General features: G+C 38.9%; 8 protein-coding genes across 10 annotated transcripts; 2 read left to right on the forward strand and 6 right to left on the reverse strand.

The window, feature by feature from the left end:
- Positions 1–2843: 2843 nt before the first annotated feature.
- On the reverse strand, positions 2844–9875 carry Vha100-5 (Vacuolar H[+] ATPase 100kD subunit 5). Its single transcript, XM_030384377.2, has 4 exons — positions 9719–9875; positions 3526–5738; positions 3104–3275; positions 2844–3035 (listed from the first exon to the last, which is right to left on the reverse strand). The coding sequence occupies exons 2-4, from the start codon at positions 5714–5716 to the stop codon at positions 2942–2944; spliced, it is 2457 nt and encodes an 818-aa protein (XP_030240237.1). The 5' UTR covers positions 5717–5738; positions 9719–9875; the 3' UTR covers positions 2844–2941.
- Positions 9876–41193: 31318 nt separating this feature from the next.
- On the forward strand, positions 41194–41752 carry LOC115562586 (proteasome maturation protein). The gene has a single exon (XM_030384381.2). It carries the CDS (start codon positions 41306–41308, stop codon positions 41678–41680), a length of 375 nt encoding a protein of 124 aa, XP_030240241.1. The 5' UTR covers positions 41194–41305; the 3' UTR covers positions 41681–41752.
- A 70229-nt stretch (positions 41753–111981) lies between these two features.
- On the reverse strand, positions 111982–114217 carry LOC115565559 (uncharacterized). The gene is made up of 2 exons (XM_089257719.1): positions 113443–114217; positions 111982–113319 (listed from the first exon to the last, which is right to left on the reverse strand). Exons 1-2 carry the CDS (start codon positions 114215–114217, stop codon positions 112505–112507), a joined length of 1590 nt encoding a protein of 529 aa, XP_089113845.1. The 3' UTR covers positions 111982–112504.
- A 1766-nt stretch (positions 114218–115983) lies between these two features.
- LOC115562589 (uncharacterized) lies at positions 115984–117033 on the reverse strand. Its single transcript, XM_030384385.2, has one exon. It carries the CDS (start codon positions 116777–116779, stop codon positions 116081–116083), a length of 699 nt encoding a protein of 232 aa, XP_030240245.2. The 5' UTR covers positions 116780–117033; the 3' UTR covers positions 115984–116080.
- Positions 117034–117184: 151 nt separating this feature from the next.
- LOC108658530 (uncharacterized) lies at positions 117185–118474 on the reverse strand. 2 transcript variants are annotated; one of them, XM_030384391.2, is made up of 2 exons: positions 118294–118474; positions 117185–118204 (listed from the first exon to the last, which is right to left on the reverse strand). In XM_030384391.2, exon 2 carries the CDS (start codon positions 118163–118165, stop codon positions 117332–117334), a length of 834 nt encoding a protein of 277 aa, XP_030240251.1. In that variant the 5' UTR covers positions 118166–118204; positions 118294–118474; the 3' UTR covers positions 117185–117331. The 2 variants fall into 2 exon arrangements, with proteins under 2 accessions (XP_030240251.1, XP_030240250.1); XM_030384390.2 differs by lacking the exon at positions 118294–118474 and having other exon boundaries at positions 117185–118219.
- Positions 118475–118932: 458 nt separating this feature from the next.
- On the forward strand, positions 118933–119853 carry LOC149091806 (uncharacterized). The gene has a single exon (XM_089258192.1). It carries the CDS (start codon positions 119098–119100, stop codon positions 119809–119811), a length of 714 nt encoding a protein of 237 aa, XP_089114318.1. The 5' UTR covers positions 118933–119097; the 3' UTR covers positions 119812–119853.
- A 3498-nt stretch (positions 119854–123351) lies between these two features.
- On the reverse strand, positions 123352–127448 carry LOC115562588 (uncharacterized). The gene is made up of 7 exons (XM_030384383.2): positions 126041–127448; positions 125466–125911; positions 124797–125128; positions 124138–124735; positions 123803–124075; positions 123562–123711; positions 123352–123501 (listed from the first exon to the last, which is right to left on the reverse strand). Exons 1-7 carry the CDS (start codon positions 127344–127346, stop codon positions 123400–123402), a joined length of 3207 nt encoding a protein of 1068 aa, XP_030240243.1. The 5' UTR covers positions 127347–127448; the 3' UTR covers positions 123352–123399.
- Positions 127449–148757: 21309 nt separating this feature from the next.
- Positions 148758–225529, reverse strand: kek2 (leucine-rich repeat, immunoglobulin-like domain-containing kekkon 2 protein). 2 transcript variants are annotated; one of them, XM_089258577.1, is made up of 4 exons: positions 224657–225529; positions 212912–212955; positions 189686–189717; positions 148758–154180 (listed from the first exon to the last, which is right to left on the reverse strand). In XM_089258577.1, exon 4 carries the CDS (start codon positions 153257–153259, stop codon positions 150431–150433), a length of 2829 nt encoding a protein of 942 aa, XP_089114703.1. In that variant the 5' UTR covers positions 153260–154180; positions 189686–189717; positions 212912–212955; positions 224657–225529; the 3' UTR covers positions 148758–150430. The 2 variants fall into 2 exon arrangements, with proteins under 2 accessions (XP_089114703.1, XP_030240239.1); XM_030384379.2 differs by having other exon boundaries at positions 224242–225529.
- Between the last annotated feature and the right edge of the window lie 42852 nt (positions 225530–268381).

Genomic DNA, 268381 nt, shown 5'->3' on the forward strand with positions numbered 1-268381 from the left:
AGGGTATGCTTACATGTACGAACAGTAAGTGTGGTTTTCATCAGTTTTGTCAATTTTAACAATGTTGTGGTGGAATGACCATCATCTCTAGAGCACAAAGCGCTGCGTGTGAGCATCAAAGGGATTAAATATTAGCTAAATATGCAAAATATTTTACAATATATTTTTGTAGTGCACGAGCTAAAGGCATATATGTATATTTATGTAACTGGATTTCATTTTTTCTGCATACAAGTTGAAATTCGAGGATCATATTATGGTGTGAAGTGAATCAAAAACAATCAAAACCTCAAATCACTTAGGCGTAATTAACACCATTCAAGTGTCATTCATAATTGAATTATTGTTTCAAGTTGCACGCATTATTAGCTAAGAGTTACATTCAGTTATAATAAATTTTATATGTAAAACTCTTGTTGGAAATCATAATTTAATTGGCGAACCAGAGATATAGAACGAGAACTGAAGATTTTCGAAATTGGAGATAAAATTTAGGAGAAGGCAAAAAAGTACCTAAAGTGATTAAACTCTCATCCAAAAAGCTGTCTAAGCCTCCGCTCTTGTAGAAGGAGAAGACTGAGGTGCCATATCGATCGTGTCAACAACTTCAAATTAAAATATTGATCCCATAGATATGGATAAAATATCTACTACATGCTAGAATATGGATTATCTACTTAGCACTAGAATCACATTCATTCCCTCAGATATATATCTAAATATAACGATTCTGCTTATAGCGTCGAAACGTTTATATACGGTTATAAGTCTTCTGGGTTTAACCACGGTCCTATCCTAAAATGTTTAATAGCTTTTATGAGATATTTAATTTAGTTTTGTTTATGGTTGTCTTAAAGGTACAATAAGCTTTAAGAAATAACCAGCTAAGAAATATATAATTTAGAAAATTTTTAAAAATACTAAAAATGACAAATTTTTGCAACATAACTGAACGAATACACTTTACTGTCGAGTACATAGATTGTATGTTCCCATACTTATCATATTTCTATGTTCATGCATGTTCATGAACAATAACGTTAACTTGGCCCAATTTTTGTTTGTCTACAGCCTAGAGGTATGCTCTAGTATTTAGTGGAACTATCGTATAGCTGTTGTCGCATGTCTGATATACGTCTGCATTGCAGAGCAGCTCTTGTGCTTTTTCGCAGCTAATAAAGCCCGAGATGGCAGTTTAATGCGACAACATCTTCAATTCGCACTGAGCTGTCGCTTAACACATATTAAGCCCAGTGTACCGAGGTACTTAATGTGTATATATGTATGTGTGGATGCGAATGTCTATATGTCCTTAACGCGAGCAGTTGACCGCAATGCCAGAGTTCTTGTCGTTGCTGTTGTTGCTGCTGTTGTTGGTGTTATTATCGTTCTGGTCTTTGTGTGCTGGGCTCTGCGTTCCAGGGTCACATTTAATTGAGCGCCATGTTCAACAGGCCGTTGTACATGCGCATTAAATGTAATTAACTCATTATAAATGATAACGTGGCCAAAAGGAGCCGCGCCACGGCTCGTCTTAAGCCGCTGCCAAGCTGAGCCAGCACTAAACAGTAGCCGGCCAGCCGGGCAGGAGCACGACTTGTCATCATAGCTAATTTAGCCAGCCAACTGGAGCCCAGGGCGAACGTGTTATGTTTCCGCACAGTCACACGGCCAGAATGGGGGTGTGGGGGGTGTGGGGGTGAGGCGGGGTACGTCACGCAAAATGTGAAATTATTACCGGAAAAGGACAATGTGACACGCGGGCTATTATTCAGGTGCCCAACTGTGGGCAGCTATCTGGCTGGGCGCTATAAAAATGCTTTTATGCTCTCAAGTGTGTGCTGATATTTGACCCTGTTTATTGCGGGCTTTTGTTTTCTCTCGTTTCGTTTCGTTTCGCTTTCGTTTTCGCTTTTAGCATGCTTTATTTTATAGTTTGTCTCACACCTGCCGCCAGGTGTGGCGCCTGTTAATTATGTAACACGCTCAAGTGTTTTGTTACGCACCTTTTGCTGTTCGCTTTGCTAGAAAAATACATTTGTATTACATACATTTGCTCACACTTATTCTCTTTTTTTTTTTCTTAGTGTCCCGACAACTGCGTAAACTCACATGCGGATTTAATTTAGATAAAGTGAAAATGTAGATTAGTATAATTGCACTTGGCAGTCAGCCAGACAGGACCAGGCTCAGCCAAGCCGCAAATTGCAATAAATCTTTTTAATTTCTTTGGTTTATTTTCAGTCTAGTATTTTTTTAAATTATTTTTTTTTTTCATTATTTTTAGTTCATTATTAATTGAGTTCAACTATATAAGCTTAAAGAAAAATTGAAAAATCACCCGATGAATACAACGAGTCGAGGTCTATTCAACGAGCTCAACGAGCTCTATTCCATGTGTTCCTGATGGAATATATCTTAAAGCATATTCGCCATATCTTGAAGATTGAAGATGCTTCCGATGCAGCTTTATCCAATTTGAGCCGGGTTTAGTCCTAACACTCGAATCGCAGATGACGTTCGCAAGGTTTCTTGAGTTCACGATTCAATGCGTTCAATAGACAGCACAAGTGACAATATAATTTCAGCATATGACATCTTTTCTAATGAGAAAAAAGTTTTCGCCGCATCGAGCAGAGCCGGAGCCAAGCAAATTTGCTTTGTGATTGTCAGTGATAGCCATAGTTTGTGTGTGTGTGTGTGGGTCACTCAATCTGCTGCTGCCAGCTGGCTGACCAAAAGCAAACTGTCAGAAAGCATCTGACAAACATTTGTCGTCCGACTGACAAAGACAGAAATCTGAAATCTGAAATCAGAAACGAACAGAAACAAATAGAAAAATATGCATATGAAAAACGAATTTATTCTTGTCCCAAATAACTGTAAAGAAACAACATTTGCAAAAGCTTTCACAACTCGTTTGAATAGTGCGACCCGCGCCCTAGTTCTCGCCATCATCCTCCAGTATTTGCTTAAAGCTGAACGGCGCAAAGGCATAGCCGGCGCCCTCATAGAACTTGCTCATGAATTCGACCCTAAAAATACATCAATCATATCCAACAGTTATAGACTGAAAACGGAATGGAATTATCGCCGAACTCACCAATGCAAGCGCAGTGTGTGCAAGAAGGCCGACAGACCCTCGATGAGCACCAGAATGCCCACGGTGAGCACGGACCAGGCGCCGAACACTATGAACACCGCTATGCAGCCCGTGTAGTTGGAGAAGCGGAAGCCGTTCGAGAACACCATGTTCCACAGCACCTCCGAGAGCTCTGAGAGATGATAGAGACGAGAGAAAGGATAATTAGCATAGCACAGATACAGAGATAGAGTTTAGAGAGAATGTTGAGCTAGAATGTTGATGGAGAATTTTGAGAGAAAATGTTGAGAGAGAATGTTTAATATTGAGAGAGAATGCTGACAGAATTTTGAGACAGAGAAATTGTTGTGGGAGAAAATGTTGAGAGAAAAAATGTAGAGAGAGGTTGTTGAGAGAATGTTAAGAGAGAATGTTGAGCTTACGTGCATGAGCCAGCGACAAGGCCCAGAGTCGCAGATAGGAGGCCGTATGGGAGATCGTGCTGAGCACATACTCGATGGTGTGTATGGCCTGCTGGATGTACACCTCGCTCATGGGCTCGTTGTCGCCATGGCCATGGCCATGACCGCCAGAGGGCGCAGCGGCTTGGTTGGGCGCCGGCAATTGCTTGGGTCGCGTGGCCTTGATGTAGAGCGGCTTGCCCAGCAGCATCCAGGGTATGCAGATGACGGCCACGATCACGAAGACCGTTTGAATCATGTCCTGGCCCTCGAACATGTACTCCTTGCAGCCATCCAGTGGCTCCTGGTGCCCGAACAGCATCATATTGATGAACAATATGAGAATGGAGGGTGCACAGCCCGGCGACAGGGACTGGTCCCTGCTGCTATCGTTGTAGGTGACCCACTTGAAGAACATCATGAAGACCATGTAGCCGAACAGCAGCAGCAGGAACAGCACCTGCGGCACGAACTCCAGAATGATGCTGGCGTACTTTTTGTAGTGTATGAAATTCACGACCGACATGCACACGCCGAAGATCATGTGGAAGACACCGAAGATAATCGAGAGCTTCATCTTGAAGGTGTTCAGGAAGATGATCTTGTTGTCGGCCAGCTGCCAGATGGGGTCCACGCCCACGGGATAGGTCTTGAAATTGCTAATGTTCGGCCGCAGGGTCAGGTAGGGCGTGGAGTGATCGGTGACTGTGGAGGTGTTGTACTGATTCCGCCAGCCGGATCCGAATATGTTCATGGACTTGGAGAAGACGTCGTTGTAGATCAGGCCGGTGTAGATCGAGAAGAGACCCATCAGTAGTATGATGTAGCGGCCGCCAAAGAATATCGTGAATATCTCCTCCTTGATGGAGGCCAGCTGGCGTTCCTTGATGATCAGAAAGGCGGCAAAGGCGATCAATACCAGGGCGTGGCCCATGTCGCCGAACATCACGGCGAACAGAAACGGAAATGTGATGCACGTGTAGAGAGCCGGATTGACCTCCCGGTACGAGGCCATGCCGTAGGCGTCGATCAGGTTCTGGAAGCCGCTGGTGAACTTGTTCGTGCGCGTAAACGTGGGCGGCTGCTCGTTGGTGGAGATGACGTTCATGAAGGCCGGAATGGTCGACTCGGAGATCTTGGCGCCTCGCGAGAGCGCCTGCTGCACCGTGGGCAGATCCCGGACGGGCACCCAGCCCTCGCCGATCAGGCACTTGCCCGTTACGTCCGGATTGAAGTAGTTGAGTGTGTGATAGATGGCCTTCATCTTCTTGACCATGATGGTCCAGCGAGCGAGGTGGTTGGCCGCGGAGCTCAGCACGCGACTGCGATGATCCGCACTCTGGTTGATCACCATCTTCAAGTCCTCGATTCGCATGCTCACGTCCTTGATCATGCCGGCGCGCTCGGCAGCTGAGCTGGGGCAGGGATAAACTTCGGCGTGGTAGCCCACGCAGACCTTCTTGATGCGCTGCTTCAGCTGCTCGCCCTGGAAGAAGGCCACGAAGACGGTCTTCAGCACCGGGTGGCCGGTCTCGTCGTCCTCGCACAGGCCGCTGATGTCGCTGCGCCTCAAGAAGATGTTGCCACGCGAGATGCGCCACAGCATCCGCTCGAAGCTGAAGAAACGCTCCAGCTTGATGACGCCGGCCACAAAGGATAGCTGGCCGCGTTGGGCGGCCGATTGTGTGGCCGCTGGATCATCGGATTCCATCGGTCGATTTGAGTCCAAGTTCATGATCTCCTGGCTGGAGAAGAAGCCCTCGGTGTTCTCCAGCACACTCTTCAGCTCCTGCATGTGCCGGAAGTTGGCGTTCAGGCTGGCGCTGTTCGAAGACATTTCGTGCAGCTCGTTCTCAGTCTTCTCCAGCTGCGCCTCCAGATCGATGATCTCGCGTGGGTTTGGCGCCGGCGGCTCCTCCTCAGCATCCAGATGTGGCATCTTGATGTCGTCCTTGCGCAGCTGGCCCTCTATGTAGCGCACTCGGCGCTCCATCTCGTCGCAGCGCCGCACCTCGCTCACATATCTGCGCTGAAAGGCGTTGACCTGATCGTTCAGATCTCGGAACTGCACACAGCCCATCTCGCCCAGCTCGGCTATGGAGGCGTACGCAGCCTCTGGCTGCACATACAACTGGCACAGGGCCATCTTCTCGCTGCGAAACATGTCGCCCATGGTGGAGCCCTCGTGTCGTTATCTGCAGAAAAGAAACAAACACTGAATAAATAAGCGATAGCCGAAATGAGTCGCCGATTACTATCTGATTAGTAACTGATTAAATGAAGTGTTATTTATTAGCATTGTTCGACCTGACAGTCGTTAAATTACGAATGCTCCCAGCTCCAGCCACTTCTCGGATGCCATAAATAAATGCTCTCCAGCTGTAAAAATATCTTAATCTAACTAAATTTATTGATTTTCTAAATAACTATTGTGGGCGACTAATCGGCTTGCAATGCGTTGATGGGTGAGTGTATATACACTGGAGTGTATATAAGGGAGGGGTTTGCTTTAAGTACGTAGTACGTATTTACGATACTCGATTCGATTCACGGTCATTCACAACAATGGACATTTTGAATATTTAGTTAATTTTGTTTTTTGATTCTTTTTTATGGAATATTTCTATCGATTCCATATAGTAAAAAATAAATTACATATATATACATATATAGTGATTTTTTTATATGTACATACAAGTCGTACCTTGATTATGCACTTTATAATCTACTAAAATCAGTTTGATTCACTATTCATTGAACTGAAATAAATTAATTAATTACAGTTTTTTTTTAAAACATTACTCGTAAAATATTATTCGATCAAGTAAGATTGACCCATATTAGCTGCTTCATTATAATAGCAATTATATACAATTGCAAACATTTAATTGGATTTGACGATTATTTCCATAGCAATCGATTTGTCAGAATATTCAGCAGGTGCTGAGCCAATCTAAGACCCATGTGACGTACATACATTGTTTACGACTGTGGAAATCTCAATGCAACGCCCCAATCAATCAGTAACTACAATAGGAATTTTTCCATGTATATATTGTATTCATGTGAAATTGAACTATTTGTGTACAAGCTATGTCCAAAGATAAGATAACACGGCCCGAAACGAGATATCGTGTTCGTTTCTCGCTTTTCGCTTTTAGCTCTGCTCGGACTTATCTCGAGTGCTTGGGCGAAACGATGCGTTAATAATTTCAAATTATTAACAATTACCGAGCAATCAGCTGGCTTATATATGTATATATAATATATATATAATATATATAAATATAATTTTACAAGTGGCAGCAGGACAAGGGACAGACTCTTTGGCCACATGAGTAATGACGCTGTTTGATAGCCGTTTTCGTTGTACAGATTGCAGATATTTATGGCAGCCCAACTACAGTGGCGGGCTGTGATTTTTGTCTCGCATGTCGAGCCATAAATTTGATTGATTCAGCCAATTTGGCGAGTGGCCGCGATAAGCAGCCGCTGTCTGTGCCCTACTCCGATAATTGCCTGCGATTGCCATCGGCTCTGTTCGCGCATTAAAGAGCCTTGCAGAGACTTTAAGTTTATAATTTACCACAGAAGGAAGTCGAATAGTGTCGGGCTTGATAATACGCCAACCTCAAGTGCTTGCCTAACATCAAAAGTCAATCAATTGTGTCAATTGCTTAATTTTTGTACTTGGAAAAAAAAGAACACGAATTATAATGAGGAATGGAAATCATGTTAAAAGATTATTCAAACTAAACTTGAAAACTTAATTAATATATAAGCGAAATTTAATTAATTTTAATATGCTCCTGTCATTAAGAGCATAACTAATTATTATATTACTATTAATAAAGTAAAATTGTGTATAAAAAGCAATTATTTCCTTTGTAAATTAGTTAGAGAACATGAACATTAAACATTATATTAGAAGACATTGATAGATTTGCCGATAAATAATTTATTATAATTACAAAATATATAGTTTATATAAATTACTTTAACATATATATATATATAAAAAAATAAATAAAAATAATAATAATAATAAATTTTGATTGTTATTTTAAATATTTAATAGAAAATATGTTAGGTTATATTTAATTTAAACTAGCTAGTTTTGGATAATATTAAATAAAATATTATATACTAAATAAAATCATAAAAACAAGTAAAAAATAATACAAAATATAATATTTAAGAAAAATACGTAATCTAAAAAAATATATTAATAATATATTCATTTCTGTAGAATTAAAACGAATTTAAATATTTAAAAATAGATAAACAAAATAAAACTAGTTAAATCAGAGTCCCATGCAAATATATTCAACTTTATATACATATATTTATTCCTTTCTGCAAAACTTTTATAAAATACTTTCTATATTCAAATAAAAAAATTCCACAATAATAGTTCCATTATTTAGTCTATTTCATTCAGTTCTAAGCACTTAAACTTCTCGGTGCGCACTCACAGTCCAGCTCCAGGTAGATTTAGTGTTTTAGCTATGCCTGCGGTTTTCTATTGTAAATCAAAATGAATGTACGAAACGAACTGACTGGAGCAGAGCCCCAGGTCTGTGGGCTTGAATATGCCTTAAAGTTGGCCATAAATCGTTTGGCCGAGAATAGGAGCGGAAACAGCACAATAAACTCTAGTTGGCTAGCCTCAGGCTGTCATTCTATGGGTACACATCCTATGCACACATACATATATATGTTTGTATGTAGATAGTGAGTTTGTGAGCTTGTGTATGTGGGCTATAATTACGGTACGGGTGGACGGTGTGTGGGCGGTGGTTGATGTCTAGCAATCGACGCTGTGCTTAGCTCATTAAGAAATCCGTTGTCGGCTGGCCGTAAAAATATTATCGGTAACGTAATAATTTGCACAACAATTTATGCGTGTGTGTGTGTGTGTGTGTGTGTGGCGTTGCTTTCACATGATCCATCACGTGCTCTGACGTCATACACACACACACACACAGGAGTGTACATGCATGTATGTGTGCGTGTGTGTGTGAAAGTAGTTTAGCGTTTGCTTTCAGGCAAATCGAAGTCGACGTTTAACTGCTCGGGCAATTATCAAAAATCAATTAAGATACGTTATCGCAAAACATGTCGCTATTAAGATTAACGTAATTGTCTAGAATATGGCTTTGAATAATTGCGCCTTACGGCCGCTCAGGCTCAGGAGTCCTGTTTGGCAGTCTATTTATATATATATGTGTGTGTGTGTGTGAGTGTGAGTGTGTTGCGCCACTCTAATTGCTTTGTGGGTGGCTCTTTATTTACTGACAATACAGTCACAGTATTTTTATATCCCTGCCGAGGATTACAACTTTGTTTACTGCTCAACAAGGAATGTTTATGATAAGAATTGGATTTATGAATGCAAAGCTTTTATGAAATACTTTAAACAGCTGAAGTAACTATTTATTTTTTTAAAAAAGATTTGGATTTTTGTTAAGAATAGAGAGCTGGAAATGCATACATGTGTACATATACAAATGAAAATTAAATATAATCAATTGTTTTTGTTTTATATCAAAAGAAATATTTAAAGTTAGCTTTTTCTGCTTCAAATTTCACATAGATCGAAACTTAACGATAAAAAGAAGATTTTAAAATATTTTCTAAATTCTTTAACGATGACAAATCTATTCTCAAAGGTAAATTTTAATTTTTTCTCAACTTTTACCCCATATTTCCCCTACATATATCCCTTTCATATAGTATCAATAGCTTATTGCTTGGAATTTTTCCCATTTCTAGATTGAAATGTTTCTCCCACATATTTACCAAATCAAGCTTAAATCAAATAAATCTCTGTTGTCAAAGAATATATTTTAGAATGTTATTTCCGCTGCACATGTCTACAGTTCATATCATTCCTGCTTGAAGCTCTACACATTAACTCGGGTAAACTAAACCACGATGTTTAATTTGTGGCAGTGTTTGCGGCTTATCTGGAAACGATTGCGATAACCTCCGGTAGTCGATTTAACCCGCAACGGAGAAATAATCAAGTTAAACAATTTAAAGCAAACACATTTGCCGTGGCCCATGAGTCACGGGGTAATTTGTAGTGGAAAACAGTTTCACTTAATGCTTAAAATAATGTTTTTTTCTATTTATTTTTAGTGGCATGTGTGCAGCATTTGTGAGTGCTTACATTAAAGATCACGAGTTGAATTGGTTTTGTTGTGGGTTTCTTATTATTTTGGGCGCTTTTCTCGGAGTTTTGTTCGCGACCTGGCCGGACCAACGGCGCTTTGTGTACTGTTCGATCAACTTGGCGCTCATAGACCTGGTAGCTTTTGCCAATTAAACAACGGTTAATCTACACTTGTCGCACACACCTACAAGCACACACACACACACACAGACGCAGGTAGTTGGAGGCCAGGGCATATAATCTGTGCGGCTTTTTATCTCGGCGCAACAACGCAAACACTTTGCGATTTCTGTTTGTGATTGCGTTGCTAAACAAGCCTTTGATAGACGCCTCGTTGTTTTTGTGTTAAGGAGTGGCACTGCAAGAGAGAGAGAGAGAGAGAGAGAGAGAGAGAGAGAGAGATGTGGTGGGGGCCTATCACGAGTTAACGGTTTACGGTGCGTCTAACCATGGTTAATAAGGCAATCGGCCCAAACCAACTTACCCTAGCTGCCATGCCAAAGAGCCGATATCGATGGGATCAATGATTGAGCATAAGCTCGAGTTGCTCAACTGCCCAATTGCAGTGCTCGACCGGGCTATTATCATGTGACGGCTATCAGACGTTCAAGTGTGACATCTTTCAATTGTGTTCTACTGGAAAGTAGCACATGTACTATTATTATTATTATTATATCATCGATCATGGCTGTGTGATAAATAGGTTCTATAAATATAGTGCAGCCGTTATTCAGTTTCGAATTTTCAATACTATTTACAGTCATATTGTTTTAAATATTTTAAAGTATTGTTAGCAATCGTTAGGATATTATATTTACACAAATTGTTATTTAATTTGGGTCTAACAATTGAGTGATTCGTTTTCTTTAGCAATTTTATTTGAGATTCTTTTCTGATTATTTTTTTCTTTGCTTGTTGTTTCTAATCAATTAGTCACGAGATCAGATTGTTTTACCTTTTCTAAAAATATGTGCTTTATAGCAGAAAGTTCAATTTTTAATTAGGCTTATCTTAAGTTACCCATAGATTTCTAAGATTACCCATGTTTATTTATGACTTGCTTATCTAGAAATGTGCTAAATTTGTTATCTACCTATGTTGCTATGAAATGAAGCAATAATGAATATGTTAGCAATTAAAAATTTAATAATCTTAGTCGCAAATATTTTCATAAAAAATAATTTAAATTAGGAGAAGAAATTCATATTTTTAGGAATTTTTTATAAAAAAAATGTAATGTAAATTATTATAAAAAAAAATATATATATTTTTATACCCTGAACCCATTGAAAATGGGAAATCAGGGTATAATGGTTTTGTTAAAATGTATGTAACAGGCAGAAGGAGGCGTGGCAGACCCCACAAAGTATATATATTCTTGATCAGGGCGACGAGCTGAGTCGATTTAGCCCTGTCCGTCTGTCTGTCCGTCCGTCCGTCCGTCCGTCCGTCCGTCCGTCCGTCCGTCTGTCCGTATATTTGAACGCGTCGATTTCAGAAGATACAAGAGCTAGAGACTTCAACTTTTTTTTAAAATGTCCGTATATATCACGCGGATATCGAGTTTATCACTAAAAAACGATAACTCATTCCGATACTTTTTTATCGATAAAAAACCTTATCGAAGATCACTAAAAAAAATTTATCTCCTACATCTTTCAAGCTAGAGTCTCCAAATTTAAAATGTATATTAAGACGCATGTCATACAATTTCGGTTTTTGTTAAAATTTACCCCCCACCCCTAAATCCACCCCCTCACCCTAATCTTTGTAAAAGTCGTATATCAAATACTAGAGACTTGTGCTTCGGTAGACACATACATTTTCACAATATGAATACGTTCTGAAAGTTTCATTACGATCGTACGTCTAGAAATTAAATTATTCAACAAATAAGTTCTCCTAATATTGCCAACACTGCAGCGCAACCCAAGCGCAATCGCCTGTATATGTGAGTGTGTGTGTGTGCGTGTATTTGTTTGCATGAGTGCGTGTGTGGGTGCTAATTATTATTGAAATATCAGTTGCTTGTAGGGTTCAGGGGATCTCGTAGTCGAGCAGTCTCGACTAGAGCTTTCTTACTTGTTTAAATTTAAATTGAATATTGCAAATTGAATATTGCTCAATTGATTTTTTTCATTTTATTTATTTATTACAATTTTTATTTTTAAATTAAATAAATAAAAATATTAATTTATATATATACCATATATAATATAAAAATTGTAATAAATGAATAAAATGAAATAAATTATTGATTTATTGATAAGCCAATGTTGAATTTTCTTAATAATTAAAAAGATTTATACACATTATTAATACAAAATATTTGTATAATACAATACTGTAAATACCATATTGTACCTAGATTTGATTTTAAATGACTTTTTTATTGAATTATAAATCATTTATATTGTTTATAACAAAAGGTTATTTTGTAATGATTCAAGTGTCTAACTTAAAAATGATTTATGGGAGGGCTGTGAATTTTGTAAGACATCGTGAACTATATCTCGATTTTTTTATTGAAAGTTCGTAATTTACTATGTGTGCCCAATGATTTTTTTCTTCCTAAACATATTTCGAAATTGATAAGTGCTTGCATTAAAAAGGGTATACAGCCGAAGCACCTTTACGTGAGCTATGATTACAAGGGGATTTCTCGACTTTTATTGCATTTACAGCTCAGCGCCCACTTTGCCGAGCTGCTGATTACACTTGCTGCAGATTGTGGAATGCTCAAGGTTTATCATTCTGTAGTATTTCCATTTTATTAGATTTTGTGCATTCGACCTACAACAATGTGATGTCGACTCAATCGCTTAGCATGAGTCTTAGAGTCTCAAGTGTTTTGTTTATCAGCGATTCTGGAGTATGCCAATGCTTATCGAGGGTCACGTGCATTTTTCCACATGTTTTCATCAATATGTAGTATATATGTGAATCATATGAAAAGTTTGGAAATCAATCCATAAAATTTATTGGCGGTGCAATTAAAAGACATGGCAAATGACTGTACTTTGCTGCCAGCACATGATTGGTTTATGACGAGAGGGAAAAAATAAAACAAAAACTCTACAGTCGGAATGGCCATACAGTTAAATACTCTATTTACAGATAAGACTGAAGAGTCCAAATAAAATGAATCTAATAAAAGTTACAGGAATCTCAAACTCATATCGAAACACTCATAATTTGTATAAGCACAGAGCAGGCCGTAGGCGTGTTTAAGTATGGATATATATATATATACAATACAATACAATCAAATATACAACTAACATTCATCAGATATGGAACTTGCCATTCAATCAATGTATTCGATTAGCCCTGGGCAATAGGGTATAAAAGCATAAAATGAATGCCATTTGTAGCGACCTCTTTGACGTCAGCAATTGAACTCGTATCTGGAGATTGCATTCAGGGAAATTTATCGGGCAGCTGGCAACCAGTTTAATGGAATAAAACGTGGCTCCTGCTGCTGCTGCTGCTGTTGCTGTTGCTGCTGCTGCTTGGCTATTAGCGCATTATCTGCTCTAAGCTGACGCAGTTGTGGAGGAGTTTTCGCGTGTGCGGCTCCAGCTGAGCAGGCACTTGACTGATAAGCCAGCGCCTGATAGCAGGCGAGTATATCACGAGCTTTTTGCTCACTTCAGCCATTAAAATTTTCCAGTTAACGAGCTTAAGCGTCGTATATTATGCTAATTAAATGACGAGTGTGTGTGTGAGAGTGAGTGAGAGAAAGGAGAGCGCTTGTGTGTGAGTGTCTGAGTGACCACAAATAAATTGCATGCAACTTTTTGGCACATAAAATTGCAGCTTGCCTCCGCTCTGGCCCCGGCTGCTAATGCCACATAATGAAGCTGATAATGGTCAACAACTGGAGTGCAGAGCGAGCACACGGCCAAAATTGGCTGCCGCAATAGAAGATGAGCAAGGAATGCAGCCAGGCCACTGAGAGTCGCAGTCCACTCGAGTCCAGTCCGTGCCACACTCAACTTTGTGTGCTGGCACACATTTAATGCTGTGCCGCAGCCGTGTGTGGCATGGAGAGACGGACAGACGGAGCAGCGCCAGCTAATGTGCGTCACCATTTCGTCTGTTTTGTTGGCCAACAGCAGATGTTGTTGCTGCTGCTGCTGTCGCTGCTGCTGCAGTTGCATTGAAAGCCATTCAGAGGCTCCGCATTCGGTTGTGGCGGTGCCGTATCCATTTTGTCTGCTCGTGGCCAATAACTAAGTTGTTGCGTGGCTGTGTGGATTAGTCTAATGCCAATATGTGTAGCAACAAAATGCTGAAGTGGGCGGTCGGTCGCTCGGTCGGTCGGTCTGTTGGTCTGTTGGTTCGTAAGTGCCTTTTAGTGGTGTGCAGCCAATCGGATTTTGATGTGCTTAGCGTGCAAAAGCGCTGCAATTTCTATGGCCGGCTGTTTGTTCTCTGGCGTACGAAATGAAACTTCTCTGTTGGCAACAATCAAATTTCATTATCGCTCCGATGAACCGATGCACCTAGTTATGGAATTCTTGTTGAATTCACATAGGCGCCACTTTATTGCTTTCCATACGCTTCGCCCATAAAACGCTGATAAAATCGAAAGAGTACAAAGTTTTGGCCACGATATGAAATCAAGGTGGAAAAGACTTTTGTGAGCATTGGATATCAAGTCAAGTGAAATAAGTGAATAAGTACATGAAATTGACTCTATCATATCATTTATATTTTTCATTTGCATATAGCTTGAAGGCCTTGAAACAGAAGCTAGAGTATAAGAGATTGGTGCATAAGAGACTAGGGCTTTAGGGCGTGATGACAGCAATTCCTGCTGGTCTCTGAATATTCTATTCTATTCTCTCATTAATCTGATTTATCTAGGTTATGAATACTTGAATATCTATCTAAAGCCTCCTCAAATGAAATTTAAATTTAAATATATTTAAGCAATAGCTAAAGCTCTTCATAGCTTCTTCACACTGTTTCCAATCGAGCAAAGCTCTTGCAATTGCTTATCCATTTCCAAACAATATTTCCATTCAAATTAATTGATTATGCATAACTACCAATTAACTCAAACAGTCGAAGACACAGCTTATTCAATTATTTCAAGTGTTCGCTATTCAAATGGTCTTTGCAACGATTCAAAGTAATATGGCTTTTGCCGGGGAGCACCTGCTGCTCTGCTGACAACTTGGCACTGCTAATGCGCTTTATGGCTAATAAAATAAAAACAAATGTTTTATAAATAACAATGGCCAAATGAAATTAAAGAAACGCAAAAAAAAAAAACGAACACAAAGACCAAAATGCCTAACTAAAAAAAAAAAAGGTAAAAAGAAAAGAAAATCAAAAAGAAAACCAACTCAACCTCTCCTCGGGTGCTGCTCAAAAATTACAGCCCAAAAGTGTGCTACGGAAAATTTCACATTAACAGTAACAACAACAACAGCAACAACATTAAAGTCATTTCGTATTTATTGTATTACCTTTGTCAGCATATCTAACATTTTTTTCTTGGTTATTGTTGTAGTTGCTGCCGCGCTGTTGCCTGTTCTTATACATACATACATACATATATACATGTATATATAGATATTTGTTTGTTTTCATTTTTTGAATTTTTTTTGTGATTTTTAATGCTTACTTATTATTTTTTGTTGCCGGCTTTACTGTTATTGCCCTGCTGTCATGGCATGCGCACATTGTTTTTCGTTACCATTCAAGATGAAAAATCCAATTTTCTCCCCTTAAGCATTCCTATAATGCGACCTCAAGCCCCTCAAGCCAGCGCTTCTCGTGCCGACCCTAACCCACATATACAAAAAAAGCTAAATAAAAGGGTTCACAAAGTGCATAATACAGCTTCTGTTGTTGTTATTGTTGTTGTTGTTGGCGTTGTTCTTGGTGTTGTTTTTTGTCGTTATGCTTTTCCACTTTTGTTGCGCACTATTTTCATAATTCCGAACGCTGTGCTTAGGGAAAGTGTGTAAAATGTTGGAAAAACGCGCGCTAATATGCAACGCTTCATGGGAAAATGATTTGTGGCGATTGCTGCTGGCACGCCTTGAATTCCCTATATTGTTTTTATCTTCGAAATTGGTAGAGAGTTTCGCGAGCAACGAAGTTTGAACTAAGACAAAAAGTTAGCTTGTGCGTCGGGCTTTATGAGTTGGCTTTAAACTGGAGTCGAGTCCATGGATATTTATATATAAATATAAATATTTAAAAATAAATACCTGTTTCTTTTTACGTAATGAAAATTATTTTTTATTCAAAATTAATTGCGGTAGCATTGAGTTTTATAGCTGAGAGATATTTTATTATACATAAAACGTTAATTCTAAAATACCAAAAATTTGTTTTCAGATTTTATTTGTGATCATAAAATACCAACATAGTTTTTCATTGTTTAAAATTATTGTTAATAATTTTTAATAATATATTAAACTTTTATAGAAAGTTATTCTTTAAAGGATTTCTGTAAATTAAATAATAACAAATGAAAATAAAAAGCAAACGTATTTCGAAGGTAGCTGATTCTGTTTAATAATTGCATCCACTTTAAAGAATTTTTAGAGAAATTATTTTTATTCTAAATAAATTACTATATTTCAAATTTAAAAACTGATGGCCCATTCACTGTTGATATGTTATAAATAATTACAAATAATAAATATTAATTATCATCTCATCACACATGGGCTAAAAGCTCTTGGCCCGTTTATTTATTTTTCCATAATTCAATTACCTTTGCAATTACCATTTTCTACGGCTACATTGAAATGGAAATTGCAGTAGAAGAGTTCACATTTGCCCTTGTCAAGCTCTCGCCAAATTTACCTCAACTTGACTAAACAGTAAAGCAGCCGCAACAAAGCGTATTTTTGCATGTATTTTGTGTGTGTGTGTGTTTTTGGGGCTCTTATTTGATTTAATTTATTTCTAAGCGTTTTCAGCATTAACAATAATATTTATGCGCTCAGCTCTGAAATATGCATATACATATGTATATGCGAATATATGTACTCGTGCACGTTCATAAATATTTCAATTTGCTGCTACAAATGAATTTTATAGCAAATGTTGCACGCAGAGCTTAACCACAGCAACTGGCAAATGTGGTTGACTCTGCTTACCACTCCCCATCTCTCTCTCTCCTCTCTCTCTCTCTCTCTGTCACACTACTATTAGCATTGGGGTATGGGAGTTATTCATTCGTCGCACAGCTGCAACGGATATCAGTTGAAAGCGCTGCTCGCACCGACAAATTCGCGTATGTGTGTGTGTGTGTGTGTGTGTGCCCTCCCATATAGATATCCGTATGTACATGGTATATAAAAATGAAATGGCGAACTGCGTCATGTCAGCCATAAACGTCAACTGTTGCTATTGCCTCCCACCTCGGCCCCAGCCACAGCGCCCCGGGCTCAACTCGTTTCGAATGAGCGCTGAAGCCTGCCATTGTAGTTGCCGCGTCTCAATTTGCTGCGCACAGTGCGTATGCGCAACTACATTATATGATTATTTTTTGTTTTCATTTTCATTGTTACGACTCGAGTGCTATGGAGCCAACGCCAGCAGAAGCAGCGGCAGCAGCAGCGGCAGCGGCAGCGGCAGCGGCAGCGGCAGCCTGTTGCGTGCGCTCCTCAGCTTAAATTGAATTATAAAAGAATATTTATTTTACAATTGCTCCGCCTGGCATCGTAACCAGAAGCTACTTAATTGGGCTGCCAATCGCAAAAGAGAATATGTGCTGTAAGTGAATCGAAATTGTTAACCATATTTATATAAATTTTACAGAGATAAATTTTATACATATAGATATATTCATATGTAGTTATTTTAATAATATTTTTTGATAGTTATTTTTGCTTATAAATTAGGCAATTTTAGCAGACATATTTTATTATTTAATACGGCTAATTTTATAGCCATTAAACATATTTAGCTGCATTATCAAATTAACTAAATATTTTAGTTAATTTGCATCCCTTTCGAACTTGTTTACTAAATCAAATTGTGGAAAACATTTCCTTATTCCTCTTGAACCCATTTGTCGCTTGCCATATGTGATTTAATTCATATACGGATACATCTGGCAATTGCCGTTTTAAAATCAAATTTCCCCAGCGTAAATCTTCAAAAGCAAGCGATACAGATTTGATACGCAGCCAGCCAACTGAGCCCCTGCAGCCAATTTCGCGCTGTGCCACGCGCGCCAAGGCAACCCTAGATCACCCTAGGCAATCAGAGTGCCGCCATCCCCGCCATCCCCGCCATCCGACTGCTTGTCAATTGCGACACGTTGGCAATGTGGGCGCTGCGCATCCTTTGGACCCAATCCCAGCCCACTCCAGTAAAATGCGAAAAACTTTTGCGCCCTGCAGAAAGTTTTGGCCGCAAGGTCGCCAAAAACCTAGTCCTGGCCAAAAGGTTAGGTTAGACGGCGACGGGGCGCTCTAAATTGGTTTTATTTGAATTAAATTTTGTTTTATTTCATTTGGGGCTGGGTGGGCGCGTCAGGAGCGTCAGACGCGTTGCGTTTGGCTTTTTGCTTCAATTGAATTTGACTGCTGTCAATCACGCGCTGCATACGCTTCACTTGGCTCTAAAATTCAAATTTTATGCTAATTTTACGCAGAACGATCAGCGTATGGGCGAGGGGCGAGGGGCGAACGTCGGAGGCTGGCATCAAAGCCGCCATGGCTGCAAAAAGGGTTAAATGTGTTAAATATTGATTGGTTTAGCTTTAGCCCGCTGATACGCGCTGCAAAGCGGGCAAAGCGGCAAAGCGACAAACAACAACAAAGTGCAAAAAAATAAGAGAGAACGACGTTCAAACGACGTTTTAAGCGCGCTCTTAAAAAGAGATTTGTCAACAGTTGCAGTGCGCCAGGACGAACAGGACGACCAGGAGGACGACGATGACAGCAGCAGCAGCAGCAGCAGCAGCTCGAGCTGCGGGCGCACGTAAAAAACAAAGTGAAGAAAAAATTTAACCTTGTCAGGCGAGGTGGCGTTAATTTGCCTTTGATTATGGCACGACACTGGGAATGGGCGACTAAGCGCCAAACAAGTTCGGCCTTAAAACCAACAACAACAACAACAACAACAGTAGCAAAAGTTGTAGGCAGGCCAAAAGCCGACAAAGGCCTCGCTCTAATTTTCTAGTTTCGCTGGGATTAGATGCTATCCCGCGCAGGTTTTCGTTGGGCTAGAAATGCTACAAAGTGTAAGGCTATAAAGTATTGGAAAAATTTTCTGATTTTACAATTTAAGATACCTATAGACATTTATATTCTCTAGTCTTATATCAAATTCAAATCTTAAATGCATCTTACAAATTCAATATTTTTTATTAACTGAAGCGTGCATTAATTTACAGATTTGTTAAATCTAAATCAAATATATACTGGATATATTTTAGAAACATTTTGAATCTCATCTATATGTATATTATGTAAAAATATGTATAGTAAAAATATTCCATTTAATTGTTAACAAAAATTAAATTAAATAAAAAGAAAGTAATTAAAATACAATTTTTTAACCAATTTTATTGTCAAGGTAATTAAAATACGTGCTGTATATTGTTGATCTGGCAATTGTAATTGACAGTAGGGTACGCTTTCATGTACTTAGCTATTAAGAAGCATAATAAATTCAGTCCCACTAGAGCAACCAAAAGTTGCGGTTCTTCTCATCCACTCGCGCACAAATACTCGCCCAAACAAAAAATTAAAAACAAAAAAATATGTCTTCTATATTCAAATACATAAACTTCAATATATTCAATATATTTATTAAAAGTTGTTCTTAATACTTGTAAATCTTATCATATACATACATGTTTTTTGTAAAGTATTAATACTATTAATACTAAAAAACAGATTTCCGATCATTTAAATCAAAACTTTAGTATTTAAGGGAATCGTTGCTTAAGATAAATATTAATATAGTTAGGAAAAGACACGAATATCATTTAATTACAAAATATTTTAGCACAATATACCTTATATTTCTATGTAAATAAATTTGAGGCCTCCTTTGTGCTAACTTTTAAATATTGATTTACTAAAAAGTGATACAAATATAATTGTAAACACTTTCAAAATTGTCTACTAAACTTTCGAGTGTTTTGTCTTTCGTGTCCTAAGCAGTTTCGGATTTAGCTGCTTTGTGTTCGTTCAGAAGTAAGTGTCAAGGCATTCTTCGCCTTGCCCCTTTTTCGGTTGGCTGTGTGTGCTTTTGGTCCTCGCCTTTCATACTCGGGGCAGGTTTTTATCTCCAATTTCATTTTAGGTAATTTATAGTTCCTTTTGAGTTGATGTTGATAAATTGTTGACTGCCAGGCCATAATAATGTGGCAGGTGGAGGCAGTTCTTTTTTCCCCCCTTATTTTTCGTTGCCTTTTTGTCAAGGTGTGTGGCTCGTGCTGTCGGGTGTGGCGTGTGCAGATAATCTACAATAATAAATTTATTGGCAAGCATTTTTGATTTATTATGCATTTCAATAAAATATATCTATATAAATAGCTCCTCCACATGACACTAATGATGCGGCGCCACAGTTGACGTTTACCTTTTTGGTTTTCATTTTATTTTTAGTTTGGTTTATGGTTTATTTGCTTTTGCTTTGTTTTGCAACCCCATATACACACCCACACACACACACAATGAAAGGATAAAGTTTGCTGTGAGCTGCTGCAGCCTTGAGCCCGAGATAGGGCCAGTGACGTGGCCCAATTCGCTAGTTAGTTACCCTTTTCTTTTCTGGTTACGGCACGCTACGCCATCGCCGTGGCACGCCTTCGCATTGTTAATATTATTAACATGGATTTTTACAAGCCATAAACCCATATTTGGCCTGGCCAAGCCTTTTGTGTTGCCACATAAAATGCCAAAGGCGCCCAGCTGTGCTCAGTTCTGGCTGACGCCCAGCGCTCAGCTCCCTCGACTACCCTCATCCGCCCGATCTTCAATTCATTCTCCTCGTGCCTGCCATTTTATTAGCGTGTAAACTTTGCCTTTCATTCCGGACCATCACCGTCGTCGTCGTCGTCGTCGTCGTCGTCGTCGTCGTCGTCGTCTTCGCCGGGTCGCCTTAAGTGGCCCAGGCCTCGCTATGCACGTTTTCAATATATATCCCATATTGTTTGGCCGTGCGCTGAGCGTGTTTATTTGCTCTGTGGTATTTATACACGAGTCAGCAGTAGCAGCAGCAGCAACGGCAGCAGCAGCAGCAGCGGCACGAAAACCTTCAACAGGAGCCGGCCATAGCTCTGCGGCTTATGCATAAGATATTGAAATGGCCCACTACTTAGCAGCCCCGACCTCCGCTGCCACGGTCGACCCCTGCCCAAGTGTTATTAATAACGTGAAGCATTTTTATTACAGACATATTCAGCTGTATTAAGGTGCAGCTTTTCCTGCCCCGCCTTCCAATCGGGCCGGGCGTACAGCCCTTTGGGCGGCCTTTCAGCACTGTTAATCTTTAATGTTCACTTCATGGACACGAATGCTGACAGTGACAGCCATAAAAAAATAACTGAGCTAATACGGTCGACGCTGGCCCGTTTTGCCCTCATTTTCGGGGCGAGGCTTTGTTGGCGCTGATTAAAAATAAATTATTAATATATTTGCATGATTGTTTGCATGATTTCATCATAGTTGCGATTCTAATCATGCATAAATCAATCCAAAATTCAACAGAGCTGTCAAACCTATACTAGCTCAGATGCCAAGTCGAGATTGTTGAATTGATGTGTGAATCTCAATCGATAAAGCAAAGCCAGCAATAGTTTCTGTGAAGAGTTAATTCCATGTGATATAAATCTAATTGATGAGTGTCAAATGTATCAAATTTGATTAGCAACAAAGAAGCTGCAAGAGACAATATAAATTAATATTCAATATAAAAAAATATAAATAAATATTGTTTACAGGGTAGAATGCCTTCGGAATGCAATTATGTGTTTACTGTGAATGCAACCATGAATTAATTAAATCAAGAATATATCATTAATAATGAACTAATGAATATATATTTATGTACATACAGTATATTTAAAAAACAATGAAAAAAAAAATAAAATATAATATAATCAATAATTTTCTAAGAAAATAAATAAAATATAATATAATCAATAATTTTCTAAGAAAATTGAAATTGAAAATTTTTAATTATTAAATAAAGAAAAAATAAATAAAACCAAAATATATATACATACATTCAATATGGTTTAAAAAATGTAGTTTAATAGAGGTAAATAAATTTTATTAAAATAATGGTCATATCACTTGCAAGCTAAAAGTAAAATAAATAAGTAGATTTGAAACGATTTAATAAATAAACAAGTATATATAAAACTACATATAAATATCTATGTATATATCTAAAATCTTTTTGATTTGAATAGCTGAGTAATTTAAAGAATTAAAAAAAAAAAAATAATAATAATAATAATAATTTTAATTAAACTAAACCATTCTAATCGGATTTTCCATTTTTAATGGGTTCAGGGTATACAAATTAATCGCTCCTCAAATATTCGAAGCCCACTGAAAAGTAGTAAATACATATAAAAAAAACTCCCTTAGCCTTCATAGACAGTGCATAAAACAAACTAAATCTTTTATGAATCGTATTATAAAGCATCAAGTCACTGAGAACTGCAACGCGAGCTGAAGCGATAAACACATTCTCCACTCGGTTGCCCTGTGGCTTTCCAGTTTCTGTAGCATTGAGTCACTAGAAAAGCGTTGCCCGAATTTTGGGGCAAATGGGTAATCAAAATCACGTTTACACATTATGATGCTAGCTTATTTCGCTGCCATCAAAATGTGTCCGAAACTAGAAGAAGAAAACACCCTACTGAGATCAAGAAGCATTGCACTGCACTGACTGCTCGCAGTAACAACAACAACAACAACAGCAAAATAAACGAAACGAAGAAAAATGAAAAGTCACATCAATTTTCTATCGCTGACCGCAAACGTGCGACAACATCAAATGCAACAGTGTGTGTGCGCCTGTGTGTGACTCTCTAATAAAATGAGTTGTCGAAAGCGCTGCACACACATCCAACACACACACACACACACAAATACACATTGCACAACAAGTCAACTGCAAATATATTGAGTGACAGGCTCGGTCAGCAACGAAGATGGCTACTTCTGAACGTTGACTTGGAAATTGACTGAGTGCCGTATGCTGCTGCTGCTGTTGCCTGTGAATGTCTCTCTCTCTCTCTCTCTCTCTTTCTCTGTGTGTTTGAGAGTAAATGACTTTGCAAATGGACATGCCAAAAAAATGTAAAGCAGTCACATATGGCCTCTGTACTGGGTGGTGGTGTGCGGTTCACCCACAGTGCTGCAAGTCCAATCATGGCCATTTCTCGAGCGCTGTTCGACTCGATTCAGCTGAAAGTAGAGCCCGGCTTTTGCCGTTTTCTTTTTTGGTTAACAAATGTGCCGGCAACAGTTACACGCTGGGCCTGGACTCAACTTAGGGCTGTCTCTCCCTCTCTCTCTCTCTCTCTCTCCATCTCTGTTGCACTTGCTCTTTTGGTGTGTCTGTCCGTATGCGTTATATTTTAGAACCCACAACAAAGCGGAAACGTATTGACAACGAAGGAAATGGACTTAAGCCATGATTTATAGTTTACGGATTTTCCATTTAAGTTTATTGGTTTTCTGTAAATGCAACTGGCAAAAAAGAAGAAGAAGAAGAGGCATCAGCAGCAGTAGTAGTAGAAGGAGAGGATGAAAAAACTGAAATAATGTGCATAGCAAGTGGCCTGCAACACAAACTCATTCAACTATTCCCCAACTGCTAGCTGTCCCTCTCTCTCTCTCTCTCTCTCTCTCTCTCTCTCTCTCTCTCTCTGTCATACTCTCTAACCCAGCTTAGATACTTGTATACGAATGTATTTTTACAAAGTTGTGTCTGCCATTCGGTAGTTTTGGTTTAGTTTGCGTACTTATAGGGGAGCTGATTGTTAGCCGCCTCAATGGGCCCCAAGCCGAACTGAAGCGCAGTGCCGACTGTGGCACAATTTATGCCTTTGTGCAGCTGCTTTGGGAAATTGCTCATGTTTTACGCACTCCACTCATAAGTATTTAAGTTGTGTGGAAAATGGATTTCTACCGGCACTTAGCCCAGCTCAGCAACAGCTCTGCCATCGGCTTTCCCATGCTATTTAAAATGCAAATTTACAATGTTTCACTTGCACTTTGCTGGACAATGGAAGGATAAGTTCATATAAGCTCAATACGGGGTGCAAGACAATAAAACTGAACAGTCGATAAATGTTAGATAAAAGAATGGAGATGGTTTGATATTAATATGTTGTTACAGTTAAAATAACAACTAAATATAAATTAAAAAAAAAAATAACATTGTATTCATATGCTCCTTGAAATTAAAAAAAAAATATATTCCAATTTCGTTATACTATTTTTATCAAATTTAACTAAGCTATTAACTAAATTTGACTTTTTGAAACTTAACTTAAATTGCAATTCGAAACAATGTCCATCCAATGTCAACTCTGCATATGCGACAATCTCATTTGGAGCATTGCATGTGCTTAGATATGAAATGAAAACGATTGTGAATGAAAAGACAAATGGTAAATAAAGCCATGTGCCAAGTCATGCAGAGGACAACGATTTTATTGTTATCCTTTTTGGAAGTGCTCATAGCAAGCCTTAAGCAATCGAAATTTAATTGAATGCCGTCGTTGAGGGGCCAAAGTGCAGCCAGGCTGGCAGAGGCCATTTAAAGTGTCAGGCGTGGCAGTTACGAAGACAGAGCAGTCTGTTAGCCCTAACTGATATGTCTGTCCGTGTGTGTGTATACAATGGCAAAGGTGTAAATTCAAAATCAGCTACAATGAGTGCAAGCCGTCTGGCAGCTTCGCCCCTGCTCCTGCTGTGGACAGACAGACAGACAGACAAGCAGCAGCAGCAGCAGCAAATCAGCAAAGCCAAGCCAAGGAAAGCTCTGCATTTACCAAGTGCCAAGGCGCTGTCAGCATAAAGTTAAGCCCGGGCTAAGCAGCTGCCAGCCAAGGGTAAAAGGGAGAAGTCAAGCTGGAGCACCTCTAGCAGCGACTGCGACGGCGACTGCGGCTGCTGCGGCTGCTGCTGCTGCTGCTGATGCTGCTGCTGCTGTGGCTGCACATCATCAATCTTCTTAGACAGCCGCACTCGTTGGGACTGCATCAGAGTTCTGTGTACCGAACGTGCTGCCATTTCCTGGAATAGTCCTGGCCCGCTCCTGTGCCTGCTGTGTCCGTTCCTGCTCACAATTTTGTCGTCGCATGCTGCCAACGGTTTTGAGTTATGCTGCCCCTTGCCAAGTTGTTACTTGCCAGTTGCCAGTTGCCCGTTGCAAGTTGCCCCGCTCCCCCCACTCTACCCTCTCCGCTGACCTTTGCCCTCGCTGCTAGTTGCCATGTTGTGGTCGTCGACAGTCGTTGACTTCTTGTGCTGCATCTACTTAGCAAGTGTGTGAGTGTTGTCCCATGCTGTGGTTGTTAAGAGAGAGACTGAGCGAGAGACAGAAAGAGAAAGGGAGAGAGAGAGAGGGAGAGAGTGCTTGTCGCCGCCCCGAGGTCGACCGACTGCTGCTGCCGTACTTTGTTATTAATGCGCATTTAAGTTTTTTGCTTTAGTCCATTTTTTTTTTTTTTACCCTGATCAGCAGCAGCGACACGACTTCACCTTTTTGGCTGCTGCTGCTGCTGCTGCTTTTGTGTGCCTTCTAATTGAGGAAACATTAAAAGTCAAGTTCTGCTTGTGCCGCATTGTTATAACCCAGAAAAACACGAGTGCAATGCTGCAGTAGTCACTGGCATTGGGCAGTCGACCCTATTGAAATATGTACTCTTGATACAGTGGGGGCACAAATATTGGGCATGGCTGTAAAAACTTATTTGATAGAGTTATGAAGTCTAGTTTTGCAGCATATGGAAAATCTGTTGATGAAATGAATAAGACTGAATACATTTTGTATTCAACAAATGTATTTTTTTTTTTAAATATTACAAATTAAGTTAAAAACAATTAATTTAAATTAATTAAAGGAACAGTAAACAATTAATAAATACTTTAGAATATATTACAATAAAATGCAAAAATTTTTGTTAAATATATTTTTAAACTTAAAGAAAAAATTTAATTTAAATAAAAATAAAAAAATAATAATTACTTGAATATAAAATATAAAAATAATAATATAAAACATTTTTTAATATTAAAAATTGAACTCAAAAAATTTAATTTAAGTAAACAATAATAAATATAAATATATAAATACTAAAAATAATAAATATTAATATTTAAATCAAAATATTAAAACAAATTATTGTATTTTATTTATTTATTTATTTATTTTATTTTTTTTTTATATTTATATTTAAATTAAAGTCTGAAATTTTCTATTTATGTGGGCGGCGACTATACAATTGTTTCACATATTAAAATACTTTTTTTAGCTACCTCATATTTGGAATGGAGTTTTGGGTTTTCGTTTGAATTCGCAGATAGTTTTCTTCACATTTCTTCTCCTTGTTTGTGGCTTGAGCAATTGAGAGCTATTGTAAAGAAGTTGTCGTAGAGGAGAAAGGAATGAATGGAATACGGGAGGCACATCAAGCGCTCAATTAACTGGGCTACAAGTTGGCACTTGGCAAGGTAGTTGCTGCTGAAGACTTGCCGCCGACGCATTAATCATTTTTGCATACAACAAAAGCTGTTGCCAGGCAACTAACTAAATACGGCTACAGTCGCCGGGACTGGGGGAGGCAAACAACTCACTAACGAGGCGGCTAAGCAAGTTCTGACAACTTGAAGCTTTGCACTCCTTTCCAGCTTGAGTCATCCGAATGGGCAGCGATTATGCGAGTTTATAATAAAGCCAGGAGGGGGAAAGAATGCGACGGCAGCAGGAATTGTTACGACTACGGCAGCAGCCTCAGCTTTGGCTTTGGCTTTGGCTTTGGCTTCTGGGTTCTGGGTTCTGGGCTCTGGGTTCAACGGGAAGCCATTGTCTCGCTGTTGGCCTAGGGTGGAGTCAGCCATTTGTCAAATGTAGTTCGCTGGCGGGTCGCTCGGCAGTTGCTTTATCACTATCTCTCATTCAGGCACACAAGTCATTTATCATTTATGCATTGCATCATACATACGTCTGTGTACTATCGAGGTCGACACACACACACACATACACACACACACACGCGCGCACACAATCACAGTTAGTATCTGGAGGATGCGAATGCGGATGCGTGCCAAACGACACTGACACTCCTTTGAGCAGCGAAGCGTGGCGAGTCCTCAACTAAGCCCGAGTTGATTTGCAAAGCTCTGACATTGTCTGTGAGTAGGTGTGTGTCTATGTGTGCTTGTGTGCGTGTGTGTGTGTGGGAGTGGGCGCTGAGATGGACCACTCAACCGCTTGATGTTCTAGTCATACGACATTTCACATTTTGAAGGACATCCAGCAAGGCTTAAGTTTTGACAGTATCTCCAGCCATACGCGCCTCGTACAAATTTTACCAATACGTGAGCGGAGCGTGGCTAAAATGAAATATGGCCGACTGTTAATAAGCACACTCCCTTACATGTCTATTAGGGGCAGCCCAACCACTGCCCAACAGCCCCCAGCCGTGACCTTGCACTCAGCCCGCAGAGCTCGATTAGGAGCCACTTGATTGATAGGCACTAAAATGAATTTTGTATATTACGATCTGGCCGACTAGGGTATGCGGAGGGTATGCTACTTTGCACAGCTGTGATGTAACAGTGTTGCGAAATTCTATTTCTGGATATCTCTGCAAGGATATATCAACATCAACTTGTCAAATAATGCCCTTTTGATTAACAAACATTTAGCACGTGCACACACACAAGCACACACACACATATACTCTGATGTAATGGTACACAATTATACTTTGTGCTAGCATAGGTATTTGGCTCTGTTCCTTGCCCAAATTAATTTTGATTATGCTCTTGCCAGTTGGGCGGGCAGAAAACTTCGGAGCCAGCACACATAAACCAATATTTGCCGAGCCAGAGCAAATCTTACATTCAGTGCAGAAATGTGTGACTGGAAACTCTTGGTTAACTTCGTTTTGTATTTGTGCAGCCAGTAAGGCACCAAGCACTCTCTCTCTCTCTTTCTCTCTCTCTCTCTCTCTCTCTCTCTCTCTCTCTCTCTCTCTGCTGGGGCGTACACAAATTTATGGTCCGGAAGTCAGTTTATGGTATTTGTATATGGCACAAGTTCATGGCACAACAGTGTAGCTGTTATGTCATTTAGTATTTGCTTGTAAAATTTGCTAATAGATTTTCCCCCACATGCGCCCTGGCGTCGGCTAATGCCAGTGCATTAGGCTGGGCCGTGCCTGTGGGCTGGGCCTTTTACTGGCCCCCAACAAATGATATCACATTAATAACTGCTATATGTCTAATTATACTAACTGTGCTGTATTTTATTGCAGACTGGCCCGGGAGGCATTTCCCTTTGCATTACGGCCGGAATATGTTGCGTGCCAGCTAACCAATCACTGCACAAGCTATGCTAATACAATCCATCTACAGCTCGACGACAACACGCAGCTGACACCGAGACGACAGTGGCAATTGCAGTTGCAGCTGGGGCTGGAGCTGGAGCTGGAGCTGGAGCTGTTGAGCAAACACTAATATATGCACGTAGCATGATTATGTTTGCAGCACCTAAATTCAAATATTATCTTAAGATCAATAGTTGATGACACAACAGCTAGACATGGATAGATGGTAATCATTGCCCGAGTTGGCAGGCGGAAGACGTTGAATTGGCAGCGTGAGAAATGGAAATTGTATAAAAATATGCAGTGATTGCTTGGCTTTGAAATTAGAAATTAAGGCGTGACGTTATGGGTGAATGGCCATAAGCTATATCAAATTTATTTAAATTAGTTATTATAATATTGTCGAAAGTAAAGATAGATGATTGACTTGACTGTTTATTAAGATTTATTTGCGTACTTTATTCTACTCTCATTTGCATATTAATGATTAAATAATTTAGTTCAACTTAGGTCTGCAAATTTCAACTGAGCAAATAATTGCTTGTGTCTTAATCATATGAACAACTGCACGATGCAATTGCTTAAACAATTTAAACAGGATTTCATTTATACAATGTCATGCCAAATGTAAGATTCCCAATGATGGGACATATTTAATACTTAAGAAGCTGAGTTGATGAATCAGTAATTAAGAAAAAGCTGTCAAAAATACCATACAAAAATCTTCTTTAGTCGACCTTTATTAGCATTAGCTTATTTATATACTGAATAAAGAAATTTTCTGTTCACAATCATGAAGTAAATCATAAGAGTATCCTGATATATGCTAGACCTTGTATGACAGAACTAAATATTACAGACTTGAGATTACATTAAATTCTTTTCGTTCAACATAGACCCCTGTTTAGTTCCTCTATATTCACACATAGATATTTTATACATTATAATATATGCGGCAATCTTTTTTTTAAATAACAACTAAAATTTATTCACACTAATATCTCTTCATTTAAAATTTACTTGAATCTGAATCGATATGCACTTGCTTAAATTCCAGCTGTACATTCAACTCGTCTGGCTGATGATTTAATTTTGATTTACCCAATCACAGTTGACGCTTGCTCAGTTTTAAATAAAATATTTGAACTGTTCGCAAGCGAATCCTTTGGCGCTTTTATTATTATTTTACATTTGGTTTGCTGCAGCACGTGGCAATCGGCAGAAGTGGCCAAAAACTTTGCCAGCGGCTTAAATAAATTCAATTAAAACTGTCAGCAGGTGCAAACAATTGACATTTGCGCGGTTAATTCAATTATCAATTTCAGTTTGACTACAGCGCTCTGGCTCTGGCTTGAGCCATTACACAAATGCACGACTAAAACAGACGCTCTAAGTAAACAGAAATGGCAAAAAAAAAAAAAAAAAAAAAAAAATGCGAGAGATTGGAGTAAAATCGATAGCTCTCCAGTAAAGTCGCCTAGCATTCGCTTTCAACTGTCACTGGCATCGGCTAGAAATTACCTTTGAAATTTGCAAAATACGAAAAAATGAGTGGAAAAACGAGAGAAAATGGAAAGATTTTATTTGCATTGTCGTCCCTGTGCCGTGGCCAGGAATCGTTGCTATTTGCAGTATTTTTGCATACCCTGCAAAAACTGAGAGTGGATATGCCATACGGCCAATTTTTAGGAATTTAGTGAATAGGTTTCTACGCATATACATATATATGCAAGAAACCTATCTCTAAAACTTTTTAATTATAGACTTTTATTGGTTAAATATAAAAGAAAAAACAATATTTATTTTTTATAATATAATAAAAATAACTAATTTGCTAATATTTTTTTCTGCACTAACAATAAATATATTTAACAATTTTTGGGTTTTAAAATAAATTAAATATAGTATATAATGTATATGTACATAAAGATATTTTCACGAAAATACTCAACGAAATAAATATATTTCAAGCAGAAAATATTTTAATTCTTTATTTCTTTTTTCCTCGATTTTTATTTCGAATTTTTCCTGGATGCAAATACTAAAATCTATTTTTCTGGCCTCTTCTTTTGTAAACAAAATATGAATTTGAATGACTACTGTAGCACTGCATAGCTGCGTCTAGGGTACTTGTTAGTCAATCACCCTCGAGCTGAGCACCCTTACGTGCTTTTTTTGGTGTGTGTCTGTGTGTGTGTGTTCATATTGTGCATAACGTAATATTGAATGCCAGCACAGGCTGTGCAGCAGAACGAGCAGCAGGACAGCTCTCTTTGCCATCAATGGAACCGTGACCAGCGCCAGCAACTATGCCTAGCTCTCGCTGTCCCAACCCCTGCCACTGTCCCTGCTCCCGCCCCACCCACTCTTCAATTCCGCCGCATGCAGCGCATTATTTATGCATGCAATGCTCTTTGAGTCTGCCGCAGTTATTGGCGCTCGTCCGATAGGTTTTGTACGGGCTTGTGTCGCCGACTGCGGTGCACCTTCATTTTGGGCCAGCACATTTTATTGAACTTCAATGGAGTCATTGATCTTCCCAGCCAGACTTTGTTTATTGCAAATGCCGGCTGCAGAGTCCTTTTGCCGTATTTCCCGCCGTATGTCCTTCTCGTGGTTGCAGTGGCTCGCGCGCTTTAAGCCCGTCCATTAAATTTAAAGACTCGCATGTGTTTATGTGGGAGTCGCGTCTGTGAATTTGTGAGCTGCTGCTTTTGGTAGACTCGGTCTGGCCCTCTCTCTCTCTCTCTCTCTCTCTCTCGTTCTCTGGTTCATCGTGCCCATAAGTCATGCGGATTGTTTAATGTTGTCAGCTGCTGCCGCCCTCTGACTTCGCTCAACACTTTGGGAGCAATCGTCTCTACCGCTAACCAGACCGCCAACAATAACAATAATTTATAAGAATTGATTATGCTGAGTGTGCATTCATAAATCGTCGCCTGTTCACCCAGATAAGGCGACAACAGCCCCTTGCCCCCCTCGTCCCATGTGCCTGCACTGTGACGACCAAGGAAACATAAACATCTACAGCTTCGCACATACGAATATAAAAGTTAAGTTAGTATATTTAAAGCCATTTTGTGGCTTGACAAATTTTAAATAAAAGTTATTATGTATGTATGTGTGTGTGTGTGTGAGTGTGCAATATATGCTTTTCGTTTTGCTCTCTATTCCTGCTGCTCTGCGATTTCATAGCTGATTTTCCAAAAAGTTTCACTTTTATGGCTTACAATAAAAGTTTTACGCTCGTGCAAATTTAATTAGAGCCATCAATCAGTTCCTGCAGTGGCCGGCAAATAATCTTTATATAGCTTCTGCATCATTAGCAAGTTTCACATAATTTGTTTGTGTTCGTGTTCGTGCTCAAATAATGCAATAAATAATATTTGAGTTGAGAAAGTAAATTTTCTACATAAAAGCAGAACTGAAAAGTTTCACTTGATTGTGCACAAAATGAAACTCGGTGGGAAACTATTGAGTACTCTGCCTTTATTATGATGTAGATTTATATATACATATGCATATATACATAATACGGTCAATTGCTGATATAGAGATTTCAATTTAGCTAGATTATCATTGAACAAACCATGAGGATAATGAGATACAGATAGAGAGAGAGAGAGAGAGAGAGAGAGAGAGAGAGAGAGAGAGAGAGAGAGAGATAGGGAAAGAGAGTCAGAGACAGAGAGATGGAAAACGAGAAAGAGAGAGAGGTAGATTATTACTAGAGATAGGATATAAACAAGAAACAGAGAGAGAAAGACTGGCAGAGAGACAGTAAAATAGAGAGATATAGAGAGAGATTGCAAAAAGAGAGACTGATAGTGCAAGAGAAAAACTAATGGATGCTTGATGAGATGCATATTATACATACATATATATTTATATATATTAAACTGGATAAGCCTATAAAGTAGTAAAATACTTAGCGAAGCGATGCTCATGTTTACTCCAAAATAAAAACCATAAAAATCAAAAGTAATTAATATCTATAGAGTTTGCACACACATACACAAAATTTCTTCAGAATTTGTTAAATTTATATATTTATGCACTTATAACGGCATTTTGCTTGAGATAATCTAGATAATTTTTGGCGATAATATAGCTAAAAATCATTTGATATTTTAATGTGGATGAGCCAGCAGCCGAAATCCACTCCAGCAGATAATCCATCGTTTCCCATTCGCATCCCCAGCAAGGTTTCTGTAGAACAATACGCTTTTTATGTGCTCAGTCTAGGCATCAACAGACGAAGAGAGAGAGAGTGAGAGAGTGAGAGAGCTTTACTCACTATTTGCCTACTCATAAAACAGAAGCCACAAGCAAAGCCGCTGTAAAATTTGCTCACGTTTCGCCCCGTGCTGGCGCATTGTACTCATAAAAGCAAATCATGTCCGGAGTGAATCCATGAAGAGCGTGAAGACGAGTGTGGAGAGCACTCTGGTCCAAGTAGAGGTCGGGGAAGGCGTTTTACTGATGTGCAAAATGCATGAAATTAGAATTTCAAGTGTGCCAAAGCCGGCGGGCAGCCAAAAATAAATAAATCTTAGCACAGCTCTTAAGCTGTGGCCAAAAGTTTTTTATATTTTTATTTTTTTTTGCGGTTTCATTTCATTTCGTTTCGTTTTTTGACAGAGTCGCTGGCACTTCGAATGCATCGAAATGCAAATGCAAAAGGCAAAACAAATTATTGAAGCTAACTTAATTACTTGGCCATGTGTGGAGCATAAAGAAATGTTAATTGAATGGCAGCTTTGCAGCCGCTGCTAACTCAATCAAAATGCAATTTGTGTGCAGTGCGTAAAGCATGTCCTTTATGGGCCATACATATGGTGAATATATTGCAGACTATATGCACAAATCATTTTAAAATAATTAAATTAAATAAATAAAAGCCGAGCCATGGCGCTGCCCAGCTGCAAAACTGCAGCATAAAGCATTGCCTCTCTTCCTCTCTCTCTTTGTGTGTGTATGTGTATGTGTGTAGAGAAAGCGCCAAATAAAAACCATAATTCGTCTATAAAAATATCGTAAAAAAGTCGGCACAGCAACGACACAGAGGCGCAGTGCAGCGCTGAATTGAGTCGAGTCCCGGATCCACATCCATGTCCGGAGTACAGGAGTCGGGAGCTAGCAGGAGCCTGGCAGTCTGTGAGTCTGGGTGCGAGCTAAGGCTGGAGCTCAGGCTCGGGGCGGGCACTTCTGTTTTTCATGTTGCGGCTGCTGTAAACCGAGCCACTTAATGACTTCCGCCATAAACTATTTTCGGTTCAGCTAAATTCCAACAACTTTATTGCCAGCGCGCAAAAAGGCAAAGCGCACAGCCAGCCACACACACACATACATAAAGAGAAACGACAAAAATTGGCAATGCTCGTATGTACACACACATAACATATATAAACATCTCTGTATGTATATGTATATAACTGCTATGAAAGTCAGGCTGGTAACTTATATTCCTATACATACAAATATATATATACATATATAGGTATAAAGGGGCGAAATAAGAAGTGTAAGAAGCAGCAGCAGCCGCAGCAGCAGAGAAGATAAAAAAAAATATTTTTTTATGTTTGCACAACATAAACAACATTATTTCTTATGGTCGAAACGAGCAGCAGGCAAAAGGCGCTTTGCCGGCTACCACGAACCTTGGCTCCCATCTTCCAGGCACCTACACAAGCGTGAACGGCACCAAAAAATTAATGATCCATAAGCTGGAGAGAAATATAAATCGCGCGAGTTCTTGGAATAATATTCATTGCCTAAAGCCTTAACGAAAAAAATGTAAATAAAATAAATAAATTATTATAAATTTAAATTACTTTAGATCTATTTATTTTATATAGAAATCACTATTCTACATATCCATAAATTTGTTGCGAATCTTGGGCGAATCTGAATTCCAGAATGTCTTCATTTGCCACTAAAAACTCCCGCAGTGGCAGCAGCTTTTAATTGCGCATCTCATGGTTTGGGCGGATCCTGCTCCTGCTCCTGCTCCTGCCGCTCCTGCTGCTGCTGCAGTTGCAGTTAATCAACTAGAAATGGAGCGACAACAGATAGAGAGATAAATCTACGGCGATGCATGCAGGTGCGCGACAGGACATCCTGCGCGTGCTCAGCTGTTCTTTTAATTCGTGATTAAAAATTTAATTTGTAATTTCACAAGCACATAAACAGCTTTCAGGTAAATAAATGAAATTAAGCTGGCAAAGGCAAGCGACGCACATGTCCTTGGCCAGCCTGGGCCAGGCTGACGGCTGCGTAGCGTTCTACTTGTGTCACATCCTTGATGCGACTGACTCCGACTGTGCTGGCGTTCTTTAGCCATGCTTTGGCAGCAGGAAGTTCCTCCTTAACTGTGTCGCTCTGATGTGTTTGCTTTTCCGGTTTGTTTAAGTTGCACGCGCGCGCCTTTCACTGCAAGCGTTTCAAGTTTAAATTGCTTGGATTTGGTGCGCTTGCACAGAGCTGACACTGGAGGACACCCGGACCGGGACCCGCCCTCGAGCTGCGCCCTTTTGCCAGCAGTAGTTACTCTTTTCCTATTCATCTCTCTCTAGCGCAATTTCTCTCTCTTTCTCTCGCTTTTTCTGCTGATTGAATTATTCCGCTTCACGCCATAAAGCGCACTGCTAACAACAACAGCAACAACACAAGAGAAGCAAAAAATAAAATAAAATAAAATAAAACAAAGAAAAGAAAAAGAAAAACAAAGCAAAAATTTTGTTGCGCTGCTGCCACGAAAGGATTTTTTATTTCATATTTATATTATTACCTCAAATATTCGTGCAGTTACGTGAGCGTTTTCTTAGCTATTCATACATATATCTCGCAATATTTCTGCCAGCTTCCAGATCTGATTGCCGGAGCTGCTCAACTCAACTGTCACCTCAGAGTGACGAGCGAGCGCAATTTCAACTGTTGCACTCGCTATATAATATTTTTCTATTTCTATTTCAATTTCTATTTTTATGTCAGACTCTTTAGTTTGGCAACAGCTTGGCCAGGCGAAATCATGTCATATTGAATTATTGATTGATGCCCGTGATGTGGGAGGTAAGTGTGGTTATTAGGATTGGTAGATTTTATAAAATAATTTGATTTGCATTTTAAATATGTTTTTTAATAAAAATTAATAAAAAAAATCTTTCACAAAAAAACATAACATTACCATGCAAACAAATTTGTAATTATTTCAAAGTAAATATTTAATTTTGTTTGCGTGCAAAAACTTAAATGCCTAAATAGAGCAAATTAAGTAAGTAGAGCATGTAAAATTTAATGAAAAAATTAATGTATATTTAAAAAAAAATAAAATAAATAAACATAAATTGAAGTAAATATAACATGTGTGCATTAATTTAAATCCCTAAGAATAAAATCATATATGAAATTCAAAATTGTTTTACACTTTAATATATATTATTTGTATATTTAAATCATTTTATTAAGCCAATCAGGACAGTGAAACACTTGGATTCACTTGCCTAATGCATTAGTCTGGGTCTTAGCTCTCAACTCAAGCAGATTTCTTAAATAATTTGGCCTTGACTTTTAATACTTTTCTACTACAAGTTTCATAGGCAATAAGTAATACATAATTAACTAAAAATCAGACTTTTATCAATCATCAATAATTTTAGAGCCTAGACCCCTCGTATTCTTTAAAGAGCTGCTGAGCTTAAACATAATTGCTGTCGCGGCCTGAAATTCATTCATTTGGAAACTCTATAGCCAGCACATAAATACAATAAATATATATGTAACTCGATACATATGTATGTATGTATATAGTATGTGTAAGCCGAGTTGAAAATAACAGATGACAGTTTTGTTGAGCTGGTTTTGGTAAAACAAAAGCCCGCCTGAATTGGGGGCCAGCGAAAGGCATAAAGGAAATGTATATGCATGAATTTCATTTATTAAATAAACATTGTTCGGCTCGGCTTGGCTCGGCTATCAATCAAAAAGCATTTTTCATGTCAACTGGCAAGTTTCTTTCAGACTCGAGCAGACTCTCTCTTTGTGCGTGTGTGTATGTGTAAATGATATGCGGAGCAGAAGTTTTACAAGACTGAAAATAGGCCTGAGAACTGCAGCAGCTGCTTGGCGCTGTTTGCCTTAAGTGCTGCCGAATGAAACCCAAGCAAATAAAATAAGGCAGTCTGAGCCGAAACCAGTTTGCATTTTAATACATATTTTATTAGTCGGTCGATGAGCTGGTTGGCCGAGAGGGTGGGTGAGGGGTTGAGTTTTGGTGGAGTTGTCTGACAGAAGTCAATTTGGCATAACTGAATTTACGCCAAAAGGCACAGCACACGCGCTTTTGTAATGTTAATAAGTAACAGTAACAGTTATAACAACAACAACAACAACAGCAGTTACAATAACAACAAGAACGACAAGAACAATGCAATACAAGCAAACAAAGAACAACAAGTATAACAACAACAGCAGCAAACAATGTTGATATATACAAACAACATGCTTAAAGATAATATTCTTAAATTTCGAATGACTGGTAACAACTTTTGCTACCAGCACAATACAAACACACAGAAAGTGAGTAAGAGAGAGAGAGAGAATGAGACAGGCACATACATACTTACAGAGAGAGGCACATAGACAGTTACAAGACCCAGCACATTCTGAGCAAAAGTAGCGCCAACTTTGATAAGATAACATAATTTCTGTCGTTTGTCACTTGCTGAAACTGACAATTAGAAAAGTTTATCATACAACGGCAACTGGGGTATGCCAATGCCAATGGCGCTGCTTCTTCTGGCTCTGCTGCTGCCGCTGCTGCTGCTGCCGGGCGGCGTGAGCCCTATAACAATGGGCGTGCCAGCCAGCCGACTGCTCGACGTATTATGTTTGCATGTACATTATATACACTGAGGGAAAAAACGCAAAAAAAATAATAATAATATCACTACAAAATAAAAGAATAATAAAAAATAATAATTACAAACTTAGGCAATATATATAAATTTTGTAAATTAAAAAATTAATATAAAACTGAATAAATATTACAGATTATTTATAAGCTAAATAATATTTTGTAAATTTTATTCAATTGCTGCTTCATCAAAATGGTATAAAATGTGAAAATTATTTTTAGATATATATAAAAAATATATCAACAAGCATATTCAATTCTGAGTGAGTTTTAAATAATACAACATAAATAATTTGACAGACAACAAATTTTTTTTTGACATTTTCATTTTTTTCTCTATGTGCAAATATTACAGTTAATACACATACTTTGATATCATCAAAAAGCAATAAAATAAGCAATGAAAGAAATAATAAATATTATTCTATAAAAACTTCTTAGATATATGCTGGTTCAACTACATATTAAATATATCCATACTTTAGTTCAAAAAATATATTTTTAAGAATATTATTATTAATATTATATTATTTCCTTCATACTTCTCTCTCATTAAATTTATCTAAAAAAATCAAAGGCAATATATCCTGTGGTTCAGTCAACATTCTTATAGTTGCATTCTTAGGCACTCTTTATATACAATAGTATAATACACTTATTTTGCACTGTGTCTGTACGTGGGATAGATAGCGGCAGACAGTTGTTGGGGGACCCCGTCCCCCTCCAAGTGTTTGCGCCTCAATAAGTTTCGAACCAGAGCGAAGTTTATCTTTGGATGGCAAGCGACAAGCGTCAGTCAAAGTTCTTGTTCGTGTGCCTTTGAAAAATTGGCCTGCCGTCCCACCAAAGTTGGCGCGAGCCTGGGCGAGGGCCTTGGCTTTAATGATCCGGCGCCGCTTTAACTTGTCAGCCTTTTTGCGATCCAATGCTTAAGTGTCTAGGCAGCAGCCGCGCTGGCATGGCAAATGATTTGTTTCAAATAAATGACTCCAGCCATTTGCGAATGCAAAAGAGCCGCAGAGCCAGCCGCAGCACTTCAGCTGAAAAGTAGGCAATGCTTTTTGCACAGCTTTTTCTGTGGGATTCTTTGGCTTTTTATTATTTTCGAGTAGCGCCGACCGAAAAAAACAAAATAAATAGAGAAAAGTGTGCAAACCTTCAACTCTTTCTGACTGACTGGCAGTTGCATTTCCACTGCAGTCATTCATTTAAATTTGACGATGTTGGCTTTTTTGGCTGGCCAAAACAAATTTCGCGTTCTGCCAAGCGCAAAACTATATAGTGTATGCTCTCCGCATATATACGTATATTCATATAAATGGTGTATGGCATCAAATAAAAAAAAAATTTGAACGAAACAGGGAAATTTAGAGCACTGAACTTTGACTAGCGAATGCACTCTATTTGCATTTTTTACCTAGATTATAATAGATATAACATTATTTCTGTATCAATTTAAGCCCAAAAAATCCAATTAAATTCCACATTTTTCTAGTATAAATTCAATTTGGCTTATACTAATTAAAGTACCCCTTGGTATACCCTATCTAAGCAGAGGGCGATGCTCGACATAAAGCTAAGCAGCGCGTTTCATGCGCATAAATGCAAAAATATGGTCAAAAGTCTAACGGGGTTGGAGTGTTCGGGCCGCTGTTTGAGTGGCGCTTGAGGTTGGGTTTCATGCAAATAATGAATTGCCATTTCTATGGCGGTTCGCTCTCTCTCTCTCTCTCTCTCTCTCTCTGGCCCCCTCTGTCTCACCCTGCTCAATCTCACTCGCAGCCCGCATCAGGCTCAGGTATACATTTTTATTAGGCCTGCGAGTGGACAGCGAGAGCAAACATGAAAGCCTTGTGGTAATAACAATTACATTAATTAAATTGCACAACGAAAAAACTGCACCAGGAGGTGGCGGGGAATGGGGGCTGAAAGAAATGACGTCAGATTAATAAGCGCTGTCAACGGTGTTTTCGGCGAAGAAACGGGTTTAATTGAATATTCTTTTTGTTTCCGTTTTTTTTTCTTTTTTTTTTTATTATTATATCCCGGCAAACGCTCGTCGCCAGTAATTTTACATCAAGTGCTTATCCCGCCGGAATATAAATGACGTCATTTAAATGTATACAGTAAGCACGAAATCCCCACGCACACATAGAGCGAGAGTTGGGGAAATGTTAAATTGGGTGAAATAATTGAGCACAATTATTTAAAAACTACAGCAAGAGTTGGAGCAGCAGCAGCAGGAGCGGGAGCAGGGGCAGCAGCAGCGGTGACAGCAAATAAAATTAAATTAAGTGCCAAGCAAACGGATTGCATTGCATTAATGAAACAATTAAGAAGTTTCGACTAATGAAGCCTTAGTCAGCAAAACGGACTCGAGTTGATTTGAGTTGGAGTCCGCAGCTATTTAACATACACACGATTCGACACGCTCGCAAATAAATGCAATTCAAGCTAATTAATGCTTATTTTTTGCTCATCTTATTTTTTTTCACAAACATTTCGTGGTTTATTTACGCTGATTTTCGCACAATTGCTTATCAGCTCGAAATGCATAAAACATACGTTTGGTATAGTAAGAGAGAAAGGGAGAGAGAGAAATAGGCAGAGAGTAAGAGTGAGAGAGAGGGAAAAGACAGAGGAGGGGAAAGAGAGAGATAGACTGCAGCTCTCAATGAAAATATTATTGCAAAAGTTGTAATTTAATTTTTATTTTATATAGTATTTTTAAAAAAATGAAAAAACTAAAAATGTAATTATTGATTTAAATGTAAATTGCAGGAGGGAGATATATTTAAATTAAATTTTTTATAATATTATATAATATATCTCATATTATTATTAAATATTGTATATTTTCTTCATACATGCTTTGTTGTTATTTATTTATTATTATTATTATTAATTACTTTTAATATCACATTTACGTAAATTTAACAAATATCATTTTGAATTGATTGATATCTGATTGAAATATTTAATTGAATTAACTTAAGCTTAACTAAATGGGAAATTAAAAGAATCTCCGACAAATGCCAATAAAAATGGATAATTAAAAGGGCTCTTGACATTTGCTTCGGTTCGGCATTTAAACTGAAATGTTTTACACAACTGTGTTAGAGGCAAACAAACTTTGATTTGGGTATTAATGATGCCAGCGGCATAAACAGCAACAGCCACCGCAGCCACACACAGACACACACACAGACACAGACACACACTCATACACACACGAGAAAACGAACACGTAGGCACACGTATATACACATACACACATATACACTTATACAGGCACACATGTTGCGGTTAGTCTGAGCCCGGGTCCTGGACAGGATCTTTGGCTGCTGAACGCTTCGGCTGAGCCGAAAACCCTAATCACGCCGTTTGCGTTGTCTACGTGACCCGCCTGCCAGTGGTTGAATTATGCAAAAAGCAAGCGACGTTGCTGGTGTTGCTGACGGTGGCTCCGACGGTGGCTGCCATCCTGCGGTCCTTCCCATATATGCGTCTGGCATGGAAATGGCTCGACTTAGTGGCGCAAATAATTAATTACACAGCGCATGCCGAAAACTCAGGTGAAAGTTGATAAGCCCAATTGCAAAACGCATACACACTTAAATGTATACTTATATATGGATGTAGCAGCTATAAAATACTATTTTATATATATAAAATCAGAATTTTAAATTTATAATTTTTTTTTAATAGTATCTTATTGTTATTTATTTTTTAACAATTTTTTTTTTTTTTTTTTTTTAAGTAAATGAATGAATAATGAATGAATTTAATCAAGTTTTATAACTGAAAAATTTATTAAAATACACTTAAAGTATTTTTTTAAAATTCAAGCAGATTATGTTGAGCTTAATTAATATTATTAATTCTATATATGAATATTTTAATAATTAATTAATTTTGAATATATTTTCTATACAACAGGCATATACTAGTCAATTACTTTTCCGTCAACTTCATATGCTAAGCTGTACAAAATTATGAAACTGTTCAACACTCTATCAACTGCAAAACAAAACAAATCACACACAACCAAAATACTTAACATAAAATCCTCTCTTAAGAAATACTCCCAGCAATGGAATTAAATCAGGTGAATGCCTCCAAGCTTAGTCTGCCGTCCAGTGAGCCGGATCGCCTCACCGCATTGGCCTTGCCGCAGATATTTTCCGACTCTCTCGTCTATAACGACGAATATAACTATATGCAGGACATGCAAGTGCTGCGCAACCAGGTGGGCCTGGCGCTGCCTCTGGTCATAGGCATGGAACGCTTCGTTGTCAGCAAGACGACCCGGCTGCCCTTCCTGCGCTCCAACAACTTCATGGACGATGTGCTCACCGGACGCTACAACGAGATCACCTTTGAGGAATATCTCAAGCGGCCCGACTATGAGCAGCCACTGCGTTTGCCGCACCTTATCATGGAGGAGTTGCTAGGCATTCACATATAAGAGAGTGAGAGAGAGGGAGAAGATATCGGTTCAGTGTTTTCCTTTGGCTTTTCTTGTTGTTTATTGCTTAAACAATTAAATATAAATGCTGTTGTTGCTGGACAAGTGTTGAGTTATGACGAATGAGTTTCCATAAGTTTTGTTACTATATTTAATCCATTACTTATCTTGCTCTTTACTTGCTCATTAACTGTGAGAGAAATGCTTGCGCTTTTCCCTACTCTATTTGTGTTGTCCTCTGACGTCATTTTTTGCACTCTTAATTGCTTTCTGCTCATCAACGTGGCGCAGCCTAGACGCGCCCACCTAGATGTTAGAGCCTTTAAAGAGCCTCACGTCATTTGACACGCCTATGAGGCGCTCATATTCCATTCCATGTGGAGATATGTGGAAGGGCTTCCGGTTTGCAGCAAACCTAATAACTGGAAGCTGTAAATAACATGGCGATTTCTGAGAGACTCAGTGAAAGAATCAAAAGCTTAGACGGACATGCCCAGCCACTAGACAAGCACACAAACATGCCACAAGCACACACATATGTAGCTGTGTGGGAGACACATGCACTCAGGGACTCAGCGCACACACACACACACACATACACACAGAGAGACGTCAAAGGCAGTTGCCAAACAACACCTCAGCTCGTGTAACACCAACACTTAGAAGTTCAAGTAGAAGCTTAACCTGCTGCCGTCGGCGACATTGCGACGTGGCGTGAGAAGTGAGAAGTGGCAACAACAGAGCCAGAGTCCTATGAAGCAAGAGTAAATTAAAACCGCAGACAAAAACACACACACACACACACAGAGAGAGACTGAAATGAGCGACAGGAGGAGGCGAGTGCTTTGCCTCAAAGACTTGGCGGTTTTTCGCAGTATACTTAATGAGGCGCAGCGCGGCCAGGATTTTCTGTGAAATGGGGACAAATCTGTATGAAGTACAGCTCTCTCTCACTCTATATCCCACTCTCTCTCTCTCCCTCTCTCTCTCACACAGTTTTTAGAGAGTCGGCTCTGTGAAATGTAATATTATTTTATTATGGCGTGTAAGTTGCGCATAACTAATGCGCTCACGACTCGACTAAAATTTCACTCAGCTGCTCATTTGGGACAGCGCGAAATCTGCATGCATACACACACACACATACATACATTCGCTTATATACATTTGTTTTATGGGTCAGCCTGGTTATGTATACGCACGGCTGGCCAGTTAGCTAAACTTTGTTGCGCCCGGCTTCCATTCGTTCGGCTCTTTGTTTTCACATGCAGCTCTCGGACTGTAAAATGGAAAGGCATTGCCACAGCCTAATGTACTGCACGTGCTGTCAGACAGCCCAAAAAAACAGAAGCGGATAACACAAAAAAACCTATTTTTATATCCATATATATATAAAGGGAACTATATCTAAATGTATCGCAGAGTGAAAATGATGAGCTCTATGTGTTGATTATGCGCTTGGCCTACTACAAATACCCGCCGCACCCAACTGCCTGCGAAACGAGCCCCGGCGCCTGGGCCCGGGCGCCATGATAAATGATGCCCGGGCAAGTCGGGCGCGCCCCAAAATTCGGCTTGTCCGGCAAGTAGATTAGCATTGAATTTGAATGGAAAATGAAAATGTTTTACACAGCACAAAATCTGCTGCCCATTGACTGGCCTAAGCTCAGTTCTCTTAGCTCTCGCTCTCTCTCTCTCTCTGTCTCTCTCTTTGTAGCAATAATCAAATGAACTAAATTGTCATAAATCAAAGTTAGTTGGAGTTGTCTGTCTCTACTGTCTACGGTCCATTCAGAGCACAGATAAAAATACGGTCTATCAAAGCATTTCGATGGCCAACACAAAGCGGCGATACTTAGCCGTGTTTGCTGCTCGCTGCACGGCTATTTGTCAGAGCTCGGATAAGAGATGAATGGCAGCTGGCCTGCTTAAGGCATTATTGAGTGAAAGTTGCCATCGATATATATTACTAGAAGCTGTGTGTGTGTGTGTGTGTGTGGGCAGCAGCTAAAGTCCAACTGCGCCCACTCGCGCCATCTGCAATTGGCCCAGTTGAGGCCTCAACTGCAATGGCAAATTATGCTTGACACGGCCTGTTATGCGAGTGAATTACAGAAGTGAGGCCAGCTATAAGTAGACAAATCAGCCCGAACACAAACAGGCAATAAAAGAGAAGCTCCAGCACCTACTTAATTGAGCAATTTTCTCTGCATGCGAAAGTGGGAGAGTGAGGGAGTGAGAGAGAGGGAGAGAGGGGAGAGCACTTACATGCTACTGCTGCCAAATTGTGTCTAAACACTTTACATTGCAATTAGTCAAGGAGGAAGTTTGGTGCATCTGGCTCCGGCTCGGTCTACGGCTCAGGTGTGGCCAGGGCCGCAGGGACACACGACTCTTGGCCCCAACTGCAGGCCGTAATTTTATTTTCGTGCCTTGTGTTTTCCCGTGTTGCTGCAGCATATTTAAGTGCTTTATTTGTTTTCATTTCGCCGCATTGTTTGCGAGGCGTTGAATTTAAATGGCGACACGTGTCTAGGCCGAGGCCAGCCATCGGGCTGTCTGCCTGTCTGGCTGTCTGGGCAATTGTAGTCTCAAGTGAGTGGGCAGAGATCGGCGAATGAGGTGCAGTTGGCCTTTAAGCTGGCTTGATTAACCGTGCCGCGGGCTCTGTATTAAATAAGTAGAGATAACTGGCTTGCATAAAACTTTTAATTGAACAAAGTGTAGGCGGTTGGGTGGACGGCGGGGCGGTTGCTCTTGCATGCCAATGACTTTTATACCTTTTCTGCCCGTTGGCCATTCATAATTACCGAAAGGAAGAAAAGCTGCGTTGCTGCTGCTCCTGCTGCTGCGTCAAATAAAAAGAACTGCAGGCAGTCCGAAAAACGCAGACAGACACCCACACCCACACACAAATACACACCGCCAAACAAGTAAGCACACAAATATCAAAGCAACGTTCGCGTCGGCAGCGCCTTTTCATCGCGTGTCTGTTTGCGGGTGCACTGAACTTGTATAGAAAGTGGCAGCAGCAGGAGCAGGGGATGCAGCAGCAGCAGCAGCAGGAGCAGCAGCAGCTGGGCTGGGCAGCTGGCGCTGAAAATGAGGCTGAGGTTGAGGTAGAAAATTGTTAAAATGATTTCCTGCATTGCACGCTACAAAAAACTTTAAATGCACAACATGCAACAACAACAACAACAGCAACAACAATAACAAAAACAACATGCAGTTCGTTATGGCTACAACATCCTGGGCAGCCGTGGGGCAGAGCCATGGCGGCCATGGAGGCTGGGCCCGAAGTTCGCGAAGCGCAACTTGCGAAACTTATGAAGCCTCAACTCCTTGCCAGTTGATTATGTTCAGCAAGTCTAATTAAAAGCAGTTGATGTTGCCATATTGGTCGCTTCTTCTAGTGCCTTTTCGCCATTATTAAAGCGTGCCAAGCAAAACGGAATTAATTGTATTTGTATTTTGCCAGTGAATAGTTAAAGGGGCTCTTAGAATTTATTTAAAACTATATTTTTATTTATTAAGAAGTTATTTAATTTAAAATAATGCCTAGATTCACTTTAAAAAGAACGAGGAATTTTGGCGTTTGTTTTGAAACTATTAAAAAATTCAACAAATTTAAAAATAGTTTATATGTGCTTTGATTACTATTAGAAAACTATATCCATAGAACAATAAGGTACTAATGAAAAAATAAACAAGTAAGAACGTTGCAGTCGGGCGCTACCGACTGCGGAATACTCATTCACAGTCCCTTTGTAAATTTAATTTAATTTGGCTTTAAAAAAAAATTAGTACAAAACAATTATGCTTTTTGATTATATTGTAGCTTTTGGTAATTTTTATCGAGTAATCGATAATTATTATATTGATCGTGCACTTTTTGAGTACAAATGTATGGTAATTTTCGTTAATAGCTTTCGGTCACACCTATTGCAGATTCTTTAGCGTTTGCTTACATTACAAAAGCGCGCTCTTTAGCATTCTAAGAATTGCGATGATTTCTGGATTTTCTAGCTGTTGTTGTAGTTTTGTCAGATGACGCTCTGTTATTACCTTATTGTATTTTAGCTACCAGTTTGCAAAGCAAAGCAATAGCGTGGGCGCTAAAGGCGTCGCAAGTTATGTTAGAGTGGCGGAGGTTCAAGTCTCCATCAGGGTTGAGTTTCTTTTTTTTTCATACATATTTCGTTTTTTATAAAATAGATATTTTATTCTTCTTAAAAAGCCCTCATATATGTATGTACGCATATATGCATGTATATGTATGTACATACATAAGTCTGCACGCATATGTAGCATCAAGCATTCCAGCCTTTCTTATGCACGCGCTCATTTGTATGTGTGTATGTATGTACACATAAATGCATACTCTAGCGTTGAAATGAGACTGATTTGTTTTTGCTTTGTTTTTGAATTTACCATCCGCTACTCTCATAACAAGAATCTTATTTTTGGATTTCATTTTAATTACTATTGTTGACAGTAGGCGGTAGCGCTGTCGGCAAAGGCGCCGGCTAAATATGTTTTTGTTATTTTGACAAACATGGCTTGGGTGCGAGTTCAAATCCCGCGGAAAACTCTTTTTTGTAAATTGAAGATTTTGTTATTTTAGCTTCTTTTATATTTTTTAAATATTTAAATTTTATTTTTAAATTTTATAAAAATGTTTCCTTCCGTGTTATCAATGCCTATTAAGCCTATTTGTATATACATGTACATACATAGATAGCTCAGGCATATAAATGTCGTAATTTGATACTACAAATGCCGATTGCCACGCCCCTAGTGGCCGTAGACACATCATTTTTGGCCAGTTCTTAGAAAGAGCTAACGGTAACGTAAATGCGAAATTTGAATGCTTACGCTCAAAAAATGTGAAAATTACAGGGTATTTTTCGATATGCCATGCCCCCAAAGAGGCGTGATAATTATTTTTGGGGCATCGATAGAGGAGGTTACCAGTAACTCAACTATCCAAATTTGAAGCTTCTAGGTCTTAAACTGTAGGAGATATAAAGTTTTGCGGTTTGCCACGCCCCCTTTGGGCGGATATATATCCACCATAGCTTGTTGGACTTGGGTGGTCAACTCGCGTATATATACCAAATTACAAGTCTCTAGCATCAATAGTGCCTAAAATATAGCCAAATTTGAAAAATTACTATATCTTCAGGTCCGATTTGCCACGCCCACAGTAGGCGTAGACATAAAATTTTTCCATCAGTCATTATAGAATTATAGCATTAGCTCACGTGCGAAATTTCAACGTTCTAGCTTTAGAACTTTAGGAGATACAGTTTTATCTGATTTGCCACGCCCCCAATGGGCGTAGATATATCCACCATAGCTTTTTGGACTTGGGGGGTCAACGCGGATCTACATACCAAATTTCAACTTTCTAGCTCTTCAACTAACATGATTTCTGGTATATCGGAAAATGCATTTTCCGATTTGCCACGCCCCTAGTGGGCGGATCGGGAAAATTTTAACACTTTATAAATCGGAGCTATACACGAGTATGTGTTCCAAATTTCAAGTCTCTAGCTTCAATAGCGGCGAAATGAACTGCGTTCATACGGACAGACGGACAGACGGACAGACGGACAGACGGACAGACGGACGGACGGACGGACAGCAAGACGGACATTGCACAAAACCAATATACTAATTCACTTCGTGAATGAGTATAATAATTCACTTCGTGAATGAGTATAAAAATAAAAATAAATAAATAAATAAAAAATAAAATGGGGTAGTTAAAAGAAGATTGGATTTACAGTGGATAGTTGAATGAAAATAGTTTTTTACTAAAATATAATAATATATAGCCAAACAATATTTTAATAAAATAATTAGGCTCTTCATAGGATACATTTTTGACTAAAATAAGTTCAAGTATATATTAAAAAAAAAAAAAAAAATTACAATGATATAAAAGCAAATATAAGAAATGCAGTTTTTTCTTCTGTAACAACGTCTTTTAGGAGTTTGCTCAAGAGTGCTTACTATGCATATTTAATTAATCTCACGCAAAAGTTAAAGAAACGCTTAAACAAGCCTTAGAAACCTTACTTATTACGCATTTAAGTTCCGCAGTCCACCAAATTTCAGACTTGAACTTTCCCATTTTGCATTTACAATGATTGTTTAAGTTCAATATAAATTCCAAATTTACAATCAAAAAGAAGTTTTACATAAATATTTAACAGAATTCGAGGACAACAAGTAATCGCATATGAATAACCCACACTTTGGCCATGCCTTGAATGGAAATACGAAATAATATAAATTAAGAAAGAAAACTGTTTGCTTATTGCAGATATGGAAATGCTCACAGTCCGGCCTCTCCGCACATTCTCGAAAAGTCGTGCGTTCCCTTGCGATTAAGCTGTCATAAGAAACAGACCAGAAGATGTGAAGCTTTTTTATGCAAATGTAATATTTAATCATAAGTCGGCTACGTAATTGCACAGAGCAATAAAATTAATCAGAAATACTCGGAGAAAAAACAAAAATTTACGCTAAATTGAGCAGCGCAGATGCCGCCATTTCTTAAGGCTTAAGTGTGTGTGTGTGTGCGTGTGTGTGTGAGTGCGTGTGTGCAGATGAATGCCAACTCGTATATAAATCGAACAATAGCAAAAGTAATGCTTATCAATTATGAATCAATGAAAGGCAGAGCACGGCAGAGCGTGTGTGTGAGAGAGAGAGAGACAGAGAGAGAGGGAGAGAGGGAGAGAGAACACACACGACATTGCCGGCAGAAATTGTACAATTGTGCGGAAAGGAGGCTTTGAGATTGGGCAATCCCCGGCCGCTGCTGCCATGCATCAGGCGATATACAAACGTCGTACATATGTCGTCATTACGGTTGCATTGTGTTTGTTTTAATCAGCGGCTCAGGCGGCTCTGGCGGCGGCGGCAAAATGTTTGCAGCCCAGCCGAAGAAAAACGCCGAAATGGTTGCCAACCAAAAAGAAAAAAAAGAAAAGCAACAGAAAAAAGAGAATGGCATCAAGCAAATCAAATCGGCAGAAAATAAACCAAGTGAAAGTGTTGGCCTCTGGTGCTGGCAGCGCAGATACCCTGGAAATTGTTGTAATGGCTGAGCGCCATGAAGGCAGCAGTTGGGGAGAGCTGTAGAGATGTGTCTACCAGAGCAGAACCTGAAGCTGAGAGAAAACTAAAACTGCTTCACATTTGAGAATTTGAATTAGTACTTGTATTAGTCAATTGAACATTAATGATATATATCGATACTATAAAAGTTCCTAAAGTCTATAACAATAGATATATATCATTAATGTTCAATTAACTAATATAAGTACTAATTCAAATTCTCAAATGTGAAGCATTTTTAAGCTAGAATCTTTGCTTTGCTTGAGCTTATTTGATTAAACTTGTCAACCTACTTTTCAGATAAATATTTAATAATGACAATATATATCGTTTTTATATCTTATAAATCTACTAATATTTCAGCTGCTCTATTGCCCACTACTGGGTATCGAAAGGCATCTAGTTTTGCACGTATATTTCGTTTTTATCGCCGTACATCCTTCTATAGAGCGCATTCGCATTCGCATTGCCCTCGCCCTTGCCTTCGCCTTTCATTTCAATGGGAACGTCAACGGAGCGCGCTCGCCTGAGCTTTACAGGCTTTGCCCCTAGCTAGCTAGCTAGTCGGGCTGTCTAGTTAGTTGGCTGACTGGCTTTCTGCTTGCCGCCATTTTTATTTCCAATTGGGAAGCAATAAATGTGCGCGTGCGTTGGCAACACTGCCAACAGCAACAACACAACAACAGCAACAACAACAACAGCAACAACAACAGCAACAGCAGCCTTGCCAAACAATGAAAAAGACAAACAATCAGCAATCATGCCAAAATTTGTTTTCATTTTTGTGGCGCCCGCAAACACACGCATACAAATACACACACATACATACGTGCACGCACACACATGAATGCAGACGTCCTGTGATTGCCGGCAGGGCCATTTGGCATTGATTGAAGTGTATTTGTCATGTAGCCAAAAAGTGTTGCTATTCTTGGTGTTGTTGCTGTTGTTGTTGTTGCTGTTGCTGCAGCAACTCCTTCGATGCGTCGGGCCTTAACAAATTACTTGAACCATTCGACCGACAGCCAGTCAAATTCGACAATTGTCTACATTGCTCAACTATCGAATACAATCTATTGTTTATCGTTATCGGTCTTTATGGCTGAACAGTTCCCGGAGTGGCTGACTCCAGCTGCTGTTGCAGCTCAAGCCCCAATCGAAAGAAATTGATTAGAGCTTGAGCTCGTTTGCTGTTTGCTCTTTACAGCAGAGCAGAATAAATAAAGATGTGTTTATTTTACATACATGCACATTCATGTATGTAGATGGAGAGTAAATAATTGTGTATGGGTAAAACATATATACATATATGTATATATTCGCTTTATATAGTCCATCTCACCTGAGCCTGCGTGGGCATAATTATTATTTTGTTGGCTTGGCTAAGCATGCTAAAAACATCTGGCTCTGTCGGCTGCGGTTGCCACTCAAAACAGGAACATCTTATTTAGCAAACACACACACACACACACACACACACACACACACCTATACATATACACCCATATATATGCAGATTAACCATAATTTTAGTGCCGCCTGGCACGACAACCACAAATTTTAGAATTATGACATGAACATGCCATTGCTCGGAACGGTGTCACGCCCATTTAGCTGCCTATATTTTTTCATTTTCCATGACATTTGCACGAAACGCCAGGCCAGGAAACGACAGCCAGGCTAATAGGAATAAACATATATATTTATAAATATATGTATACAAACATAGCCAGGTATATCGCCTGGTGTAAACAATAAATAATAATATATGCACAAAGCTGCACTTGGCTCGTTTCCGTGGCTCTGATTGAACTATTTTCACTATCCAGATTGTGGGACTGATAAAAGGATAATTGAGCTGAAAGCTTGGGGCGAGCTTGAATAATGGGTTTATGGTCCAGGTCATGCAAAAGTAAAAAGTATAAAATATAAATAAATAAATTTAGAAAATACCTGCAAATATATTTGCTTAGTTCGGGTGCCTCAACTTCCAATCATGGAAAAGTAAGCAATATATAAATAAATGTATTTAGAAAATATCAGAGAAAATATTTAATTGATTATTTAATCATACCCAAATGCTTTTGTTTCGTTTCTGGCTGAAATAAAACGTATTTCTGAACTTATTAGGCCATGATTCACATTCGTAACATTTGCATTTGCGTCTAGTTTTAGTCACATTCGCAGCGAATTGGCTGCTAAGATATGCGCAGGAAGTGCCAAAGGAATACGCAATAAAAGGCAAGTGGCACGATAAAAAGCCATTAATGGAGCTAAAGTAGCTAAATAAGAGAGCGCTGATAACAAATAATAACATTTAGATAGACACGCAAGGAAGCGCTTTGCATTTACCATTTACCAAAAAAAAAACGAGAAGAAAAAGAGAGGAAAAATCCAACTGCACGCGACGGACACGCAAGACTTGAGGCAAAAGTCAAGGAACGAATCTATTTGGCAATTGAAAATGTTTTTTTTCCTGCTTTTTTTTTTGAGGTTCGGTGCCAAAGTCGAGAGAGACCGTTGTCAAATGGCGAGAACACGTGCGGAAATCCACTGAAGCTGGCCAAGGCTCATAAGGAAATTGTCATAAATAACAAATGGAAATTGCTCAGGCGAGAAAGCAGGGCATTCCAATCCGAGATAATAATTAATGGGGTACATGTGAGAGATGTTGTGGAAGAGATTATAATGCAAAATAATATATAGTTGACTCTTCAAGCTAATATCTTTTCCGTTACTCAGCTACAGGGTATGGCCTAGTCTAGCATTGACTGACGCTCGGTGTTTCATTTGTTTCGTTACTTTCGGCTGTTGGCTTTGCCTAGCTTTTGGCACTAAATTCCGTTCTAGTTGGTTGTGAACGAGTGCGGGGAGGCGGTGAGCATGGCGGGTATGGTCAGGGTGGGCAGAAGGGTGGTGAGGGTGGGCGGGACCAGCGCTTGTGTGTGGCAACTGGGCTAAAGTGAAAATCACACTATATTTCAATTTCATGCGGCAGTGCACAGTGCGGCGGCGCGTCTGCAGATTTATGACTAAATTCACATACAAGCAGCTAATAAAATGCCGAGCTAAGCATTTGTGCTTTGCTTTAAAAACGGAAAACTATTTTGGCGAATGTTTGCCAAAGCTGATTGCGTATACGCAGCGTGTGCGCCCTCTCAAATGTTTATGGGCGCCCTTTGTCGCTGGGAAGAGGCGCTGTAATTTTTTTCCCTCTCTCTCTCTCTCTCTGTCTCTCTTTGCCTCTGCTGCTGCTTTTCCTTCGTCTCGGCTCTTGTGCTCAATCTCTTTTGCTAAAATATTTCTTGTGTCAGCGTTAAAATTTCACTGAAGTGCCTGTCGCCTGTGCAAACATTGTAGCTTCCTTTTTCCTTTTTTTTTTTTGGTGCTGCTTGTTCTTTTTCTTCTACTTTTTTTTGTGTCCTATACTCAAGGGTGTTGCAAAGAGTTTATGCTGTGACTCTGTGTGTGTGAGTGTGTGTGTATGCCTGAAAACTTTGATCCCTTAATGCCAATAAAACGTTCGCATGTCTTCCAGGCGTGTTGCGTCAGTTTTTATGCTTGCCGAGTTTTGCATACTTCAATGCATGTGATGAACTGCCTGTCTGGCTGCCTGATAAGCAGCAGGCGGCAATTCTTGCCGGCTTACTGCCAAATAGGTGGCCGCCCGCTGCGCGACTCATCGAAGCTCGTAGCTCGCTGCAAACTTTATCTGCTTCAGCTGGCATCCGGCAAATGGCGTCAAATGAGCTCGACCCGCCCGGGGCTGGGAGCCACAAAAGCTCGCTAATTATGACGCGTGCGAACTTCGGGCGCGTCCTGCCTGTCCAGGCGAGAATGCTTACGCAGCCCTTTAGCGGACGTGATGCAGCAACAATGATGCGTTAATTGCAAAAATAATTAATAATATTGCCAAGCAACTATTGCCGCGGCTACTGCGCGCTGCACACTCCCCACTCCCCGCTCCACACTCGTGTAACGGGACACACATGCTGCCCCAGCATTCGATTATGTAACTCAATCGCTGCTTACGTTACATAAAGCGCAGAAAAATAATTCATATATGTGTGTATGTGTGTGTATATGTCATATGTAATTTGCTGAGACTGCGATAATATGTGTAAAAGTTGCACGGGATGTAATAAGTAATCTATTCAATAATACGCATTACCGTTTCTATAGAGATAAATACATTTTTGACCTACGTTGAAAATGAATTAATATGATTGAGCTGGCCGAAAGCAAGTTGACATTCTGAGTGTATGTAATCTGAAAGGTTTATATATTTATTATCATTATCTTTTGATAATTTTGAGAGAAAATGAAATTTAATAGGAATTATTTATTATTTATTATTATCTAATAATAATTATAATAATAGTAATAATAATATAATAAAAATATATATACAACGTAATACATATACAAAAGTAGTAAGTATTATGTATAATAATTCATCAGACAATGAAAATATTTATACGACTTTAACTGTTTCCATTAATGAAAAGATATATACATACATATATACATACATATATATCTGATTAATGAAGTAAATGAACAAATAATATTTAAACCTTAAGTTTCATTAATGATTGTCAAAATATATGTAACATTTTATATATATACAAATTTTTATATTCTAAATTAAATGGTTCATATTCATACGCATATGCATGTCATGCACATAAAAATATGTGCCATAGTATATTCATTTAATGAGGGGAAATCATTTAAATTTAGACTGAAGCTATTGAAGTCGAAATTTATTTATTTATTGTATTTCTACTAATATGTACTAATGGAATCTGGAATACAAGAAATACTCGTATATCTATCGGCCTTTTAATCAAACGGAACATATACATATATATATGAAATATTGTGTATATTTCTCAGTTAGGAATAAAATATTTAAAAAATATATTAAGCTCCCACTCATTCTTTCTTTCCATATCAAACAGAGAGAGAGAGAGGGCTCTACATTGCTCTACCTCTTGTTCAGTCTATCTCTTCTATCTCTCTCTCTCTCTCTCTCTGGTTTCCCTCTCACCACAGTTATTAATATTTATTCGCAAAATGTTTTTCCGTTTTCCATTCGGTTCAGCCTGAAGTTGAGTTCGCTCTCTCTCTCTCTCTCTCTCGCTCGCTCGCTCGCTCGCATGGATGATGGGAGCGTATGCCATGGGGGCAACTGTCAAGTGCCTTTCATGTGTCAGCTGCTGCGGCTGCTGCTATCGCAAAGCGCATCTTTCGGGGCGATGCCGTTGGCATTTTGACATGTCGCTTATGTTGTGCGAGCGCTTGCTTAGAATGCGTTCCTTGTCAAAGTGCTGTCAGCTTTGTGTCAGCTGGCGGAGTCGGCCAAGTTGGCCAAGTTGGCCAAGTTTGGGCGCCTCGGCTCATTGCACATACGCCCAGTGGGCCCGGCCGCGGCACAGCCAATCGGATCGGCTAAGCGGGCGGGCGAGCAGGGGCAGCAGCAGCAGGAGTTGCTTTTGGCCCGCTTGCTCTTTTAATTAATATTGATGCCGCATTAACAATGTGTATTTTTTTTCTAGCTACTGAGGCACTGATTAAATGTGACTAATGATTTTTGATGGGGCTCAAACAAAACGCTTTGTTGCCAGTCTAATTAAGCCCGGTCGTGGCTTGAGCTGCTGCTGCTGCTGCCAAAACAAATGCGCATTGTCTTTAAGGCTTAATTACTGCGGCTTCATTTAAGCCAGGCCATGTTGGCCGCTTCTTGTTTAAAGTTTCACTTGGCCAAAAACGAGCGACTTGACTGCAATTGTTCAGCTGCTTTTTGTTCGTGGCAACAGAAGAGACTGCTCTTGCTGGCCTGCCAGAGATTATTGAAACTGTTTTCTAATCAGCACAAAGTGCTACGGTTTCTGTTTGTTGTTTCACTTGTGTGTATGCTCTGCCCCGCTGCCCCCTCTCTCTTTCTCTGTCTGTACTTGTCCATAAACTTGACTATTTGACTTGGGCAATGCATGAGCCAAAAGGCATCTTCGCACTGATATGACCAAGCCAGCTGCAATGCCGACGAACTAACCAATCTAGCAGCCGAGCTACACAGTTGTCACAATGACATTGACATCAGCAGGAGCAGCAGCAGCAGCAGGAGCAGCAGCAGGTCAGCACAGCGAGTTGCCCTGATATGAATGTGCAGCCCTATTTGCTATTTGCTATCTGCCCTGCGTTGTTGTAACTAAATACAATGCGAGCTGGTGTTGCGGCTGGGCCTCAGTCGTATGCCAGGGCGAGTGCGGTCAAACCAAAATTCATTACATTGAAAGCATTTTTATTTTCAGCTTACGCTCAGACATTATATATGTGTGTGTGGGTGGGAGGATAGAGTTGTGCTTGATTTCCGTTTAGCTGCACACACGAGGCACTTTAATCGCAGAAGCGAAGAGCGCAGCCAGTGCATTATTCTCAGAGAAAATTTCAATTAAAACCGCGTCAATCTTCAGCCATAACAGCTGGTAAACAAGAGATTGTTGCCCTTTGCAACAAGATTGTTGCACTTGGCAGGGAAATACATTCGAAAACTGAAAATTGCCAATTCTCCAGTTTTCACTTTAATTAGCAGAGCATAAATCTCTCTCTTTCATTATTCAGCTGCACATGTTCAGTTTGTTGAACCTGAAAACTGTTGTTCAGTGCAATCATATTGTTCAGTGGGCACTTGCTAAGCCAATAAGCGTGCGTTTTTACATCTTCAATGGGTGGCAAACCGAGCGCATGGCAATTGCTGTTGAACAAGGAGTAAATCCGTATCGGAAGGGCTGGCCAAAGTGAACAGACAGCAGCAGCAGGAGCAGCAGCAGCGCAGAGAGATAATAAAACTTAGCAGCTCTGATGCCTCAAATGAAAAATGCAAGCTTCAAGCGTACGCAATAGCAACGTGGCCAAAGGCAAACAAAGGCCAAGGATTGCGTCAAATGAAGCGCACATCTTTGCTGCTCCTGCTCCTGCTGCTGCTGCTGCGGCTGCTGCTGCTGCTGCTGCGTTTGCCTTTGGTTTCGGTTTTGGTTTTGGTTTTGGTTTTGGTATTGGTTTGTCTGACCATTGTTTGAAACGCAGCGACAACAATGCAACGACGTCTGGGCAGTCGCCGCGAAACTAGTTGCTAAAGAGCCAACAAAGAAGACTCTTGTTGCTGTCCACTGAGACGATGAATTTCAATTAACAAAGGGCAACATTGCCAGTGGCCAGACAGCAGCCATCGCCATATAATCGCCATCGACAGGCCATCCTAAACAGATGCCAAGAGGATAACGGGACAGCGCCATAATGAGTCACAAATGCTCTGAGAATAGCTAACAATTGTCGTTCAGCTCTTTCTATTGTATACATATTTCATGATTTGCACTATTTATGGCCGCAATTTCGCTCTCTCAATGTGGCGAAGCCAACTCTATAAAGTTGGCTTAGTTCGCATTCAGCTGCTGCACATGCGGCACAGGGCAAAGTCAACAGCAAATAGTTTCGAGCACGAGCTCAACAATTACAGCCAGCGTCACGTTTGTAACAACAGCATTTTAATACGAGGCGGAGCAGCAGCAAAATACGCTTTTTAATTTGTGCAACGGAGCCCACACGGCGTATACGCAACGCAGACTTCCGACCATAACAAACGGCACAAATTATGTACGTGTGTGCGCAATTTGTGCGCCCAAAAAGTGCTACGTGTGTGTGACCCAAAATCATTAGCAATATGAGCAGCAGTTTGCATTAAAAACAATGCCCAGGCAGCGCCACGAGATAAAAAAAAGGGAGAAGCAAAAAGAGAAAGCAGGGAAAAATGTGGAAAAAAAAAATAAATAAATATAAACATATATAACAGTGTTGCCCCTTTTTGTTGTGTGTGGCCGAAGGTTAAATTAAATGGCTAAATGATAAGCATTTGGGTTAAATTGCTAGCTAACACACACACACGCATACGCACACACTCACGCACACCTAAGCACACACATACATATAAAGCTACTCCTTTTTTGAATGCGTGTGCAGTCGCGTCTAATGTTTTTAATAGCAAAAGTTATAATGAATTTGTTGAGCAGCAACAACAACAAGAGGAAGAGGAAGAGAAGAGTGAGAGAGAGAGGAATAATAGAAGTCGTAATATGAGAAGCTGTGACACCAACAATAAGCGGATTCTGGGCATACGGCTTTGATTGTCTGCCCATTTGTTTGCCCGTTTGTGTGTGTGTGTGCGTGTGCGTGTGCGTGTGTTGAGGCATTGGGCAGCCGAGGCTTTTAGTGTGGACCCCGTATAAATTACGAATTTTGTCAACGTTAACAACCACCGAAATTATGCTATGTTTTTTGGTTTGTTAGGCAATCAGCAGCGCAGTCGACGCAGGCAGCGCAGTCAACGCCGACAGCGCGGGCAGGCGCAGGCCTTTATTTTATTTTTAGTGAGCTCTTGGCGGCCCAGCCGCCTGTCAGCATTAAATGCCCCTTTTGATGCCCTGTACTCATCAAATCTCTGACAATGGGGTATCAGCCCAATTTGTGCAATGATTGAAGCGGAAATGTATAAATAATTGATATTGATATTGATGTTTCTGATTTGAGTAGAAGACATTGATTAGACTTGGCTATGATGTAAAGGGTGGCACATCAGCTTGAAATAAAATTATGTTAGATATTATAATTATAATATATTTTATTTATTTACTATTCTACATTTACTCATTTTTATCTAATTCCTAATCAAAATATGCCAGCTTTAAAATTTAGGTCTCCTATCATTCAAAATCTCATATAGCTCTTCTTTTTTATTTAAATGAACATATTCATATTCTGTATTTTATTCGTTTTGTTTTATTTATTTATTTTATTTTTTATTTTATTTTTATTTTATTTTTTTACATTAAATAAATAGACTAAAATTATCTGCTTAATTTATTCCAATAAATTTATATAAAATATTTTTGTGTGTACCAATATAAATAAATAAATTTTTCATTACTTAAAAGCTCTTTATATTCTCTTCTGTCATGATAAATTTATTTATATGATATTTATTGAAGGTATGAAAAAATCTTTTTTTTTTTTTTTTTTTTTTTTTTTTGTAAATAAAAAATTCTCTAAAATATTCGTTTACATTAAAAGAAAAAATTCAATCAATTCAATTGTTATATATGTTCATGTGTGTTTATTAAATTATCAATTTTAATTCAATTAACTTCAGTTTAATATTATGTATACTGTCAGCCAGACAGAGCAAACCTCAAAGTCAATCACACATACATTAACTTTTATTCAGACATAATTTCCATATTCCAGCTCAAGTACAGGGTATTCAAAACATTCACTTTGTGGCATTCTCGCTATATATATATATATATAAATAATTTTTTGTATGTGCTTCACTTTGTTAGTATGTGCTGCGCATTTTAAGCAAACATTTTTTTGTTTCGCTGTTTGCTTTTGTTTTTGGTTTTTTTGTTATTTTTTATTGTGTTTGTGTTTTATTTTAATCACGCAAAATATTGTGCATATACTTAATTAAGTGCTTGTTAACATTATTTGTGTTAAGCATATTATTTGGGAGGCCAATTAAAGAGATTCCTGTTGGGAATTTTAAAAAGTTTAAAGCATTTAAATAATATATGTAAAAGGAGATCTTAAATAAATATTAAAGAGATTTGCATTATCAATTGATAGGTACATTCTTTAGTAATGGTTAAACATCAAAATCCGTTTTCGTCAGCCTTTTAGCCAATCTGCTCGGCTACTGGCCACAATTTATGTTGAGATATGACTAAAGTTTTGCGGTATTTAAGCAAACAGCTCGTTAAGCTAATGAAATTTTTGCAACACCCGGGCCATAGCAGTAGCATGCCTCTGCACCCTCATCCGCATCCGCATCCGCATCCGCATCGCCATCCGCAAAATGGCAACGGTTGCCCGCAGCTTATCAGAGCATCAGCCGCATCAACAAGCTGCATAGAAAATTCAATTTGGCCGCACTAATTGAATGGTTTATTTTGACAAGGTGGGGCACCTGTTAGCAGATAAGCCCGACGGGCATACTCGATGCACAGCACACACACGCACACACACACACACACACACACTCGCACACATTTGCATGCAGCGCAAATTCGATGAGCTACAGTTTAAGGGTAACAAAAATGCAGCTGCGCATTGTTGACGGCGATTTATGACCACAAAGGCAGCATTGCATAGCACACAAATGCCACACATGCCACAGAATATAACAATGGAAATATTATCGATACATTTGCCTAAATATGCATTATCGCATGCCAAACCAAAGATTGATGTGACTTGCGAAAGTCCTCGAATATTAATAGATTTATAAATATATTTTGATTTAATTATTTAAGCTGTTGTATCAGTGAAAGCGAACATACGAATAGCTAACTGTGAATACACTAAAAATTAGTGATCGGAATTTCAAAGTAATCCGCATTTGATGTCAAGACTTAATTGAATTCACACAGAAAATTAAATAAAAATCATTTTGTACTTTGGTTAGGTTACTCCAGCTTCAGCTTCGCAATCGTAGATCTGTTTACTTGGGGGCTTAAGAAAGTCTTTTTTGTATAGATGAGGAAGATTATGAGCTTCAGTAATCTTCAAGTCGAGTCTAGTCAATCAGTTATAATGTTATAATATATATTTAATTTAAGCTAAATACAGACAAGTAAAACTTTATGGGCAATGTTTAAACCGTGTTTGACATTATTTGCATTCCATAAAGTTTCCTTTTAACCTAAGTAAAGTTCATGAAACTGAAAATAGACTCGTCTCAAGCAGATATGTCTAGACACTCCTCTCCAAATTTTCACCCAATTCTCTTGAATTTTGAAATACATCTCACACAAGAAGAGCTGATGCTCTCCTCTTTTCTTTTATGCTTGATTTATTACCAAATATTGTTGGCTAGTGTATACAAACTCTGATTGGAATTTGAATTGTTATTTACATCTTTCAATTTCTCTAAATACTATATTTCCATTAGCCTTATGAGCATTGCATTTGCATTACATTTTGCATCAATTTCAAATAATCTATAACATTTGACTACTTCTCAATGCTAAACGACATATTAAACTAAAGAGGCACTCGAACGCACACGCACACTTGAAAATTGCAGTTAAAATGAGCATTCGACTCCTACACGCCCTAACGCAGCAAGCAGCAGTTTATCTTTTGGCATACCTCTCCCTCTCTCTCACACACTCTCTCTCTGTCTCTCTTTCGTTCACTCTGTCAATTATGGTAGTTAGTGGCGCTTGCACTTGCATCTTCGACTTGTTGTGGCATTAACAAAGTCGTTGATCAGACTGCGCTTGTATTCGCTCTAGTTGTTGTTGTTGTTGCTGGCATGTGTTGGCAGGATGGCTTTAATTGAAATATTTTATTGCCAGTTGCAGTTGCAGTTGGCGTGGCTGGCTGGCTGGCTGGCTGCTGCCAGTGGGGCGCATTAATATTCATTAGAGGCAGCAAATGCATTAGTAAATTGCTGCGACTGCGACTCTGTGCGCTCATAAATACGGGCAAAATACATGGCTAAGAAAAAGATAAAGCAGCCGAGGCAGAAGCCGAGGTAGAGGAAGAGGAAGAGAACGCATTTAAATGCTTTAAACTTGAAGCTCGACAAAAACATTTTATTTGCGGAAGTCATTAAGTGGCTCGTCTGGCCGCAAGCGGAAATGCGCTCGGCCCGCAATCTCATGGCCAAGCACTTCCCCCTCCCTACACCCTATCGCCATCTCGCTCTTCGTCTTCGTCTTGCGCTCTGCTTCAACTAAATTAGTGTCGCTTATTGCGGTTGGCAAATTTCAAGTTAAATTTTGTATACTCGCATTTCTTGTTTTATATTTTTCACTTTGCTGTCTCCTCTGGCTGGCTGGAAAATATTACGTATACGCCTACGCAGCAGTTGGAACCGCAGAATGCAAATTTGAAATTTGTTGGCCTTTTCCTTGGGCACGTCGTCGCAGCTGCCGCTGCAGCCGCAGGAAATGAAGTTGAAGTCGCTGCATTACCGCAAAAAGGCGACGTTGCAACCACTTCAAGTGCGAGAGAGAGAGAGAGAGAGAGAGAGGGAGAGGGAGAGAGCAAATTCGGTTTCCGGTTTAATTTAGCAAACGTTTGCTGTTTTATTTGTTGAGCCACAGCCGCAGCACAAAAAGTGGAAGGCGGCAGAGCCATTAGGCGGCCAGCGAGGATTTTCTTCTGGCTCGACACTTTTTATGCTGGCACTCTAAGTGCTTTGTGCACTGCTAGGCGGGGAGAAAGAGTGAGCGAGATGGGGAGAGTAGCACTTGGCCTTACTTTCCCATGCTTAATAGAAAACTCTCATCCATGCCAAATGACTTTCTCTTTGCCTGCGCCAAAAGGAAAAACTACTCAATCTCCAGTCGAATTTACATATCGTTCATTAATGCAAACGCTGACACCAGCCATCAAATAATCTTTGACGACTAATTTCGACTGTGTGCCAAATCAGAAGAGAGCCTAATTCGATGCGCTAAACATTCAATTACACGGCGCCTGTAGGTAGAACAAGCCATCAGCCAGCATCGAGCGCTCCCACAGGGGCTGTGCGAGCAATTAAAGGCAGCGAGGCTTCGACCAGCGCATAGAGAGAGAGAGAGAGAGAGGTTGCGTGGGTGTCTGTCTGTTTGTCTGTGTGTGTGCAAGGATATATTGTACATATTGGCAATGTGCAGTCATTTGTTCATTAGCGCAGCGCATAAAACTCATCAAAGGCAATTAACATTAACGCAGGCAATCAGCGCGCTGGCCGAAACGCCATGGCTAACACGCCATTGTCCATTGTCCGCTGTCCGTTGTCCATTGTCCAGTGTACGGTCGTCCTTGTCAGCGCCTTAAGGGGCGCTATGCTGGTCAGACGCACTCCCACGACATTAATTATCCGACTCTGGCCGCCTAATATCCCAGCCAAGTGGCAATATTTGAAAGTCTATTAAACGCTCTGCCTTGGCTGATTTGATTGAACGGTGGCAGCGCGGGTCAAGGCCGGGGGAGTGGGCGTGGGCGTGGGCGGGGGCTTATTATTGAACATGAAATTGAATATGAGGGCCTGGCCAAGTCTATGTGGCTGAGCGGAGGCGGAGGGCGGGTCCAGTTGGCAGCGTAAAATCAAAGCCACAAAAGAAATCCCAGTTTGCATATTAACAGCAGCTGCTGCCCAGAGCGAGCTGCCCTGAATGGGCATAGGTATAGTGCTGGCATAGTCCTGCATATCCTTTGTCAAACTGAAAATGCAAATTGCCATGACATGCCTCTAACCATTCACCGCACAGGCAGCAGTCCGCATTTTTTTCGGTTTCTAGCTTTTTTTCCCCCATGCTCGGGAATAAAGTAAAACGCAGAAAGATTTCAGCAGTGGACATAAAAAGCAAAGAATATTTGGGATAGCCGCAAGTGTTCACGACTGCCAGATACCCTGCATAAAGAGAACTATCCCCAACACTGAGTGAACTTTCTGATGTTCTGCATCTCACTTTTATATCCTTCTCGGCTCACTCTAATACTTGAGTCCCTCTACAACTAGTTTCGTATACCCATTTGCATAGTTAGCGAAAAGTTTGCCAAGGAAATCGGTTTCTGTTTTCTTTATTTTTTTTCTTTGCGCTTTCTGTTTTTACTTTTTGTTCCTTTTGAAACAACAACAAAAAACATGAGCCAATTCTCGGGAGCCTTTGACCATACGTCTGCGGTTAAGTTTGTTGTGCCCCATTCATTCATCCCATTAGATCTACACGGGCTGCAGGGACACCCAAAAATAAAAGAGAGAGAGAAAACTTTGAGCCCAGGCCTCTGGCTCGAGCTACACAAATTGTTTGGGACGTGGTCGTCGTCGTCCTCGTCATCCTTGTCGTTGTCGTTGTCGTTCTCATATTCGTATTCGTATTCGTAGTTGTGAGCTGTGCGGCGTGAACCAATGCAAATTTTTCCCTCAGGTAACCTTCGTGCTTTGATTGATTGATGGGCAGGTGGTGTCGCGGCTGCTTCCTGGTCTGGCTTCCTCCTTTCATTTCATTATTTTTGGTTTGCTTTTTTGTATTTTTTTGTGGGTCGCAGGAAAATTGAATTTAATTTGTAGACACGCATATTGCCCGGCCTTATGCAAATGCTACCTTTTTGGTTTTTGCAATTGGTCAGCGCCTGGCCAAGGTGCCAGATGCAGGGACTCGACTCTGGGGGGGCTGTGAGAGGCGGGGCGTTGGGTTTTCGGCTCTGATTGTTGGGCATTAAGTACTTTTGACATTGTTTTTCGATTTCCAGGGAAATCAGAGACAACCCAAAGCGCGCCAAAGCCAAGTCAAGCACTTGGAGAGCCGCTGCTTGAAGGGCAAATCGAGCAAAATCCGGCCCCAGTGCGCCTTCAATCAAGCTGTCAAAGGCGCCCGGATGGACAATGAGATTTATTGTCAAAATTAATTAAAAATTGTAATGAGTTCTTCTGTCTGGGCGAAATCAGTGGGGCTCAAACTAAATACATTCGGATTGGCATTGCCGTCAATTAATTTGTTTGGCATTTCGCAATTTTATTTAAAATTAAGCGGCGCGCACTGGCGTGAATTTCAATTAGAATTGCGTCGGCACGTCCAACACGCCGCCCGATATTAAGTGCCGGAGTTTGCATGCAACGAAACATTTTATGCCAATTTGATTGGCTCGTTCGCTTTGCAGTTGCAGCAATAACCCAGCCCAGCAACAACAGCAACAACAACAACAACTGCAATTTGCAAGCGCTTGTTATCGACGTCGAATTTGGCCAATTGCTATTTTATTTGGCTGCGCTTAAATTGTCTGCATCGCTTGCAAATGTTTAGCAAGCCAAAAACTCAAATTCTAAATCGTTGGCTTTAAATCCATTCAAAATTATTCACAATTGCCTGTCACTCGCCGTAATCCAAATGCATTTACAAAGTTGTTCATTTTGTTCCATTCCCTTATTGCACTCTATTTCAAATGCCAAAGATATGTTTACATACAAATAAATATATACATATATGTATATCTATACAGTTTTCTTTTTGTCACAAGTGCAAAAACTTGTTAACTTTGCGACAGCCGCCAGGTCAAGGAGCATGCTGCTTGGCAAGGGGGCAGAGGGGTCCGGAAGGGGCATAAGAGTGGCCCTCATCGCATGCGAGCTGAAGGCAAAATGCGCACAAATATGACTTGGAGCATGGCATCCGATTATCTGCATGCCCTGGGCAGCTTATTTGACTACAAAAATTCGGATTACTTGGAAGTATGCCGAATATACGGAGCGCTGAACAAGGGATAACTCGTAAGAGATTCCAGAGAAACACTTCAAAATTTCAAGCAAGTTCTGTGTACTAAGCTGTATATTCCTTGAAATCTATGTAAAGAGAAATAATTTAAATGTGTTTGCTTAAATAGTATTGTATTTTTATTTAAAGTGATTTGATAATAGATTATATGATGCTAGTACTACTACTGCTACTACTGCTGTAATGAAAATCAATATAAAAATAAAAAAATAAAAATACTGAAGTATTTGCATAAGCACTGCTATATAAAATAAAATAAAAATAAAAAATAAATCATACATAAATTGGAATCCTGTCAGATAAATTTATTAATTTTTTTAAGCATTATATTAGATGAGCTATAAAAAAAAATGATTTCATTTCCTTTAGATATGAATACTAATAATTTAATATGCTTATTTTAATTTATATATATTATAACAGACATAAATTAATACATTTCTATTTTTTCGTTTTTCTTAACTAGCATTATATATATGTGTATATATATATATATATATATATATATATATATAAACACTACTATTTTATTGAATACTACTATTTGCATAAAGACTACGATTTGTATGACGTCAACTTTCATTCAGTGTGAATGCAGGATTCCATTAACAGGAATTGCTTCCTCCCAACATCGCCATGTTATGCTATGAACAGCATTATGTTAGTAGCATAACTGCATAACTAATGTTTGCCGGTATTAAGCGTCGCCCTGAGTACTTGTTCTGTGGGCTTTCATTGCATTTCTTACTCTTTTAAAATATATTTATATATCACCTACTATATACATTAAGAACGAAAAATACAGCTTCCCACATAAATGTGTATAATAAATTGAACGAACAAATAATTTATTTAATTTTTAACGACTCAACTACAAAATATGAAAATCAACGCAGTTCTAATCAAAAATTATGCAAATATGAAAATAATTGCAAATATTTAAAAACAGACACTTTAACAATTAATATTAAAGAATTCCTCCATCTCAGCCACTCACACATACACACACACACACACACAAACACACACATACAGAATATACACAGAGCTACGCAATTATTGAGGCACTATTGAGCCATTCATCTTTAATTAGCCTAAATAAGCCAAACTCTCGACAGAGTTTTAATTTTGTAAATTATTTCAAATATTTGTCGATTAGCTGCGAGCTGAGAGCTGCAGAGAGTGCAGAGGAGGGGGAGAGTGCCTGCCAGTGGCCATTGTAGTAAAGTTTTTCAATTAATTTAGCACACAATTGCGGTGGTAAATTCGTTTACCTTAATGCTGCTCGCCAAACCGAAATCGAAGAGCTGCAATTGTGGTGGCGATTTGACAAATTGTCCAAGTGAAAGCTCTTTTGTTTCGCTCGACGGCTGGCCGGAGTCGAACGCTTGGCATTGGAAAAGTCTGATGTGGCCGGGTCAGAGCTCAACCCTAAGGCATTTCGCTTCATTTGTAATTTCACACAGCTCGGCTAAGGATGAGGATGAGAATGCGGATGAGGATGAGAATGAGGATGAGGATGAGGCGATGAGCAGATTCTGCAGGTGATAAATGGCGAAAAGAGCATAAAATAATGGAAAAACATTCGCTGGTCAGCGGGCGAGCGTAAATTTGGCCACTTGCACGTGTCGGCACACAGTGAGCGAGAGCGACAGAGAGGCATAGAGAGTGAGAGAGAGAGTGAGAGAGAGAGAGAGAGGGGGAAATCCAAATCCAAATCCGCCTCCAATTTTGTTTACTTTGGTTAGCAATATTTACTCGAGCGTAAGGAATACGAGAAAACCCACTCGAGGACACATATTTAATTTAATAAGCATTTGCATTACGTCTGTATATCATCTATAACTCTCAGTGTTTCTATGTTTTATGCGGCCATATGCCATATGCCGTGCGCTCTACTCTATGCTCGCCTTGTAAGCAATTACGGACACTCGCATATTCCTAATTAAGTAAATTAATGTGTTGAATTTACACATGCGCCAACAACAAAGTGAAACAGCCGCTGCGACACTAATTGCAAACAGAATGTGCCCATGTATATGTGTGTGTGTGCGTGTGCGTGGGTGAATATCAGTGTACATTACTAGAGTATATTACTAGAGTCCTTAGACACAAAAAACGAGCTATGCTTACAAAGCCTATTCAGCGCTGTGCGAGTACAGTAAATATCAGCTATTTGAGAAATTCCTGTTCAATTCGATTGAAATCAGACTTAAGCTAAGGTCAAGTGGAAAATGATATATGTATGTATTAGAGTACGGTATATGTATATTTCATTCAAGTGAGACACTTGGCTTGAAGAGCGCTATATGGAGCAATGGCACTTGACATATTGGGCACGCCAATCAATTTATGAAATAATTATGGCTATTTTGAGAATACTGTGTAGAAATATAAATAAAATAAATAGAAAATGAAAATAAATAATAGAAATAAAAAAAAAATAAAAATATATTGGGAGAGTGGTGATGAATATATATTAATAGAATGAAAATAATACTAATTTAAATTTGAAATTGAAATTTTTATTATGTGATTTGTAACAAAAAAAAAAAAAATAAAATATATATATAAATAAATAAACAAATAAAGAAAATGAAAATAACGCCTATAAAAATTTAAAAAAATATTATTTTAAATAAAAAAAAAAAAAAAAATACAAATTTTTAGCTAGAAATAAAAAACAAAATCTGTTTTTTTTTTTTTTATTTATTTATAACTGTATATGTATTTCTTTATAATTCTTTATAATGCTACAATTAATTAATATTATTCTTTAATGGAACAAAGAATACAAATAATTGTATATAATGAATATGCAATTCATCGAAGTAATTTATTGATTAATTAAAGGTTTCGTTGACCTCGCCATCAAGGGTTATGCTCGCTGCTTTCGGTGTCAACGCACTTAAGCAATTTTTACTGTATTTTACGCCTTTATGGACATGTCAACAAGTATGCGATGGAATTTTTTATTGCCATGCTCTGGCCACAAATAAATTGTATTTCATTTGATGTTTCGCATTTTTTTATGCCGAGCGGCAAATGATGTTGACAGCGAAACAAACGCGTGCAGCAACTGAAACAAAAACGGAAAATGAGAAGAGGAAAAAAACAAGCTGGTAGCTCGACTTTTTGGCCAGGAAAGGAGACGTAATTAACATGGAAATATATACGTTCATGTGTGCACGCACGCATGTGTGTGTGTGTGTGTGTGTGAGCGTGTTTGACAGCGCCAACGAGTGACGGCAGTTACATAAATATTTGGTTTATTTCATGTAATTAAAATAAATTTGTGTGAAGTGTATTAATTAGGAGTTAAATGGGTTAAACATGAAAAGCACAACAGCCACCGCCTACCGCCCACCGCCCACCGCCCATCGGACTGCTGGGCTGTTGGGCTGGCAAGCGCTTGACGGATGTGTCGGACATTAATTACGAGTGCTTTGAAGAGCAGCGCTTCGCAAACCTTTGCTGGCCATATTTCAGGGTCCACTCTCTCTCGTTAAAGCGTGTCAAATAGTTTCGCCTTTGGCGCTGAAATTCACTGATAAATGCGGACGAGGTGTCAGTTGACAGATTTAATGCACTACGACATTGAAGATGTCTCTGCTTTGCCAGTTCAGTTCTTTCAACTTTAATGTAGCGAGAATTTGCATAAATTTTTGTGCAGCGTCGGGTGTGCAGTGTGCAGAGTAGAGAGCGAGTGCAAGTTTCCCCCGGTGGGGCAGGCGAAACTTGAAAATTGTTGAGAACTCAAGTTGGGGCCGAAAGTGTGCTCCAGCCAACATGTCGCATGCTTATTATTGACTGCCACGAGCGCCATGTTGGCCCATTTGGGCCATCAACTAATGTTGTTTGCCAACTTCGTCCTGCCGGCCAGCTTTTGCATCTATATATGCCTTCCTCCAGCAGAGTAAAAAGAAACCAAAAAGAAAAGCAAGGAAAACAGGACTGCATTTGGGCAACGGGGCAACTTTATCTGCGCGTGTCCTTTAGTTGGCCATGTAAAAACTAGTTTTTTGCCAGCTCCTCTTTGTTGTAGAGTTCACTTGCTGACACTTTTCGTTTCTTTGGGCAGCAACTCGACCATTTGCAGCTACATTTTATCCGTCTTGCTTTTCTTTCCCTTTCTTCTCTTTTTTTTCGTGCTTCCTTCATTTCATTTTCTTTGGCGAGAGTTTTTCTTTATTGCTTGACCAGCGAGCCTCAAGCCAGGCTCAACCTTTTCGGGCTATTCCCAAACTTTTCCAGTCACAACTCAAAGCGCGTGAGTGTTACTGTGGGCGTGGGTTTGTTTGCGTGTGTGTGCGTGCGTATATCATTTGATAGTAGTTGGCTTTTAGTTTTGTCCAAGAGTTTTGCATAATTTACCAAAGCATGTGCTCTGCATTTCAAGCGTGGCCTTTCGCTTGTTTTTAATTTAAACTTTTGCCAGTTTCGAGCATTTGGTTCAATGGATTAACAATGTTTTCACCCTTCTTAGTGCACAAGCATAAGCCATATTAATTAGCTCTCTGGCAAATTATGAGCACCCAAATACAAAACATACAAGCGAGAGTAAAATGAATAAAAACCGAAATAAACGAGGCAACTGATGAACGATGATATGAGCTGGAATCTCCTCAACGGCAAAAGGATATAATAATATATAGTATATGTGTATATTTATATTTATAGTTATATGTTAGATTATATGTTAGATGTGAGAGGGTAGAGATTTAGGGGTAATTATATTGAGATTTATAGGGATATTTGATATTTTATATGTATATTTTATATTTTATATGTTATTTGTATATTGAGAGTTAGAGTTTATATTTTTATTTTATTTTATATTTTATATTATTTATATTTTATGTTATATTTTATATTTTATATTTATTTTCTATTATACTTTATATTTTATATTTTATATTTGTTATTTTATTTATATTTTTATTTAAAATTTTATAGTTTATAGTTTACATTTTATTTTTGTATATTATATTTTATATTTTAATATTTTTTATCTTCTTAATACCTTTTGTCTAATCTTGTACAGAGTATTACCGTACTTAGATATATAATACAAATGTAGAACGCAGTCGAATAGAAAAAACCTCACCCACACATACAGAATACAGTGTAGCCACTCCCTGGAGACGAAGTAACGGAGTAAAGTGGCGAAATTAATTAGCCCCTGGTGCGGCAGCCTGATTGCGCGCGCGAATACGCCGGAGAGCTGTGCCGTATAGCGTAACAGGGGATCCGTTGCTGCTGCTGCTGCTGCTGCTGCTGCTAGCCTGAAGGCATGCGTGAGCCAAGCGCGAATTATATTTATAACGCGAATTTATCTTTCTCGCTCTGATTACGCGCGTAATTTTAATTGCATGCAACTTAATAACACGCCTTAAATGGAATCGTCCTGGCGCACATTTTATGCCCGTATCCTCAAAGGACGACTCTATCAAAAATGCCAAACGCACCTTTTGCTTCACATAATAGTGTGTGCGACTGTGTGTGTGTGTGTGTGTGTGTTCGTTTGTGCAGCTACCTTGTTAGCACTGCATTGTCCTGGCCCTTCCCTTGGCAGGCTATTTAATATTGCGTATACGCAACGTTTGCACACAATGCTATAACACACACACAGATAGAGACTCAAGCGCAGAGCGCCTGACATAATATTGAATTTGCTGCACAGTATCTACTCGACTAATGCAACCTTTGACCGGTCAACCATTGATTAATTTTGCAAAAGCCCTGCAATTTTGCAACTGCCAGTGAAACTGTGAACTGCAGCTCCTGTGCTTCTAAGCCCTCGACAGAGCCGAACCCGATTGATGCAGTGCGCCACTAACTATTAACCTTTCCACTCGAGTTCCAAATGTGGCATAAGCCAAATAATCTACAAGCCAATAATGATTTTTAGAAGACCGTGAAGGACAGATTACCAAATGAATATATTAATATTAAATTATAATAAATTTGATTTATATTTATATGTAATAAGACTGCATTTAATTGAAATTAAATATCGATTACTTAACTCCTGACTCTAAATATAGTTTAAGATAGTCAAACCTATTTTTTATCGCCAATTTACCTTGAGCTAAAAGTATTTATAGGCGCAGAAGATCCACTCACCCACGCTCAGCGCATGCCTAGTTAGTGGTGGGGCAACTCATCGAGCTGGACGTTTGATTTGATTTGCTCTAACTGGGTCTCATGTGTATTGGCCGTCTAGAACTGACAGCCACGCAAATGGGAACGCACGGACAGCCTCTAAAAAAGCGCCAGAGATAGCGTCGAGATTTACGAGCTGCCTGTCAGACGCTATCATAGCACAAGATTGATGGCCACTGAGTGGCAGGTACACCGTACACCTTACAGCTTACGGCGTGCAGCGTACGGCGTACAGCGTACGGCGTACGGCATCAGCAACTTCAGGATCTGAGCCAGCTACAATGCGTACTCCACTCGCACCAGCTGGCTGGCTGGCTGACTGGCTTGGCTGGCTGTTGGCTGTTGAAACAAAGGTGTCTGCTTATCTATAAAAAATGAACTGACTGCTTGTTGTTGTATGTTGTCTCGAATGGGAGCCATCAGCGGGCTACTTATAATACGGCTATCGATTCCACTGGCAGACCGAAAACACTTGCCAATTACAATGGCGGCCAACAGCTGCCCAAACATTCAGCGGATGTCAATGTCAGTTATGTGTCCGATAAACAATTCTCGTCAACACTGAAAATAATAAGAAGAACATAAAAAGAAACGAAAGAAATAAAGAGCGGTCTAGAATATTTGATAAATTATAAAACTTTTAATAATGCTAAGCACTTTGGCCGGGTCGCTGGCAACAGAAACTTTTTAATTTGTCTTATGAGCGCAAGCGAAATGTTGCCAACCATGAAATTGGCCCCAACTGAGCCGAAAAATAGAAATGCGCTAAAGCAACTGTCAGCAGATTGTTGATTTGCTGTGCCGAGTTATTTCCGCTGACATGATGTGATATGGCCCAAGTAGACATGGAGTCGCGCTGCCAGCGAGAGAGGACGGCAAAATAAAGTCGCATTTAATGAGCAGCATGAAAGGTGACTTTGCTTTGCTGGTATCTGGCATTTGCATTGGCCGGCGGCAGGACGCATGCCGTGTCCTTGGGGCAGCTCTGCGCCGACTCCAAGTCGAGTCACATACGTAACTGGAAAATGTTATAAATTATTTCCAAGCTATTGGGCAAATTGAAGGTTGCTTTTAGTCGCACTCTTTGTTTTAACATATAGATTGGATCTCAGCCAAAGCCAGAGCCAGGCCTGCCATGTCATTAAAATCGAACTGAGTGCCGAGTGCATTTGGCGGATAAATCAAAACGTTCAACGTGCGCGCTCAAAGGCAGCCTGGCAACGAAATTGTTGCAATTACGATCTATAAATTGCAAGCGCCCATTCCGCCCAGCCTCGCCTCACGCCTCACCCGCCCCGCCCCACGCAGGGCAAGGTTACAGATGGGGCGACACTCCTGCACGCTGGCAACCGCAAGTGCTATGCATCATTAACTTTGACTCGCAGTTGTTGGCTGACAAAGTAAACATTTCAGCACCTTGGCTAACCACACACACACACACACGCACACACACACATAGGCCGCAGGCAACAACCACGTGTGCATTTGGTCAATCTGCTGTGTGCTAAATAAATAATTATGAATGTCTGCTGGCCACTTGACCGGAAATTAATGACCGCACATCTTCAAAACCCTACAGCAATACCAGGCAACAGCCCAAAACGCCCTTCCACCCACACACACACACACGCACACGCACACAGTCACTCATGCATTCATACCCACTGCCCGCAACCGCCTTGACAATTAATATCAAACATAGTTTTAGCTTTCATTTCGCATTTGTGCATACACTCGACTACCCAGCGCAATTGTCTTTGAGTTATTTATGGCACAGCAAATAAATGGGTTGCCGCCAAGCCAATGGGGGGCCAAGCCGAAATATCTTCAAGTTCATAGTCGATACAAGAAATTTATTTGTACCTGTGACGATTCGAGAGGCTTTTGGGTAAGTTTTTATGTGTTAGTTAATTAATTCCGTGATATTTTTAGTTTATTATATGAAAGCTCTTAAGATGGTAACAATATATGGTATAAATATACTCAACTTTAACTCAAATCTTACATCTTTTACTCAATTGTCTATTTTATTTTATTTTATTTAATTTTTTAAACTCCACATAAACTAATAAACTTAGGTTATTTGTTTTTGAAATTCGTTTATTATTAAATATATATTTGTTTACTTTAAAGTAATATTTTTTATTTTAATTCTCCTCTAATTTCAAAAATTTTTTTAATTTTTTTATTTTAATTAAAAAAAAAAAAAGAAACTGTTATTGACAACCTGCTTAAACTAAACTAAATTAAATTAAACTAGGCAACAAGCCCGATTTCTCCAACTGATTTCTTATCTGAACAAAAATAGAACTCTATAAATATATATATGTACATATGGTCTTAAATAAAACCCAATTTCAGTGACAGAAATCCACTTAATCTTACTCGTGCTTCACATTTAGTTGGGCTGATGATTAATCTCATATGCCTGATTTGCTTTCATTACTCATAAGAAGCACAAATAGAAAGCACAAATAGCTCAACCCCTTGGAGAGGCAAATCTCGCCCCATTTATTTAACAAATCAAATTTGCAAAGGTTCCAAAGTGTCAACCAGTTTACTTGGCAAGGCACCGACCACCGCTCATAAATAATAAATGTGGAACGAAGTGTGCCACAAAGTGCATTTGACTGAGGCATACCCTATAGTCAAGCCAGAGATATCACTGCATGACTAATTCCAAGGTACGAGGTTCAATTTGAAGTTGGATGAAATAGTCCACATCCGTGCAGTTCGTATTCATATTATAGCACTTCACACATTTTATGTTTACAGGGTATTAGAACTTAGCCCTTGACCCTTTGCCCACATAAAGTTCATCAATTCTAATCCAGTTAGCCTAGGAAATCTCCGCTGAAAATTAGCCACTCTAAACTGCCAGCCAGGGGATTGTTGTCACGGCCCAAGTGCCTGGGGCCAGGCCAAACGAAAGCCAAGGCCAAAGCTCACAATTATAATACCGTACACAGGCACAAGCACACGCACACACTCTCTCTCTGTCTCTCTCTCTCCTGCAGCTACTTTTGAGACCCGTACGCAAAGCAAATTTATCCTTGGCACGCAATCCAGCCAAGATGCTGGGACGGGCCGAAAGAGTTGAGCCCCACACACATATGTATAATTCATAATGAATCCTTTCTATTAGTCAAACGTAAAATGAAATGGTTTTCCCGTATTAGTTACGCATATTGGCTGTAAAGCCACACGGCACAGGCAGATCCTCAGGCAGAGGCACAGTCCCGCAGGCTAAGGCCGAAAACTCTTAAGCTTAGCGCCAAAACTTTGTGGTATTGTTGTGTGTCCTTGGAGAATTATGCTGACAAGCAGCTGAGGCACAACACCAACAACAACAATAACAAGGACAATAGCCAACTACAGCTGCTCGGTAAGTTTTGCCAAGCGCACAAGTGACAGGCAAAACTGAAGCTGGAAATCAAAGATATGCAAATTGAAACAGATACTTTTGCTTATAGATATTCAACACAATATCTGACTATGTGCATGTGTGCGAGTGTCTGCGAGTGTCTGTGTCTGTGTGTGTGTGTTTCATGTATTTTATATTGGAGCTGCGGCACTATTACGACATTTCCCAGGCGTGCTTACGACCACTGGCTCTGGTTTAGAGCATCTTCTGCAAATTCTTCGGCAAATACAATAAAAATTTTTTATAAATAACATAAATGCTTAGGGGAAATGATTTATGTGTGGCCAGAAACTTTGGCTTTTTACGATTGCAAATAGTTAAAGTACTTCCGAGGGTTGCCTTTAAAATGCCTGATGCTTGATACGCTCTATACGCCGCACTGCTCGAGGGTCTAACGTACATTTTTGTTGTTCTTGGGTCCGGCCAGGCCATAAATTCACACGCATGAGAAATGTCATTGAATGACGCTTCCTGGGCACGGCCCAAAGATGTGGGCACAGGAAGCCAGAGGCCATGGCATATTGTTATGGACGCAGCTGCCATTGCGAAATTGCCACGCATGACTTGGCCTCTATATAAATGCGTAATGTATTTGTATGTATATAGATATTTATATATATATTTTAAGCATTGCCTTTGCCACTTGCCTTGGCATCAACACTTTCGCACCACTCGCCATCCTCTGACCCTTTCCTGTTTGGGTTAATTATGGTCAGAAATCCATTAGGGAGCCCTAAAAGAAAACCAATTGTGGACTTTCTTATACACTTTTGCGTGAGAGAAAGCTCATTAGTTATTAGTCGATTGCCATTATTTATGTAACAAATAAAAGTACAAGTTTATTTAAATTATAGAAAAAAATCTAAAATTTGCAAGTTTTATTTTATAAATTAATTTGAAATATTTTTGAATCTCACCATAACAAAAGGTAAAAACAAATTTATTAAAAAATGTATAAATTAAAAAAAAATGTATAAATTAAAAAAGTAAATAAATAAAAAAATTAAAAAATATCTAACTAAAATTAATAATAATAATGATAATAATATTAATATATCAATTTGCATATATATTTTTATATATTTTTTTAATATAAAACATAATTCATTATAAATGTTTATGTAAACATAATATAAATATTTTTTTAATGAGCAAAAAGTTATATAAAATATAAGTAGAACTTCATTATTGAATAATTTTTATTTAGTGTATATTAGGTTTTTTTTTTCGATTTATTTTAAAGAGTATTTAAGTTTTATTATCTACTTTTTTCTCTTTCGCCTTTGACTTTCTTTTTTGTTATAGCCACTCTTTACGCATGTGTGCATTCTATTTCTCACAGTTTGTTTGAATTTCTACAAACATTTGCGGCTGCTCTTTGCTTCAGCGATTATTTTTTTGCTTATTTCTTTCTTTCTTTGTACATAGTTTTACTTTGGCTTAGCAGATTTTTGCTTTGTTGTTTTTATTTTATGCTTCCTTACCTACATTAAGTTTTGCATTGCATTTCCATTCGCACACACACCTGACTTGCATTTATCTTAAGCTTAATCTTGCTCTAGCCTTGCATAAAAGCAACTTGGTGAGGGATATGACAAAAGAATCGCAATGAAACAATCTTCTAATTAAAAAAAGTTTTATCTAGACTTCAAAATTAAGCAATTTATTCATGTACACTATTATTATTACTTATTTTATTTTTATTTTATTTTTTATTTTATTTTTTTGTTTTTCATTCAAGATTAAAGATCTCCTACATTAAATTTCTGGCCATCAATATTTACATGAATTGCATTAAATTCTCGACCTGAGCTGCGCATTAATAAACGTAAATAAGCAGCGCGCCGTATGAAATTTGTGATTCAATTAGGCCAAATAGCTTTGACTGCTGGCCCCGCCTCGGCTCTGACTGTGCGACTGTGGCATGAGCAGCCGCATTAACGGTGGCAGCAGCCGTCAACATCAAATAGCCGCTCAATTTGCCAATCAGCTCAGCCCGCCCGGGCGCTGTCTCAAGGCGCATGCATAATGCGCACAGCCAATGCCAGCGCCAGCTGCTCATAATAATGCCAATGAGCTGACCGCCATAACCAGATTGTCCCCACGCTTGCCGGGCGTTGGTTAATGCGCATACCTTGGTCCTTTGGCCGCCAATTGGCCATGACAGCTGGCTCCGCGCTAGCCAAATGCCGATTATAGATTAGACTTCAAGCGCAGCAGAGCGTCAGAGATGGCCAGCGGCCAAAGCAGCGTGATGCAGGCGAGGTAAGGTAAGCTGGAATTGAGATGGTTAAGTGTTGCTCTTATTATTAGATTACCCCGAATTGCTTCAAACAAATTAGAAATACAAATAAACAAATATCTCAAATACAACTCAACTTTTGCTAAGCAGTGTAAACGCATTGTCATCCCCAGATGATGGCTGGCTGTGCTGTGTGTTAATGAAGCGCACAATGGCAGCGTCCGGGAGCCATAGCTTAAAGTAGTTGCAATTAAAAAATCATCAGCTGCAACAAAGACTAAGCCGGGGCCAAGTTGTAAAAGTTGCAAGCAGCCAGTAAAAGTTCGCTGTCAGCTGATGGCAGACATCCGCAGTGCCAGCCAAATGAAGAAAGGAAGGAGAGAAAGAGATAGACAGAGAGAGAGAGAGGGAGGGTTGTGGGAGATGGACTCCCGCACACACAGCTTGGTGGCATTGCCAAAAAGGAATTGCAAGTAACAAACGGAAGCCACAAAACGGACCGCAATTGACGTACAGTTGCCACCACAGCCAACAGCAACAACACCAACAGCAACAACAGCAACAACAGCAACAACAGCAACAACAGCAACATCAACAGTAGCAGCAAATCCTGTCCTGCCCCTGCGACCTCCAAGCAAAGTCATATGCACAAACAAAGCAAAATCAGCAGCTAAACAAAACAATGCCAGCGGGTACAAGGACAACAATTTTGCATAGTTATGCGAATGTCGGTGACTGTCGAGTCCGGGGTGCCAAAATGAGCGCTGGCAAAAGGATGTGCGGCCATTTTGTTTTATATGGAGAGACCACAGACCAGAAAGCAAGTAAGCGCTGCTGCTGCCGACGTCGCCTGCTCTCGCTCGGTTTTGTTGTACTTTTCATAATAACAATAAAAACTTTGCTCTGCGTTCGCTTCCATTTTTTTTTTTTATTTTTTTTTTTTTATTTTACAATTTGCGGAAAACTTGAAATGATTGTTATGCAATTGTTGGTAACGCAATTTTGTCGTTTTTGTCAACACAGTCATAATGCCAGCCAGTACCGTTAGCTATGTGTGTGTGTGTGTGTGTGTATGACTCTCTCTATGAGTGTGTGCATGTTTACACTATAAATTCGCATTAAGTAGCACAAAAGTTTTATTGACTTCGTGTTCAGTGCGCTTGATTTTCATGAGACTTTCCCACTCGCTGGCGTCGCTGCTGTTGGTGGCAAAACAGATAAACAAACAGCAAACTTTAATTGCAAAAATTTGTGGCAAAATTAATGAATGTACCAACACTGAGGCATCCAGCTGCATGCACACTCTCTAGCAGTCTAAACGCCCACGCTGTCCAGCTTTGATTGCCTCTATCTACCTCTCTCTCTCTCGCTCTCTGTGGTACTTATTGCTCTGTCTGTCTCTGTTTATCGCCTGTGTGTTTGCGTTTGCTGCTGTTGACAGTGCTGACCAAAAGTCAAATTGCCAAAGTGTTTGCTCTCGCCAGCTGCAATTGAAGCTCAAGCTCCGTTTGCCATCGATGGAAGGGTGCATCGAATAGACGACTCAAGTGAGGGCCAAATGACTTGTTAAATGTGTTTGATTTTGGCTGTGATGCTGTGATGAGGCCATCTGCATCAATATACAAACGGACAAGAAAGACTACCAAATGAGAAGCATATTTGTTTTGACTCGTCTTTAACTGAAAAAAAAAAAAAAAAAAAAAAAAAAAATACAAAATTAGTTGACTATGCTTAGAGATGATTTAAGTAATTTACAATAATAATACAAAAATAAAAATAAAAATCATTTAAATTAAAAAAAAAAGCGAAAGAAAATATAAATTACTTGATGTTAGGTAAAGTAAGGATAATTTAAATTAAAGGAAAAAAATCGTTCACAACTTATTTATTTAATTCTAATTGACTTATTTTAGCTTTAATTTTACACATTATGAATTTAATAGCAATTTAATAAATAGTAATTATATAATTAAAAACACATCAACCAATGAGCTTAGTTTCCGAATATACAAATATAATGCTCGTTATGAAATAATCAGCTTAATATTTAATAATATTATTAAATTCATTTACTAAGTGTCAAAGCTACGCATAATGATAAGAAATTAGTTTTCCATAGTTGACAAGGATCGATATTGAGATACCCTGGGAATAAATGAAAAAATGAACTATATATTCTATATGTATATGTACTACTATGTGCATCAATATGTACTACTATGTCTCTATATACATATATGGCAAATAGCTTGATGCTTAAAATATTTCGTTTCGATTTCAAATTCCAAATTCCTAAATTCTATATACTTTGAAAGACATTTTTTAATTGATAATGTGATTTAAGGGAATAAAATATTGATTAATCAACAGTTATATATATCATGCAGTTACCTCTATTGAGATAAAGATTTTTAGGTCAGTTATTCTCTTAAATATATAAGGAAAATATGTAGTCAAGCATATAAAAAACTGTATATATGGCATGATGTCTTCCAAATAGGTCAAGCATATCATATTGGTATACAGATACCATTTAAATATTTTATTTGTATTCATAAGTAAAATCTAAAGTCTTCTATCACACTCCATTCTCACTTCCATTTCGTACAGGGTACATTATATATTTCATGTAATTATTTTGCAGTCTCTATCGAATTGGCCGGCTTGCTTGACCTGCAGCAGGAGCTGTCTGTTTCTGTTTCTACAATTAATACATTTGGCATTTGCAGCAACTCTCAGATGTGATCGGACCCTTGGCAATAGATAAAATCACTTCCATTTGGTATTTTGTGGCATTTTGTGCAGTTGTGATTTGTGTGAAACTAACTAATGTAATTAATTAACGCCTGCACATGACGAGCATTCGGTTAAGCCGATGTTCGCTCCAAACAAATGCAAAAACCTATGTTGCCGTCAACTCGGCTGTGCTTCAATTAAACTTGCAAACAAACTGGATGGCATATGCATCATGCGAGTTGCTGCTCCCGCTTCCGCTCCCGCTCCCACTGCTGCTGCTGCTGTTGGCTCGGTGCCACCCGCCTCGATTTTAACAAGATCCGATTTTAATTAAACTCAACTGCAAACAAAGTCATTCGGCTGGTTGACAGGCCCAGGCGATGTGTCGTGCTGGGCTGACTGCCTTGCAGACGCCTTGGCGCACTCGAAGCACAGCTGAGGCTGAGACGTACGTCCTCACCTGCTCTGTGTGCGAGGAACATGTCAGAAACCCAAACAGCACTGCGTCCGGACTAAGACCTCAGCCAAGTTGTTTGCACCTCGGTGCGCCCTGTTATCCTGCCAGGCTGTTTGCCCGGCTTGGGATTATGCCGAAATGCAATTTGCATTTGCAAGGCGACTCTTCCTACTCTGCCTGCAACATGCGCGTATTAATTTTAAATTGACTGTGAAATTGCAATGAGGGCTTTGTGTAGCTGCGTGAATGTAGCTGCTACGCTGCTCGTGTCCCAGTGACGAGGGGCTTAGCACCTTCTGATAATTGCCCAAGTCTTTGACGTGCGGACTATAATAGAAGCTTGTTGAGCCTGGCTAAATGTTATGATGTGCACACATACCCTAGGAAAGTGTGCGACAGGCAGTGGGTAGCCAGGTGCAGTAGCTTTTGGTTTGTATATGCATAAATCAGAGTCAGTTGCAATAATGAGTACAAAAAAGGTTTATTTACATTGAAGGGGCATCCCCTTCAATTTCCAGATGGCCTACCTTTGTATAATCTGAAGTCTGTTACATATTTATATGGTATATTCATAGCACATTTATTGTTCCACATTTTTTCTCCCTCACTCTATTAATGTTTTATGGGAAGAACTCATTGAATATGGGAATAAAGAGTATAATGGGAATCTGAAATTGTATGTAACATGGACAAAATAAAGACAAGCTAAGAGCGTCTGTCAACAGTGAATTCATAATCCTAAAAAGCTAGGGGCTAGAAATTTTAGATATATATATTTCCCAATGCATTAAACATTTTGTTCTCAATCAGACATTTCATTATTTAATTTTCTTATTATTCACTTTAATTGAATTCGTATAAATCTGAGTATGGGTATCCAAATCAGTATCCCATTAAATTTTCCTGAAATCCATTTATAATTCTAAATTTTGCTCTTTAAAATAAAAGAGCTGCATCTGGATGTCTCTGTAAAGTATTCTAAAGAAGTTTATTAAAAACAAAAGATATTCAACAGTTGATTCCTTCTTCAAGTGTGTGTGTGTGTGTGTGCATGTACAGCTACCCATATACATATATATATATAAAGTACTCAACTCTATCGAGCTTCTAGTCTATCACATCTCTCTTAATTGCTTAAAATATTTTTTCAAAGATTTCAAAATAAATAAATAGTATTTCATTTAATATTTTTCTACCTCTGAAACGATTTATTTAAATCCGCCTGCATGTTATTTGTAACCAAATCGAAATTTATCAAGCAAACACATTCATATGCTGAATTTTTTACGCTCTTCAACTTTGTTTTTGTGCGTTATATATATGTTTTTACACAACCTAATGAAGCCGCAGGTGCGAGCGCGACTTCCGCGCGGATTTCGCATTTTGCACGGCTTTAGCTATATTTGTGTGTATGCAAAATAAAATTTATATTTATTTTAACGAAATAAAAAGAAATACAATTAACGTTGTCAAGGCTATTTGCTACATGAAAAAAAAAAGAAAGAAAGAGAAAGCGAATCGCACACAGCTGTTGGGAGCAATCCGTTCAGCCATTCATATAGTTTTATCTGCACAAATCGATATACACTATATATATAAATAAATCTCAGTATGCTGCAACACACACACACGCCGCAACTCGGGGCCAATGTGTTGCAAAGTGTTGCCAATTTAGCGACACAGAGCGTCCTCTGGCACATCCTTGGCGACAGCTTCTGCAGCGCGGCAGCAAAATCTTGATTACGCGCAGCAGCCACAAGCATTTTGCTTGGCTTTAGATATTTTCATTGCATTCACTTGAGCAAGTTCCGCTTGGCTGCGCATTTCAATTGCCGCTGGGTGTGGCCGCAACAACAGCGATGAGCGAGGGATGAGAATAAGAATAAGGATAAGAATAAGAATGAGAATGGGCCAGAGAGGGGGCGGGCTGACGATGGAGACCGAGACTGACACTGAGAATATAGCCCAATGACACACATTTTGCCGCTAGTAACAATAATTTTTATTATTATGCGACCACCTACAGCCGAAGATGCCGGAGATGAGCTGCCGGCAGCTGCCTTGGCCGCGCTCTGATGACTCTCAGTTAGCAAATAACATTCTCACACAATGGCCGTGCCCAGTGCTCAAGTATTCGCAGGAGCAGCAGCAGCAGCAGGAGCAGCAGGAGTATGAGATGCGTCAGGAGTGTCGCACGCTAGTCAATAAAATCGAACAGCTGCCATTAAAATCATTTAAATGTTATTGTCTCTGCGCCCGGCCGCAAGTTATTTCTACTTTGGTGCTTCTGCGGCATGCCCGATGCTCATTCTGCTGACTCAGACGACACTAAGCTTCAGTTCTGTCTCTGCCACTGCCACGGCCTGCAACTGCTGGAGTTTGCTTCACTTTTGCTTTTTGCCAGCGCCAGAGCCATAGTCATAGCCATAGCGAAATGTGTGTCTGTCAGCAAGTTGCAGTTGAATAATACCCTGGGGCGTAATTGCTTTAAATGTCTTTGTACGAATGCCAAAAGTGGAGCAGGCTGGGCGGCCAAGCCATTGACAACTCTTTAAAGCGTCCCCTTGCCTTCGATTCGGTTCGACTCGATTCGAGTGCTTGCATTTATTAAATATATAAATATCCGAATATCAATTATTATTTTGATCATATGTAATCCTTTGTTAAATAGTAATTCTCCGTGAAATAATATATATAATTTCAATTAAGTTATGATAGCAAATTAAATTTAACTTGAGTTAAGAATAATTAAAATTCTGTTTAAAAATGTAAAAAAAAAAAACACTTTATTTTTGAAGACATATATTGATATTTATTATTGTGTTTCTTGTGTAAAAAAATCTGTTTATTTTCATTTTTGAAAACAATTATTTTGTTTTCGTTAAAAATAATGGAAAAAAAATGAAAGTGTTGATTGTGAAATCTATATTTCGTAGAAACATTTCCTAGTCGATTTTAGATTTTAGAAACAAGTTCAAATACCTTAATATCTCATATGTTTCAATAGTCTAATTTCTGCTGCCTTCTGCTCGTCACTTTCCCACAAAATGCTTCAGCTAAGGTTTCAGTAAATTAATTTATTGGTATTTCCTACACTCATTACAGATCCATTAGAGCGCGAGAAAAACATATATGTTTCTAATTCGTTAACTTTTGTGTGGCATGAAACCCATTCGCTGTGCCATCAGCGAGTCGAGTTTATTGAATTTTAAATACAAATTTTTTAAATAAATGTTTTGTTTTCGTTTTCAACGACAGCGCCTGCTGGCAGCCAGAACTTTGCATACGTAATTTAACAAGTTACCAGAGGGCTGCTGCTGCTGCTGCAACTTTAAGACAAAGGCAACGGCAAAGACAAAGGCAAAGGCAACGATGGCGGCTGTTGGCAGTTGTAAGAGCGGGCTTAGGGCTAAAACACAAGCAGGATAATCCAACACACATGAGCCAGAGCTTGCTTGTTAATTAAGAATGTGAAACAAAGTCATAAAGAGAAGACAACAACAACAACAGGAAGAAGCAGCAGCCATGGCAGCAGCAGGTACAAGGCAACATAAAGCGTGCAGCATGGTTGAAGGCGACAACACATACACGCATGCATAGCTGTCTCTCTCTTTCTGTGTGCGCGCCTTTGTGGTGTGGGCGTGGCTGGCTGATTATAATACGCACTTACATTACTTTGCTGGCAAAATCAGTCATTTGAGTACATTCTGCTGCTGTAGTCTGCCGCGTCTCGGTCCCCCCCATTCCTGTAAGGACTCGATACCTTATGGATATCTTATGGCTGTGCGTTCTATTTGTGCGCAGCACGTGCAATATCTCTGGCTCGGCCATATGCGAAGCAACTGTCCCATTTTAATGAGCAAATTCGATTTCATTGTCACGCAGCCCAGCCAAGCCGGCCACAAACGCACACACATACAAGGAATATACAAAAAATTACGCATACGCCGCGTGTGGCGCGGAGACAAACGTGTCTGGGAATCCGTTGACGTCGCCGACTCCAGGCGCACTTATCCTGCTACGCCATGGCAAGCAGCTCGCGTCACACTGACGACACGACTGTATTTATTAATATATGCGGGACGCGTTGCTCTGGCCAATGGGCCACGAGTCGCAGCCAGCTCTGCCCCAGCACTTGGCCACAGGCCACACATTCCGCAGAGTCTATAATTATCTATACAGATATATGTATACATACACATACATATATTTATGCATGCACGCATGCACATACGCACGCATTTACATGTGTAACTAAGTGAAATTGTATTTATTTTTATATCGAGCTACTTTAGCAGCTGTGGCAGGAGACGTGAGATCAAACACTGTCGCCCTCTGCACTTGCCCATAAATAATTAAACTCAACGCTGGCTGGCATAAAGTCACATAAAGTGTGACTTCCAGCCATATGTCTTATCTGTGAAATCTGCTGCGATTCGCCGACTAGCCATAGATCAGCCATAAGCCCGGGCAGAGTTCATATTCAATGGACAAGTGACTAGCATATCTGATACCAGATGAGAGTTGAGCTGCAGTGCATTCCCAGCTAGAAATTACTCAGTGTCTGAAAATGGCTGACAAAGGAGATGAAAAGCATTCCACAAAACATATCTGTAGATGGTAGTATGTGTGTGTGTGTGTCACTGTGTGTGTGTGTGCTTACTGCAACATTCCTAGTCTTTGAGGCTCGCAGTCGCCTGCACCCAAGTAACAACAACAACAACAACAACAACAACAACAACAACAACAACAACAACAACAACAACAACAACAACAACAACAACAACAACAACAACAACAACAACAACAACAACAACAACAACAACAACAACAACAACAACAACAACAATAGCAGCAACAACAACAATCACATGCATATATGCAAATTTCAGCTCTTTTTTTATTCCTGTCATACGATTATTTGCAAACTGCTCTCGACTGGGTCTGGGCTCGAGTCAGCTCTCCCCTCTCTCGCTCGGCCAAAGGCAAACAGCTTCTTTATCTAACCCGTTTTGGTCGCTGCATATTTGGCAATTTTCAGTTTTAAGTAGAGCGGAAAATTAAAAACAAATTTCGGAAGTTTTTACAATATTTGCTATTGCTAGCTTTACCTGTAGATTGCTTTCCGTTTTTGTTGCTTTTTGTTGTATTTTTTGTTGTTGCTATATTTCGTGTTTATTCCTGTATAAATTCCATAAACAATTATATTTAGTTGTTTACTTTTCTAAGCGTGTATCGAAATGCTGTCGGGCATTGGGGCATCATAATGCCATAAATAAGTTTATCAGAGCTGGCAGGCATTACACTGTGCAAAATAATCTATGTAGTTGTAGCAGATTGAATGCTGTTTTGAAGCAGATCAAAGCAGCTAAAACAATCATGCCAAGTCTGAACAAACTCTATTTTTTTCTTAAAGCAATAAAAATAGAAATTGTTGAAAACTTGTCTATTTCTTAAGAGAAACTTAAAACAAATTGCTTGATCATTAGCATTGAAATACTAAAGTAGATACTTGAAATGTTGCTATCGTAACTTGAAGTGGAGACCCAAGCAAACCTGAGAAAAAATCGTAGCAATGCCTGCGATATAAGCTGAGAAGGCAAGTGTAATCAAGTGTGCCTAGATAGCAAATGTTAGGTACCTAGAATCCCTTTCAGATTACGATGCCACTCGTTAGCTATTTATGACTTGAAATTAGAGTTGAAAGAATATAAAATGTACAATGTTTTGTGAGACTTTTGAATAGCTTTACATAAAACCAATCAAATTCACATTCGGTGTGGGAGAAAGAAAGAAAGCGAGAGAGGGACAGAAAGAAAGAGAGATAGAGAGAGAGAGAGAGAAAGCGAGGGTGACTGACTGAGTGAGAGGAAACTTATTTATATTTCTTAAGTAAGACATTCAAGACATATGAGTGAATTATTAAGGAGATTAATGAGATAAACATAACATTGATACTCGAACAAATATAATGTTATGTATATACAAATAAATAATTGAGTAAAATTAGGTCTTAGCTCTCTCTCAACAGGTCGACTACTTCGGCTGACTCCTGAATGTCTTGATAGATATGGGGTCTATATCTAACCTATATGACCTAAACATCTTTCAGTTTTGTTAAGCTTATAGATAATATTATTAATTTACTCTTGCCAAGCACTGCCTCATAACGAAGTTGCGCCCCTATCAATTATAATACTCTATATAAATTTATAAATAATCAGCAGATACTAGTCAGAGTATTTATTTTGCAGCTATAGCCGAGTTGTCAGGGCCAGAGTGAATGTGCCATTTGGGTCCATTCAATTTCTATAAATTAATTCCAATTGGTAAAAGTAAACAGTTATGTGCACAACTAACTGGTTTTGTTGCCTTCACTTTGTATGCACAAAATGTATTTGAGGCAATTTCCATCAAAGTTTAACACAATTTCGAGGCAAGCCAGAAACAAAATGGTTTTCTCTCTCCCTCTCTCTCTCTCTCTCTCTCTCTCTCTCTCTCTCTCTCTCTCTCTCTCTCTCTCTCTCTCTCTCTCTCTCTCTCTCTCTGTATGTGTGCGTGTGTATGTGTGCTTAGATATAATGAGAGCCTGCTAGCCAAGCAGTTGGCAAATTGTCGATGGTGCGGGTCGTGTTCAATGACAGCAGCTCAAAGGCACCGACCGACCCAGATGCACATTTTGGCCATGCAAGCAGCCAATTTGTGTGCTGTTCGACTCGGCCGACTCGACCGACTCGCCCTGTCTGCCCTGATATCGAATTTTTATTTGGTTCACTTTGGCCAGGCCAATACACCTTAATTACAGGCAATTATGCGCTCAAAAGCATAAATGATGGGCCAAGGGGCGTGGACGTAGGCGCGTGCTGCTGCTGCTCCTCCTACTCCTGCTGCTACTCCTGCTGCTGCTGCTGCTGCTGCCAAACTGTTATGACTTTGAGTTTGAGCTGACCAAATTGCGGAGCACATTTGGCCCGGCCCGTTTAGTTAGTGGCAATCAGTTTAGGCCCTCTCGGTTTAGACCTCTCTTTGCACGCTCCGAAATTCGAACAGTGCCAAAAACTTTTTACAGCCCTGAATCTGCAGTTTCGGCTGGGAACTTTTATTTTATTTGCAGAACGTTCTCGTAATTAAGTTAAGCAAGTGCAGATTTGCCAATGTCGTCGAATGTCGCCGTCGGGGCCGTTGCCGTTATGATGCCTGCAGCCCCATTACGTTCACAGAGAGAGAGAGACACAGAGAGAGAGAGAGAGAGAGAGAGGCTACTGCTCCACGTTGGCCGTAATTTCTGTAAGCTGATTTACGCAAAATTGCCAAGCAAAGCGGATAAGTTGTACACAAAAGTTTTTGCTCAGTTTTGACGTGCAAAAAGCAATATGCAAATAGAGCGATTCGACTGAGCTCCTGCTCCTGCTGCTCCTTCTGCTGCTGCGACTAATCTGCAATCAATATTCAAATCCACTTACCATTCGAATTTAACGTAATCAAATTTGCGATTTTTGACTTCGAAGTTCGTCATCCGGCTGCTGTCCATTTGCCGCTCTGACTTGTACTCGGTATTTATTCTAATCTTACAGTTTTAATTTGCAGCGCCAGTCAGGCATGGCAGTCGGCCAGTCGACTATTCAGCCCGGCCCAGTCCCAGTCCCAGTCCCCGGCCTCGGTTCAGTCCGGCCTCGGTCCGGTCCGATTCTGATTCAGATTCGTTCATCCACTTGAAATGAAATGCAAATCCTTTAGAAAAGCCCAGCCTGGGCACACCTAAAGGTTTTGGTGCCGGCTCTCAGTTCATTATTATGCCAGGATATAACCTTTGTCTCGAATTAATTAAAATGGATTTACATGAGCTCAAAATGTCGCAAGCGCCTCGGCATCTCCCACAAAGGCACCTTTACACCGCAGCCCCAGCCCCAGCCACGCCCCTACGCCGTGCTGACACGGCTGTGTCCGGGTCTCGTGGCACTATATTTGCATGCATAACTCCTGGACTCCCGTTTGAGCCTCGATGGCCGCCGAGTGACTCCGCTCCCTCTCCGCCGCTCCCTGCTCTGCTCTGAGTGACTGTCAGCGTCAAGCCGAGCCCTCACCGCAGATAAATATTTATATTTCGCTTTTTAATCTTTTGTAATTTTAAGTCGCGGGTCATACTCCACCGTCTCACTCTCTCTCTCTATCTTTCTCTCCCCCATCTCTGTCCCCCATTCTCAGTCGCTGTCTTTATTCTCATCTCAGTGCCCTGTTCTCTGTTGTTTTGTGCGCTCGACTTTTATGCCATTTGCTGTTTTTGCTATTTGGCTATGCTTTCTGTTGACTTTTGAATTTGAAAGTTGAAAGCACTTAGGGTTATTAGAATGAGATCCGTGGAGTTGGCCTCAAGTGCCTGCTTCCTTCTTGCCGTCGATTTTTTGTGTTTTATTTAACTGGATTTTATAATTTGCCAGCAGAGAACTTGCAAAGGTTACGGTGTTCGCTCACATTTCTTTCTCTTTGTATTTTGATTTCCAGTGATTTAACTGATTATAGCTGCCTGGTCGTCAGCTAAATTGAGCTAGCGAAAAATAGTAAATATAAATAAATAAATAGTCAATATAAATAGGTAAATTAATCATATTATCAGTATAAGAATTTATCATTAACTTATTATTATTAACTTATTATTATTATATCAAACATTCTTATTTTATATATGTGTTTTTAATTTTATTATATATAAAAATTTGGATTAAATTTTGTTTCATATATAATAATATTATTATTCATCACATATGTAGTTTATTAATATATAAATTATTATTAATACGTTTATATTATTTTTGTTACCTCAGTTATTTTATTTAATTTCCATATTCTTGGTGCATTATCAGAGAGCTTTTTCATACTCAGCTCATTTACTTTCACCCTTTTTCCTTAGCCTTCTTCAAGCAGCTCTTAGGACAGTCTAGGCTAGCTAAGCTAAACAAAGGCAGCATAGACTTAGACGTGCAGCTGTATCCATACTTAACAAACTTCTTTTTGCTGAGCTTAAACTTAATAGTATGTAACCAAGAAATATAGATATAAATATCCTTTTCCTAATACATTCACAGTTTGTCATGTCCTGAGCAAACCCTTTATTATTTAGTCTTCTAAGTCAGCTTTATATATTTCCTATGAGTATTCGAGCTTTGACTGCATAAGAAAACATGGTCTTGGACTTTTTCTCTTCCTGAATCTGCACGCCATCGATAAGAATTGCCAAGCCTTATCTCTCAGTCGACTTTAAGAATCATTCAACAAATACTTGGGCGACTTTACACATATTTCGCTACGAGGCCACAAGGTATATTTATATTTAGACTTTTTCAGCCCAAACGTAAAGACAGTTTGGATTAATATCTCATTCATACCGGAAACGTAATATATTGCATAAGTCATGTTTTATTCAAGTTAAAGTCAGTCAAGTCTCGGCATCTTTTGGGCTTAGCCTGTCAAATGTCAAATTCATCACTATGCAGAATTCCAACAATATATACATATGTATATATGTATGCATACATGTATATATATTTATATTAAATATTTTATTATGTTATTTCTATTCCTCATGTTTCATGTTGGCGTTGGCAAACACTTCAAAGGCTGAACAATAACAGGGCGCATTACCCACATCAAAACGACCGCGTCACGGCCCAGCTCACTGGCCGTTGTGGGGCATTTTGTGTTGCTGCTGGAGCGAAATTAATTTCAATTTACATTTAAATGCAGCCGCTCGTTGGGCTCGTTGGGCTGACTGGCGACAGCCGGACGACGTTTGACCTGACCTTGCTGCGCCTCAAGTCGGACGACGGACGCTGGTGCACGATTCGCTAGGCGATGCCTTCGAGTTTACGTTTTTTTAATACCATAATTGGCTTACTGATGAAGGTTAGCGGGCAGCCAAAAAGCTGACGAACAAAATTTATTAAAAAAATGAGAGAAAAAAGAGAAATTTCTATGGCAGCCGCACAGAAAAAAAAAAAGCGAAAGAAATGCCGTGACGCAGGACACAAATTATTCAAGAAATATTTTTTGACAACACTCGCGAGTTCTTGGCACTTGAAGCGACAACCTTGAAATGAATACTGCGCCATAGCCAGCGAGTGAGCGAGAGAGAGAGAGAGATAGCGGTGGAAAGAGAGAAGAAATGTAAAGGTTCGCAATATTAGAGATTTATTAGCTAAGTGCTCTTTGGGCGAGGTAAACGCTAAACGAGCAATTGGAGCGTAGAGCCTGAACGCCAGGCAGCCACTTGCTCCCGTCTTAAATAACGTCCATAAATGTGTCAGCTAACTGATTACGAAATTCCACTGGCCATATTTATTGTCATTATTGTTATTTATGAGCGCCAGACTGCATTGTCTGCTCGAAGCTCGCCTGTTGTTGCACATTGCAATACTTTTGAGGCGACATGGCGTATGCTTAATATTTATATAATTTCCCAGCGCCTGCTTTGCATTTGCTCGGTTCAGCTGCCATTGTCTTGTGCAGCCAAAGAGTTCGTTTTGGCTTGGAGTGCTAGCCTCTTTTGCATTGCGAATTCCCATCAACTATTTCCATTTTGTCATCAAGTTCATTTGCCGTTTACCCCTCGCTCCGCCCACTTCCCCAGCGACCTGTTTTTGCATCGCTGGCAAACGCCTTGCTGCTCTATGCTACATCAATTTTATTGACTTTTCCCATCGTTCCACTCGATTGAATGCACAATTTCATTAGCAGGCGTGCCACATGCAGCTGTCTGTAGATATGTATATATATATAGATATATATATATGTATCTACTCAGTGCTGCTGAAACCCAGATCCGAATCCAGACACAAAAATGTAGCTGGGGCATCTTTTGGGCTGACTGCATTGCTGCATTGTTCTGGCATTGAACATTCAATTGCTGTAATCCACTGTCGACCGACGACGACGACGACAAATGCAATCGCATTGGCAACTGTTAAGGGCGTACCACGACTCACACACACACACACACTCACTCACTCAGTCAGTCAGTGTTGGCATTTGGCAATCGATTGGGTTTTGGCAGCTTCATTCAGCCATGGAGCTGGCCGTCTTACATAATCGCATTAACAACTTGGCTGACACCAGCAGCGGCAACACCAAAGATGAAACTTTTAATTTAATAAAGCCCAGTCAAGAACATCAAGTACAAAGTCCAAAATAGCAACAGCAACAGCAACAACAGCAACAACAACAGCAATTGTTATAATATACACTGGAGCATAATCTTAATAAAGTCAAATTCCCCGAACAACAGCTTCGTCATGATTATAGAACGGAAGAAGAAGAGCAGCAGCAGCAATAGATGGTGAAGAAGGGGAGCTGGGGCCGAGTCCACAAAACTTTTAATTAGTGAGTAGGCTTGGCAAAGTTTTTCAATTATTGCCACCTGCAGCACAGTGGAACTAGCAACAAAGAGGTTGGCCGGCACCCCTTGCCCTAATGACCGCACAAATAGCACAAGTACTGCTGGCATTAGACCCAATTTGATTTTAAATCAACAGCCAATATGAGAAAGCCGCCTAATGATTCGCCTGGGGCCAAACTCTCACTCTCACTCTCTCTCTCTCTCTCTCTCTCTCTCTCTTGCTTTCCCGCTCTCTGTAACCTCTTTAAGTTCTCGAGCTCTTGGGTTAATTAGCTCTTCAGCGACGGGTGCAAATAATGCCTAGAGAAATCCAGAGTCCAAACTGATCTGCATAATAGACTCGAATGGCTTGACTCCTGTGCTCCGAGAGCTTTATAAATAATTATGGGACGCCTACGTTCAATTCCAAGGGCTCTCACCGGACCCGGCGCAAAATAAATGTATCCCGGGCTGCATGACAAATGCCGTCTAGACGCCGGCAGCGCAGCTTAGCGTAGCTCAGCTCCGGCACAGCTTCATTTCTATTTGATAACTGCAGTCTGCAGGCAGCTCCTGCTCCTGCTCCTCCTCCTCTTCCTGCTGCTGCTGCTGCTGCTGCTGGTGACATTCGATTTGGCCCGTTTGGCAACTAAATCCGTTTCAGTTTTTGACTGCCACCAGCGAGCAATGACAATGACAATGCCATCCATACCAATGGCACCCCGCTGGCTGGCCATTTTTTATGCACTCTGTGTGGGACCAGCAAAGCGGACGACCTGTCTAGAAACGCTTGACTGCTCGCCTGACTCTGTCTGTCTTTCTGTCTGTCTGTCCAGGCCAGGCAGTACACTGAACAAAAAACGATTACTAAATAAAGTTATTATTGAAATCTAATTATATGTTAAATGGGCATTATATACATATGTGCCACAAATGTATTCATATTAAAAATGTTTATTTAAATTGAATGTCAAACTTTACTTTTAACTTATAGTTCTACATTATAAACATGTTTCGCCAATTCACCATAAAATACACAAATTTTTTGGAGACATTTCCTAAAATGATCTCGTTGCTCAAAACTTTCTATTTAAAATAATCTTCACTAAATATAATAAATATAATAAAAAATATAGTTTGCATATATATAAAATGAAATACCTAAAAATTATATATGTGTTTAAAAAGTTATGAAAATTAATGTATGTAAATATTTTTTTATAATATATAAATTCATGTGGAATATATAAAAACTTAAAGCATTTTATTTTTTAATTTTTAGAATTTATACAAACTACGTATAATTATTATTATTATTATTCACTTCAGACTGTTACATAAATTTGATAAATTTAATTTTTATGACGCATTTAAAAATATTATATATATATATATTATTAATAATATTAAAATACACAAATTTCTCTATTTTATTTTAGGTGAAGAAGTCAATTGCCGAAGGGCAGACATTTGACAAAAATTATTCACCGAACTAGGGTCATATTTATTTCTTCTAGTGTTTTATTCAATTCAGCTCCAAATATGTATCCATTTAGTATAAAATTTCCATTGTTGCTTTCGATAGAGACAACACATTCCTCTCGGACCTGCAATTGGTTGCCATCAAGTTTCATTAGAGAAAGCAATATATTAAAAACATTCCAGCAATATTAGTTAAATACAAAAAAATAGTGAAATACTGCAAACATTTCTTTCGCCTTATGCTCACTCGCTTAATAATCAGAGCTTGTTGCCGTCAGATTTGGTTCGTGCTACTTTCTCGTATATTATTAACTTTTCTTGATGTTGTCGCTGTGCTCTTTGTGCTTTTAGCAACCACGCGAGAATCGCACTTGCAGCAGCAGCCACATAATGAGCTGCCATGGCAGCACACAACGCAAGCCATAAGACGGCTGCAACTGCAACTGCAACTGAAGAACGTCTACTTTGCAAATTACTTTCACGCTTTCACACACACACACACACACCCACAAAGATTTCTCTTATAGTGAGAATCTGAGAGTCTCAGTGTCGCTGGGCGTTCAATGTGGCAGTCCTTGGCGCTGGTTGTCGCACTCGGGACTGCTAAGCACTTGTGACATGTCGTGTCGCATGCATATGCAACATTTGTTTTCGCTGCGCCGACATAATTTGCGTCAAAGTGCTATGGAAAGTGTGCAGCTGGATAAAAAAAAAAAGGCGAAATAATAACGGAATTCCTTTAATTTTCACGCCACTACAAGACTAGGGAGCCGGAGAGCACACCCATCCACACGCTCACCCATACACTTACATAGTGTAGACACTGTAAGAGCCACAGCGAGACATTGACAACAGTGGCCCAGAGGCAACTGGAGGTAAGCTCGAGTCCCAGACCGGCAACTTGAACGGTTAAGTACTGCGCACTCTCCCACAGCAGTCAAGTCAACTGAAAACGTGACAGGATATCCTGCTGCTGCTGCTGCTGTTGCTACTCCTGCTCCTGCTGCTCCTGCTCCTGCTGCTCCTGCTGCTGCTGCTGGTGCTATTCCATTGCCATTGCCTTCTATGTCGCTGGTGATTACGTTGCCCACAGCATGCAAATGATAAAGCGGATGAGAGCGTAGCACTTAATGTGCGTCACATTATAATTTGGCAGCTGAGTGAGTGGCCCCAACGCCACCGCATCAATATTTTATTCCATTTATTTGGCATTCGTTCGGTCAGACAGCAAATCCCATTCATTAATGCACTCAATTAATTAAGTAATTCATTTACATTTAGCTACAGCCACAACTCATTTAACTCATAGTTTTTTTTTTTTTCTAACATGCAGGCAAAATTTGTTGCATTTTTTTTTAATAATTTATTTTTTATATAAATATTTTTCCTGCACTATGACAATGGCTTAGTTTTGGGCCAAATTATCATAATGACAAAGTCAAAATGCTAATAGAAATGCTAATAATAATAATAATAACGCTGAATGCATTAAAATAATTTGCTATTTTATTTTTATTATTACTATTATTTATTTATTTATTTTTTCTTTTTTGTGGCGAGCTGTCACAGAAAAATGGGATTAATGCGCAACTATGGCTCTTATGTCTCTTTGTGGCAGCTCCATAACGACAAAAACCACAACAGCATCAAACGAAGCAAAAAAACAATAACTATTATCGGCTGGAAGCCGACTTGAATTGTTATTCAAATATATACAATGCATATTGTTGAAAATTAAAAACGATTGCTCTTAATGTTTGAGTGTGTGTGAATGCACTGTTTGCTGAGGTAAAAAGGAGTATATTAGTCTTAAATTTTGTATGTATTTTTTATGCCATTTGATAAAGATTTTTGTAAATTTTTAGTATGACATTAAAATAAAAGAAATATACCAAGCATACTAATATGAGCACAATATGAGCAAAAACTCTGCTAAAAGCTTGTTTCCCTTATCTACAAACTATAAACAGGGTATTGCTGAGTCGCATATCGTTTATTTTATATCCTAATTAAACTCTATTTGCTCTAGTGAAAAACAGAGCATTTTTCAGTCGTCCACTGGCCACTTCTGCATTTTTCCATAAATATTTGCATTGGCGTATGATAAATCAGTTTATCGTTATGCACATAACAAACTGTTTTTCATATTTATTTGAATATGTTGTCATTTATATGAATATTCTTTTGATTTGCTCTATTTGCATGCATTCTCCATGTGCGGCAGTAATTAGAAATGCAAATGTGAAATTTGTCCATAATATTGTAGTATGCAAAATAAATAGATAATTTAATTGATTTTCAAAAATGCATTGCCTGAGGTAGATATAGGCATACATAGTATATATTTTCATACTTTTTTTTTGGGGCACACAAATAACAATCGAATGAGAAATGCAGATTATTAGAATTGTGGCGTTTCGATTATGAAAAATGCATAATTGAAGTCGGACTGCCCACACGTGCGTGCATTGGCATCGGCAATAATTATGTTAATATTTATTTTGAGCTTGGCAACCCCTCGATAGATTTATATGCCATATGAAAACGTAAACAATTATTATAAAAATATATAGAATTTGTGTTTATTAAGGCATGCATTGTGTGTGCTAAATTATGTTTAGTTGGCGCAAAAATTAGTCAGCTGCATATCAATTAAGCCGAGTGCATTTGCTAAATTAAATAATATATTGTATGTGGATATACATTTTTGTATTTTGCCGTTTGTCGTGCAGTCAGCGATGCGAACTGTTGTAATGCACGATTTATACGATATTTATAGTACATTTTTAGCTTAAGGCCGAGCAATGTTTTGGTCAGAGTCCTTGACACGCAATATTTATTGCACAATGCCCGGACATGGCAGCCATGGCGTATACGTAATATCGAATTTAAGCATCTAGCCAAGTAAACCAAAAGCTGGCATCCTTTAGCAGTTATTGTTTTTGGCCATGTGTGTGTGTGTGCATGTGTGTGTGTTTGTATGCCATCCATTTGTTTTCATTTACAAGTATTTCACTTTGCAATTTATTTGGCCAACACACATTTTTATGGCTCAGACTGGACGGACGCCCCAGTGTCGCCCCGGTCTTCTAAATTATGCATGTGTACACATCTATGCGGCAGCTGAAATTAAAATTTATCTGCCATTCCCATTGCCATTTCGACAAGCAGTTTTTCGTATTCTATAAAACTTTAGATCCAGCATATGTCCTTCTTTGCATGCCCAGCCTATTGTGCTGCCAGCTCATTGAGTTTCGAACCCTTCACGAATGCTACGTGATTTCCCGTTGTCTAGCAAATGACAACTGACGGGTTGTTTCCGTTTGCTGCTGCTGCTGCTGCTGCTCCTACTCCTGCTGTGAGTTAAAGTGCCATTTTAATTGGCAATTCGCTTGAGCGACGGCTCAAAGAGTTAATAAAATGAATGCCGATTTCATTGTTTCCGCTGAGCACAACTTACCTTTTCTTTTTTTAACGGCCAAAGTTTCGGCTACGCGCTTTTAATTTCCACTGCCAGTGCCAGTGCCAGTGCCAGTTTCAGTTCAGCTCAGCTCAGCAGCGGGGCAACAGTTTGGCGTGCAATAAAAACGTCAATGGCCCCGGCAACAGCTGCACCAACTGCGCGTGAGTCGGCATTTTAAAACACGGTCTTAAGGCAGCCATTATGGCAAGGCATCCGCCATGTTGCAAGTTGTTTTCTTCGCATTTCTCTCTTCATTTTCTCTGTTAAATTTGTTTCGCATTTTGGGTTGAATTTTCGTTGTCTTTTATATATTTTTGTATACATTTTTTTTTTTTTTTTTTGTTCTGTATTTTTATTTTTGGATCTGTCGCCCGCTTTTAGTAAAATGGCAGCGTTGACGACAAAAACCTTTGCCAGGCGCGTTGCTTTTAAAATCCTTTCGCTTAAGCTTCTTTCTGCATGCTTCCCCGAATCCCTTTTTCCGGCTATACGCCGGCTTCACTATATATATACATATCTGCAACAGTGTACCAATATATATATGTATGTATGTATATATTATTGTGCAATTGTATTTGCTGCTCATGAGAAATTGTATGCGTGCAAAGACGCTTAAAAAGTTTTTTTTGCCTCACTTTATTTCTTGATAAGAGTTTTGCTGCACTTGAGCCTCAAGTTGTGTTTCCATTGTTTGTCTGTCTGAGCGCTGAGCGCTGAATGCTGAATACTGAATGCTGGCTTAAAACTTTCGTGTCTTGTTTTTCGATTTGAAATTTTAATGCTTTTTACCAAGTTGCATCTCCGAGCTATGGGAAAGTGTTTTCAAATTGTCTAACGATGAGAACCCGATCGCAGTCGATTGTAATAATATCGCCATCATATGTGAGCTGCATACTCAAGCAACAGAAATGGAGAGTTGTAGCCCTTAACGTAACAATCCATGGCATATCAATTTCTCCTCAGGCAATGTCTATAAAGTAGAAGTTTGATTGCCTGCATGGCATATTCGCATTTGCATTGCTTTCAAGTAAAATTGCATGAAAATCTTTATCATACTAGGAACTTGTCATCTCTTCTCTATTATAAAACAATCCCATGCAATTCTAGGAGAGAGCAGAGCCAATTCTCGGCAAGCGCAGATATAATAAAGACAAAGTGGGAATAGATGAAATTCCAGAGAAATGAAATGCAAGCGGGACTCCATTGAAAAGTTGAGTCTAATAAGCATCAAGTTAAATCTCAAATTCTGTGAATGAGACTGAGCAGACTGAGAGCGAGTGTTGTCTGAGTGCTACAATTGGTGGGCCGATGGGCCGCAAATTAGTTGCGATTTTAGTAGTGTCTGTTGAAATGGATGGAGCTGGCATTTTTAGCGCCTCGCTGCTGTAGGAAACAATAAATAAAACGTCAGACAATTGCCTGGACTGACAGCGTTTCCTCTTTCAACTTGTGGATGCCAAACAGCAGCAACAGAAACAGCAAGAGCAACAGCAACAGCAACAACAACATCATTATAAAATACCGTTGACATTTGCCAGTGACCGAAACCGTAAAAATGTCCAACATTTGCCTGTGAGTAGCAACAACAACAACAACAACAATGACAACAAAACACGTCTGTCTGCCACAAAAACTGCGAGCTATTTACAGGGATTGCCGTTGTGTTGTGGTTTTGCCCAGCTTTGTTGCTGCTGCTACTGCTGCTGCTGCTGCTGGCAGTGGTGCTGCTTTGCACTTCCGTTTCCGCTTTGCCAGCCAGAAGGACAGACGGACAGACAGACAGTCAGACAGCCATGGCATAGGCGACGCGCCGTCTGCCGTCAGCGACAGCGACAGCGTCCGCAGGTCTAGTCAATGCTTTGTGGCTTGGCTAACATTAAATCAATATTTCTTATCCATATCATTTGCAGGCCAGGCCCACCCTAGTCGAGCTGCAGCTGCCTCAAACTTTGCGCACACTTGACTGAAAAACCCTCAAATATGAGCTTAGTCAAAGTCAGCTGCAGTGCAACTGTTTGGCCCTGGCTCTGGCACTGAAGTTCGCGCTCAACTTGCGCGCAAACTGCACTCATTAGCAGCTGTTGTCTTTAGTTTCACTTGCTAAGATTCTATTTACTTTTGAGAAAGTTAATTATATTCGCAGTTGCAGCTACGCTCCATTGCTTATTTACTCGTCTATACCCTCGCTTCGCAGCAGGCCTGGGCAGTTGCCGCTGCGAGCTCTGCTAACTGACTGTCAAGTTTCCTAATGGGTATCTACAGCACTTCCATTTGTATTCTGTTTCTCTGTCTTTTTTGCAATTGACTGGTAATTTTTTTGCAATTAGTTTTGCCACGCCAGCTGTAGCGAAAATTATTAAAATCACCCACCCAAGGCGAGCATCGAATGGGAAAAGAATACAAACCGAGAATACAAACTTGTCTTGTCTATTGGCACAGCAAATTAGTTTCGAGTCTGGAAAACTTTTAATGAAATGAGCCGTGCACTAGTCGGAACGGCAAAGACCTACGCCCTCTGAACTAGAGCTAGGGCTAATTTGAAAAGCTGTGAGAGGTGAGAGAAAAAACTACTTGGGCTGACAAATGAAATGAGCATTTGTCAGCCCAAGTAGTTTTTTCTCTTACCATTAAAATGCAAATTTGTTTCAAATTTATTATTAACTACAGCGAGCTAAGTGAACAGCAGCTTAGTTAGCATGCAAGTTGCGAGCATAGCTCATTTAATTCCATTGTAATCTTATGTAATATGTGAAACTAATTTTTATTTATTTTTTGAATTAAATGCTTTTTTTGCTTATATGTAATTAATTATGCAAAACAAGTTATGAATAATGTTAAATATTTTATGTTTGCTAGTAACTCTTGACAGGTAAGCTGGCGTGTGACCTTTGTTTAGATGGCATTCCATAGTGCAAGTATCTATGTCTTCCACGGACGACTAATATACTTTTGTATATACATGGCTTTTTTTTCCTCGTTAACTTTATTTTTATATTTTACATTCCAATACTTTTTTACAAAAATCTTTTGTTTTTAATGAATAGAAAAACTTTCTCTTTGTCTTGTTCTTAAGTGTAATATTCTTCGCGTTTTCAAGAGGTGAATAGTGAACAAATTATAAACATATAAAATAAAATTTATAATTCTAAAAATTTTTAATATAATGTAAATATATTTATATGCTGAAATGATAACACAATTTAATTTAAAAAAAAAATAAAATGTTTAAAATAATAATATATGTGTGATACAATGGCTTTAATAATTTTAAAAATAATATTAAAAATAATTCATTGAATTTTCAATTAACTTTTATACAATATGAAAATGTTATATTAAATTATTATATTTTTTTTACATCAAAATGAAAATTTAGTTAATAAGTTGAAAACAAATCTTTTCTTTTTGAATTTATTATTATTATTATTATTATTATTATTATTATTATTATTATTATTTTTTTTTTTTTTTTTTTTTTTGTATGTTAATTTGAAATAATTTCTATATACATTCCAATCAGTTTTTAGTGCTAAGGAAGTCTAAATTCATCTGCTCTGATTACAATTCGAAGAAACTATTTGTCTGCATAAATTCAAAGTTGATTGTTTCTTTTTGTTTCGTTTTTTCGCTGGCAATAATAAAAAAATGCGCATATTAAGTATACGTATCGTTGCACATTTTTTGGTCATTATATTTTCCACTTCATTACATTTCTCACGTTTCATTGTTGGCTGCGCATAATAAGCACAACTGCACAAATTTTTAATTAACAAAGTAAGCAAAAAGTACTCAGCTGCTCCGTTGGCCAATGTCTTCGATAAGTACACAAGGCGAGAGTGAAGCGGCTATATATATATATATATATATATATATATATATATATATATATATATATATATATTCGATAAGTACACAAGGCGAGAGTGAAGCGGCTATATATATATATATATATATATATATATATATATATATATATATATATATATATATATATATATATATATATATATATATATAGTATAGAGTATATAGAGAGAGAGGAGCATATACATTTATAAACTCTAAAAGTTGAGCATGGCCAAAAGTTTGCGTTCCATTTGTTGATTTTATGCAGTTTATGCTCTTGGTCACCAGCCAAGAGTTCAACTCGTTTCTCTTCCCGTTTCGGTGGCAAGTTTTGCTTTTTTAAAGCTCATTAAGCGCATTTGCGCTCTGGCAGCCGCTCTGCAAGGCGATTAAGAGCCAGTCCGGGGTATTAAGCAATATAATATAAATTAATCGCATAATGCATTTTCATTGAATTAATATTGGATTTAGTTAGCATCGCATTGCAATTTATATTGGTTTTTTATTGCCAACGCCTGTCCGCCTTGAATCAACTTTTTTCTCTTTTTTTTTTTTCGTTGTATTTGTTATTGTTTTACTATGGATTTTCACATGACAAACAAGTCAAACAGCGGCATGTGTAGATCTTTCTGCTTATTTATTGTGCATAAATGATTAATTTAATCAAGGGCAGAGCGACGCTTGCGCTTGAACGCTTTGCGGGATTAAAACGTCAGGTTTATTGTTCAATAAATAGCATAAATATTTATTGAATGCAGAAAGTGGAAGAGATTGGCTAGGAGATACCCTGGAGTACAGTTATGTTAGGAGTGATAATTTATCCTATATAAATTCTCATCTATAGGTATAAAATACACTAAAAATCTGTAAAACATGCAAAATTGTAGAAGGAATATTTAGAAACAAAAATAAAGTACTATGGAAGTGTTTTGGATCTAAATATATGTATATGAGAATTTGAGTTAGAGTAAGCTCCTTGATTTATTTCTAATTAAGTGTGAGCCCAGATAACTGAGGCTAGATTATATTTATTTGAAGCAAATTTAAGCAAACGAATGCTATAGATGAATATCTGAGTTACATTTTTAAGCAACGAGATCGAACAGTTTACTTGATTTATTGATCATGAAAATATATATACACTTTTTGTATTTCCTAACTCCCACTTCTGCTGCAGCAATATTCAAAAGCAATCAATAAAGTGCCACACCCATACATAAATTACTATAAAAAGAATTTGAAAATTTATTTACTAATTACATTAGTCAATCTCTCTTTATGACATTAAAAATGATTATTCAAGATTATTTTGTAAGCATTAAAAATATTTATTTACATTTGCAAAAAGTTAAAGTCAAATGAAATTATGCAGCGCAAATATGAAATTCTTTCACTTTGCATTAATTTATGTATTTGTATGTGCGCCAGGTTTATTGCTTTGTACACATATTAACATAGCCAACAAAAGGACAGACGCAAATGTGTATAGAAAAAGTGTATATAATATACCATAATATTAAATTCTATTTAATTTGAGCATTGAACATTTCAATAGTGTTATTTTCAAATAGTCTGTGACAATGGATCCATTGTTGAGCGAGGAGCTTATTATGTGTCAATTGAGTTGAGGCTGGCTCTGCGATTGGCTTTGTCGCGAGCTCTGGCACGGCACAATGGCGGAGGAAATTTAAATTGAGTAAATGGCAAATTGCACACAAAGGTAAATACAAGAAATATACAAAAAGGCAGCTCACGTGTCTGCTGCTATTTGCAAAGGCTCCGCTAAATGCAGCTGCAGCTGCTTAGAGTCTGGTGTCTGCTCGTTGTAAGCCAGAGCCCTTGCTCAGAGCAGCTCTGCTCGCATGCCTTTCTCTCGCTCGCCCGCTCTTGCTGCTCCTCTGTGCATCTCGCTCTAATTTCAACGTGCCTTGGTATTGTTGTTGTGTTGCACATTCAACTTGCATTATTTCGTTTGGCTTGGCGAAGCCAGAAGAAGGCGTCGGTGGGTGCATAAATGAATGGAATGGATATCTGATATGTGTATGCATATCGCATACACACCAACAGCAACAGCAGGAGCAGCAGGAGTAGCAGGAGTGGCAGGATCAGCAGGAGTAGTAGCAGCAGTCGTTGCAAACTCATTCGAGTGGCATTATAATAAACTAAGTTAAGGCGACAATTTCCACGTACCTTATTGCTTGTTTGTTTGCATTCGTGCGCCGTTCAATGCACCTCCTCGCCCAGCTCCAACCCCACCCACTCTGCTCTATCCTGTTCTGCTCTGAGCCAACAGCCAACAGGCAGCAGCCGTCAGCTAGAGTTGTGCAAACAGTTCTCGCCCAGACTCGGCTACACTTTGCCGGCTTTATGCTGGCTTTGGTTGCTGCATTTCCATGGCTGGATTTAGTGGCACTTAGTGGGTAATTGCTGTGCACCACTCATATCTAGGTAACGAGCGCTGACAGCACTTTATGAAAAATTACACATACGACGCGTGTGCTGCTCACTCTTCAATGTATTTGAGCTGTATTTGAACAAAGTTGATAAATATTTTACCCCCGCCAAGCCGCCAACTCTTTCAACTACTTGCAGTTGCTGCGGACACTGTGACAACTTTTTAATGCTGCGCTGTAAGTAGTGGAAATTATTAATATTTCAACAGGCTTAGAGCAACTCAGAGCCCGGTAATTAATGGCAGCAGACGACCACAAACAAGAGCGGCCACAGCAGAGAGGGGGCAAAATATGCGCAAACTGAGTAATTGGCCATTGTCTGGCAAAAATCAGAGTACTTGACTGCGACGGAGCAGCAGCAGAGCCCAACACAATGCATTAATCATAGAGCAAGCATCGAGCAGCGACCCAAGCAGCATGTGAACGACTTGTCAACCATGTCTCAGCTGCTTCTACAGCTTCTAGTGGTGCTGCTGCTGCTGCTGCTGCTTCGACTGCTTTGTCTATGCATTATCCTAATTATGATGTGTTTGCGTTGACTGTTCAGATTGGCACGTGCGTCTGTCTCTCTCTCTCACTCTTTCTCAGTCTGTTTCTCTATTGAGTGCAGCCAATGAACATACATATAGGCAAAATGATTGATCGGTTTCATTTGCGGCTTAGCTTTGTGCTCACGCGCAACATAGTATTCCAACTAATGGCTTGTGGTTTGCATTGGGATGTGGCTGATATTGTGGCCAAAAATAGCTGTGAATACAACTTAGCAGATGAGCCCATTGAAAGGGATTTTCGTTAGTATATTCACTTGTATCTAATTAGATATTGTTATGGCACATGGAATACAATTAAACTGGCTTTCACTGGTCGAGCTTAAAGCATCCGTGTGCTTGTGTCTCAGCTGTCTCTTTCAATTTCATCTGCTCATTGTTGTCAATTATTTGTGACATGCCAGTTCGAGTCTATAAACTGACACTTTAGAGACTTCGCAGGTTCCTTGTGCGCCTTGGGCACTAAGAGGCAGCAGCTGGAGCTCTATCTTCACACTTTAGCGTTGATGAAGTGACATTTATTGGCTGTCAGTCGGTCAGTCAATAAGTCAGTAAGACAGCCAGTCAGCCAGTCCGCCAGCCATTCAGTCAGTTAGTTAGTCAGCTAGCACTTTGTCAGCCTTTATGCCTTCTGGACAATGTAATGATGTGCCTTGCATATGAAATTACTTCTGTCACCCTCATGGCGTTCGACATGTGTGTGTATAGTTCTGTCTCTCTCCCTCACGTTCTCTCTCTCCAGTTGTACTCATCATAATTGTATGATGACATCTATGTCTGCCATCGCACATAATTGCTCACAGCAAGACTTAATAATTTAGTCAGAAGTCCGTGCCAACTGTTTGATCATTTTCAATCACAATTTCAAATAATTATTACTTATAGTTTATGCATCACATAGTTTCTTAATGATTAAATTTGACATTTGTTTGATTAAAATAATGGCTTATTATTTTGCAGATGGCCCAAAGGTATAAGGAATTCAATTTTCACGCCTTGCATGAGGAGAAAGATATTTGCTTATATATACATACATATGAACACATAAAAGCATATGTATATATGTATTATGAGTGAAGATATAAATATGTATATATAAAGCAAAGTGGGAAAGAGAGGAGAGAAAAGAAGAGAGCCTAATAAATAATTATCTTTCTCTCTCTACATCTAAGCAAATAAAAGCTCATGATATTATACCTTAAATTATATATATGGAATTTCTATGAATTGGCCTAAAATAATATAACGAATTTCAATAAAGATTTCTCTATGAACAGCATTTTATGAAGCATTATTAAATAGAGCATGTCAATAAAGCTTAGCGATAAATGTTATGAGAGCAGTTTAGTTTATATTCTCTATCTAAATCATACGACTATTGATTTATGTAATTCATATTGTCTTCGTCTAAAAATAATCGCTGACTATAATTATAGCTATAATTATATTGAAAAGTGATTTAGAACAGTTTATTTGAATTATATCAATAATAGAATTATATATATGATTGTATTGCTTATTTAAGTTGAGTCTTTTTTTTGTCAATATCCCTAATATTAAATAAATATTTTGGAGTGATTATCGAAAACAGAGATGTTAGCAGTAGTAAATAGATCCATCTAAACATATCCACAGACAGAGACAACTCTTAATTATGCCCACACACTCAAGACTGCAAATGGATAATCAACTCTAGCAAATTAGTAAATTGCTTCTCTTAAGTCGCAATCACATTAGCAATGCTTAACCATTGTGTTTTGCTTAAATGTATTTTATTATTCCTTTTTTCATTGCTGTCAAACGACAAACTACGGCGCAGTTGTCAGAGTTCATGAACTGTGAAATGTCTAGACAAACGACGAGGCAAATATTATTTGAACGGCAATTAAGTGGCCAACGCTGTGGTCACAGCACTCCCGGTGGCTTAAATGTCCTGCGGCGAGGCACACGCGCCTGGTGGTGCAGAAGAGTTTTCGATTTGAGAGCAAGATAAAAACTGAGCTGTGCGTAATTCCGTAATCAATACGAGATGCGTCAGCAGCTTCATCTGGCATGCGAGTGTCATGCGCAGCGCTTAAGCGTTAAAGCGTCGACATGCAGGACATGATTGTGGCTGGTGGCTGGTGGCTGGTGGCTGGTGGCATGTGGCATGTGGCATCGCGATCCCATAGTAGCGCCCGAGTTGAGTGCAATGCAGAAAGCCAAATATTAGCTCTGCAGCTGGCAGCGTTTTCAATTAATTTCGCCGAATGCATCTTCAATCGTGCATTAAAATGAAAATGTAATCAAGGCAACGACAAGGCAAGCAGCGCGCACCAAAAGCGAATCTCATGCTCGTGCAGCTGACCGCAAGACGGACCGCACCACGCGGCGTATACGTTTTGCCAAGAAATATGTAATTAAAATCATTCTTCGCCTGTCATGGCCTCGCCCCAGCCACAGCAGCAGCAGCAGCAGCAGCAGCAGGAGCAGGAGCAGCAGCAACAGCAGCAGGAGCAACAGGAAACTGGAAAGCAGAAGCTGACCCCATTGAAGATTTTTCATTATTTTAAAATGTGCAGCACAAGTGTTGGATATATTTGCTTATCGCTCATACGTCTCGTTTAAAATGTCTGTGGCCAGCATCTACCAGACACACACACACACACACACACATACACAGTCGCCACAGTCACACCCTCGCACATGATATGCTACGCTGATAGAACAGCGACTATGCCAAATGAATATAAAAATGAATGAATGAAATATTCACTTACTCGGGCCTCAGTAGGCAGCAGCAGGAGCAGCAGCAGCAGCAGCAGCAGGAGCAGGAGTAGCAGTTGCTCAATGTCCGTCATGTGCTGCCGCCTGGCGCTTCTTATCTCGACATTGTGCTCGCTGCGCTGCACAGCATTTATATTTAAATGCATTTAAACGACCGACAATTTGAGAGCATCAGCGCATTGAGCATTGTCAGAGGCGGCAGCACAGCATGCACATTTATTGTCCGCCTCTCCGTCTGTCTGTCTGACTGTTTGAGTCTGGCTTGGAGTCGGTCGTGCACCCCTTTTGGAGCTTCCAGCTGCCGTCCGTCTTCCGTCCTCCATCGTCCTTCGACCGACAAACCCATTTGTTTGCGCGTATTTGGCTTTGGCTGCTTGCACTGAGATAAAAGTAAATATGTGGCATTGGGTAAAGCTGGCGGTTTCATTTGCCCAGAACTCCACTCGGTTCGCTTGCTCCACATTGTGGTGCACGGCTCATCTTTTACTTTTTTTTTGGTTGGTCTCCTTTTTGCTGGCTCGAACGCATTCTTGCATAATTTTAATTTATTCTCGCCGCATTTTATTAAATTTACTTCGACTGGGCAGCAATTTAATTATAGACGATTCTTGTTTGTAATTTTACTTAATGTGGTTGGGCTTAGAGGGGCAGAGTGGAGTAATTTATTAATTGTAAATACCCAGTCGAATGTCAAATGGATTTGAATCCCTTTGAAATTAATTTGTGGACTACGATTTACCTTGCCATTGGCCATTTTAATTGGTTTACGAGCACATAAGCCGACCATAAGTCTTCAGCTAAAACTGTGCCAGGCGTAAAAAAAAGAATATTAAGTTGACACTGGACACACGTATTCGTGTGTGTGTGTGTGTGTGCCAGCCTGCCTAGACAATTTTAATGGCCATTGTGGTAAATGAAATGCGCTTAAGATTAAAAGCAGCGCATGGCCGGTGAGACTATGTTAAATCCACAAAGCAAACATAAACACAAGCAGGCAGAAACATAGCAAGAGCAAGAGGAATAGAGAGAGAGTGAGAGAGAGAGAGAGAGAGAGAGAGAGAGAGAGAGAGAGAGAGAGAGAGAGAGGGAGAGAGAGATAGAGTGTACAGTGAATAAATGGGTATATCTAAGCATGGGTCGAGCAAAGGATACCCTTTAAAAAAAACTGTCGGTATTATAAATAGTTATGCATATTTAAGTAAATGTCTCAAAAAAATGTAAAAAGACATAAATGATTATCAAAAATAAAAAAAAAAAAGAAATTTTATTGTAGTCCAAAATTCTTAAATCAATACTACATTTTTGCTTATAAAAAATGTATTATTATAAAAATTATAAAAAAATATATTTGTAATATTTGTGCTTTAAAGTGAGAAAAAAATAATAATAAAAATAAAATAAAAACTAAAAATAAAGAAATAAGTAAATAAAGAAGTATATAAATAAAAAATAGATTTATGAATTTTTATTTATGTTTTTTCTTTTAAATAATGGTTAAAGTAAATTATAAAAAGTATTTTGCGTTAATATGTGCGTTTCTTTTTTTATAAAATTTATTTATGCCACTTAATAAACTTAAATACGTGTTTATATTAAAAATAATTTGAGTTGTTAAAAAGTATTTCATATTATTATTAAATATTATATATATATTGATATTATATAATATTTATATTTTCTTATAATAGGCTCTTTTGTGATTTCCAAAAACAGCTTATTAATTTGTAATATTTTTATAATATTAATCGATGCAATTCCAACTGAAGTAGTATATACCCTACTATGCTGTTATTTACATATAGAGAATACACATACAGCTACAGTTACAAATATGACTGGGCTGCTGCTGCTGCTGCTGCTGTCACCCACATGGCCAGCACGCAAACATTTTAAAGTTCAAAAGAAGGTCCTTAACCTGCTGCCAGAGGCAGCTCAGCAGATGCAATTGCAGTTGCAGTTGCAGTTGCATTTGACGTGGCTGCAGTTGCTGTTGCTGTTAAATGAAGTAAGTGTTAACGCAAATGCAAACAAATGCGAAGCGTTGAGCATAAGATGCGTCAGCAATTGCAGCTACCAAGGCAGACAAACAGGGTCAGCGCTCTGGGCCATTCATATTGTTTAGTGTTGTTTAGAAATGTTAGAAGTTTGAAGTAGCATATAGTCCATGAACTCAGATAACTATAAAGAGCAAAGCAAGATTGAGCAGTTGCCATTAACTATTATAATTAAAAGTAAACTGCAATTTATATCAAAACAACTTGCCTTAATCGATATCAATCTGTAATTATTGATTGGGTAGCTCTACAATAATATTTAAGATATTTGAAATGGGTCTCGGCTATTTCCGAGTTTATTTTTGTTGCCAGCAGTCAGTTCTCAGTAGCTTCGTTCAGGCTGTATGCGACGTTTTCGCCCGTTGCTCTTGTCGGACTTGAGGGATTTGAAATTTTTGGATGAGCGTGACGAGGATGCTGGCTCTGCGGCTGCAGCCGACTGTGAACGCTTGCGCTTCTGAAGCTCAACACTCTGAATAGGATTATGCTGTGCAAATGACTGAACTGCCTGAGGTGGGGTGGGCTCAGCCGCATTCTCCTCCTCTCCCGGTGCCTCCGGCAGCGTCGGCTTCAATTGACGTTGCTGGCGGCGCAGCATATTGCGAATTTATTTGAATGTGGCCAAGAGCCAGAGCAAGATAATGAGTGCAAAGCCCAGGGCGACCGTCAGACTCGCATTGTTCGCCACGAGGCTGGGCATCAACGAAAGCTTTGATAAAATAGTTGAACTCGACATTTTTGGAAAATTCAAGTCAATTCAAATGAATATATATGCACATACTGTGTATATATATATATACTTATACTGTACTTCGATTTCTTTCGAGGTCTGGTCAATAGTGAAAAGGTTGCTTTGATTTCAATCGAGTGGCAGACAAACAGATCATTAACAGATCTGGGTATGCACTTAACATAGTGTTAACAGAGTGCTAGCAGATCTGTATACAGACACTCGAAAAGCGAACAATAAGTCATTCAGCTAGACCAATAGCAAAATAATACTTGAGAATCTTTTTTTTCGCCTTTAAAGAGCAAACAGACTGCCATAAATTTAACCAGAGCCACTGAGGTGGCTAAGGCACCCGCTTGACCATAACTCAAAAGTTCAAAAAGGGCTCTTAACCCGCTGCTTGAGGCTGTGGCTAAAGCAGCAGCAAAGCTAAACAAATACGTATATACATAGACAGTGGCATGAAAATAAATTAAAAATGTGTGAAGCTTAGCACACAATGACAAATATACACACAGACACACACACACACACACACACATATAGAAGCACACTCGTACGCCCACACACACACAGACATATTAAGAAACGTGACTTGCCAGCCTGCTGCTAAGTACATATGGACTCAAGTGTCAATGTGTGTGTGTGTGAGTGTTGGCTTATGCGTCTATACATATTTAGCATGTTATGAAAAATGTATACAGAGGCCGGCTCAAATAGGTCTGGTGTCTCGAATGCAACGCCTTTGTTTGTCTAGCACGTCCCAACAGCAGCCAGCATGAGCAGGAGCAGGAGATGGAGCTGGTGCTGGTGCTGGTGCCGGCCTAGCTGAGGCTTCTATCAGACGGCATCAGGCCCGCCAGGCTGCCCGTTTAATGACAAAAGTTATGACGACAAATGACTCAGTTGACTTTCACTAGTAGAAATCAGAGCTCTCGGCTCTCGTTGTCGTCTGCCACAATGGGACTATGAATCATATTTCTCCTACTGCTTCTGTTGATTTTCATTTTCATTTCCATTGCCATTTCCATTTTCATTTTTGCATTTCACTTTTTCACTTTTGCCACTTGGGCTGCGTAGCAAATTTTTAAAGCGTGCGCCCATTTATCATTATGCAAATTGTTAATTAATTTTATAGAAACATATATACATAGATTTTCATAGATGTAGAGAAAAAATTAATTACGCATAATGTGGGCGCTTTATGCATTGCAAATAATTACGACGCGCTGCAAAGTCGCTGCACTGGCTGAAAATATTTATGCAAATTGTAATTTGTTAATCAACTGCATTTTGAGTAAATTGAAAAGCGGAAACAAAAAACTTATCGCACTGCATATACGGTTTAGAATTAAAGTTCTTTATATATACACACACATATACATACACATAGATGACATGGCAAGCTGGCCTTATCACACGCTGTGAACGGTAAATTGAAAATTGCATAATAATAATTTCCCATGGCTGATAATAAGGCGTGTAATATTATATTTACAAAATGAATAACAAATCGCTTAAGCGCATTTAAATCCATTTTATATTTGTGATAAATTGCCAACTAAAATATATACAGCTAAAAATAACCAAGAGACTGTGCTGTAGGGCATTGCCGACTGCACAATACTCATGGTCGGAAAAATCGTAATGTTAATATAGGAGAGTTAAGAAGAAAACTGCGCTGAGTTGATTTTCATTATTTATTGAACCAAGCTACTGAGCGAATATTTCTTAGTTTAAAGTCAGATAGTTAACATAGAAAATACAGGGTATTTTTCATAATATAAATATGTGTAGAAATAGATTTTGTTTCTGCTTAATTATATTTCCATTATAACTAATATGAATGAAGGATGTTATCTTGTATCAATACGTGTTGTAGCTAATGCTAAATTAACTGGAGTTATTGATAAAAATGTGGAGAATTTATATTCATTGCATTTCATTTGTTGCTGATTAGCACGAAACAACGATTTGATGGCTTGGACATTTGTCAGCCTTTGGTTGCACTGGCTAAAGGCAAACAAGTGGCTAAAGTCTTAAGAGCAAGTCAAATAAACCTGGTTAAGCTTCGCCTGAGCAGAAACAGGAATAAACAGAGAGATAGAAGCGTGGATAAAGTTGTTAGCCATAAATTAAGATAATATTACGCCACTTGCCGCTAAGCAAACGCCTGTCAATATTTGTGCATTGTGCATGGCCCTGCGATTTGCAAATCACATCAGGCCAACAATAAATTGGCCTCAAACTCCAAATTGAGCTAATAATAATTGCCAAAGCACATAGGCAGACAACTTCGCAAGGCTCCAGGGCACTTCTGGGCTCCGGCTTGCTTGCTTATCGAGTTTTCTCTCCAAATTTATGTTTTCATTTAAGGTCAATAAAGCCATACACAAACACACACACACACATACACACCAACTTTGTGCATTATTTACTGATACACAAGCCAAAGGCGAAAATGTGCCACAAAATGTTTGCTCGGCCGGGTATTAATTCAATTTTATTACGCATACGCAACGTGCGACGCACAGAATGACATCAAGCAAATACAAGACGCACAAGAGTGCACTTGCATTCACTTGCCTACCTTTTTGGCTCAGTGTGTGTGCCTGCAATGCAGCAGCTTGAATTGTTCAGCCGCCACCCACCGCCCACCTGCAATCGAAACACGCCCACTTCTCCTGCTGCTGCAGCAATTAATTAGCGTATTGCTTCGATTGCTTGGCCTATTAGATATGCACTTCAGTTGACTCTTACACAACAATCTCGCGAGACTAAGATACATTTTCTAAAGTAATAATATCTCAAATTAGTGTCCATTAAGAGCAGAGTTCACTTGAATAGGCAAATTAATAATTATCTATAATTAGAGAATTGCTACATTTTATATTAAATATTATTACAAATTACTAAATTTATCAACAGTTGAGTTTAGTTATCACTCAAGTCTTAGTATCAATTTCATTTATTGCTACTACATATGAGTTATCAGTATAGCTCACATTCCATTCGACAAAGCTTTAAGTTTCTAAATCATTTTAGCTCTATTGAGTTTTTTCATATTTAATCGAACTCATTTTTTGGAGTACACAGCATGGAGTGAAGCTCTTTGAAAGAGTTCACTTATTTTGGATTTTTAATATTTTAGGGCCGTGGCCTGGCCAGGCAAGGCTGGGCTGACTGAGCTTTGTGCAATTGCTTTTCCCGGATATTGTTGTTAGTTTTTACTTTAGAGTTTGCATTTGGCGTTTTTGTTTGCACTTTGTGGTTCTTTTGTTTTTCTGCACGGCCTGCATTCAGATTGCTTTCGTTGTTATTATCCGTGTTGCTGTTGTTATTGTTGATGATGCTTGGCTGCTGTTGCTGCTGCTGTTGCTGCCGTGTCCTATTTGTATCCTGTCGGCTGTGGCACCTCGCACACATTTATGTCTATTGGCGCGCGTCCATTTCCATTTCATTTCCGTTATTGCAAAACTTTTCGTATTAAATATATTTTTCTCTGTTTTGTTTCGCATGCCGCGCTCGCTGCGATTGTTTCATTTCGATTGTTGTTGCTGTCGCTATTGTTGTTGTTGTTGTTGTTGGTTTTTGCACTTTTGCAAAGTTGTTTGTTGCTATTATTTCTGGTGCTTTATGCTCCCGTTGCCATTATTGCAGTTGTTTCCTTTATTGCTCTAGCAAGCATTTGCATTTGCATATAAATATATTAAATATCTATATTTATATAGAGAGAGTTATATAGAGATATATTTACCTGTATTATGCAACTTCTCTGACATACTTAAGAGCAGCTAAAGAGCTGAACATTTCATCTGAATTGACATGCAATTTGTTTTAATTGCCACAAGCCCAGCGCGCGCCATTCACTAAGGCAGCCCGTCCAACAAATTTTACCCTGATTAGCCAGCCAACAATTGTTGTTGTTGTTGTTGCTGCTGTTGCTGTAATTAGCATGTTGCACTGCCATAAATAAAATTAGCCACAATGTTACAAACAACATGGCCAAACTACAGTTAAGCTTCGTTAACAGAGATGCAATACACTCGCGGGCAAATTTTTGTGTCAGATTCATCATCATAAAGAAATAATTCGATTATAATACAAAAATTTAGCTTGAATTTTGCTGGTAATATTTATTTTCTTAGGTTTTCCTAAACATGGCTTTTCATCGATTAAATCTTACTAGCGACAGCAGATTTAATTTTGTCAGAGTTATTCGAAATATTGATAGAAAGAAGGCACGAACTCATGTAGCTATATTCATTATAGAGTTGCTTTGCAAGCTTAACAAAAAGATTGAATTTTTTTTCAACGGTTTTTCGTGCGCAAATTAAACAAATGTTTTCGCATATTTTATGGTCCAGCGCAGTGTGCAAACTGCACGATTCGCAGCCGACCGCAGAATTTTGCGCATTTAAATGAATGATACGAAATGTCAGCAAAATGCTCAACCGCGAATCGCAAAATTTTTCGTGTTGTTTTTGGATATTTGTTTCAGTCTTCAATATCAATATATATATATATATAATTTTTTTTTTTTTTTTCGTTTTTTGCTTGCTTAAACTCAGAGGTTTATGGTTGGGGCAGAAATGGGGAATGGAAAAACGCTATAGTTGTATGCTGGCTGGACTTAGGAAAGAACTGCATCCTTGAACCAGAGGGACATGCGATCATCACGGAAACGCTTGAGTGGCTCATTCAGAGTGTACATGCGCACCAGGGAGTGAAAGCGATTGTGCTTGAACTCATTGCCGGCTCTGAGGCGATCGCTGAGCAGCGCCGCCTTCTCGCCCAGCTCCTTTGAAGTTGTCATCGACATTTGCAGCTCTTTCTTCACGTAGTCGGCCACCTGTCTTATCGAGGCTCTGCTTCCGTCAAAGTGTATTGGATTTTCGGTCTCATCTTTCCCTTTGGACTTTACGGATATATTATCGCCGCCACGGGACACATTATCCGCACCGTCCTCTTTAGACTTGGACTTCACCGAAGCACGCGATTTGTTATCCTCATTGTTTTCCTTTGCTTTGGATATGGTAGATATACGGGATATATTATCTTCAGTATTGGATCTCTCTTTAGTCTTGGATCTGGCAGAGGCACGGGATATATTATCAGCATTGGGATCATTGACTTTGGATCTAACTGAAGCACGGGATATATTATCGGCATTGGGATCATTGACTTTGGATCTGGCAGAGGCACGGGATATGTTATCAGCATTGGGATCATTGACTTTGGATCTAACTGAAGCACGGGATATATTATCGGCATTGGGATCATTGACTTTGGATCTGGCAGAGGCACGGGATATGTTATCAGCATTGGGATCATTGACTTTGGATCTAACTGAAGCACGGGATATATTATCAGCATTGGGATCATTGACTTTGGATCTAACTGAAGCCCGGGATACATTATCCGCATCACGATCAGCCGCCTTGCCCTGTCTCCTAACGGATAAATTTCGTATTTTGTGTGCGTTAGCTCTCGACTTGGCTGACACGCGTGATACATTATCCTCGTCGTAGACGTTGGCCCGTCTCACGGAAACACGCGATATCATATCAGTATCCCGAGCCCGCGGGATATTATCTGCTTGATGTTCTCTGGCTCTAGATCCTGCCGAAACACGAGAGATGTTGTCCGCTCTTGCCTTGCCCGAGGCGAAGGAATCGCTCTCAGCTCTAAAGCTACTTTGAACGGATCTGTCGTCCTGATGCTGGCCCCCGGCACCCGATCGTTGGTATCCTTGGGAGGCATTGTCTGCCCCGTTGCTTTGCCTCGATGTATTGAGATTGGGCTTAGCCGTCAGTGTGATGTTCGATTCGGTGCGAGCGTGCGAGGATACGCTCTCATTATCCTCGTGTTGGCCAGCCTTCGACTTGGCTCTACTCTTCCTCGATGGGGCTACCGATGGCTCGATATCTAGAACGGACACGCTGCTGACTTGCGAGGCCGCAGCGCCTTTTCGAACAGGCATTATGACGGTCATCGAGTTTCCGCCACGCCCCTTCTCTGACAGGTCCACCCTGGACTGGCGGCCGGCGTTAATGCGTCCGTCGTTAGTAGCGAAATTTTTGGCCGCCGCCATCTCCTCATTGATGGCCTTCGATATGGAAACTTCGCCCCTCTGCGATTTTGTTGCCTTAACATCACAGGACCTAGCGAGCGAGTCCTGCGAGACAGATCTGTTGATATGCTGCTTTGGCGGCGGCCAGGTCGCATACACTGGCTCCGGATAGGTTGTACTCCTGGGCATCTTATAATCATAGCGCTGGCCCTGGCTCTCGGGCGGCCCCACGCTGAACGGATTGAAGAGTATGCCCTCGTCATCCACAAACATGTTGGCAATGTGCTTGATAAACTGTTCTAGATGTGTTAAATAATCTCGCTTTGATTTTAATACAGGCTTACCTACAGTCTATTTGTTAAAATATTGAGTTCAGGAGCCCTGTGCAGATCTCCTGCAATGTGTTTCGAATACCAAAAATGTTCAATTCTGTATTAGCTATGCGTTAGCGCATTTTATTTTTTCTGGGACAAGACAAAATGTCTACACGATTAGAAATTTTTCAGAGAACTAAATGAAAGGAGTTTCGAATCAATTCGAATTAAATGTGTTCTAAATAAACCGATCTGTCTTAGTAGTCTGAGCTGCATTCTTCAAAATGTTGTGCAAACACTGCCCTGAATATACCCTGTAAAATATTGTTTAATATATTTATTTAATTTTCTTTTTTGTGAGTCGTTGAGATGGGAAGCAAGAACGAAACTTCTGCAAATAACAAAGACACGTAATTCATTTGAAACCTATAAACAAAACTAAAATTAAAAAAATTACATATCCTTTCAAATTGTCCTAAATCCTCAGTTTGATTTAATTTAATTGATTTATTTATTTTTATTTTTATTTATTTTTATACCCTGAACCCATTGAAAATGGGAAATCAGGGTATAATGGTTTTGTTAAAATGTATGTAACAGGCAGAAGGAGGCGTGGCAGACCCCACAAAATATATATATTCTTGATCAGCACGACGAGCTGAGTCGATTTGGCCCTGTCCGTCTGTCTGTCTGTCCGTCCGTCCGTCCGTCCGTCCGTCCGTCCGTCCGTCCGTCTGTCCGTATGTATGAACGCGTCGATCTCAGAAGATATAAGAGCTAGAGACTTCAACTTTTTTTTTAAATGTCCGTATATATCGCGCGCATATCGAGTTTATCACTAAAAAACGATAACTCATTCCGACACTTTTTTATCGATAAAAAACCTTATCGAAGATCACTTAAAAAATTATATCTCCTACATCTTTCAAGCTAGAGTCTCCAAATTTAAAATGTATATTAAGATGAATTTTATACAATTTCGATTTTTGTTAAAATTTACCCCCCACCCCTAAATTCACCCCCTCACCCTCATCTTTGTAGAAGTCGTATATCAAATACTAGAGACTTGTGCTTCGGTATACATACATTTATACATCATGATTACGTTCTGAAAGTTTCATTACGATCGTACGTCTAGAAATTAAATTATTCCACAAATAAGTTCTCATAATATCGCCAACACTGCAGCGCAACCCAAGCGCAATCGCCTGTATATGCGTGTGTTTGTGTGTGTGCGTGTGTTTGTTTGTATGCGTGTGTGTGTGTGTGCGTGTATATGTGCGAATTATTATTGAAATATCAGTTGCTCGAAGGGTTCAGGGGATCTCGTAGTCGAGCAGTCTCGACTAGAGCTTTCTTACTTGTTAATTATTAATTTTATTTAGGCTTCAGATTATGGGTTAATGATCAAATAAACTCCTACGACGCTGTTTAAATGTAGTTAACGGACAGATCGGTATACGGACTTGGTTAAATCAATTAGGTTTGTTTCAGTAAAGAATATATACATATATTCTTTTCCCTCACATTCAGCAACTCTATATACCTTACACAAGGAATCAATGACTTTTCATACCCTTGCACAGAATCTCTAGCGAATGAGTAACATACTGATTGGTCAGCAAAGACAACAGAAGTTCACACTCAAACAAATAGAATGCGACTTTTTTTTTTTTTTAGTTTATTATGATTAAAATCTGGAGTAAATCATTCAGCGTTTGCTCTTTGGCACTTTGGAATGCAGAATTTGTGTATGTATATGTGTATAGCATATATCCTATTAAAAACTTGTAGACACACGACTCGGCGCTTGTTGTTGTGCTCAGTCGTAATTCGCTTTCAGGCGCTTGGTCAGTTCAGCCGCCTTGTCAAAGAGAGTTTTAGATATCCTTAATGTTTCTCTAAGATCCTTTCGAAGGGACTCGGCCACTTTCTTCAGCGATGGCGTTACCCGGTTGAGTGTGTGCGATGTCCTCGACTCGCGGGACTCTTTAACCTTTAGCGTGGATCGAGATCGGGCATTGGATGTCAGTTCAGGCTGGAAACTCGATCGGCTCTCCTGAGACCTCTGCGAAGCACTCACATAGCTCGCATGGCCTCCGGCATGCTCACGCCTGCTGGTGCGTGAGGACGAATGCTTGGGTTCACTTCTGTGCTGGTCGGCCGATGTGGTTTTCGATCGAACGGATGCACGTGAACTCTTCGGCCTGCCTCCTATGTGATAGTGTGATCCCTCAGGTATTTGCCGTTTGGAAGCGCTCATCTCCTTGTTGATCGCCTGCGAAACCGCGACTTTGCCCAGTTTCGATTCGGTTCTGCGGAGAGCGTCGGCGCTCGACTTGGTCAGGGTGGCCTGTGATACGGATCTGTTGGTGTGCTCCTTCGGCTTCGGCCAGGTGGCGTGGACAGGTGGCGGATAGGTTGGGGTGTCGGGTGCCGTGTAGTTATACGCCGCTTTGGTGTCGATTGGACCGATATTGAAGGGATCGAACGGTATATAGTCCTCGTCCATTAGATACATTTTGGCTAGCTTAAAAATAATTTCCTTTTGCTATGGATACTATTCTACGAAATTAATCGACTTTCGCACATTTACAATGAATCCAGGACAAAATGCTGGAGCACAAGCCCGTTTTCTGCGTGTTATCTAGCCAAAATTTAATTTATTTTGTGTTTATATATTAGTGCATTTTTATCGAGCCGGAATTCGATAAGTTGAGTTTACACTACTATTCCACTGAAAATTTAAAATAAACTGAATGGAAAGTAGAAAATGAGAAACGACTGTGAGAGTCGAAACGACAAATTCCTCATGGCATGCTGAGCAGAAAAATCAAATGAACTGTACTCGACATTAGGCAGATTTTTAACTGAAAGGAAATACCTTCCATTCTATCAAAACTAAGTTAATTCAATATAAATACAATTCAGGTTTTTCTATTATTTGGAATTTTTATTTTTATTGGCAAGTCCAGCAAATAGACTTGCCCAAGATTTTCATAGATATCTTAATTATAAATACAGCTCAGATCAGTCAGTTAGGCATTCGTCAGAGTAGAGTGCTTCAGTGAGACTATGTGATGTTGTTGTAGGCCTCGAGGCGATTGCATAGCTTCGTCGCCTTCAGGATCAGCGCCTCTGCTGTCTTTATGGACTGAGTCAGCTCCTTCCTGATAGAAGCAAGGACAACCTTTAGCACGGGTTGGGCATTGCCAATGTCTGATGTGCTGCCCTTCACATAGAGATTCATGTGAGCAGGAAACTGGCGGACAATCTTTCGCACCTTGCGATGACTCCTTATGGAGACTTGGCTTCTTGTGGCCGACCTTAAAATGTGGCACGAGACGACCGACTCTGCGGTCCTTATGGACTCCTCTAGCTGCTTCCTAATCGAAATAACGACTGCTCTCAGCATAGCCGATCGTTTCGGAGTTCTGCGCGAGGGTAGATGAGATCCTAGAAAGCCTAGAGAGCCTGAGTGATCTGAAGGCTTAGCCTCCACGTTCGATTCACTTTGCTCGAGGACAGGGGAATTTGTTTCCGCATGAATATCTGTTGCAGACCCTATTGTATGATAGGAGGACTCCTCCTTTAAAGTCGATTCCATGAGCTCGAGATCAGCGGAATTCATTTCCGCGTGATTCATTCCTATAGAAACTTGGCCTCTTCTCGTAGTCCTTGATGCGCAGCCCGAAGGCTGTTCCTCTACATTCCATTCTTCTGGTCGCTGACCGCCCTCTGCAGCTTGTATCGAATTCAATTCGACTAACTGTGCATATAGGTCATTATGCTGATCCCTCAAGATCTCTCTAGTTCTCATCGATGTGGCCGAGCCCCTTGGCGCGTCCAGCCTGCCGCCCGCCGATGCCCGTCGCCTGAGCACCGTACTCTTTTTGCGGGAGCTCATTTCCGAGGTAGCGCGAATATCGAACGAATTGAAGAGTACCTTGTTACCGATCATATTAAGAGAAGAACATAAACTTTATTAAAACTCAAAGTTAGTCTACGCTAAATATTAGCACGCTGTGCACTTACAGTTTAATCCAGGGAAACAGTCACACTCACGATTTATCTCTGAAAAGTATGGGCAAATAATATATCTAAACAACTAAATTTTGATTGAATTTCATAGCCCTGGATTTTTATTGTGTTCCGTGCCAAAGTCAAAAGCGAACTGAATTCCATTTCTGTCAAAATGTTCCACTCCAAAGGTTGAATGTGAGTATTAACGCATTTTGCATGGAATACTGTGTAAGTCATGTGAGCATACATTTATATGGAATGATTATGTGTGCCAGTGTAAGCTCTTTGGCATTAGACAAGCGAAAAATACAATTCAATTCATTAGACTAAACGCCTTGTTGAGGCGCCTACGCCCTTTTGTAAGAGCCATTGGCGCGTCAGCCGACTCCTCCTTGGGAATATTTTAATTAAAAAAGCCAAAACACCGACATTTGAGCCGCACATATTGTAATCAATGTTGCCAAGTCTTCGAATGTACGTGCTGATAAGGCAGATGCCAGACAAAAGGCAGCCACTGTCTCTGGCTGGCAGGAGGCTCTTGACAATTTACTTGCTGCCTGGGACAAATTAATGAGTGCCTCGTGTGTGTGGGTGTAACTCTTTTGTTGTTTCATCTCCGTCAAGTTGATATGTATGTATATGTAATAGGCATTGCAATTAACTTCGGCACATTGTTTTGAAAGATATTCAGGGCAAACGAATGCCAGTTGAAAAATATTCATCAAGCTATTGCCACATGCAGGCTTTTATTTTATTTAGATGCTAAATCAGTTGGTGTAATTACAAATTCGGCATTAACTTCGAAAACCTGAAACAATGGCTAAGTACCAGAGACCTAATCCAACGAGCTCATTTCAGCAAGCATCGGGCGACTGCATTGGCACCGGTATCTACGGCAATGGACTGGTCTTTGATAATCAAAGATATCCTTTCCAGGTGGATAGGATGTCAATGCAATCGCCAGCAGTTAGCGTCTCACAATACAAGTCCCAGCCGGACTTGCCCCGGCACACCATCTCCCGGGCAGCAATACGGCGAGAACGGCGGATGCCACAGGCCCCAGCAGCTCAGGCGCCACAAGCCATGCCCCGCTTCGCGTCCCAGTCCCAGTCCCCGTATATGCACCAGAAACGGCAGCAGCAACAGCAGCAGCAGACGCCAATGCGACAAGAGCAACAGCAGCAGCAGCAGCAGCAACAACAGGAACAGCAACAGCAACAGGAACAGCAGCAGCAACAACAGCTACAGCTGCAGCAGCAGCTTCTACAGTTCCAGCAGCAGCAGCAGCGACAGCAGCAGCTACAGCAGCAGCTACAACAACAACAACAAGAAATGTACCGCAGCTGGTGCAGCAACACACAAGCTTTTCCCAACAATCCATTGTCGCAAGTCTATAATTACGGAGCGAATCCACTCAGCTCAAGTTTTTGGCCTGGATACACTATGATCACATCCCCAGATTCGAGTATACCTTTCGCCTTCGGCTTAGGTCCCACAGATGTTAATGAAATCAGTAATACCATTCTTTAAGTTAAATATATTTATGCGGTGCTTTCGGTCTACTTAACTAAATGAGTTTTACTGCAAATCCAAGACTCACCATACATCATTGCCGCAAGCCTCGACAGAAATTCGTGTAACCCTTACTTATCGTTCACACATCATCCTCACAGCAGGATTCGGGCGTGCGATGGCTGAGCGAGCGCCATTTAGTGGTGAATTTCCGTCTTAGTTGCCAACGAATGCCATACGTGACATTTTTCAAATTCTGTTTTTAGCATTCCTTAATCGAGCCACATACATACATATATACACTTATATATATATTGATGTGTGTGTGTGGAAATGGAAATGGCATGATATCTGAATACGGGACAGCCACCTTCTAGTGGTTTTTGCTGTGGCTACGTGTGCCAGTGTCTGTCTCTGACGTTTTCTCATTTATAGATTTTTCTAATTATTTTCCCTCTGCGCAGTTATTTTTAATATTCGTTGAGCATTTTGCAAACAATTAAAAGACTTTTACCTCTCATTTCGCCTTTGAAGTCTAGGCAAAAACAAATTCAATAAACCAGGAAATCCCATTCCTAATTGAATTCAATTATTTTTATTGTCAACTCTGAACGGAAGAGAAAATTTACAATCCAATTAAATTCAAATTAAGGTGCAATAAACTATTATTTAAACTAATCAATACACACATATACAAAAGGAATTAAAAATAGAAAATAAAAATTTAGAAATATTTTAGCAATATATGTATAAACATTTTATATTTGAGGCAATATAAATTTTTAAATTTCATCAATTTATAAATTAAAATATAATTCTTTTTATTAATATATAAAATTAAAACAAAAAATATGAAAAAAAATATATTTAATTATTAAATACTTGCGTGTGATTAACTAAAAATAGAAAAATATATTTAAAGAATAAATTAAGCGAAATCTTTTCGGCTCCGACAAACGTTTTGCACTTGCATACAGAAATCAATTAAAACTTTGGCCCCAACTCATTTAAATAAATAAACCAAGCTGAGCATAGCAGATTATCTAATAATTAATAGCATACGCCCGATGTCTTCGGCTTATTCAGCTTCTTGTGTCACAGCAATGTCTAATGCTGTCAAGTGCTCCACTTAAAAGGACTCAAAGCGAAAGTTGAAAGAGCGGCTCAAACGCTGCTGCGGCGCACAGGCGACGCAACTTTGTCTAATGATGATCCCTAAAGTCAACTTGCTAAAGTAACAAGAGCTCACAAACACGCGCATACATAAGCATAAGCACATGCACGCATAAGCACACACACACACACGCACACACACACATAGAGATAAGCTTATAGACACGGCTACTGCGCTGCTCATAAGCACACAATGGTATTAACGCCATAATTCGTAAGTTACAATACACACATTCACACACACACACACACACACATGCTCACACATACATATGCGCACCGCAAAAGGATTAAGTTATATTAAAGTTGTGAACGCTGCATTTTAACTAAGTTTTGCACGCTGCGGCCCTGTGGCTGAGGCAGTGGCTGCTTTTGTGCCTTTGACACTTTTGGCTTATGGTGAATGCGAAATGGCGTCAATAAGTGCGTTGCAGCCAAGCTCCAAGCTGAAGCGGCCGAAGAGCATGCCATGCAAATTTAATGCCCATACTAATAATGTTCATAATAATAGTAGGAATAATAGTAATAGTAATAATAAGAGCTCGGCACATATTTACCCGACCGACTCAAGTCCGAAATATGACAACAATTTATACACTGGCATGGAATTCCACCCGTAGCGCTGGCAGCGCCGCAGCCTCAGCTTTCGGCTCCTGCCGCACTTTCATTCGCCCGCTTTTACTTTGTGGCATAATAAATTTATAAAATTTATACAGAGTTCTTAAAATGTAGAAAGAGTATAAAGCAGAGCAGTTCATATATCGCAAGCCTTTGAAAGCCTTTGTTATTGGCAATTTTTCGGTTCAGTTAACTGCATATTGGATTAAGAGCAGCTACTTTTATTTATTTATTTCATTCATTTATTATTATTTATTTTTTATAACGCAATTTTGGTTAATTTTGCGGACAGAACATAAAATCTATATAATATGGACTCGAGTTGATAGAAGAAGAATTATAATAGAAGAGCGGTATACCGCAATGAAGCATAGTTTCTACCTTATACATACCCTATATCTCCGCTATTTTTTCTTAGTTTTCTACTCCCATAGCATTTCTTATGTCTCTCATCTGTATCTCTCCGTTTATATCTAGAAACATACACTCACACATATATTTACTACATTCTCTTTCCTGAACTACTTCCCCTATTTCCTTTAGAGTATTTGCCCTTCGACTATCAACAGAAAGTTTTCCTTTTATATACAGATTTTCTGCTGCAACCGCCGATGACCCGTGGTGGTGCATTCTGCGTGACGTTACAGGTCAAGTATTCATTTTTATACCTGTCCTTCTCTTTTCTTTATTTTCTTTTATATTCTCTCTCTCACGCACTCTCTCTTTCTCTCTCCTTTTCACGCTGCTATCTCGTTCTGACGTTATATATTTTTAACGTGTGCGCATTTTTATGGGCAAACTTTGCTGAAAGTTTTTAAATTTACAAAGCAAGAAGAAAGCAAAAAAACAAAATGCGAACGGTCAAATATGAAAAGAGCTGCACGAAAAATGAATTCAAATAAATTGCATTTCTTCTGCTGTTAGTTTTGTGTATGGCTCACTCGGTTTATAGGCACTTGGTCAAGAATTGAACGACTGCATTTAATTACTCTCGCGCCGCTGAACATTGCTTTTAATTGTTTTGCCTTTTGCATTTCACAGTTCGCCTTTCGCATTTCGCATTTTGCTTGTAATTTGCATTTTGAGCACTTTCGCCTGGAGCAGAGCTGAAATTAGTCGCAGCTCTTAAGGATTATTGCACTCGGCTGGCTCCGCAGCTGAGGCGGTCATAAAAATGTTGGCGATTTCATCTTTAAGAATCCATATAACACTTAGGATGCCCTCTTTCAAGTGTGAAGCGTGCTTTTTAACCATTTACCGACGCATGCCATGTCTAATAAAACTTATGTGTGTGTGTGTATGCTTGAAAGCCATAAACGACTCAAATACACTCTCACATAAATGCGGTCTTCAGCAGGGCTTTGCTTAACCCAGCAGAGTCAACTTGTTGAAGTGTTTACTGTTTGAGATCCCGCCGTGTTGCCATCTAAATACATAAAACACTTCCCCCAAATAAACTTTCCATTGCAAATAGCTAAACTGAGAGCAAACTCATCAAGCTTTATCTAGCTACTGAGCATAAACCAAACGCAAAGCCCGCTTCTGCCGTGTTCTCCTTTAAATATTGTTTTATGTCTTTTGAAATGAATTTAAGGAAAAGGCTTAATGCAGAGGCACGCCTGAGGCATCAACTGAAGAGTCCATACAGCTCTGAAATGTGCAAAAGAAATGAATATATGTAACATATATAATTCTGTTTTAGCAACATTTAATGTGTAAAGGCATTTGTATTCTAACTAATCAAAAAGCTTTGAGGAATTCCTTTAATATATATTTCGAAAATCATATATATATTTATATTCACAGAGGATATTCCTAAGTGGGTTGATTATCATCTTCCACCAGCAAATTAACATCGGAATACTTGATTTTATCGAGTTCAGTGTAGACTCGCTTGCACATGGTTATCTCGGGATACTGTGAGAAACTCAGTTTGCTATAATTTATAGTATATAAGTATATGCTTATATGCCATACCATTTTGGCCACTTTCCAGCAGTTTAGAGCCGTCTTATTGCGACCCAGGCGCAAGTTAATCGTCGCCAAGAAACCCCACGAATCGGGAATATAGATGTCAACCTCTGTGCTGCGCGCCAGATAGACAATGGCCTCCTCAAGGCGATTCAACTGCCGGGGATTAAATATTAAATTGAAGTTATAATAGAAATATATAATATGTAATATCTTTAATTATATAATATAACAGCACTTCACTTACATAATACAGAGTCAAACCCATACCATAGTTGGCCATGAAGTTCTTGTCCGTCTTGGCAGTGGGCACGCACAGCTCGTAGGCCTGCAGGGCGAGCTCAAAGTCCTCGCACTCGAAGCTGAGGCGGGCCAGGCGCAGATAGCTCAGGTAGAACATGGCCAACGTAGACGTGTCCTCCTTATCGATCGTGAGCAGTTCCTTGAAGAATTCGATGGCGTTTAGGTAGCGTTGGCGCGAGTACTCCACATTGCCATTGATGTGCGCTTGATAGTATTTCTGTTGGCCAACACTGAAGAAACTCTGGCAGCAATGCCTCAAGGGGCACATCCAATACTCACCATCATCAGGCCGCGCTCGCTGCTGTCTGTGGGCAGCTGGCGCACTTGGAACAGCTCGTCGATTTGACCCTGCAGCATCTTCAGCGTTGTGGTCACCAAATACGTTTCGATGGGCGGAAACTCGGCTGCGATCTGGCTGTAAACGGTCTCGGCGAACGCGTAGGCGCCCAAATTGGCGAACTTCTTGAAAACCTCGTAGAACTTGATGACATGCACGCTCTTGTCCGTCAGATCGAATTTCAGCGGCATGAATGTCTCGTAGAGCGGCCGCGGCGTCAAGGGCATAGACCTGCTGGGCACATCATAGAGATTTTCGTACCGCCAGCGCGTATACTCCATGCCCGGCAAGTAGTTCTTCTCCTTGTAGTAGCAGTGGAGCAGTATCCAACCCTCGCAGTCCAAGTTGTTGGCTGTGGCGAAGGCGCAGAGATTGGCCATCATATTGCTGTAGGCCTGTCGCGGCTTCTTTAGCTCTGCGGCTTCCGTTTCAGCCTCTAGCTCCATCTCCATGTCTGGCGGCATCTCCTCCATTTCCCTCTCCTGATCCAGCTCCGACTTTATCTCAATTTGATAGTCAATGTAGAGCTTCAGCAAGTTGCTGCATAGAAATTAAAATTATTTTCATTACTGGACTCATGTGCGAGCCTTCAAATACCCACACAAAGTATTCGCCATCCCAGTTGTACTCCATCTGGTTGAGCAAGTAGGCTTCTGCATGCTTAAAATTGAGAGTCTGCACAGAGTTGAGGAACACATAAAAATTAAACATCATTTTGCAGGTGCAGGCCGACTTCAGCTCGGCGAACAGCTGCTTGGCCAGCACACAGTCGCCCACCATGCACAGGTTGCGATGCTCGTCCAAGAGGCGACGCATGCGCTGAAGATCGCGATCCTTGTTGATCACACAGTTGCCCAGAGCCTCCCAGCCGCAGTCGTTCAGGATTCGCACAATGCGTTCCATGAGATCTTTGTGCATGTGCGTCAGCATCTCCTGGATGGACAGAGCGAAGGGATTAGAATAGAGAGAGCAAGAGAGGGAGGGCAGGGAGAAAGGCAGATAGCAACAGAGACTGCGAGATGGGGAGAGTGTGCGAGTTGGATAGACAGATAGATAAAGAGAGATAGAGAGAGAATGAGAAATTCTGACTGAAAGAGAGAGGTAGACGGTAGACAGAAGAAGAGATAGGGCTTCTTTACCCGAAACACGCTGGACTCATAATAAAATATATACAGAGAGGGGGAGATATGCTTACTCTATTTTCAGTACGATACAGATGTAGATAGAGAGATAGATAGAGAGAGAGAGAGAGAGCATTCGGCGCACTTACTCGAAACTCTATGTTCGTCTTGGTAGGCATGCGCACATTGAAGTCGTTGCCACAGATGTTGATGAGTAGATTGCTCAGATTGCCCAGGGTGCAGCAGAAGTAGTTGCGTCGCTCGTCCACGTTCGTCAGATCGTTCTTGATGATGTAGCTGATTACGTCTTTGATGAGCTCGTCGAAGCGTCGATAGAGCTCCTTCAAGACATCTCGACTATTCGTCTCCACAAGCGGATCTATTGTGAAGCAGCGACACAGCTGACCCGCCTTCAGCTTGCTCTCATTATAGGTATCCAGCGACGCATTGCGCGTGCTCAGCGTTTGGAAGAAGCACAGCTTCATGATGGCAAACATGGGCAGGGAAGGGGCATCCACATTAGTCATTCGAAATGTTTTCCTAGTGCTACGCCTTTCCGCCGAATTGAGCACAGAGGCGAACCGGCAGGCGTTCACTGGGGATGGTTTAAGGAGATTTAAATACATAAAACAAAAAATACCCACTTTACTTCGTATTGTTAAATATAATATGATGCTCAGCTGGCATCAAGTACATCTGGTTTATCAAACAATTGCTTACATACCATCTGGGTATCCAAAGATGCTTAGGTTTATGACGCCCTCATACAAGACCTTGGATGGATCTGTATCGTAGAGCTGAAGCAGCACCTCATAGTCATTGTTCACGACGGCTGCCTCGAGAATGTCCTGCATCTCCCCGGTGATGACATAACGATGCATCGAGTTGCTGACCAGCGCGCTGTCCACGAAGGGATTGATCTTTTCCAGCTGGAAGTCGACGCCTTGGGTTTTGAGCAAGCGCTCCAGTATGCGGTGAATGGGGACGCGCAAACTCGTTTCCATTTGAACACTGGCCACGCCGGGCTCCTGTTTCTTCAAGAGGTCGCGCTTAATGGTCTCCCACACAATGACGGTGGTCTGATCGCTGATGATCTGGGAGTTGAAGCTGAAGAAGTCGCACACTGGCAGCACCTCGACGGGCTCCTCGTCTTCGACTCTCAGGGAGCGTAGGGAGATGCTCATGCCCAGGTCGGCGGCTCGAGAGTGCAGCTCCTCGGGCGCATTGTAGACGGACTCGAGCGTTATGAAGACCACATTGGAGAAGTGGATGTGCTTCAGTATCGGCAGTATGGAGTACATGTGCCAGTTGCTGGTGGTGGTTATCTTCTGGGTCGTTTCCGTCTGGAGGTTCTTGGAGTACTCCGGGTAGAGCATGATCTGCACGTTGTGAATAAAGCGTTTGCGCTGGAAGAGCTGCAGCAAATCGCAGTGGCCGCGCGACACGAACTCAAGGGATTCCTCAACATATTCGCCTTCATCGTCCTCTTCCTCCACCTCGCCCTCGGCCTCGCCCTCGGCCTCAGTGTCAACGGTGTCATTGACAACAGATGCGTCCCCGCCAGCTGCATCGACCGGCTTCTTATCCGACCTGAAGAACCACGCCGAGGCTTCGCCCCGCACCGTGCTCACAGTGATCAGCTCGTCCTTGCGATGCCGCGGAATGCGCTGGTACAGCGTGACCACCAGTGGATTGTCGCTGAACGTATTCATGTCCTCCAGATTGTCCTGCATGATGCCCATCGCAAAGGCCGGTCTGTCCATCTTGAATTCATTCTCATAGATGATCGTCTCCTGAGTGTAGTGATCGCACATCTTCTGCAGCGTGTTCTTCTCGTGGTGCAGATGCAGCTCCAAGGGATACGAGACCACCGGCATGTTCACTATCTCCTCCAGCTGCAGATAGAGGAAGACCCGTTGCGGGAAGGGCTTCGCGTCGGGACGTGCTGCCACAATCGAGCGCTTGCTCCCGAGCTGCGAGCGCTTCGACTTGCGCTTTGGCTGTACTTTGGCCGATTTGCGAGACTCCATTTGTTGGCTTTGATCAAATTACTGTACGGAATAACTCCAGTTCTCACAATCTAGCAATAGCCGGGTCCTACAACTGTCAGCTCGTTTTCTATGTGTACTGTGTAACAAAAGTTTTTCAGCTTCCTCTAGAAATACTTTCTTTATAGTCAGCACTATAAATCTGTAGCGATCTGCGTAATGAAAATTAAATATTTAAGCATAACCACACCCACTTGTTCTTGGTCTTTATATTTAGATGTGTTTAGGCATTACATAAGGTCGGCTCGTATTCTCTCGCTTACACGTTGAGCACGCACTTGTCAAAAATGTAACCCCAAAACAGCAGCATCAACAGCACGTACAGCGCCAACAACAACAGCAACAACAACAGCACGAGTGCGACAATGCATTTTGGCCAAGGCCAAACCAACAGCAGCATCAGCAACACCACCAGCAGCAACAACAACAACAACCTAGACACGTACTTGAACCTTTTTGTCCAACACTCAACTCTCGACAGGTGTTTGTAGTTGTAGTTCTCATCGTTACCATACGTAAGGTATGCCAGCTATATGAAACTTGCTGTGACGCAATCGGAATTAGCTAAATTGAATGCTGAAATTATAGAACTGAAAATATAAATATAAATAATACATAATAACAATAGAAATATCCTCTTCTAAATACATATTGCAATTATATTATATATTTAATTTAAAATCTGTAAATATATTTCATCATTGTCATTTACTGTCACTAAGAGTTTAAAAACATTAAATTTCTGTCTTAAAAAAAAAAAGAAATAAATATATTTATTGTATTTTTGATTACTTTACAATATTTAAATTCATTTGTTATTTTTTATTATTATTAATTATTTATTTATTTATTATTGTAATTACATATTTTTAACTGCAATATTTAGAATTCACTTCTATTTTTATTTTATTTTATTTATAACGTTATAAGATTTTAAAATGAATTTTTAATGTATATGAAATTATTTCGTAATTTTATATATTTTTAATTTTATATATATTTAATTTATTACTTATTAATTTTATTTTATTTAATTTTGATTCATTTATGAAATACCAATATTTTATTTTAAATAATAAATAATAATAATTATCAATTTAGGTATTTATTTAATGTATATAAATTTATAAATAAAGTCCATTCAAATGTAACATACAATTTATGAATTTACATACATTTATTTTACAATTATAAATTTTTTTATTTGTTTCATTTATTTCTATTTACCATATAAACATAAATTCTATCTATTGAGTCAAGAATCTATTGGGTATATTCCCTTTATATAAATTAATTTCAACATCAGCTTAATTCGCAAGCCAATAGGGCATACTAAAGTCGTCTGAGCTTTCGGCTCCTAAGGCTGTTTGTTTTTGTATGTTTTGTTTGCCAGGTGGCGAGTGCTCTAAAATCCGCTTTGACAGCTCGCCTGTCAGCTGAGCCCAACCAAAACGGTCGCCTGTGGTGCGGTATGTATGCAAGTGTGTGTGTATGTGTGTGTGTGTGTGTGTGTGTGGGCGTGTTTGTAGGTGTGTCTGTGTGTGTGTTTGCTGTTTGGCTGGTTGTTTACTATTTTGTTGGAACTCCAAGCAACATATGCTAATGACTCTGCAGCCCGTGTTGGAGCCGTCACAGTTGGGAGCCTGGGGTACTGTAGCAGGCCACTCAGCTGGAGGCTTTCAGCTAGTTTAAGGCCAACTGGGCAGCTACAGCACACACCCACATACACACACATTGGCTTCATCAAAATGAAATTTGCTGGCAAACACATAACGTAAAAGTACTTGGCAGGTACGCATCGAGCTCAAAGGCTTTAAAATGCGCTTTTAGTTGCAGCCCTCGCTTAATGTGGCTCGTATGCAAATCAATGCTTTGCCCTAGCCTCATCAGGCATACGCCATGCGGCAGAGCCTTTGCACCTGACGCAACAAAATCAATTAGACACTTGCATGCGTGGCATGCGAGGCATGCGATTTGCAATTGCACAACACGGCCAGCAGAACAACAATTGCAATTTAATGTGCTGCCATTGCCTGCTAATGATAATGTTGTTATGTGCCTATTATCGTTGTTGTCTCTCTTGTTTCCATGCCAGTGCAGCTGCAGCCAGAGCGCCATTCATTTGCATTTCAATGCAAAAGCTGCTCTTGGACTTGCTCTCCCTCTCTCTCTGTCTCTATAGATCTCTTAAAGTTTTCTCTGCTGCCTTGACATATATCATGTATTGAAGCAGAAGCAAGTTTCATTTAAAAACTCTGCCATGCGCTGACCCAGTTTCAAGAGTAAACCATAAACTCGGGCCAACTGCAGCCCTACCGATGCAAACAATCAACTTGGCTACAGAAGCAGCAGGAGCAGCAGGAGCAGCAGGAGCAGCAAAGCAAGTGCAACCTCAAGCAATTTCTAATCAAAATCTGTTAGTAAACGTGAGCGCAGCAGCTTATGTGAAAATGCCAGCAAATCTGTTCAAAGCAGATCAAGTTAATACCAAAATAGCTGAGCTCAGCGAAAACAGAACCCGCAAAAACCGCACATAACTCTACGCTGAAAGCTAATCATATACGCACACACACACACACATACACGTGTGTAGCAGAGGTTTTTGGGAAAAAAGACATGTGCGAAATATGTGCTAAAAAATTTCACAACAAAAAAAACTAACAGCTGTGTCGCCTCGCCTTTGTTCGGCCTTGCCCGAAAGTATGCAAAAGATTTTGCAGCTGCCATACGGCAAATGAATTTAACAAAGCTAACGTTAAATTTACACCGGCTGCGCGACTTGGCCGGGTCGAGGGGACTGGGCCTGTTCAGGTTTTTCGGCTGCTGGCGGCATGAAATTTTCATTTGAAATTGAATATGGAAAAAGGCGGCGCCCGACGCTCGACGCTCGACGACAGCTGCTGCAATTGACAATTATTATTATTGCTCAGTGCGAAGCGAAAAGCCGCACCGCACCAAAGCCAGCTGGCAACTGGCAACTGGCAGTTGGTAGCAGACATCAGGCATCAGGCAACATGGCTTGGTATTCATATGATGGCCGTGCAGCTCATAGCCAAACTCCGAATTGCCTCGTTGGCTTCAATAAAATCCAATGTACGCATTAAAATCATTTAAATTCTATTGTTTTTCCTTTCGTTTCACATATGCATTGTTTTTATTTTATATCCCCATTTTTCTTCATCCTCCTCCTTTTTTTTCTCTGTTTCCTCTTTTCATTTTTGTCTCGCCCAGACACACGAGCTGGCGGGCCGAGAGGGCGGGGCTGGCCCACAAATGCCACGTAAGCTGTTTTCGTTACGGCTTTTGGTGATATCAGCAAATGCATATTTAATGGCTTACGCGGCGTATGAGCAATGCGAGATGCGAATTATCTGTCGCGATATGCTTTTCGCCCCAAAATTTAATGGCTCTCAAAGCGCCGTAACTCAATGCAATTAAATCGAGAAAATCTAATGAGTTGATTTGTGTGTAATATTAGAAGCGAAAGCCGGGCTCGATTTTACTCTCTGAAAGGGAGACAATTTGTGATTTGCTTGAAAATATCGATGAATATTAAAGAGTTTTCTAGAAAATTGATAGAAAGACTTGAGATGACTTTCATTGAATTATTTTGCGTCCAAGTAAGCTGAATCAGAATTAAAGAGTATATTTGTAATAAATTATTTACAATAACCAGCAGTTATCGCTATCGATAACAACCCATTTTTTAAATTCTTTGTAAGATTTGCGTCCTAAATTAGAATCAGTCATCCAAGCACTAAAATATATATTTATTTATATGTATCTATTTCCAATAGTGTGTAAGTTAGACTAAGGCTATTTCCAGCTTGGTCTAGGCAGCTGCTATAGCTATCGATAACATTATATTTATTTTTATTCTTTGACAAAGTTGGCAATTTTTTAATAATCAATTAATATTTTTCTTTTAATTTTTTTATTTTTTATTTTTTAGAGAACTTCTAACTTCCTTTTAACACACATCTCCGTGTTAGTCAATTAATTTCCACCAAAAATATTTTCTTCTCTCTGCTCAAGCAGTTATCCACGCCCTTTTCGCCTTCCATTATTTGAGTTTTATTTTTGCCCTAATGCAGAAGTATTGTTCGCCTTAGCTTGACGCCTTTATGTTTGCCAAAACGCCAAAACGTCAAAAACTCCAAGCGACGTTTGCACTCTGCCGCCGCCTGCCCGCGTCCTGCTGCTCAAAGAGCTGTGCAAATGTTCAGCGTCAAAAATGCGAGTGGAGGAGCCCAGGCAAAGAAAGGGTGAAGCTGCTGAATTGAGGAACGAGTCGGGCTTGTTTGCATAATGCGAAGCAGTCAACAGCGAGAGCACACACAAAAACCAACACACACACACACACATACAGTGGTAGACAGACAGGCACACCCAGCCGCCCACAATTGTGACATAAAAATGCTGCGGTTTTTATTTTACAATTCCATACGTTGTACTTTTGCTCAGGCAAGGAATTTTATGCTGACAGCAGCGAAATCGTTTTGGTAAGCAAAAAGGATTTTCGCTGTTGCTGTAAACGCTTTTTGCGTTGATTTGTTCGTTGATTTGCGTAAAGGCGGCTGCTGCTGCTGCAACAGCAGGCGTAAAGTCGCGTTAAGCAAACGTAAACAGCAAATCCCTTTGCCGTATGCCAGGTCGCCACGTTATGGCCAAGTTTTTCATTTGTCGCATTTATAAATTATTTAAAGTGTCGCCCTCTGCCTCAGTGCCCTCGCTGCTCTCTGCTTGAGGCAGTTAGTCTCTCTGTGTGTGTGCGTTGAGTTGATGTATGCATCTGCCTCTGTCTCTGCGAGTGTGTGTGTGTGCATCATTGACCTCATGACCCCAAAAGGGCGCTCGCACACATTCAACATTTATAGTAGACAAGCTGGTCCAGTGACATGACAAAACCATAAACAGTGGCTAAACAAGGTGCTTAAATTATGCCACAAGATCTCAAAACTGGCTGTAAATAACAAGCCAGACCGGACAGCAACGAGTGGCTGCTTGGGGCGCGAGGGGCCACAGTGGGTAGTTGTGGTAGCCATCCCACCATTCATATTTATGGCTGTAGATGAGTGTGCTGTCGGGGTCTACACTTCTCACACTGGCAGCAGCAGCAGCAACAGCAGCCGCAGTGACATACGATGGGCATGCGTCGCCTGCCACAAAATGTTGCCACTTTGGTGCCCCCCTTACCCATCAACCATCCCCCTTCATGTCCTTCCTTGTCCTGGCTTGTTGCTAGTTGTTGGGCTCACGCTTGGATGACTTTGGTTTTGAGCAATCAACGCGCAACTGTATGTCTCTCTCGCTCTCGCTCTCCCTCCCTTCCTCTCTCTCTTTATCTCTGTGTGTGTCAGTTGTATATGTTTACTTAACGCTATTCAGCTGCCAACTGTTCGTGCTCATATATGAATATCAATTGCTTTTGATGCAGGCACTGATGCAAATTTCGCTCTCCAGCAGATCTCAAGCGGCACGACCTCAACTTACCCTGCAAATGTTAATTTACATATGTTAAATGTGCCAGCAGTGCTTAATAAATCTCTAATAACTACAGCTATTTTTTTTTTTATTTATTTATTCCGTCTCCATCTGCTCAATTACAGGGTATAAGACGCTATTCATTGTCATCCAACTGCAGATTGTGTGATTTGATTTAGTAATACACGAAGTTCCAATTCGGTTTATTGAGCACAGAGCTGAGCGCTTAAAGCTGCGCAAAATTTTGAGAATTATGCAGAATTCGATTGAATCTAGTTTCGTGTAGAAGTTTAAGCTCACCCAGAATCCAATTAAGCGAGTTGTTTAGTTTGGGTAACAGCTTCATCGCCTCCTGCACATACTCAACATAAATAGCGACAGCAAAACAAGCCGAACATAAAATAACTACATATATGGTGTATAAACTTTAAGGTCAGCTCTTGATTCGCATGCCAAAAAAGGTTCAATAAGTTTTTGGGAAAACGGGACGGAGGTGGAAGGGCGGGTCTTCGTCCCAGTGCTGAGGGCGTCTGGCACTTTGGCTATTTGAGTGTTGTCGGTGTGTGTTTGCTTACCTGGCTGGCCAGCTTGTTTCCTTCCTGTGAGTGACATGGCCCCATGGACAGGACAAAGACGATTTTAATTAAAATCGGATTTGGCATCGACGATTTCCGGGAATTTAATTGCATGTGGATTGACATTTGTTTACACTCGGACGTTGACGACTCGTCGCCCGAGCAATCTATCCATCTATCTTTGATCTCAAGACGGCACAATAGTTGTCAGCCAAGGTTTACACTTTGTCTGCCACACAGTAACAACAACAACAAAAACAACAACAGGTTGCTCAGGTGTACGAAACACAGAGACAGCTGAATAAATAATATAATAAAAATTCATAAATTAATGCTCGAGTGCTTCTTGACACACGGATGTTGGCAGCCGGAAGTGACTGTGGATCTATCTGAGTGCGTGCGTGTGTGCATATTTCTTTGTTCACACTTGAGAAAAAATATTTAAATGACAGTCCAACTTTTACTTTAAAAGAAGTTTCAATATAAAATTCTTGTTTCTTCAGCTCATGAGCTTTATTTAACATAATTTCTAAATATAATTTTGCTATCCAAACTCAATTTAGTTTTTAGAAATGCCGTTTGCAAATTTTTTTGAATTGATATTGAAATTCGAGGCCGGACACCTTTTGGGACTTCCGCTCGTGCGGCTGCGCTGTCTGCGTCTGTCAGATTCACACATCCGCATCCTTTTCCGTTTGAGGCAATAATAAACAGTTTCCGTCAGTTGTTTGACATATCTACAAGCTGAAATCAGTTTGTGTGCCTAATGATATGTATAAACCTAGAGCAAACACGAACCCTTTCGCCAGTGCAGCAGCAACCCTCGCCCTTGCTCCCACTCGCTTGCTTTGCCACGCTCTGTGTGCCAGGGTGGGAGAGACTGCGCGCTACTCCCTGGTCAAATATAAAACGTCACTGCGGTTATTGCTTGATTAATTTCCGGTCAAATGGCCAGAGACACTAATGACTATTTAATGTTACAATTTACACTTTATTGATTTGTAAGTGTGTTCGCCTCTGCATCTCTGTCACTCTCATTTTCGCTCTCTGTCTCTCTCTCTCTCTCTCTCTCTCTCTCTCTCTCTCTCTCTCTCTCTCTCTCTCTCTTTTGTGTGTGTCTATCTGGCTGTCATTGTAAACAGAGCATTATGTTGTCCTCTGCAGGCTTTAAGCTGCCTCGCCACTTACAGCGAGATGAATTACCAGAATTCTAGGAAGACAGCTGAGACGGACGACAGCAACAATGTAGCATGGTTTCTACTCCTACTGTTTGCAGCAGACATCAAGTGGGAAGAGCTCTTCAAATCTGCTACTCTTTACTGGTATTTGAGGTTCATAGTCGCGCATTCGCTTTTTAGTAATTTGAGTTATTTTATTATGAAAATTTATTATACTAAAATGAATTGATTAATTATTGACATTTCAATTTAAATTAAAAGAAAAAAGAAAACATTTTAATTAAAACTTTTTTTATGCTGTTGTAAAAAGAAATCAAGTAAAATCAAAAACAGTAATTGTTTTGTCTCTTTTTGTGTGAATTTGAATTATGACGTCGTGCATGCTAATAAATTTGAAACGCCGCACGCAGGTCTTGAGAGTAAATATTAATAGTTTTTCAAATTATAATTAATAATGTCAATAAACAAATATTATATAAAAATATTTTAAATTACATTGACACTAGAAGTACATTGTGCAATATTTTTTAGTGCAACTGCATTTTTTTTTTACTTTTTTATATATTTCATATGTTGATAAAGACAGCTTCAGATTAAGCTATAATTAATTTGATTTATTTACAATATTATAAGAATATTTATGATGTAATGCTATTATGTTGTTTGCCAATTTGTATACAAATACAAATTCTACCTCTTTTTATCTCTCTCTCTCTCTCTCTCCCTCTCTCTAGCTCTCTCTCTCTCCTTTTCCCTATCTGCCTCTGACATCGAGTCTGTGTGCCGTATCATCATTAATATGGAAAGAGCTTAAACAAATAGAAATATTTCTAGCAGCTCCTCGATTCTTGTTTCAATATTGACCTTTTCAGAAAGTTCCAACGTAAACCCCAAGCAAAGCGAAATTTTACTTGGTTTACTTTGCTCTAATTGCAGTTTCTGCTCAAGTATGGAGCCCAGCTTTGGCTGCAAATCCCTTTTAACTAATTGGCATTCATTATAATCGCATGTAAGACTGCTAAAACTGAGACATATATCCATATACAACAATTGTAAAGCGCACACACTCCTATGCAAGGCTGAAGCATTCACTACAGGACGATTTAAAATGCTACGATAAGTTTTGCACAGGGCTCTCATGCGTACAAGTCTCGCCCCAAACTATGCCTTTTTCCGACCGAATGCAAGTGCCACACAGCTGGAGAGAGGCAGCTGAAGGCCGGGCTGTGCATTGCGGTGCCTGTCACAGTCGGAGCTGGCTCTGGCTCTGGCTTTGGTGGTCAATGGTCGTAGCGTCGTTGGCAGCAGGCAGAGCTAATATTTTGCTGAATTATCTCGTCATATTTGAAGCTGCAATTGCTGGCATGGTACATGGTCCATGGCCAGAGGACACAAACATGCAAATAAATGCTAGCTGAACTCCAAATTGTAGTATGTCAGAGCTCAAATTGTGCCCGAGCTGTGGATGCTAATTCACAAAAAATGCCTTCAAATGTTATAGACAGAGCCAGTGAGAGTGAGCGAGATAGCGAGCCCGGCTCTACCCAACTTATGTATCTACGGAGGCAGACGTCGCTCATAGTTCATCATGTCGAACATTTGGGTTTCATATCACGTATTTTATTACATCGTTATTCATGACATTCGGCCCGAGCCGTATGAATTTCAGCAAGAGGCAAGTTTCTCAGCGCACACACTCGCTGCTCACTCGCTGCTCACTCGCTGCTCGAGCATATTCAAAATGCAGTTCAATAGATTTCCAGTACCATAAAATAAACATTAAGTTGCTTAAGCAGTCATAAGACGGGGATCCCAGCTCAATCTGAACTGAGCTGAGCTGAACTGAGCTGAACTGAACTGAGCTGGGCTGAGCAGGGCTGGCACATAATTAAATTGATTTCAATGAGATTTATGGGCATATAAGCAGTAGCGATTTTTCGCAAATTGAAAAGGGCTCGCGGGCGGGCCTATTGGGCTATTTGAAATGTTGCTAAGCAAATGGCAGCATAAATTGTCCATCCATAAATTATATGCCAGCTATCAAGCAGCGCACTACGCAAGGGATGTGTGCAGAAAGTTATTGCTCCATGTGTTCTGGCATTTTAAATATTCACATTCAAGCACACACACACGCACACACACATTCATCGAAAAGCAACTATATGGCAGCATAGCTGAGCAGAAACTTAAGAACTATGTGCTCTTAGTCTGTACACGTGTGTATGTGTGTGTGTGCGTGTGCGTGTCTGACTTTGGTACCTGCTAAGTCCGCTGACAGCATAAGACTTCCTACCCAAAAATACCAAAGCAAATATTTACATATAATCCATGTGTGCGAACGAAGCGAAACTTGGCCAAAAACTTAACTAAAGTCGGAGCACACCTCAGAGCAAAAATAAAACAAAGCACAACAACAACAACAACACCGAGTAAAACGACTAAGAAATTTGTCTAGAAATTATTCCCGGCATTTTAATAAACAACATGAACTGAAAAAGAATATTCAGCAAAATATTCGTTTATCGTTTTGTTTTAAATAAATTGCCAAGTGTTTCGCATATTCCATTTCGAGCACAGCACAAAAAAATGTCAGATAGCAAATGCAGTTCAAGAGGTGAATCGACGCATCTATACATACATGTATGTGGATGCGTGAGTGTGTGTATTTTGTGCTTTGTGGATAAACTGAAACAATTAGAGATTGAAATAGGAGTGGCATGCATTGCTTAAGGGCAATTCAGTGAGAGTTGAATTGGAAAGGAAATATTTTAAGTCACTTTTATGGGCACACCAAAGAAGAGAACTGTGTAAAGAAATTACCATAAAATACAAATTGCAGAAAATTCAATTTAATGAATATAATTAATTCATAGAAACATAAAAATTTTAGAAGACAAAAAAAAATATATCCACATTTGTGGTTCAATGTACAGATTCTCCATGTATTTAAAAAAAAAAAATAAATAAATAAAAATATTACAAAACAAATAATTTAAAAAATATTAAATTTTTGATACATATCTTTAGTAAACATTAAATGATAATTTTATACAAATATTTTATTAGCTGAATTACAAAAAAGCCAATTTCTAATTAATGTAAATAGTGTTAGTTCAATATAAAATAAAGTTTCTGTATATAAATATTATTTATTACTTATTTATTAAATATTATTTATTTATTAAATATATAAATTTTTCACTTTTGATTATTTACATTTTTAAATTATTTTTTTAAACATTTTTTATTACAGATTAAAAAAAATATATGTATTTATAAAATATTTTTAAATTATTTTCAAGCAACTTATTTTTGTTTTTACCTACATATATTTTAATCTAATTGAATTCACTGCAAAAAGAAATTCTCTTAAATCCAAACTAATTCATAATCAACTGCTTTAATTTAAAGAGAGAGAGAGAGAGAGAGAGAGAGAATTGCGCAAAAGCACATTAAAAAAAAAAAATAAATAAATAAATAAAAATAAAAAAAAAGCAGCGGCAGCTGCCGGACTTGAAGAGCTTAAACTGTAGGCAACAACAGCTAATTACATGGGCGACCTAATTTTATGGCAAAGTGCGAAAAAAAGAGAAGAAAACAGGGAAACGCAAAAATGTAGCAAAAGCAAGTTTGAACGGGGCGCCAATAAATGGCAACGGGGCCAAGCACCTCCAAAGCAAACAAACACAGCGAACCACAGGGAAATGCGAGCTCACTCCACTTGTGTTTCTCTGTGTGTATGTGTGTGTGCTTGTTTTTGCTAATTAGCGAATAACCGTGTTTAGATTGCAAACACTCATGCCAGGGAAAGAAATAACAGACGCCGGCAAATTAATTGCCAAACAAGTGAGTGCAGAGTTGGCAACTGGAAATTGCTGTCCCAGCCATCACACTCGGTCGAGGCCTAATACCCCCTACACACAAACACACACACACAGCGAGAGAGAGAGAGAGAGAGAGAGAGAGAGATCATATAATGCTGCAATTCGCATTTCTGCAACAGCGCGGAAAAAATCCTGACCCTCAGCAATGGCAGTGGACAGAACGCGTCACCGACATGGCCAGAGCTGCGCTTAGTTAATTAGTTTAGCAGCACTTTGTGTGGATGTGCGTGTGTGTACATATGTGTGTGTGTGCGTTTGTGTGTGTGTGGAGTTGTCATGCCTTTGGCAGTGGCCTTTCTGTCATTTGGCATACCAGTTTTTGGCGGCTTCGCAAGCTTTAGTCCTTTCACATTGCGTGTGTTTGCTGTCAGCAACGCATCAGCATCAGCATCAGCATCAGCATCCGAGCCCAGCTGGACAAATGGGCGCTTCAATTACAGCGTAGCAAATGCCGCCAGCAGCAGCAACAGCAGCAGCAGCAGCAGACAGTGGCTACCATACAAACCCAACAGCTGCCCCATTATTTGCTAAGGACCAAACACACACTGGACTTTAAAGCCGCTTAGCTGGCGCGCATCGCGTAAGCCCCGCGAATAGATTTGCTTCGAGTGTCGACGGGCTGGGCTAATTAGGATGGGGCGTATTCCAAACGGCAGCTCAACGGCCGCAGGAGTGTCTGACACTCGACAATCTGCAGAGATGGCCCCAAACTGCCAAAGGGAAAGAGATGAGCACACAAATTGCAAACAGTCGAAAGTGAATGCTTTGAATATGTTTCTCGAAATGTATGTAACAGGCAGAAGGAGGCGCGGCAGACCCCACAAAGTATACACATATATTCTTGATCAGGGCGACGAGCTGAGTCGATTTAGCCGAGTCGTTTTAGTATATTTGAGCGCGTCGATCTCAAAAGATATATGAGCTACGGACTTGAAATGTTTTTCTATGTCCGTGGGTATCCCCGCGCATGTTGAGTTTTTACTCCAAAAATGTAAAACTACTCCTGATATTTTACTATTGAATAAAAACATTATAGAAAATTGATTATTTTATTACATCTCCTACATCTTCAAAGCTAGAGATTCAAAATTTTAAATGTCGACTCATATGTATTATATAGAATTTCGATTTTTTTTGTACATTACCCCACCCTCTCTCTCCCTCCCTCTCTCGCTTTCCTCTCTCTAAAAAACGTATTACAATAGTACTACAGTTAGCAAAGTTAAATATGCAATATATAAATGTAAATAGACAATATAAAGTGAAACGCACACATCTATAGAAGAACTTTTCCTCTTGAGTCATTCATTGCGTAAGTTTCTTAAATTAAACAGAATATTAACAACAGTTTGGAATTAAATTTATAAAGCTCTATCAAAGGCTGCTCAACTCGTAACACCTAAAGGTCTCCCACATCAAGCACAACAATAGAAACAGCAAAAACTCGGCTTATAGTGTGAAACTTTTATGTCTTGAGCAAACATTACCTAAAGCCCCATTTGCCCACAGTGCCTGCCAACGCCCATGCTCACACCCACGCCCACAGCCGATGGCAGCAGCAGCGAGGACTATTCCCTGGGTGATTCCCTGGGGTGTATTTTGAAGAGCTGCTAGCAGCTAGGCGCTAGAAGTGGACCAACTGCCCGAGCCAGACCCAGGCCCAGGGCCCCAGCCTCTTCACTGAGTAAGCATTAAAAATTGATGAGTTCTTAATTTGTGTTGCGCTGCTGCCGCTGCCGCTGCCGCTGCTGCTGCTGCTGCCAATGTTGCTGCTGCCATATTGAAAATAGATTAAGTTCTATTATTTGCAGTCATGATGTGGATTAGCACGGACACTTGAGGAAAAGGACGAAAGTTTCGTTGCCTTTATAAACGTCATCATTAATCATGCTGACAAGGGCCGCTTGGATTTTCATTTTCATGTTCATTTTATGCTGCTGCTGCTGCTGCTGCTGCTGCCCGAGCATTGCCAACAATTTCGCGTCTATAATTTATGTATCTAACTTGCCCATATCCGAATATATATATATATATATACCATATATATATATATGTTCAGTTCACAACTGGTCCCGAGTTCCCAAAACACACACACACACACACACACGCACACAGGGACAACATTGGTTCCAGTTATTTATGCGTCGCGCGAATCTAATTGCAATTTCCGCACAGTCGCAAAATGTTGCAAAATTTATAGCAGGAGTCGCGTGCAGTGCGTCTACTCTTTAGCCCAAACTCAATAGAATTTTTCAACCCACACACATACACACTCGCACACACTCGCACACTCGCCCATAGAGATTGACAAATTTTTGGTTGGAGCTGGGCTTTCGCGCGTTGGGCTTAAAAATTTATTTATGGTAATTTCGTCAACAGAATTGCACGGACAATCGCATTCGTCAGATTTTCGGCTGGCATTTTGTCAAAAAATTTGCACATGGTAAATTTAGCAGATCGTCCACGATTTGCCATTTGCCATACTCTCACGCACTGGGATTTGCCGTATACGTCAAAATTTGATTGCAGCTCGCATTTCCGGCTCACTCGAAATTTAATTAAGAATTTTATTTGGTTTTATTGACTGTGCAGCATTCGCAGCCAATTATCCAATTTTAATTAGTGCGTGATTTGCCTTCTTCTTTGCCAATTTCTTTCTTAATTTATTATCAATTCTGTTTTGTATTTTTGCATTTTCCTTTGCCATAATATATATTCATAATCAGCTCGGCACGCATTTAATTTTGAAATTTAATTAGTGCAAACAGAACTGCGGTTTGTTTACGTATTCATAACGTGCCATTGCCAGAGCCCCTCCCCAAGCAGTAAATACGTATGGAACATAATGTTATCCGCTGCTAATTATGAGCGATATTTTTAGAGCGTTTTATACACATTTTTTACTGAAAAAAAAAATACATGGATATAAAAATATAACAAGTGAATAATTTATTTAGCTAGCGTGTCAGCATTGACTATGTCTAATTAAATATTTATCAATGACAAAGTGCATTGCGTGCCTGGACTAACAATAAAAGTAGTTAACGAAAATCAATAAAAAATATAATTGCATTCGACACTCTTTGGCTTTATTATTATGTAATACAAATTGATGTAGAGCTTAAAAGTTTTATGAATATTTGATAAGGCAATGCACGACATGCGGACGAGCCGGCCCGCTTAGCTTAATGAAATAATTGCGATATATATAGAGATTCGTTAATGAGCCAAACCAAGTTGACTTCCTGCCGTCGTCTGTCGCTCGTCTTCGGCCTTCTGAGACTGACTTTCGCACACCGAGAATACAATAAATGTCGAAAACTTTCAACGCCACAATGAGCCATTGCATGTGGTATAAGCCTTATTTATTTGCTGGCCATAAATAACGCTTAACGCATCTAAATCTTGAACTTTGTGCGAATGTGCTGGCTGAATGGCTGCTCCTGCTGCTCCTGCTGCCTCCTGCAGACGGTTTGAGTTGTTTACCCGGCTAAGGCTAACTCGACATGGCTTAAATTGTGGACACGACTGCCGCGTGGGCGGCTCACTTTAATACCAAAGTTAAAAGTTAGAAAACAATACAAGAATGTAATGTTTTTATTTCATTGTTGTTGTTGTTATTTGATTTCTTTGTTGCGTGTGAGATTTATGAGCGTCCCTTTTTGCGCCCCCTGCACGATATCATTTTGCCAAATGCTTTCAACTAGATGTGTTGTTTTTTTTTTCTCTCTCTCTCTCTCTCTCTCTCTCCTGGCATTAATTCAGCATCAAAGTGATAGCTGCAGTATTAAAGGTGAGCCCCTGCCGCCTGTGGGGCGCTGTCCATCTTGAATTATAGCTCTACATGAGGCTTTGGCTCAACCTGCTCCATGGCCTCTGGCTATTTGTTTGGCCACACTTTTTACAGGGTATTTTGTTGTCAAGCAACTCTCCAGATGCCTTAACTTGTTTAGATTTTGTTTTGTTTTTGTTATTGTCTCGTCGTGCCCGATTGCCTGGGTTGTTATGGCAGCGATAGTTGCTATAAGAATGCAGGCATTTCATTCCTTCTCTCTCCCTTTCACTAGCCATCTCTCTCTCTTTCTCTCTAAGCACTTGCCTGATTCAGATGCCTTTCCTAGCTGTCATGTTGCGTTGTTGCCAGCTGAAGTCTGCCAGATGCCAGCTAAAAAGTTGTACCGCCCTCGCAGCAATGATGATACACACAAACACACACTCACTCACACACTCACATTGCCTTAACCTTAACCAATGTCAGTTTTGGCTCCTACAACGCTTTTGTTTTGTTTTGGCCTGCGCATATTTTTGTTTGCCAACCTAAAACCAAAACGAGTTGGGCTTGCCGCTGCCTCCAGGGGGCGGGGCAGTAAATTGGGGGGTTAGCATAGTGCCGGTCCAGTGCCCTGTGTCTGTGTGTCTGTGTGTGTGTACTTTACACACAAATTAACATATAAATTGATTTTGCACAGTAAAGTGTTGAGCTGTTGTGGATTGTCAATGCGGTTAGCTGAGCAGAGGGCGGGGCAGGGAGTGTCAGAGCGGCACTCAGGCAGGCCTCAAATTGCATTTCCATGTACCGTGCGCATCTTAAAAACTATGTCGACTTTGGGTCAATTACAGCGTGCCAAAATATGCATAGCTTAACTGCAGAGAGCGAAAAAAAAAAATAGAAAGGAAAGCAGCAGAGCTTTGATACATTCAGCGATCGGCCGACTTTATAGAAATTCAAGCCATTTTATGATTGGATTTCGTTTGTGCAGCTTATAGAATGCAATTCTGTGGCTCTGTTGTTGTTGTTGTTGTTGGCTGAGAATCCTTTTAGCCTTGTGTCTGCCTTGCTGCAACTGGGTCAACTGGAAATTGTATCAAGTGTAATACGTTTACCGGAAAAACATGGCAGAGCCAGGCAGCTTAGACTTATTATGGCCGAGATAAGATAAGTCTGGAATGTTTATCTTTAAAGTAACCGCAAAATCCAGGCGAATTATAAGGGGAAAGCGGGCCACGATTGATATTTATATATATGTATGTATGCGTGTGCTGGCCAAGTTAATTACACTTAATACCCAAGCCAAAGGTGTGCATGCGTGTGCGTGCGTGTGCGTGTGTGTGCGTGTTTAATTGTGTGACCAGAAAACTGTTTGGACATTTGTGTGCAGCTGCCACAAGAAACTGACAGGTTGTTTATTTGTGGAATTCATGTAGCAGGTGTTGTCTCTTGTCTCACTCAGATAGTCTCTATCTCTCTCTCTCTCTGGCTCTCTCTAACTCTCTGTGTAATACGTGGCGAAATATTCAAGACTCAGCCGAACGCGAAAGCTGCAAATGATTTAAATGGCCAATGGAAAGTAAGCCAGGCACATTGAAAATTCTCTCAATTTGCTGCCGCTGATGATGACCAAATAGTGCGAATCCAAACAAATTATATATATATATATACAATAGTATAAATATGTACATATACATATATGCCCTGTCTATTATGCTTCGCCTTTTGTAGCGCTGTTTGAGCTGCAAAACTTGTCGCCAGTCAGCAAATTGATTTATCAAGCAGCAGCAGCAAACAGAGCCACATTAAAAATTGACAACCAAACAAATTGGAGATGACACAACACGTGTATATTCATTGGAGACATAGCAGGAGTATGTCAGAATCCGGCCAGCATAGCATTGTCCCTCACAAGGCAGCTAAGGAGAGTCTGAATGGAAGTGACCGACTATGAGATACCCTGACAGTCAATTGAGACGAACTTCTACTCCAGAGCGTGTAGGAAATTTTTATAGGGATCAAAATTGAAATAGGCATACATTCGCTTACATACAAACACGTCCACACATACATAAATACACAGAATAAATGTCAATTTATTGAAATTTAAATCTCTTTCTCTATATTTATAACCAAACCTCAATTGATGAAACTTTTCATTTATTTATATATATTTTAAAAAATATATATGTTTTCCTTACATTAATTTTTATTCGTATTTTTTATTATTTATTTATTTATTTTTTTTTTAATATGCATATATTTTTTATTAATTTTTAATTTTATATACATGTATATATATTAAAAATATTATTAATATTATTATTATGTTTTTCCTTTAACTCCCCTACATGTTAAGCTGCCCGTCACATTGATTTCTAGAAAACTTTTTTTCCCCAATTTTTCATTTTCTATGGGTTCAGGGCATACACAGAGAAAAGCACAAACAAAGCAACATAGAGTGAGAAGGAGAAGGAGAATGAGAGGCTAAGTGAGAGTGAGAGTCACTTTATTGTCAATATTTTATGAGTCTGAATTAATTTTAAAACATTTCGACAGCTGACGGCAATCTCGGCTCCGATCTCACACTTTTCATTGCCATTTAACTTTTCTAGTTTGACATATTTTGCGCATTCTTTTGCTGCCAGCTGGAAAACTTTTTTGGCAACAGCTTCCCTGCTATCTCCTCCCCCCTCTCTCACTGTCACTATCGTCTTTTTGGCCCATTTTATTAGTTATGCAAATTAATGTGCGTCCATGCGTGAATGGACGTGTGTGCATATTTAATTTTTAATAAATTCTCTACGCTTCGGCCGGCCACTCACATTTATTTATTTCTCTCCTCAGGAATGAACTTTGCCTCCACTCGCACTTTGAAGTTTTATTTTTCATAAAGCCTTGTTTAACTAGATAAGTACGCATGCTGCTCCAAGTGTTTCGCATAATTGGATAAGTTTAGAGAGCTTAGCATAAGTAGCTCACCGGTGGCCCAGGCAATTATGATGCCCATTTGCGGCACGCAGCTTGGCCATGAATTCCAGAAAGTGTGGCGGAAACTTGTTAAAATTGCGATTTGAATAATGCAAATCTATTTGGGCTGACCTCTGACCTCAGCTGATGCTTGGCTAATTTGACTCGTTGCTGGCCCAGCTGCTGAGGTCTTCATCTAATGCCCGGCTCACTTCCTAAACACATACGAACATTTTATAACAAGCATTAATTTTGGTTAATAACTTTATAAAGGCAACGCCAAGGCATCGCCAAGGCATGGACTGGCCCAGCTAACTCACACACATAAGCAGATCAAACACTTGTGCACGCATCCGCATAGAGAGAGAGGGAGAGAGCGAGCTAAGGGCTTACCATTTTTCACACACACATACACATACACAGAGGGAGAACGCCTAAGACCCGGAGCCTAGCCTAAGACAGTGGGCCTCTGCAGCCGTTAGGCATAAAATAGAATTGAAATAACCATACGATAAGCTCAATTTGTGCGCAGCTTTAGTGGCGCATTAGCCATACATAAAGCAAAGATAGCCGCCAAATAAGCTGACTATGTGTGTGTGTGCGTTTGTGTGCGTGTGTGTACGTTGATGTGTGCCTCACTTCCGCATGTAATTGTAGTTACAATGTCACAATCACTAGACCATATAAACGCAAGCAAACAAGGCTACACAGCAAGTGGCGAAGACAGCAGACACATACAGAGGGGGCGTAAACAACACACACACACACACACACACGCATGCATATGATGCTCGTCCTGCTGCTGTTGCTGGCTTTTGTGTGCGCTTTTAAGTGGGCACTAGTCGCCCACTTGGGCGCTTTATTAGCAAAGTGAAACTTAGACAATGCCTGGCCGTCTCACAGCTCTCGCCCACACACACATACAGACACTCTAGCACACACACTTACACACTCAGAAGGAGCAACGGCTCAGCCACAGCATTGCCTTGGCAATATTTACAAGTCACTTGTTTTTATGCCTACATTAATTATGCGCGCTTTTGCCTTTTGCCTTGGTTTTCGGGGCAACTTTCTCTTGGCTTGTCTTTGATTTTGATGCCATTGCCACAATTCCTGGCAGGCTTTGGCTTTTGGTTGCGCTCTGCTCTGGCTCTGTGGTTCTGCTGCTGCTTCTAGCTGTGTTTGTGTGTGCTTTGGCGCTTGGCTGTCAACACGGCTCCACTCACACTTGATCTGGTCATATTTTTTCCTACTTTAAAGCCCTGGCTTGAGGATTCTTCAATAAATTTTGGCACTCGTGTCTGTGGTATGTGCCGGTGGCAACTCGGCAACTTAATTGGATGCCGTTCAAGTTGCTGTTGCAGTTCTCTACTCTTTCTCTCCCTCTCTGCCTCTCTCCCTCTCTGTCGTTCTGCTGCTGTGGTCATAAATGTCAGCCAGGTCGAGCTGCATTAACTGACCCAGTTGAGCTCTATCCTACGGCCCGGACCCTGCCCTTGTGCCTCCTGCTCGTCCCGTTTCGTGTCCACGAGTGCCTTTTAATGGGATTATTGCGCAGTGAAACGTATAATGCGTCAGCCTCGACACTCTCTGCGTTTTGCAGCTGCTTTGAGCTCTTGCCAAGAAGTTGCAGTTTCTGCAGCTGCTGCTGCTGCTGCTGCTATCTGTGGCCAACCCTGCTATCATATATATGTGTGTGTGTGTACACTTTTTGGCAGACGCTGCGTATGCGTGATGCGTGTGTCCCATACATATATGTATGGAATGCTCTCGCACTGCTTACAGATTCCTTTTGGTAGCCGCTATCAATTTATACATACATACATTATTAAGTCTTAATATAAATCTGTATTTATTGCATTGCTGCACTGGCCATTAAAATCTGGCTAGGAAATATGCTGCTACTATCTACTATACATTATGGCAGAGCTTTGGGTGCATTCATAAAATATTATATTACTATGCTGCATGCCTGAAATTGATTTGCCAGTTGTGGGTCGGCTCGGCCTGCTCCGCTTATTGTTGACATGCTTAAATTGATTCAATTCCAGGCTTTATCCAAGAATTTTCATTTGTCTTCCGCTCGCCGCCAACTGCATTCAAATCAGGCAACAAGAAAATGCAGTCGCAGTAGCTCGAATATTTAAATTGAAATTATTATCATGGTTTATTTTAATTTTTATTAAATTCTTCAGTTTAATGCGTTTTTTATTTGGTTTCATTTCTTCTTATGCTTTTTACAATTTGCTTCATTTATAATCTTTTTTTTTATCATTTAACTTAGAAAACTAATATATTTATTTATATTTAGCTTAATTTATGTTAGGTGTGTGTGTGTGTTTGTGTGTCTGTGTCTCTGTGTGTGTGTGTGTTGTTTATTGTGTTCTCTCTCAATTATTAATGCTCATTGTTGTTTAAATGTTTTGTTGTCGCGTTTATGGCGCTTCATTTATTTATTTATTCATAAACGTTTTCCATTACCTAATTCTAACTTAATATATCGTTTTTATTTATACAGCTAAAATAGTTTTTGTAAATTATGGGCGTATTTTAAAATGTTTTTTGTTGTTCTCGTTCGCACAAATTCATTTCTGAATATTTTTGTTTGCCTTTCAGAGTATTTATAATATTAGATTCAGTTTTACATTTGCTATGCTAAAATGTATTCTTTTTTTATGTTTATTTTTTATTTTTTTATATATATATATATATATTTCAGTATTTGGATTTCGATTTCCATTTAAATTTTCGGTGCATTTTGCCAACTAACTCACTTGGTGAAATTAAAACTAAATAATTTGCTATATACGCAACTGTAAGTGTGTATACCTGTGTATGTGTGTGTGTGTACTTTTTTACAGCTATGATTTCCTATATATATATTTATCATTTACAGTAATCAGTAGTGTGCTTAAATGATTGCTTCTGCATTTCTCTCAGTTTGATGCAGTTTATTAATTCTGTTTTCCTTTTGCTACTTGATTTCAACTCTTACAACATTCGAAATTTGCTTTCCATTTTCTGTTCAACTTTTCACCTTCATCGCTATTTGTTTCAATCTTGAATTCTTTTATGTACAGAGGAAATATTTTGAAAATTTGAGAGAATTTCTATTAACTGAGGAGCTGAAGCAAAACAATGTGAAAAATTATGCATATATGAAAGTCAAAAGTAAAGAAAATGTTATGATGAAATTTTAAAGTTCATTAAACTCATATAACTTAGTTTTTATTTTAAGTGCAAATAGTTAATAAATAATTTAAAACAACTTTTATATTTTTTAAAAATTTAAATAAATAAATTAAATGCATGAAAATGTCTATATATAATTAAAAGAATTTAAAAAATTATTTTTTTGTGTAATTAGAATTAAATAAATTTTATATTGCTTTGTAGAAATTAATATATATTTTTATATGTAAAATAAATTTGCAATGAATTTCTATCAAATTGGTTTTATTTTATTTTATTTTATTTTTTTATTGCATATTAATCTTAGTAGGTATAATAAAAATAAATATTATTAATCTTCGAATTTTTGAAAATCATTTAAAGCTTTTTATGCTCGAATCCTTCACTTTACCATTATGAACACACGCTGTTGCCATACCCAAATTAGAGTATTTCAAGATGGGGTTTGTTAAAATTAAGCAGTTCTTAGTGTCTATTTAATATATGATTTAGTCCTACTTATTTACGATATCTACGCTGCTCTGTTACCCGGAAATACCTGTGCTAGTTGAGTGCCAGTACACCTTGTCGAATTGATATAAGATGATATATGTATATACAAAATGAAAGAACAGCAAAAGAAAAGGGAAAAGAAGAGGAGTGAGTCTATATGTCAAAGTCGAATAACAAACACATTAAATTATTTAAATGCAGCCTGGCGCTGCTGTGTCCCAAATTAAAATTTCATAAACTAGAGCAGAATGCCAAAGGGATGCCCAAACCCTCAATGCCACTCGCGATTCGGCCGGAGCACTTGGCATCGCCCGTCCACTCGAAATCCTTTGTGTCGCCGAGCAGGTGTCGCCATGCCAACACACAGCGCCTGGAGCCACTTGAGTTACCTCCTGCCCGGGCAATGTCAATGGTTGCCAGCATGTGACATGTGGGCACCGCCGAGTCAATTGTCAGCTAACAACGCCGCCAAAAGCAACTCAATCGGCAGGAAAACAAACCAACAAAAGCCCCGCAAAACAGTGACAAAATGTAGGCATAGGCCTGGCCTGGCCGGGTCTGGCTTGCCCTGGCAGTTCTCCTTTGCTTTGCTGCTTGTTTTTAGGCATTTTTTTTTTTCTTTTGTTGCGATTTTTTATGGCTTGGCAGACAGAGGGAGAGGGAAAGACAAAGAGAGATACAGAGAGTGAGCAAGATAGCAAGACGCTGAAAAGTTTATATTAAATGAAAAACTTTTTCAATTACATCAACGGAAATAAAATGCTGCCAGCTTGCCACTCGAGGCACGCATAGGCACGACAGCGAAAGAAAAAGGAGTCTGCCCCAACAACAGCAACAGCAACAGCAACAACAACAACTACGACAGCTACGACAACAATAACAACTGCCAAAGATGAAGTCGAAGCTAGGGACGAAGCTCTAGTCTTTTGTTTAGCTGCGCGTCTTTGTTTTTCGGCTTTATTAGGTTAGGCCAGCACTCTGCCCTTTTGCCATACCCTTTGCAGTGGGCCCAGACAACTTTGTCAACAACTTTGAGCTGGCCCAGGAGGCAACATATATACATATATATGAGGTCATCGGGATTAGCCTGCAATTTGCATTTGCCAATGTGGTGCAGCCGCAAATGGGTTCCTAATTGAACTAAAAATCCATTTCGACAACAATATGCAAATCGATCAGGAGAAGAAATTATTGAATTGTGCTAGCTTTTTGCTGTTTCTTTCTGATCTCTGTTAGGGCATGTTTCATTCGGTTTTGCTAAATTGATTTCACATCTTCTATTTTTTCATTTTTCTTCTTCTCGGATTGGGGTTTGGGTTGCTCTGGTCTTTTGTTTGCTGGCTGTGGGCAACAAAGGATACGGATACTCGTATACGAACACAAGACTAATTCTATTTCTGTGCGAGTATGTGTGGGTGTGTGTGTGTGTGTCTCTGTCTGTCTGTGTGTGTGTGTGTGTGTGTGTTTACAGAGCCACAGAATCGTCTAAGGCAGCATCCTGGCCGACAGCGGCGCCGCGTTGTCAAATGTCGCTCGTCTCCTGCGCATCGCCCACATAGCCCTCGTCCGGACTGTCCGCCAGGGGTCCATTCAGCTGCTTTAGCTTCGCTGCGTCCGTCGACTCGACGCTGCTGCTGGCCGCGCACTCGGCCTCGGCCATGGCTGCATTCGAGCCGCTGGGCGACGTCTCAGTCTCGTCCAGCTCGGGTATGGTGGCGCTGCTCTCCAGCGTAGGCGCGGGCGTTGCTGCTGCGGCTGCTCCTCCTGCTGTTGTCGCTGCTGCTCCTGCTCCGACGGCAGCTGCTGCTCCTCCTGCTGCTCCTGCTGCCGCTACTGCTGTTAGCACTGGCGGTGGCTGGCCCAGGCCGTAGCGCAGCGGCTGCGCATGGTAGCCGGGCAAGCAGCTGGGCCACTGCTGAAAGGCTGGCATCGGCAGATCGCTGCTCTTGTAGCCCTCGGGCGGGGAGGGGAACTGCTGCTGCTGCTGCTGTTGCTGTTGCTGCAGCTGCAACTGTTGCTGCGGATAGCCCTCGGCCGTAAAGCGCACATTCGGCAGCTGATACTTCTCGTAGGCTACGGCGGGCGCGCGCTGCACAAACTCCGCCTCCATGCTGTATCGAAGGCTTGCATTCTGTGCTGCCGCAAATTGCTGCTGCTGCTGCTGTTGTTTGTGGGCGCGGTTGTGGGGGAGTGTACGGTAAAAGTTCTGCTGCTGCTGCTGTTGCTGCTGCTGCTGTTGCTGGTGGTGCTGCGGTGCCGCAGCCACCTGCTGCACCAGATGCGCACTGCTGTAGTCGTAGGCATAGCCATCCTGGCCCAAAAAGCAAACCGGATTCAGATGCACATCCACCTGATGCGGCGATGTGGCTGCCGCCGCAGCTGACGCCGAGCTGAGCACCGACTTCAGTTGCATGCCACGCGGCAGCGTTGTCATCGCGGCAGCGAACCGCGAGCCCATGCCACCCAGCATGGCGTGGGCGTGGGCATGGGCATGGGGCGAGGCCGCCGTCAGCTGATAGCAGCCCTCGTACTGTCCGCAATCGCTGGCCGTTTCGTAGTCCGCGGCGCCGTCGAGCGAGACGGCCGTCTTCAGCTTGTGCTTGACACTTTCCGCATCGTTGACCAGGTCGGGATTCTTTTCCGGGTAGTTGCGCAGCGATGCTGGCGGCGAGCAGTAGGCGGCGGCCAGGCCATTGCTCAGCAGCAGCGGCGGCGAGCCGGCAGCGGCAGCTGCTGCGGCAGCGTTCATCATGTTGACGTTCAGCTGCAACTGTTGTTGCTGCTGCTGCTGCTGGTGCTGTTGCTGCTGCTGCTGCTGCGAGTGCGTGTTGGGCGTGGCGTACAGCAACAGATTCTGTTTCATTTGACCGCCCAGAATGAGTCCGCCGGCGCTGCCGACGCCAATGGTGCCGGGTCCGCCGGCGCTGCCATTGCCGGCCTTGGTGGGCGTCAGATTGTCGGCGAGCATGAGGCCGGCGCCGCCGTTGAGGCTGTCGCCGTCGTTCAGTATGGAGGCGCACTTCATCATGCCGGTGTCCTGGCTGCTGCCGTTCGTCGAGTCCGTGGCGCCCGCAATGCTCGTCACCTGGTCGCACTTCTTGCGCTTGGCCGGCTCGGCGCCGCGCTTACACTTGACCACAATCGTGCAGAGCAGCACGACGAAGATGATGGCGCCGCCGGCGCTGCTGGCCACAATGTAGTTCATGTAGTCGCGCGGAAAGGACACCTCGTTCACCACCGGCGGCTCCTTGATTATCACGCGCAGCGTGTAGTTGCTGAACGTCGTCCCGGCTATGTTCTGGCCCACGCAGGAGAAGGTGCCATTGTCCTCGGCGCCCACGTTGTAAATGAAGATCTCGCTGCGCTTCTCCTCGGCGCCGCTGCCACCGCTCTCGTCAATGTAGTAGTACATGTGGAGATTGTCCAGCAGGCTGTCGTTGCTCATCACCTGGCCGTTGAACAGCCACAGCACCTTCGGCTCGGGTATGGCGCGCACCAGGCACGTGATGGACATGTTGCGGCCCTCGCTCACCTCCGTGTAGCTCGACTGCGGACTCACCTCGGGCAGGCAGGCGAGCTGCTGCCGCTGCAGTCCCTTGATCGGCTGGCCCTTCAGCCGTGCCGGCTCCATGCACTTGGGCTCCTCCGCCAGCGGCGTATTGTGGCTGACCAGCCAGCCGTAGACGTCGAGCAGCCGGCAGTCGCAGTTCCAGCGGTTGCTGTGCAAGCTGATGCCGTGCAGAGATTTGGGCAGAATGTGGGCGCCCTGAATGAAGGCGATGCGATTGCCGTCGAGGCGCAGCCACTCGAGGTTGTCCATGCCCACGAAGGCCTCGTTCTCGATGCGCTCCACCTGGCAGTTGGACAGCTCCAGTGTGGTCAGGAAGGAGAGGTGCCGGAACGCCGACGTCTTCAGCTCGCGTATGGGATTGCCGCTGAGCGAGAGCCGCATCAGCGAGCTGTAGTCCTGGAAGGTCTCGCTGGGCACATGCTGCAGCGCGTTGTCGCTGAGGTCCAGCTCCACCAGGTTGGTCAGGCCGCGGAAGGCCTTCTCGTGTATGCGTATCAGTTGGTTGCGCGACAAGTATATCTTCTGCAGATTGAGCAGATCCATGCGCAGGAAGCGCTCGCTCTGCAGCACCTGCAGCCCATTGCCGCTGAAGTTGAGCACCTGTGTGCCCGGATCCATGCCCTCCGGCAGCGCCGACAGCTGCTGTCCGCCGCACTCGACTGTCTGCTTGCCGCCCTTCCACTTGCAGACGCACACTTCCGGCGGACAGCCGGCGATGCAGTGCAGCAGCGACAGCAGCAGCAGCAGCTGGGGTAATAGTAATTGCAGTAGGCGTGGCATTTTCTTGTACGTTCCTCTATTGAATTGGCTTTGTCTTGGCTTTAGCTTCTATTTGGAGTCTATGTGCGACACTTGGTCACGTTTGCATGTCAAATTAGTAAATGAAGGTGACGTTTTTCTAGCTCTTCGTCCCTCGTCTTCTTCCTCTTCCACTTCCGCGTCACGCAAATAGCATTAGCGCAGTCGCTGGAATATAACGTTGATCTAGCTACAGCTACAGCGAGAGCTACAGCTACAGCTACAGCGTCTGCTTTAGCCACTCAGTCGCTGTCGTCTCGACTTGGCAGCAGAATCACGTTGCCTACTCGAGTGTCAGGCAATAAAAAAAGCGTTTCCCGCTAGCCCGTTGCTGCTGCTTCTGCTGCTGCTCGTGAGGCTGGGCCGCCATTATAATCAGAGTGCGAGTGCTCATCATTGTGTCCACGTCCACGTTGCTGTCATTGCAGACTCCTTCCTCGCCCTTTCTCTGTCACTCTCACTCTATATCTAGCTGGCGTCTTTTGTATTAATTTCATAAAAATGCCAGTCGCTTGATTTTTGCTTGGCAGCGCCTGTAAGTAGGCAATGCTTTTGTTAGTGCCGCCTCTTGGGTCCTGCGGCTTTGCTCCGCTTTGCTTTACTCAACTTTATTCTACTTTAGCGCTCTTCTCCTTTGCTGCCTTAGCCCTTCGCATTATAGCCGTTGACTGAAAAGGTTTTTGTCCTTAATGAAATTATAACGCAATTCACTTGCTGTTGTTGTTGCTGTTGTCTCTGCGGCTGCGGCTGTGGCTGCTGTTCTTATTGTTGCTGCTGCTGTTGCTGTTGTTGTTGTCGATGCCTTGCCGCATGCTTCGCATTGTGTATGCGACACGTGTACTGATTTATGCTATTGTTTTCGTTGCTCTGCCGCTGGTTAGCGTTGGATTTTCCCGTTAGGCGCTGCAAGTAAACGGAGGCAAGCAATGTAAACGGTTAGTTTTCATAGCCAGTTTTTAATTAAGTTCAAATATTTGCTTGAATATACAAGAGAATATTCCATTACAATTATAAATATTTTTTATATACATATATATAAATATTTTACTCTTGTGTCTTATTAAAATCTAATAATAAATCTAAATATTTTATATGTCCTTAGATCTTTTAAAATCTAATGAATTTAATAAAAATAATATTTTCAAATATTGGATTCATTTAAGTTAGCTTAAATATAAATTTGATGGAATTTAAACAAGTATTTAATTATTGAATAATATTTTTATGAAGCTAAAAAAAATAGATTAAATTTTTTTATACATAAAAAATATAATTATATAATTTAAATATTAAACGCACTGCGAAAACAGATATAATGTTATAATAAATATGTAAGTATGTATTTAAAAATATGTAAAAGATGTAACAAAACAAAAAATGATATGTAAAGAAATTACTAATTAAAATAATAATACAACTTAATTAAAAAGTTTATGCAACAAAAAATAAATAATAACACTTTAAAAGCATTCTATTCCTTTGGGCATTTTCAATATCTATTACATACGTTCATAAGTGACATAAGTGTCAATATTTATAGATATTCACGCTCTCATTCTAGTAATCTTACTCATTAAGAGAATCTGTTTAATTTTGTTTCCTTCTATAATTTATCATATGCAAAATAATTTGACATTTCACGCAATGTCATTTGCAAATAACGTTATTGCAAATTGTATTTATGCCGAAATATACCCAAAAATACCGAAAAAATACTAAAAGTCAAGCCTCTGACTTTGGTAGTTCATATCTTGTGGACTTTTCATCCGATTTTCGAGTGGAATGCCTTCTTAGGCGCGTATTTATGCGTAGAATCAATTTGCATTCAAAAATAGTCTTGGAGTCATAAGGTTTCGGACGAATGCACAAGACACCGAAATATACCCAAAAATACCGAAAAAATACTAAAAGTCAAGCCTCTGACTTTGGTAGTTCATATCTTGTGGACTTTTCATCCGATTTTCGAGTGGAATGCCTTGTTAGACGCGTATTTATGCGTAGAATCAATTTGCATTCAAAAATAGTCTTGGAGTCATAAGGTTTCGGACGAATGCACAAGACACCGAAATATACCCAAAAATACCGAAAAAATACTAAAAGTCAAGCCTCTGACTTTGGTAGCTCATATCTTGTGGACTTTTCATCCGATTTTCGAGTGGAATGCCTTGTTAGACGCGTATTTATGCGTAGAATCAATTTGCATTGAAAAATAGTCATGGAGACAAAAGGTTTCGGACGAATGCACAAGACACCGAAATATACCCAAAAATACCGAAAAAATACTAAAAGTCAAGCCTCTGACTTTGGTAGTTCATATCTTGTGGACTTTTCATCCGATTTTCGAGCGGAATGCCTTGTTAGACGCGTATTTATGCGTAGAATCAATTTGCATTGAAAAATAGTCATGGAGACATAAGGTTTCGGACGAATGCACAAGACACCGAAATATACCCAAAAATACCGAAAATATACTAAAAGTCAAGCCTCTGACTTTGGTAGTTCATATCTTGTGGACTTTTCATCCGATTTTCGAGCGGAATGCCTTGTTAGACGCGTATTTATGCAGTAGAATCAATTTGCATTGAAAAATAGTCAAGGAGTCATAAGGTTTCGGACAAATGCACAAGACACCGAAATATACCCAAAAATACCGAAAAAATACTAAAAGTCAAGCCTCTGACTTTGGTAGTTCATATCTTGTGGACTTTTCATCCGATTTTCGAGCGGAATGCCTTGTTAGACGCGTATTTATGCGTAGAATCAATTTGCATTGAAAAATAGTCATGGAGACATAAGGTATCGGACGAATGCACAAGACACCGAAATATACCCAAAAATACCGAAAAAATACTAAAAGTCAAGCCTCTGACTTTGGTAGTTCATATCTTGTGGAGTTTTCATCCGATTTTCGAGTGTAATGCCTTGTTAGACGCGTATTTATGCGTAGAATCAATTTGCATTCAAAAATAGTCTTGGAGCTATAAGGTTTCGGACGAATGCACAAGAAACCGAAATATACCCAAAAATACCGAAAAAATACTAAAAGTAAAGCCTCTGACTTTGGTAGTTCATATCTTGTGGACTTTTCATCCGATTTTCGAGTGTAATGCCTTGTTAGACGCGTATTTATGCGTAGAATCAATTTGCATTCAAAAATAGTCTTGGAGCTTTAAGGTTTCGGACGAATGCACAAGACACCGAAATATACCCAAAAATACCGAAAAAATACTAAAAGTCAAGCTTCTGACTTTGGTAGTTCATATCTTGTGGACTTTTCATCCGATTTTCGAGTGGAATGCCTTGTTAGACGCGTATTTATGCGTAGAATAATTTTGCATTCAAAAATAGTCTTGGAGCTATAAATTTTCGGACGAATGCAAAAGACACCGAAATATACCCAAAAATACCGAAAAAATACTAAAAGTCAAGCCTCTGACTTTGGTAGTTCATATCTTGTGGACTTTTCATCCGATTTTCGAGTGTAATGCCTTGTTAGACGCGTATTTATGCGTAGAATCAATTTGCATTAAAAAATAGTGTTGGAGCTATAAATTTTCGGACGAATGCACAAGACACCGAAATATACCCAAAAATACCGAAAAAATACTAAAAGTCAAGCTTCTGACTTTGGTAGTTCATATCTTGTGGACTTTTCATCCGATTTTCGAGTGGAATGCCTTGTTAGACGCGTATTTATGCGTAGAATAATTTTGCATTCAAAAATAGTCTTGGAGCTATAAGGTTTCGGACGAATGCACAAGACACCGAAATATACCCAAAAATACCGAAAAAATACTAAAAGTCAAGCCTCTGACTTTGGTAGTTCATATCTTGTGGACTTTTCATCCGATTTTCGAGTGGAATGCCTTGTTAGACGCGTATTTATGCGTAGAATCAATTTGCATTCAAAAATAGTCATGGAGCTATAAGGTTTCGGACGAATGCACAAGACACCGAAATATACCCAAAAATACCGAAAAAATACTAAAAGTCAAGCCTCTGACTTTGGTAGTTCATATCTTGTGGACTTTTCATCCGATTTTCGAGTGTAATGCCTTGTTAGACGCGTATTTATGCGTAGAATCAATTTGCATTCAAAAATAGTCATGGAGCTATAAGGTTTCGGACGAATGCACAAGACACCGAAATATACCCAAAAATACCGAAAAAATACTAAAAGTCAAGCCTCTGACTTTGGTAGTTCATATCTTGTGGACTTTTCATCCGATTTTCGAGTGTAATGCCTTGTTAGACGCGTATTTATGCGTAGAATCAATTTGCATTCAAAAATAGTCATGGAGCTTATAAGGTTTCGGACGAATGCACAAGACACCGAAATATACCCAAAAATACCGAAAAAATACTAAAAGTCAAGCCTCTGACTTTGGTAGTTCATATCTTGTGGACTTTTCATCCGATTTTCGAGCGGAATGCCTTGTTAGACGCGTATTTATGCGTAGAATCAATTTGCATTCAAAAATAGTCATGGAGTCATAAGGTTTCGGACGAATGCACAAGACACCGAAATATACCCAAAAATACCGAAAAAATACTAAAAGTCAAGCCTCTGACTTTGGTAGTTCATATCTTGTGGACTTTTCATCCGATTTTCGAGTGGAATGCCTTGTTAGACGCGTATTTATGCGTAGAATCAATTTGCATTCAAAAATAGTCATGGAGTCATAAGGTTTCGGACGAATGCACAAGACACCGAAATATACCCAAAAATACCGAAAAAATACTAAAAGTCAAGCCTCTGACTTTGGTAGTTCATATCTTGTGGACTTTTCATCCGATTTTCGAGTGGAATGCCTTGTTAGACGCGTATTTATGCGTAGAATCAATTTGCATTCAAAAATAGTCATGGAGTATAAGGTTTCGGACGAATGCACAAGACACCGAAATATACCCAAAAATACCGAAAAAATACTAAAAGTCAAGCCTCTGACTTTGGTAGTTCATATCTTGTGGACTTTTCATCCGATTTTCGAGTGGAATGCCTTGTTAGACGCGTATTTATGCGTAGAATCAATTTGCATTCAAAAATAGTCATGGAGTCATAAGGTTTCGGACGAATGCACAAGACACCGAAATATACCCAAAAATACCGAAAAAATACTAAAAGTCAAGCCTCTGACTTTGGTAGTTCATATCTTGTGGACTTTTCATCCGATTTTCGAGCGGAATGCCTTGTTAGACGCGTATTTATGCGTAGAATCAATTTGCATTCAAAAATAGTCATGGAGTATAAGGTTTCGGACGAATGCACAAGACACCGAAATATACCCAAAAATACCGAAAAAATACTAAAAGTCAAGCCTCTGACTTTGGTAGTTCATATCTTGTGGACTTTTCATCCGATTTTCGAGCGGAATGCCTTGTTAGACGCGTATTTATGCGTAGAATCAATTTGCATTCAAAAATAGTCATGGAGTTAAGGTTTCGGACGAATGCACAAGACACCGAAATATACCCAAAAATACCGAAAAAATACTAAAAGTCAAGCCTCTGACTTTGGTAGTTCATATCTTGTGGACTTTTCATCCGATTTTCGAGCGGAATGCCTTGTTAGACGCGTATTTATGCGTAGAATCAATTTGCATTCAAAAATAGTCATGGAGCTATAAGGTTTCGGACGAATGCACAAGACACCGAAATATACCCAAAAATACCGAAAAAATACTAAAAGTCAAGCCTCTGACTTTGGTAGTTCATATCTTGTGGACTTTTCATCCGATTTTCGAGTGTAATGCCTTGTTAGACGCGTATTTATGCGTAGAATCAATTTGCATTCAAAAATAGTCATGGAGTTATAAGGTTTCGGACGAATGCACAAGACACCGAAATATACCCAAAAATACCGAAAAAATACTAAAAGTCAAGCCTCTGACTTTGGTAGTTCATATCTTGTGGACTTTTCATCCGATTTTCGAGTGTAATGCCTTGTTAGACGCGTATTTATGCGTAGAATCAATTTGCATTCAAAAATAGTCATGGAGTCTATAAGGTTTCGGACGAATGCACAAGACACCGAAATATACCCAAAAATACCGAAAAAATACTAAAAGTCAAGCCTCTGACTTTGGTAGTTCATATCTTGTGGACTTTTCATCCGATTTTCGAGTGGAATGCCTTGTTAGACGCGTATTTATGCGTAGAATCAATTTGCATTCAAAAATAGTCATGGAGTATAAGGTTTCGGACGAATGCACAAGACACCGAAATATACCCAAAAATACCGAAAAAATACTAAAAGTCAAGCCTCTGACTTTGGTAGTTCATATCTTGTGGACTTTTCATCCGATTTTCGAGTGTAATGCCTTGTTAGACGCGTATTTATGCGTAGAATCAATTTGCATTCAAAAATAGTCATGGAGTATAAGGTTTCGGACGAATGCACAAGACACCGAAATATACCCAAAAATACCGAAAAAATACTAAAAGTCAAGCCTCTGACTTTGGTAGTTCATATCTTGTGGACTTTTCATCCGATTTTCGAGTGGAATGCCTTGTTAGACGCGTATTTATGCGTAGAATCAATTTGCATTCAAAAATAGTCATGGAGCTATAAGGTTTCGGACGAATGCACAAGACACCGAAATATACCCAAAAATACCGAAAAAATACTAAAAGTCAAGCCTCTGACTTTGGTAGTTCATATCTTGTGGACTTTTCATCCGATTTTCGAGTGGAATGCCTTGTTAGACGCGTATTTATGCGTAGAATCAATTTGCATTCAAAAATAGTCATGGAGCTATAAGGTTTCGGACGAATGCACAAGACACCGAAATATACCCAAAAATACCGAAAAAATACTAAAAGTCAAGCCTCTGACTTTGGTAGTTCATATCTTGTGGACTTTTCATCCGATTTTCGAGTGGAATGCCTTGTTAGACGCGTATTTATGCGTAGAATCAATTTGCATTCAAAAATAGTCATGGAGCTATAAGGTTTCGGACGAATGCACAAGACACCGAAATATACCCAAAAATACCGAAAAAATACTAAAAGTCAAGCCTCTGACTTTGGTAGTTCATATCTTGTGGACTTTTCATCCGATTTTCGAGTGTAATGCCTTGTTAGACGCGTATTTATGCGTAGAATCAATTTGCATTCAAAAATAGTCATGGAGTTATAAGGTTTCGGACGAATGCACAAGACACCGAAATATACCCAAAAATACCGAAAAAATACTAAAAGTCAAGCCTCTGACTTTGGTAGTTCATATCTTGTGGACTTTTCATCCGATTTTCGAGCGGAATGCCTTGTTAGACGCGTATTTATGCGTAGAATCAATTTGCATTCAAAAATAGTCATGGAGTTATAAGGTTTCGGACGAATGCACAAGACACCGAAATATACCCAAAAATACCGAAAAAATACTAAAAGTCAAGCCTCTGACTTTGGTAGTTCATATCTTGTGGACTTTTCATCCGATTTTCGAGCGGAATGCCTTGTTAGACGCGTATTTATGCGTAGAATCAATTTGCATTCAAAAATAGTCATGGAGTTATAAGGTTTCGGACGAATGCACAAGACACCGAAATATACCCAAAAATACCGAAAAAATACTAAAAGTCAAGCCTCTGACTTTGGTAGTTCATATCTTGTGGACTTTTCATCCGATTTTCGAGCGGAATGCCTTGTTAGACGCGTATTTATGCGTAGAATCAATTTGCATTCAAAAATAGTCATGGAGCTATAAGGTTTCGGACGAATGCACAAGACACCGAAATATACCCAAAAATACCGAAAAAATACTAAAAGTCAAGCCTCTGACTTTGGTAGTTCATATCTTGTGGACTTTTCATCCGATTTTCGAGTGGAATGCCTTGTTAGACGCGTATTTATGCGTAGAATCAATTTGCATTCAAAAATAGTCATGGAGTCATAAGGTTTCGGACGAATGCACAAGACACCGAAATATACCCAAAAATACCGAAAAAATACTAAAAGTCAAGCCTCTGACTTTGGTAGTTCATATCTTGTGGACTTTTCATCCGATTTTCGAGCGGAATGCCTTGTTAGACGCGTATTTATGCGTAGAATCAATTTGCATTCAAAAATAGTCATGGAGTCATAAGGTTTCGGACGAATGCACAAGACACCGAAATATACCCAAAAATACCGAAAAAATACTAAAAGTCAAGCCTCTGACTTTGGTAGTTCATATCTTGTGGACTTTTCATCCGATTTTCGAGTGTAATGCCTTGTTAGACGCGTATTTATGCGTAGAATCAATTTGCATTCAAAAATAGTCATGGAGCTATAAGGTTTCGGACGAATGCACAAGACACCGAAATATACCCAAAAATACCGAAAAAATACTAAAAGTCAAGCCTCTGACTTTGGTAGTTCATATCTTGTGGACTTTTCATCCGATTTTCAAACGGAATGCCTTGTTAGACGCGTATTTATGCGTAGAATCAATTTGCATTCAAAATAGTCATGGAGTATAAGGTTTCGGACGAATGCACAAGACACCGAAATATACCCAAAAATACCGAAAAAATACTAAAAGTCAAGCCTCTGACTTTGGTAGTTCATATCTTGTGGACTTTTCATCCGATTTTCGAGTGGAATGCCTTGTTAGACGCGTATTTATGCGTAGAATCAATTTGCATTCAAAAATAGTCATGGAGTCATAAGGTTTCGGACGAATGCACAAGACACCGAAATATACCCAAAAATACCGAAAAAATACTAAAAGTCAAGCCTCTGACTTTGGTAGTTCATATCTTGTGGACTTTTCATCCGATTTTCGAGCTGGAATGCCTTGTTAGACGCGTATTTATGCGTAGAATCAATTTGCATTCAAAAATAGTCATGGAGTATAAGGTTTCGGACGAATGCACAAGACACCGAAATATACCCAAAAATACCGAAAAAATACTAAAAGTCAAGCCTCTGACTTTGGTAGTTCATATCTTGTGGACTTTTCATCCGATTTTCGAGTGGAATGCCTTGTTAGACGCGTATTTATGCGTAGAATCAATTTGCATTCAAAAATAGTCATGGAGTATAAGGTTTCGGACGAATGCACAAGACACCGAAATATACCCAAAAATACCGAAAAAATACTAAAAGTCAAGCCTCTGACTTTGGTAGTTCATATCTTGTGGACTTTTCATCCGATTTTCGAGCGGAATGCCTTGTTAGACGCGTATTTATGCGTAGAATCAATTTGCATTCAAAAATAGTCATGGAGCTATAAGGTTTCGGACGAATGCACAAGACACCGAAATATACCCAAAAATACCGAAAAAATACTAAAAGTCAAGCCTCTGACTTTGGTAGTTCATATCTTGTGGACTTTTCATCCGATTTTCGAGTGGAATGCCTTGTTAGACGCGTATTTATGCGTAGAATCAATTTGCATTCAAAAATAGTCATGGAGCTATAAGGTTTCGGACGAATGCACAAGACACCGAAATATACCCAAAAATACCGAAAAAATACTAAAAGTCAAGCCTCTGACTTTGGTAGTTCATATCTTGTGGACTTTTCATCCGATTTTCGAGTGTAATGCCTTGTTAGACGCGTATTTATGCGTAGAATCAATTTGCATTCAAAAATAGTCATGGAGTTATAAGGTTTCGGACGAATGCACAAGACACCGAAATATACCCAAAAATACCGAAAAAATACTAAAAGTCAAGCCTCTGACTTTGGTAGTTCATATCTTGTGGACTTTTCATCCGATTTTCGAGTGTAATGCCTTGTTAGACGCGTATTTATGCGTAGAATCAATTTGCATTCAAAAATAGTCATGGAGTTAAGGTTTCGGACGAATGCACAAGACACCGAAATATACCCAAAAATACCGAAAAAATACTAAAAGTCAAGCCTCTGACTTTGGTAGTTCATATCTTGTGGACTTTTCATCCGATTTTCGAGTGTAATGCCTTGTTAGACGCGTATTTATGCGTAGAATCAATTTGCATTCAAAAATAGTCATGGAGTCATAAGGTTTCGGACGAATGCACAAGACACCGAAATATACCCAAAAATACCGAAAAAATACTAAAAGTCAAGCCTCTGACTTTGGTAGTTCATATCTTGTGGACTTTTCATCCGATTTTCGAGCTGGAATGCCTTGTTAGACGCGTATTTATGCGTAGAATCAATTTGCATTCAAAAATAGTCATGGAGCTATAAGGTTTCGGACGAATGCACAAGACACCGAAATATACCCAAAAATACCGAAAAAATACTAAAAGTCAAGCCTCTGACTTTGGTAGTTCATATCTTGTGGACTTTTCATCCGATTTTCGAGTGGAATGCCTTGTTAGACGCGTATTTATGCGTAGAATCAATTTGCATTCAAAAATAGTCATGGAGCTATAAGGTTTCGGACGAATGCACAAGACACCGAAATATACCCAAAAATACCGAAAAAATACTAAAAGTCAAGCCTCTGACTTTGGTAGTTCATATCTTGTGGACTTTTCATCCGATTTTCGAGTGGAATGCCTTGTTAGACGCGTATTTATGCGTAGAATCAATTTGCATTCAAAAATAGTCATGGAGCTATAAGGTTTCGGACGAATGCACAAGACACCGAAATATACCCAAAAATACCGAAAAAATACTAAAAGTCAAGCCTCTGACTTTGGTAGTTCATATCTTGTGGACTTTTCATCCGATTTTCGGAATGCCTTGTTAGACGCGTATTTATGCGTAGAATCAATTTGCATTCAAAAATAGTCATGGAGTCATAAGGTTTCGGACGAATGCACAAGACACCGAAATATACCCAAAAATACCGAAAAAATACTAAAAGTCAAGCCTCTGACTTTGGTAGTTCATATCTTGTGGACTTTTCATCCGATTTTCGAGCGGAATGCCTTGTTAGACGCGTATTTATGCGTAGAATCAATTTGCATTCAAAAATAGTCATGGAGTCATAAGGTTTCGGACGAATGCACAAGACACCGAAATATACCCAAAAATACCGAAAAAATACTAAAAGTCAAGCCTCTGACTTTGGTAGTTCATATCTTGTGGACTTTTCATCCGATTTTCGAGCGGAATGCCTTGTTAGACGCGTATTTATGCGTAGAATCAATTTGCATTCAAAAATAGTCATGGAGTCATAAGGTTTCGGACGAATGCACAAGACACCGAAATATACCCAAAAATACCGAAAAAATACTAAAAGTCAAGCCTCTGACTTTGGTAGTTCATATCTTGTGGACTTTTCATCCGATTTTCGAGTGGAATGCCTTGTTAGACGCGTATTTATGCGTAGAATCAATTTGCATTCAAAAATAGTCATGGAGTCTATAAGGTTTCGGACGAATGCACAAGACACCGAAATATACCCAAAAATACCGAAAAAATACTAAAAGTCAAGCCTCTGACTTTGGTAGTTCATATCTTGTGGACTTTTCATCCGATTTTCGAGTGGAATGCCTTGTTAGACGCGTATTTATGCGTAGAATCAATTTGCATTCAAAAATAGTCATGGAGTCATAAGGTTTCGGACGAATGCACAAGACACCGAAATATACCCAAAAATACCGAAAAAATACTAAAAGTCAAGCCTCTGACTTTGGTAGTTCATATCTTGTGGACTTTTCATCCGATTTTCGAGCGGAATGCCTTGTTAGACGCGTATTTATGCGTAGAATCAATTTGCATTCAAAAATAGTCATGGAGTCATAAGGTTTCGGACGAATGCACAAGACACCGAAATATACCCAAAAATACCGAAAAAATACTAAAAGTCAAGCCTCTGACTTTGGTAGTTCATATCTTGTGGACTTTTCATCCGATTTTCGAGTGTAATGCCTTGTTAGACGCGTATTTATGCGTAGAATCAATTTGCATTCAAAAATAGTCATGGAGCTATAAGGTTTCGGACGAATGCACAAGACACCGAAATATACCCAAAAATACCGAAAAAATACTAAAAGTCAAGCCTCTGACTTTGGTAGTTCATATCTTGTGGACTTTTCATCCGATTTTCGAACGTGTAATGCCTTGTTAGACGCGTATTTATGCGTAGAATCAATTTGCATTCAAAAATAGTCATGGAGCTATAAGGTTTCGGACGAATGCACAAGACACCGAAATATACCCAAAAATACCGAAAAAATACTAAAAGTCAAGCCTCTGACTTTGGTAGTTCATATCTTGTGGACTTTTCATCCGATTTTCGAGTGGAATGCCTTGTTAGACGCGTATTTATGCGTAGAATCAATTTGCATTCAAAAATAGTCATGGAGTCATAAGGTTTCGGACGAATGCACAAGACACCGAAATATACCCAAAAATACCGAAAAAATACTAAAAGTCAAGCCTCTGACTTTGGTAGTTCATATCTTGTGGACTTTTCATCCGATTTTCGAGCGGAATGCCTTGTTAGACGCGTATTTATGCGTAGAATCAATTTGCATTCAAAAATAGTCATGGAGTCATAAGGTTTCGGACGAATGCACAAGACACCGAAATATACCCAAAAATACCGAAAAAATACTAAAAGTCAAGCCTCTGACTTTGGTAGTTCATATCTTGTGGACTTTTCATCCGATTTTCGAGTGTAATGCCTTGTTAGACGCGTATTTATGCGTAGAATCAATTTGCATTCAAAAATAGTCATGGAGTCATAAGGTTTCGGACGAATGCACAAGACACCGAAATATACCCAAAAATACCGAAAAAATACTAAAAGTCAAGCCTCTGACTTTGGTAGTTCATATCTTGTGGACTTTTCATCCGATTTTCGAGTGTAATGCCTTGTTAGACGCGTATTTATGCGTAGAATCAATTTGCATTCAAAAATAGTCATGGAGCTATAAGGTTTCGGACGAATGCACAAGACACCGAAATATACCCAAAAATACCGAAAAAATACTAAAAGTCAAGCCTCTGACTTTGGTAGTTCATATCTTGTGGACTTTTCATCCGATTTTCGAGTGTAATGCCTTGTTAGACGCGTATTTATGCGTAGAATCAATTTGCATTCAAAAATAGTCATGGAGCTATAAGGTTTCGGACGAATGCACAAGACACCGAAATATACCCAAAAATACCGAAAAAATACTAAAAGTCAAGCCTCTGACTTTGGTAGTTCATATCTTGTGGACTTTTCATCCGATTTTCGAGCGGAATGCCTTGTTAGACGCGTATTTATGCGTAGAATCAATTTGCATTCAAAAATAGTCATGGAGTCATAAGGTTTCGGACGAATGCACAAGACACCGAAATATACCCAAAAATACCGAAAAAATACTAAAAGTCAAGCCTCTGACTTTGGTAGTTCATATCTTGTGGACTTTTCATCCGATTTTCGAGCGGAATGCCTTGTTAGACGCGTATTTATGCGTAGAATCAATTTGCATTCAAAAATAGTCATGGAGTCATAAGGTTTCGGACGAATGCACAAGACACCGAAATATACCCAAAAATACCGAAAAAATACTAAAAGTCAAGCCTCTGACTTTGGTAGTTCATATCTTGTGGACTTTTCATCCGATTTTCGAGCGGAATGCCTTGTTAGACGCGTATTTATGCGTAGAATCAATTTGCATTCAAAAATAGTCATGGAGTCATAAGGTTTCGGACGAATGCACAAGACACCGAAATATACCCAAAAATACCGAAAAAATACTAAAAGTCAAGCCTCTGACTTTGGTAGTTCATATCTTGTGGACTTTTCATCCGATTTTCGAGTGTAATGCCTTGTTAGACGCGTATTTATGCGTAGAATCAATTTGCATTCAAAAATAGTCATGGAGCTATAAGGTTTCGGACGAATGCACAAGACACCGAAATATACCCAAAAATACCGAAAAAATACTAAAAGTCAAGCCTCTGACTTTGGTAGTTCATATCTTGTGGACTTTTCATCCGATTTTCGAGTGGAATGCCTTGTTAGACGCGTATTTATGCGTAGAATCAATTTGCATTCAAAAATAGTCATGGAGTATAAGGTTTCGGACGAATGCACAAGACACCGAAATATACCCAAAAATACCGAAAAAATACTAAAAGTCAAGCCTCTGACTTTGGTAGTTCATATCTTGTGGACTTTTCATCCGATTTTCGAGTGGAATGCCTTGTTAGACGCGTATTTATGCGTAGAATCAATTTGCATTCAAAAATAGTCATGGAGCTATAAGGTTTCGGACGAATGCACAAGACACCGAAATATACCCAAAAATACCGAAAAAATACTAAAAGTCAAGCCTCTGACTTTGGTAGTTCATATCTTGTGGACTTTTCATCCGATTTTCGAGCGTAATGCCTTGTTAGACGCGTATTTATGCGTAGAATCAATTTGCATTCAAAAATAGTCATGGAGTCATAAGGTTTCGGACGAATGCACAAGACATCGAAATATACCCAAAAATACCGAAAAAATACTAAAAGTCAAGCCTCTGACTTTGGTAGTTCATATCTTGTGGACTTTTCATCCGATTTTCGAGCGGAATGCCTTGTTAGACGCGTATTTATGCGTAGAATCAATTTGCATTCAAAAATAGTCATGGAGTCATAAGGTTTCGGACGAATGCACAAGACACCGAAATATACCCAAAAATACCGAAAAAATACTAAAAGTCAAGCCTCTGACTTTGGTAGTTCATATCTTGTGGACTTTTCATCCGATTTTCGAGCGGAATGCCTTGTTAGACGCGTATTTATGCGTAGAATCAATTTGCATTCAAAAATAGTCATGGAGTCATAAGGTTTCGGACGAATGCACAAGACACCGAAATATACCCAAAAATACCGAAAAAATACTAAAAGTCAAGCCTCTGACTTTGGTAGTTCATATCTTGTGGACTTTTCATCCGATTTTCGAGTGTAATGCCTTGTTAGACGCGTATTTATGCGTAGAATCAATTTGCATTCAAAAATAGTCATGGAGCTATAAGGTTTCGGACGAATGCACAAGACACCGAAATATACCCAAAAATACCGAAAAAATACTAAAAGTCAAGCCTCTGACTTTGGTAGTTCATATCTTGTGGACTTTTCATCCGATTTTCGAGTGGAATGCCTTGTTAGACGCGTATTTATGCGTAGAATCAATTTGCATTCAAAAATAGTCATGGAGTCATAAGGTTTCGGACGAATGCACAAGACACCGAAATATACCCAAAAATACCGAAAAAATACTAAAAGTCAAGCCTCTGACTTTGGTAGTTCATATCTTGTGGACTTTTCATCCGATTTTCGAGCGGAATGCCTTGTTAGACGCGTATTTATGCGTAGAATCAATTTGCATTGAAAAATAGTCATGGAGACATAAGGTTTCGGACGAATGCACAAGACACCGAAATATACCCAAAAATACCGAAAAAATACTAAAAGTCAAGCCTCTGACTTTGGTAGTTCATATCTTGTGGACTTTTCATCCGATTTTCGAGTGTAATGCCTTGTTAGACGCGTATTTATGCGTAGAATCAATTTGCATTCAAAAATAGTCATGGAGTCATAAGGTTTCGGACGAATGCACAAGACACCGAAATATACCCAAAAATACCGAAAAAATACTAAAAGTCAAGCCTCTGACCTTGGTAGTTCATATCTTGTGGACTTTTCATCCGATTTTCGAGTGTAATGCCTTGTTAGACGCGTATTTATGCGTAGAATCAATTTGCATTCAAAAATAGTCTTGGAGCTGTAAGGTTTCGGACGAATGCACAAGACACCGAAATATACCCAAAAATACCGAAAAAATACTAAAAGTCAAGCCTCTGACTTTGGTAGTTCATATCTTGTGGACTTTTCATCCGATTTTCGAGTGTAATGCCTTGTTAGACGCGTATTTATGCATAGAATCAATTTGCATTCAAAAATAGTCAAGGAGTCATAAGGTTTCGGACGAATGCACAAGACACCGAAATATACCCAAAAATACCGAAAAAATACTAAAAGTCAAGCCTCTGACTTTGGTAGTTCATATCTTGTGGACTTTTCATCCGATTTTCGAGCGGAATGCCTTGTTAGACGCGTATTTATGCGTAGAATCAATTTGCATTGAAAAATAGTCATGGAGACATAAGGTTTCGGACGAATGCACAAGACACCGACATATACCCAAAAATACCGAAAAAATACTAAAAGTCAAGCCTCTGACTTTGGTAGTTCATATCTTGTGGACTTTTCATCCGATTTTCGAGCGGAATGAATGCATTCAAAAATAGTCTTGGAGCTATAAGGTTTCGGACGAATGCACAAGACACCGAAATATACCCAAAAATACCGAAAAAATACTAAAAGTCAAGCCTCTGACTTTGGTAGTTCATATCTTGTGGACTTTTCATCCGATTTTCGAGCGGAATGCCTTGTTAGACGCGTATTTATGCGTAGAATCAATTTGCATTCAAAAATAGTCATGGAGACATAAGGTTTCGGACGAATGCACAAGACATCGAAATATACCCAAAAATACCGAAAAAATACTAAAAGTCAAGCCTCTGACTTTGGTAGTTCATATCTTATGGACTTTTCATCCGATTTTCGAGCGGAATGCCTTGTTAGACGCGTATTTATGCGTAGAATCAATTTGCATTCAAAAATAGTCATGGAGTCATAAGGTTTCGGACGAATGCACAAGACACCGAAATATACCCAATAATACCGAAAAAATACTAAAAGTCAAGCCTCTGACTTTGGTAGTTCATATCTTGTGGACTTTTCATCCGATTTTCGAGCGGAATGCCTTGTTAGACGCGTATTTATGCGTAGAATCAATTTGCTTTCAAAAATAGTCATGGAGTACATAAGGTTTCGGACGAATGCACAAGACACCGAAATATACCCAAAAATACCGAAAAAATACTAAAAGTCAAGCTTCTGACTTTGGTAGTTCATATCTTGTGGACTTTTCATCCGATTTTCGAGTGGAATGCCTTGTTAGACGCGTATTTATGCGTAGAATCAATTTGCATTGAAAAATAGTCATGGAGACATAAGGTTTCGGACGAATGCACAAGACACCGAAATATACCCAAAAATACCGAAAAAATACTAAAAGTCAAGCCTCTGACTTTGGTAGTTCATATCTTGTGGACTTTTCATCCGATTTTCGAGCGGAATGCCTTGTTAGACGCGTATTTATGCGTAGAATCAATTTGCATTGCAAAAATAGTCATGGAGTACATAAGGTTTCGGACGAATGCACAAGACACCGAAATATACCCAAAAATACCGAAAAAATACTAAAAGTCAAGCCTCTGACTTTGGTAGTTCATATCTTGTGGACTTTTCATCCGATTTTCGAATGTAATGCCTTGTTAGACGCGTATTTATGCATAGAATCAATTTGCATTCAAAAATAGTCATGGAATGCACAAGACACCGAAATATACCCAAAAATACCGAAAAAATACTAAAAGTCAAGCCTCTGACTTTGGTAGTTCATATCTTGTGGACTTTTCATCCGATTTTCGAGCGGAATGCCTTGTTAGACGCGTATTTATGCGTAGAATCAATTTGCATTGAAAAATAGTCATGGAGACATAAGGTTTCGGACGAATGCACAAGACATCGAAATATACCCAAAAATACCGAAAAAATACTAAAAGTCAAGCCTCTGACTTTGGTAGTTCATATCTTATGGACTTTTCATCCGATTTTCGAGCGGAATGCCTTGTTAGACGCGTATTTATGCGTAGAATCAATTTGCATTCAAAAATAGTCATGGAATGCACAAGACACCGAAATATACCCAAAAATACCGAAAAAATACTAAAAGTCAAGCCTCTGACTTTGGTAGTTCATATCTTGTGGACTTTTCATCCGATTTTCGAGCGGAATGCCTTGTTAGACGCGTATTTATGCGTAGAATCAATTTGCATTGAAAAATAGTCATGGAGACATAAGGTTTCGGACGAATTCACAAGACACCGAAATATACCCAAAAATACCGAAAAAATACTAAAAGTCAAGCCTCTGACTTTGGTAGTTCATATCTTGTGGACTTTTCATCCGATTTTCGAGTGGAATGCCTTGTTAGACGCGTATTTATGCGTAGAATCAATTTGCATTGAAAAATAGTCATGGAGACAAGGTTTCGGACGAATGCACAAGACATCGAAATATACCCAAAAATACCGAAAAAATACTAAAAGTCAAGCCTCTGACTTTGGTAGTTCATATCTTATGGACTTTTCATCCGATTTTCGAGCGGAATGCCTTGTTAGACGCGTATTTATGCGTAGAATCAATTTGCATTCAAAAATAGTCATGGAATGCACAAGACACCGAAATATACCCAAAAATACCGAAAAAATACTAAAAGTCAAGCCTCTGACTTTGGTAGTTCATATCTTGTGGACTTTTCATCCGATTTTCGAGCGGAATGCCTTGTTAGACGCGTATTTATGCGTAGAATCAATTTGCATTGAAAAATAGTCATGGAGACATAAGGTTTCGGACGAATTCACAAGACACCGAAATATACCCAAAAATACCGAAAAAATACTAAAAGTCAAGCCTCTGACTTTGGTAGTTCATATCTTGTGGACTTTTCATCCGATTTTCGAGTGGAATGCCTTGTTAGACGCGTATTTATGCATAGAATCAATTTGCATTCAAAAATAGTCAAGGAGTCATAAGGTTTCGGACGAATGCACAAGACACCGAAATATACCCAAAAATACCGAAAAAATACTAAAAGTCAAGCCTCTGACCTTGGTAGTTCATATCTTGTGGACTTTTCATCCGATTTTCGAGTGTAATGCCTTGTTAGACGCGTATTTATGCGTAGAATCAATTTGCATTCAAAAATAGTCATGGAGACATAAGGTTTCGGACGAATGCACAAGACACCGAAATATACCCAAAAATACCGAAAAAATACTAAAAGTCAAGCCTCTGACTTTGGTAGTTCATATCTTGTGGACTTTTCATCCGATTTTCGAGTGTAATGCCTTGTTAGACGCGTATTTATGCATAGAATCAATTTGCATTCAAAAATAGTCAAGGAGTCATAAGGTTTCGGACGAATGCACAAGACACCGAAATATACCCAAAAATACCGAAAAAATTCTAAAAGTCAAGCCTCTGACTTTGGTAGTTCATATCTTGTGGACTTTTCATCCGATTTTCGAGCGGAATGCCTTGTTAGACGCGTATTTATGCGTAGAATCAATTTGCATTGAAAAATAGTCATGGAGACATAAGGTTTCGGACGAATGCACAAGACACCGAAATATACCCAAAAATACCGAAAAAATACTAAAAGTCAAGCCTCTGACTTTGGTAGCTCATATCTTGTGGACTTTTCATCCGATTTTCGAGTGGAATGCCTTGTTAGACGCGTATTTATGCGTAGAATCAATTTGCATTCAAAAATAGTCTTGGAGTCATAAGGTTTCGGACGAATGCACAAGACACCGAAATATACCCAAAAATACCGAAAAAATACTAAAAGTCAAGCCTCTGACTTTGGTAGTTCATATCTTGTGGACTTTTCATCCGATTTTCGAGCGGAATGCCTTGTTAGACGCGTATTTATGCGTAGAATCAATTTGCATTGAAAAATAGTCATGGAGTCATAAGGTTTCGGACGAATGCACAAGACACCGAAATATACCAAAAAATACCGAAAAAATACTAAAAGTCAAGCCTCTGACTTTGGTAGTTCATATCTTGTGGACTTTTCATCCGATTTTCGAGCGGAATGCCTTGTTAGACGCGTATTTATGCGTAGAATCAATTTGCATTGAAAAATAGTCATGGAGACATAAGGTTTCGGACGAATGCACAAGACACCGAAATATACCCAAAAATACCGAAAAAATACTAAAAGTCAAGCCTCTGACTTTGGTAGTTCATATCTTGTGGACTTTTCATCCAATTTTCGAGTGTAATGCCTTGTTAGACGCGTATTTATGCGTAGAATCTATTTGCGTTCAAAAATAGTCTTGGAGCTATAAATTTTCGGACGAATGCACAAGACACCGAAATATACCCAAAAATACCGAAAAAATACTAAAAGTCAAGCCTCTGACTTTGGTAGTTCATATCTTGTGGACTTTTCATCCAATTTTCGAGTGGAATGCCTTGTTAGACGCGTATTTATGCGTAGAATCAATTTGCATTCAAAAATAGTCAAGGAGTCATAAGGTTTCGGACGAATGCACAAGACACCGAAATATACCCAAAAATACCGAAAAAATACTAAAAGTCAAGCCTCTGACTTTGGTAGTAGAATCAATCTGTTTAATTTTTTTTCCTTCTATAATTTATCATATGCGAAGTTAATTAAAATTTGACATTTCACGCGATGTCATTTGCAAATAAAATTATTAAAATTATATTTTATTGCGCACAATATTTGCAAGATTTAATAGCAAAGTGCAGTAACAAGTTGCAATTACGACTTTTCAGCGTCGTATTTGTTGCCTCTTTTGAAGCACTTGCATTATAAATGATAAGTTCGTAATGTGTGATTGAATATTTGATACATGCTTCAATATTATTTTGTTTATTGCTGCCATTATTTGGCGCTGTTATTGCATTAATTACATTTTTTCATTCGCATGTCAATAAGCACACACACACACACACACACATGTATATGTGAGCTTGTTTATTTGCGTACTTTATTTCAGGTGATTTATTTTTAATAACTTTTCGCTGACAGTTGGCAAATATTTCATCGAGCGGCACTTGATTATTAATGTACTTTCATTTCTCGCCCCCGATGCGGAGTTTGAGCGTGTGCTTGTCCATAATGAATCCGGCGTATCGCTTTCAACTTGAAAGTGAAAATGCAAAAACATGAGCCGGATAAAATTATATTCCATATCCCATATAGCAAATATGCAAATGAGCGCAAATGAAAATGAAAATGAAATCCAAAACGAAAACGAAAACGCAAACGAAAATATGAACTGGAAATCATCCAGCTGTAAAAACCAATTCCATTCAATTTGTTGCCTTTAATTGCATTTCATGTTTTGTTAATGCTGCGATCCAGCGAAATACCTTCACATAGCTCAGCCAGAGGCGAGCGAGCGGGGCGTGGCGGCTTTGGGGCACATTATTATATCTCATTGTGCTGATTGCTTGCTCATTATTGGCCCTGATATGATTTGACAAGGGCACAGCTGTAGGCTGGCCATTAAATTACCTTTGCCAATGCCAGCCAGCTGACATTTATATTTGCGCAAATTAATCAAAGGACATTAAAGTGGCAAAAGACAAAGGCAAAGGCAAAGGCAAAGTAAACCAAAATGTAAATAAGCAAATGCCCAGACAATCGAATGAAGATGACAGCTATAAATCATGCAACATATTGCAGTGTAGCCAATTTAGGTAAATAACATATAAATTACACTGCAAGTAGACAGGAAGAGAGAACGAGAGTGAGAGATAGAGAAGGAGTGAGAGAGAGAGAAAGAGAGAGAGACAGCCAGTCAGACACCCTCAAAGGAAATTGTTCGAAAAACAAGGCAAACAGCAATTGTGTTATTCGATCCGGCGGAGGCAAAGAATTTCAGCAAGCCACGCGCTTCATTAGCCGCCCACAACAAGCGGAACTGGCTAACTGACTAGCAGACAGACAGACAGACGGACGGGACGGACTGACTGACTGACAGAGAGGCTGCCAGGAGTGAATGTGGGCTGGCGCCAATGCAAATGCGTAATGGATACTTGGCTATGCCATCATTTCCTGGGCTAACAAATTGACTTGATTTGCTTTCGCCTTGGCAACGACTTTCACCTGAACTGAGCCTCTTCCAGCATTATTAATAACCAGGCATTAATCTGGGCCCCGTCGTTGTCTACGCGCCGCAGCTGCCCTGGCCCGGGCTGGCTTTTAGCCAAAATGCTTGGCGCTTAGCTTGTAATTGTTGCCCAGATTCAAGGTGAAGCCGAACGGGCTTGAAAAATCCATGAACTGTTTAATTAATGAGTTATTATTGCATATCAGCGCTGCGCAGCAACCACTTGGCAAACAATCGTAGGCGGCCAAATCACGTCAATCAGTTACGCCAAAACAGATTGCTGTAAAATTATATTGCCTAATGCTTGTCAATAATTCACTAGATTTAAATGGATATTGTTTTGATTATTATTGTTTTTCATTTAATCGCTTACATGTACATCATATATATTTTTTATTTTATTTTTTATTCATTCCACATTTGCAATTCTCGCAAAAGAGCTTTACTCAACCGTTTGACAAAATGCGATTAAAAACATTTTTGGACTAGAAACAATTTGCGCATGAAATATAAATGTATAAATTAAGAGCGATATACACATACAGATGTAAATATACATATACATATATATATCAGAATATATCCATATTGAGCATTCTCATAGTTGATTTTAAATTACTTTTCACAAACGAACCTAAATGGGGCCGCTCTTTAAATATGCATGAATTTCGATTTGAAAATTGCTTGTGAAACGGAATGAAAACGAAAAAGACAGAATGAAAATGAAAGAAAATATCAATTTGAAAATAGACAAAAATATTGCCGTTGCTTGTTGTCGGGATTGTTGTGCAGAAAGGACATTTCGTGTGAGTTTATGCTGAACGAAACTCTAATTTAATTTATGCTCGCACAAATACAAGACATTTCTCATTTGGCAGCAGTTTGCACACATTTTTGACATTTTCATTTGTCAGTTATGAAACAAAGAATCACACATAAACACACACACACATACACATGTGTTCATTGTACTACGGAACTGTGCGTGGGCGAATGTCTAAGCTTCTGCTGTTGTCCTTGTGTGCTCGTGTTGTCCTTATATCCTTATCACAAAATGCTTTGACAATCAAGAGCAAGCCAGCAGTTGAACTAGACGTCCGCATCTCGTGTCTTGTCTTAAAAATTCCACTTGCTCTACACTAGAGCCAAAGAGTGGGTGAGAAGAGTGGCTGAGAGAGTGAGTGGGTGAGTGGGAGTTGATGTAGGGTCGAGCCATCGGCAAATCATGCAGAATTGTACCTTCCATCACTCAGCTAGACAAAGCAACTGCCTCACTAATAAATACACATTTCGAGCATTTCCATTTCTCATAGCATCCCGTTGAGCCCATTGGCATGTCTTCTAAACTGCTGTCATTGAAAATAATTTCAATTTCTTGTCGTCAGACATTCGCACCGCATTGGCATTTGCCAGCAGACACAAGCAATTGTTTTTTCCCTTTCCTTGGGGGCAGTGGGCATGGGGGTCTTTCATTGCGCGTTAATAGGCAACGCGTTCGGGTAACACGCGGCGTATGCTTAATGCGGGCCAAGTGTCTGTGGCATCGGCAACGGCACGTGTCGCGACTTTGGCCACGCACCCAGCGACTGTCTGCGTATTTCAATTATTTTTTACTTCGTTTTTCGACGTTTTTTTATTCTCCTTATTCAAAAGCCGTAGCGACTTCAGACCAAACACTTAATTTTCCCGCTCGCTCTATGGGGCTGAAGCAATGCCGAGTTCTTGTGGCTTTTATAGATTTGCGCGCAGCACAGCCGGCTAAAGTGCCAGCTAATACGCTTAAACTTAATTAAAAACTTATCAACAGCTGCGGTAAACAATTTGGCTGCCTGCACTCGTTGCCTCTGGCAACCCGGCCCCAAAACTGTTTCAGCCACAACTTCAAGCAACGTGACGACTTATCGCCACCCAAAAAGATATGCCAAAGACTAAGAGCAGCGAAATCCATTGCCTTTTAAAGACAACTGAGTTGCTCTGAGCTGAGCCAAAATTGGATTTGCTTTACATAAAGTAAATGTGTCAAGCAATTAGCAAATGCCAAAGGCTGCATCTATTCAATTCATTCGTTTGCCAAGAGCCCAGTCCTATGAAATAATTGAGCTTTGACAATGCTCTAGTTGCTACACACAATTGTCGACTTGTTTCTATTAATTATTTTAAAAATATGTAAAAGTATGTGTAGAAGGTAAAAATGTTGGATTTTAAGTGGAAATTATATATGCATAACTTAAACTTGAACAGCTATTAATTGGGAAGTTATATATTATAGTAGTAGTGTATACAGTATATAGATATAGATATATACATAGTATAAAGATACAGATGTGCCATATATAAAAGCACTTTAAGAGTTATTTAGCATATTCTTAATAAATATATATGTCATATTAATTAATCGCTTTCATATTCCCAATAAATGCTGAGTGTAAACTAGACTGATTAACGTAGATTATTTCCCATTTCTCTTATCCCAATATGCACACCCTTTTATATAGTAACATATATATACATCTGTAGAGTATCTTTATAGTATTTTATTTACAGAAAAATCTCTCACCTCAAAATAAGCTACTCTCCCCTTTGAGTAAAGCATTCACACCTAGTAAATTTTAATAAGTCATTTATAAATTTGAGTAGATTATAGAACTTTTAGTATCTCTGAATCAACCTTACCCTTCACCTAGGCCAGCTCAAAGCTTTTTAAATCTCTCAAGCAGCCTTTAAAGCCTTTAAACAGCTCCTTTTGGAGCTATCCACTTTTGAGTGGCAAAAGTGCTTGGAGAATTGCATCAAGTGCATGCTGAAGCATGCAGAGTTCCAAGTAGAATATGTTGCGGAATAAAAAACACACACACACATATTTTCATTCCAACTTAACTACTTTAAAACCAAAGGCAACCCTCACAGCGAATTCTTGTGTAGAGAGCAGAGCATGGAGAAGACACCCCCAGCTTTGACTAGACTTCAGTGAGTTAAGTAAGTATATATAGTATATATACTTGTACTTAAGTCTAGTGAAAGCTCATAAGCTTTTCTTTAATTCATTTTATCCGCATGAAACTGTTTTATAGTAATTATAAACAAGTTCTAGTGGCACCACAAATGCAAATGAAGTTCATATCGAAAAGGGAAATTTGATTGACGAGCAGGCGCCTGGTGGCAAAAAGTTAATTTGTTTTGGACTTATAAATATTTATTAGGCCGCTCAGACATGCGTGCGCGACTGCAACTTCAAAGTGGCGCTGCAAACATGTCATAACATGCGAAAATTAAAATGTACATGACAACTTAAGCGGCAATCAGCGTTCTGCGTACTGCTGCTGGCATTCAGAAGGCGTGGCACATACGGGTGGCAGTGCAGAGAGTAGAGGGGCGGAGGGGCAGAGCTCTACACAACAGCAGGAGCACTTAATTTGGCATGTTGCTCCGACTGCGTGTCTGTGTGTGTGTGTGTGCTGGCACTGGCCAAGGTAGCGTGACAACAAAGCAGTAGCAACAACAACAACAACAACAACAATGAATATACACAGGTGCAGCCACAGTGGCGGCAGGACAACCACAAGCACAACAAACGACTGCCATTCTCTAGCATGCATACATTTTTTTACAACCCATACAACTTTTACTCCCTCCCAGTGGCTGCCACCTAGTAACTGCTAAAAATAAATAAAATAAAGAAGAAGCAAAATATACAACAAATAAGTGGACATTGCAGCAGGGCGAGGCGGCAAATGAAATTACGCATGCACTGGCAAAATAATAAAATATGCATGCAAAATAAGCTGCTGCAGAATCTGGTCGACGAAAAGGCAAACCCACCAAATGCCACAATGGAAAAACGAAGCGCAGCAACAACAACAAAATAACATAAACAATAAATACGCAACTCAACACACTGCCAGATGCTCTGCAATAAATTCCACAAATATTTTGCAGTGTGAGAAAATGCGAGTGCCAAATTCCAGTTAAACGAGAGCAAAACTTGCCTTAATATGTATAAATTTGTTTATAATGAATATTTGACCAGACGAATTTCTTGAAGTAAAAAAGAGCTTGAATTTTCATAGAAGTAGTTCTGTAATTGATTGTTGAAGGTGGAAGGGAAGAAAATTGGGTGTCTGAATTCGATGAGCTTTTCATATAACAAACAAATAAAACACTTGAAGTAGAAGAGACGGATAGAGAGGGTATAGCATCATAATTTATTATCGAAATGAAAGTAAATATCATGGATGTTAATTGCGAATATCATTAATAGAAGAAAAAGATCAACTAGTTAAGACACAGAGAAGATAAGAGTAACAAGATTTGTTTAATTAATTTTACATTTTATTTAATTTTCTCTTTCAGTTCAGCTTAAGCCAGCTTAAGTGTCTTATATACATACATAATTGATAATTTTCAACTTGCCATATCTCGGATTACACATAAGGCAAGCCAGAATGCCTCCTCTTTCTCACTCTCTTAGTCTCTCTCTCTTTTTCTTTCTTACTGTCTCTTTTCTCTCTTACTGCTCTCTGTCTCATTCACGGTCTTTCTCTCTTTCTATTGCTATCTATCTCTCTTTCTATCTGTGTACTTCTCTCTGTCTCATTCACTCTCTTTCTCTCACTATCTGTGTCTCTGTCTCTCTCTCTCTCTCTCTCTCTCTCTCTCTCTCTCTCTCTCTCGGTCTCCCTCTCCCTCTCTCTCTCTCTCTTACTGTCTCTCTCACATTCATTCTCTCTCAAATGTATCTTCCCTATAGCTATCCATTGCAGGGTATGCATAGCCAACGAAACGTTGACATTAAAAACGCTTCGCATTCATTTTTATGTTAATTTCTGGCTGCTGCACACGAATATGAATTTAGCTGAATGCGTTGCGCAACGCAACAAGCATTTGGCCAAAGTGCAAAACACGTCACTCGCGCTTTCACTCAAAAATATGCTTACAGGGCAACACGGCAGCAGCAGCAGCAGCAGCAGCAGGAGCGGGAGCAGCTGCTGTGCACTTTAAAAGAGCCGCTCGCATCTCTGCCTCCGCCTTTAAAAGAAAATCAGCTAATTTTTCGTATTTTATGCTGCGCGAAAAGCGAAGCAGAGGCAGCTGACGCAAATGTATGTAAAAAGCAAAGCAAATGCCATACAGAAATACATAGAGTACATACATATAGTTTAGTCGTGTGCACATACGTACTACACTGAGCGAAATGGGCACAACCTCTAAAATTTTAATAGCTCACACATTATAAACGCAAATAAACGGCAAACGTCGTCTACGTCTTCGTCTTCATCGAGGCAGCTGTCATTTTGCTGGCGACTCTCTCAAAGGCAATTTGAACTTGCTTTCAGCAAGCATTTGATGTGTGTGCTGTAGTGGGTGGGGGCAAATGTATATGTGTATGTATGTGTGTGTGTACACACATATTTTTATTTGCCTAGCAGCTTATGTTGTTAGAGAGAAAGAGCACGGCACCACTTAAAGGAAAAAGTTCCCTGCCAAGTTTGCCAGCGTCCGGCGGGCCGGCCTCAGTTGTCCTTTGAGCAGCTTTAGTGCCTTTAAGTTGCACCAAATTAAGCATACTTTTAGGCACTCAGAGTCTTATTATGATTATCATTAACTAAGCAAACAAACACAGACACACAAGTCCGGGTCTATGTCGCTCTACTAATGTTGTTATCCATTTGCTCTGCACCTGCCGTTTGAAATTTCTCTGCTTCTCGTTATTTTCATTTATTTTTTTTATTTTTTCCAAGGTGTGTTGCTCTCACGAAAACTTTTATCATAGAGCACAACAAAATATCAAAATCATAATAATAAAAAAAAAAAATACAACAGGAAAAAAACTTTTTAATTGCTTTATAAGTTCACCTTTCGCCTGATATTCAGATTATGTTCGGCTGACCATGGCAGCTGTATCAGTTTAACAAGCTGATTCTAAGCGTCAGTTGGCCGTTCAAATCCGAGTCGAGAGCAACGCAGATGAGTTTTTCGACAGCAAATAAGAGTTGATTATCATGCTAAAAAGTTGCAAACTAATCTCTGTCAGTTTATTTGTACAATATTAATACGAGCTTGAGCTGGACGAATATAATGAAAACTCTTGTTGTATATTAAACAATTTCTCTTAATTTATATGCTAAATATAATAAGCTAAAAGAAATGTATATATAAGAACTATTTAAATTATCATATGATTATTTTTTTAAAGATTGTTCAAACTTTTTTGTTTTGAAGTAAATCATAATGAAAATAATGAATAATAATTCCATTTAGCAAGCATAATTATATATTATAAAATTAATTTAAGATACATTTTTTGTATATATAAATGTATAATTAAACCTAAAAATAATAATAATGAAAATAATTATATATATATTATTATGAATTATACATTTTTTCATTTAATTTCCTTTTTATATATATATAAATTTTTTATAAAATTATTAATTATTTTATTTTAGATATTATATTTTATTTCTTTATTTTTTTAATATAATTTTCTGTTTATTTATTTTCTATTTATTTTATTTCCTAATATTATTAATATAATTAATATAATTTAATAATATTAACAAACATCATCAATTCCAAAAGTAATACGGTAATTCTTCCCCACATTCACACATTTTAGGTGCTGTAAATAGGCTGAGCATTTTGAAATGCTGCAGCATCATTAAAGCACATTCAAATTTATGACAACTCAAGGAAAACCCGAAAGCATTAAGAAAAGTTTCTTTGAGAGCGAAACTCTGCAGCTCTTGGATAATGACAGCCTTTAACTCAGTTTAGCTCTTGCTTGGCAATAATCTTCAATGATTTCAATTTTATTATCGTCGTCTAATGTTTAATTATGCGCAGGCTGATGATGTCTGATGGGTTTTTCTTTGCCCTTTCTCGCCCTCTATCTCTCCCTCTCTCTCTGTCTCTCTCGGCCCCCTGGCTCGCTTCCACTTTGACGCATAAACATAACGCAGTTTATATTTTATTTATTTTATGTTACTTTCGTTTTTTCTGCTGCTTTCCTTTTGCCCCTTTTGCTGAAAAACCAATCATAAAACCCTCTGGCAAAGCAGGCTGCCAAACGTTTTTATTATATGACGCCACACACACACACACACATGCACTCGTATGCGGCTGTGTAATTTGCCATAAAAAAAATGGAGCACAGCCTCATAAGTATTTGTGCAATTTCAGAGAAATTGTCAATTTGCGCCCCAAGCTCGTAAGTCTAAGCCAAACGACATCGCTCGTCGAACGAACGAGAGGGAGAGAGAGGGAGCGAGAGAGAGAGAGGAGAACTCTAGCTCTAGCACGCAAATACGCGCTGATATTTTTATAGCTATGTGTGTGGGAGTCTCAGTGCTCATGTCTGTGTGTGTGTGTAAATCGACTGTTAACATTTAACGCTACAAATTTAACCGCATTTATGTATTTTGGATGTCGGGCTCTATTTGATTTTCATTTAATTTGTGCGATGCCACGCTCTTAAAAATTGGCATAACAATTACGCCGGAAACAGACAGAGTGTGTCGGACGCAGCTTTATAGAGTCGCAGCAGAAGCAGAAGAAGAAGCATGCTCCCTCCGGTTCCGGACGGACTTCACGTGCAATCTGCAACGCTGACAATGAAACTTCAATGGCACATAATTGCTGTGCACACACGCACATGGAGTAAGAGAGGGGGAGAGAGAGGGAGAGAGGGAGAAAGGGAGAGAGAGATAGAGAGAGAGAAAGAGAGAGAGAGAGACAACAGAGAGACGCGCAATGGGCTGCTGCCGGGAGTTGTCTGAATTCTGTATGCTGAATGGATGAGTGGAAGAGTGGAAGAGCGGAAGAGCGGAAGGGTGGCAGGGGGACGTGGGTGGACTGACTATTGTGCACTAGTGCAACATATCCTTGCAACTAACGCTTCCGTTTCCGTGCCGTCAAGGCGACAACTCTTCGACTTTTGCTGCTTGTTGTTGCACTTATTATTGCCGCTGTTGCTGCTTCTGTTGCCCCTGTTGTTGTTGTTGTTGCTGTTGTTGTTAGAGGCCACTTCTGGCCGCCTTTGTTGGCGCTCGTCGTGTGAATGAGTGCAATTAGCAGTGCCAGTTGCACTCGTTTGCCAGGGCCCAGCCAATGGGCCAGTGGCAGAGGGTGAATTCTGTGTGCGACGCTGATCTGCCGCAAGGGCAGCATTAAAAATGAATTCCGCCGTGTCTGTGCACACAGACGTAACGATTGTGCCAAGCGAATATATGCTTAAATATCTATTGTTTACTTTAAAGCGCATTAAATTACAACCAAAATAAATTTGAGAGTGCACAGCAGACTCATGCGACTCGTTTGTCTGACTTAAATGCATTTTGGCTATAATTGAAATGAGGTTGAATAAACAACTTTGCAGAGAAAATTACTATATTTACATACACATATTAAGATTTTAATATTGAAATATATTTTGGAAACTACGTTAATATAAATTTGTAAAATTTATGTATTTTTATTTACTTAATTTTGCTATTGGCTAAACAAGTATCTGCGACAAAGAAAATATATTGTAATATTTTACGCAGATTTATTTACTTTTTTTTACAGTCATCATTATAGCAAATTAATTATTTATATATATTTTTTTTCATAAACATATTTGGAAATAGTTGTCGAAATTATAATTAATAGCATTTTATGATGTATTTATCTTGCTTTATTTTTTGCTTTATTCATTTTATTCTTCTATTCGCATAAAAGTATTTATTTAATTTAATTTTATTTTTTACTTCTAAGTGATTAATACTCATATATTACTTTTAGTTGAATTATTATTATGTTTTATTCATTTATGTATTATTAAATATATTATCAAAATACTTTACACACCGTCAATACTCTTATTTACAAAACAATTTTCATTCTATTCAAATTGCATGAGTTTGATTTCTATGCCGAATTTGCATTGTATTGAAATGTGTGCGCTTGAAGAAATGTTGATTAAAATAACATTTGCTGGCTCACACTGAGTCCGGAGTGCCTTAGTGAGCCTTTGAAGTGCGCCTGCCAGCTTACCCAGCAGCATTCCTTGGGCAGCCTAGACCTGTGCACGTGAACGTGGGCGGGCGGGCAGTTGCTTAGTGCGTAAACTTGGCAAGAAATAAAAAATAGGGCCTGGCATATAAACTGTGAATGGACGTTTGTGTCACGGACCCCTGATGCTTTGAGCTTTTGTATGATGCTTGCGCCTTGTAAAGTAAATTGTTCGACTGCTCTTCGCTTACCTTTTGGCCGTTCAACTGTTCAGCTGAAGAGCTGAAGCTGAAGCTGAATTGCCATTTGGCTTTTGACCTTTCGATATAACTTAATTTTCTTTTTGCTAGACCGCCGAGGCACAGGGCTCCAAGTTGGATTTTATAACTAATCAAATTAGGCTGAGTTTTTGCAAATTTCATTTGCCAGCCTATTATTAAATTCTCAAGCACGTCTTTAAAGTCAAGGCGAGTGTCATGTGGCCTGCTTAGCATTTAAAGTGCTTTCACTATGGATTTACCGTCAACGCAATTAAGTCCTCCGGCCTGGCCTTTGAGCCAGCCTCCTTCGTCTCCCTTCGGCTCCATCGCCCTTTTTGCACGATTCTCGCATTTTTTACTGCTGCCTGCGCATGATAAGTGTTCGCTCAATTATTTTGCCATTGATAATTACTGTTGGCCTCTGCTGCAATATCCTTTTAATGGATTCACTCTGCCCCACTCTCTGCTCGGCTCGACTCTATTATGAAATGCCATTTAGAGCGCTTGCTCAACTACAATGGCCAATCTGCTGGCGATTTTCTTTTAAATCGATTCTCAAGTGCCGCCTCAACCTTTGCCTCAATATTTTCCTCGAACGGGAACCTTTTCTATTCCTCTGCCTCAATAGGTAAAGGAAAATCCAGAGAAATTGTAAATTAAACAAGCTGAATAGGAAATGCGGGAATTGATGCAGCATTTTACGGAAAATTACAGAATGAGTATTCCAAGAAGAAATGTTTTATTTCTTAAACGTGGTTTGTATGCAGGCATTTTATTTTATTTATTTTATTTGTAAATTGATGGTAAATGCAATTACATTAATTGATATCAGATGTAAAGATAATTGTAGAAATATTTCCGCTTTATAAATAAATAATTTGCTGTAGTTAGGTGGAGTTCTCTCTGCCCTGTGGCAGAGCAGTAGCTTGCTTTCAAAGTAATTTTTGTGATATAAAAGAGGAATTTACCTTTCCGGCAGCTGGGGTGTTATCTGCTCACGTGTCACAGGCATAAGTACACCCCCTCCTCTCCCTCACTCTCTCTCTCTCTCTCTCTCACTCGCCCCTGGTTGAGCTCCTGCCTGAACTAAAAGCAACGCGTTTTTGCTTGTTCTATTGCCGTAACAAATCCATTTTACCTGTCAGCTTTAACGCGTAAGCAAATGTCAAAACGGCTGCTGGCTAGAGCAGAGCTCCAACCCAAGATACCTGCATAAGCACACACACACACATTCACACTGACATACATTGTATCCAAGTACTTGTGCACACACACACACACACACACACCTACATCTACATATATTTAGGTATCTGGCTATATGCGCGTTGATATATTGCCAAGTCGCAATTAGAGCGCAGACCGCAGAATGAAACTCTCTGGCTGCCATGTAAACAAGCCACGCTGTCAACAACAGCAACAACAATAACAACAACGACAGCAGCGGAATTACATTTTTGTGCAAACAAAATGAAACACTTTTACAGCATGCGGAAATTTGGGAGAATTGTGAGTTTTGTTTAACGAATCGGAGAGGCATTAAATTCAAATCTAATCAAGTGAAAATCAAATTTCCACGCACCAAATGCAGGCGTCTAATTAAACGCATGTGCAATGTACTCCAAGGGTGCCCAAGGCTCGTCGGGAATTGACTTTTGCATACAATCTGTCGCTAATTAGTCTCAGCGTCCAGGTTCGCCAACATGCGTGACAATCGCCTGGGGCACAGATCAAACGCGTTGCAAATTCGTTTCGTTTCTCTCTTTTTATTCGCATGTCGCTGGGTTTCTTTTTTTTCCAACTTCCCCAAGAGACATGGCCGGTCCTTTAGCAGTCCCAAGTGCCGTAAGTGAGGCGTGCAACAGTTTTCAGCGACCTTTCATTCGCCTCGCCTTTTCATTCGAAATCATATTACACGCGTCGCGCTGAGATCAAAGCATTGTGTGGCCCCGCCTTTGGGGAGCGTCGCCCATGCAGCGTGGGGCAAATGAATTTGCTTTCATTTTATAATACAAATTCTTTGTTACACTTGCAATTCTCTGCGAAACAAATTGATCTTGCAAAAAAATAAGTGAATTTATAATTAATGTGTGGCTAATGTGATGCTAAAGGAGAAATGGCATCCCCGCAAAGCTACAACGTTAAAGTGAACATATTTTATATACAGAATAAATAGACATATAATTTATATGTTATTTTATATGTAACATATATATATATAAAATTGTAATACAGAAGAGTCCGATTATAGCGCTCCTATGGTAATAATACAGAACGTATTACTCTCTGCTACTAAAATATATCACAGCCTTTTCTCTGATTTCCTCTTTTCTCTTAATAAAAACATTGCTTTCTGCTCTTCTTGGAGAATTTACTTACACAGCGGGGGCAAAGCTTTGCTTTTTCACATACTCCTATTAGAACTTTTGGTAAAAAATATTTTGTGTGTTTGTAAAATTATTTTATAAATAATTTTAAAAATATATTTAATAATATATTCAACAAAGATTCAGTATAAACTCAAGAGAACAGCTGAGCTGAGCTGCGAAAAAAATCAATGAATGATTGCATAATGGAAACTGAAGAATGCCATCGAATCTGATAATATATGTAGGAAATCTTGTGTTAAATAAACAAAAAATAAAAAATAAAAAATTGCATTGGGAATGAATGCAGGCAAATGCAAATGTGTAACACAGTATGGCAAGCGGGGCACGCCCATTTTAGCATATTACAAAATGCAGCAAAACACATTTGAATAATGAGTCTGGAGCGAAGCAGTTCGGCTGGCAATGTCCCATGGCAACCAGGCGGGCGCTGGGGCTGGGGCTGGGGCACAGCTGGCTCTGTTTTTGGTCACTGACATTTTGGGATTTTGTGCGCAAATTTGAGTTTTAGTTTAAGCATGCAGTTGCAGCTTACAGCAACCACAATAGCTGTAGCAGCAGGAGCAGCGGCAGCAGCAGCAGCTGCTAAGTCAGCTTAGGTTATGTTTTGCTTTGTTCTGTTTTGTTCAGCTTGGAGCTGGAAACAAAAGTTTGCAATCCAATGCTAATTATGCCGCCCGGACCAGAAACTCTCAATTCGGTTGCCAGACAGTTAGTTAGTTGGGTAGTCGCGCAGTGGCTGCTGGGTTCGAGAGGCAGCTAATTTTTGGCAGCTGTCAGCAGAGCGCCACATAAATCCCTCAAAAGTCAACAACATTTTGCCCAAGTGGCACATCAATTCGCGTGCTTGTCAGCCACAATGCACACAATACAAACAACACACACACACACACACACACACACACATGGCGCACACACACTCGCGCATTTGCATGCTAAGATAGAGAACATGACATATAGCGGGCACACATCATATTGCAATCGTCAGTTGTGTCACCGCATGCAACGTCGCTTATCGCTCATCTTTGTAATGATTGCAACAGCTCCGCGACAGCCCCCAACAATAATCCCATCTGCTTGCGAGCAGAGCCCCAGCCGCGCAACGCCAACGCCAAAGGCCAACCCCAACCTCAGCCCCAACCCAATTCCTTGTCTGTTATGCATTTTTCATAACGCAATTCGTGTTATTCACGCGCTCGCGTCAAGACGAAATCTTTCTCACTCCCAAGCGCTGTAGCATGACGACTGCTGTGCACAGTGGTGCAAGAACACGTGAAAATTTAAGTCTTCAAATTAAAATTGAAAGCATGTTTACTTAAATATGATTGAAGAAAAAAATAGGAAATAATTTTAAATTATTTAATATTATTTATTTATTATTTAATTTGATTATGTCAACTAAAATCCGAACAAGGTTCAGCTTAGCCAAAAATATATAAATAAAATATAAATAGTCGGAGAAATCTAGTATGAATAATTATTGTAATAATAATTTTTATATGAAATTGAAGTAATATTTTTAAATAAAATAAAACATATTTGTTATATAATATTTGTTAAATAACCTTTAAGATGAAATATTAAAAAGATTCAGAAGTCGGATAAAATTCCCAATAACAAATCAAACTTGGTTGATAAATTTTATTTGATGAACTGTAGTAATAATTTAGTAATAAATATTAAAATCAGCTCAATAGAAAAAATACATTTGAGGAAATTATATTTTAGTACTTCATTATAAATTAATTTGTTTTTAAAAAATTTTTTATATATATATATATAATTGAAGAAAATATGTTTAGAGAGAAAAATATTTTTAGAGAAATGTGGACATATGATTTTTTAAAAATTAAATACGATTTTCTTTGGAAAAGAAAAATAAAAATGTTAAACAATTTGAAGAACATATAAATAAAATACTGCAGCTATTAATTTAAATTCCTCAAGCATAAATTCTAATGTTTAATGATCTAAATTAATTATTTATCCACTGTTGCTCTGACAGAAAAATTGTCGCATTAATCATCAGTCTACATGTCGCTCGCGTTATTTTTATGATTTTATATTTTGGTGCTGGCGCAGGAAACATGAACTTAGTGTGAAAATCCAAAATCCAGCAGGCAATTAAATTCAATGCAACTGAAAGCAGCAACAGCAGCAGCAGCAGAAGCGGCAACTCCCTCTTTTTTTTTGGAGCAAGTGCAGAGCGCATAAATCAAAGAGCAGTGCGACCCACCCGGAGGGGACACGCATCGATTAGGCAAAGTCTCACGCGCCGCCCCATACGAAATCGCCGCCGAGGGGTGTTTATTTTTATCAGCCACAGACGCAGACTCCCAATCCCAATTCGGATGCCACTCCCCACTCCAAAGCCATGCAGGCGCGACATGCTAAATCGTCTGCGCCATATTTAAAGCAGCAGCAAATTAATTTATTTTTTCACGCCGTTTTCTTGGAGTTGCGCATTAATAAGCAATTAAGAGTTTTTAATTGCAGCCAGGCTGCTGCCTTAGGTGTAGCCTTAATAGACTCGCATTGGCTCTATCTTGGGATTTCACTAGTCTGCAGCTAGGCAATGGAATTTCATTATTGATACAATTTCTCTTGGCAGAGTAGCAAACGTAACCTCAGACTTCAGCCTAAGCTCGCTCGATTGCAGTTGCTGTATCGTATTTATGACTCTCAGCTCGTTGGCACTTCAAGCGAACAGCATAAGCCGCTTATCGTTGGGCCGTCTGCTGAGTGAGGGAGAGGGAAAGAGCGGGCGAGAGTTGGACAGAAGGGGAGTGACAGCACCCAAAAGCCGCTTGGCAATTCCTGGTATTGGCCAAGCTCCGGGTACTCGCACAAATTAGCTGCTCTGTGTATGGACTTGCGTATGAAAATGTTACAGTACGCCCACATAAAGCCAGATATAAATAAAGCTTTGTCTGCTCATATCAAAATATGAGACTCGTGTCATTTTTTGCCATACCAAAAAGGCTAAATAAATTGAAAATATATTTGGTACAATGTATAATATAGAAATGTAAAATAAAAATATAAAATTTTAGACTATAGATTTTCTATATTTACCTTCTAGATGTTGCGTGTCTCGCAAGTAAAAGCTGCAAATAGAAGAAACGAAAGTTCCATTAGCAAATGTTTGTATCAATTCAATTAATAATAAGACTTTGATTTGTATGTAGACTCGAGCTGAATAAGCTCGTCGTATTGTGGAAATAGTTTTAGTGCCAAGAAAAGTTGATAAAAGCACAAAAAAAAAAAAGAAAAGATGCCACATTAAGCGGGCTGACGTGCAGGCGGAACGACAAGAGACTCGAATCAGACTTGAGCGAATAGCGTGAGTGGTTGAGTGGGTTGCCGTGGGTGGTTTGAGTGATGGCAGTGCGAGCAATGACAGCAGCCAGACATTGAACACGAAAAAGGAAACTGGAGCGAAGACATTAGCCTGAAATGACAGCAACAAGATGCAAGATAGATACTCAGCTTATGGCTCTGTTTTCCAACTGTACAAGCAAACAACAAATGACAGTCTGTCGTGAAAGTATGCGCTGCCGAGGTGTAGATGAGCCCGAGTTCTGTGCGCTCATTGGAAGCAAGTCTGAAGTTCTCCATAGTTGCAGTTGGTACTTCACATATACATATATGTATATATGTATGTGTGTTTGTAGTATATTGAAAAGCGCTTTTCTGGCCCAAGGACATTCACACACACACACACACACACACACACCGCACAGTTACTCACGCACTCATTCGACAGCTGTTTAGTTTCGCTAGCTACTCGTCTATGCAATATGCAGAGAAGTTGGCTTGAATTGAGACTTTCATCATGGCCTCTGGCAGTTGCCAGGGCTTTTATTTTCCATCTACACAGGGAGCGAACGAGAGAGAGAGAGAGAGAGGACTCTTAGCCAAATGCCGTTCGTGCCAATGCCTCAGTTTAAATATTTATGTAAGCGCGGAATTTCATGAGAAATATTTCGCAATTGCTGCAACAGCACAAGCGTTTCGCCTTTATTATTATTGAAATAGGCCAGGCCAAAGCGAGCTTATGCTAAGCACTCAAGCAACCCCCCGCATCGCCCACAGCTGGCTGTACCCTGCCAATGAAATGGCAAAGGAGTTGTGTATTATTGTTGTTCAGCTGCTTGGAATTTGCGAGTTTGCTCAGCGCTTATTGGGCAGATGATGGAACCTTTCGTGGCAGCAGCTTTCGTGAATTGAATAAACGTTTAATGTAGATATCATGGCCAACAAATAGTTTTCCAGAATTGCAGCGCAAGTGAACTCAATACACGGCTTCGGCAGCAGTTAAAATTTATGGAACTTATAATGCTTGGCCAATCTCTTGGGCCACTTATTCGGCTTTAATGCGAGCCTGCTCAAGGACCGTGAGTTGGCATTACGAGGCCCAAACAAAAACTCAATTGCGCATGCAATGGCTCAAAGGGCTTAAGTGCGTATAACATTCAATTTGCGTTAATGGCATTAAATAAAGTCACACGCACAGAGACACCCACACACACACAGACACTATCAGCAGCGCCTACAACACATTATGTTACTTGGTTTCACCTTTGAAAACATTTTCATTGGCTGGCCACTTAAAAATAAAAAAAATAAAAAAATAAAAGGTTGCGCTGCCAGACTTAAGCCTCTGCAAAGGGCAGAAAAAAAGGAGAAATAAATACTCAAAAAAAAAAGCACAAGCATCAACGTGCAATGGCTGTTTTTTTGAGATATTCTTAAATCGCATTAAAAATCATTGGCACATGCTGCGAAGGTAAAGTGGCAGGAGGCAGCCGGCAGGAGGCAGAGGGTGTAGGCAAAGCCACAGGCAAAGGCGTGAGCTCTGCTGGGGAGGGTGGTAGGAAAACTACGAAGTACGTAAAATAAACAACAACAGTTTCATTTTCAGTTTAAAGCGGGCAAAAACTTGCCAAAACAACACAAATTCAGCAGCAGGAAAGCCCCCCGCTTGGGGCGTGGCAACAAATCAGGCAAAAAACAGGAAAACGCTTTGCGATAAAGTTGCTGCCGCTGCCGCTGCTGCTGCTGTTGTTGTTGTTGCTGTTGTTGTTGGGTTTTTAGCAAACATATTCGACATGCAATGCACGTACACGGTTCAACACACACACACACACACACACACACACACACACACACACACACACACACAGCGCTGAGCAGGGACCTACACCTGGCTAAAGTTGGCTGTGATAGACGCATTCAATGCGCTTCTTTCTTGTTTCTTCTTTCTTGTTCTTATCTCATATATTGTTGTTTTTGGTTTTATTTTGCTTCTCTTTTTGGTCGTATTCCTGTTTGGCCTGATTCCTTGAGCTTCTGCACACAGTTTGTGTTCGCACTTTGAGCGATTCCTTGGTCTGTGGCATGTTTATCAGAAGTTGAGTAAAAGAAAACCCGAAAAAAGTTGACAGCAAAACGAATACTAAATACCCTAGCGAGCCATTGGCCATAGAGGTAAGATCTTGCAGCTTGACTTCCGTTAAACTAAATATGTATATATATTTATTAAAAACATATCATTTATATAAATGTTGTCTCTTCTAGCTTAGACCTGCCACAGTACCCTGTCTAGGGTATAGTGTCACTTCAGAGCTGAAGCATCTGGCCCCAAAGTCCCCCGAGAAGGCGTCGAAGTGTGGCATACTTTTAGGCAAAGCCTTCGAGCCACATTTTGTGTGTTTTACTTGCATTTTGTTGTGTAAATTACATGCACACACACACACACACACACGCACACATACGACTACATACACTTGCTGCCAAACACAGTCGAATAAAATAAAGCACAAAAACTTGGGCACTTGGAAACTGTTTTGGATCTGTCGAGTCGTTCAGTGTTCGCATTTTGTCTGCTCTCGACCCAGTCTCTCTGCAGTAATAATAATAAAGGGAATTGTTATTGTTTTCTATTAATTTGCTTTTGTTATTTGTGTTGTTTGCTTCCTCTTGCCTTCCTTTCTTTTTTTGTTGCTTGTAGTTGGTCTTAACATCTTGCTGCTGCTACTCCACAATGTCTGCATTTGATTTGATTTGCTTGCTCTTCAGCTTCAGCAAATTGATTTATTTTACAACTGAACTTGAATAGCACTCGAAAACTAGCACAAAAATATTATAAAAAAAAAGAAATAATAATTTGATTTAATTAACATGAAATCACATGCAAATATCAGTTACAAAACTAATCAAATTCCTCGACTAACTTTTGATGAAGACAAATTCGAATTTGATATCCGCCGAGCACTTGAGGCATAGCCGAGGGCAGCAGCTGCCCTTGCTTGAATCATATTTGACATAAAAATGAATAAGTACATGCGGCGAGCCGCATGGCGCCGCTGGGCCATTGACATGTCAATGTTTACAAACTAATATGCCAAAAGTTTGTTCGGGCCACAGACGTGGGTCAACGAACGCTCTACATTGATATTTGGGTATCGTCTGCAGTTTATGGCCCAGAGCAATGGGCCGTGGCACGGGCTAGGCAGTCTGACTTAAAAGTTGGCTCTATAAATAGCACATGGAGTTGCTTGACGCAGCAGCGGCGAGCTCTACTTAAGCTCTCAGATTTTTATAGCCAACTGAATACAAGTAGTGCTTTCTCGAATCCACGTAATCCTCGCATTAAACACAAGCCGGCAAAAGTAAGCCAAGACCAAATGGGCTCATAATAAAAACTAGCTCATCTTATTCACATTCACAGTCACATTCACATTCACAGTCAGATTGAGATTCACATTCACATTCACATTCATATTTTCTATGGCCACTCTTGGCTGTGAGACAACTCGCATATTCGTCTTTCCGTCAAGGACGCGCCGGCAGCTGCCTTCATTGCTAACACTTTGTCGCACATTTGGGGCTTAAAACAGCAGCCACGCCCACCCACACCGCAGCACAGCAGCAGCATCAGAAGTAGCAGCCCATTACAACTACTTAAGGTATGTAAATAACGCGAGCGCTCAAAATAAGCCAAGGCAAATCATAAGCAGCCAGCGAGTAGCTAACCCCATTCTTATTATCAGACCCAACACCTGCATCCGCCGCCCCAGCTACCTCACAGAGCATTAGCATAATCGTTATGGTTATGCGCGACGTGTGCATAATGGCCAAGAGTAGCAGCAGTTGGGCGCGAGCTGCGAGCTGCGATCTGGGAGCTGGGAGAGAGAGAGCTGGGAGCTCTAAACCAGCGACACGCACATACAAACTATGTTAAGTGCGCTGACATTGTGATATATAGTTTTTTCTACCCTCACTGCCGGAGCTTCGACACCAGCCAAACAAGCTTGACTAAGAGCACCAGTTACCGAGAATATTGGATCAAGTGGAGGCTGCATTACTCAAACTAAACTCTCTTGAAAAAAAACATTAATTGGGCAACGTTTTCAGGTTTGAGTTATAATAAAATATAATTATATATAATAAAAACAATAGTTTTCTTGTAAATTATGAGTGCTTTAGTCTTATATTTTATTATAAATATCATATTTTATTAATATTAAAAATTATGAAGCAGGAAAATGTTGAAAAATACTGAAGATTTTATATATTTACAGGTCAGCTTTAAATTTTAGTCAGCTCTCATGATTGTTGAAAACAATCATTTTATATAAATGTTTTTTTTTTTTTTTTTTTTTTTTTTTTTTGAGTGCATAATTATGATATATAAATCAAATAAAATTTAATATTGTAATGAATTATTGAAAATCCTTTTGAAAATAAATTATGCAAAATAAGGAAAAGATAATTAATTATACGAAAACATTTAAATTAAATATGCCATATATGAAATATTTGCATATTTAATATACATTTATTATTTTTAATTAAATATTTTGAATTAAATTATATTCTATTATTTTAATGATTATTAAAAAATTAAATATTTTTTGGGAACCCGTTGAAATTATTTAAATATCAGTCAGCTTCACTAATATTCTTATAAATAAAATAATATCAATAAATAAAATAATAATAATAATGGTAGAAATATTATATTATTTATACTATTCTATTTATATGATTATTAGTGAAGCTGACTGGTATTTATTAATTTAATTTAATTAATTAGTATATAATTTATATAAATAAAAAATTTTTATGCATATAAATATAAGTAAAAACATATACATACATATATATAAATAAAAATATAATTTATATAAATTCATATTACGCCTTTTAAATTTAAAAGTGTATCAAGATTCTCTGCTATGCTTCATTTACTTTCTGGCTAGCTTGGTTTTACTTTGGCTACTCAGTGCAGCTCGAGTGCGTGGTGGGCCCTAAAGCTCGGACCGGGCGCTCTGTTTGCTCAGGTGCGCATATTAAGTAGCCGCCACATGTGACGCGCTCTGCTGTGTGCGTGTGTGTGTGTGTGTGAGGCATGCTATTAGCAGCGACCAAAATACGAGCACACACACACTCGGCTCACACACGTACAAACATAATAAATAACCAACAAAAGTAACAACAACAACAACAGCAACTCGATGGCAGCTTAAGAAATCAAGAGCCTGGCAGACTCCAAGCTAAGAGGACATCTAGAGCAATAGAGAGAAAGAGAGAGAGAGAGAGAGGGGGGCAGTGGGAGAGAGAGTGAGAGTGAATGGCAAGCGAGTGAGATCTCTATGTGGCATGTTTAAGATTCAGCACGCATAACTTATAAAATAAAAATTAAAATTCCAATTGCAAACCTCAATAATAAAACACTTTTAAGTGCCGTCGCTGCCGCAGACATAGCCAGCGCACAAAAAGAAAAAGAAATCCAAAAGAGAAAAAAGAAAACAAAGAGAAGAAAAAGGTAGCGACGAGGCGAACGTCGCCAATCGTCGTCGTAGGCGCCAGGCCTCAACATTTTTGCCAGAGCCAGACCGGTATGACTGTATGAGTGCGTATGTGCTTGTGTGTGTGTGCTGTGTGTGTGTGTGCTGCAAGGAGCCACACAAGTTTATTAAAAATTTCGCCAAAAGGCATCTATCAGTTATGAGGCGAACCCGCGCAGACAGTGCGCGACTCATTTCAATGAGTTTCGTGTTTTTCCTTGCCTTGTCTCAGTTTCACTCTCTCTCTCTCTCTCTCTCTCTCTCTCTCTCTGTTGCCCTCTCTCCCTCTGCCACGCCCTCGATCCCTTTATCCCTTAAGCATTCTTTCGCTGTTTGTTGTTCCGTCGCTTTGGCCGTGTGGCCGCCCGAACTTGTAATTGGCATTCCGCACGCTGGCCGAAATGAAAATGCTACGTGCTTTCATTTCACGTTACGGCATTGGCAACGAACGGAGCAACGCCCAGTCCAGATAAGTCGCAGGCACACGGCCCGCACGGTCCATTGACCAGGGCCCACCAGTGCCACGCCCGCTGCGGGTAAAACGCTGCTTATTTACAGCGCTGGGCTTTTTAATTTTTTACGTTGCGGGCATACAACTTACTCCCTCTCTCTCTCTCTCTCTCTCTCTCACTCATTCACCATGCGTGGGTGTGTGTGCCACACACTGCTTAAAGTCGAAATCTGAGACGAGATGGCGCAATGAAATCACAGAACTCTCGCATCCTCAAGACACACGCGTGTCTCACGCAACTGCGACGGCGACGGCGACGGCGAAGGCGAAAGGGTGCGTCCGCCCCGCAGCGAAAATCAATAGCCCACGCATATTGAACTCCAGCCCCTGACTCCCACCCATCCAACCATGGTATTGCGTAATGCATATTCAACGAAATATATTCCGCTTTCTTTTTTTGGAGCTCCTGAAATTGACAGCCAGCAAATTTCGCTGTCAGCCTCATGCTCTGTGCGTCTTTCGATGGTTTTTGCATTGTATTGCGGTTTCCCCTTGCTGCTATCATCTTCTTCTTTTTCCTGTTAGTGTGTGTGTGTGTGTGTGTGTGTGTGTGAATGTGGCATAGGTGAAAATACCCACATGAGCTCCCCTTTGAGATGCGTTCAAAGGACCAAGAAATTATATCCTTTGTTGTTGCCACAGAATGATTTTGCAGACAGCTCTTTGAGTCGCTGTTTTAAATGCACTTGTGTATACGAAAAAATAAAAATAAATGTAAATATAAATGTATTATACAATATATAAAAATATATACATATGTATATATAGGAGCTTCAGCAATTGATAAAAATATTGCAATAGCGGATACAAAAGGATTTGATGGAAATATTGCAACTTAAGTTATAAATATTTTGTCATTTTTATTTTTATTCTAATCTATTCATTTTTGTATTAATTAACTTATTTTTATTTTATAATTTTTTTATTATTTATTTTTAAATTATTTTATTATAATTAATATATTTTATTTATTTTATTATTATTTTATTATTTATTTTTAAATTATTTTATTATAATTAATATATTTTATTTAGTTTATTATTATTTTTTATTGTTATTATTTTATTTTACTATTTATATAATATTTTAATTACATTTTTAAGGGGAGAAAATCGGCTTAGGCTTATTTTCAAAAGCGATTTGACTATTTTCATAATAAATGACTTAATAACTGTTTAATATGTAGTATAGACTAAGCCAATTCGTTACTCAACTGTAGAATAGACTAAAAAACTCGACTAACATAAACTCTAATTGAGATATGAAACACATTCCAAATTTACTAGCATCCCCCTCCTTTGTAAATTATTTCATATACCAGGGTATATCGCTATCAAGCAATCTGTATGAAATACTTCAAATTTCATGATTTCACGATTTTTAAGTGCCAAACATAAAACAGCTCGGCGCCCGCTGCTTTTACTGCACCGCGAATTTAATATACCCAAAGTGGCCAAAACACTTTGGCCCGCTTGAAACATTTTTGTGTTGTTCTTTTCTGAATCTGCATTTATTTTACTGCAAATAGAAGACGATATGAAGAGATACGGAGCTGCATCAGATATGAGCAACAATTGATTGCAGCTCTTCAAAATCGATGCTAAAATTCTGTACACAATTGCATTTTTATCTTTAGTCAGCTTTTGTTTATCTTAAGCAATACTTCAATTATAAATAATAGATTGGACATGATTTATGCCCGCTTTATTTGCAGCCCAGCCAAAACTCTTCACACACTTCACAGCCCATTCATCAAACGTTGCCTCCTGGCCTACTCCATTAGGTGGCGAGTGGGTCTCTTAGAGTTTGGGTTCCATCTATCATTTTGTGCAGTCGCAAACCTTTCAGGCGACCCATTCATAAGCAAGCATGAAAATACTTGTGAATTTTTTAAGAAATTTCACCTAAATATGTGTGGAAAGCTCGAGGCGCTCGTTGAGTCATCAAATTTATGAGCACTCGTCGCACTAACTCATAAAAATGACATATATAAAGCAGCATTTTAGCTCGAGAAACACACAAGGCAACACTTTGCATGCGGAAAGGATTTAGCCAATGAGCCAGAGCCAGGGGGCGTGGCAAAGGGTCCCCAGCTGTATGCTTAAGCCGGCTTGGCGGCTAACAACTGGCGTCTCTCAAATCCGACCACGCACTTAAGCGTTGCTCTTCCGGCTGCCTACACAACAGAGAGCAGGAAAGAAGAAAGTGTAGCAAAAGCTCAAAATCCTGACTGGCTGGCTGGCTGGCTGTGCTGGAGCAGTTGTGTATTTACTCAACTCGCCTCGACTCGAAGAAGAACGCAATAATATATCATCTACAGTTTATCATTGCTATGACGCCAGCCTGAAATTATTATCCAGCAAATTTATTGCCAAACAATAAACGCGAACTGCATGCGAGTGCGAATATCTCTGCCGGGCTGCCGGGCTGCCATGACGCTTGGCTAGCTGGCTGTGCGACCAGGCTTGGCTCTCTACCAACAACCAGGACAAGCAGCAGCAGCAACAGCAGTTCAACAACAACATTTACAATGACAGCCATTTTGACGGGCCTCAGTGACAACGAACAGAAAGCACAACAAGAACAACATAAGCAGATAAAAATGCTATAGGCAATAGGAAGCAGGAACAGGAGAGAGCGAGAAAGAGAGAGAGTGAGTTCTGGACAAAAAATACAAAATATAACACAAATTTCTGTAATCAAATGGATGACATGCTTATACCCTGTAAAGAAGTAACTAATAGTTGTTGCATGTTAAGCATATAGAAGAAATATGTTAAGACTAAAAACTAAAATCTAATATAATTAATTGTATTAAATAATAAAATAATAGATTTAGCTAAAAATAGTAAGTATTTTAGAATTCATTAGCAAGAAGTGCTCTCACATCGTCAGGCTATGTTAGTAACAGCATTATTGTCTGTTAATAGCATAACTTTCATCCCAGTTCTCCTACAGAATTCGCTTGGTTTCTAACGCTTTACCTTTGCGTTCTCTTCTGAATAAGGAGACAAAGCTTACAAAACAAACATTTTTACTTATCAGTGAGGGTTCTACTCCAACGATTGGATCAGGCACGAGGAAGCATATTTTAATTTTAATAATATTAATAATAATATTATTTTAATTAATATGAGAATATAAAATATATATTAAATTAAATTAAATGCTTCGAAAATGTAAATAAAAATAATTTAATAATATATTTATTAATTAAAAGAATAATCAAATAACATAATTTAGTAAACAATCAATACTATAAAATAATTTATTAAAAAAGAATATATTATATATTTCAAAAACAAATATGACTATTGCTAACTTAAATGAATATCAAATATTTTTTCTATATTTCACATTATATAATGTATATATATATTTCATATATCAAAATGATAAATCGAAATTGTGATTAAATAAATAAATATTTACATAAATAAAAATGTTAACATTTTTATACTCTTTGTGCCAAATATATCCCAATAATGGCATTTAAATGAAATATTATCCCAGCACTCTGTTGCCTTTTATTTATTTTTAAACTTTTTGAGCAATTCATAAATATCCATATATCAATAATTCATAAACGAATAAATTCTATATACATTTATCTCCATCTGCCACAATGTTCGCTACATTTACAGGGCATGCAGTAAATATGAATTGTCGTTTTAGTATTTCTGCTATTGCCCAGCATCAAACGACACACAAATATATATATGCATACATATATACATATAGAAATACATATGCAGAATGTTATATATTCATAGCAATCTGGAAAGCTGTCACAGACTGCGTCGAAGTTGACGCGCGCATATACATATATAAATTTTTTTTATTAGCCAAGGCAAAAACAAAAATTTGTCAGTCCGCCAGTCCGGCTGGCCGCATAGCTGGGCCGGGCGGGCCGTCAGGCAACTAATGCCAAAATCAAATTGCTCCTGTCCTGTCAAGTTTTTTGCGTAACAATTTCTTTTTATATTATTTTGCATAGCCGAGACAAATAACAGAAGTTTGCTAAATTGTCATCTGCCGCTGGCCTCGTTTCAGCCTTTCATATGCCATATGAGCCACACATATATATATATACATATATCCACATATATATGTATATATAGTTGTATAGTGGCATAGCATGTCCAACACTTTACGAGCATGCTTTACCCTTTGCCTATGCTTTTACGACAAGCACTCACATCATGTTTTCAAACGTTCCTCACATAGTTTGTTTGGCTTGAGAATGAACATTTGGTGCGCTGGTAGGCGGTAGGCGGGGAGCAACGGAATTGCCAAACATTTTGCGCATAAATGACAAATGCCTTTGATGGCATAAAATATGACTTTGAAAATTGTTTTGCAGCATATAAAAAGGCGTTGGCTCCGTTGACATCCACATGGACAATGTGGACACCCGCACCCGCACCCGCACAGCCCCACCCACAGTGCCACTCCCAGCTATGTGACATGAGCGATGAAGACCACTTGCGAAAATGTGTTGATGGATGTGAAATTCTTGTGATTGCAGTGCCCATATACAAATCATATACGATTTATAAGCCCAATGTAACAAATGCAACGACTGCATGGGATAAGCATAAGCTATTTTGAGTCCGAAAATATGATAGTTTAGTTAGATTTGATTGCGACCAGAATAAATGGGATGTCTCTGGTGCCAACTCAATAAATATTGAGTTATGCGGCTGCATTTTGATTGGGTAACTGCATGGAAGATAAACAGAAATCATACGAGTTATATTTCATAATATTTTAAAAATATATACAATATATTTTATTTTATATTTGTTGTCAATCTGGATCAATAAAATAAGCAAGCAGTGGCTCAATTAATAATTTTTGTATCATGAAATAAAATTTTCAAGTATTTCAAAATAAGGGTCCTTCTCCATTTAAACGTCTAAATCATACAAATTGACAAGTTTAATTTTACAACTTATCATCATCAAAGATATATGTATGTGCATATAAAAGTTATGCGGAATGTTGTAGAAAGCATGCCAAGATGAATAAAAGTTTATGGAAAAATAAAATTAATTAAATATTGCATAGTTCTATAACAGGTATGAAATGTGCAAAATTTAGTTTATTTTTCTTTTTTTATAATTTTTGTTCAGCTCCTATAACTTGTTCCTGCTGCTTTACTTTACTTTGGTATGAAACAAACTAAAAAAAAAATAAAATTAAAAATAAAAAAAAATTTTTAAATATTACTTTGCTTATCTGGTTTATGATGAAAGTCAAAAGTGAATATTTACTCATTTTGGTAGTCGTAGCACTTGATTAAGATAAAAGAACACTTATTCATAGAAAACTCCAAATTATGTACTTTATTTCAACATGCAAAATGAGTCAAAATAATACAAACGAAAGGTACAGTATCACATAACGCAGACTTGATATAAAATTGCTTTTATATTCTAGTCAACAATACTGAGAACTGCTTTCAGCAAATTTATGCAAAGCCAATTGAAAGTCGCGACAATACTCTGAAGTTGTTTTCGAGTGTCGCAGCTGAAAGATGCTTTTGATATTAAATACATATATATATATACAGTTTTTCAGCTTAAACGGGGGATAGTCTGCCCCTGCTATGCTCTCAGGTCTGCTTAAATTATTAAATAAGATTGCCTTGAAATCACATTACCCAGCAGCAGCAGCAGCAGCAGCAACAGAGCCAGCTGATCCCGGAGCAGGAGGCGTGGTGTTGATTTCAATTTCGCACTTTGGCGCATGTTTCGCATTAATTTGCCCAGCCTCATATGCGAAATGTGACTGCGACTTGCCATGCGCCCGCTCAATTGACTGACAATTGACTTGTCAGAGCATCAATTATAACTGACAGCTCCTGCTCCAGCTCCAGCTCCTGCTTCAGCGCCGGCAAAGCCATTTGCATTTACAAAGCGAAGCAATAAGCTTAAATGTAAGTTGGCTGTTACGTTTAACCACAGGCGCGATTTCCACCTGCCTGCCTGCCGCCCTAACCTGGCCTGGCCAGCCCATTTGCCTTCTGCATATTGAATTTGTACAAATATTGGCAATAAATGCGCTTGTGCGAATGGACGCGTTAAATATTCAATGGCATAATGCTAATCATTTATTGGGCGCAAAATTCATTAGCAGCACGTTACACGGCCAACTGTCACAAGCTGTCGCTGTCAGGGAAATAAAAAAGCGAAAAAAAGAGAGAGAAAGAGAGACAGAAAGAGAGAGGAAGATAACCTCAAAAGTGAGCAGCCCACAAGCCGACAGAGCTGCCGAAATGCCTGACAGCCGACGGGAAAACTAATACACAAATACAGCCACGCTGCTGTCGTCCCTAACCTACACCCCCCTCCCCCTTCACACACCCAACCATCGACACACTCGCTGTTGGCAAGCAAACATTACAAAATTTTGATTGTATTTCCGTTTCGTATGCGAACACAACAGCCACAACAACAGCAACAGCAACAACAACAACAGCAAACAGCGACAACAACAGGAAGTTGCGCTTATTTCCGTTTGTTTACCTTTACGCTGTACCTTGATTAAATGTCAGCCTGTGGCAGGGGGCATTGGATTTGCGGTAATTTCGCCATGCCCCCCGCTCGCTCTCTCTCTCTCTCTCTCTCTCTCTTTCACTCTACTTGGCAATTTATTGTGGAAAATGCGCGCATAAAACAGCAAAGAATAAATAATTTACGCTGTTATTTTTGGGTGTTTCTCTTTTTGTTTTTACTCTGGCAAAAGCTGCAAAATGAATCCACATTTAACTAATCATCTGGAGCTGGAGAGATTTTCTGCTTTGATCATATCTATTTGTTCTAGTTGAGCTAATGGCATAGCAAAAATGATATAGGTAGATAATAGAGAGAGAGAGAGGTAGAGAGCAAGAAAGAGAGAGAGAGAGAGAGAGAGTAAAGAGAACAGATAGCGCTCGTCCCTTATTTTTCCTGCTCGAGTCTCGATAGACGAAACAGAGCAAATACAAAGTAGATATACGAAAATGTATGCAAAAAATTGACTAAGGCTGAGTAGCTCTTCAGTCAGCCTACATAAGGCTGACTAGACAAAAAATTCTGATATTTAGTATATACATACATAGTATGTATTTATTTTGTTTTTTCTTCAAATTCAAAAGTAAATATAGCATATAATATTCATTGAAGTAACAGAAAAAGGTACACTGTAAAAAATAAAATAAAAGAATACGTTTTCGGTGATTTATAAATAAAAAAATATATATTTGAAATAAATAAAAAAAATATATATATACGAAAAGAAAACTATTATACCCTGATTTCCCATTTTCAATGGATTCAGGGTAAAAGAAACTTTAAATTTAGCGTAAATTTAATATCTTCTCTGCTTTAAAATATTTAAAAATGCAAAATTCTTATTAAGAAGAGATTGTATATTACAATCAAATTGTTTTATATATATTCAACAAATAAAAATTCATTTTTTACAATTATCAAATTTACACCTCATTAATAACTGAAGCATAAAAATATATCACTCCAGCCTAGTCAGCCTGTATCTATGGCTTAGCAGACCAACTCCTATCGCCTGACTCTAGGCAATTACAATGAGTGCAAAGCTGAATTGTTTTGTTCATAATATTTTTGTATACAAATCATATATGTATATGAAAATTGCCAACGCCAGCTGCATATCAATTAATCAGGCCAATTTAAAGGGCTGCTGTTGCTGCTGTTGGCAACAAATTGACTTTATTATCACTTACATGTCATGACAGATGGCCACCATGAAACAGCGAATTATTAAATATAAATATATATATATGTATACACTTTAACAAATGAAATGAAATTTGATTACTGTTATTCAGTTGAAATTATTATGAAATCAAAAAATCTCTTATTGCACAAAATACAATTTATTGTAATTGAATAACTTGCGTTTATCTTACAGTTATTTATGAGCGTAAATAAGGCCGCGCAATGCCGTTTAATTGCCGCGCACAATGCCAGCAACTCAATTCACGCAGTAAAGTCATAAACCGCAAAGCGAACAACGTTGCATCATATTCATAATATATATATGAAATTTCTGTTCGACTCGGCAGATAAACATATTATTTATATATTATATATGTATATATTTATGTTTATTGTTTGTTTTTAACAGCTTTAAAGCAAACACCATCTTAAAGCAGCAACATCGGCTTTAAATGACATTAGTGCGGCGATGCTGCAGGCGCGTGCCGCTAATTAATGGCCTGCAATTTGTGTGGACGGGGCCCAGAAAAGTATGCTATGGAAATTTTTCTAGGCCAGCAGCAAACAATTCTCATCACTGTTGTTGTTGTTGCTATTGTTGTTGTTGTTGTTGTTGCAGTCTGTCTGTTTGTTTGTTGGGCAATTGTCGTCGGAGCGCACAATGTTTGCCGGCGCATGCTTTGCCATAATTTATGTGCGCTGCCATTTTTTTCTATTTGCCTTCAAAGTTGTAATTCTCTTGTTTTAGAAAAATGTTTGCGCCGAGCATGCCACATGCAGCATTTATGTACATGTCTACATTTACATACGACACAAACACACACACACACACACACACACATGGACAGAGTGCCTATGTTAGTCGCGCAATTGGCTTTTAATATTTTGTATTAGCAACTGACGCGAATTTCGCATGGCCATAATATATTTATGCTGAATGCCCGTGCAGAATGTATGCAATGCGAGTGTTGTTTAATTTATGGCCAGCAGAACTATGCAGCTGCTCTATTGCAGACTTTGTCTGCTTATTTATTTATGCCACATACATTTTTGAAATCAAATCCAGTTGCAAACAGCATAAAAAAAAGCAAGTAAAAATCAACCAGGAAATATATGAAATTTACTCTGACATTTTCGACGGGCTGCCAACACGTTTTTGATATTAAAAGCCGTTCGAATCATTTAAGCCACTTTGCCCGAGCTCTAAACCATTTCGCATGCCAACGGGCAACGGCACTAGAAATGTTTCACTTTTTGGCAGCAATTTAATCGCACGTTTCCATTCATAATTCAGTTCGAGTTAGACATTTATGCATATATTTGTATATTTAACTATATGTTTATGTGTGCGTGTGCGTGTGTTTGTGTGTGTGTGCTTCTATTAACATGCTCATTGAAGCGTTTCATAATGGAAAAAATAGCTGTGTATGTATCTGGCAACCAACACACACACATTTGCCTTCAGCATCAACTCATTTTCACATTAAAGGAGCGCCAATGTGGCGCGCTGGCAAAATGCCAAAAATGAGAGCACACACACACACACATGTAACTGGGTCTGGTACATATGTGCTGGTGCCAAAAACTTGCTGCTATTATATAGCATACAATAAATGTATGCTGCCAGCATTAGAGACCAACTAAATTATCACTAATATGAAGCAGCTACGGTGGCCAGAGGATAACCGTATCTATATCCACATACATATAAGTGTGCATGTGTATGTGTGTGTGTGTTAGGCGTGGCAAATAAACACATCAGCTAAAATGCTTTTTACTTAAATTAACAACAGGGAACAGCTTGCTTCGATTTTGGGCACCCAACTAACGTCAAGTCATTAACTTAAGTATGTGTGCATGTGTGTGTGTGTGTGTGTGTGTAAAAAAAGCTCACTTACTGAAACACCAAGCGCAAAATCAATGAAATACCCGCAAGTAAATACCCGAAAGCAAATCGAAATTGATATGCTCTAGCTGGCTTAACGGTAAGAAGTATCATAACATGACGAATAAGAAGCCGCTGATAGTGTGAGCTATAAGATATAATCTGGCAAACGACATATATGTATGTATATGCATGTGTATGTAGTACATGGGCAACTTTTCATATTAAACATCTGCAATGAGGCCGAGTTGCCAAAAACTTTCTCAAGTTCGACTCCTGATGGCTATTATAGGCCCACTTTATGCGCTCTACATTCAAATTGAATTTGGGCTCGGCTATTCAAGCGCTCACTGCTCACTGCTTATGGCATTTTCATTCAAATTTCAGTGATTGAGCGAAACAAATCAGTTAATGGCAGCAGATCTGTTTACTTTTGTAAATGTGATTAAAATCAAACCCAAAAATATATTTCATTTGCCATTGATGATGCTACGAGCAGCCAATTCCATTTCATGCTTAACTATGATAAAAGAGCGCTGCACTCTCCATAGACTCGGCAAGTTAAATAAAGCAATTGTGAATGCCTGTGCTTGTGCTCAGATTTGTTATTTATAAAGTATGCAAAGTGTAGAGAGCGTTTGTGCCTGAGGCGGGAGCCTTACGCAGCTGTTATGTAATGGAAACAAAGCCATTGAAAGCGAGTACCCTTTATCGCCAGGGTATAAAAATTCGAATGCTGCCTGCGTGCCTCAGACTAACTGGTATGGCATACTTAAGCAATCGGAGCAAATGTTTTATCGTCACTTTGCCACACACACACATATTCCCCCACTCGTGTGTGCGTGTGTGTGTATGCTTGGCATACAAAATGGCGCCAGAGTCCTTTTTGCCTTTCGCTCAGCATCTTTTGCCTCAATCTCAAACATCTCGAATGGCCATCAAAGCCTCGGCAAGACATAAGAGAGACAGAGCGAGAGAGAGTGAGTGAGTTAGAGAGGGAGAGACAGAGGATTAAGAACAAAGCGACACATCATGCTGTTTAAGCATATATTAAAGCAAACTCGACTTTATGCTAAATTCAATTGAATAGTGCTTCAAATTTATAGTACGTATATATATAATTAGCGCTGCTTGGCAACCCGGTTCAATGGGCCACAAATGATTCGCCAGCAGCTCGAACAAAAACAAACAAATAAATTGTACGAAAAAGAGCAAAAACTTTTCCACAAAACACAAACAGTTACAAGACGAAGAAGAAGAAGAAGAAGAAGAGGCAGCAGCTACAGCAACAGACAGAAATCTTGAAAGTTTACAATGCGCAGTAAGTGAAGCCGCAGGCTAAACGAATTTAGGGCCGCCTTCGAGCACTCGGAGGAGTCTGTTCGGGTGTGGGAGGGGCGCTCGCCTCGCCTGACAATAGTCAAAGTCAAAGTGGCGATGGCAACAAAAGGCTCGCTCCCATCTAAAGTGCCAGCAAATTTATTAATATTGTTTTATATAAACAGCAAATGCGCGAAAATAAAGCAGGCTGGCTCGCAGGCTGTACCAGTCAGCAGTGGGCGTGGCAGCAGCCCCTGCCTCTACTATAAATCGTGCAAATGCCTCAGCTCAACTTGGCTTCAGTCTCTCGCTGAACATCAGGCATCATCATTACACGATGTTTCACATGCGGGAAAGCAGTTTAAAGAAAATGCGAAAAATGAATGAAAAAGAAAGAAAAAAATATTCAGCCAGGTTATAAGCCAGCTCTCTCGAATATTTGATTTTATTTCAATTTATTTAATTGCAAGTACGAAATCCAATGAATTTATTAAGTAAATAAATAAAACAAAAAAAATAATAATTTTATATATATTTATGTGGTAAATAAATTTTACAAAATATTATAAAAATAAAATTTCATTCAATTCAATTATATTATTTTATATGAATATTAATTAAATGAAATGCTATTGGCACGCACATAAATAAACAGAATATGCCAACAAATATTTTGCAAATTAAACAACAACAAAAAAGCTAAAAAACTTTATATTTTTTTGCTGCTGCTGCATGTAAATTTATTCATTGCACCGATTGATGAATAACTAATAAAACTCCGATCTTTCATATATCTGTGTAATTCAATTTAATAAAATGCCTTTCCGTATCATTGTTGTTTCCTTATTTGCATTCGCTGCGAGCCATTCATAAACACTCGAAACGATTCATATTTATTGTTTCCGCTTGGCAGTGCAACTGCATGCAATAAGCGCATGTCCTCCAGCTGTCCATCTGCATCTGCATCAGCATCTGCATGTGCATCAGCATGTGCATGTGTAAATAAAATAAGTAACATATTACAGTTTCAACATTTAAATCAATTCAGTTTGACTTGCGCTGGCCGCTGGGCAAACCGCAGAAAAAGCAGAGAAGGCCCAAGGCTCATATATGGACAGCAGCTGGAATCGAATTTAATTAAAAAACTGACAGGCAATGCTAAATGATTGGTTCTGGCTGTCGGGAAGGAGGGAGAGCAAAAGGGAGGAGAGACGGGTGATTTGGGGGTTGGCTTAGTAAACTTAGGCAAATGAATTGCCTGTGCTCTTGAGCGACTTTAGGCAGCCCCAGCAGCGATGAAAATCGTCTTTAAACTGGCGACACAAAGCTAAACAGCAATAAAAGCTGTGGGGTTGTTACGAATGCGTGTGTGTGTGTGTGTGTGGGAATAAGGATATAAGTGATGCAGAGCGAGGGTGGCTTGACTATGGAGCTACAGCAAATTTACATATTTTAAATAACTTGTGGAGCACACTAAAGAGACTCTGGGCTGACAATGGCGACGCCAAGACAACTCCAATTTATTTGCAATTTGTTTGAAATTTATATCAAAGGCATTCAAAGACACACACGCCCACACTCACACACACGCACACAATCGCAATTACAATCATACGCAGACACACTCCCCATGCTCTCATAATTGCACTCATAAAATGCGAACAGCTCAGCGCCTCGATATTTATGCATATCTAACTGCACACAGACAAACAAACAAATTATGTACTCATTTGAATACACATTCTAATGCGAATCACGTTGACAAAAATTCATTGAAGCGTGCTGCATACAGAGATTGGGAGAGAGAGAGAGAGAGAGAGAGAGAGAGAGAGGGGGGGAGAGGGATAGAGCCCAATTCGAGCTACCTTGACTTTCGAACTGTGTCTCCGTCATCCAATCAAGCAGCACAGAGTCACGCTGCTCTAGGTGGGTGTGTGTGTGTTGGTGTAACAAGGACACAACTTACTTTGGCACACACACACACACACACACACACACACACATACTTGCACGCAGGCAAAGCCGATACCCAGTTAATCTATCAGGACATGGCACAATGTGTAGAAAATTAAATGTGCGCCCCTCCAGCGGGGCAGCAAGTCATGTGTGCGGTTGTCCTTCGAGCTCTTTATGCCTGCGTCTGTATGTGTGTGTGCTAGTGTGTGTAATGTAAATGCAAACTAAATACACAACAGGCTGAGCATTAAGTCGATTGCTTCAAGGACCTTAACGCGCACCAATCTCTCTCTCTCTCTCTCTCTCTTTCTCTCTCTCACACACACACAATTCCTGCCAGCTCCAGCTCCTGCTCCACATTCTGCTTCAGCTTGGCGCTTTGTCATTACCTCTGGCAGACAAAACCCCTGCCAGAGACTTCGTCTCATGTGTTGTCTGCAGCTCCCACTCACTTAATTCTCGCTTTTGCTGCCACTTGAAGTGTAAATGAGTGGCTCACTGCCCACCCACCCCCACTACCCCGCCCACTTTCTATCTATGGTGTGTGTAAACGCTGAGGCTGCTTTTTAATAAGCAATTTACTTTTAGCTTAACAACGCTCAAGTGCCGCCGCCTGTAATGAAATACGCGGGCGGGCCTAAGCAGACAGCTTACAAACATACAAAGACAACCATATATATAAGTATTTATATACATCTCACACTTTTTGTATAGAGCGCACTTGCAATGATTTTCCTCTCGCACTGTTTGCCAACGATAATTAATTTTTTGGCCCGCTTGCGCTCAAGTTAAGACCTTCAGTTTTTCATTCATTAAAAATAAATTAGAATGTTTCTATTTACTTATGCATGTACGTATACATGCGACACACACTGTGAGCCTTCGAAACCAGCTTCATGTGTCCTGCTGCTGTCTTTGGCGAGAGACTTTGCCAAATTATTCACAAGTACTTGATTCCTCGTTTTCGTCTAGCTCCATCGATTTTATTTTCCCTTTTGTCTATGCAAAATTAACAAAGATTTTTCACTGCAATTAAATTGTTGCTGTTTATGAAAATTTTCTTTATTGACTTGACAGATTTTTTTTTAAATAATTCTGTTATAACTCAAAATTAAATAACTAAGATTTCTTGGAAAGAATTTATTATTCAAAAATGATATAATAATTTAATGCAGCACAATTTTGTCTGCTAAAGAATGTAATATTCCGGCATAGATGGGGATTTCCAGGAAAATGCTTCATGTCAAAAATCTTTTGTTTTTGTTTTCATAATACTTTTAGCAGAATTCCAGGTAAACAGAATCATTTTTTTTTTTTATGAAATTCACATTTGTATTTGAAAGTTGCTTTTAAAATAAAATAAAAATTCAAATTAAATGTGTTATTACCATCGAACATACATAATTCTTTGTAATAGACTTTTATTATTGCCTATGTATATGTACATATTTGTATTTTTTATAAAAATTATATTGTATTTATATTTAATAATAAATATGAAATAAATTATAAAAAAAAATTAATAATAATTATAAAATAATAATTGTGTATTTAAATTTACAACCATAATTATTATACAAAATCATATCTTTTTTGTTCATGAAAAATATTACCAATATTAAAATTAAACAAAAACAAGTTTTATAAAAAAAATAATTAATTTAGCAGCTGGTCAAAGCTTAATCTTCTGCTAAGAGACTTATCTGAGTTTAAATATACTAAAATCTACAGACAAATTAAATTCTTAAAAGAAAAGGTAAGCCTTTTAAACTTTATCTATGTTGCTTGTATCAAAAAATGAAAAAAAAAAAAAAAAATTAAATTTATTTTTATTACACTATCCAGACTTCGGCATTGAAATAAAAGGACACCCAAGCAATGATTGTTTGTAACCTAAAAATAGCCCTAACAACACATGTGTCATGAGAGAGGGACACGAGTGTAAAAATGTGTGCAAAGGTCGAATATGTCGAGTACACAGAGCAAGAGGGTTTCAATGACTGAAAGTAGCTCATGATGGTCATGTAAGTCTAGAATTTAAAGCAATAATCTAAATTAAATCTTCAACATGTAAAAGGTCTAGTTGAGTCTATAGAAATCTATGATTATAAATTCATATCTCATAAGTCATCTCTCTCTCTCTCTCTCTCTCTCATGCTGGCTGCATTTACTTAGGCTCTCTATTCATAGTCTCAGACATAGCAATCCGTTGAGGCAGCTTATGCAAAGTCTGCTGAAAATAGAACTAGGGGCATCATAAAAAAAGGAAAACAGACTGCCTGCTTATTGCTGTTAATGCCCAACGCCATTGATGCCAAGCAATAAAAATGAAATTCATGAGTTTGGGCAAAGAGGAAGAAATATTTTTGTATTTAAAATTTTTTTTTTAAATTATTGATAAAAATAAAAATATGAAATTATTTTCCATTTTTACCAGAGCCTGTTTCTAGGCCAGCTGAGGCTAAAGTATACCAGAGTGAAACAACTTGGTTGGAAATCATTTGAAGTTGGTTTTTATTGCCGTTGTCCTGCGCTTTAATAAAATGTGGCCACATTTGAGCACCTGCTGTGCCCGCACGCACTTGGATGTGGTTTTGTTTGTTGCTCTTGTTAGGCAGGTTGGTTCATAACCTTTGTCCAGTGGCACTCTGGCCGTCTGGCAGTCAGTTGTCAGGAGCGTTGACAAAAAGAGTGTACTTCATTTTGATATGGCCACAATTGCGGCGTTAACATGGCAGCCATGCTAAAGCTGTTCATAAATCAAATTGGTTTTTATCGCGCTGGCCATTTGTCAGTGCACCTTTTACATGGTCAACGCTTTTCAGCCGCAATTTCCACTGCCGTTGATTAAATAAACCAAAATCGAAATTCTGTTTGTGCTGGAGCTGCCGAGGCGCAAGTACATAAATATTATTTTCGTAAATCTCAATGAAATATGGCCAGACAACTTTGACGAATGGCTATGCGCGGCCCCAGCACATATGCATACCGAATGTTCATAAATAAATAAATGAATTAAATGCCCCCAAAAACACCAAGAACTGAGCGAGGCCTACGGCCCAGGTGCAGGCCAAATAGTAGACAGACAGACGGCCATTTCTGACAGGCCCAAATGAAAGCCAGCATCAGCACCAGATCCAAAATGAAATGAATGCACGAAAAAAAAGCGAAAAAAATTAAAAGTCACTTCAAAGCAACAGACGCAGCTTCTGATTTGCATATTTAATGCCATTTGCATAAAGCAAACATAACAAACGTTCCCCATCCACCCGCCATAACCTACCCTAGCCACCTTTTGCTAAATAAGTGGGAGTACTAAAAGGTTTCGATCAAGATGGCTCAAAAGGCGAAATTAACATAAGCCAAAGATTATTATTAGATAAAATGAGATGAGATTTCTGAATAATATAATTAAAAATAAAATATAATTATTATACAAAAATATATATAAAAATATAAAAGAAAATTAATATAAAATATATATTAGATATAAAGTATAATTATTATACAAAAATATGTATACAAATATAAAATAAAATCATTATAAAAAATTATAATAATAATTAATAATTATAAAATAATAAGAATAATAATTAATTAGTATCAAAATGTAAAAATTCAATTATTATAAATAATATTGAGTGTATATTGCTTTATATATTCAATAAAAATTGCAATATAAAATAAAAATAATAAAATTTTTTCTAAAAATGTATATAAAAAATATATTATTTAAAATATTGAAAGTTTTTTTTTTATATTCATATAAAAAAATAAAGTAAAATATTTATCATCAAAATAGATCATTCATGTTCTTTTTTTTATTATTATGAAAGCAAAAGTCAAAACGTTTTTCTATTAAACTGTGAATTTTCTGCTTCAAATTAAATAAAATTGGAATCTATAATTTCAGCAATGTTTTGAAAAAGAAAATTCGTTAATCATTCACCGTTTTACAGGGTATTATACAGTTGATCACTCAGAGCTTGTTAATTTAAACTTTCGCATTGCTGCAGAGAAATTCGTACATACCTTTATCGCCTTAATCAGACTCGGCGTTGGGCTCCGCTTGTGACCTGCAATGAAAAAATGCAGAGCACAAAAAGGGGTTTCATATTAGAAATGTTTATAACTTTTCCTTATTCACAGCTTCATGAGAGACAAAAGCGGCAAGCGAACAAAAAAATTGTCGTTAAGCTCTATATATACACATATATAATATATATGTATATATATAAATATTTTGTTTTTGTATTTTTGGAATTGTAAAGTGAACAATATGCAAATATGTGCTCGGGATGCTTGCGGAATTTAAATTTTTAGGTAAGCCCCAAAATATGCCCCGGCTGACCCTTTGTATGACGTATTTCGGGCTGAGGACACGGCACCAAAAAACACACAAAAAAAAAAAAAAGAAGAAGAAGAAGAAGGACGACAATAAAATTAAATATTCTATTAAATGGCATTCGCTGTATGCCAACTACGGACAGTTGAAGGAGTCGTGTATAGACGGCTCGTGCAAGTATTCTGCGCTTTGAAATTGAAGGCTTAAAAGTAGCTTTTGTTTCACACTAAGTCTATCTATTGGCTTCATGGAACTCTTCGTGGAACTCTTCTTTTGGCAGGTATTAAATTTAACACGTATACACGCATAGAAAGAGAGAGAGAGAGATAGAGTAAGGTGGGGACTTAGAGATAGAGCGTGAGTCGAGCAAATTGCATTCGCATTATATCAATTTTATTGCCCTGCCCGGCTATAATTCTCATGTCCTCGCCGAGAGCATGCAAATAAAATGTATAAAAAACGAGATTTTATTGACGGTCTCGAGTTTGGTCCGGCAGCGTTTGCCCTTTTTATTCTAATTTCGTGGCCCGGCTTGTTGTTTAGGCTTATCTGCGCTCTCTCTCTCTCTCTCTCTCTCTCTGTACATGCCCATCGAGCGCAAGGGAAACGCAATTTCGTCTTCCTTTGTTTCATATAAATTAAGCAGATTATATCGAGTCAGATAGGACTCAGTGTATGTGTGTATGTGTGAGTGTGTATAGAAACTGGCAAACCAGATTGCAAAATCAAGAAAGTAACTTTAAAAGGCACTCAGTAGAGCACACGGGTCGTTCAAAAGACGCCTCAATCGATGACACAAATAATACCTCAATTAAGTCTCCCAAAAAAAAAAAAAAAAAAAAAAAAAAAAAAAAAAAAAAAAAGATGAAAAAGTAAAAGAAAAGCAAAGAAAAAATTACGCTTGGGCTGCACAATTCGAAAATTGTGTAGAGCGCAAAACATAATGGAAAACAAGCAACATTTTGTCGAGTATTTTCAGTGCGCCTCAATTTATGCCACAATATTCGACTCAATAGATATTTAATACTCAGCAATTTCTGCAGAAATAGCAAGTAAGCGTGTGCTGGTGTTGATAGCCCGACTAGCAGATACCCTAACTACTACAAAGAATTCTTACATCAAATACTTAAAGTCTCTTTTGCTAAATATGTTGTAGTTGGAATAGCACAAATACTAAATTGCTATGAAGGTATCTAAATAAATACATCTCTATATGTATTTATCTCTTTCTATCTATCTATCTATCTATCTATCTATCTATCTATCTATCTATCTATCTATCTATCTATCTACCTATCTATCTATATATATATATCTATCTATCTTTCGTTCTACCTATCTATAGCTGTCTATCTATATATCCGTTCATCTTAATCTACCTATATCTATTTATTCTATGTCTATCTATTTGCATATATCTATCTCTGTCTATCTATATCTATATTAATCAATCAATCTATCCCATCTGTTTGCCATCGATACATCTTTAATTTGTTTATCTATAGAATAGAGAAATTATCGGAGAACGGACTTAGGCCACCAAGGCAAGTCCATGAATATATACGCTTTACAAGCTCCGCCACGCCTTCTGCTGCCTGTTTGCTTCTCAAGAAACCTGTATACCTCAGAATATCAGCTTAAATGAGTTTAGGGTATACAAAAAAATTATGGGAAACACCGCAGCAGCGTCGAACTTTTCTCGCTGTTGCTGCGGATCGAAGGTCGCAATGAGTGGCTCTATATATATGTATATATACATAATTATATATATATACATATATATGTGTAAGTCTGTGTGTGTGTTGGGCAGCGTGTTGCGCTGTTTACATAATATTTTCATGTATATTTTGCAGCTTGTACATATTTTTTAATGATTTTCTTCTTCTTCGCCATCATCTTCTTCCCGGTTTTTTCTCTTTCTCTTCTCTGTCGGCCTGCTTTGGCAAACTTTGAAAGGCGACGCCGTATTACAACTCAACTTAGGAGGCGTTTTGCTGGCTCGTGCACTGTGGTTTTGGTGTGTATGTGTTTGTGTGTGTGTGTGGGTGGCTTAAATGCCACCCCTACACGGCCTGGCCTGTGTGCGAGAGTTGGGGTTGGGGTCCGCACAGGGCATAATTGCGCTGCCGTCGAGGCAAATGAAAACGGCTCGCAATATTGAAGCTGCGAACTTTTCAAGTGTAAGAAATTTAATTTCGAAATGTAGGTTTAACGAACGGAAATTGCTTTCGCTGCCTCAGAATCGAGTAAAAGCTCTTGCTGTGTATTGTTCTCGTTCTCCCACGCACCGTTCCCCTTGCCGCACTCTACTTATAAACATATTCCACGCTTTGGCCATTGTTGTCGAAGCAAAGGCGTAGAGCAACAGCAAAAGTTGTACAAAAACAAAAAGAGAACAGAAAAAGAGAAAAACAAAACACAAAATTGTTCTGTATATAAATTCAGCTTTTTGCTGCTTGTTTTCATTTTGCAATTTGTTTGCTTAACTTTCTGATTGAGCTGGTGGCTCATTGCGGCGCATTACGTCAAAGAAAATGAAATTATTTAATGTTTTACATTTGTTCGATGGGTCCCAGAACCACCAGCAGCAATACCACACAATATCTTCACCCTTGGCCTCATTTTTTGAGCATTACTTTTTATTTTTCACACTCTCTCTCTCTCTCTCTTTCACTTCAGGGGCCAGGCGGGCGCGTAATTGCGACTGATTTGTTTGGCATTTTGCACGGCCATTTATTTTCGTCATGGTCAGCTTGAGGCTCACCCGCCAGGATGTGGCCAGGCAGACAGGAATGAGGCACAGCGCGTTGATTGAGCCCATTGGGAATTCGACATGGCCAGAGCTGGGGAATGGAACTGCCGTCCCACAACTTCTACAGAAATATATATGTATATATGTATTCTTGTATTTATGATTTGCTTTTCAAGTGAAATACTTAAAATTTATTTTTTCATGAGCGTATAATTTTCAAAATCTAGAAGAGATGCCTAGCTGGAAATATGCTCGACTCTTATTATGTCAAAGTAATTAAAGTGACATAAACACAAATGTTTTTCTGAAGAAGTTAAAAATTAAAAACTTTACTAAATAAAAATGATAATAAAAATTTAATTTTTGTATCAAAGTTTTAAGTTAAGAATATAATTTCTTTATAGCACTGAAATTAAATGACAGTTGCTGTTCTTATACATATTAAATTTGATAAACTCAAGCGGGAGCTTATTAAGGTTATATTCTAGAGCATTTCAATATAAGAGATTCAATAAATTGAATACTCAATTTCGCACATTTTTATTTTTCAAGGAATTCAAGATTTGTCTCCATGGACAATAATAAATATATTTTCTCATATATAGTTACAAAAAACATAAAAAATAAATTAAATAAGAAAACATTCAGTATTCTTCACAATAACACTCCGTTGCTTTTTTACAGCTCCTTTGCTGGGATTTATTTTGCTTCAAAGTTGTTTTTTCCTATTCCGAAACATTAAGCAAATAATCTGAATCGAATTGTTAGCCAAAACAAGTCTTTGATAATGCCGCATGGCGCCAGTGACTTTTTCTCGCTCCCAAATTTGAGAAGGCCCATGAAAGAGCGTGCGTTGTGCTACGATTGAAGCAATAACAATAAATATGACCGAGAAGGAAGAGCTAAAAAACATCACAAGAGTTGACTTGTAAATGCTATGAAAATTGGAAAAAAGAGTTGATACTAATATATAATATCCAGAAATGGGCGCAAATTACATAGATACTCTTGATTATTTTAACATAACATTTTAGAATAGTTATTTAAGCTGTGGTTTGATGAAGAAATAATAATAATTAATTAAGAAAAAATAAATAAAAAAATACAAAAAGAATTATCAAAAAATGTGTTTGTCTAAGACTAAATAAGTTCAATCAAAGTTGAAAAAAAAAAAAATATTAAAAATAATAATAATAATAAATGTAACAATTGCAAAAAAAAACATAAAAAAATTCCAAATATTCTTCTCAGAAAATCCTGTATATAATAATAATAAAAATTTAAAAAAAAAAAAAAGAAAAGAATTTTCCAAATTAGTTACTGAAAATTATTTGCCTAAGACTGAAAAAGTTAAAAAAAAAAATCTGAAAACAAAAAAAAAAAACAATAAAAATAATAATAAAATGTAATAATTAAAAAAAAAAACATTAAAAAATATTTAAATATTCTTTTAAAAATATGCTATACATAATTAAATTTTCTTTTTTATTTAACATATGTGCATTTTAATTTAAAAATAAATTGGTACTTTACATCACATGAATTAAAGGCATGCACAGCAGCAGTGCTGTATTAATTATTATTCAATCAATTTGTAAACGCTCTTTAAACAATTCATTATGTCTGAGGTATTTAGTTCGCAGCCATTTGCATATGTATATGGCCCTTAATTGCATGCAAGCTGCAGCAACATTTCGCTGCAACTTAATGGGGCAGCTGTAAAATATTTATGCTTTCATTACTGATAAATGCAATGCATGTACGAATGAGTATATAAAATAAACAATACAGCCAAATATATTTTATATAAATAAATATATTGATGAGTTTTTATTTAATGCAATGGCTGCGGTCATTAAACGTTTTCAGTCAAATACTTGGCCACATTATGGTGCCATTTACTGGGCGAGCCAATTGGCCACACGAAGAGCAACTGCTAAGGTTGGGCTAAAGCACTTTGCAGCCACTTTTGGCGTATTAAGCAGTCAACCTTTACCCTTGACGGCTGTCAAAAGTGCAGCTGCAGCAGCTGTGGCTGCTCCATCAACGGCTGGCGGCAGTCACACGGCTTGCAAAAGTTTTCGGGCCCAAACTCAACGAACGTTGACAACAGCCATGTGGCCAGTGGCATCGATCAAGGAAGTCGGCTCGGATGAGCTTATATAAAAATATTAATAACATTAGCCTGGCCAAAAACAAACTAATCAAACTTTTGGCTAGCAACAGAACTGACAACAACAGCAACAAAGGCAGCAAGGACAACAACAGCTCGTAACAAATTGCTTTATTTTCTAATGCTGCTTCTCATCTATTTGCTGCCTGCCGCTTCCTTGATATTTTAGAATATTAACCCAAAAAACTTGCGACGTCCCAGCGAACTGGGCCAGCCAAAAAGAAAAATAATAGGAGAAAAAAAAAATCGAAAATCAATTTTGGTTAATGTGCCCGGGCAAGTTTGCTGTTTTCTCCTTTCTGTTGGCTGCTGGCTGCTGGCTGCCCGGGGCCACACACACAGCCTGTGGCACGCACACATGTGGCAGCTACGACGCCCCCGCACACAGCACTGTCCGTCCGGCCGTCCGTCTGTCGATGCGTCGCCCAAAAATCTAACTTGGCAAATCTGAATGCGTTGGCAGCGACTCCTGCTGCTGCTACTCCTGCTACTCCTGCTGCTGCTGCTGCGCTGCCTCCGCTGCCCCCACTCGACTGCGCTGCCGGTGTCCGTAGCATATTTTTGCATATGTATATGTATATATGTGTATATGTAGTTTATGCAAACATTTTTACCCGCCCGCATAAATTATGGCGTTTCTCAACACTTTGCCACACTGCTGTGGAACACTGTCTCGGCCATAAAATTAGAACGTATATAAAAGGGTGTGGCCCACAAAAGTGGCCCAACAATCGCTGTTTATTCTGCATGTCATTTACGCATGTGTGTGTGTTTGCGTGTCTAAAAACTGGTTGAGACACTCCAATGAATGTGGATGTGCCTATATGCAAATATTTCAGTAAGTACTACTAAGTATATGTTTATACAGTATATATAGCATCTATATATTTATTGTAGAAATATGACGTTTTCTTTTATGCAAAAAAACTTGTATAAAGGCAAAGCCATAAATACTAATTAATACTAGGAAATTGGAATGAACATATCTCTTTGGCTTTCGCTCTTTTATTGTGAAATTCTATTAGATGGAAAAATCTAAGAAAGCATGCAGTTCCTGGAATTAATTATATTTTTTGAATACAGCGAACTAAGAAAGGAAACCTTTTAAAACTGGTTTTTAACAGCTTTGAAGTTCATTCAAATATTTCAATTGCCTTGCAAAAAATAAAACAGGAATTATTATTCAATTTATACTGAGGAACAGCATTTATAAAGGCTCTTTCAAATGATAACACATTGTAGCAGAATTTATTTAGTTATAAATATATTATTTACGCAGCTCTACTTCTGATCTTTTTTCGCTTTCTGCTTAAACTACTGCGCTGTCGTTCTTCTTCTTTCTTTAGTAAAGCTTTTCTGGCTCATTGCCATCGATGAGGCTGAGAATCGATAGCTTTTATATATATTGATAGTTAACCTGCTATTCTCTCTAATCTCTTATTGGCCTACTACACCATACAAATATCCATACGCAACTACAGTTTATAGGAATTTGCCTCAGACCTCCCTTCACATGGCAGACATGTTCTCTAAAGCTGGAATCCCTCATATGTATATATTCAACATTTTCATGCCCTTAAAACGTTTCAATTGAAGCCATAAATTTTCATCATTTTTTCTGCCTCAAACATAATTTCAAATGATATAAATATTGCATTTAATAATACTTTTGCTCTTAATCTTCATCGGCATTTGTGAATAAACCGAATTTTTATTCTCTCATATATGTATGTATATGTAGATTTCTATGTTTTATTTTAGCCTGCGCACTTCCATGTGCTTTTTCAACCCAATTTATGCTTTAAATAATAGTTTCACTTTTGTTTATTTTTATTTGTGTGATTTGATACCATGCGGGAATTCAACAGCCCCGGAAACTCTCAACAAATGTTGGTAAACAAAACAAGGACAAAAAACAAGAAGGACGACAAATATTTTCTGCTATTTTGTTATCAAAATATTTGAGTTTATTGAGTAAATAAAAAGTTTTGTTTTGAGCGAAATGTATGCAGGTCGTTTCATGTTGGGCTTTAGTTGTGAAAATTTATGTTGAATGAAAGGGAGTGAAAGAATATTCAGAAGCCTTGGCATGTCTCAATAGATGCTCAGAGCATTTAAATACAGTTGACAAAATTGAATGACAACAAATCAATAAATATGAGTAAAGTAATAAAATAATAAAAAGTAAATGAATAATAATACAAAAATAATAAGAAAAAATAAAATCATAGTATACTATTATAATAATTAATAATTTTTAAATAATAAACAAGTAAGAGAGCTTTAGTCGTGACTGCTCGATTAGAGCTGGTATTCCATTCATTCTACGCTTCCTTTCTGCATGCATAACCAACCAACATGTGTATGCATACACACATAAATACGCATGCAACCGCATGCTCGCATACGACTATCGACATCGGCTGCAATTTGAGCTCTTCTATGGGAATTCAGCTGTGGAATAAATCCTCTTGTAGTGGAACTATCTACATGAAACCATCGGAATGTAATAATAACAATCCAATTTATGTATTAGCCAAAGTATTTGAAATCTGTTATATTTATTTTATTTGAATTATTTTTTATGTCATATGATTATGCATTTAAATGGAGTGCAGGAAAAAAATGTTAATGTTAATGTTAATGTTAAGTTGATAAAAATTAAGAATAAATAAGATGAATTTATTAACTCATGATTATTATAATATTTTATATATTTGTATTATATACATATATTTTATTATTATTTTTATTATATTATTTTTATTTTTATTATATATATATTTGTTAAATATCATATATTAATTTTTATATTTATTTTTATTTTTTACTTTTGCACTTTATTGTCTAAGACTAATTTTATTAAAGCCTAATATTGACAATATACTTGAACTATATTCTATTTAATTCTTATTAAATAAATAATTGATTTAAAAATTAAATATAAAAGAGCATTTCTCAAACTCATTAAAACCTCAAAATGAAACCCAAATTTATAAAGTAAATAGTCCCATAAAGGAAAAAAGCTTTTTCAGCTTTTATTAGGCATATTTTTGCGCAGTGTAGTATTGCTTACAGCATATCCATACCGCAATGCTTCAATTCAGATTCGCTTACTATTGATGTACACTTAGCATTGCAAAATGTTTGCTTCTGGCTTACATAACTGAGCTGTCTGCCGGCTCTTGACTGCTCCCTGCTCTCTGCTCCCTGCTCTATGCGCTCTGCTCCCTGCTCTTCTGCTCTCTTCGGCCAAGGCATAGTTTTCTACATAAATATGCAGAGTTTTCGCTGTAACGATAACTGGCAGCATTTTGACTATGTGGACGCAGCTGCTCGCTTACTCACTCACACGCACCCACACACACTCACACACTCACACACACACAGACAGCCACGCACACCTTGGGGCTGGCTTTCACAGTGTCTTTTAGGCACTCTTTGTGTTGATTTTATTGTACCAAGTACATTTAAGAGCAGCGCCCAGTGAGCTGTGAACAGGCGTATGGCGGCAACATCATTATCATCAGCATTAGTATCATCATTATCATCTTCATCATCATCATCAACACCCATCATCAGCAACGTGTGTTTTCATATGGGAACTAAATGTCTGCTCCATAGACAAGGATGCGAAGCTATTTTGGCTTTGTTATTGTTGTTGTTGTTGTTTGTGTTGCCTTTTTAACGTGCCTCTCTCATGTTATTTACTTAACAATTTACTGAATAATTTAAATAGGCTGTCTTGCTTCTCCTGCTGCTGCTCCTGCTGCTGGCATTATTGTTGTTGCTATTACACTTCCTGTTTGCGTTTCACCTCTCTTCTCCGCCCCCCGCTGAATTATGAACGTTTCCTTTTTAGCCAGAATTTTCATGGGTGATAGTTGTCCACCCTCGCATTTTCACTATGTAGGTGTCTGCGGCTGTCTCACGCTGACATTTAATGCGGCCTGTCTGTGTCTGTGTCTGTGTGGGTGTGGGTGTGTCAGTTTCTGTGTCTGTGTGTGTGTGTTGGCTGCGCTGTGTGTTGATAATGTGCATAATAAGCCTTAATTAATGTTAAATAATGAATTTTCTCATTTGCACGCCAGCCAATGCCGTTGTTGATGCCTTTGCTGAGTCGGAGGCTGAGTCGGCGGAGACTGAGGCTGATGCCCAAAAAGCCAATGCCCCGGGAAAGCCAGGCAGCCGCTTTTCTTGTTAGGCGTATAAGTTTTTCGTGGGCATTACCAAATATTTACAGGTGGCGAAAGCACCGCCGCAGGCCGCCAGGTAAAGCCCCCCGCGTCTTGCTTTTGTTGTGGTTTGGCTCCTTCTTCACCTTCTTCGAAAATTTGCCGAGCCGCAGCACAAATATTTAAAACTTATTTGCAGCACTTTTTTCCTTTTGTTGTTATTTTTTTTAAATGTATGTTTGGCCTGTTGTTAATTAAAATTGCTATGAAAAGGGTTTTGTTTGCCTTTTTATTGGACTGGGGGCGGTGAATTTTAATTTGTCGGACTGCGCATGAAAAGGAGCCCGAAAATTTTCATTCAGCTGGGGAAAAGGTCGCAAATACACTCGAATATATAGGTTTTGTTACCCGTCCCGGTAGAATTATTTGCAAACAACAACAAAAAACTATCAATTAGAGATAAGCGCTAAAAATACGTTTATATGCAACTTAATTAATCGCCCAATTAAATGTGAATGGCCCTGGCCAAAAATAAACTTTAATTGAATATGCAAATGTGAAAAGGTCGAGGCTAAACCATTTGTGTGGAGTTAAAGCTTCATTATTAAATAAACAATATTTGAATTAGCCAAACACTTTGGGGAAATCGGATATTAATTTTAATCTGTGTGGATTATTAAATAAGTATATATTTAGATGGGCTAAATATTTTAGGGAATACTAATTATAAGTTTAAGTTGTGCGGTATGCAAATTTAATGTATATTATTGAGATATATGTGAACATATGTATATGGGCAATACAACTCTTTATAAATTTATAGATCAAATCATTCAGGTCAAATGGTTTTCAGTCTAAATTTTTGTGAATAAGTCCAAAAATGTATTTTATTTGGGTGATTTATTGAATTTGATATTATAGTTTAAACTGTTTAGACTAATTCTTAATTATATATATTATATTGCTCTTCTTCCGTTTCAACAAATTTTTTTATACCACGAAAGAATTGCAATTTGAAGTATCATAACAAAATGTATATACCAGAAATTCTAAACAAGCTCAAGATTCTATAATTGAAAGTTTAACAACTAACTGGCCTTAAATACCATATGCGTAGCTTTGAATGAAACAATATCTAATTTATAATTGTAATAGAAAAATATTCTCAATAGATGAGTATATCAACTTGATAAATATTGCTAAAAGTCTTTACAACCGATTAATAAACCCATTTTATATCAATCCTCAATGACTATGATTATAAACATAGTAAAGTAAGTTCGTATGGAAGGCTCTTTATACCAACTATACAATTGCTATATAGACTTATTATATAAATATATAAACTGATTATTTAAATATATTTATATATTAGATGAATAAGAAATCTATGACTTGAAAAGTTGATCTAAGAATATGTAAGACACAGATATATACATATATATACTTATATATCGACCAGATAAATCAGTCTCCCCATTTCATTGGCCACGTATATAAGCAGCTGCTTAGACCAGCATTTATTGCCATCGAAACTTGTTTTCCTATTGCCAAACTTTTCGCAAACAGTTCAAAGTTGAATAAACTGGAAATATATTTTCAATAAAGCTAAAGGCAAATAGTCAATGCCAGTTGACATAATTAGACAAATGCAAATACACAAAGCTATACACAAATATATGTATGTATATCTGTATAACTGTACAGCTGTAGATTGGGAACGAATTCGTGACATTATCCTAGAGCTGGTGCACAAAAAGTTCCAAACTCTCGCAATATTGTTCACTTTTATGCACACACACACAGCAAGAGAAGGATAGACAGATGGAGAGTGAGAGCGGGAGAGGGGGAGACAGCGATAGATAGACAGCTGGGACTATTAGTATTAATGTTCAGCAGAAATTAGATATAACGTACCCCTAGTAAAATGGTTGTCCAAAACTTGTTGTTGTTGTTGTCGTTGTTGTTGTTGTTGTTGTTGATCCACTTTGTTGCTGTCACAGTTGCGTTGGTCGAAAATCAATGCGCAAATATTTTATCCTTTTTATATGACAGACTTACGCACACACACGCACATTGACACACACACACATGCACACACGCACGCACACACATGTAGATATGCGGAAAATGATGGCAGGCAATGAAAAAAGTGAACGACAGCCGCCACAGCAAAAGGGAAAAAACACAAGAAAAAAGTTGCTTAGCTCGACGATTTTATTGTGCGCCGCAGCACTTGATTAGCCGGCGCCCAGCTTCACACACACACATATACATATATAGAGAGAGAGAGTAACTGTATATATATATATATATTTTATTGCAATCTTACTTTATGCGAGCGCTGTACTTTTATTGGTTTCTGTCGTTCGCACTTATTACTGTAAATATATACTATATCATTTTCCATGGGTATTTCCCCCTTGTTGAATTGAAGTTTTTCTCAGTTTTGAGTTTTTTTTTCTTCTTCGGTTTCTTGTTTTGTTTTGCTGTTTGCCCGCTTTTAAATTTGTGTTTGGTTTTCACTCGAATTTCACTTCTGGGTGGCCACAGCTGCTGAGTGCCATGTCAATCAAAATCAATCAAATTTCGTTACACTTGTCAAGCGCCTTTCCCACTTTCCATTTACTCGCTCGTTAGCATTTACACATGTTTCATCTTGTCGTCGTTGTCGACGTTCTCCTTGTTGTTGTTGGTGGTGGTGCTGATGGTGCTGCTCTTGTTGTTGTTGTTGTTGTTGTCGCGTTGTTGGCTCAATTTGCGAGCTTGAAATTCACGTGCTAAATGCATTCCCCACGCCAGTCTCTCCACACGAAATTTACGGCTTTTGCGTTGTCTGCTGCCCGGCAAATGCGCGTTTACCGTTACCCGTTTAACAGTTAGCACGTGTCTTGCGCTACTTTTTTTTATTATATTTTTTGCACCACCTTAAAAATTTGAAACTGCGCTCACTTTCTGTAGTTTACTTTTAGATTTTCTATTTTATATTTTCTTTCTTTTTTTTTTTTTGGTTTGCTCTGTTTTGGATTTGTGCTTTGTTACGGTTAAATTGCAACTGAACTGCACCACGCACGACGCCAACACCCCGTCCGTCTGCGTGCTTATGGGGCTCACGCTGTGTCTGCTGTGTCTGTCGTTAACGGCGTACGCTGTGAGACTGCTTGGCCGCAACGCTCCGACGACTTTCAGCAGGCGTTCGTCTGCCTGCCTGCCTGCCTGCCGGGCAGAGCAACGGCGTCAGCGTCGCCGTCGTCGTCGTCGTGGTCGCCGTTATCATCGGCATCGTGCGTTCGGCTTTGTCGTCGTGTACTCCTCGTCTCGTCGTCTTTTCGAAAACTGTTATACGTGCAGGCGCATTCACTGCTGGGCGCTGCAGCGGCGCTGCCCGAGAGAGCGCAATAGAGAGAGCGAGAGAAAGAGAGCCGAAATAATAGCTTACGCTCAGCGCGAGCGAGTGCGAAAAGAGTTCGAGTTTCTGTTCGAGTTGGCTTTTATTTTTATTTCTATTTGGATTTGGGTTTTTATTTTTAGTGCCTTGCGGTATGTGATTTATATGTCGCCGTAAAAATTCATAATAAATGCGGGCTATCAAATTAAAATTAAGCAACTGAATAAAGATGCAAGCCAAGATAAATATCAATATTAAATGTACCAAGGAAAAAAAATTATTTAAGTACTTGATATGAATTATTTTCTATATTAATGAATAAGAGAAAAAATATCTTTCTGGGAAATTGGCTAAAGTTATGAATAGTACAAGCAAAAACTATAATATTTTTGTCATCTTGCTAAGGGAAGAACAAAATATCAATTTATTTGATCTGAAAAAGTTTTACGTTTATTTAACAATAATGGAAATTATATCTTTCCAAAATATTGAATACAATTAGGTTACAAACTATCTATTAGTAATATTTGTTACAGCTTTAAGTAAGCTTAATCTTTTTCGATAATTTATTTAGTTGCAAATATATACTCGGAAAAATTCAAATAAATAAAAAATAATTTTTAAATAATTTTTAGTTGTTAAAAATGCTCAAAAGGTTAATATACACCATTGTATTAATTTTCTTATGTGCCAAACTTAAAATTTATTTTAACAAAAATTTTTTTTATATTTTTATTGTATTTTTTCTGTTTAAGAGTTTTTATATTTTAATATGTGTGTGTATTTATTATATTATTTATTTTATTATATTATTTATTATATTATTTAGTGAACATGTTTTTTTTTATATAAATCAAAATAATAAAGATAATAAATAATATGATAAAAGAAAAATAAATAAATAAAAATTATATATTTTTCTAGCTATTCAGTTGTTATTAATATATAATGTAGCAAATTTATATTTCAGCTGTATTCCAAAATATATCAGCGCTCTAAACAGTTAATTATATCTTAGCTCTGCTCCGTCACTCAAGCGCTGCTCGTCTTTCGTCTTATACGAGCAGCTAACACCCAGTTATCACTGGCCTCTCACTTACCACTCGGCGAGTGGGTATTTTGCTACAGCTGCCGTCTTGATAAGCACTATCAATGGCTTTTTGTTTACATATTTTGTTTCCGTTTCCCCCCACACACAGACACACACAGACACACACTCAAACACTCTCATGCACACACATACACTTGCACAAATTGAACTGTTAACGGAAATTATAAGAGCCTACTGTTCCCACTATAGCTGAGTGCCTCTACATATAACAGTTTCGTGCTGTGCTAATGCTCTCACACACAGCGAGTCGGCGCTCTGTTTGAATGTGGGAAACTCAACACACAGCTGACGGCTGGCAAAGTCAAGGAGAAACCCACCACAAATGCAGAACTGAAGCTGCAGCCAAGGCAGCGCTTGGGCCGCGGACGGCAAAGAAATCCGCTAGCCGAGCACAAACACTGCAGGCCAAAAATATTGATTCAATACGATTTGGTTGTTGAGTTGAGGTGGGGTTGGGATTGTGATTGGGTTTTGGCTGTCTTGGCGTGGTTTGCCTTGGCTTTTGGTTACCTTCCCCCCCGCAAGGCTGCTGTATGTATGTATATATGTATATATTGCTTTATAAACAGCGTCTGGCTGCGCCTGCCCTCTGCGGTTGCCTTTTAAAAAAATTTTTGCTGTTGTTGTTGCCTTCGATACTCAGCGACAGCGACAACAAACGCAAATAACCAATGAAGCAGATAGTAATGTTTATTGTTATTCTTGGCAGTTGGCCCTGCGGCCATTCAAATCAATTCGTTGGCCGCGCCGCAGCTTCTGTCTTATCCTTATTTAAATTTCATTTCTTGCTTTTTCTTTTTTTTTTTTTTTAAGCCAGGCCAAGCATTGCATATTATTAATGTTAAATAAGCGATGCGGACATAGCTGACTCCCACTCGCTACCACTCTCCCCCCTCTCTCTCTCTCTCTCTCTATAGCTCCTTGGGTAATCAGAGTAGTTGCGGCGGCATTAAGTATACGCACTGTGCTGCGCGCTGCCTTTGCCTGGCTGCATATTTGAGGCGAATTAAAACTATTTAAGTTTTTAATGCCCCAACAGCAATGATCTTGTGCATGGCATATAAATTACGCGCCACACCATGCCACGCCCACTCCTCTCGGCAGCCAAATCGCAACACAACTTCAAAGGCCTCGCACGTCGTTGTCAACGACGACGACGACGACAGCGACAAGGCTGAGGATAAGAACGTGCAGCGTGAAGGCGTGCGGACGCGGGGGCGTGGCTGTATCGGTCGGAAAAGACGTTGAGCACTTTGCCAAAGTTTTTAGCTTGGCTCGTTGGCAATTTTTTACTTTGTTGCTTTATAGGGATTTATGTTTAATCGGCCAAAGGTTGCGCGCACACACGCAGCTCTGTTAAAAGCTCTTTTGTTTTAGCCAAAGAGAATGAGAGAGAGAGAGAGAAAGCGAAAGTGTGTATGTGAGAGAGAGAGGGAGAGTGTGAGGCAGGGCGAGTGCGGTATGTTTGCAATGCTAACGTGGCTGAGAAATGATTTTGGCCCTTGCATATCTCGACGCAACTGTGATATGTTGATAAACATTTGCCAGACTTAAATGGATTGCCCATAGCCAGCGCCTCAGCACTCCAGCCCTGCAGCCGGCTAGCTCGTCAGCGTGCAGTCCTCGCCCGACTCACGTATGCCGAGGTCCTTGGCCAAGTGGAGCACTAACCAGATGCTCAACACAACCGCACGAAATATTTGTGCGGAACGCCAATTGCATTGATAACAGTGAAGGGTTTAACAGGCTTTGAGACTGGAACGACATGAACTTGAACAGAGTGCTACTATAATATAATTGTGGGAAGTTCTAAATTTATTAATATTATTCCTATTATGCCCATTATTTATTTATTTATTTATTGCTGCCAAGAATTAATTCCAATTAAAATTTATTCCTATTATTATATACAGTAGAAACCAGGGATCGTAACATTAATTATTTTTAAAGCAAAAAATTAAAAAATAAATATTATTTTTTCAGTAATTTAAAAAAAAGTATTTTAAATTATAAAAATGATTTTGTATGATAAAAATCAAAAAAATTTATTGTTGATCAATTTTTATATAAAAATGAAATCATAACTCTTATTTTCAATTTTTATAACAAAAAGAGTTATGGCATAATTTTTATTATAAAAAATTAAAAGCATTGTATAGGCCTCTATATATTCTACAGGAATCCGGCTATAACGACGCTACGAAGAGTCGATTGATTATTATTATGCAATTTTATCGTTTAATAATTTTCTCTGTTTATGATTAATTTTATTTTTATTATTATTATTATTAGTATTTATTATTTAATTATTTATTATTATTTATTTTTTATTATTATTTATTATATTATTTATTCATTTATTATTTATTATTTATTATTTATTATTTATTATTTATTATTTATTATTTATTATTTATTATTTATTATTTATTATTTATTATTTATTATTTATTCTTTATTATTTCTTTATTTATTATCTTTTTATTTATTATTTATTATTTTTCTTTATTTTTATATTTTAATTATTTTTTTTTGTTTTATTTTCTTTTTTTTGTTTTTTGTTTTTTGTTTTTTTTATTATGATAATATTTTTATACAATTTTATTTGATATTTTAACTTTTTAAAACGTCTTCAATGCGTGACACACATTTTGAAATTTATCCAATCTTAAATTTAAGAATAAATAAAGACTTAAACTTGATCGAAAACCCCTTTAAGTTATTTTGTATCCATTGAAACGTTGATTTGCCAAGTCAACAATAAAAAAAAGTATATGCATGTATATAATATATATATGTAAAAAACTTTTGCCTTTTGGCAAGTTTCTTGACCCTTTGCCGTATCAACGGCGCTTGTTCAAATACACGAACTTTTCGTCGACTTTAATTAGGCGAACTGTGAGCTGAGAGCTGAGAGAACTGCGAGAGCTGCGAGCGCGGCGAATGGGTTGAGTTCTGAATGCCTGACAACGATGAACGATGAACGAAATGAAAACAAGCTAATTGAAGTCATGGATACCTTTAGCTATCAGATATACAAATACATACATATATATATATAGATGTGAGTAAATGTATGTGTGTATGTGCTACAGCTGTGAGCTATGATCTACTGTGAAGGGGGCGCGGCGAGTGTTGATTGCGCCTCTCGGCTCGAGCTTCACTTTTATGCACGTGTAACAAAGCGTAGCATACAATTTGGCGCAGTCCTTTGGCTCTAGTCTAGACAATTGCAAAGCAAAGTTGAAGATGATGAAGAAGAAGAAGTAGTCTTCCTTCATTTTGCCAAACAGTTTTTTATTTGGCGCCAAGTCAAAGTCTCGCTCACGCCCTCTCTCTCTCTCTCTATCTCTCTCGCTCGCTCTCTCTATCTTTGTCTCTGCTCTTGTTTCTTGTTGCTTTTTAGTCTTTTGACGCAGCTGGAATTTTAATTTCCGCACGTGGCCAACATGCCAAGGAAGTTAACTGAGAATTTGTCAGACTATGTCTATGTGTATCTAAGACAGAGACAGAGAGAGAGAGAGAGAGACAGACACAGAGAGAGAGAGAGAGAGACAGAGAGAGAGAGGAAGCTGGAGTGAGACATAGAAACAGAGATAGATAGAGAGAGGAGGCGCAGCTATTTTGCATTTACATCTACTATGTGTTTGTGTTTATGCGTGTGTGGGCGTGGCATCTGTAATTACCTGTGACGCAACTCTAATTGAAAGCCTCGCCAGAGCTCACCAATTTCGACCTTGTCTTACACAATCATTGGCTTTCACGAAGTTTTCTCTACTTTTTTTGCTGAACTAAAACAAAGGAAATGAAAAGAAAAAAGTTTTTTTTTTTTTGTTAAATTTTGTAAAAACACTTTAAATATATATACATCTATTTTTTTGCACAAATATTTGTTCTGTTTCAGTTGTTAACAACTTTTTATGTGAAATCTATATACACATAAAGAGTGTGTGTGAGAGAGAGATGGAGAGAGAGATTTTGACACCCCTTTTATTTTTTGGCCGCATTGGCAGGCAGCCATGGCGCAAAGCCTTCCATTTCAGTTGCCCACATTTATTTAAGGCTTTTGTTTTGGTATTTGCAATTTAGTTTTCGATTACCAAAACTTTCAATGCACTACGATTTTTGGGGCCAGGCAGCTCAATAGTCGAGCGGGAAAACTAATTTAGTTAAAAGATTTACGAGCGAATTTAAGGCCTTAAATTCATGGGCAAAGTTTGTTGCTTCAACTCTTTGGGCAATGCCTAAATATTGATTTAAGCAAACTCCTTAGGAAGCGTATCTCCATGTCTCATTTCGTAACATTTTTCTTTCCTTATTAATGCTGAGGACACGCTGCGCTGCCAGCTCGAGACGAAGCAAGAGCCTCAGATTTGTCTGGCTGCAGCCAAAATGCTAAGAGGAAAAAGAAGAAAATTGCGCGATTTTTTGGCACCGTTTGCATGTCAAATGGGCGGAGTTAAAGGAGACAAAAGATCTATTCAATGGATGTGTTCTACGAGATGATATTAATAGCTAGCCCTCGGCGAATTTCAATTTGAAATTATTTCGAGGCTATTATAAGAGTCAGTCAAAATAAGGTGACTACCCAAAAGTAATACTATTTTCTATCTATTTATTTCAGCATCGATTAATGCTTTATACAACTAGTAAATTTATATAAATTATATAATTTGTTTTATTTAATATCATAGCTAATTGTTATTTGATCAAATAATAATTATTATTAATTATTATTTGATCAAATAAAAAAGTTTTTGTTATATTTATATATAAGATTTAAATAAATTTTACTATGACATATAAAAAATGTGTTTACAGATTTGCTGATTATTTTCATATTGAAAAAAAAAAAAAAAAATAGTTAATTAAAAAAAAATGTGTTCTTTCCAATTAGAAAAATATAATATTTTTTCTTATAACTTTTTTAAATTTAATTAATTATCAATATTAAATTTTATTAAATTTTAAAAACATAAAATATATATATATTTAAAAAAAAATAATATAATATCAAATAAAAATGATATTTATAATAAAATAAAATATTTGTATTTTTTTGTTAAAATTTAATTTCCAATCTTATATAAATATATTAGATTCAATAAAAAATATATATATTTTTAATGCTTTAAAGCTGTTTGCAATACAAAATTAAAAATGTAAGAAACAAAGCATTAAAAAGTGGATAGATTATCAGATTTCAGCTTGAATTAATTTTTAATAGATCCGCAAAATTTAGCTTTTCTATAGTACATTCATTTAACAGAAGAAAGAGTAGAAGACGAACAAGAAGAGGAACGAGCTGAAGCATCAGGCCTTTAAGTACGGCGGATCGTAAAACACTCTCATAGATATTGATATAGCTCAAGAGCTTTAATCTTACCAAAAATGAAATAGCTATGAATATATATGCTCCGCATTTATGCACATACCAGAACTGGTATATAAGATGATATTTCATCATCTTTACTCGTTTCATAGGCGTATTAAAGAGAAACTTTTGTCGGTTGCACAAGTATCTCATGAATTGCGATAAAAACTTTCATCTTTTGAATACAGCGAAAATTCTTGTTGGCTTTGCGAACACACACACACACACCCACACACATACAGAGAAAGCAGAAACTGCCGTAATACAACTACTACGCAGTTTGAGGAACTGTACAAACGGCCATTCGACTGCGAATTGTTGGCCAAATAGAAAGAAAGAAGAGGCCGAGGGAGGCTCGGCATTAAAGCCACATTCGAACTGAAGTTCGAGCCAGTTCTTGGGCTTTTGTTAATATTTGGACCCGGGCCCGTTATAGTGCTTAGCAATTTTTATTATATACTTAATGAAATTTGTGCTTATGCGAATTCGCTTGTTGTTGACACATAAACAACATAAAGACATCAATAATAAAATGTTATTTTGCCACAGTCTGGCCAGCGTCCTTAGATGAAGTCATTGAACTGCCAGCCAGAGAGGGGAAGAAAGAAAGTGGGCGTGGAGGTGGGCGTTGGGCGTTGGGTGGAGGCCTTGACGACTTCCTTGGCTAAACAAAAGGCAGCAGGAAGCTGGAATTTGGAATACGCAATGCTGGCGCATGCGGATTAATAATAATCATAAATATTAAATGCCATTACAGTGGCTCAAATTATCTAAACGACATCATCTCGAATTCAATTGCGTGTCCCGCAATGAATCCTTGCGCTTTTCTAATTCACAGCGGCCCAAGCCGAGTTCAGCAAATGAAGATGCTTCGCTTGGACAAACTAATCCAGCTAACGGCGCTTATATGTAACGCAGTACACGTAAAAGGCAAACTATTTAGAAAAAGCTTTATTTATGTTAAGACATAAATTTAATGCTAACAAGCAAGTCGTGAAGCAGCAGCAGCAGCTGCGCTCCGACCCGACCACACCTCCCGCGACTCCTGCTACTCGAGTGGGCCAAAACAGCGTCAAGGTGCGCGTGAAATTTATTTGGCTGCAGCATCTTTATCTGCTTCTTCGCTTTCGTTGGCTCCTGCTGCATCTGCTTCTCTTCTTTTTGATGCTCCACTTGACGAAATGGCAGCAGCCACAGTTGCAGCAGCAGCAGCAGCAGCAGAGTGCAACTCGCTCTAGGGTATAAAATTAAATTTCAACTTTTAACGAATATTTACGCGTTGCTAGATAAAAGTGGCATAAAACTTTGGCGCCCAGTGCAAAGTGCAAAGTGCAGAATAGTTGCCCTTCAACGCGCCCTCTGCCGGCCATTGTGGGCATGCCGTGGCACGTGCAACATGCAACCTGCAACGGGTAACCCGCAAGTAGCTTTGACTAGCCCCCAAGAACCCCGCAAAGTATCTGTTAAGTATAATTTATGTGTGGCATGTGAATGGGGTCTTAAAAAACAATGCATTTCATTTTGGCCAAAACACATAATGCACCAGCATTTCACAATATGTAACAGAAGTACTACTACTCTCTCTCTCTCTCTCTCTCTCTCTCACTCTCGCCACTCTCTCTGTCTCTGTTTGCAATGATCCCTCAGTGACATGAAACACATTCAGCATCTGACGGCGAACAAATGCTCATTTCTTTCCTAAAGAGCAGCAGCTAAAGATTGTAACGATTGCAACCTGCAGTGATGCCATTTCAGCTCTTTTCCCGTCAGATCTGGCTATTTGTAAAGTCTGCTTGCGGATAAATAGCGGGAGGCGTTACTTTTAGCTTTTCAGAAATTTATTTATTTATTTCTGTTCTTTTGAATCCTGAAGGATTTTTCTGTATCAAATATGTTTATTCCTATAAATATTACTATTAAAAATGCATGTGAAAAATAAATGAAATCAACCATATATGATGCAAATTTCACATAAATCCTGCAAAAATGTTTTTATGCTCGGAAAAAAAACACACACACAAAATTGGCAGCATTGCTAGGAAGAAATCTTGGAACGCTTTAAAAAGAGATAAAATTTTAAGACTAGAATTTTATCAATTCAGTTAGTTTTCATAGGATTTTGAAACAGATTTTTGCAGATTTTTTTCGCATTTAATTCATGAAATTGAAGGGAAAATCTCTATTAGTTCGAGCTCTGTAAAAATGGAATGTCTTATATATTTAAGCAACCATTGAAAATAGCATAACATTTATTGAGTACAAATAACTGTTTTATTTGCTGGAAATGCTAGCCTTAAATAATTGATATGAAAATGCTTTCAGTACCTTCACTGAAGTTTCCCTTTTGTCTTACATTTCCTGTTTAACATTTCAAGTTGTCTTTGCAACTCATTTAACATTCTTATCCGCTGCAAAATTTAGTTTGTTGCAGCAAAGGAATTACATTTTTAACTAAAAACTTCTTCACTTAAAATATCTCTATCTTTACTTTACTCGATATAAAAATTTAACAAATATATGATAAATAACCTCAAAACTAATTTAATCAACAATTTATGGCATTTCGCATGGAGTTGACAATGTGTATGTGGTTTCAGTGCAGAAAGTATTTACAAATTGATGACAAACAATTGCGTTGAATTGTTGCAAACGTCTCAAAAACTGCAAAGGCCTATAGACGGCATGGCCTTATCTGTGGACAACATATTGAGGGCTCTAAATGAATGTGTCAAACCACAAAGAAAAGTTGAAAATGGCAATGGAAAATTTCGTTCATGTTAAATACTTTTTCAATAAATATATTTAGTTCTCTATGCATCGAGTATGTGCACAAAAGCAGTTTAATTGATTTATTTAAATAAATTGAAGAAACTTTTCTTTGCATCGGCAGATCTCAATTACTTTCCCCAATTGAATTTTCCTTTTTTAGTTGACGTTTTTGCAGCTGAAATTGCATTAATTTGAAGACTCCAAAATTCCTAAAGTCCGTGTGAGAGAGAGACAGAGAGAGGGGGTGGGAGAGTGTGTATGTATGTGAGTGAGTGAGATGTCCCGCTGCTTGAATGCAATTGCATATTTATTATGTGTTAGTGCATGTCTGGGTGTGTGTGTGTGTGTATGTGTGTGTCTATATGTATTTAAGTAGTATACGCAATATTTTGTACGGCATCCATAAACTGCTACTGTGACCGTGACTGCGACTGCAGCTGCAGGACAAACGTTTGCAATCCATGCAGAATTTTTCAATTTTCTTGGCAGTCAGCGCATATGTAATTTATTTAGCAAGGCACACACACATGCGCACTCCCTCACACACACTTAAACATACTCAAATGCAGATGCAGATAGAGAATTGTGCGCTTCTGGGCTATGGAGCAACGCAATTAACCTTCATGTCTTTTTGGCAGTTGTGGGCCACTTGAGAAAAATCTTCAAATTTTCTATATTCGCTCAAGTATCTGTTTATATGTATATGTATGTATATAGCTATATTATAGATGGCTGGACCGTTGCAAAATGTTTTTGCCGCATTTATTGTTGCCACGCCAACAACATAAACTTTGAAGTCCTCATAAGCTGCACTTTTGCTGTGGCAGTTTCTCAATTGCTCGCAATTAGCTGCAATTTTATTTCTGGCTCAGCCAGTTAACTTTCTAGTTATTCTGGTGTTCCTTGGCTAGCAAAAACGAAGAGGGTAGCCGGCGAGAAAAGCATCAAAATGGGTCTGCTAATTGCACACTTCAAGTCGAGTGGGAGAGCGAGAGTGAGATCAGCAACAAGCTTAGATGCTTAAAGTGCATCCAAAGGCATGTGTATGTATGTGTGACTGAGTGTGTGTGTGTGTGATGGCACTTAATGCAGCTCATGCAGCATAATATTTATGTCTTCAAGTGAAGTGGCCGCAATTTCTAGCATAAAACTAAATGAAAACATTCAGCAATGGAGCGTTAAACTGTATATCATTTGAGTTGCGAAGGTGAAGTGGGCTTTTACTATGAGACCGTTGAGTTATGAAACTTAAAGCCAAAGCTATAATTAATATGTGTATACAACATATATAAGTTGTAATACATTCATTTATATATTATGTTAAATGCGTAAGCAGCTTTGCTCCTTAACAAACTCAATTTTCTGCCTCGCAGTATGTGCGCTCTTACAGACTGCCTTCTGCAGCCGTTCTAGTTCTAATTATCTTCATTCTGTTAAATTAGAGCATCAACATACGAGGGTCATATATAGCTATCTCGCTCGCACTCAGCAGCATCAGAGCCAAAGTTAAGCAACACCTATATATTTGTCCCGCTCTCTCTCTCAGTGCGAAGCAAGCAACAAAAGCGCAAGCTCACTCGGCTAACATTTCGACAGCAACTCTGTAAACAAGCTCTCACTAGTCTCACTAATACCACTGCAATGGCAACACACAATCAGAGCCAAATGGAAGAGATTGTGAAAACTGTAAACAGGCATTGTCTTTGCAATTTAGCAATTTAACATTGCGTTATGTTATTGATACGTAAGTTTAACAGCGCTTCATTTTGCTCCATGAAAACGAGATAGTTTAACAGAATGTTATTGAAGACTTAGATGGCAAAGTGTGGTCTACACACGATCGGTGATATTGTATCAATGCAAATCAACTTTTCAGGGTCGATTTCTCTGTATTCTGCCTAGTCTGTTCAGTCTATAGCTCCTGTAATCAAATATGTAACCTAACGAGACTCGTACACAACCAATATACCCTCATCACTTTACGAACAAGCACTAAAAACTAAGCAATTACAGAAAAACCTGTTCAAACACAATCGTAAACAATCTCAATATGCTCAAGACAATTAATGGGTTTTCTTTAATTAATGATATTGCCAATTGAGCTCTTTACGCTTTCCACTTAGTTAACAAACGAAATTTCACGCGATTTTTCTGCAAATATTTAAGTAAATGTGATTTGTATGCGCTTTAAATCAGTTACGTTAATGATGATAATTATACGTCACTCAATTGCGGACGGCTGTCACATTCTTTCATTAATTATATATATGTATATACGCAAGCAGTAAAAAACCCAGCCCCGCTCCCGCCCCTTCGGCAGCCCTTTGACCAGGTTAATTATGGACTCGCCGCAGGCCGTGTTTTAATCGAGAAATTGTCAGAGTGAGTTGATTGTCATCCTGATGATTGGCGTAGTTGCGTTACGTTAATGCCTGATGGCGCGGCTCTCCGGCTCTAAAATGCCCTGAACACTTCCACTCCCGTTCCATTTCGATTGCCATTTGTGATTTCCATTAGCCTCGTTATGCATTATATCGAGTGTTGCTAATTTATATTAAAAACAACTGCCAACTGTTGGAGCTGTCAGAAAGTTGTGCAATTTATATTTAATTACAAGTGAAACTCGCTTCAAGTGAAAATCAATTAGAAAAATGAAAGAAAAAGAAGGAGAGAAAGAAACAATTAAACATTCCATAAAGCGGCTGGCCACAATTTCCGTATTTATGGATTCCTCGTCGGCTTATGCACTGAATTATTTTCGACTTAGCAGCAACACAAAACAAAGCGGAGTAAAGCGAAGCAAGTGCAGAAATATTTTTATAATTTACAGTTGACAGCTACAACAATGGCAGCAACAATGCGACAGGGGACACAATTTCACAAGAAGCTGGCTAACACCCAGCTCGAGCTCGGGCTTGGGCTGGGGCTCAACAGCGAGTGCCAGCTAAATAAGTAGTTGTGCAGGTGGTGTTAATTGAAAAACTTTGCCAACACTAATTAAAAGTTTCTAAACAAAATTGCCATGACTATGGATATTGCTGTTGGCTCTCGACCCAGCGGCGAGCGCTGCCTCATCCTCAGCCGATTGCAATGGGATGCTGCAATACACAATTCTTTACACATTTCGAGCAATCATCATCAGGAAGATGCTGCCATCTTTCGGTTTCATCTTAATTTATGAACTGTCAAATGTGTCAATAGAATTCAATTCAATTCGACTATGGCAAAACATAAACAAGATGGAACGAACTGCTTGAGCAAACTAAGTGTTGACTCTAATTGAAGATTTATGAGCCAACAAGAATGGTTAATAAATAACATATTTATATATATATATTTTAAAGAGAAATTGAGTTGCCTTCACTGCAGCTGAAGCTAATTGTTGACAAAATATAAAATAAGAAAGCAGTAAATGCCATGTCAAGTCTATTAAGTAATTTAAGTGAATAAATAAAACTGGATTTCTAAATAAATAAATTAAATTTCTAAATAAATAAATGAAGGAATAAATAAAATTTATATGTAGTTAAATGAATAAATAAATATACTATTAAATATGTTAATTAATAACCAATAAAAAAAAATAGAAAATAAAAGTAATCTCAAATAGTATAAATAAATAAAAATAATATAAATAAAAAATAAATAAAATAAAATAAATAATACTTTTAAATAGTATGAATAGATAATCTATAACTATCTCTTGACATTCAAATAGTTGCTCACTTGACTCAAATATGCAGAGACTAAGCCACAAACATGCAGAAATTTTCAACAGCTAAAAATGTCATCAGCGTCGGCGTTAAAAGCGAAAAGACGAAGAAGAAGAAGATGAAGAAGAAGAAGGCGAAACTTAAGCGGCTGTTACAATGCGCTTAATTTCCTTGACAACATCCTGCACCTAACCGCACATCCTTCGCTGATATCTAACGCACGCTGGACAGCGCGCTCTCCCTTTCTCTCTCTCTCTCTCTCTCCGCTCACTTTGCCAGTTGTATGTCTGCCCAGCTGTCTGTCTCTTTCTTTCACTGTGTCTGTCATATTTTGCATGCCAATGTCGCGCGCTGCCGGCCAACTTTTCGCATAGGACACCAGCATATAAACCAAAAAAAAAAAAAAAAATAACAAAAACAAGTAAGAAAGCTCTAGTCGAGACTGCTCGACTACGAGATCCCCTGAACCCTACAAGCAACTGATATTTCAAAAATAATTAGCAAACACACACGCACACACACACACACACGCATACATACAAATACACGCACACACACACGCATACAAACAAACACATGCGTACACACACTCACATATACAGACGATTGCGCTTGGGTTGCGCTGCAGTGTGGCAATATAATGAAAACTTATTTAATAATTTAATTTCTAGACACACGATCGTAATGAAACTTTCAGAACGTAATCATAATGTTAAAATGTATGTGTATACCGAAGCTCAAGTCTCTAGTATTTGATATACGACTTTTACAAAGATGAGGGTGAGGGGGTGGATTTAGGTGTGGGGGTAAATTTTAACAAAAACCGAAATTGTATAAAATACATCTTTATATACATTTTAAATTTGGAGACTCTAGCTTGAAAGATGTGGGAGATATAATTATTTAAGTGATCTTCGATAAGGTTTTTTATCGATAAAAAATATCGGAATGAGTTATCGTTTTTTAGTGATAAACTCGATCTGCGCGTGATATATACGGACATTTAAAAAAAAAGTTGAAGTCTCTAGCTCTTATATCTTCTGAAATCGACGCGTTCATACATACGGACGGACGGACGGACGGACGGACGGACAGACAGACGGACAGGGCCAAATCGACTCAGCTTGTCGTCCTGATCAAGAATATATATACTTTGTGGGGTCTGCCACGCCTCCTTCTGCCTGTTACATACTTTTAACAAAACCATTATACCCTGATTTCCCATTTTCAATGGGTTCAGGGTATAATAAAAAGAGAACAAAAAATAATAATACAAGAAACAACAGCTGAAAAAAATATATACATAATAAAATAAAAACTAAGAAAAATAAAAATACAACGTCAAGACGGGGCAAAAAATTGCGACTTTGTCCGTGACCCACGTTTCAAATTTAAAATAACTTAAAAGACTTGAAGCAAGTGACTTGCGACTGGTACCTGTTGTTGTTGCTGTTTTTCCTGTTGCCACACTGACAGCCGCTGCGTCATGGCACGCCGGAAGTCTTTGGCAATAATAGAAAACACACCCAATTTACGTGAAAAATAATTCACTGGGCGCAGCAGCTGCTGCTCGAACAGCTCCAACAGCTCCAGCAGCTCCTCCAGCTCAGCCTATGCCTGACGACGACGACTACTTCCTGTGCGTTCCGTGTGGAAATTCACCTTTCAGATCCTGGCCACGGCCCCTTGTCGCGTTATTTTGTCAACTTTTGTTGTGGTCCACAAGTCAAAATAACTCAAACACAAAAAAAAAAATGTAGAGCAAAAAAAAAAAACGCTGCATAATAAAGAAAAGAAAATTACGCAGGACAAAAAAAATAAGTAAAGAAAAGAAATTTCCAGCACCTGCACGTGCCGCCACGCCGACAGAAATTTCCATGGCCAGCGAAATTCAAATGATAATCTGTGTAATGGACAAGCCGGGCCGGGCCGACTGGAGTCGAGCCGTTTGCCCGGAAATGACTTAGTGTTTGCTGGAAATTAAACGGGACAGCTAACAGAGAGCGGAGAGCTGAGAGGGAGTGGGAGAGTGGGAGCTGAGAGTGAGAGTGCTGCTCGGAAGAAGGTGTAATGAATTTAATTGGAAAGTGCGTGTACAGGAAATGCTGAGGCCATTTCGGGAGAAGGTTTCTCAAGCCACGCGACACAAATTACCGTCAACAATTGTTGAGCCAAACTGTTTAATAATATGTGCTAATAGACAAATGCATGCTTCGGGCCATCAATTCAATGGCAGCCAGAGCCAAAGCCAGTAATTAATAAACCCAAAATGCCAACGACAATGCCACAGAGGACACGTGTCCTTGATAGACCCAGATAAAGCCATATACATATATCTATATCTGTCTATTTGTGACTACATTTTTCTATATAGTTCCCCAGAGTGCCGTTTGAAGCATTTAACATGTGCGATAAATGGCACAGGCGCCGGTCTAATACATTCCTATTAATAATAGACTGCGGCAATGCCATTTGTCATGCCAAAACCCAGACAGACACTGAACTACGGCTACGGCTACATCTATGGCCGAGATAAAGACACGACGATAGCGACGAGCGACTGGGCCAATCCGTTTGCCTGAAGGTAAACACTTTCATAATTCTTCATAGATTGTCGATTTCTGAGCGCGCTGTCTCTGACATTTCGATGAAAAATTACCAGCGCGTACTCCAAAAATTATGACTTGATAAATTTATGAGAATTATTGCCGTCCCACCCTGCTTAGCCCACATACTTTGCACTTAACCTTCAAGCACAATATATACATAAACAAAGCGTATTTATTAATAACACAAATCTGCATGCGATTTAACGGTGAATTTATACTAACTTTAATTTATGGCTTACCACTTGGTGTTTATTTCATATCAAAATGAATTTTAAGTGCTCGTGTGAGGTGGAACGACTGCCTTATACACTAAACTATATGATATGATGATATGATGCATGTCGCTATAAAAAAAATTATAAATAAATAAATAAATTGATTAAATAAAGCTAAAAAATACAAATAAAATTTTATAATATTTATAATGTATTCTAAAAATAAAAAAATGATTAATATGTTTGTAAATCTTACTTAATCTAATTTGTCCTTTCCCTTATTCCATTTCATCTTAGGCATCGCCCCTGTCAACAGCTCCACTGAGGGTCTCTACTAATACTAACACTAATACTAATGCTAATAACTAATACAACTGTAATAATGCACATATGTATGTATATATAGAGTTAAAGCTTCACGCTGCTTACTTTTAAGAACTGACGAAACGTTATCTTGAATAACTTTTGTTTTACTTAACCGATTTAAATAAAATTTTCAGCAAGAAATCTTGAGACTATATATAATATGTTGGATATTACAAAAATCACACACACTTATTTCGCATGTGACAATATAAACTAATAATTTATATCACTAAATTTGCCAACGATATTCAAAATAAAAAATATATCCAAAGTATTTGTAGATTCCAGTACTGAAATAAGCCTGATTCATGGTTAGCTCAGCACCTTTAGGTACAACTTCCAATCCCTTGCTCAAGTAGAGTTATATTAAGACGGCACTGGCTTACGATCTAGAATTTATGGCACAATCCAGGCCTGCTGCTGCCTGTTACACGCATTTCAAGAGAAGCGTAATACCCCGTAAGCCCATACAGAGCATAATAAATCAAAAGCACAAATATATTGTATTACCACAATTTTCAGTCAATTTAATCACACATCGAAACCAAAAGGTATCCGCACATAATCAGTTTAAGTTTGAATTTGACAATGAAATTTGATACGAAACATATGTGTGCAGCATAAATATATATGTATATGTATATATATCTATATATATCTTAGATAGAATTCAATTTGGTAGCCATGCTGCAGTCACAGGTGCCGCTGAGCGTGTACTTAATATGCCATTTATTCTGGCACAGGCCAAGGCTAAGCAAACGCATTGCACATGCGACTCACACACCTAAGCACTTACATACATATATGGAGCATAGTAAAGATGGTTATATGTATATATATATACATATGTATATACTATATGTGCCTTATAGACTGTAAAACTTTGCAGACTGTCAAGCGCCTTGCATTTGTTTGCCATTTGATAGTTGCCTCCATTGTCATCGTCTTCGACTGCTGCTGCTGCTCTGCTCCTGCTGCTGCTCCTACTCCTGCTGCTGCTCCTGCTGCTGCTCCTACTCCTGCTGCTGCTGTTGAGAATCAATTTGGCAAAAGTCATTGCATTCAATTGTTACTTGACAAAGGACAAATGGTGTTGATGTAGACCAGTACACACACACTCACACACATACAAACACGCTGTGTGTGTGTGTGTGTAAAGTCGGTGATTATTTATTTTGGACACATGTATTTTGAATTTCCACTTGGAGTCGCCGTAAATTTGTTGCCATTGCGTTTGCCAGAGCGTTTAAAAAGTTATTGGCCAAGTGGCTCTGGTTGAAACAACTTTTCAATTGCTTGCCAAAAATGCTAGAAAAAGAGAGTCGGCGCTACTCCGCAGTCAGACAGTTGAACTTACAACGCGCCCAGCCCAGACCAGACCAGACAGACAGACAGCTAGATGGACAGACGGCGTGTTGGTCCATAACATAAATTTGTAAAGTGGTGGCATCGGTTAGTGCATAACTTTTGTGGCATGCCAAAAGCCGCAAAAAGCAAAAGCATTGCTGTCATGAATAACACACACACACACACACACACGTGAACACCAACACTAGCACTTCAAAAGCATTTTATAGCTTTATGTGTGGCATACTTTTGAGCGCAATCGAAAGAAAAAAAATTGAAATGGCCATTGGCGGCGCCAACAGGCAGCTCTAGACTTCTCGCACTTGTGTGATAAGTGAATGACAGAGAAATACATTCACACACACAGAGACAAAGCTCATGTTTCTTCGTACATTTGCGGAGCGCATTGAACCCCATAGAAACTAATTAAAAGGAAATTTCCATAACTGACCACAAAAGCCACAAATGCCAAAAGAAAAATTGATCAGTTTTATCATTAGGCTATTGAGCAATTGAAAATTAGTTCGCATAGCATATGAAACATGGCTGCATATCGAATTCTGTTTGACTTGAAAATGCCCTAGAGAGAGCATAGAAAATTTATTGAATTTTCCTGCAGAGACTACCTCCCATACAGCTGAATTAATTTAACATGTATGAAAAAGTATGAATATTTAAAAATTAATCAAATATTGACAGCTTTTGCGACTGCTCTTGCCTGAGCTGGCAGCTAGACATCTGGCTTTAAAAATAACCCAACTCATATTGTGGAAAACAAAGCAAAACAACTTTTAAGTCAGCCAAAAGTCAACAATAAACTTGGCATAAATTCAGTTGGCTGGCATTCAGTTAAGCTCAGCTGTGATCAACATTCCCCATCACTCAACCATTTACAGGGCATTAACAGTTAAGCCAACAATATGACCAACCAGACAGACAGCACACAAAAGTTGTCAACACGAAAAGCTGCAGCTGTTGCTGTCTAAGTCAACAACTGCATTTGATGGCTGGGAGCATTGCTTGAGTATTCGTTTTGGTTATTCGTTTTCATATTCACATTCGTATTCACATTCACATTCACATTCATAGTGACCCGACTGGCACCCTGTCAAGGCATGAGCGCTTAATGAAATTGTGCACTCAATGGTGCGTAACGATGAGAGGGGCAGAGAGAGGGAGAAGGATAGATAGAGTGAGAGAAGTCAGCTGAAATTGAGGTTGTCTCTGATGATGTGCAGCGTTATGATGTTATGATGATGTTCGTTCGCTTCAATGTCACATACCGAACATACTTTTTGCCAGCCTCCTCCTGGTGGCACAAATTAACGTCAACGACGTTAAACTGCTATCGCAGAGCGCATAAAGTGCACAGGTGAGTCTGCGTGTGTGTGTATATGTGTGTGTTTGTGTGTGAATATCGGGTATTGCGGATTGTGGGTCGCTCCAGAGCTGTGGATGCTGAGCCAAATCCTCCACTGGCTGTTGATGCTGCCAACATAAAATTTTGCTTAATGTCCGCTTGTCGCTGTGCAGTCATTCGTTCCGCTCTCACCCTCCCTCCCCCACCTCTCCGCGCAGCACTGTTGGCAATGTGATTTTGAATATTTAGCGTATTAGCCAAATGGCGCGCTTTTTACTTGGCGCATCCGCTGCAACCGGTGCCGGAGTGCAGTTTGCATAGAGACGGGATTGCGTCGTGCTGTTTTTTAAATGCCATTTTGAATTTTAACGACCATAAATGCAGGCTTATCTTAAATGCTCTTTTACGGCCAAATTTATGTTTTGCCTCCTCCTCTGGCTGACTGGCTGGCTGCTTACAGTTCTCCTATTTTCCTCCCTCGCTTGTTTCTTTCTCTTCTTTATTTGTTGTACGTTGCTTCGGCTGGCTAACAAGCCAACTTAAGATTATGAGTTTCAATTACCTTTGGAGTGTCATTCTCTCAATATTAATACGTATGCTGCGGGTGTATCCGTTTTGATGCTCTGCCAGACAACAATGTGCCTAATTGACCACTTGTTAATAGAATGCTGTTTAAATTTACCAATGCTTCAGTCAGATAGAGACGGAATAGCACAAGTTTAGCACACAATTTAAAGTGAAATAAGCTGCGGCAATGAGAAAATAATAGGCTGATAAATAGCAATCATGAAGTGGTTTAGTATGTCATTTTTATATATATTTTTTTTATTTATTATTTATTTAGTTCAACGGTTTATTAGCCAAGATAAATCAAATGAAATATTTATTTATATTAAATATATATGTACATATATTTTGGTTTATTCACTTTTGTAAAAACTAATGTAATTGGGCATACACATGACAGCTCTAAGAGCCCCGCTTCACTTGAATCAAAGCTTATATATACAGCTTTATATGTACTGATAACTCTTCCTCTTATTCAATTGAATTGTTTTCCCTTTCACTCTTGATGCACAGTTCAATTGCAACTGGAGCTCAACTTCCAAAAGCAGCCCTATTTATATGCTGACGCTTCTTCTTCTTTTAATCGTGAGCATTGATCGGTGGCTCTTCTTCTTTCAATCGTGAGCTATCATTGTATTCTGCTTAGCTAGACAGACGCTCTGTTCGCTATCATTGTATTCTGCTTAGCTATAGACCAATCAGAAGAAATCTACATGCTCAATGCAAGTATTCGTCTGGCCCGTGATTGGTCATCGCACACGAGCACGACTGAGCGGTTACGCTCAACTTCTACACACAGTTATATTTATGCTGATCGTTCTTCTTCTTTCAATCGTGAGTGTAATTGCATTGCGAGTAAGCTAAAATGTTTTGCATCGCTCTTGCTCTTTCAGCTATGCAGCATTGTAAAACTTCGCCTCTACTATATTTATCTCCCTCTTTCACAAGTGAGTAGCCATAGCTTCAACTTATCTGCTCTTGCCTCTATGTCGCAAAGTATTAATATCGTGCTACCTTGCTTGCTCTCACATGCAATTGCTAATAGAGGCCATTTTTGAGTTCATTATTAAAATGGGATTTTATTTATTAATTTAATATCAATTTTGCATTGTTGCTGGTGTCTTTTATACAATTTCTTAGCATTAAAATATCCACAAATAACTTACATAAAATTAATTCACTTTCTTTTTCATGTATTTTCATGGTTTTTCTTACGTAAGTCTTAAAGTGCACATAGCTTTTTAACTATGTAACAAGATCTTTGCAACTACTTTGAAATGTATTTCTTAGTCGTAAACTTTACTGCGCAGTTAACGACTTAAGATCTTAAATCAACCCATGCCAGCCCACACACATATGGTGGAACGCCTTTAAGTAGACTGCAATTCGCATCGCTCCGTATAATTTCGACCTTCAAACAGCCTCTTGGCGGTTGGCAGTTCGCAGTTCACAGTTCGCTGTTCGCTGTTGGCAGCTCGCAGATGGCGGCTGGCAGTTCGTTGGTAGTTAGCACCTTGCTTGGAGTAGCGCTTTCTCGCCTCGTCATTAACGGCTGCATAAATATTTACAAGGCACATAAAACCCAAACACACCCACACACACTCACACATATATGAATATGACTTACAACAGTGCACCAATGCGACTTGCACCATGGAGGGGCAAACACTCGCTGGATAAGGGGCGTTAGGTGTCCCCTTTGAGATTTTAATTTCAACATGAGTTATCATCGCGTCTAATCGCGTTAATTAAGCAAGTTGTTACCTTGACAGCAGCAGGTACGAAAATGTACTTAACAGCGTTTGGCCTGCTTTAATTGCGCTGAGCTGTTCGCAGTGAGCCGTTCGACTGTCTATTTCGCCGTCGCAGCATCTTAAGATGTAATTAGGAAGGCAAAGTCACACAGACACACATAGCACACACACATAGCTGAGTTGGACTGAGGAGGGGGCGGCGCAGTCAAGCCGAGTTGACTTTGTTGTGGTTTTTAATTGCAATCGAAGAAAGTATGTGTGTGCGTGTGTGTGTGTGTTTACCAAGATTTTTGTTGTGGCTGCATGCGCATTTATTAATTAATTTGCGGCTTGACTTCAATTCTCCAGCGGCATGAGGGTATATTTCACAGTTATGTTAACGTATTAATTATTTAATTAGTTTGCATTTCGTTTGCTGTATTTCCACTACTGTTGCGGCTTTTGAGCGTTTTCAAGTTGCTTCCAAATGGCTGCAATACATCCAAGTGGCTTTTCAATGGCTCAACATTAACCAGAGTTGACAAGCTGCAGCATTTCCGTGCCACGCGACTCCCAACTAAAACGTCACTCCCCCACCTACCACTCCTGCCTGCCAAACTCTCGCCCAACCTCATTAACTTCACTTAGCCTACAGCTAAAACGCAAAGCAGCCAACACCCAGCTCCTGCTACGCCTCCTGCCCTGCCCACTTATATTGTTAATCCTCAGCGGCCTAATGTTCAAATGTTGGAAAATTGAGCCGACAGCCCGGCGTGAGCGGGAGGCGCGGTCGGCAGTGTGGTAAGAAATATAAAAAGGAAACTTTTGAGTGATGCGATAAGCGCTCCAGCTATGAGGCTCTAACTCCCAAAGCGTCGTCTCAGTGTGTGTGTGTTTATTTTTTTTCTACTTCTTCTTTTGCCTTTGACATTGCCTCTTTACATTTTACACTGGGCAGCAAAAGTGAGAGAAGCTATAGTAATTGACTGAGTTATAGCAGCATGAGTTATTTAGTTTATGCAATATATGAGGGTGACCCAGTTAAGAGCAAGAGGGCTGGAGACTGTCATAGAACCAAAAAAAAATTGAGCTACGATATTGTTATTTACCATATTTTGAAGCCTTATCTGTGCTATTATGATTGTGTCAAATCGTGATACGATTGATTTCCCGCAAAGTGTTCGAAGCGTAGGTTTATTTTTCTGACTCTTCCTCAATTTTAGTTACTATGACAGCTATAATATCTTTCCTGCATGCCAATCTCTCTCTCTCTCTCTCTCTCTCTCTCTCTCTCTCTCTCTCTCTCTCTCTCTCTCTCTCTCTCTCTCTCTCTCTCTCTCTCTCTCAATCTTTAATGATTCAATCTTAATCTCAGCTATGTGATATTGAAGCCATTATAAACACCAATAACACAATGAAATGTCCGCTCACCTAAGCTAAAATTTAATTTAAATTTAAATTTGAATTTTAAACTACATATTTCTAATGGCAAAAGAATATAATATAATTTTAGTTACAAATAATTGTATTTACAAAAATAATATAATTTGTATTTTACTGAAAAATTCTATTAAATAATTCATATTTATCCATTTTAAAATTTTTTTTACAAATAATTTTATTTAAAAAAATAATATAATTTAAATTTAACCGAAAAATCCTATTGAACATTTCAAAACATTTCATTATTATCCATAACTTAAACAACTTTTCAAACATAGCTATTGACAATAAATGTAGCTCTGCCACTCCTGCTTGATTATCAATATACAAAGCTCTGAATTCGTTGGAATTTATTGGAATTCGTTTCAATTTCATAGAATTGATTTCTGTATTATATTATTTAATTACATCTCTCACTTATCTAAGGCAGCCCTGCTGACATTGGCTAGTTACCGCACAACTTGTGTGCTGCTGGCTGGTGTTTGGCTGGCAGGAGTCGGAGGTTAAGAGTGAGCATATTTTTTCGCTGGAGTTGGGGCTCACCGCTTTGCTAGTCCCGGACAAGCGGCACAAAAGTTTGTTTGTTCATTTGATGGTAATTATTGTAAATGGCGGCTGTGGCGCAGGTGGAGTTTCGGTGCTTTGATAAAAACGAGGCAGCAGCAGAGGCTGAAGCAGAGGCAGCAGCAGAGGCAGCCAAAAGCAAAAGCGAACGCGAAAGCGAAAGCGCTTTGGGCGCTGATTGAGCAACCAAATAAATGCGCCAAACTTTGACAATAGCTGATGATGTTGATAATAGCACATTGCCCCTGTTCCAGTTCCTGTCAGTGCTGCTCCTTCTCCTGCTCGTGCTTCCACTGATGTTGATGGTGATGGGAATGCCCAGCTTGGTGTTTATTATGTTGTGGCTGCGGCCTCGCTCGTTACGACGCGCCGTCGAGGTGTGCGCCCGACCTGCCGCACCCGCCTGCTGCTGCCCGCTCTTCGCTCTGCCACGAGCCCTATGAGCCGTGTCTGTGCGCCCAGCGGCTACAATGTGAAAAGTTGTCGCTACCAACTAGCTAATGGCGTTTGTGTGTTTGCCCTCAGCCCGAGCTCAGTTGCTGCTGCTGCTGTTTTGGGTATTTCTCTTGTTTGTAGCCTTCTGCTGCCCAATATATTGCAAATGTCTGCGCGTAGTCCATAGAGATATTTTCACTCCCAATCTCCAGCTGCTAACCGAAGTATAGTTGTCCAAAATAATAATTACACCTGCTAGCAGCATGTCCCGAGTCAAGTCAATGTCATTTATTGATAGGCTGCTGAGGGCGTACACGTAATGTGAAGAGGTATTAAATATATAGGTATGTATATTAAATAAGGGAAATATTTGTGTATATATTATATAAAATATTGTAAATATTATATAAATATTATATTGTCTATTAATATATAAATAAAATGTATATAATTTATATAAAAGTAAGTATTTAAATTATTTTAGGTAAATACAATATTAATTTATGTATACACATGTGTATAAATATTATGATATATGATCTATTGATATAAATCAATTTTATATTTGATTGACGGCGACGATTGAGAACAAGCCAGAAAAATTGATTCTAGCATTTTCAGCAAAGTTCAGCCAAAAATTTCAATGTTGGACTACCCTAAATACACTGGCATAGACATAGCTTAAAAATAAATAGAGTAGTAATAAAAAATACAGTAGAACCTGCTTATAAAGACCGCCGTTATACAAGGAAGACTCATAAACATATGAGTTTGCTCACATCAGTTTGTCTGGAGAGCAGAATTTTCATTGCGATGTCGTTATAACCAGATTCTACTGTACCTTAAATCCTTATCAGACGCCATACAATTTGTGTGCCCTCTGCCTTTATTGGGGGTCACACAATGCAAACTAGCCCCAAGCACATTCTTGGCTATGATTAAATAATTCTCTATTGATTATATTATATTAATTTTAATGTTAGTTGCGCACTGATTGAGCTACCATAAAATTGTTTACAGTACAATGACCGAAGGCTGGAATTCCAAGCAGTTCAATTAGATGAGTTGAAGTAATTATGGAGTGCCTTGGACAAGGCTCACATCGATGGTCAACGCAATAAAAAGCCATAATTTAATAAGCAAACAAATTAATGGAAGCAACTGCCCGAAGAGAGACAAACACACACACACACACATACACACAGAGACAGCTACACATATGGGGACAAACTATAAGCCAATAGAGCAAATTACCATTGATTGGCATTCATGGAAAGTATGTGACCGAAGGCTGGGGGGCAAAAATGGGTATTTTAATTTTGCCAAGATGCCTGCAGCTCACTTGACCATAAGTGTGTGTGTGTGGGAGTGTGTGTGAGTGTGTGGGAGTGTGTGTGGGTTCCTGCGGCAGATCACCTGATGAAAGGATGCCAGGCAGAGAGCTGGCAAATCACGTTTACCTTTCATATTACTGTGAAAGCTTGGAGCAGGAGCGGCGCCAGCGTCACAACAATAACAACACGAAGACAAGCAAAAAATCAACAATGACAACAACTGAGACTTATTCAATTTTTGTTGCATTAAAAAAGCAGTGCAGAGCAGAGCAGAGAATGAAAAAAGTCTTTTGCTGGACATTATAATTTTATAAGAAAATTGCAGGAGGAGCACGACAACGACGACGACAACGACAATAGCAAAGCAAAGGCACCGACAACAACTCATTGAGAATCATTCAAGCAAACTATAGACAGGCAAAGTTAAAAGTAAAGTAAAGGTAAAGGTAAAGGCAACGGTAAAGGTAAAAAAACATTACGGCTGGTCATGCGAGTGTCCGCCTGGGCGTGTGTGTGTGTGGGTGTGTGTGTGTGGGTGTGTGTGGGTGTGTGTTAGTGTGCTTTGTGTTCCTCTGTATAAATTGAGGATACCCTGAACACATTGAAAATTGGAAATACGGGTATGATGATTTCTTGAAAGTGTCTGTAACAAGCAAAAGGAGGCGTGGCAGATCCCATAAAGCATTCATGTCAAGCCCCTGTCTATCTATCTGTATGTGGGTGCTTCTGTCGATATGAAGCAATTTGTTGATCTCAGAACCTATAAGTGGTAGGCACAGCTCTTTAATTTTTCGATAATTTCTGATAAAAGCAATATATCGAGTTTATTTAAACAGATCGACAACTACTTTCATTTTGCAAGCCTAATCAAAATTTAGATATATAAACCTAAAAATTGTAAGAAAATCCAATGCTGAATTAAAATACAGATATTAAATTGTATTTTAAGCTTGAATCTATAAGTTTTTCATTCAAAAATTTAAACTAAATATCAAATTATATAAAAACATTTTATAAATAATTAAGTTTAACATTAAATTAAATAAAAGTTTTCAGACTTTAGCTTATCCAGCAAATTTCAGGGCATCTTCTAGTCGGTCATTCCCCGCTTGAGCTTTCCAACTTGTTTATTTACTCTTCCTATTTATTTTTTTTTTAGTCGCCGCACTCGCCTGGGCCTTCGAGTGCTACACAAATACGAGCGCCATGTGAATCCGGGAAAGGTGAGCAAGAAGCTGGGTTTTGGTCCAGTTTTTTTGTAGCCTGGTCGGCGCCCACTTCTATGGTTTAATATTTTCATTTCCGCTATTGTAGCTCATAAATGAAATATACGACTTCCGCCTTGAAAAATAGGCGATTTTTTTTTTATTTACAAACGACGAAAAAATCGTGCGAAAACTTTTCATTTTGAAGGTGAAATGAAAGTGGACAACGACGACGACCTATGTGAACGGTCATTGCATGCAGTAGAGAAAAAAATACCTCGACTGAAAGCTACTGAAAGTCAGACACATCATTTAGGATTAGTCGTAAATACTACGCAAAGTGCGTATGTATTGAAGCGTTTGCAGAATAGTTTCTGCCTTTGGCTTCTTCCATTGTCTACGTTCATTTTCCAAACTGTTGACTCCTGTAAGTGCTCAGCTTTGCTGGGAAATCAAAAGGTGGAGTGTGAAAGGTTTATGGAATTAAGTGCATAGCGAGAGAGAGAGAGAGAGAGAGGGAGAGAGGGGACACCAACGAGTTGAATGGCATTGGCCATGGCAATGCTGGTCAAAATGAACGAACTCGTTCGGTTCACATGCTCGTAATGAGATACGCTTCAATGGCTTTTTTTTTTTTAGTGCAAGTGATTTGTTTGATGGCACATAAAGCTCAGCAGCTACGCCAAATGTGATAATCTCCTTTTAATATCGAGTGCAGCATGCAGCATTTCAAGCAACATCGAGAATTGAGAGTTTGTCTGGCTGGCAAATAAAAATAATCTCCACGACTTTCATTTGCGGTGAAGCTTAGATTAATAATTAACAATACATTTGAAGTATAAACAAATGTAAAATATACAATTTTGAAAATTAAATCAGTAAATAATTTCTGAAAACGATATGTAGAAACAGCAGTGAAGAAAACTCTCATTTTATATAATGGAATATAATATGATTTCTTAAAATACACAAAGAATATTGTGAATTATTATATAATTATTCTCTATTATTCTCTCTTGCTCTAACTCGTTCTATTTACTGTTTTACTCTCTCTTTCTCTCGCCCTATCGCTCTTTGTCTCTCTCCCTCACTCTCTTTCTTAATCTGTTTCGTCCTGCTCCATATTTCCAATATTTTCCCCAGTCTTTCTCTATTTCTCTCTCTCCCTCTCTCTCAAACTCTCTGTCCCTCTCTCTCACTCTCACTCTCGCGTGAAAACTTTTACCCCATTCTGCATAAATCATACAGCAAATATTTTTGGCTCAAACGATATGACACGTGAACCGACCGAGCGAGCGCTTGGTTGCTTTACTTGGGGCCATTGTCAATGGGGGCGTGGGTAAGTTTTTAATGTGATAAAGCGGCAATGGCAAAAATTGAATTAAAACTTTTTTGGCACAAACAAAAGTCGAAACAGACATTGAATTCGCATAAAGTCGGGCGGGTCGAAAGCAAATAAATGTATTAAATCAATAGGACTTTGCCCCGAGCGGGGCGCAGGGGTGAGGAGTGCTCCTCACTGAGGAGTGTGAGTCGCTTGCCCCAAAATCAAAAGTGATAAATCTAAACTGGACGTGTGAATGTGTGTGTGTGTGTGTGTGTGTGTGGGTGAACCGGCACTCAACACTTATAGAAATTGAAATGCGAAAACCGAGAAATGAAAATGAAAATGAAAAGGACATGCGAGTGTAGTCGTAGCAGTGAGATGCTGAAATAAACAGCTCGGCCAGAGCTTTGCCGAAACTATAAATTTTATTTCGTTTGAAGGGATGCCAATTTCAATGACACTTTAATTTAAATTCGCTCAAACGCAATTGCTGGCTGGGCACGCACTAGCTCCAGTCTCTTCACCCGGGCCCATTCGATTTCCAGCTGCCGTCGCCGGTTGACAATCAAAGGAACTGAGCAACACCCACCCCCCGTCCCCCAACCATACCACTGCAATCACAGTCCACAACCCGAAGCAGCCCGCAATCCCAGGGTGCCAATACAATTTGGGACACCATTGAGCAAGTTGTCAAATTGTTTGAATTTATTTATTGACTTGCCGGGGCGGCATTTGCATTCCAGTTGAGAGATTTTTGACTCACTGCCTTGCAGCAGCAGCAGCAGCAGCAGGAGCAGCGGCAGCGACGGATGTGTAAACACTTGCCTTCAGCCTTCAGCATAATGAAAGGCGAGTGCAGCCAGCCAGCACTCGGGCATTATTCCCATAGACACAGTGGCCACAGAGCTGAGATCATAATGAGAGGTAAATGCAAGTCGATGAATGAATAACTAGAGCTAAGCATAAGCACGAATGCGAGTTCTGCTGCTGAAATGTTGATATACACTAGATTATTCATAATATTTGAGGAGTATTATTACTAAAACATTTACTAGCTACGGTTGATGGAGGAGTAAATTGGAATTAGAATCAAATTCTGTCAACAGTGCGTATGATTAATTTTTAGTATCTCATCTCTTGATGTAGTATTTGGATATATTTGTTGTTTTATATATTTTATAGAAGGATGAAAGGAAGAGGAAAACATATAGTCTTTCTTCTTCTTCGAGAGGGAAGAACAGATGAACGAGGCAGGAAGCTCACGCATTATTTTCCCTTCTCTACTTTAAATCCTTCTATACATTTCTGTTTTCAAGTCTTTCTAATGTATAATTTTGGCTTTGATTGCAATAAAATGTATTGAAATCTCTTTAAGACTAAAATTCATATTAATACATTAACTCTTATCTTCATTTCCTTATTTTCTTTAATGAACAGCTCTGATCTGCAAATTTCTCTTCTGAGTTCTGTATGGCTAAATACTTGTATTTCATATAATTAGTTACTCTTCCACTTCCTTCTCTTCCATTCACTTCTATGCTCTTCACTTTTGTTCTCTTCTGTTCATTTTTAATATCTTATATCTATTCAATGTTCTTTTTATAATTTGAACTCCATCAACAGTGCGTATGAGAAATCTTTTCTTCTTCTCCTCTTTTTACTTTAAATGCTCCAAGTTAATATAAAATGCTTATGGAGTTGGTTACATTATTACATATTATTTCTATGATTTCATCATATTATTATTACATTATTAGCATTTTAGTTTACACATCATTATGATATGATTACCACTGTTTGAATTACACAGTGTCATTGTAGAATTGAATGGCAAGCGGAAAAGTGAGCACAGATACGGATGTGCCACACTCAGTGCAGCCGGCCCCGCCCCATCCGCTGCGCACGCCCCAATGCCACACCAGCTGAGCCAAGCAACGCACTGTGAACCGGGTCAGGAGGGGTCAGGAGTGTCAGAGTCAAATAGTAGTTGTTGCCCATGTGTGTGTGTGCGTGTGTGTGAGAGAGTTCTTAACTTTTTCGAATGCCTGATTTGCCCTGTAAGAGAATACAAATGTACAGCTCAATGAGTGTGTGTGTGTGTGTGTGTATGTGTGTGTGTGTGTAAGTGTGTCGATCGCATTTGTGTGTGTGTCACGCACGTTTCACTTTGCCTCATGCCGCTGCGCCTTTGTTGGTGCGAGTTTCAGTTGACTATTTAATAAATCCCAGTTTTGTGGTCAGCATACCAAATTAATGCGATTTACTGCACGCACAGCGAGCGAGCTAGGTGTGGGCGTGGCTCGGTGGGTGGATGGACGGACGAACGGGCAGCGTGTGCTGCCAATAGCACGAGCCAAAGAAAAATTCATTTCATTTATTCTAAAGATTAGCTATTCATTTCAGTGTAACCAGAGCAAGCACAACACTGAGACTTCTACTAAAATTGCCAATGCCATGTGTGTGTGTGTGAGTGTGAATGTGAATGTGTGTGTGAGTGAGTGTGAAGTGAATTGTTACACCCATTGGACGCTGTTGCAGGCGTTGAATTCAAATTGACCGAGCCCGGTTAGCAGGTGTCCCATCTGCAACAACTTTTCCGTCCGTCCGTCCGTCTGCCCGCCTGCCCGGGCACGTGTTTGACTTATGCGCCGGGACCATAAGCAAACTTTAAACTTTGGCCAACAACAGAGATACTTATGTAGATGTATATATGTATGTGTGTGCTATGTGCCAAGTAAAACTCACACAAAAAAAAAAAAAATAGAAAAACAAAAACTTTGAGCACAATTCAAACACCGGACATTAAAGTGCCGGCGAGTACTTGGCATCAGGTTAGAAACTTGAACTCGGCCTCGGCGAGCAGTTGGGCCCGTTGCCCGAGCGCAATATGCTAATTTCTTTGAATGCCTTACATACATATTTATTCTATTTATTGTTTATTCTTTGCCTTACGTTTCTTTTGTTGAAAGCAGCAGCGGGAGCAGGAGCAGCAGCAGCAGCAGGAACAGTCGAAAGTATTTAGAGAGTCTGGACAGTTGGCCCTCCTTGGACTAGGACGAAATCTTCGTGACTTTCATTTATACTTTGCGCAAGGACCTTGGACAAGAGGAAGAGGAAGAGCGCTTGCCACAACTGTCAAATGAAATATTGTAGAATAAAAAGTTTTGATACACATTGTTTCCCGTTGAGCTGCATTTTGCGGCATTTCCCGCATAAATAATAGAAAAAGGGTTGCTTTGCCGCCAGAGCTGGGCGAGTATATTTAAATTTAAATATTATATGTGACTTTATAGAAGAGTATATATATATATAGATATATACTTCGTAAGTGGAAGGAAATTCGTATATAATGCATAAACTGCTTACAAATCCCTTCGAGTGTATGTCTTCATTACAAAAGCAACACTAAATCGACAAATCAAGGCGATTATGCGTTGCCCTAATCGTGTCGATACTATTTAGATGATATATACATATATCAGCCACAACTTGAGTAGAGCACAACCGCCGTCATATCCCATTAAAGGAGCATTCATTATGCCATTCGTCTGCGGCCGAATCAGTCAACTAAGCTGTCTGCACTGTGGGGCGAGGCGAGGCGTCGTTGAACTTGCCCGATTGGAGCCAAGGCCAAACGAGGCGCTGAGCAAAACAAATCAATTAAAATGCCATACAACACACACACACACGCACACAAACACAACGTAGATGGCAGCTTAGGCTTAGGCCAAAGTCCAAATTAAGTCCACTTCAATCAAACTATTACATAATTAAATCACAGAGGCTCACACACACACTCACACACACACACACATTGGCAGTTGGCATTTGGTAAGCAGCGTAAAACTTATAATAAATGGTGGATTATGTTAATCAAGCAGAAAAACGGAGACACGCAACTTGAGCGTAGATAAAAGGCAAAAGGGGCCGAAGCACAAAATAAATGAATGAAACATTTTATTAATGGTATTTTTCTTTTAATGCTCGACTCGACTCGACTCGACTCGACTCAGCAGCCGGCAAAACTTTTGCCGAAAAATTCTCAAAAAATTCGAGCAAAACAAAAAGTTTATAAGCATTTGGTAGCTGCCTTAGATTTGCTTAAATAATTCATTAAATTAAGTACACGAAACAATCAATCAAGGCGCATTTAGTCAGCGTCAATGAAATGTTAATGAAATGCTTAGATTTTCTTTGATTTTCACTCAAAGTTCTCCCATGTTCACTTGACATGCATTTTTTACCATCTGCCGTTGTTTTTGTTTTTTTTTTTTTTTTTTTGGAGTTTTTTTACTTGGCAATGTCAAAACAGAATGTCCTCTTGCTTGGCAACAAAATGGTTTGCGGCTGCAGCCAACTCAACTCGGGGGAATTCCAGCCCAGGCCCTAGGCAATTATGGCAAGAAGCTGCAACTTTCAAGGCGTTCTAGCATGGCAAAAGAGTAACAACAAGAACATGTATAGAAAAAAAGAGAGTATATATGTATATAGAAACAAAATATATAATGTAAGGCATAAGCTGCGAAAGCACTGCAAATATTTGTAAGTTTGTCTAAAAAGACAAAGTGGGCATGCTGAACAAAAAAATAAAATCTTTTGACTAAGGCATATATGTTCTGTTTAAATTTAAATTTGGACTAACTTAAAAGCATTTAGAAAAGAATAGTTTTAAAATTATTATTAATATTTTTGTTGTTTATTATATTTTATTTATCTATAAAATTTAAATCAAAAAATTCTGTATTTTATTTTATTTACTTTTTATATATTTATTTGGAATTCTGTTAGTCATTTTATAATTAATAATTATTTTTTGTATAATGTCTAATTTTATTTAATTTATTAATGTTAATTTAAGCGAAGAAATAATTATTTATGTTTTTTTTATTATTATTATTATTATTATTACTGTTATATATTTTATTTATTTATGTATTTTATTTTATTTATATATACTTTTTTAATTTTATTTATTGTAATATATTAATTTTTTTCAATATATTGCTATTTTTATAATTTTACTTTACTTATATTTTGTAATCATTACATATATTTATGTTTTTTATTTATTTATGTATTTTATTTTATTTATATATACTTTTTTAATTTTATTTATTGTAATATATTTAATTTTTCTCAATTTATTGTTTTTTTTTTATTTTCAAATAATTATTATTAATTTCAAATATTTTACTATTCAGAATTTAAGTTTCTATATTTTGTAAGATTTTTCTGTTAGTTTGTAGCAGCTACAATCTACAATCTGTCTCAAGTATGATGTATGATTTGATATAAATAAAGCTTTAGTTTTTTATTATAACTATAACCTCTATAAAATACATTGCTTTACTTTGGTTATCTAAATCTTTAATATTACTAAAAGAACACTCAAACTCAGTTTTATTGATATACATATTCATCAGTCATCGGTGAGTGTATACATAATTCAGCTCTGGCGCTTTCTCTTTTAGATTCCAGTGCCACGTTTGGTCAGCCAGACGGACTGTCAGTTGAGCTGCATCGGCGTTTGGCCAATTGGCGCCGCAGTTGTAGCGCTTCCTGTGCTGCTAGGCAATCGGACGGGCTTTGCCGTTTGGCTTATGAATGCAGCGCGACGTAGCATAAAAATGAGCATGAAAAAAAAGAAACTTGCGCATTTGTGGCAGCCGCTGCGCTGGCAGCCGAAACAGCGCCCAGGACAATGCACATAGTGGCAAAAAAAAACAAAAAAAAAAAAAAAAAAAATTCGGTTAAAACCCGACGACACTCTATATATACTGAAAGTATATATCTATGTATGTATATATGTTTGGCTGTGCTCAGCGCTTGTCGCACCGCTGAATCAACTCAATGCGACTCGTGCTCGAGTCATAAGCAGTTGCAAGTTATTGGCGCAAGATTTCCCCTGACATCTATTTTTGTGTGAGAGCTGCGCCAGGCAGCAGCCAGAACATATTCAAGGCAAACGCCCACGGCAACAGCATAGTTTAGCTCAACAGCACACACACACACACACACACACAGTTATGTGTGTGGGTGTGTGTGTGTGTGTGTGTGCTTTGCCTTGTGTTGCATTTTTAGCAACATTTTTATAAAAATAAGCTACATTTTTGTTAGCATTTCGCTTTGCTTTCGCTTGGCTTTAGTTAAACATGAAGTTTAGTTTAGTTTATAAACGTTAACAAATAGCTGCCATATTTAAACAAACTTATTTAACCAGCAAATAGTTATAAATACTTAGTAACTAACTTGTGCAATGAGTAGCATTTTATTCTCTTTGACTTTGAATGCGAAAAATCTAAAAAAAAAAAAAAAAAATAGTTGAAAATTAAATTATTTATTTTGTTGTGTATATTTTTGCTGTTGAATAAACATATATAGGAGCACACATTAAACTCAAACAAAAGTGGCTTAAAACAACATCAGAAAATCAGGGTACGATGATTCCATTACATAAATGAAATATAATTACTCAGTCCGATTGGGTCAGCCCATAATTCAACTTTTTCTGTTGAATTTCACTTTTATTGAAAACGTGATGGATTAATGAAAACATTCATAACAAATTCGATACAATGTACAAATTTAATGCCTTACATATCGCATAAAGACAGCAATTAATGTTGATTTTAAAGCATCTCGAAGCCGTCTCGGCCAACGGCACGTGCTGCCTGCCAGCCTTTCAATTATGCAAGGTCTTTATAATCGAATAATTAAAAATGAAAAATTAACGCATGAAAAATGCATTTTCAGCTCGAATTTTACAACGGCAGGTGATGCAGTGGGTCGAATACAATGCGCTCCGCTGACTCTCCCAGCCACGCCATCCGGTCAATTCTGCAAATACCCTGGACGAGAATATGTTTTGTGAGCCAGGGCATGCTTAGAATTGTAATGGACATGGAAATTGGTACGAGATGAAATGAGGGAAAACATGAGTAGATAGATGGATGAGGTGAGCGATTATAATAAAAATGGATGTTTAGATTGATGTCTGTAGCTCAAAGAAGAAGATTATAGAAGAGAACCATGATATTACTAATAAATAAATCTTTAATAATTAATAATTAAATGAAATGCAAGAGCTTAACGAATATAAAGGATACTATCTCTCATAGCTAATTTTATTATATTATATTTTATATTTATTTTATTATATTTAATATTAATAAACTGATTATATATGCAATACGATTGGCCATTTTGCCCTAACTCATAATTATGAATTGAATAGCTAGACAAATTTAGACGAATTTTAGGCTGACCAGGCAAGAGTCATAGCATTGCAATAACTGTATTTTAGATGATGCTAAGGATATAGATAATATTTTAATGCTGAAAAATACTCTATAGTACTCATACTTTCGAAGATCTCTTAGATCTTAGATCATATACAAATAAAAAATGTTCAGTAAAAGATTAAGTGAAGAAAATAGCAAGAAATATTAATGAAGGATATTAAAGGTTGATTTCATATTGATATTCAAAGTACATTAAAAACTAATCCTTTAAGCAACTGTTATATCTTTTATCATTTGTATTCTGTTCCAATTGAACTACTGTTATAAATAGGTGTAGAACCAGAACTGCTACGCAGTATCTCCGCACTTGGTATACCCAAGCAATGTGCATGCTCGCTGTATTTGTCTTTTGCGAGTTTCCCCATTGGCAAACACTTTGAGCGCACATGCAAATATAATTGCAAGATATTTTTGCTTGCTTTATGGTCGGTCAAGAACGAGAGCGGCACAGAGAGAGAGAGAGAGAGAGAGAGAGAGAGAGAGAGATATTGGGAGAGAGAGAGAGCGTGAGAGACCAGTTCAGCGTTTAATGAAAACTGTCTGAGTAATTAAATACATGATGACAAAAGTATGGACATACACACACACAAACACACACAGACATACACGCACGCACGCACACACACACACACAGAGGGGCAGACATAAACTGGCAGATAAATATGCGCAGAGATACGGCGAAAATAAGCGAGTAAAAGCTGAAATTTATTTATTTAAAGAACAAACAAATATATATGTACATTGGCACTGATAGAGCACACACAGAGAAAACGCGTAAAGGAGATGGAGATAGAGAGAGAGAGAGAGAGAGAGTGAAAAAGTTGAGAAATATGGGAATTATTTATGGCAGCGGTACAGCGACATGGACATCGACAACGACAACGACAACGGCCAGGACAATGGAACCATTGACTCTGTCTTCTTGTGGCATTTTCGCGCCTCTTTGTATGCGTGATATTATTGGCTGATTTGCGGCGCCTTGCGAAGCCCCAAAGCGGCGAGTCCAAGTGGAAGTTAAGCGCATTTGCTCTGGCTGCAGCTAATGCGTTAAAGAGTTGAGCTCATTAAGGCGCCAAAGGGGCGAACTATTAACGTTCTTTTATTTGTTTCCATCTGCAGGCCCCACCAAAAACACAAATAATTTACAAGGATCTCTGGCAAATGGCGGAAATGTAAAACCCACCAAATAGTGTCCGGTCCGGGCTGGTCTGGTCTGGCACAAAGGCGTAAGAAAAATTTCAAACAAAACTTAATTACTTGCCTGAAGTTCTGGGACTCCAAGCAGGAGGGTCAACGTCGAAACAAATTGGCCAAATTTGCTTGACTTGCTGGTGTGTTTGTATTTTGTATTTGTTGTGCTTTGTTTATATTAACTGTGCAAGGGTGACACTTTTTCGCCCCGCTCTCCTCCAACTCCTCCTTTCTCGCTTTGTGTTCAGTTACTTTAATGAGGGTTTAAGTATTATTTGCTCAAGGGTTGCCTTTGCCCTTTTGTTTAACGACGGTGGGCCCATTGCAATACCTTGTCGTCGTTATTTTACAGCGCTCGGCAAACAAATGAAAACACAAAATAAATAAACAAAAAGAAATGCTAAAACTTTTGCACTTGAATTGCGTGTAATAATTTTTAATTTTAATTTTTAGTTCGTTGTGGCCGACAAATTTAGAATGTTTTTTTTTTACCACAATTCGCTGACCATCGGAAGAGGGGAAAAGTGCAAAAGCAAATGTACTCAGAGATAAACATTTTGTTATTACGCGGTTTTCTCTTGAACAAAGAGTCTAGTTGCGGCTTCTTTACATTAAAGAATCACAATTGCTGGCAGGAATTTTTAATAATGTGTTTCATTTTCATAGATGTTAGCTTTGATATAAAGTACTAATCAGAGTTTTCGTGCCTAAGATCATTCAATAGAAATTCCATTTATTGGCTTGCATATTATCTCTGATATCGCTGTTAGCCTATGCCTGACAATGTGTTAAAGTGAGACAAGTGTAGTTTGCAGTCAGCTAAAGTGCTTGTATGTAAGTGTGTGTGCTTGCTTTTTCAGACAACCAGCTCTGGCTCTTCGCTGCTTCCATTGACAGACAGAACGAAAGGCCAAAGTAGCCATCTCGCTCTCACGCAGCATCAACCGCAAGTTCATTCCGCAAGAGCTATGCTTGTCTCGCTCACTCTTTCACAATGAGAAATGAGCTGAACCCAATACGCATACTCACACGGATAATCAACAAGCTCTAGGGCTCTCACTAATACTATTGCAATTGTAAGAGCCAATCACTACTGGAATTGTAATAAAATCCAATCACAACAAAATTAATGAGATTAAGGAAACTATAAACATACATATATTGCTCCTCATTTCACAAATGTATATATGTATATTTCTAACCTATATTTACCACATGGTAAAATAATTCTTATTGTTACATTTCTATACAACATATCTATCTTTTATATAAACTCCCGTTCGAGTTGATTTTCTCAACTGTTGCAGCTGTGCAGCTCGTGTGCGCTCGACCCTCAATTATCAAATTAATAATAAAATGGGGAAAAAGGCTGAAGGCTGTCGCATAATTTGCCGACAAGAACACGATGCTATTGAGCCCTGTTGACATTGCAAGCGTGAGAGATGGAAATGAATTCCATTTTTTATTAATTGTTCGCTTTCTTTAGAGCCGTCGAGGAAGAGGCGGGCGAGAAGGTAGCAGCAATGGTAGCTCTGCTCATTCAATGCAACTGGCAACTGCAGTGGCACTTGACGGATGCCCATGAGAAAGGCGCCGACAATGGGCTTGAAGAGACTGATGCGAATGCGGCTGGCCAGACGAGTGGCCAGCCCATTGAAGCACTGTCGATGTCGCTGTCGTTGTCGCTGTCGTTGTCGCTGTCGTTGTCGCTGTCGTTGTCGTTGTCGTTGTCGTTGTCCTCGTTGCTGCCAATAGCTGGTGCTTCAATAATTTGTGTGCTTTAATGAGTTGTGGATCAAGGGATCGGCGACAGCTGCAGGCTGAGTTGAGCAGTGCAGGGCATAAAAATAAATTTAAATCAGCTACATATTTGCACAAAGCTTTATTTGATTTTAATTGATTTTCTTTTTGTGTTTTTTTCCTTTTGTGTGTGTGTGTGTGTGTGTGTGTTCTTTGTGTGCGCAGTTATTTGCTTTTAATTTGCCAACACACCACACATACTACCTCACTTCTCACTCACACACACGTACATACTCTTTGCACAATTCGTTTCGATTGGCGTCTCAGCTGGTGCCCGTGTTGCTTTTATATAGAGTATTTGCCCATAATTCGACTGTTTGATCTGCTGAAAAAATATATGCGCGTATTTTAATTTTATTTGCTTTTTAAATGAAGCATCATCGGCCCCAAGCCATGCAGCTGATTGCGTCTGCGCCGCCGGCATACACAATCAGTTGTTGGCCAATCTGCCGCCCATCGAATGCGAGCGAAGGAAACAAAAACCATCCACAGAAATTAACCTCAATGCAAGCAATGCGTACGCTACCTAAAAATATGCTATATGCCAACAAGCAAACAAGAAAAACATATTTATATATATATGTATGTATATATATACAGCAGAAAAATGAAATGAAATTTTATTTACGTTGTTTCTGCTGTTGGCCCACGGCTAGTTAAGTTTTTGGCTTGTCGTTTGTTCCCCTTTGTGTCAGTGTGTGTGTGTGCGAGTATCGTAAAATATTTGCGTTATTATGCTAGTAATTTTTTGCAAAGTTCTCGGCGCTTCGCTACGCTACTCAATGCTCTGTAGCTCAACTTCCTGAGGTTTTAGCTAGAATGGGTTTGGGTCTACGGGGTCTTTGGGGGTCTTGGGGTTTGCTGTGGGCTTGCTGCTTGGGCTGGGGTTACCTTTCACAGTTCGCTAGCTCATTTTTATTTCAGCGCCCCAGGCTAGGATGACAAAATCGTAGCATACTACATGTGAGCAGCTTGTGCATTCCCTTTTTCGTAATAAAATGTCAAGTATTTGCTGGCAATAACAACAGAGGCAGCAGCACCACCACCACCACCAACAACAACAACAAACGGTGGCTGCTGCTGCCAATAAAACTAAAGCAACTGAAGCATGATTTTTGCTACTCGGAAAAATATGAAGTTGTTGCTTAAGCGCAGCTCGAGCAAGCCAACAACAAATGTCTGCAGCAGGCAGCTGCGACCTGGCCGGGCCAATTAGCAGAGCTTCAGCAATTTGTTTAAGCCAGCCAAGTCGTATGCTCTCCAGCGCTCTAAGCTCAATAAACAAGCAGACGAGCAGACATTTTAATGACCTTCGACTTCTGGACAAGCTGACGAGAATGGGAACAATCGGGGCGTTAACGGATATTGGCTTAAAATGATATAAAAATGTCCCAAATACTAACGGAAAGAGCGAGCGCGAGCGAGTGAGAGCGAGCGTGTGTGGGAGGGAGCGCGCACATTTATTGGTAAATAAAGTTCCAGTTTCATGGCATAAAAGTTAATAAGAAATTGAATCAATGAAGCCGAATTGTTGATCTTTGCCTCAAGAGAACCAACCTATAGCTGAAATTTCAACTTTATAGCCGGTAATAAAATTTCTAATGGGCCCGGCCAATGGCATATGAAATCCGCTAGACAATGCCAATGGCCCAGCAGTGGATTTAATTAATTTTACGATGCGAATTTGCAGCCGTTGGAATACGAAGAATATTTAGACAGACTATATGAAATACGTGTGCTGTCTGCGCAATATAACAGCTTCACCTGTGCCAGGTGATGGAACCAGCAAAAAAAAAAAATGAGCTTAGTCTAAAAAGAATCTTTTTTCTCTCATTTCTCATCTAAAGTTTGTATTAAAGGAAACTTTTGAACTCTGATAAATTAGTCAACTTTAATTATTAAAATTTACCTGTTGTAATGTGAGGCACGGCAGGTGGGAGTATGTTAATTAGAAATTTCCTTTGCTGCTGCTGCTGTTGCTGTTGCTGCTAATGATAGGTTACGTTGACTTGACTTGGCTTACGTGTGATGTGCGACCCTAGAAATGTATTCTAAGAATATTAGACGCAACTAATTAATAATTAATAAGCATTGCCAATTAGTGGCACGGCCACTTCCCACTTTGCCAGCAATTTTTTATGCATGTCACAACATTTTGTCATAAAGTGATAAAGGTAAAGGTAAAAATTCAAAAGACTTCGAGCGAGACCTTTTGTTTCGCTCACAGGCGATGTGCCGTGATTGTTATGCTCGGTAGCCCAGGCCCAAGCCCAGATGAAGATGAAGATGAAGATGAAGATGCCGCACGCATGTGACATAATTGAAAGCGACATGGCTGCCATGTAGCAATGCCAACAGCCAGCTGTGTCTATGTCGATGTGTGTGTGTGTGTGTGTGTGTGTGTGTGTGTGGGGTCGAGTCAGGTGCACGTTTAACTTTTGCTGTCTGCCCGCCATCCAATAGAAGATTATAATGTGCGCATTGCCTTATTCAAAATACTGAAAGCTGTGCGTGTGTACACGTGTGTCTATGCGCGTGTGTGTGTGTGTGTGTGTGTGCCAACTTTTTTCTATGGCAAATTAAATTAACGGCAGCTGCTGCGCAGCGGAGCAGCGATAACAGGCATTCATGTTTTAAGAATCATACGAAAATAACGAAATTAGCATAAATAAACGAGCCTAATAGGATTTCGTTTGTAATTATCAAATTGCCAGCGTTCAAAACCGCCTCAAACGAAAAGAGAGCGGGAGAGTGAAAAAAAAAGAATGATAATCGAATTAAATTAAAGATTTGACACACGCATTTGCTTTAAGTGTTTTCTCAATATTTATGCTGCCAGCAAAAAAAAAAAAAAAAAAAAAGAATTTATATATGTATGTGTATGTTTATGCATGCCAAGTTATTTTTTTGTTTGCGTGTGTGTGCTCTGCTTGTGTTTGCATGTTTTTGATGCCTGGCTCCGTGTTTGCACGAAATTTATTGGCTTGCCCGGCACAAATCGATTTCGCAATATTTGCGTATATCAATGCAGCTGCTAATTTGCTTAAAAGCATAATTAACAGCTAGCGAATGTCTGCACAGAGACTCACACACGCACACAGGCACACAAACACGAATATGACACGGCGATTGTAGCGCAAACTGCGCTATTTTATAGCTTCACGTGAGTCGTAAAAGGCAAACAAACGCGAGGTGTAAAAATTACAAAAATAAAAAAATAAAAGGAATCTGCAGAAAAAACACACACTGTGTAAATCAGCGCTGTGAAAGAACAGAATCTACAACAAAGCGAACAACTACAACAGCAGCAACAACACTAACTGCAGCACAGGCGTCACTCGCTGCGTATACGTAATGTGTTTTTCGTATATATATATTTTTTTTGTTGCGCTTGAATGTTTTGCGGTTTTTTCCCAAAGTGTGAAAATTGCAACAACGAGAAAAAGCAACCAAAATGAGAACAAAATAAATGCATAAAAACAGCGATTGGCATGCGCAGCACTTCATATATCGATTAATCAAGCAGTGCTTTACGTTATTCCGATAGCCGGATAGTCTACATAGTCCTTTAGTGAATACCATTGAACAGTAAAGCGTTTGCGATTCCGAATCATGCACAATAAATGTTTTTCCTTTTCTCTTGGAGCAAATACAAATTTAGAATCAGTTAAAGGAATGTGCTGTGGGGTAAAAGAGAGAAAAATTTTGAATAATATCACTTACTCTATAAGAATATAAATATAAATATAAATAATACATTAATTAATAATAATACTCTAATAAATGAAACCTTAATAAATGACATCTTAATAAATAGCCCCTTACATTCTATATGCAAGAGAATTCGAATAAAGCTCTTAACAAACGAGCGCTTTGCACCAATGTGAGTAAGCGAGCCAGCATGATCAATTGCGCTAGACAACAGGAATGCAAGAGCAGAACGGTAGACACACACACCAACACAATCAAGTCAAAGCTCACGATAGAAAGAAGAAGAGATCACTTAAGTAAGGCCAATGCAAGACAGGCTCACGATTGAAAGAAGAAGAAAACTGTATATTTATGCAGAGCGAGCAGTGCACTGCAGTGGAAGTTGGGCTGCATTTATAGAAGGGGAAGAGTGAAAGAGTGACAGAGAAAGCAGCTCATGTGAAAAGAGCTGAGGATTACTGGTGTCAGCATAGAGCTTGCTGTTGATTGGTCGCTTGCTAATATAAATACAGCTGTGCAGTGAGCCTCGGCTTCACTTGAAGCTGAAAAGTGAAGGAGTAAGTGTGATCAAAGATAATTGAAAGTCTTTTTTTTTTGTTTTTCTTTTGTAATTGTTTATAAAATAAATAAATATTAAATAATATTATTAAATATTTGCTTGCTATATACTAATAAACAAAAATTAAATAAAGATAGTCATTTTTATGAGCTGATGAATATTGATTATAAATGTTAACAATTATTATATTAAATTTTGTACTTTAAACTCGCTTTATTATTTATTCTTCGCATTCATTGTGCCCTGTTTTATTACATTTTTATAACAGAATGTTCTTAAATTCATTTTGGCGCTTATAAATTACGCACTTACCAAAACTTCGTGGCGCCACTTTTGCAACAAAATTTTGTATTTTAATAGCTGACATAATTTCAAGGCAGCTGGGACGAGCACAAAAAAACAAAAAAAAATTGGAATATGTATAAATTGCCCAAGTGAGTTGGGCGCCAACCAAAGGAAAAAAATAAAAGGTTTCGGAGTTGGTCGCTTTTTCATTTCCATAATTTGCTTTGCGCAGCAATTAAAAGTGATTAGGTTCATATTGCGCTATTTATATAATTCATATTCCTTATTGTAGTGACGTTGGGTAATGCGAAGCCGAAGCACCGCGACGGCTAAACCGACCAAAACCTTTC

The sequence above is a fragment of the Drosophila navojoa genome, chromosome 3, assembly GCF_054131105.1.
Source record: "Drosophila navojoa isolate 15081-1374.11 chromosome 3, UAZ_NAV_1.0, whole genome shotgun sequence".
In the NCBI taxonomy this organism is placed as follows: Eukaryota; Metazoa; Arthropoda; class Insecta; order Diptera; family Drosophilidae; genus Drosophila; species Drosophila navojoa.

Coding starts and splice junctions, on each gene's coding strand:
- LOC149091806 (XM_089258192.1), top strand. CDS start 119,098: ATGGCTAAGTACCAGAGACCTAATCCAACGAGCTCATTTCAGCAAGCA.
- LOC115562586 (XM_030384381.2), top strand. CDS start 41,306: ATGGAATTAAATCAGGTGAATGCCTCCAAGCTTAGTCTGCCGTCCAGT.
- LOC115565559 (XM_089257719.1), bottom strand. CDS start 114,217: ATGTTTGTGGATGACGAGGGCATACTCTTCAATCCGTTCAGCGTGGGG. Junction 113,320..113,442: donor TATCCCGCGGGCTCGGGATA/CTGATATGATAT, acceptor CCGTTAGGAGAC/AGGGCAAGGCGGCTGATCGT.
- Vha100-5 (XM_030384377.2), bottom strand. CDS start 5,716: ATGGGCGACATGTTTCGCAGCGAGAAGATGGCCCTGTGCCAGTTGTAT. Junction 3,276..3,525: donor CTTGTCGCTGGCTCATGCAC/GTAAGCTCAACA, acceptor ATCATCTCTCAG/AGCTCTCGGAGGTGCTGTGG. Junction 3,036..3,103: donor CACACACTGCGCTTGCATTG/GTGAGTTCGGCG, acceptor ATGTATTTTTAG/GGTCGAATTCATGAGCAAGT.
- LOC108658530 (XM_030384390.2), bottom strand. CDS start 118,219: ATGATCGGTAACAAGGTACTCTTCAATTCGTTCGATATTCGCGCTACC.
- LOC115562588 (XM_030384383.2), bottom strand. CDS start 127,346: ATGGAGTCTCGCAAATCGGCCAAAGTACAGCCAAAGCGCAAGTCGAAG. Junction 124,736..124,796: donor TGGGATGGCGAATACTTTGT/GTGGGTATTTGA, acceptor ATTTCTATGCAG/CAACTTGCTGAAGCTCTACA. Junction 124,076..124,137: donor GCGAGCGCGGCCTGATGATG/GTGAGTATTGGA, acceptor GTTGGCCAACAG/AAATACTATCAAGCGCACAT.
- kek2 (XM_089258577.1), bottom strand. CDS start 153,259: ATGCCACGCCTACTGCAATTACTATTACCCCAGCTGCTGCTGCTGCTG.
- LOC115562589 (XM_030384385.2), bottom strand. CDS start 116,779: ATGTATCTAATGGACGAGGACTATATACCGTTCGATCCCTTCAATATC.